The following is a 217,206-nucleotide window of genomic DNA, read 5'->3' as shown; positions in this document are numbered from 1 at the left end:
ATAATTTTCCCATTTCTGAAAAATGCTCCTCATTCCAAGATAAATATGCCAAATTAAATTGTAATCAATATAATTTTTCGAACTCACTTTGTCCCCATCATGAGAAATAACATAAAAGGAATTTTAAAAATCATTGAACTTTTGACAGTCCTCACCTTATTTCAGTTTCTCTCTTCTGATTCAGGGTCTCAGCATCCTGCCCTTAAACCCTTTCCCCTGAACACCTCACTGTGAGCCCACCAGCCACACACCACTACCCATGGATATTCTGCTAGAAAGTATAATAGAGCACTTTCCATCTCATCACCATCTTTAGCCTTCCTCATACTGAGGAGAATAATGATGCAAAGGCCCAAGTGTGGTGCTATGAAAGGAACTAAAGCCTTTGGCACCAGATAATGTACTACAGGATATTATACATTTGTTTCAGCTAACATTATTGGTCTAGTCCTAGTAAATCTCACTTGATCTGCTAAGTCCTGCCAGGAGAACACATGTTAAAAATATTAATAAAAAAGGGGAAAGAAAAGGGGAGAAAGCAGGAAAACAGAAGAGCATGGGAGCTTCCACTTGGAGCAGAGTCTTGTTATGCACACACTTAATGAGCAGAATGTTCCTTTTCCAGTGACATTTGTAAATGCCAATTTTCAGCACTGTGTGTCTTTTTGAAAGAGACTGAAATACACCCTAAATCTTTCCTATCGAGCCATTCAAGAGCTTAGCATGGATAAAACCAAACAAATATATTCACTGTGTCAGCACTTTCTTTCCTCCATTGCACAAGCGACCTCCATCAATATCATGGTTCACTTCTGTTCCATATGGCTGAGCCGTGTTTCTGGATCTTACTCCCTGTCAGGGCAGAGATAGGTATGGCTGCAGTTCTGGGATATTTGCTATGGAAACCAGGAAAGACACTGGAAATGCTGGAAGATTTTTCAGATGGAACTGCTGGAATGGATCATGAAAGAAATAAAAGACTAGACAGTTTATGGATGGAAGTTCCAAGTCTCTCTCTTCCTTTAAAATACACTATAGTTTATTTACCAGATAAAGGGAACAGCTATCAAAGCTGCACCGTGACTAATATTTCACCAGATGGCAATATCAGGTGAAATATCAGGACTTTACCAGATCCAGGTGGCCAGATAAAAGATTAGATTTTAGTGGGGCACTGGATCTGACTGACAAGGTGCATGTTTTGGCAATAGCTGTGTTCACTGTTTTTCTCTGTTCAAATCGAAAATCACAAATGTATTTCAAACTCATTGTAACTGTAGAGTCAGACTCCACGATCCTGGTGGGCCCCTGCCAACTCATCATAGTCTATGCAAATAATCAAAAGAATCAAAGGAAAGACTATAAAAATGGTTACTCTCAATTTCAATTCATATTCTTGTTTAATGAATCAAGTGTGTGCATGATGGAAAAAGACTCTATGACCTTGCTTGCTCTGATTTCACATCTGCTCAGAAACAAAGACAAAATAGAGAAGATAACATGAACCAAAGGTGCTATACATGTTAAGTGCAAGTGACTATTATTACTGAAAGAGCTGTGTGTAGATACAGTTCTTCAGCAAGAAACTTAGACTCAGGCAACCTACTGTCTCGCCTGAGGGACCCAATCACCAGCCACAGGTTCATTTCAACATTTCTGACATTTGGTCCTTAACTCTCTCTGACATCTGGGAGGCCCCTGGGACTTAGCCCTCCTGGCAGAACAGGAGGCAGCAGTTCCAGGGAATGGGTTTCTCCTGAGTAGAGCAATCATTTTCTTGTGCTGAAATTGTTGATTTTAGCTTGTTGCTAAGATCATTCCCCACTTTCCATCTTCATCTTGAAGCTTACGTGAAAGCTGTGTTCAGTATAAGGCTCTGAGAAGCTGATCTAAAAAGAAATGTCAAGGCTTTTATGGTTATAAGAAATAGAGCCTTATAAAATTGTGATCATTAAGCCTCCTCAATCAAATAAAGCGAGAAAGAAAACTATTTCTAAGGGTTTTAGTAAACCTTTAGAAATTTTGCCATCCTGGGTGACTAAGTACTGCAATAAAATGCCAAGTGGAGACTAATATATACTTAAATCCTCCTAATTTCCTGGTTTCAATAAATCCAATATTATAAAATTGACAGATGCTATTTTATCTACTCAAGTGATTCATGAGGGGCCTGGAACTGCAATGCTGCAACAAGATATGACATTTGTGCTAGGGTTTGGATTTTTTTAAATAGAAAGAACTGACTGGCCAAAGACTGGTGATAGCTTGTGATTTGCCCAGCACAAAATGACAAGCTTGTCACCCTTGCCTACAGAGGTAAGAGAATTACTAAACTTGGCTATTATTTACCTATGTATTGCCTACCCAGACTGTTATTTTGAAACTGCTGAGGAGAAAGTAAAATAAATAAAGGAAACAGTTGAAATTTAAAGCTAAGTTAGATATTTTTCATGTCGCCTGTTAAAATTATGTTAATTGGGATGCATTTTTAATGACAACATTAGCAGCAAGTAATAAAAAGTCAGCAGGATCTACACACGGATAAATAACAACACGCTAATGATAATTACATAAACCTTCTGTATAGTGACATTAGTGACATGTGGGTCAGGAATTGAATTTGCACTCTCAAATTGAATCATCTATCAGGGCCCCACATCATCAGTAACAAATGTCACCAGTAGGCTTCATTTTCCTGTGTTTAGACTGCCCTCGTGGTTTTGTTTGCTGCAATCCAGTAACAGATTATGTTTCAAGGCGAAATCTTGACACCTAATGGTACTCAATAGGAGTGTTGATTGCAAAAGAGTAGCAAAAAGATTGCAAAAGCAGCTTTTGAGTTTTGAAAAGGACCCTATTTTAGACACTTAGAGAACATAATTTCTACTTTACTTTTTAGATATTTAAAAGGGTTTTTCTGATAAGAAAAGGACTGACTTAAGTGTGTTTACAGCTACATACTGACATAACTGCCTTCTTGAAGTGGGACCTTTTTGAACTGTGTGGCTTTATCAGTGAAGTTTTATAGACTGAGCAAAGAGTTCCTGAATTACTGAAATCAGGCCAAATAGGAAGTGATTGAAGGCAAATGGAAATGTTCCCTCTAGTTTCAGAGAAAATACACATTTTTACATTCCTTTTTTTTGACATAATGGAATATACTTTCTTGTCATTACAGAACAAGATGACAAAGTAGCTGAAAATAATTCTCATAAGATCAGAAGAACATGGTACTTCCAAACATGACTTTATTCTGTGCTAACAGGAAATATTAAGCAGAATAAGTCACAAAACACGAGCTGTTTTGGAACCCTGAAAATGACATTTGCTCTGCCTCGCTTTATGCACGGGCTGGACAATGTTTTGATTATAAAGCCTGAGGTACACTGATATATGAAAAAGAAAAGCTTAGCTGCTGTGCTGAGCACAACAGGCAGCGTTTGGGGAGCTGGGGCCTGCATGGGAGAAGGTCAGGAGTTGCCCTGGGTAGGAAACAGGTAGGTCCAGCCAGCTCTGAAACCAGTGTGAACATCTCAGACTGCAAATCTTCAGTGTTGAAGGAGACCTGGTGCTTCTGCTCCAATGCACTTTGGAAAAGGAGAAAAGGCAACCACAAAGGTCAGGGGGCATATGGGCAGGGGATTTTGGGCAGATATGAGAAGGAGCCACAGGGAAGGAGAGATTTTTGGGGCACAGAGGTGAGGCATTGCACATCAGAGTGGGGACAGCTCAAGGGGCTGCAGCCTGGAGCACCCCTGAGGGACTGTGCCCATGGAGCAGGGGGAAAATGAGCAAGGAACAGCAGAAAGAAACCATTAGGTGCAGGCCCTGCCCAAGCACCCATGGAATGAATAAGGAGGGGCTGAGGGTAGTCCACAGCAAACCCAAGGCTGGGTGATGCTAGTAAGAGAAGTAGAGATGTTTGCCTTAGACCTGGGAAACAGGAAGGAAAAAGTTACTTTCTCATTTATGACACCCCCCACCAAATACCTCAATCAGAAGATGGTGCTTATTGACATGAAATCAAGTAAAAATTCCCCCATTTGAGACTGTTTCACCCATGACACCTGTGTTCAGTTGTAATGGTTGAAATAGATAAGACCTAGTGAAATGTTAGACTTATAAATACACAATGGATGATGGAGAATTTGCCACAACTCTTGATGCTTCAGGACCTCTTTACAGAGATTTATCCATTTCCTCTCATTGTTAAAAACATAACTTTAAATTGCTCGGTTTAGATTGTAGCCAATATATTTTTACACTTTCAATAAATAGTTATCTATTAAAAATCCATGTTCAAGTCATTTCTTTACCTATCTTCAGCATTTAGATACTATGAACCTTCAAAGTCTTTTATCTCCAGCCTTTTGCAAGTAATTTTACAGCTATTTGGCAAATTCTTACCAAGTTTTTAAAGTTATTAATTGGTTTTGGACACCTGAATTCGTAAGGTTTAGTGGCAGTTGCAGAAAAGCCAAAGAATTAATACCATCTCTACATTCCAATTTAAATCAAACTGGGAATGTCTATTGCCAAAAGAAAAAAAAAAGACTAATTTTTTAGCTCAATCTATTAAATTTGATGATTATCCATGTAAGAGTAAGAAATTTTTAACTCAGCCTGTGTTTTTGTGAATTTTAACTTGGACTGATATTTACTGTGTTAATTCAATAAGCTGTTGCTCAGTTTTCATGAGAAAAATATGAATTTCTGTTCATATTGCAGGCACAAAGACAGTGGTGAAACCATGGTTTCATGAAAGTCAAATTACATTTTTTAAAGTACAGTATAGTTCTTAGGAAGACTAAAATAAAGATAAGGTTAATTACATATTGAAGTGTAATTTGCATTTAAATTTAAATAATGGGGATGTACATTTAGTCAAATGTTTCAAACAAAAGGGAAAGAATTAGCATTTTCTTCCAGGAATAATCTGTCTACTTTTATTTTTAATTAAACTAGCTATATCAGGTATGTATAGATCATGAAAATAATGAGAAACAATGCATAAATCTAATAGTCTAATAAAATATTTCTCCTTTTGGATATTTCTTAATGGAGTCAGAGCTCCAGCTTGCGATTTTGAGAAGGTTTTTTTATCCTAAAATTCTAAATCCAAATCCTTTAACAGACTTGAGAAGCCAGAGTTACATTCCTTAGCATAGGCTACAGAAACATGGGTGATTAGCCCAACAAAAGGTTGCTTTATACATGTTCCCCTCCACTTAAATCACTTCCCTGAGTCCAGTCACCTATCCCAAAGCAATGACAGGGATTGAAAAGAGGAAGAAATTATTGCACACACTTGAAATCCTATACAAACACTTTTTTTTTTTTTTTTAAACAAGTATGAGTCAGGATTACTTCTCTCGAATATAGTATACAATATGTCCAAAAGGGATGATTTTTACTGGAAATGTCATCTGTGCTCTACCCCTAGTTACCTCTTCAGCATATCAAGCACACCTTGGAATTCTGCTCACCAAATATCTTCATCAAGTGTTTTGGGAACCAGTAATTTAGTTGTAAATCCTGCTCATCAAGATTGATAGATCAGTTAATACCCATGACAGGAACTCCATTGCCTTATATAACCTGAATAACAGAGTCCTGAGGAAAGCCAGAGATGGTATGAACAGAATGGTCACCAATAGAACCTTCCTGTTTCTTTCTTCACTGAATGTTCCTTCAGCAGAAATTGGTTGGGACCATCCTTTCACACAGCTCACATGAGCCAAGATTAAGATGATTTCTACTGGGACTTGTGAGACTGCATAAACAGAAGAAGGATATTTGAAAGCTAAATAGTGAAAAATAGAAGAAAACAATAAAGAATAATAACTAGTAATATTACTATGTATAAATAATAGCTAATAATTATAGAATAATACTATTTTATTTATAATAATAAAGTTTTAGTTGAATGTTAGAAGGAAATTTCCCCCCATCTTTCTTTGCATTTTTCCATGTGACAGCTCTGAGACACAAAATTGCAGCAACAGTCGGTATTTGGTGTTTACACACTGCCATATCCTGAGGACTTACATTCACAGACCAAAACAGGGCAAAAAGTCCAAAATAAAGATAGGAAAAAGGGGGAATCCTTGTGTTAGAAAGATGAAATTGGAAAGAAAAGATTACACCTTTATTCCCAAAGAGAGGAGGTCCTCATTCATTCATGCAGGCCTTCTGCTGCTGGCTTGCTTGATTATGTTTTTGTAGGGATGGGCTATTCTCGAGTTCAGATAAGTCATCCTTGAAAACCAGCCAGTTCTTCTGGACCCTTGTTTTCTCCAAAACTGTATCCCATGGGGTTCTCCCAGGCAGATCTTTGGACTAGTGAATGTATAAAGGAATCAGCCTCCATCCCAAACACATCCAACTGTGTCTCCATTATCTTCTGTAGATAAGCATCGCTGAGAAAAGAAGACTTGTCTCAAAGGCTTGTCTCAATGTTAGCAGCCAACCAGTGTTGAACAAGTAAAACTCCAAGGAATTAAAAAATTAGAGCAAAGGCAGCAGATGCAGGAGACACCATACCATTGGACAAGTCAGAGCAGAAGGAAAGGAAATGCATGAAAGAGATACAATCAGAGGGTTAGAAGAGGAGCTGGAGAAAGGTTACATTTCTGAGGCAGAGGAGAGATCATGAAAAGCTGAGAGCATTGATATTGTGGGTGTTCTTGCCTGAGGAAAAATACAACACTGAGTCTTTGCAAAAGACAATGAAAATTCCAAAATGTCTTGTAAATACTGGAGAAAGGAATTTCTTGCCTCTATTAGAGATCTGAATTTTTCTTTCTGCCTTCTGTGAAGTAAATTCTGGCTTTCAGAAGTACAGCTGACTAACACAGCATGTTTAAAGAAAATAAAAAAAAAAAAACAGATTGTACCGAAATAGAGTTGAGGTGATAGATGTGTAATGCTGAGCCCAACAGTATAAGGGAGCTACGTCTGTATTTTCATTTTGAGAACATAAGCTTGTTAAGCTGCTGAATGAGAAAAAACTGAGAAACACAACAGTGAGGAGATCATGAGTAAAATCTGCAACTATGTTAATCTTACACTTAACAGCTTTTCAGCAAAGCACAGCAACAAACGATAGAAGGAAGAATAAGATCGAAAGTTAAAACAATTCTTTGCACAGACTCAGCCCACTCTTAGAGCTACCATGTTACTGCCTGAAATTTCCAGGCTAAAAGTGTGTCTCTAGAGCACATGCAGCAATTCTGATATGCCCACATTCCCTGATGACTGAGATGTGTCTGTAAAATGGTACATCTCATACTCCTTGTCTGCTTGTGCCTTCACGTGTGACCTGAACAACTCACACAGGAAATAAACCCTGTGCATCCTGACAGACATCTCAGCCTCTTCTGTGACTGTAAATCAAGAGGCACCCAGGATTTTTTTTCAGCAATTAAACACAGTCATGCCCACCAATACACTGTAAGAACAACTTCTGCTGAGGTTCTGGCCTGCACCAAGAAGCTCCATTCCAGGGAGGTCCCAGTGCTGGCTCTGCCAGTTAACCTTGGAGCTCACCAACATTCCCAGACGTCACTGGTTTAGGCAGTATGGCCTGCTGTCCACACTGACTGCAGGGCAAGGTCCTCCTGCCTACCAGGACAGTAATTTCAGCAGGAAAAGTCTTTGGCACATATACTCTGTAGCTACAATGAAAGTTACATGCATAATGCACCCAAATGCATGTGCAATTAAGAGGCAATCAGGATTACACCACCCACGTACTTTGGGACACTTTATGTGCTTGTGCTACATAACTCTGCTTCATTCCCTGTTGCTCCAGAGTTAATACAGTGAATTCATGCAACTCTCAATAGGAGGATGAGTACATTAATAAGTTCTAGCGTAAATAACGTAATAAAGTATAATGAATAAGTTTTAGAGTGCAAGTAGGGAGACAACTAAAGAGTAATAATTTTGAAATATAAGGAAAGGTTATTTTTTAATACCAAGTACTTTTTAAATAAAACCTTATCACTTAAGCAATAATAAACCTACTTCTCGATGTCATTGATTTTGATAGGAGAAGTTCTGTGTGTATGAACCCCATACTCTTTAATAACATTTTGCATCAAGCAGAAGCAAGATTATTTTTGAGGAATGAACAAGGAATGTTTTTCCTTTCTAAATATCTGATTAGTATTTATTTTTTTCACACTCCTGCACCTGCCAAAGCTGAGACCCCTCTTGCTTGGTCGAAGGACAGAGAATTTATTTATTTTCTGCAACAGCTCCTTCTTGGCAAAGTGACAGGGGGCCATCACTGCAGAGGGCTGATAGTGGCAGCTGCAGTGGGGGTTTTGCTGCACTTTGGTTGGATGTTCAACTTTGGAATTCTTCTGCATATGCATTTCAGTTCCAAACAAATCTCAGTCTATTCTAAGGAAAAAAATGGATCAAAACATAAATAATGCCAGTGGTTTTCTTTATTTTCTGTGTGCATGATTTGAACCAGTCTTTACTTCATGTACATGTAATGCTTCTGCATGAGCAGATTCCAAACCATATATTAACATTAGAGGAAATAGATTCTTTCTTCTTGACAAATGACAGAGATCTCTTCACAGGTAAAATGAACATTAAGTTGATTTAGAATCCTGTAATAGTGAACTGGTACCCATTTACAATTCCTAACACTGGAGCAAATAACTACCAGCTGTATAGCCACAGAAAACCAGTCAAAAATACTAAATTCTGCAAAATGTGTAAGAAAGTGAGGAAGTGCAGCTGATTTTGTGTTCATGACAGGTGAATTAGTCCTTTGAAATGCTCTTTGTGTGGTGTATAAAAGGGATTTAATCCCTTGGGCTCTTCATGTTTCAGACCAAACAGACATTATGCTCACTATTTCATTATTGTTTTTCTGTAGTTAGCATTGCAGTTCATTTTCTGATATTCAGTATGGACCCTTCTTTTTGTTTCAGGACTAGCTTTATCTTGATAAAAACATGTGCTGTGTCAAGGTACTATTTTCTTCATAGTTTGTCTTTATGATCTGAATATCATAGCTCCTCTCTTGACTATTGTATATTATTGATCTTGAACACCTTGAAATCAATTTTACATTCTAAATTTTGGAAATTTTCAACAATGGTTGGGAGGTATTTTAAAATTTAGCTTAAAATTACCTGATGGGCTTGGATTGTCACAAAGTTTTTTGGTGTTTCTTTTTCAGTTCAAACAAGGTTTTGAAGAAGCAAGTCAATTTTTACAGCAGAGAAGTGATAAGTGATAGCCAGAGGACAATTTTTAACATGTTCCTCTTCTGGAGCACTTCTTTCCTTGAGGAAAAGTAGTACATGAAAAGTGATAACCTATAGTACAAGCCTGTAATGCTGAAATCAGAAACACCAAATAAAAGTCAAGTTTGATCAGGAAAGGACATTAAATACAACAACAAAAAAGGCATTCTTGGTGGACATCAGCAGTTAGGAGGAATAGCAAAGTGCCAGCTGGTCAGCTACTTAAAGGAGAGGGAAAACCACCCCTAAAAATATTGATTATTATCAGATTATTAGTATAATTGGCACCAGTGAGAAAAGGGTACGTCTCAGTCCTAAGTTAGGGAGAACATCTATGAGCTGTATGCTTTATACTGATGTGAGCATCAGGACTGTCCCTGGGGAGCACTTGAAGTGAGGCTGATTCTGCCACAGGGCCACCAGGACTTATCTTGCAGAACCTGTGAAATTAGGTGATGCAGGGAAAGCTGGGGAAGGATGAACATAACAACCACTTAGATTAAAAAAAAAAACAACAGAAGGAGTGACAGGGAGTTAGTATCATCAGCTTCATTTCATTCTCTGAAAGAGTGTTAGCATAACTCTATGGTTTATTGCATCTCCACAGATAAAAAAATAAAACAGCTACAGTCAATATCAATTGGTCAAGAAGAAGCTGAGCCAACCCAGTCTAATTTCCCACTCTGACAGAGTAACAGCTCTGTGGACTTAAGAGCAGTAGATCTTACACTTACATTTAGTAAAGCTTTTAGCATTATTTCCATGAGCTTTTCATAAGTAAACTAGGCAAGACTGTAAACCAATTAGTCAGAAATGGGGGGAAAACCATTCTGACACAGTCATGGCAGCAACTGCAGCAGAGTCAGTTCTGGCTTGGCTCATTGCAAACATTTCAGTCAATGAGATGAGTGATGGGACACCAAGTTCTGAGCAGAAGGCTTGGCTTGATGGCTTACTGAGGGCCCTTCAACAGGAGCTATCCTGTGATAGCATGGTTCTCTTTTTCTGAATTTGCAGATGATACCTACCCAAGAAATCCTGTAAGCTTCTTGAGACACAGAATTGGATTTTAAAATTATTTGGACAAGTTCAAGTTATGGTTAAAAAGCTTATGATATCACTAAGTACCGATAAACAGAATATTCTATCCTTAGAAATAATTCTTCAAATACAGTATGAGGAGGAAGAAGCTAAAGGCAGCTTTACTGAAAAGGAGGCAGGGAGTTACTGAGCCCAAACTGAACCCAAGTCAAAGAGGTCATTGACAAATCAAACACTGATCTGGGACACAGGGTACAATTTTAGCCTCTAGGTTGTGCAGACCAGTCCCACCTTTTGGCTCAGCCTCAAGCTGAGATAATGCATTCACTCTTGGGATCTAAAAACAGAAAGAATCTGTACTAACTGGAGGGAGTCCATAGAAGATCAATGAAAATATTAGGAGTTTTGAAAACATGACCTATCAAGAAAGGCTGATTATCAGGATTATTTAAATTAAACAATGGAAAAGCAAGAGAGAAAATGAGCAGCCTAGATATCTAATAGACTGCTGGAAAAGTCTGGGAAGAAGTTATTTTCCATGCCTGGGAAGAGTAGATAAGACTGAATGGGCTTAAACAGCAGCAAGGAAGATCTGGGCTAAACATTAGGATAAGCCCTCTAATTAAGTGTAAGAGCAGTGAAGCACTGAAACAAACTGCCCATGAGTGAAGGCTGTGCCAGCTGGCTGAAGCAGACCTTCACCACCACCACCACCAGCACCACCCTCAGCAGGGTGAGACTACTGAGGAGCACCACAGACAAACTGGCCTTTGGATTTCTGGCAATCCTATTTCTTAGGTGCTAAATTATGTGAATAAAATCAGCCTTCTTTTTGCAGCAGAAGAAATTCTGTAATACTTAATCCTGATTTAAATGTACTTCATAGCCCACTTTTCTAATGCTTTGCTCTGCTCCAGTTGTCCTTAATCTTTTTATTTTTGTAACTGTGTCACAATTATCAGATGCCAGAGAGAAGAAGCCCTTGTGACTGACACCTCACACATATTCCTTTCTATTCCTCACAAGAGTGATTTCATTTTCTGCCCAAGGTTCTCTAAATCCTTTTTTATTAAGTATTCGAGTACCCTGGCACCATTGTACATATAATTCCTCTTTGCTGTCACCTCCACACTTCATAAAGGTCTTGACATTATTTCTCAAAAAGTTTAGAAGAAGCAGAATGGAGAAGGTACCTTCCCCAAATCCAGTAATACCCTTCAAATTCCCTTGAATCCCATGGCTATTTTCACTGACCTTTCACTTGATTTTGAAGGAGCTGAAAAGACAAAAAAGATTTCCTCTCCAATTTAGATTAATTCTTTCTAGGAAACATGAGGCACTTATCTGAAATAGGTGACACTGAATGTACTTCTGCATTACTTTCTAAGCTGTCCTACACAACAAAGAACAGACTTGTGTGGCAGTGCAAGCAATTCTATAACCAAGAAACTAATGCTGTGAAATTCCTATGTTAGAAAATCTAAACAAAGCCCATCAATTAGAATAATGTTGATCATACAGTAACTTAAATTTTATAACCAGAAAAATACCTTCAAACATAGTTTTTAAGAATCTAACCATGAATTTTCATAATTTTATCCTATCAACTAGATGTGGGCCTGTTTTTCCTTAAATATTTCAATTTCTCTCTGAATTTAGAGCTACAAAAGTTGTTCTTAATGCTTGCAATTCTGCAGATACTAAAAATTAAATCAATTGGCAGGATCACTTGTTCCAAAAATGCAACTAAGATTCTTTTTCCCTAGTCTCATGGTATCTCATCATCCATGCTTCTGTCCTGTGACAAACTAGGCTGACACTGAGCTGGACTGGATGATCTTAGAGATATTTTCCAACCTTAAAAATTCTATGGTTTTATCTTTGTTGGTTCTGTTTTCCTAATATTCTGAGGACACTTTGGACCTGCTGAACTGTAAATGCTCACTTCTGGATGGAAGTTGGGATGATGGTCTATTCTGACTCCTGCAGGTCAGCTCCTGCTCACCCTCATTTAAAAAAAACTGAGGCGTGGACATTTTCACTCAATAAAGGAAGTCGAGGAATGTGTGTTACTGTGTTTCCACAGCTACTCCATTATTTTTCCCAAAGTCTCCATCTTATTCTGCACAATGCAGATGTAAATGAGTGAAGATTGAGGCACTGCCTACAAGTCTCTCCACCACTGTCCAGATTTGCTCCTTTAAATGCCAGAAATGCATGCAGCAGTGGCAAAGATTCTGCACAACAGATGTTGGGCTGAGAATTCTCAATCAAGGGGAATGTAAAAATGATTTGCTGAATGGATCTGAACAGTTGGGAATCAGAAGCAAATAAGACTACAGCAAGGATCAATATTTAAAAAAACTCCTTACATATTCCCCTTTACTTTGATATCAACAGTCATTTATTTTTCTCAATACAGCAATGATTTCTTATTAATAGAAGCCAACTATCCAGTATAATCAGTGTATTTCCAAATGTGTTTTTTTCTATGTGGGATATTAAACTATTCTCTGTCCTGCTGGCAGATGCATGAGGATGCCAGAGATATTTGAAGAAAGCTTTCAGTTTTTGTTGGAAAGACATGGAGATAAAACTGATGAATGAAACAAGCTCTACAAAATCAGGACAAAAGACACAGTACACAAAAGTGAGCTGTACATAGAAACTCACATTTATCCAATATCATCAGCTTCCAAAAAGTAAAATCTAGATATTTTGCCCCCATGACTATGTGAAACAACTGTTGATATCATCACTGATGGTGAATCAAGAGGCATCTCCCAAGCTCTGAGCATGAACCTTCAATACTTAAAAGCAAGTGCCTGACATTTAACTGAGATACAAGCTTCTCTTATCAGTGCCTTCTCTGTATTTGCAGAGTGCCAATGTCCAGGTCCCTGAATTATCTCATTGAATGTGGCTTTATTTCTATGTCTAGCTCAGTTTCTATAAAAATCCAACTGTACAAATAATGTACTTTGCCTCCACAAGCAGTTACCAGCAGGTAACATGTGACTATCTACCTTCCTTAGCATGGAAAGCTGTCTCTAAGGTGGTAGTGCTCCAAGAGATTTTAACTGAATAGGTTTAGATTAGATTTGGGTAGATTTAAATTAGATACTAACAGGAAATTCTCTACTGTGAAGGTGGTGGGATACTGGAACAGATTGCCCAAAGAAGCTGTGGATGCCCTATTCCTGGAAGTGTTCAAGGTCAGGCCTGTGACCTTGGGGCTTTGTGCAACCTGGTCTAGTGGAAGGTGTCCCTGCCCATGGCAGGCAAGCTGGAACTAGTTGGTCTTTAAGATTCCTTCCAACCTAAACCATTCCATTCCATGCTTGATGGTCCTTCCACTGCAAGCCTGCCATCCAGCAAAGGCCAGGCTTAGTAACAGCACACCCTCTGCACACCAAGCTGTGCTAATACCTTCATATTATATTCTGTGGAGCCCCTCCATACAAAGAGCTTTGTCCTGACACTCTTCATCCACGAGTAACAAAGGAAACTGTGGGGTGGGGAAAAAAAAAAAAAAAGCTGTGTCTCTGGCCTGGGAAAGAATTTTTTCCAGTGTATCATTACTTCAATTCCAGACTGCACGACTCAGACGGTGCCAAGAGCAGGAAAGGATGATGTGAGCTTCAGGGCATAATTTTTACTGAAAGCGAAGTTCCAGGACTGGGGAGGGGGAAGGAAGGCTTGTTTTCACTACAGCTAAAGGAAAGACGAAGGTAGAAACCCTGAGAATTCGCAGCAGGCTTTCTCCGTGCTGTGTGTGCACTCTTGCCGGGGGACAGGAATGCTCGGAGAGCACAGCAGCCTGTTTTCTCCTGATGCCATCTGCTGGCTGAACCGCCAGGCTAAGGCTGGGCTCGCTGACACAAAAGAAATCACAAGGATTCACCCTGCAATACTTGCAAGGTCCTTAGAAAACCCCTCAGAAAAACCGAATATGGGATGGAATAAAAATGCACAAAATTATTTTACAGGCTTAAAATTAAGGAAAGGACAAACGTTAATCTTTAGTACAGATTAAAAAAAAATTATTTACACTACAATGCTTAGACAAAAAATAAAATAATTTTTAAAAAGCTGTTACTGCCAGAAACAGAGCTGGTCCCTGCTTTGGCACAGGCCCATGCAAAAATAGCCAATTCTAACCAGAACAAACTAAGTTAAATTATCTACGTGACAGTAGATGTTGAGAGGGTTTGCTAGATGGGTATTGGATATGAAGAAAAGATCAGCGAATTATAAATTACAGAGGTTGATATTGCCTTATTTCTGCATTTGGACAGATTTTGGCAGACAGGGCTGTCATCTGCTGCTAACAAGACCCTCAGATGGTGTCACATCTGAAATAATGACAGGAGGCTAGAAAAAAGATGGTGTTTAGGATATTTGCGAGCAAGCTTGTGAAAATGCTGCTTGTTGTTCATCCTGCAACATTTGCACCCTCACCATCAGTACTCAAAGCTCTCTGTGCAGATTAATATGATGAAAATGTAGTGGTTTTTTACATTTTAATATAATGGCTACTGAATTTCCATCTCAGAAAGGCCTTCCAGACCTGAGGAAATAACTGCTTTGAGGAATATAACTTGGACCGGTTGCCTTTCATGCACCATGGACATTTAATTTCTTCTGCTGTGGGAATGGGAAATGAGGGAAGTGCACGCTGGGATGGTTGCTGTTGTGAAGGATGTTCTGGATGGGGTTGCAGTCAGAGGCAAAGCACTAAAATACACCCAGCATAAACTACCTGAAGTAAGATAATCCCCTTCATCCACAAACTATTCTACTTAAACAACTTAGTATACAACACCTAGTTTCATTTTACTAGTATAAGATGATTAATACTCAAATTACATCAGAATTAATTCAAACTGTGCCTTACATCATTGTAACTGAAAAATCCTTTACAAAGGGCTGATTTCTCTCTCCCATTGTATGTGTACATACAATGGATGTGCACAAGGAGGATCTCCTGCCTAAGGCACTGAACATAAAATAAATAAACAAATGACAAATATTATTTTATCTCTTTATTTTTTTTCCAGAATATTTTAATATTGAAGCCCAAGTTGTTATTTTCAAGGGACAGGGAAGGGGGAAAGGAAAGGGAGAAAAGTTATGAAGACAAATTATTTTATTTAATTTATGGTTTTGTGAATGGTCATTTCTGTAGGCAACAAAAGGTTGTTTTCTTAAAAAAAATAATAAAACAAACAGCACCATTAAAGAAAGCATGATCCCTGAATTCTAAACAAAACACTGTCTTGAAACACAAAAAATTGCTAAAATGCTTGTTTCACCCAGTCACATCTGGTGGGGTAACAAAGCAAAGCATAACAGCATTAAACTGTAGCAATCGTGCTGAAACCAACTACACCCCCTTCTGAAAATTCAGAGAACCACTTTCCGAGCTTGTCCTGTGGGGATAACATTTTCTTTGGTAGAGGACTGAAGGAGGGTATTTACTTCACTGAATGCAGATAGAAAAAGTATCTATGCACATTAGGGATCTCCCCAATAAATCTGTATTTCTCATGCATGTTAGGTACGAGTGGATTTCACATTGCTGTTATACTGCAGGAGTAATACTGCCCTATAAAGGCATAGAATGGCTAATGTTGAACAGATGTAAACATTCAGAATACTGACAAAAAAAAAAAAATTACATACACACAAAAAACCCTGTACTGAAAATGTGAACCGAGTTAAGTTTCCATAAAGCAGAAAAAATATTTTACAGCAGTACAAGAGAATTATGGCAACAAAGTAAAGCACTTTTCTTGTAACATTCATGAACAGTACAAATACAACAAAGTTATTCTACGGACTAAATTATTCTTTAACTATCAAATATAGTACAAAGCGAAATATTATGTGCTATAAAAGAAGCAGCTCCTTAAATTAGACTAAAAAATGCTTTTTTTTTTCTTTTCGTTGGTTTTACAGTGACAAAGCATGATGACCGAAGACAACAGGATTTCATAGATTCAGAAACATTTAGCCACACAGGTCCATGATAAAGCCACTGAATATTTTGCTGCTTCCCCCCCAGTGCTCCGCAGAGCCATGGAAGATGAGCTGCTGCGCTGCTGCCAGGAGACTGCAGAAGTCATTCAGTGTTCAGAGCAGGGCCCTTCATGTGCGTCAGCTAAAATGATCCCTTTTGGTGACACTTCTCAGCTCATCTCGAGTGTTTATCCTGGTACTTCACCACACCTTGGGGAAACTGCTAAACCAGAGGCTACAATAACGATTCTGAAATTGTGCGTGTGTTCACAAGGGGAAGGGGGTGCAGCATAAGGTAATTTTACTTCAGAAATTGCATTATAAAGCACCATATGCACCAGCTTAAAAACTGTGCAAGGAATTGCAGGGCCCTGAAAAACCGTCTGCACCTTCTGTAGCTTACCCTGACAACATGCACCACCCTCGAGAAGAAAGCCTATAGTACAGAGAATATACCTTTCGCTTTATGGCTCAACCTTTATTTTTGTCTTTTAAATGCTATTTCGTGTACTAGATCTCAGCAGATAAATAAAATGCAAACAGGGAGCGTCCAGTTCACCATTTCTTAATTATTTTTAACATTATTTCAAAGGGAGTTTCTGCTTGGAAAAATTATTTCGGAACAGAAACACACAAACACACTCACTGCAAATGCCCTAACGTTATCTGCATATCTCACAGGTATGCAATTAAAACAACAAAGAGGGAGGAAAGAAAAAAGCGTTTCTCCCTCTCATCCAAAAGTGCTGCTCCAGGGGTAGGAGTAGGGGGACAAATTTTGAGATTTAAAAACAAAAAAAAGGTAAATTATACATGCTGGACATTGGGACACATACGTACGTACACACAAACACAGAGCAGTGTGTTCTTAAGTAATTCTTCCACCACTTTTCAGTGCATAAACTATTAACAACCCACGGTGCAAACGGCATGGTCATCAGAAAACACAATGACATTGAGCCTGAAACCTGAACAATCAAACAACAACAAAAAAAAGGAGTAATTCAAAATTAATGTCTAAATGTGACTGTCTTCTTACCAAAGGCCTAGGGTCACTCTTCCCTAGGCATTTGTGTGATACCAAAATCCACGTAAGGTTTTCAATCAGGCTCTCGCATCACCGTGGTTGCTTTTGAGTATTTTCATACCCTAAACCTATTCTGTAACAACATTTCACCACCATTGCTAACTAATTGCTTGAATTTATTCCTGGTGCATCTCCAATGACTCCAAAATGAAAGGAGTGGAACTGCACTATGGAAGAGTTTGGTCAGTTGTATAATGTAACATAGCACCATCCAGTCTAATGCCATTTAAAATACATTTTATCATGACCTCACACATGCAAGTTGCAATCCTGATACAAAAATGACAACATGACATGAATGAGTGACCTACCACATCAGTCACTCCCCTTACCCTTCGAACAAAGGAAAACTATACTGTGGCCAGAATTTATTTCTGTATTATGCCAGTCAATACAAGAACTATTTCAAGATGCAAGTACAAACAAATATTGACTTATGTGCTGTGGACAGGAAAACCTGAGCTAGAAATAAGGATTCCCAGCAGGCTTATATAAACATAGGTAAATAGAAGTCTAAGACTGGTTGCTCTCTTTTGTTTTTTAAATAGAAGATCCTAGCTCTACCAAGTATAAATACAATGCAATACAATTCCAATACAAAGGCTCCTCAACTATGAATCTGATATATATTAACTGACTACACTCATGCTTACTCATGAGTATTGCCCAGTTGCTGTTTCACCAGCAGCTGGCATAGCAGTGGATGCTAATTTTCACTTGGTTACTTTTAGGTTTTTGCTTAGCTGGCTTATTTTCCTACCAGAAGACCTGAAAGTGCTGAGAAGCCATTCCTTAGTTCACATCATATTAAGGAGCACTTTTGTATAGAAAAAAGAAAATATTATTGTATCAGCAACAAATTTGTTAGTTATTACAAATGGCCTTTGTACCACACAGTGTCAAAAATAATATTGATGTGTTGCTAATTACAATAAAAGAGAACATCAAGGTGCACCATAGAGCTTCCTATGACAGGAATGTATGTTGTAGATATTCCAGCTCACTTTTAAGACAACAAACGGCATTTATCATGTTCGTGAAAATGGTCCCGCAAGAAAATAAATATGGTTCCTTCCTTCAGCAGAACCTCACTAATATGCCCCTGAGCCAGGGAGACCAGTTACAGCTGATGAAAAGCACACAAACAAAGATCAGACAAAAAAAGTATGCTCTAAAATACAGCATACTTTTCATTTCCTAAATGTAGCTCTATCATTCACATTGGTATTTCAGAATGCAACACTTCACTGCACAAAGAAACCAAGCAGTCTTACATCTCACACATTCTTACTACATTGCTCTCTTAAAACTGTGCAAGGAAAATCAGTTTTCTTGGGCAGGCTGTAAGGTCTTTGGATTAGTGAGGTTCTACTGTGATGGTAAAAAAACCTGTTTCTCTTGATGCTGACATTTGGGCAGACCCAACCACATATTGGCAGGTGACTTGAACTCCACATGTTGTGTTCTTGGAAGTGGGAGTAAAGAAAAACCCAAGGTGTTTTCATCTCCCCAGCAACTACATGTGCTTTATCCCTTTATAATATTTTCCTTTTAGGTGAATAGGACTCCAAAATCACCATTTTTCTTTTCTGCTGTTATGGTGGCTAGCACATCTGGAATGCAGCTATAGTCCTGAATGTAAATACAGTACTGGATAACTACTGAAGGTTACTTTAAAGATGCAGTATCCCTTTTAAAAATACACTTCGCTTCCAAATTTCTAGAAGGGGTCTGACTTTCTTTGAGAGAAAAAAAGTCAGTGTTGTAAGTACTTCTAAGAACTACTTTAAATGGCAAAACTCTCAGATGTTATTTAAATAGAGTAACTCACATAAGAGGAAAAAAATGATAAGCTAACATTCAACCAATATGCAATTAAAATCTTTCCTTATTCATTCATCAGAAGAATACATCATTTTTAGGCCACAAAAAGACTACAACCTCGAGAACCAATGACCTATGTCTGACCTTATTTTTGTATATATTTGGGACTGACAAACCTAGTGGACAGATTAGAGAGACAAATACAAATAAAGACCATTTGAGTGAGCAACAGGAAGAGAAAAGAGATTTCTAATCTCCAGCAGAGAAGTTACCTTCTCCAGACTCGCCAATGTGTTTCCAGTGTTGGTCCTGCTAACTCACCACAAATCTTTCTTAAGGAATCAACAAAGAAGAGATGATGAGTAAGATTTGAGTTCCACAGTCCCTGGCAGGCACATAAGGAAACTTCTCTAACCATCTAAATTCCTTTTTAAAATTTCTTTTGTTAGGTGAAGTGACTACATTTTAGCCCTAGATAGTGAAAGTCAATTGAAGAAAACAATCTTGTCAGCAAAAAGACTGCAAACTGACTTAGAATCTACAATGGTCGGCACCCCACACCTTGCCACTACCCTACTCACACCAGCTGCTATTCAGTGTGTTATTCATTCTGCATAGTTACTCCACTTCTTACAGTGCTATTCTTCCACTGATCTTTAACCTGCAGCTCATATCAAATATCAAACAGTGGAGAAAAAATGTGCTGCACTTTGTGCAAATAAATAGAAGCTATGAATTACATGCATTAATGCATTTTCTTTCTTTTTAGCACAGCAAGAGAGCTCATAGGTGCCTCAGTAACAAGGCTATCTTTTTTTTAAACTACTTCTACAGGTCTCCTCTTCTTCCCAGAAAATGGCACTCAGGCAGAATAACTAATTTCTGAAAGCACCATGTTGGAGAAAAAAAGCAAAACAAAAAACCAAATAAACAACAACAACAAAAAGTTAAAAAAAATCAATCCACTAATTGCAAACCATTAGTGGCCTAAACTGTTCCAATTTCTCTGTTCCTTTGTCCTGCTCTCCCATGTTTATAAGGGATACTGCATCTTTGACTGAGCTCCTACCGCACCACCAGACAAGCTACACACAGTTTGGAAGGCCCTATGCAGTCATCATGACAGAAAGCTCCGCAGCCTTTGCACACGATCATGGCTTTCAGCCTGCAGGAGCATTTCAGTTCCAGCTCGTCAGCGTTGCTGCTGTCAGCAAATTTCTGAACCGGGATCTGCGCGTTCTGGCTAGACAGGCCTGTGGCAGTGTTTGAACCACTTCCTAAAATCCCAATCGATTTTTCAATTGCAGATGCCGCCCTTTTGAAACTTGTGCTACCAAAGTGTATTGTTGGATAATTTCCACAGAGCTGCTGCTGCTGCTGCTGCTGCTGTGGGTGCTGCGTCTGTATTTTCTGAGCAGCAAGTTGGGTAAAAGGCTTCTGTGGCTCAGAAAGTAAATAGGAAGAGAAGTCTGCATTTTTTAATGCAAACGCTTTTAACTGTTCTTTCACTTCGTTCTGATCATAGGAAGCTTGTTTCATGCCCAGTTCGCAGCTGCTGCTTAAACCTTCCTCAAAAGAAATAGGTTCAGATTTTATATTGCTACAGATGCTTGCTGGCTGAGGCCAACTAAGTCTTTTAGTGGTTTCCATAGTAACTGTCGGTTGTTTTTGATCAGAGGGGACTTCTGCATTTGGGTGAGGAGGGGGAGGAGGTGGCAGGGGCGGAGGGGGAGCAGGGGGATGCGTTAATGTTTTACTCTGCAGAGTTTGAGAGGCACTGGCAATGTCATCACCTTCCTTAATTTGAATATTAGGGGAAAACACACTTCCTAGCCTCAGCTGGTGAGCTGCTGTAGAAATATTCACGTCTCCCAAACCCTTCTGTTCCAGGTGTCTGCTAAAAGCAAATGAGTTGCAGCCAGGTGGGCCTTTTGAAGTAGTTTGCAACAAAGCTGCCGTAGGAATGGGGCCTCTCGCAGCCATGGACATTTGGTAAAAATGCTGTCTATGTGAGGTACTGGCTTCTGCGTGAAAGCTGCCATTTTTATCAATGTGAAATAAGCTCTGCTGGAAACTGCATGAAGGCAACGGTCTCTTCTGCTGCTTGATCTCTGGGCTGTGAGCGATCCGGCTCTGAATGGCGTGTTTGTTAAGCCACTCCTGCTTAAATGGCTGTCCATGCCCTAGCTGATTCATGCTGGAACTAATTACACAAGGAGCCACTTTAACATCTGTGTCCATTGACACCTTCCCAGGCTCACATTTAATTTGAGCATGTTCCCCTATAGTCCTGGCCATCCTCTTTTTCGGATGGTTTTCACGCTTTCTGATTTGTAGCGGGGCTATGCTGCCTGCTGTATATCCTTTACCATCTGGATTAGGAGAGTTGGAAGCATGTTCAACGATATTTCTCTCAGCCACTACTGTTTTACATACTGAGGTAGTTTGCAAAGGCAAGGGAAGCCTGTTAATTTCTAGTTTGGCTCCTGATCTGGGCTGCGGCAGCACTTTTTCTAAAGGCAGATTGCCTTGCAGTAACTGTGTCACTAAGGGGTTGTTGGCCTCCACTGACGACAAGCGACAGCTGGAGCCCCCGGCACTCGTAACTCTCTTTAGGGTTTCTGTTGTCAGGGACAGGGAGTCTTCCATGGAGTCCGCGATGGATGTCTTGGAGGTCTGCGGTGGCTGCACACTCGTGGCTATTTCTGCACTCTGGGCAGGCATTTCAGGTCCTGTAAAATCCTCGGTGTCCATCCTGAAGCACTTGTCAGTCTCATTAGTTTCCAGTTTAACAGGAACAGCAATGCTTGTCAAAAGACTCCTGGATTGCAGTTCTGAAATTTGTGTGTAACTGGAAGGTTCACTTTTGACATTTTTCAAGCAGTTTTGCTCTGTGTATTCCTTATGCTTACCAGAGGTAAGATGGCTGACCACCGGCTGGTCTGTATTCATTGCCTCCTCATCACGCCAACAAATTCTATTGTTGGTGTTGTACTGATTGGCACAGGCAGCATTGGCTTCATTTTTCAGTGCTGAAGGACCTCTTAGTTGCTCAGCAAAGCCTTGGCTGGTAGTAACCGCCTCAATTAATTTATCTTGAGGAGCAAGAGGCACTTCTCGAAGACTTGAACAACCTGCCTGCAAGTTTTTGCTGTCTTGTTTTGCTGTAATGGTGATAAAGCTGGAACTGTGCTCAAGGTTTTCATTAGCAACCACTTCAGGCCTGCTTATGACAGACACCTGAGGACAAGCTATACTTTGTAAGGCAGCTTCTGTCCTTACAGTTCTGCTCTGCAGGTCAATGCTGTTCTCTGTGTTTTCAATAGAAGAAGAAAGTGACAGACTGGAATTCTGGTTTGTAGTGTGGTCAACAATGACTTTACAAGGTATAGACCTATTCACGGCAGTTTGTGTAAAGCTCAGTGGATGAGATTTACCAGAGAGATCCATTCGGCTTCGTGCTCCAGAGCTTTTTTCTAAGAGATCAGCATTCAATTTAGTAGCGTTATCATAAGAGTTTATTGTCACCATGTTACCAGTAAACATTGCGATAGGTGGCCTTGCAACAGAATCTGCTGCTGCAAGGGCCTCACTGCAACTTAAAGCTGACCTGACAGTAGTGTGGATGGAGACAGTGCTCTGCTCGCTACACCTGGTTATGGCTATCTTATCAGAAGGAAATCTATTGGTAGCCCCCACTGGGGGAATCAGTACAGAACTACCAGAGAGATGGTTTGGCAAGTTACTTGCAATAGATGAAGCTGGCACAGTGGCATAATGACCGGAGACCACGGTATTCACATTACTACTGGGTACTGGCAACCTTTTGTCATCGATGGTGTTTGATAAGACTGTGTTGTCTATGGAGACCGGTGCATTACTGTTATCAATACATTTTGGTCCAACAGTTATGCATGGAGTATCAGCCCCTTGGATGGTTTTCAGCATATTCATATTACAGGCTGAAATTGCTGTGTTTGCGCTGTCAACAGACATTAACACAGAGGATTTATCAACAGAACTTGCAAAAGAAAGTTCTTTAATTGCTCCAGACATAGCAGTGCTGCAAACACACACAGAGACTGAACTTTTATTATAAAGCACTGGCACACTGTTACTTTCAGTAGAGGTAGATGAAATAATTTTCTCACACAATTGTGGCACAGGTATATTTTCATCAGAACTGTGCACAGGTATCTCAGCAGCAGTTTCTGGTAACGTAGCTGTGTTAAGGGACTGCTGCAACAAAGTGGTGGTCTCACGGTGATGAGAAGACTTGTTGCTAGGGGACCTGCAGTTAGGATTAACTATAATGACACCAGTAGAACCTTCAATCTTCGTGTCAGTAGTCGTTGGTATCTCCAGAGATGAGGTACTACTTTCCTTTGAGCTGAACTGTGACTTTGATTCTTTATTAGTCTGGAGTAAATGAGCTCTGGCTTGATGCTTTGCAAATAGCTTGGCCTTTGTTTGCTCCTTGATGTGTGCCAGCGTTCTTGTCTTCCCACCTTCGCATGGGGTCCCCATTGCACCAGAGACTATGCTGGCAGCTGCTGCCACGGCCGCTGCAGCCGCAGCTTCTCTTTGGGCTCTTGCTTGCTGAGCTCTTGCTTTGATATCTGCCAGAGTTCTAGCCCCAGTGTTTCTCCCACTGCTGACTGATGTACTTGGGGAAACTCGAGGTTCTGGTTTAGAAACAGGCTGGCTCTTGATGATAAAAGGTGGTCCAATTTTTGAAAGCTGGATCTAAAGGAAGAAAAAGAAAAAAACCCAGTAAATTTTAATGAGATCATCAACTCACTTAAATAACCAGCTGTCTCTTTAAGGGTCAGAGGAAGGTAATGAAAGGAATTACTGTTCAATGCAGGTGGACAAAAACCTGCTAAAACTTAATGATATTTATGTTTCAATATTTTATCATCCTCCAGCGTGAATAACTGACACCTGCATTAGCCTACTCACACTGATCCTTTTGACAGGAAGAAAGATTGAGCTGGATGACAACATGATGCTTATCAGATACAATTTGTCAGACCTGTTTTATATTCAGTGCATCTACCTGAGATGATCAGCAAACCTTGTGCAGTGATACTGGACAAGAACTTGCAAGCAACCCCTTCCTGCAAACATGTGAAAAAGTAACAATCATGTAGTGCTCTTCTCCTTGGTCACCAGTGATTAAGCCTGTGTTTTGCTCATAAACCAGGCAACAAATCTTGCCATTAGACAGGATGTAGTGGTATCTCCACTGAGCCTGTTTTCCAGCTTCCACGATGGAGGATTTAAGAGGTGTAAAAAAAGTAAATCACTAAAGGATATGCCTTTTCTTTCCTCACTTGCATTTTTAAGAGACTCACTTTAAGTACATCCCTGGATAACTCTTACATTACTGCACTTCAAAAATTAAATCCTCAAGATTATAAATAGTAAACTCACAAATATTAAAAATTTAAATACCTAGCACTTTAAGCAAAACAATAACCTGTAAAATCACTGGAATTATTAGGATGTTTCCAATTAGGCATATAGTTTTTCAGGATTAAGAATCCTGGAACCACTTTGTAACTCATACACTCTCTCAGGATACCCCAAGGTTGGAAAAAAAATTCAATTTCTTAAAATGGACATATGTCTACTGGCTGTCTCTAGCAATAGGACTTAGTGGTTAATGCTATGACTTATCTTCTGAAAGGAATTGAGTAGAAAACTAGGTAGTATTTGTATAAAAAGTAGTCATAAGATATGATGGGAAGTGACAGCCATACAACAGAATGACTTACAGAACTGGGTTCTTTTTTCCTCCTTTAATTACAAATGATAGGGGTTTGTTGGTGAGATGATACAAGAGCCAAATTTTTTTACACAAAAAGCATACTGGAATTGACTGCTCACAATTCTTCAAAACATTCTGCTGTCAGTTTCAGCAGCAACTCTCTTCAGTTTCCACTTTGCATTACCAGAACTCCTAGAGCTCTAAGTAGTTGGTTATTTTTTTTTATTATAGTAATGACCTTTCTTTATTCCCTAGTGATCTATTTTCTTTATGCTTAGAGAGTTATTAGAATTTATTAGGCTAGATAGAACCTTCCAAATATGAAAGAATATCACTAAACTCAGAATGGGGCTAACTTCCAATTGCATCACTGCTCTTAAAAATAAATTATCTGAAATATGCTTCTGCACTAGTGATTAAAGCCTATTAGTCTATTTGCCCTCCTGACCATATTAACAATGTTCAGTGACTGCAGAAGTTAAAAATAAATGCAGAAAAGGGCATTTTTGAATAATCAGGAACTAGTATTGCAAAGTCAATGGCTTAAATACAGTAAATTGGATCTTAAACTTGGCTGATGTCATCAAGTATGAAATTAAAAGGCTCAAAACACTAAGCCTATATATAACTGAATCTACAGAACTCTCTGTTATGAAAAAAACCCTTTTCAACTGAAATATACTTTCTTACATAGCAGAATAATACACATACAAGTGCTTGCTTAGGTGGTGTTATTTTTTTACCCTTTGCTTTGGCAATAACAAAGATATATATATATATATATATATATATATATATATATATATATATATATATATATATATATATATCAGATACTTCCCCCGATAGGTCTGTTTCCAGCTGTTTCCAGTTAATTCTACAGGGATATCTTATATTTCAGCCTACCCCAAGTCTTGGGCTTGCAAAAGGATCTTCAACTACTCTGGCTCTTGGTTCTCTTGCTGGATTAAGGTGTTGGTTGTTTTTTAAGTACTGGTTATGATAACATTTATTAGTCATGCTTGCTGGAAAAGACATCCACAGAAGAACAAGCACAAAATACAGATGGGAACAAGCACAAAATTAGAAAAACAAGTGCTGCATGTGAGTGGTGGGGAAGATCTTGAATTGGATTAAACCAATGGATCCTGGAGAGCTCTGCCACAAACAAAATCAATCTTTTAGCAAAGACCCCTACTGAACAAGTGTAGATATATCTGTATCAGAAGTAATTTGGCATGGTGGAAATGTAATAGTAAAGCAAAACCACCAGTACTAACAACCCTTATACATCCCCAAAAAATATACCATGTACTGTGCTCGTATGCAGTTCACAGAGGAACATAATAAACATTTTGTTTCCAGGCCACCCTGTTCATTCATTACTTTACCTTAAGGGGTGGAACTCGGGGTTCCTCTCTGGGCGGCTGTTCTTTATCAGATGGACTTGTTGAAGAAGCACTACGATTAGGCAGGTCATCATCTATTCTAGCTCTCTTCTCTTTACAGATTCCAAAACCGTGCTGTTCTGCTGTTTTCCTCTTTGGGATCTCTGGGTCTCTACTTTCATTTCTTGCTTCTGGTGATTTTGTGGATTCTAAAGACTTGGAAGAATGTGAACTCTCTAGACGACTTTGGGTGCTGCCTGTTAGCTTGTGAGATTTACTTCTGCACACTTCAGAGAATGCAGCTTTCTCTAGAGATGAGGTATATAGTTTATCGTGTGCCTTTGATGGAAGCAATTCGATATTTTTGCCAAGTGATCCTTCTGATAAGACAGACACCTCTGAGGGCAAGAGTGTAACTTTCTTGTCACCTCTTTGCTGAACACTGTGATTTTTATTTTTGATCACCTCTGGAGGAGTGTGTTCTGGGATAGATGCAATGTAGGATTTCTCAATTTCAGAATGTGTCTTACATGGCTGATGACTGAGGTTTTTGCTTTGGGACTCTTCCAATACTGAAGTATCAGGTATAATTGTTAGTGGACCAACTTTCATATTTTCAGGGGCACTCTGAAGTTGTTTTGGCTGAACAAGATTCTCTTCTTGAACCACCTTAGGAATGACAGAGCTTTCTTCTTTCAGAGTGGGAAGGGAGTCCTCCAACAAAGGTGATTTCCTTTGTTGCAGAGTAAGTCTTTCACTGCTTGGGGAATTAGAAACTGGAGATATCTCTGATGGAAGAGGCAAACTACTTGTCACAAATGTTTCAGAAGTTAGAAGAACAGATGATACTGAAGATGTTTCTGATGTTAAAGGCAAATCAGACATTGGAGATGTTTCTGATGTTAAAGGTAAATTAGAAGCTGGTGATGCCTCTGATGTTAAAGGTAAATTTGACATCAAAGATGCTTCTGAGGTTACAGGTGAGGTGGACATCGGAGAGATTTCCGACATTAAGGGTGTGTTCAAGTTTTCATCACTGGCCTTCTGCTGAATATCACCTTCAATATTTTCAGAACTGGACACTTCAGATGAGCAAGCTGTTTCAAGAGATGCTGGAGTACAGGGCTCCTCTGAAGTCGACTGAGTGTCTCCTCCAGGAGAGGCAATACAAACTTCTGGACTTCCAGAGGAAAAGGAAGTTTCAGAAATACAAGCATTCTCAGACAACTGCTCCTCAGGGTCACTATGAAGCTCCATATCCACTGCAATGCCTCCACCAGTGAACAAGGAGCCTTCCAGAGCAGCACTTTGCATTTCTGGCACAATTAGGTCTTTTGCAGACTCAGAATCCTTCTCAGCTGTACCGCTGACAGAGTTTGTGGATGAAGCTGATCGTGCTGGTGATATGCAATCCTCCAGCTGATCTATCACAACTGACATCTCCTCCTGAGGGCATTCTGACTTCAACTCTACTTTAATTTCAATGCGAGATCCAGTATCAGTTACATCATTCATCATGACACAGGACTCAGTGCTGTCTGCAAGCTGTACTGCCTCTGTTTCCTCATTTGTGCCAGCTGGACTTACAGACTCCTCAGAAAACTCATGTTCTGGCTTATGATTCTCCTCCTGGCATTCACAAATGCTTGTCTCGACCTCTTCAGCAATTTCTTCCTGAATTACTGATTCTTCAGGTATCAGTATATCCTCAGAATCTGCTGTTAGATCCTTGACAGGAACCTGCTCCATACTACAACGAGATGGACTATAATCTCTCTCTGGTAAAGCTTGAACTTTAGCACCTTTCTCCTCTTGATCCTCAAAGGTTGCTTGCTTAGAAGGACCAGGTGTGCCAGAAGATCTGCACAAAGAATTGCTTTCATCTTCATCATTGTTCTGCACTGCAGTGAGCTTCTTTGATTCTCCTCTTGACATTCCCAACCTAAAGAAAAACAGAAATTAAAATAGATATTTCCATCACATTAAGGATAAGGGAATAGGCTAACCTTTTTCACCTACATTTTTTATTTCCAAAAAATACATATTTTCAAGTTTACAATAGTGGCTTGCTTAAGTGGTGGCTAACTAATTTATATACAGTTTTATGTATTTTGGAAACCTAACTACTGAGACTTCCTTACAAGTGTTAAAAGCCATTAATATTTTTAATATAAGTAACCTCTCTGTCTACATTCCTGGTTTGTCGTTTTGTTTTTTTTTTTTTTAAATATCAGCACAATATTGCAACACTGGTTGAGCATCCATTGCAGAAGAAACGCACAACTGCATCATCTCATAGTGGGAGCAGTTGTAAAGGAAATCCCTTTTTCCCTCTTCTGCCTGCTTTTAGGGTTAACATAGCTGACAATATGAAAGAAGTTCAACATTCTTAAGGAGCTAAAAGATACATATTTACAACCTATGCATTCATTCTTAGGGATGAAGTGCAAAGGAACCATGTATACTATGCATGCTTCTGAAGATTTTCTCATCTTTGATCCTGAAAATTCTAGTTTAAATAAAGTTTTATTACATCAGCAGAACTAAAACATCAAAAACCCCCCAAAACAAAACTAAAGCCAAGAGATGAAAAAAAAAGGTTGTTTTGAAAAATGTATGTGCTCTAACATCCTCATTTCCTTCTAAGGCCAGTGGGAGTACAGACGCTCAGCACCTTTAGGAAGATTTTCCAAGCAGACTTTATGTCTCAGCAATTCCATAATAGTAGAAAATGCACAAAAGCTTGGTGGGAGGCCTTAAAAGAAATTTCATGGTCTTAAGGATCTTCTAATCTGCTAAACAGATCTCTGTTATCATTTAATCAGAAAATAAAGAATAAAATGGAAACAAGCAAGCATAAAAGATATTCAGTAGCTATGGAAGCAAAATTGCTTATCAGTGGGTAGCCAGAGGATACAGAGCTAGAAAGCCCTATTCAGATGAAAGTACAGAACACACAAAAAACCAAAATCTGTGGTTGTGCATTTTAAAAACACTGAACACATGTATTATAGTGAGAGCTGTAAACCCAAGAAAAAAACCCCAAACCAACCCAGCCTGGAACTGGCATCCCAAAAAGCACTCTTAATTATTAGTATTGCCTACTACTAGACACTAATAATGAACAAAGTCTCCCTTTGCCATCAATATGCTGAGGAAGGATCCTCTAGAGAGCAATTCAGAGCAGCAAATTCACAATTCCCACACTGAATGCACTTCAGAAGATGTGCCTTTGTTCTGTATAGACTATAAGTTCCCCATGTGGTCTAAGTTCAGGTTGTAAGTTTAGGTGAGTAAAGTTTAGTTTACCAGGGTTTTGGTGAGTAACTTCCTCTAAAATTCCTTGTGTTAAAGAACCAAAATTATCTCAGGAAAATGGGAAGGGGAAAAAAATCCACTCCATTACTGAAAACTGAATCAATGGTCTATTTTCTCTAGCTGGTTTACATCACGAAAAGATACTGCTTGATGGTTATCTTCATGGATTGAAAATCAGCAAAGGAATTAAGGACAGAATAAAGGTGAATGAAACTGTCACAAGGACACTACACAAATACACACATTCTTGTAACATATTGAAGATAAAGAACTGTAAGTGAAATAAGATAAAGCAGATTAAGGCCAGCAGAACATGTACTGAATTTGAATCATTTTTTTCAATATTGGAAATACTACCATGTTGAAGAAGAAACTGAAGAAAAAGGCTTTCTAAAGAAGAAGGCTCAAGATCAGCATGTTTAAGGCAATCTCAGATTGCAAAATAAACAGCTGATCTGTCTTCTCCCTTAGAGAAAAAGACACCCAAAGTTTGCAAAACAGCACAAAAATATGAGTGCAGCAGCAAGCAGATTTCAATGAAAGTGCTAAGGACAGGATTCAACTGGTAAAGTAAGGGCACTCAGTCATCCAGTAAAAAAAAATCAAAAAGCTACTCAAAGATATATGAATGCTGATATTCTAGTGCTGTGATAAATAGTACTGGCCGGGGGGGTGGGGGGGAAGAACCAAAGTAAGAAAAGGATTAAATCAGCAATAAAATTTGGAGGAGGTTTACCCAAAATTAAAGCTTTGATCTAGCTGATAGTACTATCCTGACATGTAACTCTCAAAAGTGAGAAAAGAGATAATATATTGACATAATAGAGTATAACCCTTGCAATCTTGGGGCAACAAGCCAGAAGAATGTGGATTTCTATCAACATGCATCAGCTGATCCTAGATAAGTGACTGCAGAATAATGCTTTGTATTTTGAAAAAAGTCAGAGAGAGGAAAAATGAACAAATATGAGGAAGTGGAAAAAGAACAAAAATGGATGGAAGTAAACTGCAACTGACAGTGCCACGATAAACAGCCTGGGTACAGAAAAGAGCAAACACAAGATGCAATGCTGAGAGCTAACAGGGAAAAAGCACCCTAAAGTCTTTGATTGCTATCAACTGTGGAGTGCATAAAAATGCTTACAGAGATTCTGCATCTATTAATAGTCCTTCCCTAAGTAGAAGGTGAAACTTGAATTTACTTATGGGATATTAAAAGATCAAATTCACTGAAGTCAGAGCAAAAATGCTACTCTGCAAAGTGAGCAAGTTAGCCTGCAAGACAGATTCATTTTGCAGACAGTGCATGTAAGAAACAGCTTGGAGAAGCTTACAAATTCTGCTAGTTCAGTCAAACCAACATGGCTGAAAAGAGACACAGCCCAATCATACTGAAAGCTAGTTTAAAAACCAAAGTGAAAGAAGGCAAGAGAATCACGGAGCCGCAGCATATCCTGAGTGGAAAAGGATCCACAAGATCACTGAGTCCAGCTCTTGCCTCAGCACAGGACTGCCCCATGAACCAACACAAGGTGGAAGCTACAGCAAAAGCTACCATTCAGTGAGTAAACAATGAGGAAAAGTATTTAAGTCAGCAAAGTACATCTGCCTACATAACAGCCAAGCAGAAGAATGCAAGTGAAACAGTGCAAGCAGGGGATAGGGCAGGGAGGACCAGATTCAATACTTCAGTCAAAATGGAAATGATGTGGAATATGACATTTTGCATAACAATGTTGATGTCAGAAACCTATGAAACCAAATGACATGTATCATCACAGACTGAGCAATTATCTGCCAAGCACCAGGATATCCAGCATTCAGCCAGCACAGCAGGACTGCTGGCTCTGCAGAATTATGAGCATCATTCTCTGCGCATGTGACAGCAATTTTTGACTGAAGAACTCCTGCATTGCTGTTAATAAACTTCTACTTCTTGTGGAAGCCCTATACCAGGATCTTACACAGCCCTTTCCTCCATGAAAGGTTAGTCACCAACTCTTCTATTGACACGCATAATGAAAAGCCATTATGTTCTTTATCTGAAAACCTAACTAGTATTTTTTGATACTAAAAGGATCAATATCTGGACTAAACTGAAGTCTCAAAGTTGTTTACTAAGAAATTAAGCACTTTACAATAAGACAGTCTGACATATTAAGAGCCTAGAATTTCCATTATATGTAAAGATAAGGTGCTGTAGAAAAAACACTGGGGGGAAAGCATCTAGCAATGGTGCACAAAATAAAATACTAAAATGGATCTGTCCATTTCTTGCCTCATTTTCACTACATTTCCCAGTGGTCCAAGACACCTGATTGTGAGAAGTAGTACTGTTACTGCAGGAACATTTTAGTCAATCTTTAAGATAATCAGTTATATGAAGGGTTCCCTGTCCTCTGGATTTCTTAAGTGAAAAACATCTGACAGCAAAACTAAGACAATTTATGTAATGATGGTTCCCATTTAACATTTTTTCTGCTATGTAAAACACATACATTTGATTGAGTAGACAGTGAGATAGATTGAGAACTGACTGAATGGCAGATCCCAGCAGGTTGTAATCAGTGGCACAGGGCAGTATTTGGAGGCCCATCACTAGTGGTGTCTCCCAAGGTTCAATTCTGGGCCTGATACTGTTTAACTTACTCATCAATGACTTGGATGAAGGGGTAGATGCCTCCTCAGCAAGTTCACTGACAGCACAAAGCTGGGACGAGTGGCCAATACACTAGAGCCTGTGCAGCCCTTGAGAAGGGCCCTGACAGGTGGGAGAGATGGGCAGGGTCCTGCATCTGGGGAGGAATAACTCTGGCACCAGCACAGGCTGGGGGCTGACCTACGGGGAAGCAGCTCTGCAGAGAAGGACATGGGGTCCTGGTGGACAATGAGTGGCCATGGGTATTCTGGAAGCATTACAAAGAGCATTCCAGCAGGTTGGGGAGGTGCTTCTGCCTCTCTGCTGTGCCCTGGTGAGGCCACAGGTGGGGTGCTGTATCCAGCTCTGGCTCCTTGGCACAAGAGAGACATGGAGCTTCTAGAGATGGTCCAGGGGAGGGCAACAAAGATGATTAGGGGCTGGAGCATCTCAGGACAGGCTGAGGGAGCTGGGCCTGTTCAGCCTAGAGAAGAGGCAACTGAAAAGAGACCTCATCAATTTCTGTAAGTGCCTAAAGGGAGAATGTCAAGAGGATGGGGCCAGGCTCTACTTGGTGGCACCAGGCAACAGGACAAGAAGCAATGGGCAGAAACTGAGGCACAGGAAATTCCACCTGAATGTGAGGAAGAACTTCACTATGCAGTGACTGAGCACTGGAATGGATTTCCCAGAGAGTGTGGATTCTTCCTCACTGGAAAGCAGCCTGAATAAAGTCCTCTGCCATGTGCTCTAGGATGACCCTGTTTGAGCAGGAATCTTGGACCAGATGAGTGACTGTGGTCTCTTCCAACCTTACCTCTCTGTGGTTCTGCAATATAATTAAAAATACTTTAAAATAAAAAGAAAAAATCAGTAATTGCTAAATAGCTAGTTTATACTTTATAATAAATTCTTAGTATTTTTGAAAACAGAGATATAATTCTAAGTATTGATGAATTGGCTTTTAAAATAATTTCTAAAAGGAAAATTCTTGGATTTTAAGAAGATATGAATCTCCTTAAATTTTTTTAAACAAATGAAGATAAACACTGAATCCTCAGCTGCTGAAGAATGCCATTGCTGTATCATCATCATCATCAATGAAATTGTGCTGACTCACTCCAGTTGTGCACCTGGAGTGATACTATATTTAATTTTAGTCAGTTAAAAGTGTTTATTTATTCTTTCCATCTCACTTCTAAAATTAAAGTAGTCATTGTCACTTTCATTTGTCTCTAGCTAACATTTTTTCTATGTTATATATTCTTCTCAGGCCAATGGGACATCTCATTAAAAAAATCAAAAAGTATTTGATTTCAGTAACTTTGCAATAGCTTAGAAAATATAAAACAAATTAAAGCATATTACAGAAATATTGCTACTGGTCTTCTCATCTGTATTTATAGTTTGCAGGAGGGAGGAATTGCCCTAATGCTATCTTTTAAAAGATAATTAAAAATATTCCCATGCTTGTGTCTTAAGCTCTCTTTGGAATGAATTATTATGGATGACTTATGACTCTTTAAAAATGCAATTGTAATGCAAGTGCAGACACACGACTATAATTCTACCCACAACTTCTTATATTGGAGAATGACTGCTCTTGATAACTGCTTTATTAAGTTTTACAGCATATGACCGTGCTATGTGAAGCATAGAATTATATTTTCATTTCCTCCTAAAAGAAAATATAAAAAAATCCTTTTATTTGCTTCAGTACTTACTTTTCACCATAAAACCTTTCAAAGAATTTTTCTTTCCAAGGTTCTGTTTTCTTTTCCTTTTCAATCTCTTGTCTGATGCGCAACTGCATTTCTGGTGTAAATTCTCCTAAAAAACAAATACTAACATATTGAATAAAAGTTGTCAAGGATTAATTTAATACGGATAATTATAAATTGCAAATACAATTATGACATACAGTGATTTCTGATACAATCATCCAGCAATGCCAAATGAAATTAATGAAAACCAAAAGGGTGATATAGAGATTTAATTCATCATATACCATCAGTATTTCAAGGGTATATTGGCAGGGTTTAGTTGCATGCATTCATGTTTCCAAGGCTGACAGTGATGAAAATACTTGGTTTTTTTTTTTTTAACTGTCAAAATAAGCTGCCACAGCAAGCTGCAAAAACGTACTCCAAATTCAAAATGGAATCAGCAATTTCTCTTTTGCTGAATTACTGGTCTATTACAGTTTCTATTCTAAAAGTATTTCTCAAATGTAGAAAAAAGAGACATTCTTCATAAAAACAATTAACCTTGGGCAGACCTGAGAGCAAGCAGAGAGTTACCTTCTGCCAGTCGCTGTTTCCACCCTTGCGCCGCGTACGCGAAGAACTCGTTATTTAGAGCGGAGCTACTGAGGCGCAAAACTCCATCGCTCCCCATCTAGAAAATAAGCCGTGGTAGCAGAAGACAGTGTCAGAAACAGCGCCAGCTAAGATCACATCAAAACACAGTTTCAATTAGGGGAAATGGGGGAAGTGTAGGCAGTGGGAAGAACACAAAATGACTACTACTAAAACAGCATTTTCATGCTAGTCGTTACTGTACATGGGACTGAACCAATCCAGCATCAATGTGCTCTCTTCAGTCATAAGTGTTACTGATGATAACTCAGTTTGCAACTGATTGATGTGCTTTAATCACAGCCCTGCCTTGAGACTGTGTCTAGAGGCATTGTACGCAATCAAAAATCAAGATCATTATTGTACTTGTGCATCTGCCTATAATACGGTACAAAACAAATTAATTAAATGCAATGAAGACAGTAACTTTGGTGTTTCTAAATAAACTAATACTCATGTTAGCTAATAAGCTGTATTGGCCAGAGTGGATGACAGGCATTTCTTAACAAAAGAAACTGATATAAACTCATCACTGAAACTGAAAACAGCTCTACTCATAATTTTATAGGCATCAAAAAGTAAAATCTGTAGAAGAACATTAGAATTATTTGTATTTTCTACATCTGTCAAATATGCAATGATAAGACAACATTAAAAGTCTTAATCACAGTATTTTCTACAATATTTTTTAAAAGCAATCCAACTATTGAGCTGTCTTTTACCACAAAACTTAGTGTATATTTTCAGGCTTGTGAGGATATTTCTGTTTCCAAAAGAATTCTAATAATTGAATAAAGTAATTATATGAAACAAGTTAGCAGTGGGTATCACCACTAGCATAATAAATAGACAGTAAAAAAAAAAAGTAGCAAATTAAGAAGAAGGGAAACAGCAGTAGAGGTAATGTTGCTAGAACAAGCACTCTCACTATTTTACATCCTGCCAGGTAAGTAAGAGATAAATGTTTGACAACGCTATTTGTAATCTAGCAGTGAAATCCAGAATGTTTTCCAGCATATTAGCAGATGATTTAGCTAAGTAATATCCCCTAGTTCTCAGTGCCTGTTTCAAACAAGACCCAGAAAGGCACAGGCATGCCAGAAACACTGAATGATATTTCGATGCAGTTACCTCATTGAGCTTTATATTTCACTGATAATAGAGGCCCTATTTCAAGAAGTCTTTGTTAATTTACTCATTGCCTAGCCGACATCCTGTCCCACAATTATCTCAGAGGAGTAAAGCAGAAAGATGTGAAGTAGTAGCCAGAGAAACAGCAATTAGCATGGACTCTGATAAACAGGCATTGCTAAAGGCATTTCATTATAGTAAGAAAGTAATATGTGTGTGGTAGAGTTCCTCACAGGATACGAACTTACAGAACTGCTGCCTATGCTTTCCTGCTACATGGCATTGTTTTGCCAACATGTCATAGAAGTTGGGTTTAAGTGGGTTGGATATGTAAGGTTTCTATACATCTCATGATGTGGGTTATGGAACACATGCATATTAATTACAGGTAGGCTATGACTAACGCTGAAACTAGAGGAAAACTGAAAGATACAGTGAAACATGCAGCAGAAGCAGCAAGATAATAAAACCAGTGAGGTGAGAAAGGTGATAAAGAGCATGTACTTATTGTATAAATCAAACTACTATGACACATTATCTTCTTCCTGCACGAATGAATTTTGCCAGAAGTACTTAAATTGCACAATTAATACATTAAAGAGGGATTTCTAAATACCAGTCCCTCTTGCACCTGAACAAACAAACCAGTATAGGGTCAAAACCAGCACTTACACAATTTTCTAGAAAGGTGAGATGCAATGTCACAAAGAAAAGAATCACAACTTACTAAACAAACATCTCTTTGTTCCTCTAAGAAAGGTGTTGAAGCTACCTTAAGTTTCAACATAAAAGGAGATGAAATGGAAACACTCACTTGCCAACATATGTTCTACTCCAATCTTCATTAAATTCAAGATTTTTTTTTCTAAGCCTGGCAGTGTTTTGCAAAAAATAGTCATACAGACATTAAATTTGAATAATTTTTGACCACTTTAAACTGCAGGATCAAAGGTATGGACCTCCTGAAACTCCATGGCTCATCTGATGACAAACAGTGTAGCCATATCACCAGCCACATGCAAAGATCTCATAGGAAAGTAATGATTTGTGGACAATAACTTTCTGTTAAATGAGCAAAATTATCCAACTTATTCTAAGGTCACACCTCTATTAGATTTCATGCAAAGCTGGAATGTACCACAATAGGTGGAAAGAGATTGCCACTTGTCAGCAGCAATCCACTATCAGATTGCATTAAACATAATTTGAAACTGCAGCCAAGTGTGATTGAGCTATTTCACCAGACTGCATAAATGAAAAGCATTATAAAGACTGCCAAGTTATATTACCATGTGAATACAAGAAGAACAGTATTAGCTTCATTGTAACCCTGTTGTTGTAAGGACAGGAGAAAAATCAAGCTTTGCAGGAAGAGTTACCCCACCTTTTATTTTTGTTGGCTAATATACTTCAGAAAAAAAATGCCAAGTTTCTGGGTGCAAATTTCTTAACAAAATTTCAAAAAGAAACTGTGAACCCCAAGCTAAATGCTAGGAAAGGGTCCAAACGAATTCACCTGATCTAGTTCACCTGAGAAAAAAGCACAGGCTGGAACCTCAGAACAGAAAGAGTTAGCAAGGTCATGAGTAAAGGTCATTAGTTCTTGTGGACCAGAAAAAAATGCCAAGTAGTAAGTATCTGTAAAAGAAAAAAAAGGGAAGGGGAAACAAACTCCCAAAAGAATAGCAAAAAGGGAGAATTATTTGATTACCTAAGAAGAAAAAATATTATAGGTCAACTAACAAAGGAATAACAGTCCATTTGTAAACTGTATAAAAAACCAGATGCACACTTCACTGCCCACTTTAGGAACGAACCGCAGAAGCTTAGAAATACTGGGGAACTATGTCCACAAGACTGAAAAGACGATGTTAAAGATGTTTAGGTTAAGAAATGTAAGAACAACAAACTAAACATGAAGTCACTGACTGACTGCATGGTAGTCATTGCCACTGACTAACTGGCAGGGGAGGGCCTTTCCAGAGACCTGTGTTCATGGGTCCACATAATTCATGGAAGAGTTATGTAGCTAGAACAACCAAAATCTAAACACAAGAACATCTAATGGTACAGAACGTGGAAACACACTTATTAATTGGAGGAGAAGCTTACAATGATCTATTTTAACGTGACATGAAAGAATAATTTCAGGCTTAAATATTGTAGAGGGATGTATGAAAGTAGACATCATCATTATCTAGACTTGGTACACATATGGATACTAATGTTAAAAATGGAAGAAATAGAGAGTTTTGCAGCCCCAGTGACTTCGTCCAACTTGCTTAGGAATTTGAGATCAAAGAAAACATTTGCTGGGAACGGAACAGGAAGGATTTATTCAACCAGAAAAAGCTCAAAGAGAAAAGGATGAGGACAAAAATGTTAAAGAAACTCATAATGGCTAAAGATATAAAGCAAATGAAACAGAATTTTTGAAAATGTTATAGAAAGAATAAAGCACTATGCAGAAAGCAGATGCCGCCACCCAAACTAAGTTAACAAAAAGTTCAATCGTTTAGCCATTTTCAGTTCATTTAAAGATTTCTACAGTGAAAAAGAGTTTGAACAAGTTGGAACAGACAAAACACAAGTAATTTTATGTCTAGTTGTTTTGAAGAAGTCCCTCAGAAACAACAAAACTAAAAAAGATTTTTTATGCTTTTTCTCAATACCCACGTCATGTGAAATCAGGCTAACATCTCTTATGCTCTCTTAAACTTTGAAGGACTAAGAGGTCATCCTTTTATAATGTTAGCTAACAATCTCCATTGAAATATTTTCATACTTCACTTGGAGAATGCTTTTTCACCTGAATCAATAAGTTAAAGTGGAAATTTTGAAGCCATAGAGTGTATTTGCTTCTCTAAGCTCTGATGATAGAGACAGCATAATTAACCACCAGCTTTAAATTAGAATTTGGAGAAACATGCCAATAAAGCAGTTCTTAAATACACTGTTAATTTTTATGGTATTTAAAAAATGCTGTCCAACAGAGACAGTGTGTTAATGAGCTGGAACAACAAACATTTCTTGGAAAATTTATGTTTCATTCTGTTGGGCTTTAAATTTCTGGGTTTTTCTGATTAAGCACAATGCTAGAATTATGTTTTCTAATTAATACTTTCATGCAGAATTCACAATGGCTTTTGAAAGTTCCTCTTTTTATTGAAAGCAAACAAAAAACCACCCAACCTCAAAACATATCTGTTAAAACCCAGCATCAATTTGCATTACAAAGCAAATGTCAAACACTCTTATCAGAATGAATTGAGTAACCTTTCTAGAACAACTACTACAATTATTTTCCTCCAAGTTCCACTGAAAATTCTCTTCTGAAAATAAGTCAGGGATTATTTTTTTAGCTCATCCTGAAGATGCACATTGGTGTTTAGTAACTATACAACAATTACTGCATAGGTCTATACTGGTAGGTTATCTGATTTTGGCTAGAATCTTCAAAGATACGGAATTAGTCAATCTATTATTTATATCTCTTTCAAATGACTCAAGATTTTCCTAATGTATTTATAAAATTTCCAATGATCCACTGCACACAGTTCTTGTGTAGTACACTGTGTTTCTTATATGGAAGCTTATGTGTGAATAGCATGCCAATTGACTGGAATCATAGAATAGTTTGAGTTGGAAGGGACCTTTTAAAGGTCATCTAGTCCAACTCCTCTGCAATAAGCAGGGACACAGTGAACTATCAGGGACACATTCACCATCGAGTGCCTCAGAGCCTCATCCAAACTGACCCTGAAAGTTTCCAGCATGAGGCACCTACCACCTCCATGGGCAACCCATTCCAGGTTTCTTCATAAAAAACCTTCTTTATATCTAATCTGAATCAACCCTCATCCAGTTTAAAACCATTACCACTCAGTCCCACAGCAACAGTCCCTGCAAAGAAGTTTTCTCCCATCTTTTTCACAGGCCCAGCCATCCCAATTCTCTCAGCCTTACAACAAAAATACCAAACAAAACCAAAACCAACCAACCAAAAATACAAATACAAAAGCAATAAAAAAATCAGCAAGGGAAGTGAAGATTCATCTAAATGAAGGGTCCAATACCACTCATTTTTATATCCTTTCTAAAAATTGCTACTAACTCTATATTTTATCTGGGGGAAAAATCCTATAATTCACATACTTTCCCAAAGGTACGCAAAAGAAATTATCTACAAAAGATGGAAGATATGAGAAAATACATTTTGATGCTTTTGCATTAGAGATTATAAAATATTACAAATGAAAAATTTAGGAGCATTTATATCACACACAGGAAACATAACATTTTATTTATCTGTGCAAAGAGACACCACTGCTGTTTTGTAACATGAATTTGTAACAATTTGATTCTCTAGCGCTGGGCACCAGCATTCCACTGACCTGTGATTATTGTACAGTGCAGATGGAGCATCTGAAGATACAGCAACTTTAGTGACTGACATTCTGAAGGCAGACACTTCAGAGAGCTTTATGCTCAAGTATTGACTTGACCTACATCATCTGAAATGAGGGAATGAGGACAACAGAGACTGTGTGATGAGCCTCAGGAAGGTGTTGGTAGGTATGACACCTGCAAAACCTACCATTTTCACTGTTCATGATGTCCCTCCACCTTCACCCTAAGAATATATCCAGACATGAGATTGAGCAGATCAGAAGTGACAAGGAGGCTGTAGGAGGCTGTAGGAATCGTCATGGAACCTAGGGATGGATCTATTGATATTTTTATCAGCAGTGATAGACATATGCCTATAATGAAGTGGTGGTTCAATAGATGCTAAAGGCAGAATGGTTTTGTCATCTTCAACACATGGTGATGCCCCAAGAACATTTAGAGATATGGCAATAGGTAAGCAGTGACTGAAAACAGCCCTTGTGGAGAAAAGGAACATGCTCTATAGACAGACTTGCTTGTTTCTTCAGAATCTGAATGCTGTATTTATATAAACAGCACAATAGTATGGGCAAATCAAATTCAAATAAATCACTGCCAAAATAAATTTATTTATAAAAGAAGGGGTTAAAGAAGAGGATAATGTGATGGAAGTGGTACATTTATTTCAGTCTTTGATGGTTGAACACTAGTGCAAGAACTGCAAATGGTATGTAGGAGGACTTGGAAGATTTAGCTGACAATTGACATTTTTGACTTAAGTGGCAAAATGATGATATGATAATTCATGACTGATAGTAATATAAAAGATTAGGCATGTTTGTGAAAAAAGAAGAAAAGAAAGAAATTACAAAAGAATTTTTAAAATACGATTTAAGGAGGCATCCTTCCTAAGTACAGAATTAGTTGGAAGAATCCTGAAGAACATGGTGCTAGTGAAAAAGGAGTTAAAAAAAACTATCACAGTTCTTTAAATAAACAATGCTGACCACATGGAGTGCAAAGCCTCCTGCAAAGGAGTAATGGGGATTGTACAATAAGACCACATTGTCTTAGTTAGGATCTCGCTGTTGATCTCACAGCATGCAGAGAATGGAAACGAGGTCAACTTACTAAGGAAGAATACCACAGCAGAACATGGTATAATGGGCCAAAATTAGACACAGTTGGAAAAGGACACATCAAACTCGAGAAGAAATAATTGTGTAAGTACATTAAAAGCAAGAAGAAGATTAAAGAAAAAGTACACTGTGCAACACTTGGGAGAATACTAGAGAAATATAGAGACAAAGCTAATGTTAAAACTTCCTCTTTTTTTTGCATTAATCTTCACCACAAATCTACTGGGTTGAGGTGCTTAATACAATTAATTCCAGCAACAAAAGGCAAAAGGGTCAGAACTGACCTTGAACAGACAAGGAGCTCAACAAATATTACTTAAATGCATTCAAATCATCTGGGCTTGATAGTGTAGCCTGTTAAATGTCCAGATATTGATCTATTTCAGAACAGTTAAAAGACGAATTTTGAAGAAATGATGAGTACAAATACAAACTTATACATGCTACTTATACATATGTAGCACATACGTATCACCTCTGTCTAAAGAAGGGAATAGTAATAGCTGAGGACCTACAGACTTAGCCAGCTTCAGAACTCCATGGCCTATGCACAGACAATCCATTATTTTTTGTGATACTATAGGCTGCCCTAAGATACTGATGTGGACACATTCTGAGCAGACAAAACCCAGAATCTATGGGACTTAAAACATTTTGAAGAAGTTAGGTGCTAGCCTCTCAGTTGACCCAAGAAACCTGTGTTTAAATACCTTGCTTCTTCCCTCTGTCTTCATGCTTTGGAAAATATGTGCAATGCACATATAAAGCACAAGATAGAATCACAGGATCACTTAGGTTGGAAAAGACCTGTAACACCATTGAGTCCAACCATTAACCCAGCACTGCCAAGCCCACCACTAACCCATGTAAGGTATCACACCATACACAACTGCCTGAAAATTAACCAGGAGTTGAGCCACAGCCAATGTAGATTTGTCAAGAGAAGGTTACATCAGATCAGTCTATTTTCTGACAGAATAAATGGCCTTGTGATACAAGAGGAGCAGCACAAGTTGTGTATCTTGATCATAACAATGCAGTGTTGCTTAACATTTTCTCAAGCAATGCCAGGATATATAAACTGCAATTAGGTCACCCAAGAACTACTCAAAACTCTCCTTAGGGAACTATTGTTTATTTATTATCAACTGGGAGTCTGTGTATTCAGAGGCATGATAAAAAGATGGAAGTAATTTGAAAGTACTATCAGTCAGAGAGCATGTACAGAGAGCATCAGAATTCTTTTGATGGTTTTGTGAATTACTTTGGAAACAACAGGGATAAGCAGGGCATTGCAATAGTGGCAAATGCAAAGTTTAACACTCTTGTATAACACAGAACTAGAGAAATGCAAAATGAGGAAATTAGGTGTCTATGCAATGGTTCTTTAAAAGAGTACTTGTATTGATGGACTGTTCACAAACTGAATATAAGTCAACCTTGCAATTGCAAAGAAGATGAGCACAACACTCTAAGTTAGAAACAGGAGTACTGTGCAGAAGCAGAGAAATTAGTTTTGCTTTCCTTGGTGTTACTTACCAGCTGAGCTGGAGCAATACATTAAATTCTGACTGATGCAACTCAGAAACCATACAAAATGCAAAGGAGATAAATGAGGCTAAGAATAGACATAAGGCCCTAGGTCAACAAAGACTGCATTATTATGGGCTGTTTCTCAAGAAAAAGAAACAGGAACACAGCAATCTCCACACTCTGCATGTACATGCCAAAAAGAGCAAAGAGTACCAGTCAGAATTGCAACAAGAGAGATTCAGATCCGACCCCGAGGAAAAAGCTTTCTGTCAGTGAAAACAATGAAGCACTAGTTTTCCTTGGGAGAGGCTGTGAATTATCCACCCCTGAACAGCCAAAAAAAGTTTTAGCCAATATAAAAGAAAAGCAGATGTTGATTTTGCCTTAGTGTAAAGAAGATGAGATAAATTTTCCTTTTTTGCCATGTTTTCTATGTCAAGATGGTGTAACAAATTGCCATCTATTACAACATCATTAAAAAAAAACCTAAAAGTGCTCTTGCAGATATTTAACTTCTGACCAATTGTCAACCTCCAATTTCAAAGAAAGGTGCTCAAGAGTCAGTCCTTGTATTCTAGCTTCCAGGCTTCTAACCTCATCATGCCCTTCCATTGGAGTCACTCTATGCAGTCTAACATAACTGACCACAGCTCATGATTCGTATCTGAAAGAGCCCCTCATTTGGACAGAGTGACCTTTGGAAACACTGTGATCTCATAAGATAATGGCTTAGCCTGCCTGCATGCGATTAAAACCTTAGATTACACTCAGTTTCTGGAACCATCATTCTCAAATGCAAACTCATTTTATCTGTTACCAGTTATGTTTCATGATGGCTGGAAGGACCCTTACTTATTCATCAACAACTTTTTTACTAGCAGTTGATAGCTTGAGCCATGTTAAAAGTCAAGGTAGGTACCTTCTCCCTTGAGGCTGAGTGTGACAACCCTGTGGAAGAGATTTCTCATTAAGCCCAAGAGACAGAAATTCTTATTGGGAAGTACTGAATGGCTGCAGAGATTAGTATTACAAGGCCATATACTTTGTCTATACTGGTATTTTAGCATGAGGTACTACAAAGTAAAACAGAACTTATTACTATGTGTGCTCGTGTTAGTCTCTGGACTGCTCATGTTCTGACTGACACATTCTTCAGAAACTAACAAGATCTGCTTGCACTTATAAAAGCCTAAATTCTTTACAAGAATACAAAACAATCATTATCCTGTTCACTACTTTGGCTAATGACCTGGGAACCAATTATGTCAAGGAGTTATCCACAGCTAGAGCTCTCCTTGTTAAATAATACATGGCAATTATAAAACTTAACTTCTATCCATCTGCAAAATACTTTAAAGTGAACTTGCATATATTTCTAGTATGAAAATAATTGACTAAGTTTCTCCATTTCCTATAGAATACTGCTGACTGTTCAAGTATGCCATTACCTATCTAAAAGTCATTTTTCCACTTATACAACTACTGTTCAAAAGAGATTGTGATAAATGGGACCAAACTAAAAGGATGCTCTAACAGTTGGCAAGTCTATAATAGAGAATGAGTGTGAATACACTTGGGTCAAAAGGAAAAGCAGCTGTAGCTGTCACAAAAAATCTGCAAGTTCTGGTAAACAATGGCTGCATTTCTGATGGTAATGTTTCTGCTACACAACTCAGCGCTAAGCAAAGATGTTGTATTTTTCAGCATTTAGTCATATCTGAGTGGTACCATATGGTAACAAATATCAGATCAAAGCAGAGGTTGAACTAACCTTGATAATTGTAAGGAACAGATCATGTAGATAAAGCCTGTGAAAGACCACATAATAGCCAGTTACTAGGAAAGCTGTCAAATAAAAGTTTTCTATTTCTATTTAGTTTAGCTGGCATAAGACTAAAAAAGGAAATTTTTATGTCATAAATATTTCAGTCTGTTTGATATAACTGTGGCTACTACTCATGTATATGCATCCACCATCTTCTATTTATATCAGTTGAACTGTGGCAGCAATCAATACTAACTTTTAGTATGCAAAAGACTTCATGGGTTAGTTGTCTATTGTATGAAATACAGCAGTTGATTGTATTACATTTGATGCTTTTCACTTTTAATTTTGTTCTGGCAGATTAAAAAGCTCATGTCCAGTAATTTTTCTTTAGACATTTTTATGGCTCATGCAAATTTTACTGCCCTCCTCTGGGTTCTTTCCACAGCTTCTGAACTGAACTGGCCAGGCTTAATATTGAAGATGATGACTTAATAGTATTTATTTAATGAAAAGGGTATTTTGTTTAGTGCAGCCTCCCTGGTGTTGTTGTTGCTTAAAGGTTGACTGAACAGATGTTTCTGCTGAGCTGTCCATAATCATGACCATATTTTCTTTTCAAATTTGATTTAGAAACTAGAAATGGAATAACCCACATAATTTCCAGTACCAAACAGCAAATCCAACAGTAAATCAAAGAATGGTTTAATTGGAAGGGATCTTAAAAGATCATTGAGTTCCAACCCCCTTCCATGGCCTGAGACACCTTTCACTAGGCTAGGTTGCACAAAACCCCATCCACAGGCAGTACGTGCACATGTGATAGATAACCTATCAAGTTAAGGCACAAGCTTTTCATTTATCTGCCAGACCTGAGAGAATGATTCCGAAAGTATTAACATGTTTGTGCTATTGAACTATAATAGCACATTTCAGATGGAAATAAAAATCAGCACATTTAGTATGTCTGAGGATGGAGAACTCACCCATCTAGGCAACCTCTCTAGGCAACTGATGCTCTCAATAAAAAAGTTTTACTTCATGTCCATATGAAAGCTCCCCCCTTTTGGTTTGTACCTATTGCCTCGGGTAGTGCCATATCCATTTATACACACTGATAAAATTGCCCCTGGCCCTTCTCTTATGTAGGCAAAGTCCTAGAGCTGGACAAGGTACTCTAGGTGTGGCCTTATGAGTGCTGAGTTAGATGGGATGGCCTGTTAAACTCACATCACAACGGTATTCATGCCACTGAATGGAATTCATGACTCTTCTCTGACCCTGACCCCTAAAATCTGAACCAGACTGTAATCCACCCTATAGAAGAGGTCTACACACATGCTGATCCCCTTGAGGGCAACAACCACGCCCCTTTTCTTCTCTGCCTGTCTTTTGTTTCAAGAGAAGCAAAAGCTTGTCAAGAGTTCTGATATACATTAAAAAAAAGGAAAGAGAAATGTGCAGAGAAAGGCACGGTGTAATACTGGAGAGAAGCAAAAAAGGGAGAGAAGTGAACAGCTAAGGAGTCAGTAATTACCAAGTTGAGTACAAAATATTGATGACTTCAGGTCTTGAGGACATAGATGGCAGGAATGTGAAAGAAGTATTCCAGCTGAAGACGCAGAACATTAAAAAAAAATAGACAAGCCTTTCAAAAACCCATAGACACAAAAGGACAGAAGTTGTTTCTTTGCCTGAAGATAAGGAACACTCAGCAGCTCATCTCAAACAGAAAAAAGGACACATTTACATAGTGCCATGGCTGATGAAAAATCTATCCTTTCTTAAACCAGTTGCCATGTATTTACAACCAACAGAGGAGGAGTTCCTGAGTAAGAAGTATATAAACAGGAATATAAGGGAAATACTTCTGACAAGATGCAATTACCTTTCTGCTGTTGTGACCACAAAACATCTACTGCAACACTGAGAGATATATGAATGGTAAGAGATACATCCAACACTATATACATACATAAATACAGCAGACAGAAATACATGGTCAGACTCAAATGGTGCTGAAAGAAAAACAAAGTCAGCCACCACAAATTCAGGTCTGGAGAGGTGACATGGATAGGTACCAACTCATTCCATGGCTCTCTCAGCAACTCTGATGTACCTCAGCTTGGGTGTTCATGTTCACTCTGAATAAGTTCTCTTCCATGGGTCTCACCTCTTCACAGTAAAGGGTAACATGACCCAGATTATGGCTCATTTTCTTTAGTTCTGATTATCAAGTTATCAATTCTTATAAGAAAAACTCTTTGTCATTTCTACCTGATCACTGACATAACATGAACAGTCTGCCTTCAAATACAAAATGAAAAGACAGATTTTTAAGACAGATGGTGAAAGTGATTCTGAGTATTACTTTAGTCATATAAAAATAACCAGATTAAACTGAGAAATAAAACATCAAAGGATGAAAAAGAAAATATCTACTACTATAGGAATAATTGCTTCAGACACGAGGAGAAAAGCAAGAAGCATCTTTGAGAGAAAGAAACAAAGACCTTTTCCATCTTCACTAAAGTGGGAAACATGTGGAGTAAGACTGAAGAATTGCAAACATATGTTTTCAAAATGAAATGTGACTTGTTAATTTAGACCTTGTCTAAATCAAGAAGACAAGTGGGATAGCTATATTCATTCCAATACACTGTAGTGTCAAAAAAGACAATAGAATCCAATCTGTTTGAGCTCAGATGCAAGAAATTAGATGAAGAATTTTAGGCGAGTAATAAATCTGGCAAAATGAAAAGATAAGGCATTTTTAAAATGAAACAAAATCCATGCAAAATAGAAAAAAAAACCTAGAACATACAGCAAACAGTACTGTGTAACTACATTCAAATTCTAGAAGTAACAATTAAAACCCCTAATAGAAAGTTCACCTAATTAGTGAACCGAAGCATGTCAGAACACACAGAAAAAAACAAGTATTTATAAAGGTACTAGAAAAGGCACATAAGCCTGGGGGAAAAATAAGCAGAAAAGCATATATGGATTGTGATCAAGGCAAGCATGTATGGAACTTGTTTAAGGAAAGATGACTAGAGACTTTGAGAAACTGAAACATTATTGAATTATCCAAGAATGTTCACATTTTGGGGAGAGTGCAGGAAAAGGGATATAAACCACCAGGGTCTATTCACTTAGCCTTTAATAATAAAATTATAGACATATACCTTTGAGAAGCAGAAGGTGAGGGGAAGTTACATGTAAGCATCTAAAATTAGTCTGTCATTTTTGATGACTGTCAAAAATGAAAATCTTGCATCCAATCTCTTTTCTCTAGGCATTAGAAAACACTGCTTTTCTATGCAAAAAAATGGCTGCATGTCCTTAACACAAGAGAGAACTAAATGAAATCTGAGATTAAATAATTCAAAGGATGGTAATGTTCTGAAATAATAAGGAAAAAAGTCTCAACTTTTTTTTATGCTTTTGTACTTAAGCCAAACAAATATAGTGGAAAAGGGTGAGGGGAGGGAAAGGCGAGGGGAGAAGCAGAGAGAGGGGGTGGGAGTAAGGGTGAAGAGGAGGAGAGCGCTGCAGAAGCATGGATGGATCACTTCTGCTTGCTTTTCCTTTCACTGCACCTGCATCCAACATCCTGCTTCAAGTCCTCGAATGTCTTCAGATTCAGAATGGAATGTTCTGTTCTCCATCTAATTCCTGTGCAGCCCCACAGTGGCAACACTGGAGGCACTGCAGACCGGCTCATATCGCTCGATCATCAGCACTTTGCAAGGGAGGCGCAGTTGGAACACTGCATGCTGCAGTACTGCAGAGCATCCTCAACAGCTACATGACTTGCAGCAGACCAGTCTCTTGTGCCCATATACATTACCACTTATGTCCACACATTAGTTATACTCTCATAACACAGCTCCTAGCACAGTCTTTTAAAAAGGCACTTATGTGAGGCACTTACTTTCCTGCTGGAAGGGGGGTGCTTTATCAGTTCTCTTTTTAAAGTACTAATAATTCTGTCAAATGTAAATGGAACTGGCACTCCATACAAAGTCCTCTTTTTTTTAAGCCCTAACAGCTGTGTACTGTATTTTAGAAAACTTGCTTGAAGGGAACAAGAAGGGAACAAAAGCTTCACTGCATCAGAAATCTGCATCAGAAGAACAACCTTGAGTGAAGGGCCCCTCACACATCAGAAGGACTTATGGGAAAGGATGCTGTAAAGACAGCTGTGGATCTTGTATTTTTTAGCTTTCAAGGGGCACAGACCATTGCTGTGTCCGACTAGAAGTTCCAACTGAGTTTAGCCTTGCTACAGACAAAAGCAAATGCAATAGTTCTGCTAACACTGCTGCAAAATGTGTTCCTAAAAGGTGAGACATGTTTTAAGTGTGACAAGAGCTTGTAACTAGGCTTTAGAAATCAAAAAAGAACTTCCACAAAATGGATGTGACAGGGTGGAAAACACAGATTCACACTTGTGAAATACAGTGACCAAGCCTGCAGAAATATGAAACATTGACACTTAATCAAAAATGTAAAGCTTCCTATCACATATGTAGACATACTGATACTAAGGAGGACCTCTGGGGATTACTGCAAACAAGCAAACAAGAATTCCATTACCACATCAATCGGAGCAGCCAGATTGCAATGCAATTGCAGTGAGGCTTTCTGGACTGCCTAGGGAAGCTGAAAGAGTAGCTCTCTTGTAGCTAAAGACAACTGGGATTTTGATGTAAAATCCTTCAGCTTTCAACTCACATAAAGTAAAAACTGATGTTTGTTGTTAATACATGACTGTGAAATACACACATACACAATCCATACAGATGTGTTAGGTAAAATAAGTATTAACTTGGTGCATAAGGACAGAGGGTCAGCTGGGTGTAGTAATCTGTATGAAAACCCTTGGCTAGCTCAGCTCAGGAACCAGACCCAGATTTTTATGGAAAAGGCAGCTTAAATCTTTGGAATTTATTAATCTATCTAGTCTGTAAGATACCTGCATTAAAACTACCCTAATAAAGCTGTAGAAATAAGGCACATTACAACAACACCATGCTGTCCACATTATCCAGTAAAACTGAAGAAAAAATGTCAGCTAAAGGGAGAAATGTGTCATAAAATGACCTTCAATTACTGCACACACAGGGGTGCCAATTTAACAGCTTTTTAAATCTGCTTAGGTGCAGATGACATATGTTACATTTAACCTTCAATTGCAAATGTTCTCTGAACTAAATGCTTTTGTCATAACACTAAAAGTATTTCAGTGTAAAACTCAAACATTTACAGGAACATAACAATAAATATTGGAAAGCTACTGATTGATAGAGAATGGAAAAGTAAAAAGCTAAAAGATTGTAAGATAATCAAAAAAGGCAGCAAAGTAAGATAAGGTAACCATTTAACTATCCCTACACAATAATTCCATGGAGAGAAACCTAAAATAAAGCCGGAAGCAAATAATACATGCAGCACTAATTTCTGCAGTTGGTCTTTTTATAAATGAAATTCTGCAAAATACCAATGGCACATATAATCCTCAAGCACTGATGAAGTTAATAAAACAAGCAGGGAGATGGTTACATTGCTACAAAAAGCAAATTGTGAAAATCAAGCTTCACTCACTCTCTTCTAATAAAATACTAATATACAGTAAGGTATCTATTAAACACTAAGCGTTCAGAATATCAGATACCAGACTTCTCTTCTTGCCTTTTACAGTGAAATAATATTTTGTATTATTCATTACCCACTCTCCACCACAGAATTCCAACTGATGTGCTTGGGAGTAGGAGTAATTTGTGCACATCAAAACCAATGGTTACCTTTTGCTATCATTGCTCAAATTGTAGGAACAGATATTAAGCTGATTCATACTGCGTGAAAACAAAGGTTTGAATTGGAATTCTGTAGATAACCTTCTCCAAAATTACTTATTATTTTCAAAGGAACAGAGTAAATCACTAGCTGACATCACTCTGTGCCTTTTCTCAATGCAAGGGGAGAAGAATCTTTACAAGGTGACAGATTCAAACTGCAGCAACCTAAAATGAACAGGCCAAGACAGAAACACAGAACCTGCACTGACCTTCAAATAAAAGGATGCTGTGATGTGATTACATATCAATACTAGCACTCACCCAAGAGACAATAATTATTTTGGGATTCACTGATTTAGAAATTAAAGAAAGAGAATAAGGTGGGTTTTGACCCATTTTAGAATCCTTTGATTTGTACATCATGTTTTCCTTTTCAGTAGACTGACCTGCAACAAACCTGAAATATTCACATGACCTTCTGCAATATTACACACCTTAAGTTATTCCTTAAGAATACTGAAGTTTTAAATTTAAGTAACTAACTTGACTATCTATAAACTGTAGATAAAAGATAGATAGTTGCTAAATTTCTTTCATTAAACAAGTAAAGCTGAGACAAGATATAACTATTACTGTGATTTCCTCTACTGTTTTAAATGCTCTTCCAGAACAGATTTGATCTGATAAAATATCTAACACACATGTCTGAGGAGGCTTTGAAGTATTTTTGTGAGAAGAAATTCATATCCTATGTGAAAGGGCAGGGCAGGTGCAAATCACAAGAGACTCAAAAGAGCCCGGTATTACCAGAAGAGAAAATGCAAGACAGGGTCAAATTCTCAAAGATCAGAAAGGTGTTAAGCAGTCACAGAGTCTGGAAAGACACACTTTTTTTTCAGAGCACTCAGGAGAGAACATTTTGTTCAGCTCTCGTAAGGATTAGTAAAATCACTTCAGCTTTCTGCTACTCTTCAGATAATGTTACAATTCTTTTTGGAACCTAAGTAGGTGGGTGTGTTTCCCTTCCTCTTGCCCATTCCCCTGTGTTAGGAGCAGGAATTTGACTTCCCAGGAGTACCAACAAGGAAAGCAGGTGTAGACACAACATTGCCAACTGCCATTCATGTACAACCTCTTGTACAGACCTGTTACCCATGCTTGCACAATATACACTGTTGAATTAATATTTAAAGACTCACTGATGCCATACAGCAATCTAGATACACAGAGAAACTTCCTGCTTTGAAGGTATTTGCTGAGAGGTAGTGAAGAAGGCCTCTGTTACATGTCATAATCAGCTTGATGTACCAATGTCAGAAGTAGGTATGTGATGAAAAATCCATTGTTCTTTAGCTGTAGAATGTTCTAATTAGAGCTGTAAAGCAAAATACTTCGCTGGAATTTGTGATAACTGAAATCTCTTGTGCAGAGACTTTTCCTTCCATATAGTTTCTACACCTGCATGTTTTCTGTATTTCCAGCTCAGTCATACAGGTCTCCCAGGGAATCACCCAACAGGCTTCTGTATCAGCTGAGCTTCAAGGATTGTGAATCTTTGAATCCATACAGATTAATGAGGAGCTGAAAATCTGGATGTTCAAATTTCAGTCATGAGGTTTCTGGTATCCAGTGATGCAAGATTTTGGAGCAGTCTGCTAAACAGACAAGTCTGGGACATGGCTGCTTCTCAGGTATGACCTGTGGTGACCAGGACACAAGGGAATGGCCTGAAGTCATGTCAGGGGAGGTTTAGGTTGGATATTAGGAAAAGGCTCTTTACCCAGAGGGTGTTGGGGTACTGGAACAGGCTCCCCATGGAAGTGGTCACAGCAACAAGCCTGACAGAGCTCAAGAAGCATTTGGAAAATACACTTGGTGTGATTCTTGGGACTGTCCTGTGCAGGGTGAGAAGCTTGACTGGATGATCCTCATGGGTCCCTTCCAACTCAGGACATTCTTTGTTTCTATGATTTGAACAATGTCTACATACTTATTCCCTCTGACCCCAAATCAAAACAAATAAAATCCTTGATAAAATGCATCTACCATAACTGCCAACTTGCTCCAACTTCTTTTACAGGCATTTTTAATACAGCCTGTATTAAAGGCTATATATAGCCTCATTGCTACTGAAATAGGATTTAAACTAATATGCAAGCTGAAATAAATTTAAATTGTAATTATAACTCATGATACAATTTATCTTTTCCCAAGGGGAAAAAAAAGCAATGACCCTCTTCTTCCACTTCGTCAAAAATCTAGCTGGAGTAGGGACAGCATGAACATCAGAAGAATTGGTCTTGACTTCTTCCATTCTGGGACATCTTTCCTAAGGCTTTCTGTTCCATGGGCTCCAATAGCTGCCTGATATCAATCACAACACTTGAAAATGAAAAAAAGATCAGAAAACACATCCCAACAAGCTCCTAACTTGTCCCTGAACTTTTCTTGAACACATTAGACTAACCAAGGTTGAGACAGAAGTCATTTATTTATAATAAACACTTGCACACAAAAACCCAGAAAACCTCAACTCCCTTAACTAATGGTTTCTAAAAATGCTTATTCAAAGTGACACATGCATGACAAGTTTTGGCTGAGTACGATTTAAGGAGGAGGAGTTATACCACCCAGAAAAATGGTGTTTATGACAGAAATGACAAAGAATCATTCATCATGGCGTTTTTCTATGTGAAGCAGTAATAAAGCCTAAATGAAACTGCACTTCATTAGTAATTTATTTCACAGATCACTATATATACACAAATAGCATAACTCTATTACATTTTTATAGTGCCATTTATTACAGTACTTCACATACTCTATCCACATGGCAAGACAGAAATGCAGCCTTCTCTGGGGAAGACAACAGCAGCCAACTGCAGAGCAGCACACAGGGAGGAAACAATTCTGAGCCAGAAGAGCAAAATAAAAATTTTCAGATGAATCAAGGAAAGACCAATATAAAACAATAAAACTGAACCCCAAGAGATGTGTAGCTAACTCAAAGAATAGTATAGCTTGCCTGATGTCCCATTTGATTTAGAAAGTAGAAATAAAAGAGGAAAACTGAATACTCTTGCTTTGTTCAGTCAGAGTGACCAACAGCAGAGACTCCCACCAGAACTCCCTGGCTAAAATTCTGTATCCTTTTATTTGATCCTTGAGCACTACACTGGCATATTCCACTTGCCACAGGAAGGAAAAGATCATCAGTTCAATTGCTTTCATCAGTCTGTATCTGGGATGCCACACTTCAGGCATAGCTGAGGACACATTCTCAGACATCAAGAAAAGAGATGCATTCCTTTCTCTGCCAAGACTTCTGCAAAGTGAGGGTTCAGGGCTATTCCACTCTCCACCTGAACATAATTTTCCAACTTTCACACTTAGAGGCCAGATATTTCCATTAAACTTCCAGAGATGACAGGTGACTCCTGCCTTCCAAATGCAGGTGAAAACCTGGGATGTTACACAAACCCACAGAAGGCTGTGAGAAGATGACAGACAGAAGGACACCTGCAAATGTCTCATCACAACATTTGCTTGTGAACTAACAGCGTCCAATTATGCAGTGTTGGGCCTCTGAAATAATATTATATGCATTATGTGAATGGTTTTTGAAATAAAAGTGAAAAAATGCACTGCTTTTAACTAGTGAGGCATGTTTAAATTCAAAAAATATTCTCTTGATTTTCTTGCCAAAAAATTCTGCTGTAAGAACACTGATAAGAAGGTAAGTGGCTTGTCAGTAGTAGATATTCCATTTTAAAAATAAATTTTAAAGCAAAAAACTTCTAAATAAAGACCCCATACTTGAAATGTAATTTATGAACATTGGGTCTTTGATGGTTGGAGAGAAAACATGATTTTACCTGGTACATTCTTTTAATCTTTTCTGATGAATTAACTAGAAAGAGAACAAAAAAATCAAAACTATCAGAAAAATATTTGCTGGGCACTAAGTTAAAATCTGTTTGAAATCAGGGAAAAAAAACTTTTCTTAAGACTTGTCAATACTGACTTTGACTGCATTGTGGGAGCTTGAGAATAAGTACATTTATATTGTTTCTTCTATGGATCTTGTTCTGATGTTTTTTCTCAAGCATTCTGTTATTAAATACAGAATTGTGGTCCACAACATACAGTATCTAATTTGATAAGAAGCTGAGTAAATGTACATTAATACAGTTTTTTTTCCTTTTTTTGTGTCACATTGCACTTCTTCTCCCTGCTTTAGTGGTAGACTACTAATAGTTTAAAACCTGCAATACTGAAATGAAATACTGATTTAAGATGCAGGTTTTAATTACTCATTTAAGTGATCTGCATTCTCTAGTACATTATAAGAGGGATACTGACCATCTGCAAAAAATATAATGCCCTATTTGTGTAAGTTAATGAGTCTGAATTAAGTGCATGAGTATTCCCCATTGAAACTGGTAAGACTGTTTGAATCCCTAAGTGAGGCAAGTGAGTAAATGGAAACTCTTATCTATTTTAACTACTAGACATGATAGAAAGACTTTTTTTTTTCCTCTCTCTAAGAAACCCTGCAATCTGACCAACAAATGCAGGAAGGACCAGACACTGTAGGAAAGATCACAAAACTGAAATTTTATTTCCAGCCTGTTCCTCTCCAAATCATTCTCTCAATAGATCTGAGCACACAGCCATAAGCTCTGGAGAAGATATTCCTTATAAAAGGTGTGAATATGTGGATTCAGTGCAGTGGAGCTGAGAGAGCTTATGTAGGCTTGTGCAGAAGATGAAGAGCAGGAGAACAAATATTGACTAATTGACCTAATGTTGACCTGGACATTGCTGGCAGAGCACCAAGAAAGATCACAGGTGAAAAGAGACTCAAAATAAAGAAAGTCTTGAGAATGAGAAGTTTATCTTCAACACCATAGGTAGAAAAGCTAATTAAATAATTCGGCAGGTTTGAAAGATTTGCTGCTCAGTTTCCATTCAGACAAATCAGGGACCTGCGGAATTTTCAGGAAGCAAAGAAGCTTTGCTTCCTGAAAAGGAGGAGCTGGTTTTCACAGACAAACTTTATGGTCATTCTACATCTAACACTTTTACCTAAGGAAGTATGGAGATTTTCTAATTCTTTCCTGGAACGATTCCCAGTCAGTCAAATCAGCCTATGCAAACACACTGTAAAAAAGTCTCATTAAAAATAGAAATAGTTTATGATGTTACTTACCTGCCTGTCTACTTCTGGAAGCAAAAGCAGGAGGTATTGTTGAAAATGCTGAGGTAAAGAAGCAAAGGTGTGTTTATTTATTAAAGCCCTCAGGTTAGTGTTCACTAGAATAGATCCCGGTGTTTCTATGTCAATATCCTCAGCTTTGGTCCATTTCAAATGTCCTGGAGTAAATAAACAGAAATAACTTTAAACATAAATAAAGGAAGAGAGTAGGAACAAATCTTCTTTTAAAGTTTTTAGCTTTTACTGTATAATACAATAAGCTCTAGAGAAATGGTACTCTGAGAAGGGTAACACAGCCTTTTCTAGGTGTCTTAACAGCTTTTATATTTGTATAATTATAAAAGATATTTTATATTTGTCTCTTGAAGATAAAGTATTTTTATTTTATAATAAAGAGACAAAATGCATTTGTCTCTTGACCTCTTATGTTCCAGTAAACCTCACAGATGACATATTCTTACTTCCAGCTCGAGACCAACTCAACAGCCACAGAAAATAATCCTGTCATGTCATCAACAATAATTATACAAGCACCTATTTTCAAGGAAAAGGCTGCTTGATGAGGCTGATGTGAATCAATAATTATGGACAGCTTCTCTTTTGCCATCAGCAGTGCCCTATGGCCTACAGAACTTGTCCCATTGCACCTGCTAAAACCTGTGTGAATAGAGAGTGATCAAAGAGATGAGAATATTTAATATGTTAATGCTTGAAAACATTAAAAACAAAAACCAGAAGAATTTTTCAGAATTTTCCTAAGAACTAAGATCTAAAATGATCAAAACACAGAAGGCAGCAGCAGGAATTGTGAGATTAGTAAACAAGGTATGAGAGGGACGATAGAAACACAGGAGTAAGATAAAGGCTCAGCAGAAGGAAAGGGAAGTAAACACATGGCTCATGCACAGCACTACAGAATAATATCTTCTTACTTTACACAGTGGACAGAAAGGCTATCATAAACTCTTGCACAGCAAGAAATATATCTGTTAAGATACTGAGAAAAGAAAGCTTTCTACCACCAAGAACAAGGAGATGCTGAATTAAATCCATAGGGAGATATTACAGTCTCCATCAAAATATTTTCAGAATATGTTAGACAAATACCTGTCAATAATGACAGATGCATATCTGACTTTGACCTATGATGAACAAATTAGATGACCACTGGAGATCCTGTCTGGTCTGATTTTGTTAGTATTTCTAGGATAATATTTAGAAAATACTTTTTAAAGTTTCCTAAAGAGCTATCTGCTTCAAGGTATATATTCTGCTACAATCATTTCTTTCCTCTAAGTCTTAACATATCAAAGTCCAGGTGGCTGGAAAAACTCAAAAGCTTCTAACCCCTCCCAGGAAACTTCTTCAGGTTTCAGTTTGTTGTACTTTCAAATATTTCAAAAATGGTGTAAGAGGGGTCTGAACTATATAAAACACGAACTCCATCAGAAACCCTAAAAAAGTGATTAAAAGATTATTCCACTGCTATGATGAATGATAGCTTTGGCATTTACATAGGACCTTCTCAACAACAATTAAAATGACACGTTAAGAAGATTAAATATATTTTAAAAATGAAAAAATTTGGGCATACTGACTATTAGGAATGTCTCAAATGCTACAAGCTACTTAACAGTAACCACAATAGAAGGAATGCAACCATGCTTTGGATTTCTTAGAGGACCTATTGTGGTCTCTTCCCTGAAAGTCTGTAACTACAAAATATAAATATGCAAGAAAATAAAGATTTGTAAATTCTAAAAGCTCTACTTCAGTCACAGCCTCCTGTAAACATCCTTGTAATTTTATTTTATTTTTCAGCAGCTGATAGTAACTGAATGAGACAAGAAATACTTTGCACTCAGCACAGGATAACCTTTTCCAAAACATATTTCTAACATACTCAATTTCAGTACAGCTAAGACTCCATTACTAACAAATGAATGCCCTGTTATACAGGACAATTGCATGGAAGAAATGTCCATTTTCATGAATGCATCACAATAAACTATCCTCACCATCTGTTCCACCCACTAAATATAAATGTAAAAAGAACACAGTCCCTGAGCATAACACAAGTTGTATGATGTACTGAATTTTAATGCATGTATGTATATTCTCTTTTTTAATCAATACAAAATATATATCCCCATCTTGTAAGTGACTTCAAATTAGAGTAACATTTTCCCCAGCTAGAGCTTCATATCCTATGGGAAGGCATACACACAGAGATAATCCAAACTGAAATAAGATACATGACTGCAAAATCAGTAACATCCTTCAGTAGAAGATACTCTCATAGCATTAAAAGCCCAAGACAAAGAGTCAAATCTACTTTTCTGACTTATTTGGCCTTCAAATCTACAATTTCTGATTTATTTGGCCTTTTATCACTTGCAGAATACTATAGGTGCTTTATCAGCTTCTGGAAGAAATGTGTGTATTGCTTCTGTGTATGCAGCAACTGTGGATGCCCACCACAGTTCTACTTAAAAAAAAAACAAAACCTCAAAATCTGTTCAGAAAAACAACAAATTCTCTCTCCTGCACCCTTCCTATGGCTAATTTAGGTTCTGTATAGCAGGTCCCAAGTGTGTAGTAAGATTTAGTGAAGTATTTGGGAGCAGCATGGAAGTATGACACTACTGCATCACTAATCATAGCTCTGAGAAGAGTTTATGACAAAACATGTGCCAGTGTTTTTTATGTTGTTTTCCACAGAGAAAGACATTTTGAACCCTTATACAGTTCAAGGGTATCACTGTCCAAATCAGAAATAGAAGCTGTAAGACAAGAGGGAAACTCAGGCTAGCAGCCTTGGAAAATAAGAGTTTACTCCTCAACACAGAGAATTAACCATAAGGAGATGGCAGCACCATAGGTCTACATCAAGATACGAAAATGAAAACAGAAAAAGGACAGAAATCACACAGTTGGCAGAATCTGGAAAAAAAAGTAATCTTATTAAATCAGAGCTCAGAAAATCTACCAAACACAACGTGTCGTGAATGTTGGGCAGATCAGCAGAGTTTCAGACAGTCAAACAATATCTGGACCTGAATTGTGCACTACACAGGACCCTGGACCTGTTCTCAAAGCTGCTCTACAACTGCATTTCTAGCATCCCAAGAAATGCTGTGTCATGAGAGAAATATTTCAACAGTACAAGAACAGAAACCCTTAAACCTTATACAAAGTTCCCCGCACTTCATGTGTGGTGTCCCAAAAGGCCAGTAGATTTATTTTCCAAAATCCACCAAAAAACCCCTAATGAATTCATTTGATATCATGAGCCAACAGTTGATGTCATAACTGAAGATAGGGAGGAATATATACTTGAAATTATGCATCTCAGTTAAAATGTAGAGAAAAATGACAGGAAATCATCTAACATTGAATATAACTTTACATAGCAAAAGCTGTAACACTGAGGGAGTATTGTCTATTTTGAATAATGATGTTGGATCAACACAGAGAACTAGCTATCCACATGGGACTGATTGATAATCTGCAGAAAAATCATGTATGAAACCAAGGTACACTTTCATGGGAGGCTGTGATACAATAAGGCTTATAGGTTACACTGCCAGGAACTGGCAATAGCACAACAACTCTCCTATGGCATTTAGGAAGTAAAGTGCCTTGGAGCTATTTTACAGGATCATTTATATATAAAAATAGGACTAGGCTGGATGATTAATAAAGAACAATCTTATCCCCACAAAGACAGACATAAAATAACTTCTAGGATTTAGCACTACAAAAAGCTTGTTTGTTATCTTTTCCAACATGGCCACATTGCAAAATACTTCTCTAAATGATTCAGCATTCTAATGAATGCAAGAAGTACTTTGTAAAGATAAAGAAACAGTTATGTCATTCTTTGACTTCACTTAAGCAGAGACAAGAGTCTTAGTGAACACTACATTTTGTGCTCCCTAGGGAACTTTTCCAATTAAATTTCATGCAGAGCAGGAAAATCTGCCTATGACATGGAGATTTGGAATTTACTCTTAGCATCTCTTCAGAGAAAATTCTTTGTTAATTACAGAACGTGATCCATGAACCTCACTAAAAAACCCACAGAAAATAAAATCAGAAACTATATCTACCCCCTCAAGAGATGTAGCTTCAAAATAGTTACAGATCCAGCTGAAGAACTAAATCAACCAAAGAAGAGCCAACCAAAACCTTTATGCCAAATCTCTATATGACGTGCAATAATGAAAATGAAGAATAGAGAATGTTAACTTCTAATTGGGCAAGCACGTAAGCAAATATGCTACTATCTCTGGGAATAAATGCACATTAGGCAAGCAAATTCACCATGAAGAAAGAATATCTGCTACACACTGCCCCCAACCCCCAAAAAATCACTAAATAACAATCAGAATCTACTTGCTAAATCACCTCTCTGCCTGCAATTGCTTAGGTCTGTCAAACTTTAAAAAGCAACCACTGAGGATGAAAAAAAAACTGACCATGGATTTTCCAGGCAGACAGAAAGATGTCTTCTTGAGAAAGGATCAGCTGCTGAGTTTGAAAAAGGGACAGGTAAACAGAAAAATAAAACTTTCCAAGAGAACACAGAGTTTAGAAAAATATCAGTATTACAAGTAAGATATTTATTTTACTCCTACTCACCTAAACCAGATTTTTTTAATCTCTTTAAATGCTGGCTTGTTTGCTTTCCAGTTGGAGACTTTTGCCCATGTTTCATCTCTTTATCAGAACCATCTGCTTCGCCATTTTTAGATTCCGATCCTTTGGAAAAAGTAAAATCCCTCAAATATGATGCTTTTGCACTTTTACTAACAATCCCCTCAGCACCCCCTACACCATAAACAAAACAAAAATAGATTTTAAAAAAATTGACATTTTCTTGCTGAAAGGCAATATACTTTTCTGGTCACAATACAATTCCTCCTCATCAGAGGAATTGGAAGTAAAAGCTCAATAAATCAATTAAGTGCTGAAAACTAAAGTTTACTGAACACTGCAGTCAATAAAAATGTTCAGTGATCTAATAAAAATAACATAGTTCTATAATGCCCAGGAGATATTTTCAAAAATATTTTAACCTTAAGTTAAAAGTTATAGGGCAGTAAAGCAACCTAAGGCTGAAAAAAAGATAATTTCTTTTTGAAGAAACATTTAAAGAAAAGATATGTTTGGAAATACAATTGTCAATTTGTGTTAAACATAGACACAGAAATCTCTTAAAATGAAGTAACTTAATCACCAGAGCTAAAGGTCAAGGTTATGCTGCAGTGATAAGCACGGTATAAGAAGAAAAGCTAACAAAAGGATTTGAGTATTGCAATGCAGAACTGAGACACAAATTCACATTCACGGAGAAGCCTTTCCCCCCCTCCTCTTTTTATGGCATTGAATACCAGCATGTGGTCCTCCATTAGAGCTCCAGAGCCAAACAAAATGTTACTTTGCATTCCTTTAAAGCTGCTGCTATTACCAATTGTCATTTTACTGTGTGCCTTCAGCTCTTTATTAAAGAAAAATCTCCATCCTTGAGACACGAGTCTTGATAAAGAAATAAAGATGTTAAACAAAGCCACCCAGTGGAAATAGTATTTCAGCAATTCCAAAATCTGTATGCTACACATCTGATTCAGAGGAAGGCTCTGTGACCAGAGCTGATCTTGCAAACGGTCCTTTAGCTATTTACCTGAAGGTGAATCCGACTGCTCATCGGACACCTTTAATGGTGTCAAAACAACACGAGGAACAGTCTTGTTTACCATCATTGAGACTCCATTTCTTCTTTTCTGCTGTTGTCTCAAAGCCTACAAAAACGATAACAAAACATATAACTGTAGCAAAAAATAATGCTTATAAGTGAATTACACATGACATTTCTCTACCATTAAACTGAATCCCTTACAATAAGCATAATTTACACAGCTACTGACTTGCCAGACTTCACACTCGTCCTCTTTATGTCATTTTCTTTTAAAATACAAAATCAGGCTTTTTCTCCTTTTTTTTTAATAGAGAAAGAAGATGCACCTTAGATCATTTTCCAATCCATTTTGACAACAAAGAAGCACGTAACTGTTTGCTCTACCTTAACAGCACAACATGATAACCCATGAAATGTGAAACTAAGACTTCCAAAAAAAAAAAGTAAACCCAAAATGTTTCAAAACCAGAATAAAAATATATATGCCTGCACATCTCTCGCAGGTGCATCCTCTCCAGTATACTGCTCAGTCAATCAAGTTAACACAGAGTGTCATCAGTATGTACAGCATGTAAGGACTACAGTATTGATGCACTCACTCAGCCGTGAGTAGTGCTGCACAAAATCACTGAACATGGCAGGAATCATTTATTTTCGTGAAGGGAATCAGTCCTAATCTTGGAAACCTTGCAGCATTTGGCTTCTGTCTGTTTGACTTTGGGCATTAACCTTCAGAACACGAACATGATGGTGTTCTGGCAAATCTGGGGGAAAATGATACAGGAATAAATCTCTACAAATGGTAGTGCTTTGTGTTTCATAAATGTATCAAATACAGGGCTGATAATGTAATAGAAAATATCTACCGATTAGGTATAGCAAATACCCATCAGACTGCTTTATATGGAAAATTATATATCATTCAAAAGGTCTTAAAACATAAAAATATGAATACCTGCCAATTAATACATCTGCAAGCATTAAAATTCTGGAATTAATCAGAATGGGCTGGGCTTAATACAGACTTCTTCTAGCCTCCTGTCTATTTTTCTCCATTCTTACTGTGCACTCTATTTTTACAATTGTGATTTGTGTTATGAACTTGAGGGATTTATTAAAGTAATACCATATCAACAAGGTACATATTTGATATGAATTATCCCTATAGGTTTATGAGCATGAATGACTTATGCCTGGTAAGGTTTAAGTCTGTAACTTTAATGGATTGTAATACCTTTCCAAATTGTTCACATAGCTAAATAAGAGGAAAAAAAACCCTCTGAGAAGAAAGAAATCGATATTGGTCTATTCCTCTAAATAACACTCTACACAACATAAAATACACCAGGCCACATAGAAGCTATTTCATGGATTAGCCCATTTTATTGTACATCTGAAAGAACACGTAAGCACTGTGCAATAAAAATCAAATTAGAACACTTGAAATCAAACAAAGAGAGGAAGCTGGTCAGATCTACACTGAACCAAAGAAGCAGCAGAAAGCCATAAAGAACAGCTATTACTTCAAACATTTTTGAGACAGAAATTTCATATTGGTATCAAGCAAGCACAGCCAGACTTGTGGACAGAAAATTCTAAAGTGTTAACATTTCTCCAAAATTCCTCAAAATGACCCTGCAAACCTAAGTGGCAAATCAGGTGATCCTTAATTAACAGTAATACCACGGAGACAGTGGGAAACAGTTCATTAAAAATTAACTGAAAAGACTGGCAATGTCTGCACCACCAATACACCAATATAACACAACTTCATATCATGGTGCCCCACAGCCTGATTTGCCTCATGTCATCCTCATTTTCTCCACCAAGGCAAATGGTTAGAGCCCAAACAATGCTCCATGTTGCCTCCTGCCTCCTCCTGACTTTCCAAGACAATTTCCACCCTCACCAAGGTTTCACAGTCTTGTGGCCAGCATCCATATGGAAACACCATTTTAATGATTTATACAGTTACTGTGACAAAGGCAGATTCTTTGTCAAGCCTCACAGTTGATTTTCAATGCTTAGACTGAACTCCCATGAAACAGAGAAAGGAACCAGCAGTGTATCCACCACCAGTGACAGGCACAGAGTGTTCGTACACCTCAGCTGACACGTGCTGCTGGATTGAGGGCAGCGGTACCCAATATTTGTCAGGAGCACCACTTACCTTCTTTTCTGTTACTGGCAGGGCCCCCTGTGGTCCTTAAGCACATATTTATGCAACTGATCTGGCATTTACAAGAAGCACAGGCCAACTCATGCCCATGGAGCACTAATGCAAGATTCTCCCTGGACAATCAGATGAGGAAATACAGCTGGGAGCAGACAAAGGTACCAGAACTATTTACTTCGAGGCATAGCACACTTCTCTAGCTACAGCCTAAGCACCTCTATATATGAGGGTCAAGCAAAAACCTAAAAGACACCATTTCCCTTTGACAAACATTTGTTTTTCAGGGTTTCTTCTTCCCTAACATGCATTGATTCACTGCCAGTCCCTTCCCCAGCTCCTCCAGTTTCACAGCGCAAGGAACTGATCACCAAAAAGGGCCCAAGTGAAGTCTGAAAATCAAGCTGACAGAAAAGCCACACACACCTAAAGGACAGTTTGTAGAACAAAAACAAAAAAAAAAAAACCCAAAAAACCCCAAAAACCAACAAAAACAAACAAACAAACAAACAAACAAAAAACACCAAAAAAAACCCCCCAACCCCAAAATCCCCCCCCAAAACCCAACTCCCCACAATATGGATGTTAAATCCAAGTAAAACTTTTAACACAAAATTAACGAATTACCAGTGAATAACCCTGTGTACAGAGAATAGGCACATAACCTTCCCCATGCCTCTCTGTCTTTTCATTTGTCAAATGAAAGATACAAGACAGGGGAAGAGGGTACAAAGATAACAAGTAAACAATCTAACATATGATTCGCAGGGTAAAGAGATGGCTGAGATTCTGCACAGACATTCTTGTTGTGATATGCCCAGCTAATCGCAAAAATTTTGTGCTAATTTCTCCCCTGAATTTGAAGCTGCAGGATCTGAAATTTTTGGGCAGACAAGTCTTTGCAAGACAACCCAGCAGCAGGAGAAACCGCTGACTGACACCCAGCTTCAAGGGAAGCCAAACACCAGAAGGAGTTAAGTGTAAAAGAAGGACAATCTCTGTAGTCTCCACTGAGGACAAATATAAAACTTCTCTATACCTAGCCTGAGGGCCATTCATTTTAGAATACAAGACTACTGTAGGATAAGACAAGAAGCTTGTAACCCAAGATTAATTCTACTTAGCTGGGAAGTCAATGAGATTACTCCAAGTGAAACATGCACCAAATGCCTGCTATATTGAGCTTTTAGTGCGCCAAGCTAATTTAGTGCTTTCCTAGTCACCACGGCCAAATAAATCAAATTTATAACTAGCACTGAAGAAAATGAGAAATGTTGTAACTTATTCCACAGAAAAATGGTTCCAGATATCACTGTAGATACGGAAACAGTAACTAACACATACTACATTGTCATCTTTCACAGACACAGCCTTTTCCATCTCATGCATATTTAGAGATATATAACCTCCTAGCTGGACTTCCTACAGAACTGCAAGAAACAGATGATGATTTTACCAAATGGTAAGGTGTCATTTTCACTATGGTAAATTAGAAAAAAACACATGTAGTGCATATGATAGCTTAAATAAAGAATATTTTTCTTTAATGAGATGCTATGTTTACATTTCAAATGCATTCAATCACTTCATGCTAAATGCTTGAGTTAAAAAAGCTGCATGTTTTAAATACCTAGAACTTATCACTGTCATAGTATTCTGTAAGACATTACTACCATCCTATTTGTACAACAAATAAATTTTAAAAAATGAAAGGAAATGAAAGTTCATGTAATATACAAGTTAAAACATTACAAGCTCTCTTAAAATTACCACCAAAACATAATACTTACATCCAGCCTTTCACAAGCAGATTTGCAAAGGACATCTGTGAATCTCTCGCACATAATGAGTATGGAGAATTCCCAGTATTCCCATTCATAAAAATGAACCTGTGACCATCTGTTGAATAATACTGCCATGGTCATTATACAGTGCTTGGCATAATTATTTGGTTTAATGAAGTTATTTTTATTGCCAAAATCTTTAAGTAAACTATCAATCCAATTTCATCCAAAGAATTCAAAATAAAATAAAAAGATGAAAATTAAGAAAACATAAACTCTGAAGATAGATGGCAAAAGAAAAACACCATGAAATTAACAGTGAACTTCTAATTCCAAGTGTTTTTTTTTAAATAAAGAGTTGACAAGAGCAAGGTTCCTTCTGCTTTTCAGAGAGTTTCTATCCCTACTGGAGTATAGCAGTATTTTGGAGGTTTCATGAATGCCATTATATGCTCTTAAGAATAGTAATTTCATGTTTAGTTGACCTTAACACAGGAAGGACTTCTTCACCCATGTGACACAATGTTTGACTGTCTTCAGTAAAAACTCAAAGTCATCTTTCAAGCAGGAATGAAAGGAAACAATATAAACTAAAACGTTAACTGGAGATGGGAGCAAAATACCTCCCCAAAAGAGCACCAGAAGCAAACTGTCATCCTCTGTGCTCTGATTTTACTGCTGCTCGGCAATTTTCTTTGTTATTTTTCTTTCCCACATCTTTTAAACTCAGAATGAAAAAATGGAGCACACAGATAAACCATTAATGCAGAAAACCACTTTCATTTGAGCTTAAATGCGTGACACGCTGAGAATGTTAAAAATTAAGTCATTATCAACAAAGACATGTAACACTTGGTTGCATTAAGCAACATCGTCCCAGATTTCTACTTGTTCCATAAATGTCAAGTCTACATTCTGAAACTCATGTAATGAAACATAACCTTTGAAATTTCACACATTATGGATCAGAAATGCAAAGCTATGGAATGCCTCCATTCTGCCATGTGAAAACACCGGCTATGATACACTGAGCAAAGTCTCTTGCACAAAATAAGTAACAACTCTACATCATGGTTATGGATCCCAAATTGACAAAGGAGAAACAGACTTATGGTTTATCACTGATTCACTTAACACCACCACCAAATCCAGTCTTTGTCTTCTCTGTCACCCTCATTTTGTTTAGTAAAATTAAGAGCCTTTAATTCCCACATCTCAGTTAAATTAAAATTTCTCAGTGGCAACCTGTTTCACAGACAGACAGAGCAGTTAAACTAAAACAGTAAGCACCACAAATCATGAATAGTAAACCCATTATTATTTCCTAGATGCCACTAATTCTTATATTAAACATAAACAAAGCACTCAGTCATAAGCATGCAACCATAAGATTACAACACAATAAAGATGTCCTATGGAAACAACTACAAAGCACAAAATGCCATTTCCAAAGCAAATTAATTTACTTCCAACCATACTAGTACACTAAACATGTTCATGTGATGCCAAGAGTACACAGTTGGTCATCTGGAGATGAAAAGTAGTGTCAGAATCAGCAGGATGGAAGTTTGGAAACCTGGGGTTTATTTTGAAACAATTGCTAACACCTTCTCAAATAAGCATCTATTCTTGTCCCATGCCATTCTCCTACCTTGTGATAGTTACATCTGTATTTGGAATAAAAAATAATTTGTTCATTAGGTTTCAGTAGGGCTCAGGGGCTTTCAGTAGAGCTTTCTGTAGGACTACAGTACACATTAACACTGAACATTTACCTGTGTGCTAACCAACACTGAAGTGCTTGGACCTTTGTGGGGCAGAACAAGGAGATTTATCTGTTCACATGTGTCTGTACACCTGCAAGCTAGCACTACTTTCTATGGGATTACAACAATGCAGTCACAGCTACAGTTGCTGCAGATCACGACAGACTGCAGAGTAATGCTTTTGGTGCTTTCCCAACCACAGAAAAAAGGACAAAAAACACATGTGATCTGTTCAATGTCTGTTTTGACTTGCATGTGAATGGGAATGATGATAGCATATGCATCAACGCAGTGAAAGCTTTATAACAAAGAGAAGAATTGGGGTTTTTTTAATGTTTTGTGTAGTATTAAATTAACAACATCCATCAGCTGAAAAGTGTTTTATGGGGAAATGAGTTCTTTGGCACAACAAAGCACATGTAGGTAAGGAAACAGTTTGTAGAAAGCAGTTTAAAAACAAATTAAAACAAAGATAGCAGTGTCAATACAAAATCTTAAAACAGTAATCAACACTTTCCATGATGTGTTGATTTTCAAGCACCCTCTGCACAGGGGCCAAAGCATACAGCAGAGGCTTAATGGCTAGACTCTGCAGATCAAAAATCTTCTCATATTACCACTCAGAGAATTTACATTGCACCAATGTAAGCAGTGTAATGTCTTTCTGCCTGACATCCTGTTTCAGCCTGGGTACTCTTGCTTGCCCACACATCCTGAGCACACAGACTTCTGGGGACCTACCCAACAGCTCCTGGAACACCATTTGCAGATAACTGCTTGTCAACATTTTGTAGGAGGCTTTCTAGAGCTCTGAAGAGTTGTGAGCTGTTCCAAATCCTGCCTTTCCCTGAAAAGACCAACACTTTCTAGGATGCACTTCAAAATCAAGGCATGATTCATTGACACCTGGATATAATTTCATGTTACAAACTATTCAAATCAAAAGCTGTTCCTTTCACATGGCCCAAAAGAAGATACTTAGATATTCACTGTCACTACAAGGAAAAATCACATAACTCCAATGGAAAAGCTTAACTGGGACTCCAGTCTCTAGTGATTTTATTTTCATTAATACAACAGCAATGACCAATCCATCTGAAATAGTTCCCCAGGCTACTTAAGGGACAGGCTACTTACAGAAACACATGACAGATAAATGCAATGCTTAGAACTAGGCTGCTATCTTCAGCTTGACTACCTGAGACTTGGAAAAAGCCACTGCATCTACAGAACAGAAGAGAACACTTTCAACCTATATTTGGGAAGAAGATTTCACTATGTTGCAGTGGCAGGTTTAAACAAAGGTAATGCTCATGCCAGGACATATTTTAAATGAGGGATATTGTCCGACATGGAGCTAGAGGGGCAACTACACTTCAACACCTAAAAGTGCTTTAAAATTCTTTAGTTATTTCTCAGAATAAGAAGTTCTCTAAAATACATTTATTAAAACAGAAAAGGTGCAGGAACCTGCCGTGCAAACACCCCTAGAGGAGAAACAAGCAGAATGCTCCAGCAACTGGGAGGCACTTATAACAAAAGCAGTAAAAAGCAGGGATTGTGTGGATTCCTGTCCCTTTCTTTCCATCACAGGGAAGGACTGAGGACCACGGGGATGACCCAGAAGAAAGTCTCACAAACATTGTCTTGGGTCTTACCAAAGCACTGTGTTGAGCAGCTGGTGTGTGCTGCCCATGCATAGGGACCTTTAGAGGGACATACCGTGCAGCCAGCCTTCGGGCAATGCATGTACTCCCTGAACAGCTTCTGCTGGAACTCTTGCTCTCCCAGCTTCTTTTCCCCCTTATGCAGTCTCCCTGCCATAGCTTCTCTGTCCTCTTCCCTAGACTTGTCTTGGCAATCAGATAATCAGTTTAGTTTATCATCTTCAAACTTCCATTTTCCGGAATGAATATTGTAAACTCCAGTGTCCCTTCCCATGTCTCTCTAGAAGTCAAAAAGCAACATGTTTTCCTTCTTTTCCATTTGTTGTCAGGAAAATTTGTCAAGAATCATCACTTATGTTGCCAGACATCTGATCAAATTCTTCAGCTAGGAAGCCAGAATTCTCCAACTGTGGCATTGGTACATTTGTTGCATCTGAAATGAAACATAAGAAGGTGGTTAGGAGAAACACTGAGCAACTGCACCAAACTCTCTATAACGAGGAATTCAGTACAAAAAATACCTCTCAGTTCACAGTGGATTTTCAGAGCCTTTCAGGAAGACACCCTGCATTTAAATTCTAAGTGATTAGGACAAAATCATAATGATCTCTTCTGTCACCTTTGCTTCTTTGGGGTGAGGAAGGGAAAGCAGGGCAGGCAAATGTATCAGGCTTATATTAGAGGTTGTGAGGGAGCAGTTGCTCAAATGAGTCAAACGAGAGACACCACAGACAGACTCATACTGGATTACTTCCTATGGACAGCAAAATGCTTCAAGATAACCTGCATCTGGCTGTAGTCAAGGAAAGAAGTCCTAACAGAATGAGTGCGGAGGGAGTAAGACTGGTGAGTTTGCTCTTCTCCCAAAGAAAGGTAAGCAGTGTGAGCTGAAGACAGGAAAGCAAATTCACACCACCCTCATGGGAGATCAGGATTTTACCTTCAGTGTCAACCTAGACACTTGGACACCTGTGTCCAAAAAAAAAAAAAGAAAAATGAAACAAACATATCTTGATAAACCAGTTATATGAATTTGGGTAAATCAGGGCTAAATTACAGTGTTAACCATCTTGAAATTTAGTCTCTTGTAGGTTGGTTTCTAAATAAGAATTACATTGTGGTAGAAATGTCAGCCTGAAATATTATTTGGAGCTGGACACATCTAATGTCTTACAATTAAGAAGCAATATATGAGCTAAACCCTAACTTCCCCATTGCTCTATTACTGCTTGGGGCGTGACAGCATCCACAGGAAAAAAAAGGGTGTGGAGTTGCCATTTCTATCATAAGAATAAATCCTACAAATGGGTGCTTTCCTTCTCATTAAAAAACTGCATCTACCCACTTTATGAACTATATAGTGGCACATATATGAACCCAGCCACCAAGCATGCAGACAAAGCCCAAAGTTAAGGAAAACAAAACAAACCATGGCAGTGACATACCTTGTGTTGATTCCCTTATTTCCTGAGCTTCTCTCCTCCCAAACCCACTTGGCTGCTGTCTCTGGAGTTTCTGTCTCTACAAAGAGATCTGGATGCCCAGCACAGTCTCAGACATGTCCTGGTTCTGTATTCAGATCCTGAGTCTGAATGGAGTATCCTTCTCTTCTCCCAACAGAAAATTTATGGGTACCCTTCTTGGTGCTGATTCCAAAGTGCCAAAAGGGAGGCAGGATTTTCTTCCATGTCTGGGAGGTCTACTATCATCCCAGACACCATTAGAGCGCATCTTCAAGTTCTTTCTCCTCTCTTGGTACTGACCCAGGCACCACCTGGTACACTGACGGGCAAGGTGCTCTTACACTTGGCTATCAGAGTCCAACAGACACTAACACCACCTCAATGTCCTGGATATTCACACATTCTCAGTGTTACCTATGTGAGGCCAGTTTGCAGGTATGATCCTTTCTTCTGAGAAATGTTCCAAGAACATCTTGATAGATAAAGATAAATCTGTATACAGCGAAGACTTCCACAAAAAAGTATCACCTCAAGTCAATGGAACAGAAACTGGACCAGACAGAAGCATGTAGATACTATGCCATGACTTGATGTCCATACTGGAGTTAGCCTTGTCCAGAGCAAGAATAATGCACACAGTAGTGTGACCATGTACCACTGCTAGCAGATGCAGGAGTAGTTCAGTACTTTCCCAGGAAGAGGTCCTTACATGCCAAAACTCTCGAGTGTGAAAATGAGGTAAATCAGTATGGAACTGATCAGTACTGATAGGAAATCAGCGTGCCATAAGCCTTCTTTTCAAAGGTACAAGATCAGCAACAGCTGGGCACACATGCCCAAGCACTTCCAACAGCTCAAGGGAAACAGAAATCTGTAAAATCTGCCATCAGAAAGCCAAGCATAAAAGGCAGCTCTACACCGTAGGCTCTTGTCTATACCCTCATGAACAGGAACTTGTTTGTGGGATATCACACTCAGACCAAAGTGTAAGCATTTTACAAGAGAAAACTGAAACTCTGTCAGAAATCAAAGGGAAGTACGAAACACACTCAGTGGTAAAACACTCAAAATCTCTTTCCCAACAAGGACACCATGGAAGGTGGTGAAGCTAGAAAGTTTCCAGACCAAAATGGCAGCCCAGCCTTTGAAAGGTGAGGACACAAGGGCTGATCTTTGACACAGAGCTTATGAAAATCCACTGCAACTGCAAACCTCCTTAGTCCCTGCAAAACACCCCGAATCCACTGCTACCTGAGAGAAGTCAAAACCAAGAGCCAGGGCCCAAAAATTCCATTTCCTCCATGCTCCTTGCAGAGCTCAAGAAAGGCAGCATTGTGAATAATTTGATTCATGAGAACATCCTGAAATGTGGGCTGTTACAAGCCAAACAGGAGATTGCAACCTAAACCCAGGAATATATCTCCAGAATTCATTTAAAAAAGCAAATCATATGTAAATCCAGCACATAATAATTTAAAGAGAATTACATATGAGCAGTTAATAAGTAGATAAACAGTAGTGAAAATCTTCTATTTCCAGCTCAAATCTTCAAGCAGAACTGCACATTATCAACTTCCCTCTCACTTTATTTTTAGCGGTTACAAAACAAATACATACAAGATCAAAGTAATGTGAAGAACACACTGGTTTTAAATAAATTGAGTAGGAAACTGAAAACTGACTTGTAGGTTTTCATTCTTTGAAGACTGTTTTGCAGGAGATAAAAAGCAACAGCTAAGGAAGACCCCATTACAGTATATTATACACAGTATATATACATTTATATATTATAAGCACTTGCTGAGAGTATGATGATGGCTTATCCTCTGTTATTTTAGCATGGAATCAGGAAGTTTGTGTTGCTTGTAAGAGTGTTACATAGTGTGTCTAAAAGTTTCTTCTGTATTCAAAGGCCTGACAGGTTCTTAGTATGAATTTTAGGTACTATGCATCCATAAAAGTAATTGAAAGATTGGAAAGCAAAAGAATAAATTTCTAACAGCAATTTTATAAATAGAATCACTGTTAAGGTTTATTCACCTCTACGACAATACCAAAACAAACCTGCAATGTATATATATGGCAGTAGCCAACATCTGAAATTTTAAGAGAAAGCAAAGCAAAAAATTACTATTCTACTATACAAATGCCCATTTGTCTCACATTGTACATAGAGAAAACATTTTGCTGATAGCTGTAATGCTACTCTCATACTCTGAAGTACAGGATCTAATTACCATCAACTTAATTAAAACTAATTTCTTTTTATCGATTACTTAACTTTCTGATGTTGCTTTAACCCTATTGCCTTAGGGAAGGTTTTCAAAGATTCACATCAATGCTATGACTTTTTATATTAATTAAGCTATTCTGATTAATTTGCCCTTTTAAAATTATTCTCAATGCTACATATCTGCTAAATGACAAATGGTAGAGTTTAAACAATTACAGAAGTTCAAACATTTGTGGCTTTGCTCTTTTTATTCCCTTCTTTCCCCTTTGCCTACTCCCTCCACCCCTAGGGAAGTTCACAGATCCCAAAAGATCTGTAAAGAAGACTTTCCAAGAAGTGTAAATTTTTCACAACTATCCTAATGGTTAGTGAGCTGTTTTGTGCCCACTGCTCAATTTTCCTGAACAAATACGTGTAAGACCCCAATCTAATAATCCTTTTCAGTCCTCAAAGCCTCTAAATACAACATAACCTTATGTGAATGATAAACATCTACTAATTTTATTGGATTTAAACTCAGCCTGCATGAAAAACTAAAGTGTTTAGAGGAGATGTGCACAGGCTTTGCTTACCTTAAGCCTAAACAAAGAACTCAGCAATAAACTACCCCATGAAATACATGATCTTCATTAATCATAACTAGGAGAGCAGTTGTGAGAAAAATTACAACATCACCTCATTATCCTAACACTTTAGAAAAGTCTCAACTCCAAATGGAGAAGAGGTCATGATAGAGGTTTTTTGAATTCTAGCTTTTTAGTTTTCATTTTTCATTTTTCTGGCTGTAAGCTGAATTAATTTGGCAATGCTGGAAAATAATTTTCACATTATTATGCTTTCAGCTAATAGGTGACTTTGAATAATCAGCTGCTTTTGCAAGCTTTAATACTTATCATGGAACCTAAATCACCCAAAACCTAAGTTTTTTTAAAAAATAACCCAACCCCACTTTTATACCCTGTAGTAGCAAATTCAGTATGAAAAAAAATTAGTTAGCAGATCATAAAGAAAAACTGAACAAGTACACCTAGAGTGTTTCCTATCTGCAGCACTTCTTTCAAAGTTTTTTAAAAGTTATTATCGACCTCATAAAATTTTCAACACAAATGCTTACATAGGAAAAGCAGGGGTGTGATAATATAAAGAATTCTGCTTACTTGAAATTGACTTTAAGTGCTTACTGCACTTAAAACCCCTTCAAACTCATGACAAATAGGATTGCACCCTCGCTAAAAACATAGCAAAACCCCCAACAAAACGCCACTAAACATAACACTAAAAATCCTTAAGAGACTCTTTAAATTCTGCTGACATCCCACTCACAGAGGAATGACAGAGACGCTAAAGGGAAGCCAACTGATGATCAGTCAATACAAGCTTACCTGTTTAAGTGCTTTCTTTGTGTGCTGCTGGAAGGAAGATACTAGCTTGCTTTGCACCGGTGCATTAGTAAGGCTTGAATCACGATTGGAAGACATTTCCTCAGATGTCTGCTTTGGGCAAACTTTATAAAAAGAAATAAAAAATCAGAATACTGTTACGGGGGTTACCTTCCCTATTTCTTGGAGAGTCATAAGGATGGAAAAATAAACCAACACAAGCAAATGCCTCAAAACCAAAAAGCTTGCTGTAGAAAATTCAGCTGATCTTGAGGTCCACATTAGCTGAAAATCCAGCCATATTCTAAGAAAATGCACTGCTTCACTAATATTTGTACCACATCATACCCTTTCTATGCAGTTCAGGAGACCTTGCATATTTTGCCTTTCAGGTCCTGAAAGGTAACTGAAATAGTTTAACAGATTTCACACAGAAACTAGATAAAAACTACCTTCCTCATCAACACATTTTAATGGATTATAAGATATCCAAATGAGCATTTATATAAGAGACACTGATGACCCCTGGATCTAAAAAGATTCATACATATGTAACTTCATACCAGATTGTAATGCCTTCTTAGGAGCCAGACTCACCTACTTTACAAGTACCTCTTGGTAAAGCTAAGAACACACTTTGCTGTTTAATGGGTAGACTGGAATATCCTGCAAGATGAATTCTGGTCTCTCAGGTAATACATGCTGCTATACTTGTCAGGTAATACATGCTGCTGTACTTGTCAGCCTTCTAAATAATACATGCTTTAATTAACAAATACTACAGTACTTGCATTAAACAGCCTCTTGAATAAATGTTGCATGCAACACAGAAAAAAGTCTCTTGGTTAAGAATAAATGAAAATATGAATTTTTTTTTAACAGCTTTATTAAACAGATATGAAAGCTGTGAGAATAGCGGGAGGATCCTATTAGTCTTGGTGGTCAGCAGACTCAACTGAAAGGGTTGTAGAAACCTTTCCACTCTTAATGCCTTGCATTACTATTACTCTCACTAGTAACCTAAGAGTGCCCAGCTAAACCAGCATTAGCATGGATCCAGAAATGAAGCAGATTTTCTTCCATTCTACTCTGCTGACTCAGTCCAAGTCTGCCTTCCAGCAGCATTCAAAGCTGGTTTGTGTGTTGACATACCTTCTCTATAATGTTTTGCAGCAGTAAATGTTTACCCAAGATTTGCCATACTTTGCACACCACCAGAATAGTCTGAATACACTCAAAGAGGCTGCACAGATGTGCCAGAAATAATGTAGCCCAGTGTTAATCTATTTTCTCTGCTCATCCTTCAGTGGGATGAGCAGACACCTGAAGTAGCTAAGTCCTGTGCCTTTAGCAATGTTTCTGAGGAGAAACATTGTAATGTTCTTTGATTTGTGTTTGTAAGCCAAAAAGACACAGACAGTTTAGCTATCAATAAGTAATGGCCATCACAAGATGCATATGATATTAAACCTTTTTTTGCACTGAAAGAAAAAGTAATTAAAACTTACCTCAGTAAGAGAAAATACACTATATGGCACTGCTGTTATGCCAAGATAACTCTCATATTAGATTAGAATTTTTCATTACCAGGTAAGAGAAATGCTATTTTATCACAAGATTTATAACTGATTTTTGTCCTTTTTTTTTCCTTATACTTGCAGGGTTTGTCAAAATACACAAAGAAGGTGCAACACAAAACAGGTTCTGAGTTTACAGAATCACCTGGTTTGGATCAATCTTTTCCACATGATTAGCAAAGCTTACTATCAAATAAGACAACGTAAAAGAGCTGCAAAGTGTCAGCAGAAAACAAACAATAGCTGGTTTATATAATCCAAATCACTGCAACAGCTAAGCTCCTGAAACAAAGAACACCTACATAAAAATAAAAATGTGACATTTCAAATTGCTCAGATTTTGTCTTCTCCTTCAAAGAAACTTTTTTTCACTGTCAAAGAGTAATTGAGAGTCAAAGAATTGAAGAAGAAACCCCAGAAATAGCATGTGCACACAAACCCCAAAGTTAACAAGAGGAGAAGAGAACACATTCAAAAATCCCTAAAGAATGGAAACTGGTAAATTTAAGCGCCCCTCCTGAAACAGGAGAGATACAACGTGACCTGTCATGATAAACCTACTCCTGTTGCCCCAGATTCACTGCAACTCCTATTACCTTCTTGTTGAAATGGGAAATTCAGATTTTCATAAAGGTGATCTAGGATATTATCCAGGAGTCTCCCCTACTTATTTTGGTGATAAAGCTCATCCTCAAGAGGTTTGACAACTATCTGATGATGCTCAACACCACAACCAAAAACATCAAAGTCATGATATAACAGGAATAAAAATAAGCATAGCTCTGTATTAATTTTTTACTTTCATTAATTTCTCTTTTAACAATAAACCTGGAGTTGTGACAGAATTTATATTTATATATAAATATAAATATAAATATAAATATAAATATAAATATAAATATAAATATAAATATAAATATACTTTTAATTCCTATAATTACTTCAGTTTTGCATAAAATAATTTTGGTGTATTGGTTTATTTTGCCTCTGTTCCTTTGAATCTTTTAAAACAAAGCTAAACCAAGAAACAGGGGCTGTTCTAGTGAGTGAAACAACTGGAACTGAAACCCACTGAAACAATAACTTTCCATCACTGCAATCTCTCCTACAGATACAGAAAGAATACCTCACTTCAGGCTGTGTTCTTTAGTGCAACCCAAAACTAGTTTGTTCAGAGTTTTGAAAAAAATCCTGAGGTTTTTCCTGTAGTTCATGATTAAAGAAATACATACATGAGGTTGAAATACGCTGCTTAAAATATTTTAAATGACACTGTGATTAGAGAAACTCAACCTAATTTATTTATAAGAAATTATACTTCATTCATAAAACTTACTCTGTACATTCTATTTTTTTTCAGATACCTTGTAGCTTAAAATAGCAAGATAGTAGGAAACTATTTTAAATGTCACTTTTTATGTTTTAATTAAATTTCCATTTCCATTTAAAACCAGCTTGATAGAAAACATGGCTATGAACCTAACCCTCTAGTAAGTAAGAGATGCCATTGCCTATTTTCCAAAAGCAGAAGACACAAGCATTAAAAATCTAAATACATTGTGTTAAATTATACAATTGCTTAATAACTTATAGAGTCTACTGATTTTATTAGCAAAAAATAATACTAAAATTGACATACAAGTTTATTTAGAAGATAATCAAGATATTGTTAAAAACAATAATTGTTTTTTCTGTATGAAATTAAATACAAATATGAGACACTGAATAAATTTAATCTTTAAAACATCTTCTGCTACTTAGCAATTTAAATCAATCTGTGCCAAAGCGTGACTGCATTAAAATGCATGTGACCACATGAAATTGTCATTATTTCTTAATTTCTATGGATAAAGTCCAACTGTTTTTCTCTGAATGGGTCAGACATAAAGAAAGGGAAAAATATGACAGAAAGATACATAAGTGAAGTCACCATTGAGGATCCTAGTGAAAAACCGAACGCCTTAAGAACAAAACAGACATTTTTCCTATGGAAACCAAAGATCACAGTAAAAGAAAAACAAATTTAAAGTGTTCTTTGTACATATATACAACTTTGGAAAGCTGCAACCACTTTTTCCATAAGCACTGAAGATCCATGAATATTATCAGATCCACGTTCACTTGAAAATCTGTATCAGAAAAGAATGCTAAAAATAAACCGGGTGCTGGGGAGGGGGGAAAAAACACCTTAAGAGAATGTGACAGATAGAGGGAAAATATTTGGGTAGCAAATAAAGACAATTCACCATTATTGCTACAGGAGAAGAAGGAAACAAGAGTGGTTTTAAGCCTACAGGAGGCATTTCCATTTAGTGGAGAATAATTAGGCTCCATTCTTTAAATCGGCTTCCTCAAGGGCCAGGACCGAGTGAAGGAATAAAGAAAAAGCAACTATTAAGCTGTAAACTGTTAGGTTATGAGCTAGAAGAGCAGCTGGGTTTCTGAAGATAAGACCTCCTTAGTGAGTGTTCAGAGACTGTTAACATGAACGATAGAATTAGAATTATGTAGCAAAAAGAGTATGTTAAAAATGTTTTTGGCAAACTCCATTTAAAATAACCTCTTCCATTTTTCCAATACTAGTTTTGTTAATTATTATGAAAGGCTTTAATTTATAAAAATAAGCAATGCTGTCTTTAAATTTCAAATTTTACAGGCTATCTCCATTATTTTTATTACCTTTTACCTTCCCCACCCAATAAATGACACCCATGTAAAACATATTAGAACACATGTTTCTTCAAAGAAACAAAGAACACAACAAAAAATTATTGTGTCTCCTTGCCACTGAAAGTTATTAGGAATAACTGTAAACAGATTTATGTAACTAGATGGACAGGGAAATTCCTGCCCAGTAAAGGGCTTATTTTCCCAAAATAAACAGCACAATTAATTTCTACTTCAGTCAGATCATCTTGATTTAAAATCAAACAAGCAAAATCAACAGCAGTCCACTTCCCTTTTTTTTAAAGTAACCACAGCAGATGAGAAGGATTGTTTACTAATGGCCACATTACAAAACACAAATTAATATTGTTGCCATATGCTAAAGACTAGAGTCTACCTCAAGCATAAAATGTATGCACACACTCTGGAGATATGAAATTTCAGAGAGAACTCCCTCAGGAAAACATACACACAATAGCTCTCCCTAAAATATCCATAAAATTCAATATTTTCTTTGGTGACACAGACCTATACTTGTATTGACATAAATAGTTGCACTTTGCCAGCACAGATGTATCGAGTAATTCACCTCCATCACTCTTTGATCTCTAGAGCCCAACTTGCCAAAACTGAACAATTCAGAACTTGGCTGTTGCCATCAGCTCTTGAAAATGAAAACCAGTTTGGGAGTTAGTTAATTGTATGAGTTTGCCAAAGCAAGCAAAAACAGATGTATACATCAAGAGTACTACAGTGACTGCAATATTCTTTCTGAAAAGCAATACTAGCACTGTGAATTAATAAATAGTATTGAATAGTATCTTTTGGAAAAAGACATCAAATACCACATCAGCTTTGTAGCTTGCACTGAATCCCATTTATTAGTAGTATGTTTTTGAGCCCAAACATTTCACAAAACTTAGAAAACCGTGAATCCTTATTCCAAAGCAAGTCAAAATTTTCCACTGAAAATATACAGCCTGTCATCACTAAGCCACCAATTTCTTAGACCTCATTAACTAATGTACAGAAAAAAAAAAACCAAACAGATGAGAAACATCCTCAAACTTCACAGTATCTTCTCTTATTCTTATGACTGCCTTCAAGAAGTAATGAAACAAAAGAAATTAAGCTCAATCTCAGGTACCATATTTTCATTTTATAGTTGCAGGAAGATGAAAGAAAAATACACCAAAAAAATCTAAGTGAAAAACTTCTCTTGCTGATGTGTCACCCGAAATGCTATGTTTGAGCTGCTACTTCATTGCTGCTCTTCTGCTTTTAGAAGAATCTATCTCACATCCAGATGTTGCCACGTGTCACAAACATTTTCAGTAGAATCATCCAATATTATTCCCAAGAGACAAGATGCTAACAGTAAAAGGTTTCACTGAATCGCCAGGAATTCCATTCCTGGAAAGGAACTGAATGTCCAAATGGGGACTCAGGTTTCAAACAGTGGTGAATATACACTCTTTGCTATAGAGTTATCCTAGGGCTTCCTAGTCTAAAAAGCACAAGGCGTTCAAAAGCACAGTAGCTACAAAGCAAAATTTCAGGATTCAGCATGAACATAATCCTCTGCTGTCCATCATTTTGTCAGCTATCTCTAAGAAAATTACCTAAGGAATTAACCTAAGGAATTAATTCTGCCATTTCATGTTCATAGTTGAAGAACATACAGTTCTAGGAAGTGCTGAAAAACAAAGTGTTTCAAGAGGAGACACACATTGCTGGTGTTTGGGCACACATGAGAAGCCCTGATGGGGCTGAGGTGGGGAGGGAAGTCACGCTCTAGCAGGAATTGCCGTGTCCTCCACACGTACATCATTGTGCATTCCATTGGCTTGCACGAAGACCATTTTTAATCAACTGTGCTACGTGGCTGATGGATTAGCCCTGGCTTCAGAAACCCTAGGGACAAATGCTTTTTGAGAACTGAACATCCTATTGATGGGTAAAAGGATATTATAGTCATCATTTTCCCAGGCAACAGTAATTGGGATTTTAATTCTTTTACCCACAGCATCTTTACATGCTACCCCTGTATTTGAGGAAAATGGAATTTTAAAGATATGGGACTGCTACAGAGCTTCAATTAGAAATCCCATTTCAAACAAAATCAACTGTAGCATAACAGAGTTTCTTTAACATATGCCTTTGGAGAAGGTGGGGAAAGAAAAATTCTCCCCAGCATCTGCAAAATCCTGAGGTGTGACCATTCTACTTGTCTACTTAGCAATACTGATGTGGTGTAATAGCTTTTGCCAAGTCTTTTTTTCATAATGGTTAGGAATTTTTATATTGTTATGCTAGTAAAATTGTTCAGTAGCCTGCATTTATACTGCAAAAAATGTGCCTGCTGAGGAATGATGTGATTCTTCTCTGAGTGTCAGCTGGTACCTTTTATTCTGAAAGACTCTGGTCTAAAAGCCCACAAATGGGCTGAGGCTGTTGCTTACAGTTCCATCCTTTTGCTTCCAGCTACATTTGAAGAGGCATTTTTTAAACTCTTGTTAAACAATTTCTGATCAATCTGTCAGAACTGTGGCTTCTGGACTCTATCAGAGTGGAAAAGGGCAAATAAAAATGTAATCAATTGGGCAATTAAGAATTCAATGTGCAAGCAACGCCCATCCTCATAGGTATCACACATATTCTAAAACAAGTCAGAGAATTTAATGAAGTGTTTTTTGCACTGAACTAAATGCTACTTTTATGTCACAGAATAATTTCCTGGAAAGAAAAAAAATCCCCAGCTCTAGTGTGAAAAGTGTAATTGGTCTGTTAGACCAAATATTTTCTACAGAAATAACTATTCTCAAATATTTACAAACCGATCAAGTCACCACCTCACCTTTCATAAACTAATGAGACCATCCCTATTAAATTCCCCAGAACAAAGGAGGTATTTGTTCACACAGAACTTCTTATGTGTCTTTTATAAATCCTTTCCTGTTTACCTTAATTCCTTCTTACAGCTATAATGAATGCAATACACTGGTAATCATTTAGCTAGTGCTATACCCAAAGGAAAATCTCTGCCTATATTCCTTAATCAGTACTATCAGAATTACAGTCGAAGAACTACATTGGACTAATTAGCAAAAGCATCTCATTCATGTTCAATTTATTTTCTGTTGTGATTCTTAAATGCTTTTCAGATATACTGATTTATTGAACACATTTTTCTGCTGCATAAATATGACCTCTTTTTTTGCTTGAAAGTCTAAAAAAATTCATGCTGTTCAACTGCAATAATTTACAAGGCAATCACAAGAAGTCTCACAATTATTATTTATTACCAATAAATTTAAACTAGAAAGATTTGATAGTTTTCAAAAAATTATTGACATAAAAAAAATATTGAATGAAGAGTGGTCAAATCACATCCTCCAAAGCAAAATGCCTACTGTGGATGGTGATTCCTATGACTTTGCAGATTAAATAATTTGTAATTTCAATCCACCAAAAGCTGGACATATTTTTTGGGCATGGTCCTATTTTAAGCCAAGCCTTCTACACTGTAAATGAAATCAGAATTCTAAGTGTATATAAATGATATCTTCAACAACAAACTTGCACTCTCAAGAAATGATATCATCAAACATGTTTTGCAAAATTATGTCCTGTACTAGCTGACTGATATGCTATTTATTAAATATATGCTGCATTTAATTCTTAATTGATTGTGTCAAGCATTGGCTTTTCTATATGCAACAGACACTCACTATTGCCATCCCACATACTTTTTTAAAATATATCCATTGATAACCATTGCAGGACAAAAGAATTAAAATGTCCTGTTTTCAAAATGTTAAATATATTGCAGTTTTCCAAGATTTGTTAAAGATGAAAAATGATGGAAAATTCTCAGCTTTAAAACCAATCTAGGTGTAATTTAATGCTCTATTTCAAAATGTTAAATTTTTTGCTGCTTCTCTTTTATGTCATCACAAGTGCTATAATTATTTTTATTACTGTGAACTGTGAAAATAGTACATAGCCTGCTCCCAGTCAAAACCCAGCAATTTTCTACTTCTGGAATTATGACATCCTATTTACATCCTATAATATCCTATTTACATCCTAACACTCCTAAATAATTGCCTGGGGTCTTTTTGCCATGATTTTTATTTGCTTACGACAAGTAACACCAACTTTTGCTTTGCATTTTTAACTGTATTTACACTGCTTTTTACTGCTCTATTCTTCCTGCAATCAACAAATTTTCTGAGTATCAAAGAGGAATTGTTAAAGGATATGTAAGTTCACTTACATATGTAGCAAACAAACCACTGCACATGCAGAGTCTGTTAAATTATAGACATCATATATCAAAGAAAATGAAGAAGCAGAGACTTTTAATAACTCTGGACCTTTGTTTCCCCAGAGCTTCAAAACTTCAGTCCTAGACAGACCCACAACATGCCTTGGGAATTTCTGTTACTCCTATCACTGAACACTATGATTTTCCAATGCTGCTGGAGAGCAATACAAAAACTGCAGTATCAGTCCTGTAAAGGTGCAGCCTGGGAGCTAAGTAAGCTGCTCAAGCTAAAAAAGGAAGTCTGTAGCAGAACAACAACACGAGCTGAGCCTTTTCATGCCCTAGCTGTAGACAGGACACCGTCTCACCATATACCAAGTAAGCCAAAACAGGAGGCAGCAGTCCAGCTGTGGGACAGATTGAGATGGGACAGCAGAAGAGAACTGATCAAGGGAAGGTTCATTTCAGAAGTCCTGGACAGTCTGATTTTTTTTTAAATAAAGCATTCACTTTATAATCACTATGAGTGTAGTTATAATAATACTCTTGTTACTTGCAAAGTAATTTTAGGTGACTGATGTTCTCCTTATGAATAATTATTAACTCTCAAAAATGAAAAAAAAATATTTCTAAGGTTGCCATTTTTAAGTTATTTCAATGTTTCAGTTTGCCATTATTTTAGAGGAAAGAAATGCACAGCATTCGATACCTCAAGATGTCATTATGTGATGATGGCAAACAGGAGTAGCTCTGCCTGAAAGAAAAAAAAATACAAACCTTTGTCCTCTGCCCAGAACTCTACTGAGGGACCAACCCTGCATGTCCACACTGAAATCAATGAGATGTCTGAATCTGACAACTGCCAGTCTGAAGCCTGGTAAAGGCAAATTATACTTCAGCTCTGGGCCCTAAACAAAAAAATGTAAGCCAAAAAATAACCTACTGAAAACACACCCAACATCATTACACTTTGTCTTTTAAAACCTTAAGTCAAATAAAGGCATTTAGCGTTCCTGATTCCTTCATAAGGCCAAAAAAGAGAGGGAATTACTCAAAATAGTTCCACTGAGTACAAAAGATTATTTATACTGCTTAGAAATCACACCATGAAAACCTGAAGAAAACAATTTTTTTCCCCAAAATATGCCCTCTAATATTGAGATTAAATCACCTACCACCATTTTCTTCTCCATTATTATTGTTTGTCTCAGCCATTTCAGTGCCATCTAACTCAGATTCACATCCTAAATCCAATGTTCCATCAGTAGGGCATGTTGATTCTTCTTTCTACAGTTAAAAAATAAAAATAAAAATAAAATTAACAAGAAAAAAAATCAATCATGATCCTGCTGCATCTCCGAAAATAGATTACTGCAGTGTACTCTCATGCTTACATTTCAGAAAAACCAAGAATAAAATAAAATATGCCTGTGAGTTACTCTAGAGAGAGCCATAAAAAACAGACTTTCATGAAAAAACTTGCAAACTAAAAGCGAAAAAGCTGTTTTGTGAGGTCATAACATGATCTTTTTAAAACCAAAAAAGTCACATAAAATGCAAGATCTTCCAGTTTTCCTTCTTGTTTTTTTTTAACAGAAACAGACTTGTGTGGCTGTTAAAAATCCTGGTTTTCCAGTTGGGTGTCTACAACACTGCAGCAAAACACAAATCCTTTAATGTTTCTTTTCTGCCTTTGCCTGTTTCCTGAATTCAAATAGCTGAAGCAACCTGGAGCTCACAAGCATGGGAGTGATTGTGAATTCCTGGAATTGTGCCAAGAATATCTCCCGATTTAAAGAAAAACAACAGCATTTGTTCTAGTAAATTAGGAAAGACAGCTTCTGAAAACTATTAATTCAATTTCAAATATTCAAGTATTTCAGGATTTTTAGTTAGCAGGAGCTGACAAATTTATATACTTTTATATTTTTATACCCTTACATCAAATACATCTGTCATAAATTACAAAAGATCCTTCGCCCCAGCCTAAAATTTCAGTTGACTACATTTATACTGCCAAGCAGATAACCTCACTTTCTTTTTTCTCATCTCTGCCTCACATTATTCCACTTCTATTGTGAAACTCCTTTAAGTTTGATCATGTGCAACAAGAAAAAATTTCCGCCCACAATAAACATCATGTTCATACCAAACCAAAAAAATTAAAAAGAAATATAAATAGAATAAAGGCAAAATTCTATCACTATAATTATATTCCTTCTCAAAAGCAATGATGCAACCTTTGAAATAAAAGCTGATTTATATTAGACTTGCAAATAATTTTTCACTATTCAAAAATCAAACATCAATACAATTACTTAATTAGAAAGTCAGTGATCCTCTTGAGCTCACTAGTCCTAAAACAAAGGCCTTACTGTGAACAACTCCAGTAAAGCAGCATTTTAACTAAGCTACGTGTTTTTTATACCATGTGCCAAATTCAAGAACACGTATATGCTTTCTAGGATAAAACATTCAATGTTTACTTTCATTATAAATCCTTTTAAAAGACATCTGAAAGCAGTTAGAAGGACTATCAGGTCATTTCCTTGCCAAAGAATCTAATCTGTTTACCTTTATATCTATTGAGACATTCATAAAATGGATTAATAGCTCTATGTACAATCCATATACAAAATTTAAACTTACTTTGAGAGCATAGAGTCCTGATTTCCCAGGGATTTTGAAGAATGTTCCATCACCTACACGAGTGTTAGTATGAAGCATTGCATTCAGGCAAGCTAATGGAGAGGTTCCACTGAAAAATAAAATTGTGCAGTCTAAGATTGAGTGCCTCTTGTAAAACTATTCCCTCATTCTATTTTTTTAAAAACTCATGCTTGCCTGTTTTTTTTGTCTACCCCCCCCGCCTTTTTTTTTAATTCTCTCAACCCTGAAAACATCTACATTACAATAACAGGCCAGTTTCAAACTTAATCATATGCATCTGTCCCCTAGGCTTGAGGCAAAAAGTCTGTGAATTATAATTACGTTTTTCTTCATACAGAAACCAGCTCCACATTCTGAAAGAACCAAAGTCCAAATATTTATGTGAAATTACTTCATAAATAACACCATGAAGCCTCATTTTTAAAATGTTACAGACAATGTGGCTGCTGCACATGAATGATCAAAACAGTACCAAGTTCAAGGGCAGCTGCATCCCATAGGATGAAAGGCAACAAAAGAATATTAAAGAGCCCAGAAAGAACACATTTAAAATTAAAAGTGATATATAGTAAAGCCTTCTTCTGGTTCAACATGGTCAGCATGCATTATTATATACAAATATAAGCACATTTGTGCCTTTTATGAAACATTATCTTTTCGAATTAGAATTGTTTTAGAGATTATGAGACTGACATCCTCAAGGTAATAATTTTAATACCACTGTGGAACGCATGTTAAAGGACTATTTAAAAAGAAACACAACACATTTAGAAAAAAAATGAGCATTTGGACAGGGCATATCTTTGTACTATATACATGTTTACATCAGAAAAAGAAAGCAAATATTCCTACCCTAGCTAGATGTATACTATTCTGAAAAGTTGATCTAAAAATGCTGGGGAAGAAGGCAGTCATAAATTATTTTATTTTAATTTAAAAATTGAAGTACAAGATCTATAGATGTACTATCACATCTTTATCCCCATTTGCTGGCTACTGTACACGGTGTACTCAGGGACTGAGCCTGAAACTGTGCTTCTTCCCTGGGGTCCCCAGTCTGCACGCACGCTTATCTTCAGCCACGTAAATATATTCCACTTGGTTAAGTGGAACAATGCCTGTGCATTAAATTAAGTGTGTTGCAAAGTATTTCAGGATTAATTATATACTCAACTATAAACCAGGAGCAGGGGCTTCAAAGTTCATCAGAAATTATTCTTCCTTATTCTGTGGTATTATAACACAACATCCAATCTTGGTTGAAAATTGCAAGTCTGACTTTTTTTTTTTTTTAATACATGAAACTCAATTGAAATTGTTGTATTTCATATGGTTATGCTTTCTGTTGATTTCCATGGCTCTGTTACAACAAAATTCATCCTTACTGTACATATATCATTATTTTAATGGCAAGATCGATAGTGTGGTAATTGCTCTTCCGGTAAAAATTAAACTATAAAGTGCCCTCAGGCCAGGAAGTCCTGTCTATTATAATTTATTTACTGCAGGTCACCTAATGTATCATATTACTACATCTAAAATAAGAAATTGCAGGTAAAAATGCTGCTTGTTGATAAACACATCAGATATGCAATAGATATTTATTTTATGGGTATTCTAAACATGATCACGCAATATGAAAACTCTGACAAGTTTCTGTGGTTTCTTTGGCTTCCCTGCAAATAAAACTAGAGGCACATTTGGTTTTGATATAATACTTTAACAAAATACAAACCGAAATAAGTTGGAAATAAAATGATCCTGCTAGCAGTGGGACAGAAGACATTAGGAGAGTTCATTGAGTTTAACGATTACTTAAACACTTTTGTAATATGTAGGATACTTCTCTTTACACATTTTCCTTACTGTATTAATGCTTGACAAGCAAAGAGACAAAGCATTTAATACGGCAGTTACGGTTGTGTAATTTCTTCCATATGTTAACATACATAACGTGAAGCAATTTCAACTCTCTCAGACTTGGATCTTTTTAGTGAAACATTATCACCGATTAAGGCTTTCTCTGCAAGACAGAAAGAACTTGCTGACTCTGCAGCAGAAGAAAAACTTGGTATGTCAATAAGAAACAAAACTGTGTGTGCATGTATGCACGATTTGTATTCTCCTCCTATTCTGATGGATATACACTGGACACTTATTTTTAGATATTATTAACCAGTTGAAACGATACAGGATGAATGAGCCCAAAATAGAGGATTTGGCAACATCTTATGATCACTACTGTGCTCACAGCAGATATCTTAATCTTCAAAGTCTAGACAACTGGCAAGTGGACAACAGAAACTACTCTCTGACTTAGAAAGAAACCCGTATCAGCTACTGAGCCAACAAGCACTTTAACTACTGCTATGCTTGTTTCTTACAGGTATCTGCAACTCCTAATGGTATGCAACCAAAGGGCCATATCCACCCTTCCTGAAAACTGGACTTGGGTATGTCCATAAGGAGCACAAAACAAACCACACAGAACACACTTAAGATGCAAATAAAAATAATATGGGAACACTGAGGGGTGGGATTTTTGAGCTAACAGATAAAACTGAAATTCCATGGTGTCCTTTGTCAGCTCTGCTTTGACCCATGTCAACCAACGACTTGCCTATTCTTCTGTCAGCACTGGCATCCTTAAAACACTGTATTAAAAATCCCAAATGTTACACACAACTGACACTGGAAATGCTTGCAACACATGCTAGCACAACACATGGGACTGTGGTTCAAAAAGCCAGGAATCATAGATCCCCTGATGTAGACTGATGTCTGAATCATAGAGCACTTTCTGAGGGATCTGTACTACTTATTGCATGTTTTCTAAATTCTCCTACAGCCTGAGGACATGTTCCTTCTGCTCAGAGCTCCTGGCATGTATTAATATAGCAGTCAAGGCCTGAGTATCTCTGAATATCAAAAATGGCACAGCTTGACCCCAGTTCCTAAAACACTCCAAATCAGTTCAACTTTGATTCAGTTAAATGATATTGGATACAATAATATTCTACTTTGTAACTTGATATCTGTGAATTTTTAGAGCCATAATATATTTTAAATTGATATGCTGCAAGTTTTATTGCCATAGTCTGCACACAAGAAATATGTTTACCATTTACAGTCTTCAGATGCAGAACTTTCATACTATTTATCATCATTTGGGTGAGACTGCTTTAAACCACTGTGGTATTCTAGAAGCCATTTATATATAGAAGTTACAATCTGCAGCACTATGTCTTTAAGATTGGTATTTTTCTGCTTGTATTTTATATATTTTCTGTTTATTTTATATACCTATACATCTATACACATATACAAGCAGTATTGCCCCACACACACTCTCAAAACAGTTAAAAAGATGAAAAGTTACTTACTTTCTGTAAAAGTGATGTTATGATGTTACAACAACCAGCAACATAGGAAAAAAAAGAAAACAAAACACTCATTAACCTTCCAATAAAAAGGTTGCTAATACAACTTCATCATTGATAAGACATAAGGTATTTCAATGTTTCATAAATTTTCTTTCCCAAAATCACTATATACTGGTAGTACTTCAAAATTCCTGCATATTATCAAATAAAACTTTGCACCCCCGACTCCCCCAGCCAAAATTATCTCCAACATTTTGTGATTCTGGGCTCCCTCTACTGGTCACGCAGCCAGTGTTCCCTAAATCGAAATCCCAGACTTTCCACACACCGATCTCTGCTAAAACATGTAGGGGAAGTACAGACTTCCGTTATTTCCTCCTCTGCCACCCTCCCCAAAACCCTATTAAAAATTTGTAAAAACACCAGTAAAAACGTGACTTATTTTTATATTGGAAACTTCTCAAACACATGGTTCTGTCAGAAAAACCCTGAAAACTTCTGTGGTTATGCATATAATTCTAATGGTCTTTGCTAGACTGCTTGCCAAGAGACAAAAATTATGATCTTGGCAAAATAAAGATGTCTTAAATATGGAAAATAAATTGACTAAAGCTGCCTTGTCCAGGCAATATAGTGTGGCAGACAGTGAAAGTTCCCTGACATTTTGCAGACAAGGAACCTTGGGTCCTGCAGCAGCAGCATTTCAGCCCCTCAGCCCCACTGTAGCTGGTGTAACCCCCTCCTCTGCCTGACATATCCCCAAATCTAATGATGACTGCTGTAAGAGGAGCACCTAAGTGTCATAAATTTGTTCAGTATTTATTTGTTTGAATCATCTGCTCTTTTTATACACATCCATAAACAGTCACAAGGGAGCAACAATTTTTACTCACTGCTAGAAACAGAGTAAAACCAAAAGGCTTAAGAACTAATTTCTAGGCATGATTTGAAGTCACATAGAATACAATATGTTTATAATGCATGTAAGTTACATCAATATTAGAGTGACAACAGATAAAGAAAATAAAACTGATCAGGAAAGACCTCAGAAAACCCACTTGTGTGGTACAGTAAATGGAAAAGTAAAAGAAAACATAATTGTAATTTTCCAGAAATATGTAAAAAGCTGTTGAAGTCAATGGAGATGAATGTTCTTCACAGCCACTGGGGGAAGAAACAGAAAGTTCATGGATAGCCTAAAAGTGTGAATGTAGCTGCTGATGTTTTAATCAACACCAAAACAGAGCAGGGGAGTTTGTAAAATGACCTTCATCAGATCATCCACACACCACTCCCAGCTGATTCATAGACTGAAACCTGTCCCAGTGTTTGTGTTGAATGATCTCTTGAGCACCCATCCAGCACTGTTATTCTTTACCTCTTCAATAAATCGACATTTTGGTTAAGGCTGAGGTTAATCATGTGTCCTAAGTGTACTTGGTCCAACACATTCAGCAGCTAGAAATGCTGGAGAATTGACTCAGTCTCTAGACCTGCATTGTTTGCTGAAGTGACCCACACAGTGCTGCATGCCTGGTGTGATGAGGCCCTTTGGCTTCCTCTTAAAAGCTCTCCCACAATCTTCAAGGAGCCATGTTCCCACAGTCCTGCTGTCAAGTGTCAGCAAAATGTCCCAATCTGCCTCACAAGGCTATGGCTGTGACCTAGCTCAGGAGTGACACAAAAAACCACCAGGAACCTAAGCAGCTATACCAAAATGAGAAGACAGCTGTGCTATTTATCAGGATGACAGGCCAACTGCTGCTGACCAGTCCAGAGCTGTTCTCCTCCCACAGCTAGGTTTGACTGAACTGGCAGGGCTGCAGCAGCAGTTAGTGCTGGGGCCAAGGCACATCCTACCAACCTGGGCTCAGGAGGAACAACCAGGAGATACCCAATGAATTGAAGACTGAATAAAAGACTGAATGAAAGACCCAGATATTTTAATATATTCAAATGGCATAGGATCCTTCCCTTGGCACAGAGGGAAGCAGAGAGCACAGGTAAACAGTGGAAAACAAAGCTGTTGGTGAGTGCAAGATTTGCCAACCATCTACAAACGTCTCATCAATAAACCCATCAAGTTAGTCTAAACAAACCAACCAGTTGTCCCTGGTTGACATCACTTGCCCACTAAAGCTGCTTTATCACTCCCCTTCTCAGCTGGGCTGTGGAGAGAAAATATAAGGAAGGGCTCATGAAGTAAGGTCAGGGAAAGATCACTCAGCAATAATCACCACAGGCAAAATGGACCTGACTTGGGGAAATAAGCATTGAGTTTATTACCAATCAAATCAAAGTACGAAAATGAGAAATTAAACCACACCTTAAAACACCTTCCTCCCCTCCTCCCCTCCCTCCTTCCTGGGCTTAATTTCACTCATGGTTTTCTCTATCTCCTCCCCAGCAGCATAGGGGAATGGGAGTTGTGGTCAGTTCATGACACATTGTCTCTGCTGCTCATCCCTTTAGGGTGGGGACCCCTCACACTCTCTCACTGCCCTGGGGTCCCTTCCACAGGGTGCAGTCTTTCAGGACCATGGTCTTCATCACAGGCTGCAGTGCAATCTCTGCTCCAGCATCCGAAGCACCTCCTCTCCCTCCTTCTTCACTGACCCTGGTACCTGCACAGCTGTGCCTCTCACATATTCTCTCTCCTCTCTGCAGCTGTAGTTGCTGCTGTGCAGGGCTTTCCCCCCTCCTTAGCTCTGTTACCCCAGAGGCAGCACCATCACTGCTGATGGGCTTGGCTTTGGGCAGCCAGGGGGTTGGTTTTGGAGCCAGCTGGCATTGACTCCATCGGACATGCGGGAAGCTTCTCATAGAAGCCACCCCTGTAGCCCCCCACTATCAAAACCTGGCCTTGAAAACCCAAAAGACACAGAAAGACTGCAAGCAGTATATTTGCTTTCTCAGACACTGTTATATACAGACTACATATTCCAGGTACAACTGCACTTGGCCATCCTTATTTCAGTAGCGAAATTGTAAGACTAAACATGATAATCCAAACTAAACCAATTTAAATTAACAAACAGAAAATTTGATTTGAACAATCAATTAAAATCTTGCTTTTGATTTTTCCATTTATTTTCCTACTGCAAGGTTAATTTGTTCATTGTTTGAAATAATTAAAATACCCCAATCAGACAATAAATAGAGCTTTAATGTAATCTCACTTCTTATTTATTCAGAGACTACAAATGCATTCATCAATTATCTAACTTATTGTACAGAAATTAGTCCATGTCGTATTTTTCAATGTTAAAACAGCAATGACACCGTATTTACTAAATCTTTACAAGTGTACTTGTTTCTGTCAAATAATTTCTGGAAAGAACCTCAATTTGATTAAGAGATTGACTTTAAAATGGTGAATGAAAATACACTGGATGTGCAGGATATAAAAGGAAAAAAGGAGAGACTTTCCAAAATATCACATATCCAACATGATTTATTAAACAATAAAACCATCTCTTAATATGTGGGTAGTAGGTAGCTAGGGAACCATCTACTATTTTTATATATACAGTCTAGTGAAACTCTAGAGCTGGAAGATCTCAGTCTCTCACATAAAGTTCTTATTCATAAATTGGAGCAATAAAAAAAGCATTTTTCTTTTTGAGCTTCCAATTGGCTTTTTAATTTTAAAGGGACTACTAATGAGAACTACAGAGAATACTCAATATGAACAGTTGACATGACTGTCAAAACTATTTATGTTCTGAAGTCTTAACCATTTAAATAATAAAGTCATAATAAATAAAGTCTTAAGCCTTAAGTTATTTGCTTAAGTTTTATAGGAACTGAAGTACATACAGGTTGAATACTATTTATATAGTCTGAATAAATCATACTTCAGGTTTATTCCTAAAATAAGCTCTCCAACTTGAATATTTAAAAGTATTTTAAAGGATTAAAAGACAATTCTTAAAATAAATATGTTTTTTAAAGTTTACTTTCAATAATTTTTATCCATATTAACCAAAATTAACACCAGTTTTGTTCACATTTGGGCAGCACCCTGAAGAAAATTTTTACATCTCTGGTCCTACTTATGCTTCACACATGGTACCTGACTTACAGCCTTTGAATATCACCAACATGGCTGCTATTCTTGGGCAGAGCAAATAAGCCAGGCTATCAGGCAACAAGACAAAGTAGTATAGCTCATTTGTCTATAGTCTCACAGAATGCAAATACCTACCATAGGATGCTAGAGAAAAAGACCTATTATTTTTACTACTGACATTCTTCATCCTCAACTGTCATAGAGATTTCTTGTTTTTCTAAATCAGATGGAGATAGAGGCACAATTATTGATAGTATGATGGAAAAAAAACAAGGACCAGTACAGATGTACCACATCTGTCATAGATACCCAATGTCTGTCTCACAAACTAGCAGCACTTACCTATCAGTTTTCACTGAAGTTAACTAAAGTCCTGAACCCCAAATAGCTAAACCAGAAAAACTGAGCAATGAACTTGAACCCTACCCTTTGCAGCCTTGAGGGAGTTACAAGCAGCTGGAATCACAGTTGACTAAAGTGATACATCACCAAGAAACTAAACCTTATCAATATCCTTCAAATATGAAACGATCTGGAGCAATAATGTACAAAAACTCAACTTGGATCCTAAATTCAAGCTAGGTATTAAGAAAAGGTATTCTTTTTGCATTCTTAGCAGGAAATCTCATTTACAGTCTCACCTAAATCTAGTTTTACATTTTGAATTAGCCCAAACTTGAATCAGGGAAGGAGTCAGAAGTGCAGCTGCTTTCACAGAACAGTTTCCTCACTCTATTACCAAACTGCCTTTGAAGCATTAAACAACACTGGCTCACCTTGGAAGAGAGACGTACAAATATTATTCAAGACTTCTATGAAGAATATACATAATAAACAAATACTGGAGCTTATGCCACTACCCTTAGGACCTAGTTCTACTAATCCCAGGATCCTCTTGCAAGAAGCAATCTCCCTCTGGACTTTTTGTACATCTAGATACAGTCATTGTGTGCAGTGATTACACGGCATTAACATGTACGTAATAAAGCACAAATGTAATAAACCTCTAGACATACATCATCATGTCAAAACTACGGTGGTCAAGTGAATGAAACTGCTGGCTGAAGGCAAACAGGACAGAAAGACAGGGCATGCTGTAAGAAAATCTGGCTTTTTTCTTTTAAGAGTTTGCCAGACTGGCTGCATTCACCCACAGTCAGTTGCAAGTGACTAACTGACCACAAAGTCAAAGATGCTTCTTGGAAAGAAAGCAAAGCTCTCATGCATGGCTACACACAATTTTTAATTCTAATTCCCCCTCAGTAGCTAAGAGTTTGACTCACTTTTGAAAATGATGCCATAGTCTTAGGCATTTTTTTACCTTTTAGCTGTATTGCAGCACTGTCATGTATCTGATGTTTCTTTTTTTCCTCGGGGTAAAGATCACTGAAAACACATCTGATCCTGCCCTCTGCCCTGTGCTATGGCCTTTCATAGACATTTCAATCAGGTTTGGCATTTCCACCCTTACCTTTTGAGTGCTCTGTGGTCTGAGGCCAAGGTAGATAAAGTTCTATACTGTATAACACTGGTAATGAATCTTTTTGCTATCTAGAGCAAAATCTATTTTATCTCAAGGTGCTGGCAGCCTGAGAAAACTTCTGATGGTGTCAAACCTAGTGACAATAGCCACAGTAATGTTTCAGAACAAAACAGCAAATGGAGTTCATCCATGCTGAAAGTGGAGCTTTATTACCCCTCTTCTAAAACAATAAAATGAAAAGCCTGGTGAACTAAAGTTCACTGCAAATCTCAGTTTTCCTTAAGCCAGCCAGGCTTTTTCCCCTTTTTTTTAAAACCATTTTCTGTCACAAGAAAAATTTTATTTATAAAAGTTCCAGAATCTGTGTAAAATTTAAGGGTTCCTGAACAGAATTTTATAGAGCTACTGTTATGTATTTTCCCCAAAAAATATTTGTAATGTATCTGAAAACAAGATGCTCTCAGTATAGCAGGTAAATTTGAGAAGAGAAAATAAAAAGCACACAAACCCATCTTACCAATGCCATATTATATACTGTGGACTGAAAGATATTAACAATTTTCCTGAAATTCAAGTACCCCTAGCTATTAGTTTTGCTGATTACCCTTTGCCAGCCATGCCTCTGAGTAGATCTCCTTGAATAACTTTGAATTTTCCATAAAGTATGTTTGAAACACCATGACACCTCTTTAAATGATATTCACATATGGCAACAAGCATTCCTCAACTAGAAAGGAAATGAGAATACAAGTTTTATAGAGAAATGTTTACACTTCTCTGTGCTCCCTAACACCTGGGAAAACCCCAGGTTTTTCTTCTTTGTGAAGAAAAATCTAAAAGAAAGGATATATGTGAATGCATCTCTGAACTTTGAATCCTTACTATTTTATGAAATGTAGTACAAATAATACAAGAAAAAAAACAATGCTAACAAAAAAGGGCACTTTGAACGTGTTGTTGAAAGACACAGGCAAATATTAAAGAGTACCTCTTGAAATCATCCTGAAAGAAAAGTGTTTCAGAAAGAAAATCATCCCAAAAGAGCAAGAAATCAGCATGTGTCAGAGAGAGTCATGACAGCCAGGGTGTCCCCTGGACTGAAAACACCCTCCTCATTCAACACCACTTAAAAAAAAAGATTTTTTTTTTTTTCGTATGTAACAAATTCTTATACTGTCTAAATAACACAGTTCTCTCTGATGGCTACTTCCTATCCAAGAATGCACTTTTTTGTCCTTTTCTCTTTTAATAAAATATTTCCTTTTAATACTTTTAACTGATTTCATTAAAATGCAGTAGTACATTTTTCACTTTCTGTTCCAATATCAATAATCACCATGAAGGACAAAACTATAAATAAAGGAAAAAAATGAATTCCTACCACATTAAAGGAATTCTGGACTAGAGGTTAAAAAATGGCTTTCTTAAAGAAACCATGGTTTTATATATATGATGTCTTATTTTAGTATCAAATTTCACAGACCCTTGTGGGCTTTAAATACATATGCTTAGAAAAATGAAGTAATGACTGTGCTACAGTCAAAAATGTACTAAACCCAAGAAAAACATTGCCACAAAATGTGCAATGTATAAAATGAAAAAAACCACCCCACCCTTCCAAATATTCTTGGCTTCAAGGTGGGTGAAGCTTAGAAGCTTACTCCTCAAGGAAAAAAAAATTGTTAAGGTGGAAAGTAAAGTGACTATGCTGAACAAGACATAGTCAATAATCACTGAATGCCTTTTGGCCTCTAAAACTTAATCACTCTACACAAGGGACCTGTATGAAATTATCCCAAATTCACTTGTTTAATTTGGCTTTTTAATTGGCCAGTCTCCACAACTTTCCCTTTAGTGTTTTAACAATATCTTGTGTGTCTGTGTATGTGTTGCTGATATACAACTGGTTAGTCAAATGCAAAATAAAAAATACATTACAACCCACCCCACCCACCTCTCCTCCTTCCAAAGAAAAAGTTACAGCTATTTTTAAGAACATTCATCTCCAGCAAGTTTCATGCCCTCATATAATTTACACTGCTAGGAACTTCCAGACTAGTCCAACCTTCTGCTCAAAGCAGGAGCACCTGGATCTCAGCCTTGTCCACTCAAGTTTTCTGCAATCTCCAGGAATGGAGACTTCACAGCCTCCCTGGACCACCTTTCTCCTGTGCTTAACTGCTCTAACTGGGAAAGCATTTTTCTTAGTATCAAATCAGAATGTTTCATGTTCCAATTTCTATCAGCTGCCTCTCATTCTTTGCTTCTCATGCTGTCACTATGCAACCTCCAAGAAAAGCCTGGCTCTGTCTTCCCCACACAATACTGCAATCAGTTAGCAGTGGAGGGCCACAGGATCCCCCTGAGCCTTCTCTTCTGCTCTGTGAACAAGCCCAGCTCTCAGCCTCTCCTCACTTCCCATATGCTCCAGCCTCCAGCCCTCTTGGAGAACCTTCACTGGACTATGATGTATCAATCTCTGTCCTGGAATAGCAGTCCCAAAACTGGACATGGTTCCCCAAATGCAGTCTCACAAGTGCTGAACAGAGGGGAAGGATCAGTTCACTTGGCCTGCTGGCCACAGTCCTGCTAACACAGCCCAACATGGGCTTGCCCTCCTTTGCTGCAAGGGCACATTGATGGACTAATAGCTGCCTTGTTAACCACCAGGACGCCCAGGTAATTTTCTGCAATGCTGATTCCTGCCATGTTAGCCCCCAGCCTATACCACCACAGATTACTATGTTCCAGGTGAAGAAGTTTGCTCTTGCTTGTGTTGAATTTCACAAGGCTCCTGTTAGCACAGTTCTCTGCTGTCTAGATCCCTCTGAACAACAGCCCAGTCTTCAGTGTACCAGCTGCTTCCTCTAAATCTGCTGAATGTGCACTCTGTCCCATATTCTAGGTGTTAAACAGCAACATTACCAGTAACAGCCTCAGTATCAATGTGTGAGCAACACCACTTAGTAACTAGCCACCAACTGGAGTTAGCACCTTTGAACAAAACACTTTGGGACCTGAAGTCAAAGCAAATGTCCATCTACCTTACTTGCCCACTTATTGAGCTCCTATATCATTGATCTGCTGTGAAGATACTATGGGAAATAATGCCAAGTGTCTTGCTGAAGTCAAGGTAAAAGATATCCACTGCTGTTGTCTCTTGCACAGAACCAGTCATCTGAACATAGAAGGTGAAGTGGCTGGCCAGGCACACTTTGCCTCTTCTCACTCAGACTGGCTTTCTGCCACACTAGCTAGATTTTTTGTGCATTATAATGAGCCATTCTCATTCACCAAGGGAGATAAAACAGTCTTCCTGGACCCTTTTGTCCATACCTTGACGAGGGCGGTCGCCAACCTTCATACACTCAACCAGATCTTCCTTGTTCACATGTAACAAGCCCAAGAAGCACATTGCCTGCATCAAGAAATTGTCTTTCAGGAATGTCCTGGCTTGCTTGCATTCCCCACAACTACTACAGTCTGCAATAAGTGCAAGGCACCCAGCAGTTACTTTAGGGCCTCATCTACTTCTTGGCCAGATGGTCAGCAGCAGATGTTTACCCCAGCACTACTCATGTTGTTCTGCCTCAGGCTCAGTACTCATTCCAGGGCAAAGCACTGTGCACACCACCACTCCTTTGCATGCACTGCGCCTCTTTGTCAGCCTGCATCCCTCCATCTATGCACAGTAGCATCCTATTGTCTGTATTATCCCTAAGGTGCTCTGAAATTGTGCAGAGACTGCACAAAGAAAGTACAACATTTTTCTAATTATGTTTTTCCCCAGATACTTCCATGACGCTCCCTGTGCCTTTACTTCTCTTCAAATTCCAGCAACCTTCACATTAAGTCGCTGCTTCAAAGCCCTCCAGAAAAGAAGACTGAGACTGTCAGCAAAGATGCTTTTACCACACTCCATGTTACGAATCCTGCCCCTATTCAGTAGTCCTTATTCCTCAAAGAGGGTGCTATGGCTGTGCCTGTAACACCAGTCATGCAGCCAGACTTGGACTTGATGGATGGATGTGTCCTCTGCCACCTGAGAATTTCCACCTCACTCATAGGATTGAGAAAAACACCACCTGAGCATTTGTTCTCTTCACCCTTGTACCAGAGCCATGCAGTCACTTTTAACATATTTGGGCTCACCCCAGTAGCATCATGGAAACCACATGGATGAACACCAAGGGGTGAAGTCTGAGGGTCGGACAACCCTCAGAGATGTCAATCTGCAACATGTGTGATTCAAGTACCCAACAAGAAGTAAAGCTCCGGCTATAGCAAGTACACCAGGCTGGAAGATGGGTGACTGTCTTGATATGATCTCAAGTAACCATCACCCTCATTTTCCTCTTCATGTACACAACATGGCTGAGCCTCAGCTGGCTCTGATTGTTTCCTCTGATAATCCTACTGACCTCCCTCCAGTGCACTACACCTATGCTTCTCTGTAGGCAGAGAAGCTTTCTTCTATTGCTACAAGTCCTAAGTTTCCATCTTGCCCATCTTAGGAGTCTCTATCCACACTGAGCTTACGACTACCACATAGGTAGTCCACAACCAGTAAGTAGCCAACAAAAGCTGTCAGAACTGACAGAGTCAGATGCCTCCATAAGCTGGCCCCTGACATGCTGAAGTATACCACCAAAGTTCCCAGAAAGAGGAGCTCCCAGGAGATTTTGCCTGAAGCTTGCTCAAGAAGCCTGAAAACTGCTGCAACTGCTCATTCTCTGATTAGCTGCCTCTGCTGGAGATCTGCAACAAAGTGACAAAATATACTGCAAAAGAACAACAGGACTTCTGAGCTGCTGCACCACCCCCAGAAGAAGCCCATGCAGCATCTGACAGTGGCTTCATTAACTCTGTTGCACAATGAAAAAGGGAAAAAAAAGGAAGAACAAACTGTTGCCAGAAAACCACTGTGAGCCAGGCCTAGATCAGAAGACCGAGTAGGATTCCTACTTTATCATGCTCTACCAGGACCATAATCCAGATGCAAGTCACAGCTTCCAGCCACGCTTCTCCCCTGACTGATTAGAAGAATTTCCAGCCTTTCTTATCATCCACAGCAGGGATTTCTGTTACCACAGCTGTAATGGTTACAAGACACCACCCTGCAGTTATGCCAGCAATAGTGCATTTCTGTACCTTTTTGTAGGGCTGCTTTCACCAGCAAGATTTACACCAGGACTAATACTGGACTCATGTCATTCTTTATCAGCTCTGCCACTCAAAATAGCAGCTTGAGTGGCTACCCTCTAAGGCAGACCACATGTTTCAGTATCCATGACATGTTCTCCCCTCACACCCCTTTTTTCTTTACTTAAATCTTGATTATTTCCCCAAACAGCCATATGAATGCTTGTGCCAGCATCCAGGGAGGTGGGCAGCCCAGAACAGGAAAAGCAGCTTGGAGAGAAGAGGATTATTCTTTCGGCTGCGATATTGGTTTACAGTAACTGGAGAAGGATGGCCTCAGACTGACACAACTGGTTCCCATTTCAGACTCCTCGGAGCAAGGCCTGCATTTCACCTTTTGTCAGCGAAGGCACCGCGCTCCCTGCAGCCGCTCCCGAACCCAGTGCCAGATGCAGCTGGCTCGCCTCAGCCGTAACCCCTTGGGCTGCTGCATCTGGCGCCAGAGGAGGCAGAGGAGGGGAGAGGCGGGGGTACCACCCTGCTGAGGGAAAGCACAATTACCAAGCCTGATGGAGCCCCGCACGCCCACGTGTTCCTGTGCTGGAGCCTTTTGTCATGTTCTTGGCTCTCTCGCGTGATTTCAGTGCAATTTCCCAGTCGCTGCCACTAAAACCAATTGCAACTAAATTTATAAAACTCAAAGATGGGCCTATGAACATACATCTTCTTCTACCTTCCCCCAGTAATGAAAACAAAACACAAAAGGCAAAGCACAACTTGCTGTTAAGACGTATCCAGATTAAATTCTAAAAGGCATGTGATGTATGTCAGTGAAAATGCTGAAATTATGGCAAGATTTAACCACTTAAGGAAATAATAAAAGAGGACTGCCAAGCAAAGTACTATATATAGAACTTTACTAAGTACTAAACAGTTTAAAACTATTCTTTTTATTTTATGAGAATTAAGGATTTATTTTTTCATATCAGAAATCTTTAAATCTTTAATATGTTACTGAATGTTGAGCTGTAATATGACATTACTTCATTAAACAATACTTCTTCCTGATAGAAACAACAGCATGAAAGTAAATTGCAATGCTGAATTTAAACGTATTTTTTTCTTTTTTACTATCAAAAAATCCTACTCAGTTATCCCAATTAAACTGGCTCAGTAACTTAACTTCTTCTTAAAAACTGATACATGCCAACATGCTGCCTGCCAGAGTATACTATGCCATTTCAGCTACACTACCCACCCACCCAAGTAATCAGTCCAAATCAGTAAGAGAGTTCTTAATGCTTATTAGAATCTCTTTGGAAATTTTTACCTGGAAAATATGTATCTATTCACTGAATGGCAATGCTGAAATCAAAGTCGAGTTATTTTAATATAGGGATTTTACCACTTCTAATTGATGGAAAATAATTTCCAGGGTCTTGGTTACCACATATGAGCTCTTTCTGTCAGTTAAAAATTTTAACTTTTCTGCTAAAAGCATTCAGCTACAGATTCCTCAATCACAGTGAACTTGTTTGGACTTGATTCCTTTTCATTATTTTTGCTCTTATTTTCTTTTCTGTCTGCTTTTCTTCAGTTCTTTCCCTTATCCTTCTTTCTGTTCTCAATCTTCTATTTTTCTTCCTCTCTTTTTTCTCTCTTTTCTCTCTCCCACTGTACATTTTCTTTCCCTTTTAATTTCTCTCTTCTTTCCTTTTTTTCTCCCTCTCTTCTTCTATGTTCTGTTCTTTCTTTTCCACTTTCTTTCTTATTTTTCATTGTTTTCTCTTTTGTTTTCCTGTATTTATTTTCTATCCTCTTCTCTTTTCATTTATCCCTCTTCTCTTCTTGATTTCTTATTTTCTCTTCTATCAGTTTTATTTTTGCTGCATTTTCACTTTTCTCTTCCTTCTCCTTTTTTCCTTCTAGCTTTATTCCTCTAATTTCTCTTTACCTTATTTGTTCCTCTATGTTTCTCCCTGGCTTTTCCTTTTTTCCTGTGGTGGGTTTGCTTTGGCCAGCAGCCTAATGCCCACCCAGCCCTTCCCTCCCCCTACCCAACAGGAAACAGGGAGAAGAGGGGATGAAAAACCTGTGGGTTGAGATAAAGACATGGAGATTGCTTACAAGTTACAGTAAGAGACAAAACAGAGTCGACTTGATGAAAATATATTTATTGCCATTTAAAAAAGATTTTGGTAGAGAGAAATAAAGACCAAAAGAATTTCAAATAACAGCTTTCCCCTTTCAGAGTCATCCTTCCTCCTTCATTCTCAATTTCTCAACCTTTCCCACTCTGAGTTGCACTAAGGGCTAGGGGTTACACTCAGTCCATAACTGCTCCTCTCTGCCACTGCTTCCTCCTCACAGTTTTTGTCTGCTCCAGCCTGGATGCTCTGTGGGCAACACCTCCTTCAGGAAATAGCCAAACGTCCCAGTGTTGTCTCCTCCACTGGCTGCAGAGCAGATATCTGCTCTGGGGTGGCCCTCTACAGCCTTCAAGGGATCCTCTGCTCTGGTGCCTTCCTTCCTTCTTCTCTGGCCTCGGTTCCACACTCTATTTTTTACCCTTCTCTTCTGCCCGAAGGCTGGTTTTGCCTTTTCTTAAATATGTTACCCCAGAGGCACCACTATCTCAGCTATAAGGCTGTGTCTGGCCCTTCAGCCCCACACTGGCAGAGCATTGTCATGAACACCTCTTCATTCTGTCATTTCTTCTTCTTTTATTTCCCTTTCCTCGCTCCTTTATCTTTCTACTTTCCCATCTTCTGTCTTTGCTTCCTATATCTTCTCTCTTCCTTATTCTTCTCCCAGCGTCTTCTCTCTTTCTCTCCTGTCCTCCCCACCTTCATCCTACAACTTCCTGTCCTGATAAAAGAATCATATTTCTTTTAAAGCAGAAATATCAAATAATACTAAACCCCCTTTTTTATGAAGAAAGACCAATTGAAATCCCTAAATTTAAATTTAGTTTTGTCCATTTCTATTCAAAACCAAAGAACGTGCACCAAATCTTATGCCTTGTAATTCGCCAAAATCTCCAGTTTCTTTTTTCCTTCTCTCCAGTTTTCAATTAGGACATAACTTCTAACTGAAGGAATTCAGAATTTTGAAACTAAATGTCAAATTCTGGCACACTTATGCAGAAGGTACATGTTTATTTTTAACATCCAAAACACTGCAACCAATTCAAAAAGAGAAAGCTAGGACATAAACAAACAACCTACTTCTACACCTTCAATTCACATTCAATTGAAAAAAAAATTCTAAAGTCTGTCATATCATGTGAGAGAATAAATGAATAAAAAGAATCATTCCTTTCCTTACAGAAGAATTTCCTCATTATTCTTGTACTTGAAGAGTCAATCAGAACTTGAGAATGTTCTACTCAATCACCAAAACAGGCAGAAAAATCAAAGATACAAAGGAGCAGGAAGCCAGGAGTAATCATAAATAAAATAATATCTGAAGCAAATGATTATTTTCTAGTAATACTTATTCCTAGAAAAATAGCTGTATAAGCAAGACCATACTTTCACCCTAAACATTAGAATAAATGTAACTACTACAACTTTGCTGACTAATACATGCCAATTATGTGCATAAAATATTTTTGCTAAGAGCTCTTGCCTGTACGAAAAGCCTGAAAATAAACACAGAATAGGCAATCACAGTACACCCTGTACCTAAAAAAATATAGCAATGTATGATTTATTGTATTGTGTCAAATTAAAATATTTGTGTTGATGTGAAATGTTAAATTACGCTTGTAGTACGTAAGGGAGTTTAACTTGGCAAAACAGCATAGTAAAACTTTTTTTCCTTCCCTCAAAGGACCAAGCAGATACTTTTATTTTTGTGCTTTAACTTGCTCCAGCTGTTGCAAATTAGTCTATTAGTAGAGCTCCTTATTCTTCTTTGACTTTAGACAGCTCCTTAGATCTGGAACTAGGAAACTTAAGTTTCTATTTAACTTATAAACAGGTGTCAATCTAATTTCAAAATGTCACATACAATGTTTTCAAATTATAACAAAAGAAACCATCACATATTTTGTGAAAATATAGCATGGATAATCAAAAAAACCATTTCAGACTAGTCATTTTTGATAGCCACATCATTCCACCTGAAAGGAAGCTTGCTGGAGTCCTTATTAAAGTCCCTTTGAATGAAAGAGCTGAGCCACACATGCCAAAGAAACTTAAAATAACATGGATCACAAAAAAATTCAGTTGTAGCCTAAAACTGTTTTCTGTTTTCAATAAAAATTTAATGAGAAGTAGAATATTAAAATAATTAACAGTACCAATCATGTCATTAATTCCTGGATTGTAGCTTGGACACAAATAATCCTGGACCAACACTAACTTATATAGTTCATATCATTTGACTGAATGATATTATATCATTATATAGTTTATATCATTTGACTGAATGATATTTTGATGCAATATTTTACCTTTATATCAGCTACTACTGTAAACAGAGAAAGGTCAATGATTGTACTGGGTTTAGTCATGTTGGCTTTCGACAAAGGGGACAGATAGTCAGGAGTAAAAATACACTTTGAAACTGCTAAATTTTCACTGGCCAAGGAAGGATTCCCTGATAGAAAACAAGCAGTCTTTAACAAAACAAAGTAACAAATAAAAGCAAAACAACAACTTCCTGCTTGTCATATATTCTCTAAAGTATCTTCTCAAAAACCTCCTTGCTGTCACTTATGGGTCATAGCTTTTATTTCCTTTGTGATGACTGTATTTTTTACACAATGATTTCAGGTTTGAAAATGCTTGCCCCTAAAGTATTTAGCAGTCTAGAAAACAAAAACTCCAGGTGTATTGGTAACATAAAAAAAGAAAGGAAGGAATAGCAAGTATTAGGGGCCATTTACAAGAGACAATAATTGTCTGGATCCCACATTTGTTTTATTTTATTTGCTAATTAAATATAAAAGCATGCCAGTGAATCTCTGAATGGTGTATCTCCATGGATTCTGATAGCAAATAACCGTGTCTTAAGCAAGCCTACTGAAACATTAACAATGCAGCAGTAGCTATGGATGCTGCAAGATCCTAAATAGGGTGACTCAGCTATGTGCACTTGTTTCTTTCTTGCTGGGAGGTAGTACTTACTGAAAAGAGCTACTAGAACACATTTTCCTTTCCTCATATTACAAATACAATAAGAACCAAAGGGAATGTGGGAGAAATCAATTTGTCCTCTTTTAGTTATTGAGAGCAAACAGCAAAACAGTTCTTGAGGACCATTCAAGCTTTCCCATACTTAGCTCTTGGAATAACTGAGCAAAGGATGTATTCAATTATAATTTTATGATTTCCAATTTATATGCATATAAGGGCATGTGTACATGTACAGTGGCGAATTTGTGTCTGTAGGTGTTATTTACATGCTCAGGCCCATAAACACAATTTCATACATGTAGATTTTTAGGTTTTTTATTTATAGCTTCCTTTGAGGTGTACATTTTGGTCCCCAGTTCTCTTTTAATATTGTAAATATCTGTCAGCCACACAATGACTGGTATTAGCATACAGCTATCATAAAACAGACTCAGTGACCAATCCAAAGTTTATTTTGATTAGAAAAAGAAGACAGCTTTCTAAACTGCTGAAAGAATAGTCATACCTTGAATAAAACATTTTTACTTCACATGACAGTACATAAGAAAGAAAAATATGTTCAGGCACTTCTTAAATTCTATTTTGAAATTACAAGGATGCATGTAATTTAATTTTACAGTAATTAAGACTACCTGTAAGACTCGAATAAAATGGAATTGCTATCAGCTAGTCTTACAAAGAAAGGAAATTCATGTATGTAAAACATTTTCTGGAAAGTTATACCTGATCTTTTTCATTGTCCTCAGACAGTGAAATTCTGAGGCTTTTTGAGGGGCTTGATTCTATAAAAATGTACTAACAAAAAGTAAATTAAATGTGCCAGTGCATAGCCATCAATCTCTAAAAAAGAACTAGTAAATTTCTCAGCTCATGCAATATGAACAGGAAAAAAAAACACCAAAAAACAACCAACCAAACAAAAAAACCTCTCACATATTTTTCTGTGGTTTTTCCCCTACAGCTTAGAAATGGTTTAATTACAGGTAGACTGAAACATACACATCCATATCTTTATAGAAACATAAAGACATCCACAGCAAACTGTTCCAGAGAAATGAATTATTACTAGAAAATGATGCTTTCATAGAAAGCCTGACAATGTTTTCTTCTTTCACATTCAAGTAAAACAGATTTAATTCAGTCTGCCAGAAATGGCTATGCTTCTGCTCTGTGAAAAATATGCTAATGATGAAAATAAGGACTTGACAATTTACTGAATACTAAGCGGAAAATCTGTAATGAATTGCCTGTGTTGTAGCGTTCAGTTTAGTCTCCTTTTTTTTTTTTCCTCAGTTGCTATGGAATACTAGAAATAGCAAAAAGAAGATTATACTATTTTGTGGGATGTTGTGCATGTCCCTTAAGACAAAATGCTTAGAAATAAAGACAAAAGTCAGCTGTGGGATAAATGAAATTCAAAGCAGTAATAAATAAAAGGCTTAAATACTAACTTTTCAATGCAAAAGGGAAATACAGAGAACAAAACAAATGCCAAAAAAATTCAAGCCCAACAAGTAAATCTCAATCAGCAACTAGCAAGTTGAAACCTAGAGTAATTCATTTTACACCTGCAAGGAAAAGCAGCTTCTTAGGTTACTTGTATGGTGCAACAAAAGCTCATAAATCCATTAAATGCAGGCATGTCTTCAAGTTCTCAGCCAGACTTCAATTTTCACTGCAGGTTTTAAGCCTTCAATAGATTAAACTCTTCTCCTAAGCATATTTCACCAGAGTGTACATTCAAACGATGACTCCTTCCAGCTAAAGTGTCTGTATCCGTCTGTGTTTGAAATTTTTATATATATGGCTGGTCCTGACAGGCTTATGTGTTGAATTGCATTTGTCCAAATACTACCTGAAGTAAATCCAGTAGATTAGTCTTGCCTTTTCTGAGCACCAGAGAGCTGAGCAAGGTTACCGGCTACTCAGCAAGATTCTTACATTTTGCCCCTAGCCAGCATCAATGATATCTACTAGTTACATCAATTGCATTGATATTAAGCTCTCTTCCTTCTGATTTTTATTTCAAAACCCCTGGTTTATTACCTCTGTACTTTAGTGTTAGTATGTGGCAGACCTTCATTTCAGAACAATGATGGAAGGAAAAACACATTCTGTCAACTTTCAGTCTCCCTGGAATATTTTTCAAAATTTTGTGTCTGGACAACTATTATGGGAAAGCTCTTCTATGTCCTTGCTTCTCTTAAAATGACTCTGGCAAAACAATCTGATTAAGGCAGTAGAATCAGAGAACTCATTTAATCTACTCACCTTTCACACAGTCACACAACTGCAGCCAGACTTTGGAAAAAAGGAAAGAAAACAGTCTGTAGACTGGAAAACTGCATCTCTTCAGTAATTTTTTTAAAAAATTGAGGCTTAATGCACTACACTATTGGAAACATACTACATACACACAAAACAAAATAACCACCAAACCAAAACAAACCCCCATCCCAAAAAAATAAACCAACCCTAAAACTTCCACTGCTGGGAGGATGGATTGAAGATATGGTGAAACTTTGCTGATGTGACTTCAGAGAATATCTGATTGTTTTGAACACATTTAGGTTTCTTGGATGTCTTTATTTTTGAAAAAGAGATACTATTTTAAATGTAGAATTACTCTTCAAAATACTGAAACATTATAGAAAAAAAGATCTGCAGCATACAGTGTAGTTACACTGTCTAGGAAAAATATGGGAAGACTGACACAATATACTCTTTTGGGTAGAAGATTTCTCTTTTCATCAGCCTTAACTACATTGTTGCTTTTCAGTCTCTTTTCATAGAAGTCTACACTGAGAGACACAACATAGGAAAAGGCCAAAACAACTTAAATTCTTGCATTAAACATAAAAATATATTGACAAAGAAATCACTAGACTATGAAAAGCAACACTGGAATAGCTGACAAATTTACATTATCTAGTCACAGCTGATGTCCACCTCATACTTCAAAACAAAACAACCTTTAACAGGAAATGATGTCATGACTGCACAAAACTACTGAATATTTTAAGATGTGCAGAGCTATACATTATTTGTTACATTTAAGTTGCTGGATTTCCACTTGTATTAAAAAAAAGGAGTATCTTTAACATTAAATTAACGGAAGTCTTAATTTCAGAATGTTAGGGTGTGATATGGAGGAAGGACTTGGGTGCACTTAAACATAAAAAAATTTTGCAGTATAGATCTTTAGAACTTGAAATGTTTATCACCTCACAAAATCTAACTCTCATAATTTTTCCCATTACAGGTAAAAAAATAAACTTTCAAATTTTTCACATATCCTCTGAATTATTATACCTTGAATATTTAACAATCATACAGGTCACTCTCCCTTACCAGGAAAGCATCAACCAAATAAAACAAAAGCTTCATACAGTGCTTTATACACAGATTAGGCTTGTGTGGAAGGAACAGAAACCAAAATAGCACAAGTAAAATAGTTTAATAGCACCTAGGAGACAAGTGTGCCACACAGACTGGATTTCTGTTTTCCCAATCTTTGCAGATACGTTTTGCAGAACTGTTAGTAGATGGAAAGCAAAAAGGTTTATGGCAGACCTTCAAAAAATATTAAAATAAAAAATCAAGAAGGATTATTTCCTATAATTTGGATGATAGAAGAAAAGCTGGTTATCATATATGTTTTAGCATCCAAATACAGAGAAATATTGTACCAAATGGAAAACTGAAGTCCTGAACACTAAATGGGCAAAAATGCATATGGAAAAGTAACAGCAACACACTAATCTTAAAGGAAAGAGAATTGACTGTTCTTAAATCTCAGTTGACCCAAAAGTGCAGGAATGAACTTCAACATGATGACAAATCAAAGGCTAAGTACAAAAGAGGAAACCATATGAACTTTTCTAAACCATCAGTTGAAGGTCCCAGACAAGGTGAAAAAATGGAATTGCTTTATTTTCTCATAATTTGTCCTGGAGCCAAACTACGGCAGAACACTTGACTGGCCTCAAGTCCAAACATGAAATAAATACTGGGATGTTTACAATGTAACACTCAAGAAAATTTCAGGCACATTGGAAATGTGCCTGAGTGGAATTTGATTCTGTAAAGGAAGGGAAAAAGGATGACAGCAGATCAGGGTAACTGGAGACCATGGGGTGGATGACCCCGAATAAAAAAGGAGGAAGATTCATCTTGCAGAACCTCGCGGGACACGGGACTGCATAGAGATGGGAAATAGTAGATACTGCACAGGCAACACCAATTTAATGGATGGGACATTGGGAGTGGAAGAGACAAGGACCAGGTTATATTCTTAGTTCTATATTTAGCTTTGATAAATACTACTTTGGTTCTGTCTCCACTCTCTTTTTACATATGCTCAATTAATACTCTTATCAGTAAGAACAGTATCCTCCAATGTATTCTGTGTCATACTCAAAAGGTGCTTACAGTTTAAGCTATGCCATTTATCATCTGAAACTCAAAATTAAATTCACACCTTAATTATAAAGATAGTTTTATAAGAACCACTGACATACAGACTGATTTTACTGGACTGTTTAATAAAGTCCCTAGACAGAGACTCTGGTGTCCTGTGAAGGAAAGAAGAACAGTATTAAAACAAACAAAACACTCTGGATAATTTCTAAAATATTAAAATATAGAGAAAAAAATTAGGATAATGGTGGCTCAGGAAAAAAAAAAAAACCCAAAACATTCCAGGTAGTTAAATGTCTTGTATTTAAATATATCCTATATAGGTATACACAATGGAAGATTCAGCATCACTAAAAAATTCTTCATCTTTGCAATTCACTAAGTGCAAACATTTGAGGTTTTATGATTTTACATCTGGTCTACATCTTGCTCAAAACTAGTTTTCCAAATCAGTACAAAGGTGGGAATACTGCTGTCCAGATATAGGCAAGCTTTGAGCAGTGGGGTAATCACAATGCAGCAGAATGCAATCAAGAATTCACAACCCTGATCTTAGGCTTGAGTTAATACTTTAGCTGTTCTAGGGCTACATCACTGCCAAAAGCTGAAATAATTATTACAGAGGTGACAGAGGTGTGATTATGCAAGTTACAGTTCAGTGCTGGAATGCAATATAGAAAACCCACTGGTTTTTACCAGGCTAAACTGCACCACACAACAATGCTGGGAATTGTCTAGGCAAGAAGGAGCAAGCCTGAGATTTTCAGCTGGCAAATTGCTGCTATCAGAATTGCCTACCAAATTAGGTGGTCTGTTGTTGCACTGGAAAGAACAGCATTTCAAAGACATGTCTGAAGTGAATTTATGCAGAAAGACAGGTTGTACTGAAAGTTTGTTTCCTTCACTGCTTTACAGCCAAAAGCCACGTCTCTAAATGCATGAAAATCAACCTAATAATGCCAGGCAAAAGAATTTGAATAGCTTTTGCCTTCTCTTTCCATCATGGCTTCCTTTCAGTCCATTGCAGGGAATAACTACCTTCAGACAAAACAATACACTCCCTTAGCTGAAGGGGCTCCCAAATAAATTCTATCAGACATATGCAACCACAAAAGCCTCCTAACTGTCCATGCTCTTCTGCTAGCAAACACAGCCTTAAGACAAAAACTGTGGTTCTTTCAATTAAATTTTTAAGTGTTTTTGGTAATTGCAGGGCATTTGGTTTTTTTCAAGTGAAAAATAAAAACTGTGACTTAATAATTATAAATTACAATGACATTTTGGAATGACTTTACAGAGAAAGAAAGTAAAATATTCTCTGTCCATATGCACACAATAAAACAAGGAACCTGAAAACGATAAACAATAAAAGACAGTTGCCAGCTCATTTACCCTATTTACAGAAACAGTAGTATTCAGAAGGGATTTCTTTTTAAGTCAATAGCTCTAAGGATGAAGAATGCAAAGGCTTAAAGAGACACTGTCAAAAAGATCAGAGGATTCACAAGTGACAGTAATATTTTCAGGAGTCCCCTCTAACTTCAAAGCTAAAGACAAACCCTGCACAGATCGTGTGTTTTATTCCATTGATGACTCCATTCTGCAGTTCAAAGTGAGTTTAATTCTAGATAACCCACTAGTTTTATATTTTTGCACAAAGACTGTAAATCTAGTAAGAGTGTCTTTGAGATTTATTAGGGTCATACTTTGTGCTGCTTTCCTAGGCTCAGAAGACTTAATATGTTATGATATCACTCATGATAAATATTATCAACACTGTGGAGTGCACAAGAAACAGCACTATTGCCAGTGCCAGTGGCAAGCATCTCCTCTTAGTCTTCTGAAAGACTACTGTCACAACAATAAATCAATAGATAGCTTAGTCTTGCAAAGCAAAGGCAAAATATGCAGAGGAAAAAAGAGAGGAAGAAGAGGAGATATGACTGATGCTCTGATTCCCATAGTTGAAATAAGGATCACCAAAGAAAAATCAAGAGAATGAAGTTTGAGATTCCTACTGGAAAATGGAAAACAGAGTGAGACAAAGCAACTTTCAAAAAAACTCTTCTATGAATTACCTGAATAGAATAATGTCATGGTCAAGTTTGTTGACCATACAGAAGTCAATTACTCCAGCTGAATAGCAAAAACACTATGAAATTATCCCATTCCAGCATTCACAGTCCTGAGTCTAATGGAGGGAGAAAGCAAATAGCTAGCATAGCTGTGGGCTAAAGTTGTACTCCAAGAAATTAAGCAGCTTGTCCCATTTTGAAAGTTTATTGGCTTTTAACTTGTACTGAGAATCTTTGGCTTTAATCTTATCCAGACAAGTCAATTCCCCAGCCTCACCCTGCACAGGAGAAAGGGAACTACAGAAAGCCAAGACATAATCTAGGGTTATTAGCATCAAAAATTTATCAGAGTTTGGCTGGATATTCTCCCCTAGGACTAAAACAATGGGTATGGCCCAAGTACTGAAAACTGTTCTAGAAAAATTAATAGAAAAACATGGATCAAGGGATATACTAGTTAATTTCCCTAGTTCAAGGCAGGATCAAGCAAATCTATGTAACTCCTGACAGACACATTGCTACACTGGGTTGTGGTGAGACCTACCAATCTTTCACATCTCTTCCATGGTTCATGACAGGAATTAATAATTCCTGTTAATAAAAAACCAAAAAAACAAAAAAACAAAAACTTTGTACTTTCTAATTGGCATCTTCTCTTACTCCAATTTAAAGGCCTTATTTCTAGTTTTGTCCATAGCAGACATTCAGGATAACTCTTTTCCTTTCTTTTGTGTAGCTGAAGATTTACTATGCCTATATTCAATCTTCTCTTCCTTAATCCAAACAACTAAGTCATACCAGCTTCTGTCTTATTTTTATCTCCCTGATAATTTTAAGCGGCCTTCAAGTAGTCCTACTCCTCACAAAGGTGCAGTGCTCCAAACAAAATGCAACAAACAGATAGCTTACTTCTGGTAGCTCTGCAGGCAATTTCCAGGTAATGACAAAAAAGGACAAAACCAAGAGAAAAGAGAGTCAGGTCAGAAAAGCATCTGGCAAGTTTCTGGGACTGTACTAGGTTGACTTGAATCCATGGGGAAAAAGCAGCTAAAACACTGAGCATTGATGAAAGGATGATTCTTCATTTTTAGGAAAACAAGGGAGAACACAAAAAAGAAAAAGGGCTTCAGGAAATTAAACTTCAGCAAACTCACCCACACAACATGCACAAAGAAATTTCTGTAAGTACACCCGCAGAAAGGAAGCTGACTTGCTCTTTCAAGAAGGGGTTGGCACTGAGCACTTCCCCTCAAAGCACAGGAGTTCTAATGCCTAATCAGAAATGTGTATATGATTAGACAGCTGCTAAAACCAACACCAGGAACAAACAAGGGAAAATTGATTAGATGACAATTAAATAAATTAGGTATTCTCACATCAGGTAAATGTGCTGAAATTCACCATAGATAATTAAGGCTGAATTGATCAGCCTCAGAATTATCAATAATAATTTTTGAGAATTTGTAGAGGATATCAGTGATTCCAAAAGAATGGGAAACACTCAGTGATTAGCTTTAAAAAAATTAAAAAGACAGGTCCAAAGAAGTAGAGATGCAAAAACTGAATTTCAATTCCCACAAAATTTGGAATAAAAATTATTTGGAAGTATTTAGCAAATAAGAAGTTGACTAATACATAGGCCTCAAGAACAAGTTACTTCAAATCTATCAAAATATTCTTTATGACATAGCAGCAGATCCTATAGCTAGAGAAGCAGCAGTAGGTACCATGTAGCTCAACTTTGTAAGTTTTTGGTTTCCCATGGATTTCTATAAGCAAAAAAAGAAATATAATGCTTCCAAAGAAAACAAGTTCTAATAAGCAGATGCCACTAAAGCTTGGAAAAGCTGCGTGCATGCTGGATGACAGGAGTTCATTGTTAAAGCAATTTTACTGAATTTGAGAAACAGTCTGCAGAAAACCTAAATACAATTCAGTAGGGGAAATTTTAGAGCTTAACAAGAACAAGTAACAAAAGAAATGCAAGATGGAGAACAACTAGTGAGGCAGCAGCAAGGGTAAAAGGAGCACTGAGGCAAAGAGTGGATCATACTCTGACTAGTAGTCCGTGTCACACACGCAAAATCAGCAAAAGCTCTTGCTAGGGTATATAGACAGCAGGTGGTGAGCCTAGAAATTTACAGCAGGATAGGGAAATGCTTTCAGGACAGAAAATCCAGAGCATTGTGCTCTTAAGTGTGCTGCTGTCAGTTTTCCTAGTAAAGAGATTTCAGTGTCCAGGTCTGTTGGCCTGACATTGTTCACCATTAGCACAGGCACGAAAGTTAAGTAACTCTCCCTCCCATAGAAGAAAGTCATACATTTTCTACATCCCTGAAAGGTTTGCCTTAAAAGTTTTTACTCCTTCTAGGTAGCAGAAGAACTGCCTGCCTACTGACCATTTTATAACCAACAAGCATAACAGGAAAGATATTTAAGAAACAAAAATGAGTTGTTTCTTCCCCAAGATGTAAAGAATGAGGTAGGTGCATAACCTCTCACGGGGTATATCAGTAGAGTTTTCTGGTTTATTTTCTAACATATATCTGCTTTGTAATTTGTAATTTAATCCTTTTGTATTTAATTATATGAGTAATACAAAAATAAATGTGCAACTTGATGCCTTTCTGGCAAAAAAAGAAAAAGAGCCTGAATAGTCTGACAGTGTTTTTTTAAAGATTACACATAATGACAATGAGATGGCTGAAAATCATACATTAGTCTTTCAGATTTACTATCACAGCAAAAAACTTTAGATTAATTAATGTTACAATATATATGAAAAATGACTAAGACAATTAACCTCATTCATCTATAAATGGAAGAGTAGAGAGGAGAGTTTCTTAAGAACTTAATGTAGTAATTGCCAAGGTTCTACTGACAATGATAATCAGTATAAAGGAATAAGTAAAGTGTATTAGAGTAGTAACATATTCCTGGCTCAAGTTCAGACTTGGAAGAATACACAAATCGATACAGAATAAAATATGCTAGTGCCATTCTGCTGCTTATGGCCAGGTGACTGCACATCATAAATTTACATCCCTTGCTCATCTTAGCTGGCTGCAACAGAGAGAGCAGCAAAGACCATCTTTAGTAGCAGCAAAGGCACCAACTGGCAGGAACGTACTGAAAGAAACTGCAGAGTGGGACGAAACGAACAGGAGACTAAATTCAAATACTGTGAAAACCGAACATTAGTGACATGCTGAGGCCCAATCAACAAATCTGTGTATGAAGTCAAACTCCTTATTGGCTCCTATACGCGTTAGGTACTCAGGTAACTCTGAAAGTTTGTCCCTGATCAATATTAAAATGCAGCAGAAACGCAAGTTTGAAATCAGAAGTTAAATGAAAATTAAAATACTTAGCAATCAATACAGAATCAACATTTTCTCATTTTACAATTGTAGAATTTAGAATATTTAGGTTAAGGACTTTAGGGTGAAAATGTTTCAAGTATAAAGAACATTGAATTCTATCCTTCTGAATTTTCCAGAACTCATGACCACATATGGCATCCTGCAATCTACTGTGCTGTCACATACACCTGCACGTACCATGAATAAAAATCAGAACTAATCTGAATTTCTTTCCTATTTCTCTGCAATTTTTGGTTTCTCAGTAACTGAAGAAATAAAAGATTATATAGTTTGGAGCTTCTTTAAAGGAATCTTTCTCTTACTACTCATTCTGCAGCAATTACAAAGGGCTTTGACTTTTTCTATGTTTAAAATATAAAACATTGCTTTCATTCCTTTCCATAGGTTTTCCACTCAAAATTTTATTCATGCACTGATCATGAAAACAAGATTTTTTTTAATTACAAAGAAATGATATTAGCAGGCGTTAGAGCCTCTCCCATGCAATTGCTTCATATCACAAGACATAAGAAGAAAGCAATTCATTCACTGCTGTGACAAACAGTATCTTAATAGAACAGATTTTCAAAACTGTGTTTTCTTGCGTTTTTGTTGTTGTTGTATGCAAATCATTGCAGTATAACACATGTTTGGACATTCATTTTCAAAAGTTTTCACCCCCTTTCTTCCCTGGAATCATTGCCAAATATACTCGAAGCAATTTCTCAACAGGAACTAAAGCACTTTAAATCTGTAAAAGGTAGCAAATTCAATTTCACTTTCCATACCATCTCTTTTGCAATTTTATCAAAATATAGCTATTATGAGCCTGTTATGAGGCTGCCAATAATGAAGTGCATGGTTATGCTGTGCAAACAGTCACACAGATTGTGTTCTGTTCTGTTTCCTAGGAACAACAGTGAATTCAGTAAAAATATATCCCATGGTTACTTCTGGTTCACCTTTACATGGACTTCGAAGTTCTCTTGTTCTGAACCTTAGGTTCCACACTGGAAGAGCATAATTAAAATAGAAGCACATGTCTCCCTGTGCTTTGAGACAGTAACAAGTATTAAACTATTGAACCAGAAACTTTTATATAATATTTGAAGAAGAGGCAATTGCATCTTGTAGGACCCCCCACCAACCAACCAGTTTTTACTTATTTTCACTTTCTGCCCAAGTTTCCTCTTGAAGGTTACTAGACAACTTAGCAAGTAGACAGTCACCTTTGAGAATAAAAAGCTGCAATGGAAGATAACTGATTGATTTCCACACTCTCTGGATAACAGATCTATCCTCTAAAAGGGTAATTATTATCACTTGAATCTACACCCAAAGTATGGTGTTATCAAGCAAGTTGAGGTGCTGTATCAATTACTGTATCCATGCTCTGCAGACACAGACTGGCTCCCATTGTCCCCCTTCTATTCTCTATCAGCACAGTCTCTGTTACCACAGGCAACACCAGCAGGTCCTAACAGTGATTTCAGTGCCAGACCATAAACCCAAGTGAGAAGTGCACCAAGTTTCTTGCACTTTCTCCATGCACACAGTGGCAGAGGAAACCCAGCTGATGAGCTTCAGTCCTTAAGCAAAAATGAGATGCAGCACTGGGCGGTCTGAGGAAATGGCACTATCTTTCTAAAGACAGGCCATTGGACTGGAGCTGGCCCACAGACTCCTTTGGTAACATACAAAGTTAAGACAGACACTAACCCTTTTAAAAGCCCTGAACTAACACTCAAAACCCATCAACTGTATTTCCCACTTTGACACTGGAAATTAATTAAGCCAGCACTTGAAGTTTTGTAAAGATTATACACCATTCCTAGATCATTTCTACAGAGATAGCAGAAATTCAGAACATATAAACACTGACCTTGTTTCTTTTAACCCTTCTTTCTGAATGACTTCCAGTATTTGTTTTGCAGTCATTGGTGAGTTGGGATACTTTTCCAACGCCTAAAAAGAAATAACAAATGTAAGTGACAAGACACAGCTGTCCTGTGAATCTGAAAGATTATGTGATCATGCAGCTTTTATGCAGTCATTTGTAAAAGGCGGGGAATGACAGTGTTGAGACTGGAGTCCTCTGTCTGTTGGAAGGACAGATACAACCCAGGATACTTCAGCAAGAAAAAGATTTACTTGCTGCTTTTGTGCATCATCTGTTACCTCTGCCTGGGAAAACTCTTACCAGGTTACAAATAAATGAGTTGGAATACACAACTGATTTTATGACACAGCAACAGATTTTCTTTTAGGCATGAGGGGAAATACATAAAACACAAGAGCCAAAAGGGGGAAAAAATACCCACTAGCACTTTCTTTGAGTTTTATTACTTTAGAATTCTTTGAGGTCATTTGACTATTCTACACTTAGCTTTGCCATGACCTCAGAAAAAAAAATGGCTAAAACCTTCCATTTGTAGACCAGAAGCTACTGTAAGAATTGACACAGTGGGGTTTCAATTTTAAAATGCCTTTTAATTCTAAAAACAATGAAAAATAAAGTAGTCAGAACAGTCACAGCACACAAGATGCTAGATGACAGAGTGCAGTATATTTTTCCAGTTCAGCTCAGTTTTCCACTCCTTTGCCTTTTCCAATTGAGCCCAAAGTAACTCAGTCCTCTTTACAGATAGAACCATCTTGTAAGAATTTTTCTGATTTTCCACTTCCTTTTTGTTCCCATCAGTTTTATGCTGTTAAACAAACAGCCACTCTTTTGCTCCTGTAAAATGCCAGACTGATGGCCCTGGAAAACAAAACCCTTCAATCAGCAGTAAAAGGTGTGGCACAGGCCACAGCAATCAAGCTTCCCAGAGCATCTTGCCAATATATCTCAGTCAGAACTTGCATTTCTACCCTCTATAACTATGAAATCAGTTTGGTCTAATTCAAATCATCCTGAACTTCTCTGTAGTGTTACTACCAAATAATGGCAATTGTGAAAGCAGCTACTACTGTGTGGATACCTGCCCACTAGGAACTAGAGACACCACCACATCATAGCACACAAGTCAAACTGCGAAGGGTGCTGGCCAGGGCTGTAATTCAGCAGCTCACCTAAAGCCAAAGACTGCCTATTCACTACAGCTTGACCAGCTCAGTCCTTTTCTGCCATTTTAGTTCTGATTTCCTGCCTGTTCTCTTTCACAGCCAAAATGCAGTTTACCAAATCCTCCAATTCTTTGTTACAGATGAGCTTTTTATCCTTTATCTTTCAGTTCCACAAAGGAAAAGGTATAGATGAAAGTTGCACTAGAAAGGTCAGGGAGCCGAACTGAGCTTATCTCGTGTACATCAGTAGGCAAGATTCAAAAGGTACCCATTAGGAAAGGAAAACCAAAAGGTGATTTGAAAGGAGAAAGAAGAGAAGGTTGGAAAGAGTAAATGTATAGCAATGAGCAAGGACTGAAGAAACTGCACAGAGCTGGGAAAAGGGCCATTGCACACAAGGGAAGAGAAATGATATGATGTATTAGTGACAGAACAACAATGACACATTGGAAAAATGACAATGCATATAAAGATTAAGGCTAGGATGAGAAGAGATTAATGGTGTGAAGAGACAAAAATGGAAACTTTAACCTTCAGAAAGAAGACAAAGTACAAGGTAAAATGAGAATCCACCAAAATAAAGAGAAAAGAGAACCAAACCGGGAACATTCCAAAGGGCAAACTGGAAAGGACAGGAGAGGATACTACACTGTACTGGACACGGCTATGAAGGAAACTGTGTGCACTTGAAAGCGGGGTTACTCACTGTGGAGGATTCCCTGTTTCTCTTCCTGAGTACAGGCCCCTCAGCACACCTGGGCAGCTCCTCCCTGCAATTGAGAAAATTTGGGTAGCCCTGTCCCCTTCTCTACGACATCACATCCTGCTCTATAACGTCAGTAAAAGTGCCAAGTATTACCATGAGAGTTCGACGATAATGGGAAAGAAACAATAAAGCTAAGCAAACATCAGAAGTCACCCTGTCCTGGACAATGGGAGAAGGGAGAGCAGTTTGTGCTGAGGAAGCTGCACTGAACTGGTTGTGGAAACAATGGCCAGACATACGGATACAGAAGATCATCTTCACCAAACAACAATGAAACCAACAAGTAGGATGCATAACACCACTACAGAAAGTTTAATGAAACCCACAGGGCAGATTTCAAATACCACAGTATGAAGTGAACACATTCAGGGTATAATGACAAATTGAAATGCAGACTGTTAGGCAGGCTGAAAGTGCTGGAGTAAATAATTGCCCATTGTGTGGATTTGCTTAACACTAGACATGTAGTGTGGGCTGCAGTTCATATACCCCACAAATTTAGTTCTGTTCATCTAACCTTTTAAACTCTGTTATTGAAAGAACTGTTCATACCCTAACTGAAAAGCATAAGTTCTCCGACTTATACACTGCTTAAGTTGAAAATCTGTTGTTATGTACATGATTAAGTTTTCTTTATCATAACAAAGATTAATTAGCAGAGAACCTTAGTAAGGATGGGGTTTTTCTGCCCTACCTACCATGCTATCCCTCCTCATCCTTGTTCCTCCCCTCCCCCCAGTTTTAGCCTAATCATTTATCACAATAAGAAAATAAAAATAATTACTTGTAAAAACCTTTATAATATAAAATAGAATATATTTTTCCCTCAGTTATGGAAAACAGCATGAGAGTATTATTTAAGATTCTGTGAGCTAATGAATACATTGAACTGTTAATTACACTAGTATCTCTTGCCTCTGTATCTCACCACAAACACTGTCAAAAGCCTGCAATTCCTTTTGCATTTCTAAGACTTTTAAAAATAATATTAGAAATTCAAACTGAATAACTAACTGTGCCTTAAGGCAAACAACATACTAAAATGCAGAAGGAATAGTTAAGTCATAGGCTTCTTGGTCAGACATAGCAATGCACACCAGCAGAGGAAGCTGTAATTTGTTTTAAATATCTTTCTTCTTCCTCCCACTCCATCCACCAACACTCGTATCATATATGGGCAGTGACTAATAATGCTGAAATTAAAGCATGCCAAAGTACTGTCATGAAGAACATGACTGTTTCAATGTATTTTGTAAAGAGGGACAATGGCAGAAGAATGGTTTGCACTGACTGCAACCTCTATCACAGGGGATCAGATATGCTCTATTTATTCCTGCCATTCAACCATAGCCTTAAAAAGGGACAGACGGTAAATAACTGGGACAAATAATGTGATACCCATCAGGACAGTCGGAAAGAGAACAGAAGTAGTCACTGCACAGAACACATTTTCAGTGTTCATTCAAACCCTGGTTAACAGCTCAAGGAGAAGAAGGATCAGATCATACCAAGCACATTGGAAATCAAACCTCCCAACAAACGGTAGCAGCCTGACAAATTGTAGTATTTGTGTCACCTACATGTATCAACTCACAACTTCTGAGATACTAAATAATCACACAGATGCCACAAACACATGTATTCCCAGTTTCATTGGAAAAGTCATGTCATTTATATGGGACAAGAAGAAATACAAATACCTTTTCTCACCATGGCATCTATCATCATCTGTGTGTTGACAACTACCTGAAAAAAATCAGTTCCCACACCAGGGAAAAACACTTTCCAGTGAACTGTAAGCAGGAAGACTCTATTGCAGAGTCAAGACTTGCAGTTTTGCATAAGAGAGAAATCCTGAATGCTCAGCTTGCCTACAAAATCAGAAGAGGACTTCACTGTAACTGATGGAATTATTAGCTTAATTTGTATATACAGATGCTTGTGACTAGCTGAATCAGATTTGCTCAATCGTTTGAATTTTAGATACTGAAGAGAACACAGCAGAGGCACAAAGTGAAGAAAGTCAAATCAGAGAGTTGGCCCTTTTGCCACCCATAAACATTCCTGCAGAAAGCGGGAAGCCTTGCCTGCAGCTATCAGTTATCACACTGACAGAAAATAATTCTTCTAAACAAGAACCAAGTGTGTTTTGATACTGCATTGTGGTCCAAAAGCAGCGGGCAGATCAGCCTGGTGGGCTTGACACTGCTGATTGTGTGACTAAACAGTCTGAAACCAGCCAGAGCTTTTTCCATGTCTGGATTCTGCTGGCAGGGATCTGAAGGTCAGGTAGCTGACAAAAAGCAGGATGATTTTATCGTAATAGGCTGAGCCACTAGTCAGAAACTGAAGCAATTCTCCTTAGAACATTATTTTTAAAAACTAGGAAGGAGGAGGAAAAGGAACAGTACAGTTATTCCCAGTGCTCTTACTCATCAGCTAAAAGACGAGTCAGGCTGAACTACACAATGGACAATCTTTACTGCCCAAAGACAGCAGGGTGAATAAAAGAACAAAAAAACCAACCAAACAAACAAGTAAACAAAACCACCAAACAAACCCCCCCAAAAACTTTTTTTCTCCTAAGCAGAAAATATAAATTATTTTCTAGCCACCCATTACTAAATTAATGAATTGAAAGATGTAGTACCAAACTCAGTACAAGAAATAACAGCATCCTGGAAAAAATCCAGCATTGTCTTCTACAGCTGCTTATGTGAGGTTAACAGGAGGACTGACTTCTATTGTGGGAAATGCCCCACTAAAATCTTTTGTGTTCATTTTTGATTAACAGCTTCAGTCATTGGGGAATTATCAGCAGCTTGGTAAAAGTTCAAAGCCCTTTGTGTGAAGAAAGATGGGTAAATGGTTTGGAGAGTAGGGGAGGATACAGAGGGGGCGAAGAAAGGAAGTGCACAGAGATGGATGAAGAGGTGAAAACAGCAAGGACGGAACACATGCATGAAAAAGAGGGATGTTTATAAGGGTAGGTGCACTATGACCTATTATAACACAAGTTCTCAAATAGGTATTCACAGAACTCTTGCTGATAGTGATCAAAAAAAAGGTAAAGAGTGGCTTCCAGGTACTAATATATTAAAAGAACTTGAAACAGGAATAATAATTCTCCTGGTAGGACTTTTGTCTTTGAGCAGTTGAAATTACAATAAGGAAATTATAAGATCTAAGTAGAAAAAGGTGCATTTTGTAAGATGTCAGTCTCAGTATGCTCCACGCTATGAATTTGTCTTTATAATCCACTTGACACTACAGATAAGCAAGAAAAGAAACATCAAGCAAGAGAAGGAAAGATGCCCTATCAATAACAAAGGAATACATAAAAAAATACCATAACATGAAAAAATACCAAAACATAACATAACAAAAAATAAAATACCAAAACATAAAATACCAAAACAAACCATAACATAAAAAAATACCAAAACATATTAAGTTTTAACATCAGTTTTGTCCATACTTGCTAGTCCACACTTTTTTTAGGTTCGGGGGTAATGCTACTGACCAACAGAACTCAAAAAGTTTAAAGCACACTCATAAAGTAATTTTCCCCAGCTCTATTTTGGTGAAAAGCATTTTGCTGCTCCTTTAGTGTGAACTATAGGGAACAATTGGGCAAGTGTTTCCTGCAAGAGAATTTCTACTACAGAATTTGCAAGTAGGTCTGAAACCATCTAGCTTTGCTAACCTGCCAGATTCATAAGATAGTATCATCATCTCCTAAAACACTGAATGAAAGAAAAGAGCAAGAAAGAAGTTGAATAGTTTCTTTGTTCATGCCATTGCTTTAACCGGAACATTTGAGGCTTGTTCCAAGATGTCTGAAACTTTTATTGTTCTTTCCAAAATTTATTTACAATGTCATATTTCAAATGGATATAAAGGCAGCTTTGGAAATTCCAGATAAACTGTACTCTTGACATTTTGAATTCAAAAGAAATTGTATTACAATTCAGTTAAAATTAACATACAGTTGGGCTATTCCTTTAAAAGGCACAAGCTCTAACAGCAGTGCCATCCTGCTATTGCTAGCTGATTTCATACATCACTACAGAAAATGTAGGGTAAAGTGTTTAGCTCTGAACAACTGAATTATTATAATAACTTATTGAGCTGGTCTAACATACTAAAACAAAATGGAACCTTTATATTTCTCTCTTTACTAACACAATCAGCCTGTCCAAGCAACCAGGAACTTTCACTTACAGGATCTGCCAGGACAGATCCATAAACACCTCTGTGACTAGCAGGATGAACCCAGGGAGCACACAGAATCCTATCAGATTTCTAAGATCAGGATCAAAGATACCCCAGTGAGCATGGTGTCAAACTTGCTATCCCAGTATGGGTTCCACTGTTAGCAGCAGGATTACTAACAATGATTTCAGTTCAAGCAATGGAGCATCCAGATTCCCAGAATGACTGCTTGGTTCTGACAGTGCCACGTTCAATGCCAGTTCTGCTTAGCCAAGCAAGCCATACCTCTCCTTGCTTCCTATTCCAATACTCCATTGCCTCTCACTGTGCCCAGCCTTTCCCTACTCTCAAACTGATGCTCTCATCTTCTGAGATGTTGCAATAACCCTAACTTGTGTATCTCCCACCTGCCCAAATCCCTACCCAAATACCTTTCTTCCCTAATAATCCTTACCACAGTACAAGCCTACAGGACCTTCCTACGCCTGCTACCCCCTCAAACATGAGTGTATTCATAGAGATGCAGCTCATGCCATGGGTTCCCCCAAACCTGCACACAGGCACACAAGTGCTGCATAGGTACTCAGCACTGGCACCTTGCTGGCAGCACACTGCAGCTCTTAGGTGCTGACAGGACAAATTGTGATGTACACCTCCTCTGGCTTGTGGACCACATTCTCTTGCCTACTTAGTTTACAGTAGAAGTTTCACCAGCACTGACCCAGCTGGAAAACCTGAGTTAAAACTTTTAAAACTACAAATGATTATTTCAGAGAAGAGATGAGGAGCAAAAAACAAGCTCTGCCATCCAAGAGTGTTACTGAAATCTCTACTCATTCAGTGATCACATAGGCCATTTTCCTGAAATGCCTCTAATTGTGGCAGGGATAAAAATCCTCCTTTTGCACCTACTTGGCACAAAAAAATGGATAGCTGAATGGATACAGGCCCTGTCAGCTTCCTTTACATTACAGATAAGAAAGAACTCCTATCAGTGTGAATACATTCATCACTACTAAAGGAACAAAAAAACCCTTTAAAACTAAGAAACACCAAACCTTAAACATATTTGTTTCCATATATGCTGTTTTCTCTATTGGAAGATGATACAGATTTTTATTTTTCTGAGGCACTGAAAGGTTTGCTGTATAACTTATGTTTCAGCATAGTAGGATAAAAAAATAATTACAAAGAGCAAACTTTACAGAAAAGTCAACAGAGAGAATGAATATATCTTTGTTTCAGAAGCTTTCATCGCTTTATTTTCCTCAGGAAAGCATAATGTGTAAGGGTTACTTTTAATGTGAGAAATAAAATTCCTACTGGCTACTCCATGAATATACCAAATTTAACAGGAGGTGACAGTTGTGCTGATTTTCTTGCCATTGGTTTACTATCAGACCTTATCTTGTTAGACAGTGTCCTAAAGACACAGATCTAAGATTTCTAGAAGGCGAAAAAGAAAACAGGAGAAAACAGAAGAGAAAATAGAACACAAAATATTTTAAACTATGAATTCTACATAAATATTCTTACATATTAGTTTTGACAATTTTTTCATCCTTGTAAAATTGCTCATTAAAAGGAGAAGTTTAATGCTGCAACTGACATTGATTCCATTGATGCACCATGAATATATTTATGTTTATAGAATGTCTAATGACAGCAAACACAAAACCATAAAAATTATACTTCCATTTTAATTGCGTGGGATAGATGGCAAGAAACTAGCTCAGGAAATTTACAGCATATTTTGCTTTTTTGGTGAACAACCAGGATAAGTCACACTGGTCCTCCTAACCTCAGAACAGAAGTCCATAAATTTCACAACTCATTTGTCTGGACTGTTCCTCACTCACAGGCTGATAAACCCTTCAAAATAATAGGCAAATGGACATGCAGAACATAACTAAGAATTCTTCTTAATAATTGTATCCCAGAAAGAAAGACTACAATGCATGGAAAACACAGAATTAAATTTCTGAGAGATGTGCAGCAAGTGATAAAGCTGAAAAAAATAGAAGTCCCTTGCAATCACAGACACAACAGAAATCCACTTTCAGTTCTTTAAGTTCTCTGAGTCGACCTGTTCAAGTACTGAGGGAAAATGGAAAACCAAAATTTCCACAAAAAGAAAAATTTTGATCCAAAATCAATGGCTCGATTTTGAGGGGAGGGAGTGGTGTTGTTCATTGTAAACAAGAGAGTATTGCTTCTTGTCCAAACAGACAATAGAAAAGAGCAGAGTTAAAAGTCTTTGCATGTTATGCACCTTTTTTTCCTTCCAAAGCCTGCACAATTACTTCACATCAGGTTTCATTAGTCTGAATCATGACATCATTATGTACAGAGTACAGTTCACTGGCACAATCCAGATCTACTGCTTAAATTGCTCTGAGAATAGATATGATAAGTCATGTTTTTGAACTAAAGAAATAGAGCCTTCTCAAAGAATGTATAAAGAGAGAATTCTTTTGTTAGCTGTCAGTGAGATTTTGCTGTCTCTGTTAAATATATAATGGTTAGTGTCATAATGAAGATCAGCCATCATGTTATGGCATTTATCTTCATGAGTGAAGAGAGGAAGGGCTACTGTGATTTATTCTGTCTCCTCTCATGAGATGATTAATGTCATAAGAGATTAGTCTTCAGTACTGACTTGTACACAGAATATAACACAGGGCTGGAGTGGGATGCTTAGCAGTTTTAATTGCCACAAGTTTGGAAGCCTACATTACTTACATATGGCATGGTTGACAATTAGTCATCTAAGATTTTCAAAAATAGGAGAATATTTATCAGCTCAGTAACTCATATCCACTTTGCGTCACTTATTTGTTCCATCCTTCTTAGCAGTGTTTCCACATGGTCCCTTCCCCTAACTCATCACCTAAATCCACCCACACCTCTTAAACACATCATTTATTGTAAAATTGAAGTCCATATTGCTGGTTTATATCAATTTTTGGTAGTATCTGTTTAAAGGTTTAAAAAATTCACTATTTAACACTGTTACCAAGAAACATTTGTCACAACACAGGCAGATTAGTGAGAGTATATAATGGCTCTGCATCTAGGTTTGTATAAGATGTATAAACAGTTTTTTTCAAAATTTGAGAAGCTACGTGCTCACCTCTTCCCAGGGACCTTGTAAAAGAATCTGACCATCCTAAACTGAAGGCAATAATTTTTTAAAAGCTTATCACTTTAGAGAAATGCACACAGAATGTTTTGTTTACAAGCTGCTTGCTTCTTCTTATGGAAGAAAATACTTCAAATAGTACTGTAGTGAAAAAAAAAACAACCAAACCAAACCAAACCAAAAAACCACCAACATGATAAGCAAAAGTTCTGTTAAAAAGGGAAGAATTATTTTTCCCCCAAACTAGAACATGAACATTCTGCATTTTCTTAAATCTCCTTTTCTGAACACTGCTTAATCAAAAAATCCCTTGATAAAAAAGGGTTTTTTGTTAAAAACAGCAATTCCTTACCATTGGTGTACATCAAACAGAACACATTATTAAAAAGCTCTCATGATAAAGTGTTATCTTTATCTAGGCTTCTCAAATATTGACTTAAACATTTTTATCAGGCTGTTAATCACATCCACATTCAACGTGAACAGCAACTGAAACCAGTCTTGACAGTCAGGTAACAGGGCAACATTATGGCAGGGAAAAAGTATTGTGAAAGCTAAGGACATTTCTTATTGATGGTAAGTGTGTAGGAGAGAAAAATCAATGGGTCCTCATCAGTACAACTGTCTACCAGCTAGATGCTGATTTTCCTTAGAGATTAAAACCAATAGGAGCAATCACTTGGCACAGGTGAACAAATTCAGTAGGACCTCCAGTCTATAAAGGAGAAAAGTGAACAGTGAATTCAAGGCTGGAGTTCATGAAGAGACAAAATGCTGATTGTTAAACCAACAGTTTGCAATCAGATCTCGAAACAAAATACAGAACACGTCTTTCCCCACAGGGGTACAACCTGAAACCATTCAGTATAATCTGCAATTGTTGTGAAGGTTCCAAACTCCTGACTCTGCCTAAAGGAATTATTTCAAGCTGCAAGACTGGCTGACCCCTCCAAGTCAAGCAGGACTGGACTGACCACGTTACAGTGTGAAATGGCCATCACCCACACACATCATGCAACTACCATCATCTAACACCAGAATCACAGCAAAGTCATTGGTCAACAGAGAGGAATCACAGAGGATTTTACTAGGGAATATAAATGCAGAGATGTCTCATAAAGCTGGGCTTCCAGTTCAAGACAACCTTCTATTTTTGGAGGTCCCTAATATCATTTTACATTTTTTATCCCAAGACCCCTCACTATACACTGAACAGAAGAACTGTTACCTTACAGGATGGTAATTGTAACCCAAGAAAAGCAAAGAAACAGAGGGTAAAACATGGCTGTTATACGGTATATTCTGTCATGGGTTCTTTGCTTTTTCTATGAGAAACAACATAGGTACACATGAAGATCTGAGTATTCTCAAAGTCACATCTCCTCAGCAAATGTAAGATTAAAAATTGTCAGTTCTAGGAAATGCTACTGGCAATAAATTCAATGTCTATGGGGTTTGGGCACATAATTTTGTATTTAATGTTTTAGAAGTTGACAATAATACATTTTACGTCTATGGAAGAATAATCTATTTTAGCTGTAGGGAAAAATTACAGTGCCTCAGTTTGGGTTTCTGGTGTAATTACTGACTTCATACTCTACCTTTGAAACAATCAGAATCACAGAATCACTAAGGTTGGAAAAGACCTCCAAGATCCTCAAGTACAACTTTTGACCAAACACCAGTTCGTCAAGCGGACCACAGCACTGAGTGCCATGTCCAGGAATTTTCTGAACACTTCAGGGATAGTGACTCCACCATTTTCCTGGGCAGTCCATTCCAATGCTTAAATATGTTTCAGTGAAAAATTTCTTCCCATTGTCCAACCTGAACCTCCCTTGGTGCAGCACGAGGCCATTTCCTCTTGTCCTGCTGCTGGTTTCCTGGGAGACCATCCCCCACCTGGCTACACCCTCCTTTCAGGTGGCTGTAGAGAATGGTAATGTACCCCCTGAGCCTCCTTTTCTCCAGGATAAACAGCCCCAACTCCTCATCACACTTGTGCTCCAGACCCTTCCCCAGCTCCACCGCCCTTCTCTAATCTCACTCCACCACCTCAGTGTTCTTCTTGGATTCTGTGGCCCAGAACTGAACAAAGGATTCAAGATGAGGCCTCACCAGTGCTGAGTACAGGGGGACAATCACTGCCCTGATCCTGCTGGCCACATGATTTCTGATACAGACTAGGGTGCCATTGGTGTTTTGGCCACCTGAGCCCACAATGGCTCAATGTTAGCCACGGTCAACCACCACCCCTTCTTTTTCCATTGGGTCACTTTCCAGCCACTCTTCTCCCAAGCCTGTGGCACTGCCTGGGGTTGTTGTGACCCAGGTGCAGGACCTGGCACCTGGCCTTGTTGAACCTCACACTCACACCATTGGCCTCAGCCCATTGATCCAGCCTGTCCAGATGCCCATGCAGAACCTTCCTGCCCTCCAGCAAATCAACATTCTCACCCAGCTTGGTGTCATCTGCAGACTCAGTGAGGGAGCACTCAATCCCCTCATCCAAATAATTTTAAAAGATACTAAAATGGATGGCTCCAATTTTGACCCCAAAACTGAGCACTGGGGGGAACACCACTGGTGACCAGCCACCATTTGGATATAACACCATTCAGCACTGCTCTCTGGGCTCAGCCATCCAGCCAGTTTTTAACCCAGTGAAGAGTGAACCCATCAAAGCCATAAGCAGACAGTTTCTGCACAAGAATGCTGTGGGAGCCAGTATCAAAGGCCTTACTTGAAATCCAGGTAGACCACATCCACAGCCTTTCCCATATCCAGTAGACTGGTCATCTGGTCATAAAAAGGTGATCAGCTGGGTCAAGCAGGACATGACTTTCCTAAACCTGTTTTATCTGGGCCTGATCCCCTGGTTGTCCGGCATGGGCCACAAAATGGTGCCTTCCCAGACACTGAGGTCAGGCTGACAGGCCTGCAGTTCCCCAGATCCTCCTTCCAACCCTTCTTGCAGGTGGGCATCACACTGGCCAGTTCTCCAGTTCTCTGGGTCCCCCCTGGTTGACCAGGACTGGTGACAAATGCTGGAGAGTAGCCTGGCTCTTCCACCAGCTCCCTCAGTACCCTGGTGTGGATCCCATCTGGCCCCACAGAGTGTCTGGTGAGTGTCAGCTGGCACAGCAGGGCACTGCTGCTCCCTCCTGGAGCACAGCAGGGCTCTGTTCTGCTCCCTCCTGGATCCCAGCAGGGTTCTGTTCTGTCTGCTCCCTCCTGGAGCACAGCAGGGTTCTGTTCTGTCTGCTCCCTCCTGGATCCCAGCAGGGCTCTGTTCTGCTCCCTCCTGGATCCCAGCAGGGTTCTGTTCTGTCTGCTCCCTCCTGGAGCACAGCAGGGTTCTGTTCTGCTCCCTCCTGGATCCCAGCAGGACACTGCTGCTCCCTCCTGGATCCCAGCAGGGTTCTGTTCTGCTCCCTCCTGGAGCACAGCATGGCTCTGTTCTGCTCCCTCCTGGATCCCAGCAGGGCTCTGTTCTGCTCCCTCCTGGATCCCAGCAGGGTTCTGTTCTGCTCCCTCCTGGAGCACAGCAGGGTTCTGTTCTGCTCCCTCCTGGATCCCAGCAGGGTTCTGTTCTGCTCCCTCCTGGATCACAGCAGGGCTCTGGCTGCTCCCTGTCCCTCCCTACCAGCTCAGGCCGCCTGCCTGGAGGGTGTTGGGCCTTTCTGCTGAAGACTGAGCCAAAGAAGGCATCGAGTACCTCAGTGTTTTCCTCATCTTTGGTTACAATGTTCCCCTTTGCACCCAAAAAAGGATGGAGATTTTCCTTGGCCCTCTTTTTGTTGTTAATGTATTTATAAAAACACTTTGGATTGGTGAAAGCTCAGCTTGAACTCCATGTTGTCACCACTGTGAAAGATAATACAGTTTTCCCTCTACAAGACCTGATGACATCCTTGTATTCTTCTTGAGTTGTCTGCCCCTATTTCCCAAGTTTATAAACTCTTTTTTTCCTCTCCAAGTCCAGTCAAAGCTCCCTGTTCAGCCAGGCCAGTCTTCTTCCCTGATGGTTCATTCTTCAGCACCTAGGGATAGGAATCTTATAGGCACAGGAGCAGGCTTTCTTAAAAGTATGTCCAGCCCTCCTGGACCCCTCTGTTTTTAAGGGCTGTTTCCCAAGATGATCTCTGATGATCCCAAGACAATCTCTGAACCACTGTCCTGGACAGGCTTAAGTCTACCCTCTAGAACTCCAAGATAGCTTTGGTGAACCCCTTCCTTACTTCACTGAGAACTCCATCATATGGTGGTCACTGTACCCAAGATGGCCTCAGACCTAGAGTCTCCAGTGGGAGAATCCAGGAAAATCTCTCCAATGGGAGAATCTAGATCTTTTTTTATTGTTGTTGCTCTAGTAATAATATGGGCAAGATAATTTCAAACCGATTCTGAAAACTCTAAGAGGAGATCTTAGTACCAAATGAATGAGAAAATATTTCAGATGACAAATTGCATTTCTTTTTCATTTATTTCAAGGGCATTATTTATTATTTCAACAACACTCCTTTAGCGAAGATAGACCACAGTACAACTTGTTCTAAAAATAAACTGAATGTAACATCATGTAAACAGAGTGTTTTATTTCCAAGACAAAGGCTCTGCATTTTATAAAGGAGAAAAGACAGACTAATTTTTTGGTTTTTAATCTTGGTATTTTATTGAAATCCTCTTAAAGTCTGAGAAAAATTCAAATTTTAAAGATCAAAGTTTAGGGACTTTAGCTGATGATACAATTAAGTGAAATGGTAGAAAAATTAATAAATAAACAAATAATATGTGATTTTATCACTGAATTGAGAAGCTGGGGCTTTTTCCTTATTCTTTTTGTCAGTCAGATTTTTTTACTTCTTTCACTATCCTTGCTATTCTACTTCTCATTGGTAGAAGAACACCTCCATTTTCTCCATTGCTCCCCAATGCAGTACTGTAATTTACCTCCCCAGGATTACCTCAGTATCACCCAGGCACACACTCTTTTCACCACATGACATGCCAACAGACATAAACCCAGTTTCATTCTCTCCTACGAATCCCAGAAAATGTATGCAAGTGCTAAAAGTAATAAGCTCCATAACTATTATTATGTATGGATAGAGCATTTAAAACCTCTTTTTTCTTTTTTCAGAACATTAATTCTCAGAATTCCCAGATCCCCTCCCTCTTCCTTCACACATATATCTTTCTATAAAATTAAATTCAACATTTAACAACACTTGAACTCACACATGAAGCTTCTTACCATAACAGCTCCAACAATGCAGATAACAGCGAACAGGTGCACTGTTTTTTTTAATTTTCTTAAAGCTTTTATTCTCTTTGCAGCTCTTTCAGAACCTTTCTTTTCCCCAACCACCATGCATATATACCAGCCTCACTTATCCAAGTTGCCACTTTTGTAGATCTGGCTCAAAATGAAGACAGGAGCATTATTTCACTCTATTTAACATTACTTTAAATAGCTTGAAACATTTTCCTACAGCTCAGACACTAATAAAATGAACTAGCACAAGAAAATTACAGTATGAATCTGAGTCTGTTCTCATCAAGGACAGCTAAAATTGACTAACAATGACAGAGATATTATTTTCATGTTATTTTTTTATCTAATGGAAGTGTTACAGATTCTGAGAATTGTAGAATTATAGAATGGTTTGGGTTGGCAGGGATTTTAGAGATCATCTGGTTTCAATGTCCCTTCCTTGGGCATGGACACCTTTGACTAGATGAAATTGGTCAAAGCCCCATCCAACCTGGCATTGAACACCTCTAGGGACTGGGCATTCACAACTTCTCCAGGCAACCTGTTCTTTTATGATTAGAAAGGTTTGATAATGTGTCAAACAGTCTATTTCCAAGCAAGTAGCTAACCCTGTGAATTGCTGGAGACAGAAATGTTCTATTATGCAAAATAATAATTATTTAATTAAATATTAATCTACAAAAAAACCCCAAGCAAACAAACCAACAAAAAAAAAACCTAAACAAAAACCCAAAAAAACAAGTCCATGAAGAAAAAAATTATTTTTATTACTATTTCATTTATTTTTACCAAGGTATCTTAGATTGGTTTTTGGTTTGTTCATTTTATTAAACAGATTAAAAATCAGTCAGACAACGCTTTTCTGATCTAACTCTCAAATATTATGTATGGATATACATAATATTTTTGATTAACTGTTTTGACTCCATTACTCCAATTTTTTTATAGCTTTCATCTTTTTTTGATTTTTTCACTGTGTAGTTCACAGGCCACCTGAAAGACTACCTCTCTGGAGTCCATGAAACACAATAGCTAAAATTGCTGCTCAGACACTGACTTTATTCTCAAAGCCTTATTATTGTTACTTTCTTACATCATATCCTACATCCTTCAGTCAGTCACGCAACTGTTTGTTCACACTTCTCCCATACTCCCTTTCACAGGAAAACTCTGGCCCAGACAGCAATGGGAGAGCTCTGAAGCCTCCTCCTCAAGCTCCAATGCTGCTGGGACGGGAGGCTACATTAACAACCCACAATGGTTGCAGTGAGCATCCAACATTTACTGCCACGGGCTGATCAGCAGCGCCGGTACTGAGAAGCTCCGAGGGAGGCACTCAGTGAATGCAACAATCGTCACCGACACATGTATCAAAGGCATGCAGTAACTTGCACAGACAGACTGATAAAAATCTGCAAGTCTACCTCGTGAAGCCACAGCCCTCTACTTCTGAAGTGCTTCTACAAATCCAAGCCAGAGCATGTTTTAACATCACAACCATTTAGTGGGGCTCATTGTCATTGGAACTGTGTTATTACAAAGAGCAAAGATGATTCTTCCTCATAAGACAACTGCAGCATTCAAGATGGCTCCAAGCAGTAATTCCATTTCTTTTCAGTGTTTGCTCCTTGGGAGCCAATCCCATGCTCCAAAAAGCACAGATTTCAGTAACAGACTTTTTCTAAAGACGAGGGACATCAGTCCAAGACAGTCATAGGGTTGGTTATCCCTGACATTGCACTCAGATGGGTAGCTCTCATTCCAAAAGCAACAGGGGAAGTTGGCACTGTTGATCCCTGAACATCCCTGAACACTGTTGATCCGTGAACATTCCTGATCTGGAGGAACAGGATTTTAGCATGAAAAATCTGACTGCAAGATGAAACTGGGAGCAGCATCCATTTCTTGCCATTGATATTGGCTACACAAAGGATGCTGAGGCTCATTATGGGCAGATCAAATGTCCCAGGCATGTAACTTCATTTCTGTGATTCTCCCTGTCAGTTTCACAGGCCTGTGACCCAATACCTGAAAATCAAGGGACCACACCAAAACATTTAATCCTTATTCTTCCCTCCCACCAAATACTTCCTCCTGGGATATCTAGCAAAAATTACTTTAGCTGTTGCCCAGGAGGGCACCTTCAGGAAGGTACATACCTATGGAGCCATGGGTCATCCTGAAACCAGCAGCAAAAAGGCATTAACATCTCTTTAATAGTCCATTATTTGAAGATTTCTTCTACAGTGAATTCTGAGCTTTTTCCATACCTAGATGACAAGCCTCGCTATATTATTCTCCATTTTAATTTTTAAAACAGAAGACATGTAGTTACAAAATGTCTCAAAAATCTTCGTTATGAATGAAACAAATTATGGAATAGATTAGAATGCATTAAGCACTACTGCTGTATGTAAAAACCTGCTGCAGCATCGCTGCATCAAACTCTCAAAAAAATAAATCAAGAGACTAAGCCCAAATTGCCTCAAAAACCAGAAAATATGAATGAGAACCATTAACTGGATAAAGAATTCTCAATCTGTACTAGAAAATTGATGTTCTCTGTCTAGTCACTGTCAGAAAAAACACAATGCATCTAAATTCTAAATCATGCTCATTGGACAACTTTTCCTAATAATTTTATTTTCTTAGTTCTCCCATTTTTTAAAGCAGAATGTAAATTTTCACTAAAAGTGCAGATTCTGGCAAAGCCAGACAAGTCATAGTTCCTATCAGTAACAAAAGTTAGTAATTTTATTGATTTCACAAAACCAAAACTAACTTGGGTTGTATGACTTCTTTTCAAGTGTGAACAGACAAGGTGACCTTGAGGCCCTTTCCAACTCCACCTTCTATCAAAGTAATGCTTTAATTAAGATGCTTTTCTCAACTGAAACACCAAGTTCCAAAGAGGTTCTCATTGGTCCTACCAGTCTGGAATTTCTAAATTACAGAAATTCCAAATGAGATTAAAAGAAGCTAGTATGATCAGAGAATGTAATGGTTTTGAGATAGCTGCCAGAATCTTGGTCCAGAAGAACGACAGCAGGCTATGGAAAATAAGGGTCTATTTTTTCCTCTTACCCTTGCTAGGTAATATTGGCAGGCAGGCATAGTGACATGGGATGTCACATGCTTCACTGATACAGCAGTGCCAGCAGGTGATGGATAACTGGGAATTTTGAGGCATAAAAAGAATTAACATTTATCTAAAATTAGATATCAATAGACATTCAGTTTCAATTTATGGAACAGAAAAAGAAATAATCAAACCAGATGGTATCACTTAATGAAAAATAGTTAAGTACTTTGGCAACACAATGATAGTGGTAAAGCCTCATCTTATATAAAAAAGAAGGTTCAAGTCACCAAAGTAGGAACAAATCATGTGGGACATGAACTTGACTGTAATATACTAGACTCTAGACAGGCATCTCACCAAATATGTGAACCACTACACAGTTAGGCAGGTTTTCCAGGCTGCTAAGAGTCAGCTAATGGAATCAAACTTTGACCTTCAAATGCTTGATATATACTTCGGGTAAGGCTCTTTTCCTTCCCTAGGTGTTAAGTTACATGGGAAGTTAACTAGGATATAAAAAATTATAAACCCTGATTGATTAGTTAAATTCCTAATTCTGTCTGTCTATAGGATCTAAGCAAAATCACAAAAAAGAAAGAAAATAGCCTTGAATTCTCCAAAGCAAATAACCTAGTAGCTCAGGATCTTGTCTCTCAAGGAACACTTCTGAAGTTGTAGAGGTGTAGGAAATGTTGTTATCTGTAAGTCAGGCTATGTTCTATAGGATGCAACTGTCACCCACAGGATAATGATTTCTAGAGCTGACCCACTGCAAGCAGTGAGGAGATTCTCATCACAAGCTTGTCTAGACCAATCTATGCATATAGGAGGACAAGTTTCAAAACATAGCATGTAATATGTGCCTTCTAAACAAATTACTTTCTGGTGATCAAAAAGCATTAACAATAATCTAGGGTGTGACCTGGAATATCTTCTACACAGAACTACAGCCCAAATAGCCTAATGAGTCTGATGACTCTAGAGCAACAGACTGAACTGTGGCTGCTGATCCTGGCAAATGCTGTCAGACAGAAACAAAACTTGATGCTACACTACAAAGCAAATCTTAGACACCTGAGGTACAAGAGGCCACGTCAGTCATAAGCTGCAATGCAAAAGCTGGATGCCATATGTTAAAAAACTCAAGTAAAAGGTCCTCCAATATTGAGTAAAGTCACATGCCAGGGTCCACAGATTTTGTCTTTCTGAACTCAAGAAGTTATAGAGAGCTGAACTCTTAAGTCAAAGAATGAAAATATCAGAACACAGATGCTCCTGTTCCAATGTCACAAACACCAGAGCTTGCTTGAACAAAAGTTAATGGAGCTCCTCTGGACCCCTTCAACACTAAGTGCCACCCCTCAACACAATCAGTGCACTGACATCAAAAAAGCTCCAGCATGTACTGCCAGATGGTTTATCTGTCTCCTGACACTCATTTGATGTCTGTGCTAGAGCCATATCACCATTCAGAAAGTTGTAGGTCAGCCTTTCAAACCAAGATTAGCAGCAAGTAATCAGTAGGCACCTCTCTCTACCATTTTACATTCCCATCAAGTACATCTCCTCCCAAGACAGTAACTCCAGCAACAGAAAACTATCTGGCAGGACCTCTCAGAAAGAGAGCAGCCTCAGAGGGCCAGTATGTCAACAATTTGGGATTCTGTGGGGATGTTAATTGTCATTCAAAGTTGGTAAGTGATTAAATGAACCACTTATGACCAATCTGTTGTGCTTGAGCAGCACAAGGATTTGCTACCTAAACTCATAGGATGAGCAAATGCCATGTACCAAGATGTACTGCTTATTGCTCTGCCTTTGCATTAGAAGCTGACCCAGAGTGAAGGCTAAGATACTTGGTTTCGTCAGTCTGCAAGTTCCTCAGAAGGAGGATTTGCTCAGTTTCATCTGGAACCCATGGACCAATAATGAAATTTCCACTAATCACATCTTTTCCCAGGTTTTGACAGCACAAAAGGAGGCCTCTATTTAGTTACTGCTATTTACAGGGAATACCAAGACCATCATCATCACACCCAGCAAAACAGAAAACACAATGAAGCTTATAACATTAAAAAAACCAAAAAAACCCATCAAAAAAAAAAACTACAAAAGAAAAGTTTTTACTCCTAAGTCAAGAGGTCAAGTTTAGCACATGATTCTCCACATAACTGTAATTTGCTGATCACAGTATAAAGAGCAAAAGAAGCTACAGCAGGAAGCACGGTAAGTTTAGTTTGGCTTTCCAGCTTAAGAACAGCATGCTACCTGGTCCAGACTAAGATGCTGTAATGGCATGCTTTGGATACAGGGACTTGGTGAACTGGGCTAGCAAGTCCAAACTTACCTAGCTGCAAAGGGTGGTAGGGTCTTGAGTGTGGTTGCTGGAAACTACTTCACTGTGGTTGCACATGCAACTGACCAAATCTACTCTTGGAAGAAGAAAAACTAGAACAGTTATTTCAACAGAAAATCCAGTATGAGAGGAAAATATTGGCTCTTCTATAAAGGTAAGCCAGAAGACACTGGAAATATTTACTGTAACAGGGAACATTAAATTATACCTTAAGGCACTGAGAACACCTTCACACTATTGAGGAATGCTCATATTTAGGCTCCTGTTAGGGTCTTCTCCTATGATATCCTGCTTTGACAGAAATAATGTGACATTACTGAAAACAGGTCCCATTCCTAGGTAAGGTTCTTGCCTACCTAAAGGTCTGCAATGCCAAGAGTTAAAGGGCTGTCTCAAGATAAAACGTTAAAATCTCATTTCTCTCAATCTACCCTAGAAAAATGCAAAAGGTGAGCTGAAATAGATGACATTGTTTGTAGATTTTATTTATTTATTTTAAATCAAAAAATACTAAGCCCACACTTATTAATGGTATTTCACACTAACAAAATAAAATATTGACACCAAAACCACAAAAGGTAGGAAAAAAAATAAGTGCAGGTTCAACCTTGTCTAACAACTGCAAAAATTACTTTGAATAAAACAAACAGGAGGAAACCCTAGAGCAAACCAAACTAAAATACAGCTCTTCAAAGCAGCATTGATTGTGGATCAAAGGGAAAGGCCATCAAAACTTCCCAAGCCACAATGTTTCTGCATGTCTGAAAAAGAATTAACTCAGAACAAATATGGAAATAATAGCAGGTCTCTGTTAAGCCAACAACAAAGAAATCCTTAATACCGTAAAACAAAGTTATATCAAATTTTCCTTTTTAAAGACACATGAAGCTCCTTTAGCACAATGCTTTTAAATGTTATTTATAGTAAGAAAATCAAAGACTTAACATAAAAGTCAAAGGGATTATCATCAATGGTCTAGCTATGCAGAAGTTACTCTTCTAGTTTTCTGTTTCATTTGTGGTCTTCAAATACGAAGATGCGATACAAAAATACTTCCATACCGCAACACGATCTGTTTCCACTACATTATCTCAGCATAGCAGATGAAGTAACAATCAGCTTTTGGACAGCCAGCCACATTAAACAGTAGCATGCAAGTGAGCAATTTCAATGGCTGGTTTTCATGTTTTTTTCCAGCATCAGTTTCCCTAATTAATTAGCATATTTTTCTTACAGTTTACAAGAGGAAACAAACAGCTCTTAGTTAAGAGCTGGATCCTGTCAGGAGACCACTGCAAGAAACACATGAATTAAGATATGAGTATTACTCACCCAATATGCACATGTCACCTGAACCACAAGGACTCTCCATAGAACTGGAAAGCACTTAAGTCCTCAGTAACACAAGAAAACATTTCTTTCAGAACAAAATTCAGAGAAGAAAAAGCAAAAATACTAGAGAAGTGATCCAGCACACAAATAACCAAACAAGGACTACTGTTCTCATTCTTGGGATTTTCTTCTGCTTTATTCTCAGCTTGTGGCAGAGACTTAATTCAACTACATTTCAAAATACCACTTACAGGAAAGGGCAATAATAAGAGCAAGCTATTAATAAAAAAGTGTTTTTAAAATGTTACCATAAACTATCACCCTTCATAGGCAGATGGTCTGTGCTTCTGAGCTCTGCATTCCCAAAATGACCAGTCTCCACTCACTCTGTTCAGGCCTTTGGTTCAAAGTCCTACAAATAACAATGGATCATGTCTGGAAGTCAAATGATAAAAGTTGAATCATTGCAGCCTACTTAAAATTGTCATCAGTTTTTATGTGGCAGAATATCCTTGGGCATGTTTTGTTCTCAGTATTGTTCATTTCAATAGTTTTTATGCAGAATTTTATGACATTAAATTTTTAAGAGGCAGAATTCACTACTTCAGGACTTCCAGCAATAGCTTGAGAGTCCTTGTGAAGCTAAACAGAAGATTTTTCATCTGAATGGAATCACTACAAATTGCTTTAACTACTCAAGTGTTTAACCTTTCTATACAATTTTAATGAGTTCCATGTATGATCAGAAAACAACAATACGGCTACATCAAATGAGGATCAACTAAAAGACAAAGGAAAAACAGGATGTTTCTCCTCCTTCCTTGAAAGGTTTTCTTTTGTTCTTGTTCTTTTAAGTGTTCTATCTTAGTCTATCAGACACAAAAAGCAGAAAACTGGCATGGAGATAATGCCCAGGTCATACATAAGCACTGCTGTAGTCTGCACTGCTGCAAAGTACAAAGTGAGTTGACATATCGGGTCTACATCAAAGACATGCCCTTTGGCAGGTTGTAAAGACAAGTTGCAATTTTGTCCATAAAAATGTGTGTTCTACAAAATGGGCTCTGTAACATGAACTGTTAGTGGTATGCCACCATTCCATTGATCCTGCACATGCGTTCATTTCTCAGGAATGCTTGTAAGCTGGGCTATGCCTTGCCCTAAGATAAGCAGACTTGCATGAAGAAAAAAAGCAGTGTGTCACAGACAGAAAGATTCTACTCTCTGCAGGAGACTTCTTCCATAAAATGCAAGTTCTGATAGAGGGCATGCCAGTGGCTCCTGCTTTATTGCCTGTATCACATACATGGTATTTACAGTAAGAGATTAATAGAATGAGAGACCTTTCCTGCTTATGTTTTAAAAATTAAGAGAACAGCTTGAAAAAACACTGCATTGCAGGAGGTTTCCAAAAACTCCTTAATCAAATACTGAAAATGAGTAAATACAACATTGACAGTCTGGAGCCTCAGTGCTTACACATTACAATGTGTTTTAAGACAGTCATGTAATATATTTTTCCGAAGTACTTCTGCTTTTTTTATTGTGAATATGGGAAACAGAGAGCTGTGAAACAACTCCAGGCTCAAGTCCAGTTCCTGTGTTCCTTTTTATCCATAGCTATTATACGGTACATTACGAGTTTCAATATAGATTGAATACAGAGACACGACCATATCAATTTCTGTCATAATTACTGTGAGAGAAGCAGTAACAGAGAATGAATGAGGCAGAAGTGTAGCCACAGAAGGAAGATGATTTTATGACTGTGAAACAGAACTACTACAGAGACGCTGTTGGTATCATAACTACCTCTCCCACAGATTTCCTGAACAGCTTTGAGTAAGGTACTTAATCTTTCCATGTCTCAACTCTGCATGGGTAAAGCAGAGGTCAAAATACTTAACCTCATAGGCATGTTGTAAGTATAGAAACATTTGCATTTGGGAAGCTACTGGGTGCTGCTAATAATAGCTGTGTATGTACAATTGAAACATAAAATGAGAATCTGCTTCAGCACTGTTTGAAAGGTGTACAAAAAATTAAGTACGGCACCTCACAACAAACAAAGAAAGCATAACTAAAATTCTGCAGCTCTACTGAGTGAACTTATAATAGTTGGGAAACTGGCATGAAAGTACATCATTGAAAGTGCACATTGTAATACATGGACATGAAAAACAGACTGATAAAGCAATGCCAGCAATGTTATCTGTATAATTTCGTACTTTTTAGCACTTCACTTTGAAAGCCTAATATTGTTGCAATGTAAGAGCTTTTATAGAAAATCTACAATGTATATATCCATACACTGCCCTATACATTAATTCACCCTCTTTTTCCTAAAAATAATTCAGCAGTACACAATTTTACAACATATTGATCTAGGTAAGTCATGAGTCGTTTTTTGTGAGTAGGTATCAATCACTTCATTGTTTACTTGTCTGTGAAAAGAAATTGATTTAATCAAGCCATGCAGTAATACATTATTGATGTATCCCAAGAAAACAAAGTCATAATGAACCATCAGGGTCCTGACATAAAGCACTGTAAGAAGCAGCAATTTCAGCTTCAGTCTTTCCTAGTGATTTGCAAACATATGTGACTGTATACAAGTAGCAAAGACTAATGCAAGACTGTAGTTGGTCTGAGCAGCAGCACATGTCATTCACATAACAGACTTGGGACAAGCTCTGCAGAACTTGGCAACCCCAGGAGGCTGGACAAACCACACTGTGGACCTTGTGTATCTCAACCACTTTCATACAGCAGTGTATCATCTTACATGCTACTTGATTTTAGCAAATCATTACTCTTCTAGGGGGAAATGTGAAGCAATAGGACATCATGAAAAAAAAGACTCTTAGCCCTTCTTCACAGCAGTGGCTCAGCCTTTGTTCTCCAGAGGCTTTAAACTTTTCCATGTATTAGACCACATGGGAACAGCAATTTTACTCGATACACAATAAATTCCTTTATGCACATTTGTCAAACAAAATACGGCTTACAATGGTAACTGTAGCAGCAGCTTGAAAGACTAAAGTTAGGATAGCAATTTGATGATGTATTTTATAGACTTTTGAATGTGTGTTCGTCAGCTTAGAGCACGGAGAAACAAGTACCAGAGCAACATCTGCTGCCAAAACTACTTTGGCAAAGGTGAGTATTTTACTGCAGTGAAACTTCTGTTACAATCACGAAAAATAAGCGAGTACAGTAGCGACACCATATCAGAGCATCTTCACTAATGCTGCATTATTACAAAATGTTGGGGGACATATAATGAGCCACATCAGAATTTAGCACTGTCCAAGCCCACGAGAGTACCTCGATACAGCTTACAGAGACATCTATAGGTAGTGTCTGTCTAATACCTTATAATTATTTATGTAGGAGAGGCTGAACTTCCTATCTAGGAATTCATATAACGAGGTGAAAACATTTTTACAAGGAAAGTGCTTCACAAATACACTAAACAAATAATAGGAATAAGACAGCATTACCGTCTACCAGAAACAGATGCAAGACTAGTAATGGCATGTTACTTAAACAATTCAATCTGTATCAGAGATGAATAAAAGATAAAGTTCGTGTGGATACAAAAAAGCAGCGTAGCCAGCAGCCTATCTTTCCAGCTTTGTCATCTTTCTACGCACTCGGCTGGAGCTGAACCAGACTCAACTTTGCAGAAGACACGCATACGGACGTGTACAACCATACGTGCTGTACTGTGTGTAACTATTTGTTGTAAAATTCCTCGAATAGAGAGAACCCAGACGTACTCCGAAACGGGAAAACAACATAAACGATGTACTACTCTGTTACACTTAGCGAACAGTAATACAGAATCATGAGAACAGATACAGTAGGGTAAGGGAGACAGTTTCTTAATGAAGTGGGGAATGGACCGAGTCTCCAGAGGCACGGAGCCTTTCCAGAAGCGGGTTACATTGCCCTGGACATTGCCCAGCTCCGTGGTGGAAGTACAGAGGGTGAAGCGAAATCCCAGGTCAGAGATGACTCTAACGCCCCTCACCCCTGTCCTGTCCCCACTAAAGGGATGGAAAGGCAAATCCCGGCTATTTCACTTTTCTCTAAATTAAAAGGAGGAATTTCCTCGGGATATCTGATGCAAGAACTTTGCAGAGATATAGACACGGTCCCTGGGTATTTACACACACACACACACACATATATGCAGAAAGAAGAAAAGAATAGAGGTATTTCCTCACGCACGCACCGCAGAAAGGACGTAAGTATTTCTCTCCTCCAGGCAGGCAGGGACGGGCGGCAGAGCCGCGGGCTGCCCGGACCGCCAGCCCGGCTGAGCCGAGCACCCGCACCCGCACCGCTCCCGCACGGGCACTCCCGCGTTCCTGCCCGCTCCCTCGCACGCACGCCCCGGCTCTCTCTGCTCGTTCCGGAGTCCCTCGCACACTCCGTGCCCCGGACTCGCTCACACGCTCTCTCTCTGTCTCTCCCCCTCCCGTCCCGCCTCACAGTGGCCCCGACCGCCGGCAACAAAGCGGCGGGCGGGCAGCGCGCCGGGCTGGCGGCGGCGGGACGCGCTCGCCCCGTACACACACACAGACACACAGACAGACACAGACAGACACAGACACACACGCACACACACACAATGCTGCCGCTGCCACCGCGGCACCTACCAGGCGGGCAGCCTCGGCCCAGGTGCGGTCCTTCTTCTTCCTCTTGTCTTTCATGTTTGCATCTCATTGAGGTGGTTCGGGGGGGGGAGCGGGGGGACGGCGGACCGGGACTGGGGGGGGGGCCCGGAGGGGTTCCGCACGGACAATGATACGGTGACACCGAGCTCTGGAGCCCCCGGGGCGGGAGGGGCGGGGGCGGAGGAGGAGGAGAAGGAGGAGGAGGGTGGGGGCAGAGGCTCCCCGCGGCGGCGGCACAGCTGTGACAGCTTGAGGGATGCTCCGCCGCGCTCACAACAATGCGCTGTGACGTCACGCGGGGGAACCGCGCCCGCGCCCAACATCCCCACGGCGGCGGCGGCGGCGGCAGCGGCGGCAGCGGCGCCCCCCGCCCCAGAGCGCGCCCGCCCCCCAAGCCTCGCGAGAGCGCGGCCGCGGGCCGGGGGCGGCGGCGAGGGGAGCAGGATGGCGGGCCGGCCGGCGCCGCCGCACTACAACTCCCGTGGTGCTCCGCGGCGGCTCCCCGGGGACGCGGCGCTGGGGGCGCTGCCGGGGCGGGGGTGGCGGGCGGAGGTGGCGGCGAGGGCGGCCCCCTCTGCCCCTTCTCCTCCCTCTCCGCCCTGTGCCCGCTTCGCGCCGCGCCGCGTTCCGGGAAACCAGCCCAACATCCCGCCGGGCCCTCCCCCGGAGTGCGAGCCGATCGCTGGCCCCTACTTACGGCTGCGGTCGTCCCCCGCCCCGGCGGTGCCCGCCCGTGCGCTCCTGGCTCCGGCCGGAGCCGCTGCGGGAATGCCGAAGCGAAGGCAGCCCCGGGCGGGCCGGTGCCGGCGCGCAGGGACCCCGCGTTAGCGATTCAGCTCCTCTTCTTGTCGGAACAGGAAAGAACATCTTGTTCCAGTGTGTAAACAAAGGGAGTTGATGTGCTGCGCTCGTAAAACCGCCGAAGGAGGTTTTCTTTAATTGGATGACCCAGGATTAAGATACCCACGAAATGCGGAGCGAAGGGACTTGGCACACCTTCCTGAGTTGCAGGATATTGTTATGCGGGGCTTGTTTCCTCCCTTCGCCCAGATTATAGCCTGCATTAGGAATATTATCGAAATACATTAGGTCTTTTTTGTTCGGATTGAAACGAGTTAGAAATTATTCAGGGTTTTCTGTATCCATCTACTCAGTGCCTGCTCCCCCTCCTTTGTCCTCTCAGCAGCACCCGTGTTCTGCCTTGCCTTATTCCTTTGGTAACAATAAAAATTATTTCTCCATAAATACACAGTTTTGGGGGGAAAAGAATTACGCCTAACCAACTACCACAGTGCTTAGCCTGTTTTACCAAAAAAACGACCAGGACAGCCCTGAGAACCTTGAACCTCTCAAGGAAACAGAAGAACCTGATAGCATCCCCCAAACACTCTAAAGGAGCACTCACATTGTCTGGTGGTTTGGATCTTCCTCCTCATATTTTAGTGGGAAATGATGCATGGAAGATAGCACCTTTCCAGATTTCATTATTCACTCCCACTTATGTAAAAATATTAAAAATATGCGCAAAACAAAATTCTGTTAAAACAGCTGCTTCTAAATTTAGTTTTGATTCCTGTCTATACAACATTAAGCAGAGGATTTGAGTACGCCTCAGAAATGTTCTTGAGAAAAATGTTGTTGCAGCTGCAATGTTTCAGGTTTGACATAGTGCAAAAATTTTTACAATCAGCCAGTTGTCGACACAGGTACATATGCCTTTGTTGTTTACTGAATGCTGCCTTTGTCACCTTAGTAACATTTAGAAAGAAAATGCTTGCTGTTACTATCACTTCTCTATGTTTTGTGGTTTTGACTTCATTTCCACCTTTTTATGTCTCTGCCATACTTTAGTTGGTTTTTTTACCTTTGCATTTCCTCACCTTTAGTGACTTTGTACTCCAAATCATGCAGGTTTTTTTCACATCTCATCACCCATGCTAAAAGCCTAAGTCTGTAGTAATTGAGTACTTCATTACAGCTGCCTTTGAAATACCTTCATTGTTTTCAGTACTGAAAATACAACAAAATAGAAAAAACGTAGGGACATTTATCAGTCATTGCCATCATAGCTGGCTGTTGGAAGACAGAAAGAAATATTCTGCATTAGTTCCCATCTCTTCATAGGTGGCTGCTTCATGTACATAACACGAACTTCTGTTACAAGACCTCTGGTGTTGCACTGGTGGTGTTGGACAGAAAAGGACACTGTAGGGAAAAAGAAGTTCAGTGAGCCCCTAAAGCTAATCTGACTTTGTGGATTTTTTGGTTGGTTTGCTTGGTTTCTAATATTGTCTGCTACAGTCAGGATTAGACTTCCTTTTGGTATTTCTGTGGACCCCTGGAGTAATCTTTTTAGTCTATTGCAATGGTTAAATGACAGTGTCATGCTGTCATTTAATTTATTTGCATCATTCTTACACAATCCAGGTGCTCCTAAGTCATAGAATGGTTTGGATTGGAAGGAACCTTAAAGATCAACTAACTCCAACCACTCTGCCTTGGGCAGGGACACCTCTACTAGACCAGGTTCCTCAATGCCCCATCCAGCCTGGCTTTGAAAGTTCCTTCTGTTGTTCACATGAAAATGGTTGGGAATCCTGTAGTGACAATTAGGGGCACTGTCCTTGCTGGAGAAAGAAAACCTGTTATGCTGTTTGCTGTATTGGGGGACCCACTGGAGAGTACCCACCAGAGTAGAGAGCTGGGGGGTTCTCTCCATGTTTCATGATGGGATAAAAAAAAAAAGAATCTGTACTCTTGAAATAGATTTTTTTTTTCTGCAGTAGATGTTGTAACTGAATCCAGTAAAGTTTGCCAGCATACACAGAAACCAAGTGCCTCAACAGAGCAATACACTTCTGCTTTAATGGAGTAAAGTCTTATGTAAGTCTAGAAGTACAGCAGAAAAAGGTCAAGTACCAGATGTTACTGGTTTGACCATGGATGGAATCAGTGGTTTATTATGGATGTATTTGTGTTCAGTTACATTTTCTAGCATCCATAGAATGGCCAAATGATACTAAGATAACATTGGAGGCTGATTTCTTAGCTTCAGTACCCAGAGAATGCATTTACCTGAACTGCTATAGAAGTTTTGGGTTTGACATTATCTAGTAAGCCATCTGAAGAACATTATTCCTGTTTCCTTGCATAGAAAAATTACTTTTGATGTCTACTGCCAATTTTTTATTCTTGTGTACAGTAATACTCCTGTTAAGCTGAAATCTGTGACCTCCACTTCTTATGCAAGTGTTTATATATATATAAATATGCATTACTTCAATACAGTGAAACACTGTTTCAATACAAATTCCAGTTTCAGCTCTTACAAAAGAACTAGTATCAGCTGTTACATGAAAATGCCATATGTGTGCAGAATGATTTATTCACAGCATGACAATTCAATCTAATGTGCCCCTTCTACAATGGAAATTACATTCTCTAGAATTGAACAAGAGATGCTGAGTTACAAGATAATTAAGAAAATATCCCAGAAGATACTAATGGAGTCACTGCATTTCCTAAATTAGTGTTAGCACAGTGGTGACAAAAAGAAAACCATGAATTATGGGTTTGTGTGGACTTATGGGAAACCAAAGCCATTGGGATTGACAATTGACAGTTAACCATTTACAGAAGCTGGTGTCGTAGTTGTAGAGTGTGTTTCATACTATTGATTTAAAGAATGGCTATTGCCAAGTATCCAGACAGTTTGAGCTTCACAGCATTATTATTACACTTTAAGGAACTTACCTCTTTTAATCATATGCCATATGGACCTGAATCAACATACCAAGTTTTTCAATTATGTTACTAAGTCATAATAACAAGCTCAGAATCTAGTATTATCAGGATGATGTTACTGTATTTGGAAAGTCTCCTGAAGTTGATGAAAAAAACCAAATCCTGTAGTCTATACTTTATACGGGAGGTTGAAAGTTAAATTTTGCTAAATGCTGACTCATATGCACAGAGTTTTCTTTTCTTGAGCATGCCATTTCTTCTCTGAGATTTGTAGAGGTCATAGAATATGTGGAATAGCTCACTCTTCCCCCCCTTCCCCACAAAAAAAAAAGAAAAATCACAACCATATTTTTCAGTTCTCAAATCAAGGTGTGCATTATTTAGGTACAGGTAAGTTATGTACATTTATTCCTAACTGTGTAATGCATGAAGTCTATTAGAAACAGTGCACTGTGAAATCTAAGTCAGAGACCTATCTCACCTTAGCAAATTTGCAAATAATGAAAGCTTTGACTGTAAATAATGAGGATTTATTCTGTTGGCTTTACAGTTCACCACAATTGTCATTACTTTTGTCTCAGAGCAGGAATGGCCAAATACTATAAATGTAGGGTTATTTCCTTTCTCCCTCCTATTGCTCTCCAGCAGGCAGATAAACACTCAGGTCTTTTTTTCTGGCACTGCAGCTGATCTAATAAACGTGGTTGCAGCTAAGCTGTGGTCCACTTTGCCCTCCCAACAGGTGAGAAGTGATACACCCAGCATAGAGAGCTTCCCAAGCTGTCACCTTCCAAACCACCTCCAGCAGCACTTCCCTTGGCCATGCTGGCTGTCATTTTTCGTACTAGGGATGCGGAACCACCCTTTCCCAAATCCATAGAGACAATTTCTATGAGAAGGCTCTTGTCTTTGAACGATGAACAGTTTACAAGATGCCATAAAAATGTTGGAAAGAAAATATTTCTTTGTACATACACAACAGAAGAGTAGAGAACCTGCCTCTGAGGCATTGCACCCCAACTGCATATAGATCACACCTCCTGGTAGTTCTGTAAACCTCAGAGGAGAAGGAAATGTCTGCAGATGGCTGACAAGATTACTTTCATTTTTATATGACACAGTTTAGTCAAATCAAAACCAGAGCAGCTGATAGTTTATCTCATCTGCTCTTTTTTAGATGTTTATCTAGTTGATTATATGGAAGTTGCTGCGTGGATTATAAATATGCAATTACAAGAGAAAAAAAAATTAAAACTGTTTACTTTTAGTGTCTGATTTAACAGAAATTACATATCTTCCTATCTAGGAAGAGATTCCAGAATTCCTAATGTAGGGATGCTATTCTAATTAGCATCCCTAATGTAGGGATGCTATTTCAACCTACAGAATGAACTTCACCCACAAGATAGAGACGTGATGAAATATCACCTCAAGTTATGTAGGATTTCATGGAATTTTTAAGGTGTCCCAGACGAGTTACAGGCAAAATTCATACAATGTGCTCATGGTAAGTCTCAAGTTGTCACAACAAACCAATGATTGCAGGACAAGTGCTGGCATCCAGAACCTGATATGAAGAACTGAAGTTTAATACTAAAACTACTTACCAAAATTAAGACCAAGTGACTCATGGAGTACCATTGCAGCCTACCCCTTACATTTTTTTTTTTCTGTGAACAACTGATATCACAGTCAGTTTTGGCAATCACATATTTTTTTGGCAATTATTCCAGCTATCTAGCTATCTTTCTGTAATAGGCAACCATAAAATGACCCAACAGAGTATTTACATTGTGCAACATCTGCTGCTGCACTTGCTTTCTGATCTGTTTTCATTCACAGTTGAAAGCTGTAAGAATTAGTACCATTTACCTTCTTACAATTAGTAATTTTTTTTTTCTGAGAATATATGTAAAATGTCATCATCAGGTAAATAATGATTTATGGTAAAGCTGATGAGGAACTAGAATTTTAAAAGAGAATTTACAGATGACCTGAAAAAATACAAAAAAAAAAATCAAACAAAACAAACAAAACAAAATAAAAAAGTAACAAACAAACAAACAAAACCCCAAAACCAAACCAAAAACCAAAAAAAAAAACCCCTCAAACTTGGAAGACCTTCTCAATGGACTAATTGCAAATTTAAGGAGTAAATGCCATACATGTAATCACATAAATAATTTCCTAAACTGATGCCTGGAGACCTACACACTTTGAACTAAATGTTGCTGTGTTGAGATTCAGATACAAAACACACAGTCCAACAGCATGAAAAGTAATAAAGATCATGGTTGTACTACAGATATGCAATTTAAATTTGCCTTTGTAAGTTCAAAAGCCTGGAATCCTTTGAAAAGAGAATTCGGAATATAAGTTGTCTCTCTAGTTTGTTGGGGGAAAGGACTACATACATATAAGCTATCTTTGGGATAAGTACACACCTGCTTGCACCTGCTTGCCAAGGGCAACTTGGAAATATTTTGAATTGTTTGTGCATAATGGATTGCTTTCCTTTACCTTCTTTGCTTTGCAAGATAAATGAACAACACAGTCTGCTCAGCCTTCTGCTACTTGCAGGTATCTACTTACATGCATCTGTGACTTCTGGACAATAATAAAAAGAGGAGAGAAATAAAATATTAGTTTATTAACACCACAGACTTCTTAAAAAGAGAATGGGGTCGATGCAGTGCTGGCAGAGGGCATTTCTCAGGTGCAAATGATGTGAAAAAGCAACTTCAGTCTGGGGAATCTTTTCTTTGTGTTTAGTTGAGGCTCTTGCTGTGGAAGTGGTAGTGGGTTTTCTCTTTTGCTGCTCCTTTATGGCTGTGAAAACCACCATCAGCTATACCACATATCATATGATGCTTCAGCACAGATCAATAACCAAATCTGGTCTAGATGTATTATATTATATTTCTCTATTTGAGCTGTGCCAGTTCTGCAGGAAGAACAACATATTCTCTCCTGAAGTTAGCAGACAAATCTGTGAATGCTTGGAACAAAGAAAGACATTGAGGTGGCTGGAGCGTGTCCAGGGAAGGGCAACCAAGTTCATGAAGGATCTGGAGAGTAAATCCTATGAATAGTGGCTGAGGGAGCTGGAGATATTTAACCTGGAGAAAAGGAGGCTTGGGGAGACCTTATCACTCTCTACAACCACCTGAAAGGAGGTTGTAGCAAGTTGGGGGTTGGTCTCTTCTCCCGGTCACCTAGTGACAAGACAAGAAGATGTGGCCTCAAGCTGCACCAGGGAAGGTTCAGGTTGGACATTAGGAAGAATTTCTTCATGGAAAGGTTGTTAAGCATTGGAAAGGGCTGCTTAGGGAAGGGGTGAAGTCACCATCCTTGGAAGTGTTTGAGAAACCACTGGAGGTATCCCTCAGTGCTCTGGTGTAGTTGGCATGGTCGTGTTTGGTTGAGGGTTGTACTCAATGGTCTTGAAAGCCTTTTCCTACCTTGATGATTCTGTGATTCTGTAATTCTGCTGATTGAGGCCCCAGCTCTGCAAGACACCCCATTCACACCAATACTTGCAGTGCCAGTGCCATTTTACAGATTGTCTTATATTGGCTATTTAAGTATAATAGAAGCCAAATAATGACCAATAACATAATTATTAAAATGACAGTATTTTCTTTATTAACCATAAAAAGGTATGTGTTGTAATTTGCAGCAGAGACTGGTCCTTGGGAGTGTGAATCTAATGTGGTAACCACATCAGGTATTAGTTTTTAGGCATCATAACAGCAAAAGTATATAGATACATATTTATATCTATATGTATAAGCTGAACTTATACACATTTGACTTATATTCTCTTTTTAAACTGTAAATAAATATTAAGTTTAAACATTACGTGAATATCACACAAGAAACCCAGACTTACAAACATGCTAGTTAGAACTATGAGGTTAAAATTTTTTATTTCAGTTTTCATAACTTGGTTTCTTCAATCATCTTTCAGGTTATGTTCTCAGCTACTTTCTGCTCTATCTCAGATGAACTTATGCCCATGCTTATACAGTTCTATTCCTTTGAGTCATCCATTGTCTACACTCCAGCCATTCAACCAGAGATCACATAGATCTTAAAGAAATAAAGAAAATTAGTGTTTGATACCACCTTTTTCCTTTTGTAAGAAAGAATTTCCCACTATAGTTAAGTAAAACTTTCATTTCTATTCATATATACAGTTCATCATGTTCATTTTAGGCAACAAAATTTAATTAAAATATAATATCAATATTGAGCATATGACACATCACAGTTTAGTTGGCATGTATTTGCCCACTCAGTGACATTTCAAAGTTTAAAGGAAGGTGAAGTCTGAATGTCCTTTCTATTCCCAGTTCTATACCTTTTTCAATTTAAAATATGTAAGTAGCCCACTGAAGTTCATGAAGCTAGCTGTGTTAAGGAAATATTTAAGCATTAGTAGAGCCAGGCTCCCAGCATGGCAACATGTAATACTGGAAACTCTGGCTGGATTGCAGAGGGCACATGGAAGAGACACATACCTATAATGTCTGGATCTGCTGTTTCTTTGTAAATTCTTGAAAAATCAGAAGTGAGTGTAGCACTTTCCTACTATGCCTAGTAGATATTGTACTAAGATATGGAAATAACTTACAGAAATTAATGTTTTAATTCTCTGTTTTCCAGATTTTTTAAAGTATCCTTTTAAATATGAGAGTTTGTGAAGTTAAGAAAGTTAATTTTAAGTAACCATTTAAAATTAATTAAACACAGACACAGATGATTTTGTATGTTCTTCTAGAAGAATTAACACCTATGGATGTTCATTGCCATTACTGCACATTGAAAGCATAACTACACTGGGTTTTATATGGCCCTTGTGAAGTTTGTGGACATGAAACCCTATCAACAAATTATGATAAGTTACTGGAAAGCTAATTTCAAAAATGTAAGGATTTGTATGGCAAATGACTCTTTTTAGAGCCTGAGGCTTGGGCAGGGGCAGGAAGTAAAGGTTACAAGGTGGATTATAAGTGTGTGTGCAATTCATAATGAAGGTTTGTGGACTGTGAGCTTTCTAGATCAATCCTTCAAATAGCTGCCTTTTGAGTTACACTCAACAATTATAAGGAGGAAAACCTGTAAGGAAGTTACTTGGGGAAATGAAAGAATCTAACATATATTTTTAACAGGAGAGTATAATTTCTGATAGCTGCCTTTATAGCTCACTCGGTTTCTCAATTTGCATTTAAGAGATGATTAAAATAACCTTATAATTTGCTGCATTCATCCTGCTACAACTTATGAAAAAGGAAAGAAAATAGTTATACATAATTACTGAGAATGTTTGCAAAAGAATAATATTCTGCATTCATAGCATTTACCCTGCCTTTATAAAGGCCAGCCATTTGCATGCATCAAAAATAAGACTTTTTATAAAAAAGGAGAAGTTGCCTTTATTTGATTTTAAAGATCTTAATTGGTTATTTTTAAACAAGCAAGGTAACTGGTACAAGGAGTGCTTTACAAGCAGTTTTTCAGAGCATATGACAATGTTCTATATTAATAAGCATTGTGGGAATAACACATCACTTATGCCAGTCCAGTTACGATGATATTTTAGGTAGGTAAATTACAGCATTACAGCTCAGCAGCAAAAGGCCTACTGTAAAACTTCCTTACACAATATATGCTAAATTCTTAGATGCAAATTTGCCATTGAGGAAGGGGCCAGCTCACAGCCTATACATCATTTACATGATGCATGACAGTCTACGTTACCTATTATGCAGGAGCATACTAGAGTGAAAATACCAAGATGTGTTTTTAATCTTACACGTGATAGAGATCACTGGCATTTTTCAGTTGACTGATGCTCACTAAGTAGCCCAACCACATCAACTGCAAACACATCCTATCCCAAGTGAATATGTCCTAGCAATTTTAAGGAAAAATTGTTCATTTTTCGTTTTCCACACCAGGGTTAGTCCTTGGTTACTAAGATCTAGACAAGGCTGTTCCTCTAATTAACTGTTTTAAAGACCAGTTCTGTAAACTTTTACACGGAGGATTTATTTAATGCATCCATGAGGTGATCCTAAGAAATATTTCTCATGCTTACAAGCAAAGAAAATGCTGAGATGACGGAGATTAGGCTCAGGCATAAGTGCCTTAATCCAGTCACAAACCCCAACACTTTTCCCCTAGATTTTCTTTGCCTGGAAACGTACAAAATCCCATGGAGCCTCCCTGTTGAGCTGCCCATTCCATGCATGCTTGATACCACGCTGCTTCTGTGTGTGTCTCCTGTGAGCAGCCAGGCAAGGCACCTGAAACTCTACCTTAAAGATAGCAAGCAGTGTGTGTTGGGGCATCTGGTTACGTTTAGCGATTTACTGAAAGAAAACAGTCCACTTGTAATCGAAGAATTTAGTAAGGCGCCTAATACTCCATCTCTGTTTCTGAAAAATAGGAAGGTATTCTTTTATTTACTTACTTTAATGCTGTAGTTATACTTTTTAAGTATCACTTTAAAAAGTATCACTTTTTAAGAGTGAATAAGCTAGCTAAAATATACAGATTTTCTTTCATAAGATCGAGTTTCACATAAAATTACTCTAACTTTACTTTTGTGGTTATCCATACATTATTAAAACATTCTTTTCCTTTGGCATTTCTTCTGTGGGGAAGAGGCTGGAACAAGAGTTTCAGGTTCCAGAATAAATGGAGGATGGTTATTCTGGTCTGAACAAGCAAAACTGTGGTTGCTGTAGTCAGGACTGCAAACCAGATTTGGTTTAAAAAGTATCATACGTGAAATCCTACATGGCACAGAAGAAAGAAAATGTTCAAATTGAGATGCTGCACTATTACAGAAATTCTACACTCAAATCCTGGCTCTGCTCTTTCTTTCAATCCCCTGGAAGTCAGTTGCTTTTTCTCTAGCACAGTTTTCCAACTCGAACTAGAGATATTAACATTTAATTTTTTCCTCCATTTGTCTTCCTTGCTTATTCAAATTGAAAGCTTGTCTGAACAGGGACTGAAAATCTCTTGGTATGTATACATCATGCAATAAAGAAGAAACCTGATCTTGGTTTGGTCTCTCAGGCTACCATATGAAGGAATGTATATATATTTCTTTATATATAAAGGTAAGTTGTGTGATATTTAAAAAAATAAAATTTTCCAATGAAAAATTATTGTCTCACTTTTTTTTTCCATGAAGACTTCTAATGAGTGTCAAATGTTGAAATGTCGCCTGAGAGCAGTCCAGTCTGTGGACTGAGGGGGAGAAAATTGTCAGCTGGCCAATAAGAGCAGCTTTCTGGATATTTTGTGCAAATGGAACATCACAAAGATATGAACCAGCAATAATTTTATCAGACTGCAAAACCGAATGAATTTGGCAGTTCTGTACAAAGGAGTTTTCTGCCTTTGCTAACATATGCTAACATAAGAATAAATTATTGTACTAGTGGCTGTTTATAAATTCTAAGGAGAATTCTCTTCCCCTGTTTATTTTTAAGTAAGACATATTAATTGTGTGCTTGGATTTTTTTTCTCTTTTCTAGTAATTCCACTTTCTGAAGAGTTTGAGGCTCTGAGAATGGTGAGATAAATTGTCATACCTGTGTTCACTTTCAAAGGGTTCCTTGAACTCAAATTCCTCAGGTTTGGCAATTTCATGACTGAAAACCACTATACCAAACATCATAAAACACAGTCAAAAGGCTTAAATTCACTTGAAGTTGGTCAGGTTTAACTTGAAGAAAATTACTCTTCAAAAATTACTCTTTACTACTTAAAATATGATCTACTGGAGAAAAATTCAGCCATGGATTTTCATACTTTCCCTACCAGAAACTGTGGAGTCAACATGGTTTGCCTTACTTCTGTAACTCCTATGCTTCTGCTTTCCAATATTAAGACTGCACAAGCTGTGTTAATGATTAGGTCTACGTTATTTTTATGTGATTCCAACACTATTCCAACAAAACTATTCCTGCTGTTTGTTTTATCTCCAAGTAAATATATGCACTTTTACTATGCAAAGAGATGTTGTTTGTTTTTTTTTTCATCTGCAGAGAGCATGAAAAGGTAAGAAACACTTGCCAGATTAAATATTTTTTTTGTGACTAAACAGAAAGGCATAAAAATAACTATATCTAAAATGTAATGTATTGACTCTTTTAGCTACCACTCTTCTATTTTTCTCCCAGATTGTTATTCTTTTAAAATGCAAAATTTCAATATTCTTTGAACACTGGTGGTAGTGTTCTATCATCTGTAGTTGGGGATTTCAGGTTACAGAATATTATTCCATCTGAAACTTACAGGTTTTGACCTTTATTCCTAAATGTCAGATTTCAATAGCTTTATGGAGTTCAGTAATCCACAAAGTATATTTGTTCCATACAAACAGTCTCAGTGTGTCCTATAATTGGTTGATAAAAAAAATGTAAAAAGATTGAGATGTAGCTAGTTTGGATTACTTATGATATTTGTATTTATGGTGCATTGACCCTGGCTGGGTGCAATGTGCCCACAAAAGCTGCTCTATCCCTCACTTCCTCAAGCAGACAAGGGAAAGAAAATATAACAAAAGGCTCATGGGTTGTGGAAAGAACAGGGAGAGATCACTCATCAGTTACTGTCACAGGCAAAACAGTCGCAACTTGAAGAAATTAGTTTAATTTATTAGCTATCAGAGTAGGAAAACCAGAAAAAAACCCAAATCTTAAAACATCTTCCCACCATCCCTCCCTTATCTGCAGGCTTGACTTCACTCATGATTTTCATTACCTCCTTCCCTGCAGGGGCTCAGGGGGAACAGGGAATGGGGGCTCCAGTCAGTTCATCACATGCTGTGTCTGCCACTCCTCCCTCCTCAGGGGGAGGACTCCTCACACTCTTCCCCTGCTCTAACGTGGACCCCTCCCATGGGGGACAGTCCTTCTCCAGTGTGTGCTCTTCATGGGATGTCAAGTCTGCTAGTGAACCTTCTCCAGCGTGGACTTCCTGTGGGATCACAGCCTCCTTTGGTCGCCTGCCTGCTCCAGCACAGGATCCTCCATGGGCTGCAGGTGGATCTCTCCATCCCTGTGATCCTCCATGGGCTGCAGGGACACAGCTGTCTCACCATGATCTGCACCATGGGCTACAGGGGAATCTCACCTCTGGTGTCTGGAGCACCTCCTTTCTGCACTGACCTTGGTGTCTGCAGAACTGTTGCTCTCACATATTCTCATTTCATATCTCCCTCTGCAAATAAACAGTTTTTTGCTCCCATTTTTAACTCTGGTATCCCTGAGATGCTGTCACCATCAGTGATGGATTTGGCCTTGGCTGGCAGTGGGTCTGTCCTGGAGCTGGGAGGCATTGGCTCTCTAGGACATGGGGAAAGCTTTTAGCAGTGTGTCATGGAAACCACCCCTGCAGCCTCCTGCTACGAAAATGTGGCCACACAAACTCAATGCAGTGCTTCAGTTTCCTTACATTTTGTTTGGAAACTGATACTTTGTTCTTCCAAATAAATAATTCAGAAAATGTACTACATTTTGTAACTCAGGAATGAAAGTCAATACTATTCATAGTGCTGTTGACATGCCTTCTAGTAATTTATGGAATAATTATGACCATATTTGGGATATATCTGTTCCCTACATTTTGATTTGTCCTCCTCCAATACATCTTGACAATGTTGTTGTAATTCATGTGTATTGTACAGACTGAATAAAGACAGGCAATTCGTTCCAGACAAATACATTAAAAATGTAAACCATCTGTTTGGAGCTCACTTTCTCCATGAGACCTTTACAGTAGACATTTAGTTGGTAATAAAGGAATTCTGCATTTTTACCCTTTGTTCTTAGTGCACAAGACCACAAATGATAATTTGTACTGAATCATTATTTAAATCTGTTTAAGCCTCTGAAGAATTCAGATGTTACATGCATGAAGTGCTTTATTTTAGGAAGTGAGTGACAGGCAGCATTGTACATATAAGGAAATAAATCTTCAATAGCTTAGCCAAATTTTCTACAAACATCTGGGCTTACCTATCATAGTTTTCTCTGATTTCAATTTTCTCAATTAAAAAACCTACACAAAGATATAAACTTATTTCCCCTTTAGTGGTGATAATTCTCCTTATGATTGCATTTTGCAAGTGTTTTAATCTTTAAAAAGGGTCAGTCATGTTGAAAGAGACAAAATATTTCAAAGAACAACACGGACAACTTTAACTGACATTAGTGGAAATTTAAAAATGGGGCATTCGACTCAAGAGAAGAAAATCAGTAGGAATGTTACCATTGACTTCATGAGATCAGGAATTTTCCAGCCCCCATTATATAACCTGGGAATGTTGATTTTACAGATTTTATTGAAATTCACGTTTCCATAATACATAGCTCATGGGCATCATTCCATAAGCCTTAGAATTTCCAAGAGTAGCAATATTAACAAGTAAAAAGCTCAACTAATACTTGTCAGTACCTGTAGCATTCTAAAAACCTACATTTTGTGTTGTGTTTCATTATGATCTAAAAGCAGAGTTGCAACAGCAGGGACATGGCTATTCACATAATGAAAACAACTAGTTCTAGTCTAGCAGATTTGTCATGTTGACTGAACAGAGTAACTGAAAATATGACTAAAATATCATTGTTGATTTTATTGAGAGTGATCAACTTAATTAACAAACTCTCTTTTGTTTAAATTTACTATTTTCTTTAGGAGACCATAAATAATTTATTTAAACAAATTCCTCATGAAAATTAAGTATTAATTATTAAGTTACTGTTTCATAATAGTACCATAAAAATGCAGATCATTTGCAGGTAGAGATTGGCATTTTTAATTGTTTTTGTGCACTACTCATTTTCTTTCATCATATGTGAATACTGGCTTACCTTCAGTTATTAACAAGAGTATTCCAATAATATGAGAATATTTTAAAACCTTGACTATTGTTAAAATGTATCTTGTCACAGCTACCTGGTTATTTACAGAATTAGGAGAAAAATCAGTGCCTGATTGTTGATTAAGACCTCAGCTCAGATAAAACATATATAAAAGAATGAGAGACTACTGTCATAGTTACATACCATTTGACAAATAGAACTCTTACTAAATTTGTCAGGGTAGGAAATATTGACTAATTTTTCTATGAGTATTTAACATAATTATGTGTTAGGAATTGTTTCTATTTCTTTTTGTTTCTGGCTAGAAGTTTTTCTTGTGGAAAACGACAGAAGAGACTTTCTGATTTGGGACACTGATCATTATTTAAATGTAACAGAACTATAGGCAGTACAGAAATATATCAGCACTTCATGCATCCAATATAGAAATACATAAATTTCTTGTACCAGTGAATATTTTAGATTACTTCCATATATATAACAGCTCTAAAAATTAGCAGGGACAGTGTTATTAACAGCAGCCTTTTTAAGAAACAAATTGAAGAACAAATATCACTAGTAAATTACAAGACCTACAAATGAAGATGTGATAGGTAATGCATTTCTTTCTGAATGCTCATGTAACCAGTAGAGCATTACTTTGTGTAGATATTGCTTTTTTAGACTGTGACAACATTACAGAAGAGCTGTTCAGAGAAATGAAAAGATAAATTTGGAATGGAATATTTTGGGGACTTAATATCACTTTGGCATTGAAGCAAAGGACGTCTACATCATCAACAGAATATAACTGACTTTATCAAAGGAAAAGGTTTCAATTTGACTTGTATTTTTAAATGCCATTTTGCTGGAAATATGAACACTGCATTTGTCGATTCTGGTTTAGAGTGACACTCTCTCCCCCTCCTTTATGCTCCCCAATTTACATTTTATTTGAAATGAAAATTTCGGATTCCAGCTACATTTAGTTTCCCTTTTTATTTCAGATAACTCCTTCAACAGCCAAGCACCTCTTCCCAAAACTCTGCTATGCTTTCTGTAGACTGAACCTTCAGGAAGCTTCTGAGTTCTCACTTGTGCTTCAACTATGTAGTTAAAGATCCAGATAATAAAGTAGTGTATCTTAATGGAATTAAAATTGTAAGTAGAGCACTAGAGAACTTCTGGAAAAAAAGTATTTCCACTGTCAAAGTCCAAGTAATATTAGCACTTTCTGAAAACTCCTAGTCTTTGTCAGGTAATTCTATTTTACTCAATCTATGACACCTTTTAAATAATCTTTATCTGCTGCAGTATTTTTAAATGAAAGGTCTTCAGAGGATCTTGCAATGGAATACAGAAAAGGAATTCTCTTTGAAATACGGGGAAACTACAGCAGTGGTTTGTTCAAACTACTGAGGCCATTTTAATTATTATAAAGAAATGAAATGTTTCTGTAACAACTAATGAGCTCTCACTTGACAAGTTCACATGGCTTTCTTTTCACCTCTGAAATAAACATATGTTTTTCTTACTTCTGAAAGTATCTAACATGTTTTACAAGTATTTAAAGTAAGATAGCTTGTTAATTGTTCGTATACTTGGACATACCAATATGAGTAAGGGATCCATTTTTTACTTTCTCTTTTAGTCTTTTATTACACGTACTTCTAGACAATTTAGATAGTGACCATTCATGACCATAAAAGGAAAAATAAAAATTCTTCTGCTGTTTGTTCACAATGTAACAAAACCTTTTAGAATGCTTTCTCAAAATCCATTGCATATATAATCTTCAGTTTTGTGCTCTCACAAGATAATGTACCGTGAAAATAGAAATGATTCGCAAAACATGATTTTATTATTCAGTAATATCTGTGAAGATAATGATGTGAAATAAGAATGCCACTTTCTCCAAGTAAAACAAACATGAAGAGATAACATGCATTTTAGACTTATCTGAAATGTTCAGTTGATTAAAAATTCATTACATTCATTGTAGATTTTCAAAATTCAGAAAAAAGTCTCATTATTGGATTCCTTAAAACATTTCCTATGAGGGAGATTTCAATAAGAATTCAAACTAAGAAAGGTAATTACAGGTCTAAGAGCATCACTACTGTGAGTATCTGGACTATTGTCAGTACATGTAATTTAATTATTTGCATTATCTAGGCAGCATGCTGATAGTTATAAAAGACAATTGCTCTCTCAAAATTCACCAAAGGTGTAAGCTGTTTAATCTACTTTATTCTTGAAAGCTAATCAAAGCTATGAAATTTTGAGACCTAAGAGCTTCTGTGACACAACTTTTGAATGACAGTTCTGACAGGGGAGAGGCATATTTGAGTGTATCAGTTGCAGTCTAAAAAAACTGAAGAATGTTATGACAACAATTATTCTTTTTACCTATCCTAAAGTGTTTTCCTTAAGCTACATTTAAGCTATATTATAAATAATGAAAAATATTATAATTTGCCATATGTGAGAGATAAGATTAAAATTATTGGCAAGACTTCAGCTTCTAGACATCTTCCAAGTGAATAAACACTTTTTGTTGCCAGGAGCACAATTTGGGAGGCATTTATATTTGCTGTTTATCTCATTGTTAAGTGTATTGTAAATTTTATTTTAAAAAGTGGAAAAGCATCTCAATTTTACACCACTGCCTTCTGCTGCTGCTGTTATTATTATATTGTGTATAAATATTGTCATGGTTTAACCCCTGCTGGGAACTAAGTACCACGCAGCCACTTGCTGTGTATAATTATGGTAATCTAAGATATATTCAGGAGCCTCTCCTTGCTCAGTATTATCTTATAGGAGTGCTTAGTTAAGGAAGGGATCCTGGGGGGGGAAAAAAAAAAGAAGGGAAACAATACATATGTTCTTCTGCATTTATTGTAATGAGGTCCTCTAGATTAAAAAATTTGTTTACAGGATATGCATTCTTTTGGTGTTTGGAGGTGTGTGTAAGGTAATTCACACATTAGTCTCAACAAAAGCCTGCGGAACGCTTGTCTTTGTCCAGGGAGGGCTTTGTATTCCTTTTCAGATAAAGATTCATATCTACATTGTTGCAAAGTAAGAATTTAAAATAGAAAAGTAGTGACACTGAATTAATGCAACAGGTAGTGGTTTCCCTAATGGGCAATTCCTAGTTAGGAGTGCTGACATTCATGTATTAATGTACATGTTCTGGATTATGTAGAAACACAGATCCATATTTTATGATTTCTTATACATAGATGTATTTCTTGGGAAAAAAAATGCTCAGTTGGTTTCAATCAATGTTTTGTTTTTGCTTGTTTTTCAAAAATTGATTCTTATGTCATTCTTAAGCCTTTGGTTCAGAATTTTCCAATTCATTACTTACTTTTAAGTGAATATAAAGTCAAACATAGTTTTACAAACAGTATTATATCCTTCAACACAGTGATACATTTCCATATCTATTATTAATGCCTTGGTTGCTATCCTCTACTTTAAATTGCTTCCTGTGCATTGTAAGCCTGTGTTTTGTGTGCATTATCTTCAATGCTTCACTTTGTTTTCCTGCTCAGATCTGAGTGGGCAATTTTTCTTTTTAAATTCATGGCAGCATCTTCTAAGTTATCAACACCTCTGTCACAAAAATTTGCATCTCTCACTTCATAATGGTTGGAAGACAATGTCTGTCTCCCTGAACCATGTATTTTGATACTAGATATGATCTTTATCAGCTGTTCAGTGCAAACCTACTTGACTCAAGTGAGAAACTCTATTGCTTTAGTGATGGTTTCTTTTAGACTTGCAGGAATCATAAAGAAATTGGTTGCCTAGAAAGAGATATATAGGTATCACCAGAATCCCTGCTACAGTTAGAGAATGGAACAGAGACAGCATTCATGTATATAGACAAGCAAACCCTGGAAAAAAGTACCTGATGGTCACAAAACTTGCATTGTAACACACAACACATTGCAGTTTTGTGACAGGCCATGATAACAATCATACACAGGGATATTAGTTTAGTAACAGCCAAGACACCATTTTTAAGCATAATATTTGGCTTTCCAGCATTGTCATAGCTGCAGTGTGTTCTAAAGAGAGTTGCATGAATAATTGAATATTTGCCTTCTCAGCCAAAGTGAAAAATGTATGTGGTGGGAATGAGTCATAAAGAACCAAATTTGTGGCTTTTTACACTAGGAGAAAAAAAATTATGCTAAATTAAACATATTGTTTGTACTGTAACATAACTTTTTTCTTTTTTCTGGCAGTTGAAAGGAAAGAAAAGCTTATAGACATTCCACATACAGTTGACTGCTCCCATTCAGTAACCCAGTAATGAAGCAGCCAACCCAGGTGCGAGAAACCAATACCTACTTTTTCTCTGACTTATGTGTGCAATTCCTTGAGGGATTAAAACTATGCCTCACCAAATTTAACTCAAATACTTCAGCATTTTACAGAGAATCACAGAATAGTTGAGGTTGGAAAGGATCTCTGGAGGTCATCTAGTCCTACCCCCTGCTTAATACAGGGGATATTATATACTAAATACAGCATTTTTGACACCATAATTTAAAAAAAGTGAGGTCTCTAACTTGCCAGAAAATCTTCTCCCTCCAGTTTTCATATGAAGCTCTTATCCATTGCTAGAGTACTGATCTGATTGATTGCATCTGACTAGTTTTTTTCAGTTATGAATGCGATCTGAATAATTGTATCACACCATTATAACATTTGCAAATACATTTCACTGAATACTCTGTAAGATTCAATAAAAAAAAACTTTCAACAACATCTCTGTTTCATGATTTTCTATGAACTCTTATAAAACAGTCTCATTGCTTAGTCTTCTCTCCAATAATGCAGCTTCTTTGGGGGCTATTCAAATTTTACCCTGAAATATAATTGCAAAAACTGGGGATGGGGCAGTAGTACATCCTGCAGTACATTTAATTTTCTCCCACTCTACATATTACATGACAAGGTTTAAATGTGATAAAGGAAGAACTTAAAATTTCCTCCATCACCCTAGGAGTTTCTCAAAGTTGCAGAATGGGAAACTCATTATGCTAGATACAATTAATTTTGCACTACTTGATTAGTAGAAAGCAGATGTTATGAAGTGAATCTGGGACACACATTCTATTTTCCCACTTTAGACAATACTGGATTATTAAAATATTGCATAAAGGCTGAAAACATAAAAACCCTTTAAAAGGAAACCTCAGCATATGGTTATGTTCTGAAAATGTACCTAATGAAAATTGTGCACAGCTAAACAGATAAATTTTCTCCTTGAGTCTGCTGAAACATTTGTAGTACATTTAATGAGCAATTGAGGCAGGGTCTCAACTTTATGTGTTCCACCTAGGGTTAGCAGCACTTCCTTGCAGTTTACACATTACCAGAATTTGTGTTAAGTTATTTATTGTTTTAAGCCATGCAAAATTTGTGTTAAGTCAGTTATGCTCCCATATATGTAATTAAAGCCACAACTTGGACATCTAATAAGTTATTTGTGCTGAAGTATGAAAAGGAAGAAAAAAAAGGAAGATAATAAAATCTGCATTATTTTACCAACACTCTGGTCCAAGGCAATTTGAGACTGGGCAATTCCATTCCATTTCTTGAGGTGCAGACCAGAGAGGTCATACAGGAGAATTATAAACTCAGGTGTTGAAATTTTGGGTTTTAGATGATTTTAGGAACCTCATTCTAAGTGAAAGCACTAAGTTCCTAATTGGAGCTAGTTCTAGAAATACTGCTATGGATCCTGGCCTCGTGCTCCTTCTGATGTGGCTTAACATCCCTCCCATATTTGGTCTTTCCTTCATTATACAAGAAGATTCAAGTTTTCTCTTGTATTTTTTTTGTCATTTCTCACTTGTGTTGCAGAAGGGAAGATTAAAGAAGCAAACCCTGAATTTTAATATCACAATTCAGCATTCAATGCTATGAGCTCAGCTTCTTGCAGCTTTTGTTTGCAGTGTATGCTTTGTGTGTAGGCTGGGAAAAAAGGCACAATTGGTGCCACATTTTCAGATTTTCCTGTTCTGCAACACACACCATACAGACCATCTGCATTTCCTTTATGGACTGATCTAGCATATATTTTACTGTCAATAACAAAAGGGGGAAAAGCAGGTTCAGAAGAGTCCTACAGAGATGTAAAATAATCTATATTTTAGCATGTGGTAGGCTTTTGTAATATTCTGTGTCATTTTACATTCTCTGGACTATGAGATGAATCTGCAAAAAATTCACAAAACAGGAACATCTAGCAGATGTTCAGGATTTCATAGTTCTGTTAAAGTCTTAGTTGTTCTTTAATGAGGGTGAAAGGTTATAAGAAAGGTCCAAAGAGACATTCACTGGAAATACTTAGCTGGTAATGTGCTAACTAGGAGCTGAGGATCTACATGGGTTTTTTAAATCTTTTATATGCTTATAAATCCACAATTGCAAAATTTTAAAATGCTCCTTAATATACCTGTATGTGAATAAAATATTATGTGTTCATATGTTAATAAAATAGTATGTGTTCAGTTCTGCTTCTTTTCAGTAACTTTTAAAACATAACTTGTAGTGTTTAACTGCAAGAATAATCTTAATGCTATTCCAAAAAAAAAAAGGTACCAGATAATGATTTTTATGAGATTAATGAATATATTAATACACTCTTGAAGCTGTATTCCCATTTATTAATAAATTATGCAGCTAACTACAAAGACACTCAAATTCTGGATTAATCTAGTTTTTACTAACACCACCTAAAATTTCAAAAGTATCAGTTAGCTGGCAGCTATCTAAGTGATTTTTTTTCTGAATTTGTTTGAGAAATCTAAAACTAGGGATGGCCACAGGACTATTATGATAGCGATCAGAGGATTAGACAACATGTTCTTTGTTTCACAATGGCTCCCAAGATCAATAACTCCTCCACTAGATCAAGCACTGTAATGATGTAGCTAGTCATATATTTGTGACTCAAAAGAGTGACTTTTTATTGCTTCAAGAGTGGTTTCTTTATTCCTTGGAAAAGCACAGAAGAAAGCAAAAACTGTATTGCAAAATAAGAAGTGATTAATCAAAATATGAGAAATAGGTACAACAGCTAGGGGATCTGAAGTCCTGAATTTAGCCTGGAAAAGTAAAAATGCAGTATCTATCACCTTTACTTATCTCCTTTCTTCAGTCTTGGCAAAGGTAAAAATTGTGATTTCAAAGCCTATAAAATATCAGAACATGGTATTCATTCTCCTGGTAACTGCTGTCCCACAGTTTTATTTGGCACCAAAGATTTTTTTGTTGTTCTCTATAAAAGGCTATTTATTTTGAGATATTTACCACAATGCAACATTCTTGGAGAAGTAAGTGTGGTTTTAACTGCTTTTCAAGTTGCCTCTCTATCTAGCAGGAGGAGCTGGCATTGGAAGCACCATTGTTAGAACTGGCTTTGAAGTTGGTGTCTGTTTTACAGGCTCCTTTGTTCAGTGATACTTGCTGCAAATGTTGAACCTACAGCACAGTACAAGGGATTAGTGGCAGCACTGGCCCATGCCCCTGATGGAGCCTGTCAGAAGGATGAAGGAAGCTGATTCTTTCTTTCATTCTTTCCAGATGATGTTGTAACAGCTGCCACAATACCACTTAGATTTGCTTTGTAGCATGATGTATATGTTTACTAAAAATAATTTTAGTTGTGATAACACATCTATAATTTTTTAAATCCTTTTGATATGTAAATGGGCATGATAGTAGTAGTACACAGAAACTGGACAATATTCCTTGATGTTTGTGGACCATTCATGTCTGGTATTCAGCAGTCACTCAGATGTTGCCAGGACAACAGAATGCAGATACAGTTAGTCTTCATATTATATATATATATATATATATATATATATATATATTTATATATATATATGTAGAGAGAGAGAGATTTAATAAACTGGAGACTTTAAAACTCACTGCTTTTATGTGATTACTTTAGAGGTACCACCAAGGTCTTCACCAAGATTATACTGAGGAAATAAAGTGAAGTTAAAGACTTCATCACACCTCTTTCTTTTTTCTCATTCAGTACATACAGGATAAAGTCAAATATACTAGAATTCACATAAAGTCTTCACAAAGTGATGATGAGGACACAGAATACATGAGAAAGTGATTTTTGGATTTTTGGGCTGTGCCCTAAATGTCTTGTTTTCTGGTAGAGTATAAGGTGTTGAAAGTGGAAGCAAAGGGCAATCTAGGAGTAAACACAAATGAGGCACCTTCTGCCTATTAAAGCAAAGTAGAACTATGGAAAGCTGAGTATATACTTCTCATGAGGGAACCAGATTTAATTAAGAGCCCTCCGTGAGTCTTAGTCTCTTCATAAATTTGTGTGAAAAGGCTTTTTACATCATGCAATAATTTCCAGGACGTTTTTTTAATAATCAGGACTGGTAGAAACCATGGGAACTGCTCTGGAGCACGTTTATTAGCAACTAATAATGTATATATGGAAGAATTAAAGAGGCAAAGATTGGCTTTATTCTCTAAAATATTAGTTCCCAAATTTTGGATGATGGAGTACTGTTTACCATTATAAACTTTCATTGCAAAATCAATGTCAGTAGCAAAGTTCTATCTGGAAACATTAAAAATCAAGGTGATTTCAGGGCATTAGCCATGCAAGCACTGGAAGTTGGAAAGCATTGATTAGGCAGAAGAGGGGCATGGAACAGGTTGCAAGTTTCCTCAGATCTGAGGATGGTTTGGGTTGGAAAGGACCTTAAAAATCACCCAGTTCCAGCCCCCCTGCCATGGCCAGGGACACCTTCCACAAGACCAGGTTTCTCAGAGCCCCAAACAACCTGGACTTGAACACTGCCAGGGATGGGCTCATGGGTGCTGTGCTTGACTGAGTGTTCCATCAGGACATAGCCTGAGCAGAAATTCCTTCTTGTGTTTCTGTATTGATCACATTGAGATGTACATTGAAAGTTGAGGGGTTGGTTTTGATCCCAAATGAAATGTGATCATTGTGGGACTTGGTCATTTTCTTTCAAACTGATTGGAAAACTCTGTTTTGCTGAATGAGAGCCTTTAATTTTAGCATGCTTTTGGCAATCGAGAGATTGACTAAGGTTTTGAAGGTGTTTGATTTGTAGTCCTCTAAGATTATTGTTCCTGGAGTTGCAGCCTGACTGCCTCTAGTGACTCTGCACCACTATCATGTACAAAATTGATACCTGGGTCTCCTAAGCCTGCTTCCCTTCTGAGAGGCTCTCAAATTTTGTACATGCCCTCATCTTTTCAGATTATATAGCCTTTGCGTGGTTTGAGTTTGCCTGACTCTAAGGTGTGGTATTAAGATGTAGATATGATAGTCAGCATCATATATATGCCTTATTTTAAAGAACTTTTAGATGGAGCTAAATGAAATGAGGACATGGTAGCAGTAACTGCATTCTAGGTAACTGTTTCAGGTTTGATATTTTGCATAATAGGACAGGTAGGTCTGAAACTGTTGGTGTGAAGACAGAATGAGGGAAGGCATCCCCTTGTGAAGGGTGATGTTAAATTTTAGGCTATCTGTATGCATCTAAAAGGGCTTTGCACTGGCTTCACTCCCATCAAGAAAAGCAAAGGCACTAAGGATTATGCCAGTCTGTTCCTATGGACGAGAAATTAAAACTTTCTCTAACAAAAAATGGATATTTATATGAACTTTTAATTGTGTACATAGTGAACTATTATATATTAGAGAAAAAATCTGTGATAAAAAAGAAATTTATATGGAGAGTGAATCTAGCAAAAAGTCTCTCATATATTCTTTTTGCTCAAATGTGTAGCAAAATTTCATAAAACGTGTCAAAAATTTATTTCTGGGTTAATTTTACTGGGTAGTTTTTTTTTAGCTTTGTTTGAAAATTAAACTTCAAATTGCTAAATTGTGAGGCAAAAACACCCAGTAAAGGTAATGATCACATTTCCTATAGAAAATTTTTCATGGTTTAGGATGTGTCACTTTGGACAATGGTGAGAAAGAATTTGCTTGAGTGAGCAGCAGCTCCAGTTATCTTGGGATATTACTGGTTTTTTATCTATCATTTCTTCTCTAGTCTTCTTTTCTGTCTTTTTTTTTCTTTCTTAATTTTCCTGTCATACACAGCTTTGTCTTAGAGCAGTAATTTTTTATGGTCATGAGCATGGCAGGTACAAGAAGGTACTCTCAATGTAGCAATATCCAATTGTGTAAATTAATCATTCCTTTAATGTTGAATCCTTATAAAAATGAAGTCTGAGACTATATAATTTAAAAATACTTTTCTATTAAGTTTCTTTTTAAACAAGTCTTCCTTATAACATCAAGACTTAACTAGCTGCTAAGATGTGAACAGTGCCACAAAATACATCTTACTCCAACTGAATAAGAATATGTTTATAGTTACTCAGCACTCGATACGGAATTTGGCAAGATTTTCTCCCTAAGCTAGAGAACACACAGATGCAATTTCATGTTATTTGGTGGTGTGTTGTGTTCCCTTTTCTTATTTTAAATAGATTGCATGATCCTGCCAAATTTTCAACTCATTTTGTTTCTCTAATTTTTGCAAGTGAACTATTCATATAATATGCATAATGGCTAAAATTACGATTGAACTTCAAGCCCCTCTGAAACATAAAGTAATAAAATACATACAGCTTAAAATGAGAAATCAAACAGGGATGGATCAGCATTTTAAAATGTTCCTTTCTCCTTTTTTCCTTTTTTTCTTTGAAAGAACAGACAACCAGCAAAGCCATATCTTATGCATGAAGAACAATGAAATAATGCTGACTGCAAGACCTGACTGCATGATTCTTTCCCAATTTGGACACAAAGTCTTGGTGGAGGGGAGCTGCAAGCAGTCTGAAGGACAGGATCATTTTGAATGTGAAATGATCTTGAGAAGTCAGAGAATAGGGTGTAAATCAGGAAGAAAAAGCACCTAGTATTATCGATAGGCAGTAATAATGGGTACAGAGGACAAGAAAATAATAGATAAAGTATGAAAATGTCTGTAAGTTGACAAGCTAACCATGTCATGCTGTTGGGGTAGAAACAAGAGCTTTATCAGGATATGAAACCAAAAGCATTACCCACTCTCCTTGGGTAAGGCATCAGCTGGAAGGCTGTGGCCTCCTTAGGGTGTATGTCTGGACCTGGGCCAGCTGGGGAGAACTTGGAAAAAGAGACCAGGAAAAAAGTTGGAAAGCATAATCTCTGGGATAGGAGAGTGTGTGTGCAAAAACTTAGAAGAATTTGGTCTGTTTAGTGTAGAGAAGGAAAGCGATAGCAGTTCTCAAATCCTTAGGAAGTTGCTTACACGATGAATGCAAACTTTTATTTTCTGTGTCCATACAGATGTGACAAGGAGAGCATGTTATACTAGATAGGTGGCTAACTAGTGACAAAGGTGGTTAAAAACCTTGGTTTAAGTTTGCCTGGACATCTGGTAGAAACTGTCAGTAAAAGATATTAAAACAGATTTGACATGCATCTGTCAGAGGTGGTTAGGATTTAGTTGAAATTACCTTTGATCTTTCAATCCATTGACGTATTATCTTGCAGTCTGTTTTAACATTCTTCTACACTTCTGTTATCACTAAAGAGAAAATAATTTTTCAACCTAGCTTCGACCCCTTCTGCTCTGTCATGGAATTCTGTAAATGCTTAATTAAGTAATTAATTTATTTTTTATTCTGACAGATGCTCTGACACTTCTATTTGTATTGTCCCATTTCAGTTTTGGCACACAGGCATTGTCAGTCTCTTCTTTATTTTCCCTTTGTCTCTCATTTACTTCGTCATCTTTGTATTTACTCTGTGTAATGTTGTCTCGCTTTGCTTGCAAGCACCTTTCATTCCTTGAATGCACTATCCCACCTGCTTTTCTTTGCTATTGCCAGCACCCCTTGCTTTGTTCTCTCAATTTTTTGGCTTTTTTTTTCTATATTTTTCTTTTGTTTTTAGTATGCATGAGATCTGATCCTTTTCTATTTTACCTGTATCTGTTTAATGATGAAATAGTAAAGTTTAAGATCCTGACTAAATATAGTTTGATGGAAAGGTAATGTGACAAATGGCAGCAGTAAAGAGTCCCTACTGGTCCCTTTACTGTAGGGACCCTCCAAGTAAAGAGTTGGTGGGGTTTTTGGATATCTAAGAAAACAAAGTATATGCTGTCGCTGTATATGGTCTGCCAGTGCCTGTACTTTGTTAGCTTTTGTCTCTTCCACCCAGATTTGACAGATGGCTAGGAGTCTCCAAGATGTCAAATTCTTCCAAGCTGCATGAAAATTGGCAGGCCCAAATTATTTCCTTATCTGAAAAGAAGAGGTTCTAAATTAGCCCTGTACATATTCTGTAGGGTGCAGTAAGCTGACTGATTGACATGTCGTGAGCAGCCAGCCAAAACAGTCCCATGCACATGCCCAGAAGGGAATACCAGGGGAGGCTAGGTTGGTCAGACTCAGTGACACTGGGCTTCTGTGAGGAAATATTGCACATGCATCTCTGGAAAACCAGGCTGCACTGATTCTAATGGTCAGGGGATGTTATAAAATCTTTTTAGCATCGTTTCTCTGTTACTCGCAACACCTGTGAGATATCTCATTAAAAACAGTGATTATTTCGAATAATATGAATTTTCATTCATTTGTCCATTATTCTTGATTGATCTTTTTTTCTTTTTTCCTTTTTTAATTCTTTTTTTTTTTTTTTGAGAACCCATTGTATCCTTCAAAATTTTTGAAGATCAGTTCCACAATTTCATGAAAACCTTGGCCCAATCATGCCAGGAAGAGTCTGAGGAGATAAGGTAAACTGAAAATTATATTGCTGGTACTTCAAATTAGAAGCATTACACTGTGTGCTAAACAAATTCTTGGACTTCTACTTTACATTTCTTTGTGGCAATGCATTTTATGATTGTAGGATTTAATTCAATGTATGAGATGGCATAATAAAACACTTCTGAGTTTCCAAGAATTAAAGTTTTCAAACAGAGATGATCTGTGCTGATGTTAACTATGATTTATTTGTCTCTGTTCTGTATTACCAAACTCTTTCTGAATTTCGGTTTGTTGATATTTCTGAAAATTAAAATGAAAAGTACTGATGATAATAAACTTGATAAGCATAAAGTAGCTCTGGAACAGCACAATCAGTACTGAATTATTGAGAAAACAAAGCTAGACAAGGGAAAGGATGAGAGAATTCTAGTTCTGAAGCGAAAACATGGAAATTCCCCTGTCCTACTGTTTATTTGTCCCATGGAGTTATGGGATTGTTTAGGGGTGGGGATTTTATGAGACATTTAAGATTCATTCTGGGAGCTGATAAGGAAGTGGAAAGGAATTTGTAGATAACTCATAGGCTGGCTGAATTGACTTAATTTGTTCCTGCTGAATGCATGTTTTTTAATGCTGCTGAGAAAATCATGCTATTGTAAGACTTAGTGTCAGCATGCCTAGAGTGCTCTTTCCTTTTCTACTATTTCTTGAAACTAAAGACACACATAAATTTATCCTTATTCAATGTGAACGTCATTGCAAATGATAAAAACAAAATAACTGTATCCCAGACCGTTGCATGTGTTTATTTTTTATAAAGTTTCTATAGCTCTTCCTGGATGTTTGACTAATAACATATTTATTATTCTATAATAATAATTTGAATTTAATGACTACAACAGAACTGGCTTAATTATCAACATAAAGACATAACTTAAACAGTACTTAGCTAATGGTTTAATAGAACGCAAGAAAATATACTCTAATTATAAAAGAAAAGCAAATGAGTGAATGAAACAAGAATATGTTGTGTTATGTCTATAAATACTTGATCTCATTTTTTGTTTCTTCATTACTCTATTTTTAAAAAATGGAGTTAAGAAGTGTCTTCATTTCTAATGCTCAGAATAAGAGATGTGATTTGTATGAACATATGCAGCAATTATGCCAAAACTAAATTTCTTCAGTTCTGTGGTTACTATGGTAACAAAAATTCACTGTATTTCATTTAGACATATACAATAGAATAGAAGATGGCAGATTTAAGATTTAATAATATTTTCAAAAATATTGTGTGACACTACATTATATTTTATTTATGTGTAAGGGCATAGATCAAATAACTAACATGCATAGTAGTATGAACATTGGTACTAACCATATTTAAAACATATTTGGGTGATTCTTGTGGTAGTGGCATCTTGGATGCTCATTTCTAACAATTGCATCATATTTTTTTGCTTGAGCATGGAGTTTTCTCCTGCTACTGTCAGGTCTCTTTTGACTTCACAAGAATGAGGAAGAGGACAGAAATTCTCCTGTTTGGTTTCTGGTCTTGAAATGTATGAGGAGGGACACTGAAACAGAAGATTAGGTAGCATCTTTAGTCAGAGATAATTTTGGTTTTTGTGAACACAAGTCCCAGAATGTGCTCTCAGTCTTAAGGTATTTATTTCTCACTACAACTTGGTAGAAGTATAATTCTTCTTTTCCAGTTCATGACAGATTAGTGGAACTCAAGAATATATAAAGAAGAGTGGGACATTCATGACTCTGGCACAAAATACCTGGATTTAGTACCCCTATATATTACAAGTTTCCTGTGTTCTTGATTTTCATCCTATGTCATTGTCTGCAGGTGGAGATTGTTCATGGAATTTTAGATCCTTTTAACTGTGATTAGTTTATCACTTCTATTTAGGCTAACTGAATTTTGTGGAAGGACAAAAAATTTGAACACAAATGGCATAGTCACAATAAAGGAGAATCAATGAGAACATTTTCAACAAATATTAAGGCATACTAATTGTTCTTATGAGGCAGACTATCTCAATTTTCACTTAGTTTATTTCATGGTGAACTAGACTTTTGGTGAAGGGGTAAGTATGGAAATTGATGGGGAAAATGTTCTTATAGAATAAGCTTTTTATGAAGCATATTTATGAATATCCTAAGTCTCTTGCTTCAGGAATGGCATTTATGGTTGAAGAATAGTAGTACTAGCTTTGTTATGTGAATAGAAATAATAAAATCTGGATGCTGTTCTCTTTCATTGGAAAAATTTTTATCACAGATTTTGCTTTTAACAAATAATTTTAGTTTCTCATCCTTCTGTTTGAGATGCTGATATTGTAATTTATTTTAGCAGCTGAATTATTATTTCTGTTACATTAAAGTACCAAGAAAGTAATTAAAATGTTGTATGTGTTTCCTCTAGTTGTATTTATATTTAATAATACAGATGAGGTAAAAAGATTCTGAAAAATATATAAATGTCTGTATCTGATGAAAGATTCACAACTCCTTTTTTCTTCTTTACAGAGTTGCATGGAATAACTTAAAAGTTATACTGTAGTAAAATGATCAAAGTACTGGTTATATTCATTGGAGTGAAAATGTTTGAATTCTGTGCAGAATAATTCCCTAAGGTCAGAGCTATATGCTACAAAATTATGAGTGTTAATTCACTGGATTTGTCTTATTTTTTATGTGTAGGACAATGTAGGGTTTTTTTTTGTTTGCATTTTGATAGCTATAGCTGTGAATCGAAATAGTGTAATATTTGTATATATTGAGGCTAAGATTGTCAACAGATATGAAGGGAGCTGTGTGTTGACTAATTTTTTTTTTCATTCCTCATGGAAATTATGTTTTTGTCATCAGTGGTGGATTTGTCCAATATCTTTTTTTCTCAATGTACTATTTTGCACAGTGGAATCCGTCATTGTGTTGTGCAACTGATTGCTCATCAGGAAAGAGATTTTCCCACTTTTTTCTTAACACATGCTCACATATCAGGAAATATCTGTTCATACCTTGTCCTGGATGTATTACTGGCTCTATTATGAGCAACAAATGGAAACTATTATCTTAAACTTTTCTTCTGGATTTCATCCTTTCATATGTAGTATATTTCTCATTTTTCCTCTTTTCTCTAGAGCAATTCCGTCTGTCAATACTCTTTTTTTTTCTTTTATTTACTAAGGATTTCAGATTCTTTTGTACTCTTTGTTGAAGCTAGTATGGTCCATCTGGTCTGACTGTCAGGATGAGCCTTTAGGAGATTCCAATTTCACTTTGCTGAGTCCAAGAAGCTGACATCCTGTCACAAATACAGTTAAAAATTCCTGCTTAACAAGTCAGTGCGTTTCTTTGAAAAGCACTGAATCCTCCCATTGAAAATAATTGATTCACAAAATTTAAAAGCCGCCAAACTTGAAACAAAGTTATTAATGTGCAAATGACATGTGAGAGTGACTCATATAATTCATTTTCCATAATTCCTGGGGAGAGTTGTATAGTTGAAAATATGGTGACTTGAAGCTTTGTTGTATGTATTATAAATTTCTTTCAAAAATACCTTTTCCATAGCTTTAGTTTGAAAGGTATTTAAATTTCTTGGTATTGCCCAGAGCCTCCCAGTCAGTTAGCTTGTTATGGCAACAGAACAATAATGCTGTCTGCATTGCAGTGTGTGGGAGTGAGAGCCAAAGGTCAGACATGGACTCAGCATTTCTTCTGGCAAGCTTGGCACACTTACATTCCTCTAGCATTTCTTTGGAACAGGCTTGAGTTTGAGTTTGGTGGATCAATAAACTGAGGTGTGAAGAATGTGAAGTGCTTATTTTTGAGCTTGCTCTGACCATCTCATAGGCAACAATTTTCTATTTCAAACAGCTTGGAGTAAACATATCTCTATTTTTTCGTAGTATTACTTAAAAGCATACAAATTGCTAAAAACTATAATCTAGCTGATTTTTTTCCCCCAATATTTTGTGTTGATGAAGACTGCAATATAGATGTGGGTTTTTTGTTTTTTTTACTAGTCATTTTTTGTAGGTTGATAATTCAGCTGGAAACTACAATTTACTAGGAACTTCTAATATGCTAATTCTATCATCCAGAAGGTGCCTGCCTGGAAAGGTGATGAAGTATTTTGGTAAATTACTTCAATTTGTAGTCCTGAGATTTAACTAACTAAGTTTTCAGCCAGTATTATTTTCTGAATTACGTAATTATAAATAAATAATGTGGGTTTTTTATTGTAGTAAATTTGAGTTATACATTTACATGCAAATAAGTTGATTTTTTTCTCTCTTACATGTCTTCAGTGCACTGAAATGACAGTGTTTCAATCTATAAGCTTATGAACCTCCCTTCTATTAATAGTTTCATAGTTAAAATTCATCTCATAGGTTATCCATTTTGTTTTCACATTTTTACAGTTCGTATCTGTTACCACTGTTATAATAGGATCCCAAAAAACATGTATAATTTAAAAAGCCAGGTCCCATAGTTTGAAATTGGGTTGTTTTCATTCTTATTTGCTTTTTAGCTGTAATTTCCTTACTTAAATGGGGTCCAGTCTGTAATTTGTAATGACATCAACTGTTTAGTTGCTGCATTTCCCTTAGTAGAAAAGTGAAACTGGATTTTCTAACATCTAAGAATATACCTGATACTTATCACTGATGTATTCCACTTTATATTTCCAGCTTGCTTTTATAAAGGGATTAGAAGACTTGCATGTAAAATTGCTTACACTTACCAAGGAAGACCAAAGCAGTAGAAGAACAATCTTTTTTAATTAAAGCTTTTTAAAAATCTAGGGCTTTTTAAAGTGGGTATATTGTTAGTTGCTCTAGTGATGCAAACAGAATCAGCATAATTACATAACAGTAGAAGCAACTAAATGAAATTAATTCTGGTCTTAAAATCTGAACTTCTGTGCTGGGCAAAGTCTATACAGGCTTTGTTAGGATTGTGCTGTGTAGGCATCCTGTGAAGGTTCCTGGATCGAAAAACAGGCAGAGCAAGAGTCTAGAAAATGGGTTTTGTTATCCATTTTTGAGGGCTGCCTTTTTAAAGAAAATAATGCAAACCCTTTATTCCATTCCAGTACATTGGTTTATGATGAAGTTATGTTAAAAGAGCCTTATGTAACATACAGGCTGGTAATGTTTTTGGCTGGCACTTTAATTAATTAAAATACTGAGATTATTCTTTGAAAAAAACCCTAACAAAAAAAGTCTACAGACTGTTATGAAGGCTGTCTGGTTCTCTTTGACAGTTTAATCTCTATTACTGTTGTTATTTTTGGTCCATCTCCAAGGCACATGGAAGCATTGCATCCCTCTGAACTTAATTAGGTTAATGTTTCATGTTTGTAGGACAGCTTCTTAGATTTTTTAATAGCTCTAGTGCTAGGTTTCAGTATCTTGTTCTGGTTCCTGACACCTCTCATTAGTGACCTCTGCAATCAAATTCCTGTGCTGTGAATTAACTCAATAGTTAACATTCAATAGTGTCACACAGCATCATTTATTTAAGAAGCTACAAGGCTAACAGAGTTTAAAGAAAACATAATTCTGAAATCCGCTTGTTCTCATAAAGCAGTTCATTTATGTCATGTTGCTTTAAATTCCCGTCACAGGAGTTACTGTTTGAAACTTCACCCCTTCATAAGGTGGAAGCAAACATTTGCTGGAACTAAGTATTGTGTACATAAGAGTAGTCTAAGCTTGTCTCTAAGTCCTTGTGACCTTTTTGATTTTGCTCTGGGTGTTTTTCTAGTAGCTGCCACATTTGCCATTTTGGATTGTGATTTTTTTTCCTGTTTGGACAAAATCCTTGCTGAGGACTAATGTAAAATCATAAGAATCTATTCATTTGGGATTAATTATGTAAAATTAGTTACAGTGAATTGTATTTTGACCCTAGCCCTCTTTATCATATCTCATTTCTTTGAAATTATTCCTTCATATTCTTCAAGAATTTTTTATCTCCCTCCTTGTGGTTGACATTGTATTAGAAAAGGAGTAGAGAGCAAATTGTGTGCAAAGTAATAGACAGCTGTTACATTCTGGTTAGTCATTTTCAAGACTAAGGTTAGCAAAGTTGCAAATTAAAGGAAGAAAATCAGGTATGACAAAACCGTGATATCAGCCTGCCTTCTGTATTATCTTCCTTCTCTAGACAAGAATAAGTGGATCACCACAAGGCAGCATTGCTGTGCTTTCGTAAATACTCTGTTACCCTGTATTAACAAAGTTATTCACATATTTAACAATTAGAATTAAAGGAGGAAATACGCTTCCAACTGGGACATTCATGGTACATTTTTATCCTTATAGGATCAGATATATATTAATTAGGATTACTATGTTGATTTTTATAAAAATTTTAATTTCATATGATATGTACTCCCTGAAATAGTGCCTGAGAATTTAATTTACTAGTCATTCTGTTTTTCATCTACTTAACAGTTTTGGCAAATGAAAATATTTTATTGCAATCAGTATAGCACAATATCATAATGCAATATCCATATATCATCAAGATTAATAGATTCATGCATAATGAGTCAGAGTCAAGCTGATTCAGTGATATCATCTGTAAAATAATTTTTGTTACTTGTCTTGAATAGGGCATGAAATGGAGCTGAGTGCCATTTTCTCTCATTTATAGTAAGCAATGTTTTTTCGTGAACACTACTTAAGGATTCCTTGATTGAAAGGTTTCATTATTGTAGGAAAGACAAAATTGAAAATGTTGTGATTCTTTCTGTAACAGCACACGATCTTTTCCATTTCTATATGGATTCATAGAAATGAATAGAAACAAGAATAAAGGAAACTTTAAAAAATGGGTAGGTAGAGGAAGAAACAATCCAATATATATATAATTTTCCAGTGTTGTAAAATCTTCCCATTAACCTCTCTGAGAACATGATTAGTGTAATTTAAATAATTCACTTTTACTGGAAAAGTGTTTTCCAAATGTTAATAAATTTTGCATATGTCTATACTGCAGCAAGAAGATCTGATAGCTGCCTGCACAGACAAGTTATATTTAAATAATTTATCTGCGATACTGGCAGTAATGTCATCGTAGCAGCACATCAGGAAAGCTGTCTCAGATTAGTATTCCACAAATGCTGTTAAGTACTCTGCAGGGAAATTTCTGCAACTGCAGTAGAGATGATACAAGAATCCAAGGTGCATGAACTACATGTAGATTTACAGTATAGAGATTAATTTTACTGGAAAATTTATATTGCCTCATTCACTTTTATTTAAAATAATGTTAGAACAGCGAAATTATTTCAATGTCATAATTTCTCATCAATATGCAGTAATTGGATAAGCATTATCAGGTCCAGATATTTGTTCCTTTTATTAACTTAAATTCTTTCTGCTAGTCTTGTGTACATTTTCTACATCTCTTCTAAGTTATTGTTACTTTATATACAGAGATTTAAAATATTCTGAAGTCTTTGGATGGTGGCCTTATTATAACTACAAGTTAAAAGGAGGAAAGGTAGGGTTGCTATGGTAAGAATGTCTCATTAATACACTTAAAAATAAGAATTAGGCATATAGAATGAAATAACTATACTACAAATATAGAGGGGTTTGATTTTAATTGTTTATATATGAATTTATTTATACATTTGATAATAAATTATTTCTAGCCATGTGTCCAGTAGATATGTAATACAATACAATACAGGTATATTTCAAAGGCAGAAACTCAGAAAGAACACAAAATAAGCCTGAATCTGTTACTTTAAATTTTTCATGATGCAGAGTACGTTATGGTGTATTCTAGTTACATTCTCCTCTTCAAACTCCTCTATTAATCTTTGTATCTCATGCACTGAGCTTGTTGTCCTGGCTGTTTTGCTCAACAAACCCTGTATTAACCTATTTTTGCTTCATGTCAGATCCACCTATTGAGTTATTTTCTGTTTGCCTACTTATTAAATTCTTGTTTATCAAACTGCTGTTTCTGTAACTAATTTGATACCACTTCAAGACTCAGTTTTCCTGTCCAGTGTCTTGCTGTTGTCCATTACTGCACAGGTCTTTTTTTTTTTCCTCTTCCCTGTATTTTGTGTTGCGCTAGGAAGGCTCCATAGCACTTCTCTTGGTCTGTTTTTGGTGTAGGATGTCTACTGTATCGTCATGACAAAGGGGTTTTTTTGTGGTGCTCTCCCAAGAGTTCTTTCAAATTAATATGTGCTCGAGTTATGGGAGTGTGTGTGTGATGTAACCCTGTGACCACAGGTTTTGTTCCATCTTAGCTGCATATGAAGGACTCCTGTGTGCCCTTTAAGCCTCACGTGTGGACATAAGTGGGTGGCAATTATCTTTTCTCCCCTGGTTTTCAACTCCAATAGGCTAATGAGCCTTTTAAATGCTCATTGCAATGATTTGCTTGTGTTCTTGACTTCTTGTGTTACTTCATTCCCATTCTTGCTTGCAGATTTATTTTGTTCCCTGTTCCATGTCTTATGTAAATGATGTGAGTATCCTTTGAAATCTGTGTGTATCATCTGTCAAGCTGAAAGTCACATACATTTAAATGATATATTAAGAACTGTTAAGTCATCCTATTTTGCAAGAAGGTAATTTACATCTCTCTATTTAGATCTATGCCATGTTTTAACCTCTCTTGGATTTGAACCAACTAAACTGGTTATATTGGGTGTGGGAACTCTAGAATTTTTTTCATTTAGTTTCTTTTGTTAAAAAAATTACTACACTGCTGTTACAGGATATTTGTAATATACTACCAACAAAGAATTCTGTTTCATGTAGTTTTGATCTTTAGTCAGACTATGCATTTTTAAATTAAGTTTTAAATATTAAAGAGATTGTGTGCATTTTTTTAAACCAGTGTGCAACCTTTTAAGTAGTACTAGCCTGAGGCAATCCCATCTACAGTAAATTGTGTGATAAAATTTTTGTTGATAACAGTAAGACTAAAATTGCACTCCAGATTTAAGTAGTTTTCCTTCTTTTAAGTGCTTGCAGATTTTAATCAAAATAATTTAGGGAATTATTGACTGTGGAATCAAAAGAGAAGTGTCTTGGACCCTTGCTTGTATAACTCATTTTTTGTAGATCAGGACAATGGATGATGATCTCTAATAATCGTTTGCCAAAGAAAACCCCAAACCAAATGCCACAGAATGGAATGATTGTTTGGTGTATCACCAGTAAAATATTGAGATATTATTGAGATATTATACTGAATTGATATTGTTGAGGTATTATACTGAATATTCTTAGAACTCCAAAGACTTTATGAACTAATTGAAGCTTACTTAGCAAAATTAAATTAAATAATTTTTCTTGACAAAAGTGAGATAATTAGGAACTTGTACTGTTATTTGGATATTACTTACCCAGCAAAGTCACAAAGATCAAAATTTTTTGCTATCTATATTAACACATATTTGTTGTGCTTTGCATTTGAAATAAGCTGGAGAACATGAAAGTTGTGTTTGTAACCAGTTGTGCTTGCCTTGATGGATGTGAAGAGTCAGCTTTATCCTGAGAAAGGAGCTGGAATTCAGAATGTGTGTTTAAGCCCTCATAAGGAACAATTATAATCTATTTTTAAAGGCAGAAATGTAACCAATTGTGCTTACTGTGAGTAGGCCAGCTTTGTGTTGAGAATGAAGCTCAACTAAAGAGCATGTGATTAAGTTTTCATTAAAAAATATTTCTAATGTATTTTTAAAGACAGCAAAGACGTTAACTTTGAAGCAGGAAACAGAAGCTTTGCTATTGGAAGTTACTGAGCTAATTAAGCAGATGAAGGCTGATCATGAGGGAGAAAAGTCTTTGGAGTTGGAGAAATAGTGAAGGAACAAGCTTGGCATGAAAATTGTTTCTATGTCACATTGGAGGCTTCAGCAACTCCTTGCAGCCATGCAAAAGGCTACTTATATTGAAACTGAGAATATTTGTAATTTTTCAGTCAGCTCACTACCAAGAGTAAAAATCCAGATATGACTATAGTTGTGTTTACTGTAAAAGGATTACAATGTTTACATTTCTGAACTTGGTACACTTGAATACATATCTGGGAAGAAAATAGGAAGTACTATGAAATTTTTGGCATTTTATGAGAAATAACATAAGAGTAGACACTTAAGATGATAATAAATACTTAGTTTGGGGCAAGAATTGAGAAAATGAAACATAATTATAAAATAGTACATTTGGGTTAAACTACAGATTAAACCAGAAATTAAAAAAAATGTTTTGAGAAAAATTAAAATGTAATACATTTCAACAAAATTCTCAAATATTTAATACAAATTATTTGACATAACCATTGATAGGAGTCCCTAAAACCCCAGATTCTGAGGACTTTTGCATTACCTTTTGTAGGTATCTACACAATAAAATTAAAGGGGAAAAAAAGGAAAAGTAAAAAAGGAGCTACTTAGCAGTTTGTTGTTTTTATTCTGGCTTATGGGCAAAAAGCAGATTCTGCTTGAACCTAGGCTTTAGGAAAGTAGCATAATTTGTCACAGTAAGTTGCTAGATGTGAAATCAAGGTTGTACTCATGGATATTCTGGTGCAAGCCACCCAGAGGTCTTTGACAAACATCTCACAGTCCAGAGTGTGGTGGCAGTACAAGAGTCCTCATGGCTGTGTTTGGTGATGGGCAAGCATTGCATAAAGATCAGTGTGTAATGGAGATAAGCCAATTGTTTAGTCCAAATCCTTTCTACCCCCTTCCCTGAAGGCAAAGTGTCAAATAGTACGCAGCCCATGCAACATAGGAGAAAAATGTTTGTTGGCTTTAGTCAACGGCTAACTCTTGACCTGGAAATTGGACACCTGTGTTAAGGTGCTCCCAGTCTGCTCAGGTTGCTCACCTAAAAGTGATTGCCTCTTACAGACCATTTATGATGACCTGAAAACAGAGGAAGAGCTTGAATGAAGACTCTAAACTAAAAATCATTGGCAGGTTAGAGGATGCTTTCAGGAGTAAATCTGTGGCACTGAAAGGTCAATTTTACAGAAGTAAAGAACGGCAAGCATAGTAGCTCAAGATTTGAGCTGCAGAGGTGTTACTTTTTACTTTTTGATGTTCTTACCTATGATGATGTAGCTGTAAATTACCTTTGTGTGTTGCTATACATTTCTGTTGCTTTTTCTTTAGTGTTTAGCATTTTCTTTAAATAACAGAAATTTAGAATCGTAGAATATAATTAGAACATTTTCTGGTCTGTTAATGTAAGCAATGATGCAGCATTTTTTAAAGGTGAAATAAAGAAGCATTAAGTTTAGCTGTGAAAATTGACCAGTTTCTTCTCCCTTGATTTATCACTGGGCTATATCTGTGTGATGTCATGTCCTTGGAGTAAATACTGTCATTTTTCAGGATTATAACTTTTCATAGTATTATCTTAAAAACAAAAAATATACTAACATGGAATTGAGGACAAAGGAATTCAGGAATGTTACAATTTATCTCTAATCTAAGTTTTACAAACCCAGGAGATTAATTAAGATTTTGCATGACCTATTCAGATTAGACACTGAATCCTATTATTTCTTCAGACTTACCTTGATTTCCATTATTCCTAGTACCTGCTGCATCTCACACCTGAGTAGCACATTCAGGTAATTACATTGATGTAACCAATCTTCAGAAATTACTTTCTCTGAAATAGAACAAAAATCCAATATAAACCACATTTTATTCATCTTAATGTTAGGCATCACTTTGTACAATGTAGAAAATCCACTTCTTCTTGCAATATCTCTAATTTGCAGTAGCACTGAAATAATAATTTTGCGAATTTTGGATTTATGTCTTGTTAACACAGCAAGATTTATTGACTAAAGGGATTGCATTGAATATTTCACAGCTAATTCTCAGGAGTGTTTTTTACATCACTAAAATGTGCTTCTCTCTCTCAAATTTATGGCAAAGTTTACTGTTGTTGAGATATGATCTGATTTTTTTTTCTCATCTGATATTCTTACTTTACTTTCTGTAGTTTTATACCAATAAATTTCCCATCAGCTGCTGCAGAACATCACCTGTAATAATCTTTTTTTCCCTAGGCAAAATAAGATAAAATACATATTTCTATTCAGCAACCAGTGTTCGAGTCCCCTATTTTCTTGTAAAGACCCATAGGAAATTTATGCCAAAATCAGAAAAGAAAATGCAGCAAACTGAATTAAGACTGACTGTGTGGCAGTCACAAGATAATTCTTGTGTGAGAGTGAGAATGTTTTGTTTGTTGGCTTTGAGTTTGTATCTTTAGTTTAACTTTCCTGAAACCATGTTTAGTTCGGGAAGAGTCCTCATACTGAAAATAGCTTTTGTACCAAGAGGATGTGGGCTCTGTGCTTGCCCTGTTCTTTCTCTGCACCAACATATGTCATACATCAACATAGCTGGAGGCTAGGAAGCTCGGTGGAGCTGTTCTTGTGTCATAATAGCCTCCTCTACATATGCCTTAAGGCGAGGTGTTTTCATTTCCTTCATGAAAACAAAACCACCCCAGCTTTGAGCAGTTGCTTGACTTACACACTAGGATAACTAATTATGAGTTTATAAACCAGATCCACTCCTAATGCAATAGCTGCTGATCTTTTCTCATCAGTGTCCTTTCTCGGCCTTCAAAGAAACTTATAGCAAAATTTTGCAAGCCTTAGCATTATGACAAGATATTTCCTAATCTCACTAGTTATTCATGGTGTCATTCAGATACGCACATTTTGTTACACTAATTATCTTTTCAGCAGAATATTACATGTGTGATATTAAGATACCTTGGAGCTATGATGGCATTTTGATTGTAAAAACTGTCAGCTGCTGCAGGTACAGAACCAAATATGTTACAAACAACAACAGAGAGATTCAGGAGGAAACAAACTTCGTGAAGAAACACAGCCCTCTGCTGGAAGAAAAGCTGAATCCAAGGACACAGCTGTGGAGAATGGATAGAAAGGTAAATCCAGCTCGTACACAGATGTTTCTTTTAGTTTTTTTCCACTATGGATAGATATATTCTCCACCTTTTAGAGAACAGCAGTCTGCTGGAAGTACCAAATTCTGCTTTACATTTTGTACACGTGTACACTACATACAAGCACTCAGTGTCGAGAGAGCCCGGGGAGGACAATGCTGCCAGCCTTTAATAAATGTCTCTGAGGAATAAATGGAATGCAGTTCTGACTTTGTAAGATGATTTCATGTGGAGTTTTTCCTGAGAAAGGTAGAAGCCACATATGTGATACTTGCATTGATTCTCTTCATTTTTTACACAGACATCTGTGTTTCAGAATACGGAGATGTGAGAAGCTGTCCAAAAAAGTTTACAAGAAAAAAGTTTACAAGAAAAAAGATTCAATTGTTCTTTAGTGCTGATGTATCTTTTTCCTAATGTATTTACTTATGGTATTTATTGGTTGTAATATTTATAATATTTTTTATGGTAAATGCCTAATGTGGACGATGCCAGGCTAAAGAATCAAAGTAGAACAAAGTTGCAGGTAGCTTAAAATTGATTTCTAAAGCTGGAGGGATACTATGTTACTTCAAGTTCAGATATTAGGAATAATTATAATGTTTTCAATATACTTTCTATAATACCTTTTAAGTGCAAATCTAGAGTACAATCTCTTTTTCAAGGTACTTACAGTCTAAAATGTAGGGGATATTTTTGTAAGTGATTCATAATGATGTTTCTTTTTGTTTTATTTCTAATTCCATTTTGGATAACTCTGAAGTCATGTCAAAATACTTCTAAAATGAAAAAATTAATTGCCTATTACACAAATAATATAAGAACTATCATGAATTAGTTCTTAGTTATGAAACACTTCACCATTCTATCAGAGCTATATTTTTCAAATACTGATTAAAAATCAAGTTGGTAACATTTTTAAGTTGGATATCTTATTTCTATGTTTATGTTCTAAAATATATGCAGCTAAAATATTGAGATCTACTACAATCCAACTCATGAAGTAGACTTAAAATATTTTTTAAAGGCTATTTTAAAACACTCTTTTTTTTTCCAGCATTTTTTTTCTTTCTTTCAAAAATTGGCACTGCATATCACAAGGAGATAGACTTATTGTTACTGTGTTTATATTTATTTACATATATGTATTTATCTTATTTATATATATTTCATTTCAACAGAATTTTTAAATGTCCAGTAAATTATCTATGACTTTTATTGTGCTCTGATTTAACAGTTTGTTACTCAGGTTTGGGGTTTCCTGCCATTATGATAAAAAAGCAGCTGATACTTAGTTACCTTTGCAATTAAAATAAATATTTAAATTTTAATATCTAGTTTTTATTATCCAGAGAACTCATTTAAGCAGCAAAGTTAAGCTAGACTCTAATAAAGATTTTATATCATGTTGTTTATATTTGTAGTATTTTAAAAAGCAGAGGCAACAAACATGCATATCTCTATTTGAGACTTGTTACAAACTGAGTGCCCCAATATTATCAATCCCATTAAAAAATATGGTCATTGCATTGTCTACAAAGGCTGCACAGCCTCTAGGAGATGCTTCAGTAATGATTTTGTCAGGTTACTGAGTGAAACCTCAGGGTTTTCTTTGCACATAATTTCTTTCTTTCTGCTCCAGAGGTCACTATCTTCCCATGAAAGTAGCCACCTTTTCAAAATAACTCCAAAATTCTCCAACAGAATGAAAGCCCTCTTGCTAGCATTTTTCTAAATTACGCAATTTTGCAACACATTCTGTTGTCTTTCCCTGGCACTTCAAATTTAAACATGTTTTTAAACTGACAAGAATCAGACAAACCTTGGATTTTTTTAATTTCAAACATTATGTGTGCTTTTTATATAAAATCTTTCGGAAAACTTGCTTTCTGACATCAAGAATATCCAGCGATGTTCATTGTGAGCTCATAGAAACACAAAAGACAATGAAAAGGACTGATGAAGAATCTGAAGAATGATATGTGTGTGTGTATGAGAAAATTAAATATGCTGAGATGCTTTGAGTCAATAGAAATAGGAGCTCTCCACTATGGCATTATAATTCCCTGTTGGTTTTAATAGAGGCAACCAAACTATAGAAAATTTGCTTGTATAAATTATTTTAAATTCTCTTGGTTTTTTCTTCAATTAAAGTAATAGAATTATACATAAGTGTTTGCCTCTTCTGTCTTAGCTTGCATTAGCAGAATAGGGAAAACATGACATCCAGAATTATAATTATAATAATTATAATTTTAATCCCTTTGACACAATATTCTGCTATCATTCTTATTTACTGCACAAATTACTGGAATTTATCAAAATACCTTTTCTACTTTTTTTTTTTTTATTTTAACAAACCAGCAAAATTACTTTATTGGATTGCAAGGTGGCTTCTATATGGCAGTGGCTTATGTTGGAGTTTCCTTGCTGTAACCTCTTATCAGGGTATTAACTACTGGTAAATTTATCATCTAGATTATCAAGTAGAGCTATAGTAACAATTGGACACCACTAATGGCCAGTCACTGAGTGACAAATAATCCTTCTTTTCTATTTCTGAGTATACAGACAAAGAGTCAGCACCAAAAATAAGTGTTCCAAAGAACAAGAATATTAAGTATTTGATGTTTGGTAGGAGGTTACAATCAACTTTGCTGCATATGCCCATGGCTCATTGCCAGCTTTTATCTGGCAGTGTAGCCAGTGACACAGTGGCCTTTTCTTTTTCATTTGAGATGAGGAAAGCTCACAGGAATAATTGAAAGGCAGTAATAAATTTTTGAAATATCTTGAGTGGCCAAAGCAGACATTTCAATACTGCAGCCATGTGGCAGCACCTGTTCTTCAAATATCAGGTATTAAAAAACTGTGCATGGTAATTATGGAGTATATAAATTTCTCAGTAAGTAATGAAATTTGGTCCATCTTATTCATTCAGAACTACCTGGGTTCACTAGGAATTTATAGGCCAGTTTCATAATTCAAGTTGTGCTCTGCACTACCTGAGTTGGGTTAGCACGCACTGTTCTGATATTCTGGAGAGTTGATGTTAAAAAGTGCCTCATGTACAGCAGGGGTTGAAAACCTGTCCTGATCACTGATGCTTCATTCAAGGCAGTAATTCTAATGCTAATGATTGAGTTGTATGTGCAAACTGCTGTCCTTGTTAGCCTCATTTCAGTAAATGTCAACTTCCCATCCAGCACAATCATTGCAAAGGATTGTCCATCACCCATTCTCTGTTTCTTCTAAAGAATCATTTTCATTTGAAGTCACTATGGAGTTTGCCTCATTAGTTTACCTAAGAGCTGTAAAGGAGCATTTACAGAGCTGAAGAAATATTTCTTGTTACCAAATTTCTTATTTTTTAAAGAAACGAGGACTTTAAAGGGTGTCTGTTATCTACAGATCGATGATCCTCTCAGGTTACTGCTATATCTCTTCAAAATGAAGACACTGATGTTCTCTTACTGCAGGATCTCTGTTTCCATGCACTGATCCACTCTGCTCACAGGAGGTGCTGTGAATGCAACATACTGATGTTTTGTAGAGATCATTTGTAGAGGAGAATTCTGTTTAGTGGAATTTCATGAAGCTCCTGGCAGCAGCATTAGATTCCTCAAGGAGATGGGCTGTCTGTGTCTGTGAGACAACGGGGTGATTCCACAATGCTGTGACACTCTTTCCTTAAGCATTTAAATATGACTGTGAGCTACGAGAGCTACTCTTACCACCAGCACAGGTATAAAACCTGTAAGAGCTTTTATTCACTTCTGCTCAGTGAGTCCTTATTTGCCAAAGTTCATTCTCATCTGTGTATCCTAAAGAATCTTATGCCATAGGCCAACCCATCTCTGCCAAGAAATCACTGAAGTCCAGAGGCTGTTAGCAGAAATAAATGTTGTCATTTTCATTGTCTACAAGCCAGCAGCACACAGCCAGACTTTCTAAAAAGACCAAAGGTAAGCAATGGGAATTGTTGGGGTTTAACCACAGTGGCCACCTGAGCCCCACACATCATCTCGCGCTCTTCCTCTGAGCCAGGATGGTGTGGAGAATCAGAAGGGTAAAAATGAAAAAAGCCACTGGTGGAAATAAAGACAGTTTAAGAGAAGAAGCAGCAGCCATACACACAAGGAGAACAAAGCAAGAAATTAATTTACCACTTCTACGGGCAGGCAGGTGTTCAGCCTTGAAAGCCAGCGTCCATCACATCAGACATTTGCTTGAGAAGACAAACACCATCACTAACAACCCCTTCCTCCCTGCAACTTGACATGCTGAGCATAATGCCCTACGATGGGGGATATCCCTTTGACCAGTTGGGGTCAGCTGTCCTGGCTGTGTCTCCCTCATCTCCTTGTGCACCTCCAGCGTGCTCACTGGTAGGGTGAGGCACAGAAAAGGGCTTGACTCTGTGTAATCCCTGTGTGGAAACAGCACCACTTCAAGCACAAAACCCCAACATAGCCTCATACTTGCTACTCTGAGGAAAATTAACTGGATCCCAGCCCAAACCAGTATACTTGCACATTGCCCATTGTAATGCCTGCATTCAGTCTGTGAAATCTCTTTTGTAGGTTTGTCTACCATGAAACAAAATCTTCAAGTAACTGAGAGAGTAGAGGGTACCATGAGTGACATTTTCATTCGATGTACCAAATAGGAAAAAATTTTATTCTATTTAAACTGTATGTCAGCTTCTCTAGTAAGATATGTTTGAATAAAACAAGATGCCCAGTAGAATTTGGGAGTAAGGTATCCTGGCCACCTCTGTAAAAGGACCCACTCTCAGAGATATATAAAGAAGAGGTCATAGTAGCTGCAGACATTTTCTCTTGGTTTTAAATTTTAAGTTCTTTCTTCAAGAAATCATTGGAATTAATAACTGTGGTTATTTTGCTTCCTATTTATTGTACTCTATATGCCATAGTTAAGAGCTGCACCTGATTAAAATAATGTGAGTTGGTTGTGTCATTTTCACTTTGTTTAGGTTGAAAACATCAGCAACTTTATTTCAAAAACTGTTTACTGCTCAGGACCTTGAAATACTTGTTTTAGTCCCACAGGAGTACTTGCTGCCTGCCTCAGAATCTTGAAGTTACTTAGCCTTGAAGCAGAAAGTAACCCTGAAAAACAGGGCACTCTTACAGTATATTTTGACCTACCTGATAGGTATTATCAACATCAGGAACTCATCTCTTTAGCTAATAAGATGGGTGCTTTTGATGTCTGCTATCCAGGGAGATCTGTGCTTGCAGGTCAGAGCAGAAACCTTACTGACACATTCTTGAGCAAGGGAAGGTTGCTTAGGTGCAGTAATCCCAGTTCTTTGAGATCCCCCATCACTGTGGATCTCTTTGTCATTGACACTAAACAGCAGAACTAAAGAAGGATCACAGCTCTGTCTGTAACAAGTTCACTCCTAATAAGGGAGCAGGAGGCATCTTGGTAGCGTTCACTCAAATGATGTTGCTGTTTGAGGAGTTCTGGCCTTGCACTCGTAAAGTGGTGATGCACTTGTAATATGATCCAAATTGTCCTTGTCTCAGGAAGGATGAATCACTGTAGGATCAAAACCTGTATTTTTCTCTAAGATGGATAGCTTAGCAATACTGGAGATCTAAGTGTCTCTGACTTGTTTCTTTTTTCACCATATTTAAATTTTTCCTATTTCAATCCTAACATTTACAGTGAATTTCTAAGGCTTGGTTGTATTGAGTCAGGATAATTTTGACATTATATTAGAGATATTTTTGCTAATTATATTTTACTACCTCTAAGGTAGATCCACAGTCAACACATTTGGTTTTAGTTAACTAAGACTTAACTTTTTCATTTCAGAACCTATTTTATAGTCTGAAAAGAATATTAGTATATGAAAAATTAAAGTTGTGGTCAGATATGTAGCTAAAGTGGAAGTATTTTATTACAAAAAACCTGAGGGCAGAATTTTGTAATAACACTTGACAAAGCTGAAGTGACTTCTGAAAATTGCCACATAATTCTTCAATTAACATCACTATGTATGTCTAAGCAAAAGAAGACATATGTGAAGAGTAAGAAATAACACTTGTTTTTAGTGTACATGAGTCTGGGAATGCAAGCTTCACAATGTCTTCATAATATTTGGAATTTTGATTATTGTTTAAATATGTATATGGAGAAGAACTGATCAATACTCATTAGCGCCTTTGTGGGTTCCAGCAGAGAGAAATCAGAAAGCATGGACCTTGATTCTGTAACTTGTTAAGTTCATTGCAAACCTCATGTTGATTTTAATTATGGTAAAGATCAGGTACTGAGTAAGATGTATTACCAAAAATGTCATGTAATTTATTACTATGCATTCAGATGTTCTGATTATAGTAATTGTTGCTGAAGGTGATTTTATCATGTAACACCAGGAAAAATATTGTTAAAAGTATATTTTTTTCCTGTTTTCTTTCTTTTTTTTGCCCTTCCACCATATACATACTATTAAACTTTATTCCTTATTGATTCGTATTTATAGAGTGTGATCAGCAGCTATAAGGTTTTTTTCCCCCACAAAAAATTTTGTAGACAAATTGCTGTAGTTTAGGGCTTGAAGTCTTAAGGTGTATGTAAGAATAAATATTTCTGTGTATTGTCAACTTTCTTCACTAGGCCATATTCTCTGTGACATTGGACTTCTTTGTTCATTATTCATTTCTTTTTTCTAAAGCAATTTTCATTATTTTCAATGTCCTTTAAGAAGAATTCTGTATTTTAGGACCTTTCTACGATGCCTTCTGGTTTCTTTTCATTTCTGTGATTTAGTTTTCTGAAATGGGTTGAAAGGTAATACAAAGAATATTCCAACTTAAGCCATGGCACTGACTTTAAGAGGGATGTACTACTTATGTTTCTTATTCTAATATTTTCCATCCCATTTCTTCCTTAATTTAACCTTCTTAGCTTCTTTAACTGTGCAAATTGTTGAGTAGACATGTTTGTGGAAATATGTACATGTTTCTCTCAAATAGAAACAGTTAATTCAGAATTTTATGATGTACTTAATTTCTCTGATCTTTTACTTCGAGTTTGGGCGCAAAATGGTATGTGCTGTTTATTCCCCAGTTGCTTAGTTTGTCCTGAAATTTTTCTGAAGTTTTTTAGCTTATTTTGACCTTTCCTATTGTAATCACATTATATGCGGACTTTTAATTTCACTGCTCCTGCCTGTTTACATAATTTGTAAATACATTAAAACAACAGATATAGGATTTTGAGATACCATCCTCCAACCTATTTTTGCAGTGAAAATTGATAATCTGATTTTACTTCTTCATTTTTTAATAAATATTAGAATTTTTTCATCTTGTCTTGTGACTACTTCACTTTTTAAAGGTTTGTTTGTGCAAGATTTTGTTCAGTTCCCTCTAAATTCTGTCATTGTGTCACAGCTGTTAGCTTGCTTAGTAGTTGTAGGGCAGCATGAGCAGTTTTTCTGGGGTTTTTGGTAGTCTTGGTGGAAATTGGGGTGCTTGAGATTGTTTCATGTGCAAGAGAGGAGGTGCAGTGTTTTCCTGTAGCTAATCTTTTTTCTGAGATGCTTTAAAATTTCTTTTGTTTTTTTGAAAGAAGTCATTATGTAAGTAAAATCCCCATGATAATGGCAATAGGTAAATAATACCAAAATTAGTCATCTATACTGACAGAAATATGCCATGTTTATTTTCTGTTTCACCTAACTATACAATTTTCTTTTCATATCACATGACAGTGACAGTGACTGTTATGCACCCTGTAACCTGCTTTGCTTTTTTTGACTGTGAATTAAACTGAAAATGCTAATGATATCAGTGGTTTTAGGAATATCAGCATTTTCAGGAAAAAGTCAAGTAGAAAATTCTGTTTTCTATCCTTCAGTGAAGCATTTATTTTTGGGTTTTTGGGAGTTCAGGTTTTTTTAGGTTTTTTCTTTGTAGGTTTGTTTCTTTGGTGATTTTCTGGGGGAGGTTTTTTTGTTTGTTTGTTTGTTTATTTGTTTGGGTTTTGTACTGAGTGTTCTAAATTTTTTTGGCAGCCATTTGCTAAACTGGTAACTAAAGTCATGCTTACATTACAGAGGAAGTAGATTCCTTCAGCTGCCATCTGAGGAGGACTAGAATAACGTAGTGTTGATAGGCATGAGAAAGATTTGTGGTGGCACAGACTGGAAAGACTGCTCTGCAGTTCATACTCTTTTCTTTATGTTCAGTGCCATCAGTGAGAAAATGATGAAGATTGCACGAAACTGAAAATACTGAGGCTGTTATAAATCACGCGGCACAGTCTGTGCCTTGCGCACACGCATTGTGGCTGATGGTGCTGTAATTTTTCATGACAGCTACGACTCAGAATGTTGTAGCTGATAGGCAATATGAGAAGAAAATTACAGCCTATGACTGTTACATGTCTGTTTTCAGAATAGTGCCAAATACTATTTATATGTCTCTTGCATGGGTGGTGAGACCTAAGGAAGTGGAGGAGTTCAAAATGGTGGGCTTCATGCTCATGCTATGCACAGCCCGTAACACTTTGCAAGTTAAGTCTGTACTTCAGCATTAGATGAAATATTGGAAGCAAGTAAATGAAGGATGTCTCTTAAACAATCTTGCAGAAAATGTTCTTGAGTTAGTGATGAAGCAACTTAATGATTGTTTCCTCTTGTCTTATTGCAGCGGGTTTTTTTTGGGTTGTACTGCAATAGTTGTCTCTAAAACTCAGGTACTGTTAGTCTTAATTCTGCAGTGCTGGATTTATTTTACAATATATGACACACTTTGGAATATGCTATTGACCAGAACAGTTCTCTTGACAGCATGGAGGAAACTTTTTTCTGCCTGCTGAAACAATGATAAAAATAATGGACAAACACCAGCAACCATTGTAAAATTTTTACCAGATATACCTTTATTTCTTTCGCCGTTTTGTCAAATCCATTCACAAATGTAAAAAAAAGCATTTTTGCAGCCTATAATGAAGTCTATAACCATGTCTCATGGGAGTGTTTTCCTGACAATTGTTGTAGTTATTAGTGTCTTGTTCTGTAATTATGGCAAGCTTTCCTTCCTATAATGCTTTTAAATCCGCTATTCGGAGTGAAAGTCAAGTCCTTAACCCCTCCTCTGACCTTGCCTTCAAGTTCCTTTTAGCATGAACAATTGATGTCAGTGAAAAATTTAATTCACAAATAACATTTGTCCACAAAATTACAGCGCAGTGGATTGATTAAGTGAGGATGGCTCTGAACTAGATTCAGCCACTAGCAGAGTGTTGACTCCTATTTTGTTTAGTTGACATGTGAGGTATGAAAGATAGCCTTGCTTTGACTGCTTAGAGGTCCAATTAGAAGTTGTAATGTTGGCAGGCTTTAAGTTAGAGTGAACTGGTAGCATGAGTAGTTCCAGCTGAAATTGCATGAACTTCCCAGGGTGGGAATTTTGAATGATCTCATGTTTATCTGTTCAAGGAACATAGTAGAGAATCAAAATAAATCTTTACTAGTTCAGGTCTGCTTTACATTTTCCTTTGTGGAGAGGGACTACCTTGGAGTATTTCCAAATAGATAGATTCATTTTGTGTGTTTTTCTATTAGGAATGAGTTAAAGCATTCTGAATTTATTGGGACCGAATACTGTATGAAGTTAAAAGAAACAGAAGAGAAGATTATAAAGGATGAAAAACACCTTGAGGAGTCAGTGAAGCAAAAAGCAGAAATCCAGGAAGATGTAAAATGTTGGAACAGCAAAGTGAGTTTTGAATATTTATAAACAAGCAAGTAAATGAGTATCTGTTATTGAAAAGTACATGAATCCCTAAATGTTTTGTATGCTTGAGAGTTAAGATCCTTTGTATGAGTAAAAATAAAAATACGGATTTTAAAATTAGAGGTGGTTGATTCAGTAGAGACCTCTTGTTCATTATTTTGTTTTAGTATTATTTTTCTGCTGTAATTATTAAAAAATCATAACCATTTTACAGTTTTGTAAGTTACCTACATATTTTTCGTTTCTGGGCAGATATCTGCCCAATATTTCTTATCTTCTTAAACCATCTGGAATGATGCATGCAGGTATTGGGACAGCATAACTGTCCTCTGAAGTTAGCAGATTTTTTAATCTGAGATGGCATGTGATACACTTTTACATCATGCATAATTTTGTTCTACTTTATTTACAATTTTCCACTTTTTCTGCTATATTTCCTATAATTAATTTTTAAATATTGTATTGATTGTATTGTATATATTGATTTTATAGTCTAAAATCTGAACTGGAGCTCCTCACAGAGCCTGACTATGAGATTTCAGTTAGTTGACAGCTCCTGTTGAGCCAGTAGAAAATGCCTAGAAAGTGTAGGTGCTTACAACAGAATCTGGGTGCATATTTATTTGCACTGGTATATACACACACATATATATGTATATATATGTGTGTATATATACCAGTGCAAATAAATATGAGATTCATTCTCTTGTACATGCTTAGCACCATTGTGGGCTGTCCATCTTGATAAATAGGTCCTGCTAATGATCACGTTGAATCCAGAAATCCTCCTGCAATATGGAGGATTTGTGAGAAGCTGAATGTACCAAGCATGCCCAGAATTTAACAAAAAATCCCGAAAGCACCCCCCCAGACAAAAAAAAGCAAAGATACAGTCATATTACAACCACCAATGGGTATGTTCTTGCCTTTTTTTTTTTTTAGCTGTGTATTACACTTTGTTTTTTTTCTTTTAGTGGTGCCAACAATTGCTACCAACAGATATTGAGAACACAACTATATTCAAATAGAGCCAATACTTATTAATAACCCCTTTTTCTTGTACATATATTTCTACATATATTTCCATCTGGGATTGATGACCAGATATACTCCAGCAGGTATCACCTGGTTATTAAGACCAAAACAATACAAAGACAGACATGCTCAACAGGGATAATGTGGAGCATGGAACTGCTCCATTAGGTGACCACCTAATGGTGAACCAAATTAACAAATCTGATTTGTTATTGCAAATTTCCTTCAAAAATGTGGCTAAATCAACAAATTCAATACATCTTTATAAGTAACAGTGGATATTCACAAAGCTCAAAGTTATTCTTCTGATCATCATAAAAATATTTCTGAGGTAATTGAGTTATTTTAAGAATTAGGAAAATATTGGGTTTGTATTCATTTTTTTCACTGGGGTTTGAATCAGACCCAAATTAGAACGTGACAATTGTCACATACACCAATAAGTTTAAATACAGAATAAGTGATATGAATGAATGTTTTTTGGCATTGTTTTTCTTAGATCTTTTTTCTGTGTTAAATTCATACTGATTTTAAATGTTATATGTGATCTATTAGGAGTGTTACTACTTTTGACATAGTAAGGACAACTCTGAGTTTTCTTTTTATCATGCTACTCAGATTTACATTACAAAAGGTATCTGTATAGATTAAACCTATTTTCTATATCTACCTGGGCTTTGTTTCTGAAAGATTAGAAGAAACCCTTCTTAGAAAATTGTTCTCATACTTAACTACTATTCTTTTGTTTTCATTAATTACCTGCACAGTGTGACATTATTTCAAGTAATTCCTGTCAAAATGTTTGCTCTAAAAGCATTGGAAGAGTGAAAAATATTTCTGAATAATGTTTTTCCTATGTACTAGCAATTTAAAAACTAGGACATTTTGCTCATACTTAATCAGTTGTTTTGGTTTTTTTTTTCCCTATAGATACAGGCAACTCTTTGTCTTTCTCACACTTCACCTGAACTATATTTAGAATTACAGAATGGTTTGGATTGGAAGGGACCTTAAAGACCATCTAGTTCCAGCCCTTGCTGAGTTCAGGGACACTTCTCACTAGTCCAGGTTCCCCATAGCTCCATCCAGCCTGGCCTTGACCATTTTCAGGGTTGGGGCATTATATTTCTCAGAGTATTTTACATATGGGGAGGCTTAACAATTTTGGTTTTAATCTCCTCTTTCTAGGTTAGTAAAGCTGATTCATTGCAGTTTTTTCTCAGATCATGCTTTACAATCCATAATCATTCAGGTTAGAACTTTCAGTCCCCAACTATTTAGGAAGGTACAGCCATCCATGGACAATTGAGAGAATCCTAGAGAAGTACAGCAGAGCTGTGACATTCTGGTAAAGATAACAAGTCCCTCAGCTGCTGGAACATAGTCACAAAGGTTCTTATGTAAATCTGCTCCTCATCAGATGCTTGAGATACCAGTAGGAAATTACATGCCATTTAAAGTACCTGTATCCTAATTTTGTCCTGATTTTCTCACATGTATTATTCTCTAAGATTTTTATTATGAACCTTGATACTGCTAGACCAAACAACATGTTTGTTGTCTGGTCATATTCCAGCTGGACTCTCATCCCTACATGAATTTTATAATATGTGGTGTTTCAGCTTTTGCAGAGGAAGGAGAGGGAAGGAAACAAAGTTATACCTTTCTCCGCCTAAAATCATTTTAAATTATTTCCTTATCCTCTAGATGGTTGCTTCCCTAACATCCTCATTTTTCCTTAAGCTCTAGTGATTGATCATTGATCTGAGCAGAGAAGTTATGGATTCTCCATCCATGAGTGTTCAAGGCCAGGCTGGATGGGGCCCTGAGCCACCTGATCCAGTGCAAGGTGTCCCTTTCTGTGCCCAAGGGCTGGAACCAGATGATCTTCAGGGTTCCTCCCAACCCAAACCATTCTGTGACTCTATGAATTGAATGAAGAGAGGTATTGAGATATTAAGGAAAATCTTAAGGCTGAGAAAAACTTGAGGTATTCTGCTTAGTTATACCATGTATGTCATATGTGAATTAGCAGGCAGTGACTGTGCTCTCACTGAGACTGTGAAGCCTAAAGATTCTGCTAGGATATCCTGCAAGGGCAATGCACTAATGCTCACAATAGCATAAAACATCCCTAATTACTCTTTAATAGTCTTTCTTTTAATTTTTTTATTAAAATATTGTTTATTATCACAAAGAAACATGAGAAATTTGTGTTGCTTGCTTTACAAAATATTTTTTGTATAGAATATTTGGATAACAAAATAACGGCCCAAGGAGATGAGAGTGTAAAATTATCAGATGCTGCTTCTTAAATGATAAAAACTGTGGAAGAATCAGTACCTTCTTTTCTTTTTTTAATGTAAATTAATTAAAAATACTTGCATACTGATGTCTACTGTGTTGGCCTGAAATAATTTCAGCTTATGTTAAGGTGTCTTAATGGTTTAATATTAATTAGAAATCCATCAAGAAAGCAATTTACTGGCCATAAATCAAAGGATTCTAAATATTAATGAAGCATTGGGGAGTTTGAAATATAAAAATTAAGAACATGAGGGTAAAAAATAGACAGTTTGTGCAAAAATAGGTTATGCCAGCAGTATAAATATAGGAGAAAAACAATTTTTTTTTCACTTGAAACATGCCTACAAAATGAACCTTACTTTTATTGTAAGTCTGTCCACAAAATCACATTTCAACAATTTCAAATTGTTTCAGGCTGAAACTTATCAGCTAACATTTTTGATTTTACTTGAAATAAAAAAAGCTAAAATTATGCAAAAGCAAATACGTACCTTGAAAATGAGGAAGATTCTAAAATGCTTTTTTTTTGTTAACAGAAACCTCAGTCCCCAAAACATTTTGGTAAAAGCTTTTATAATTTTTTTTTTCATTTGTGATGGTTATAAACATAGAATCTGAAATACTATTTTTCTCTATTTTCCATTAATTCATTTAAGATATGCACATATATTTTGTAGCTCTTCAGCTTATTGATTACAAATATCTATACCTTAAACAATACTGTACATAATATTCTCAGTGCAGAAAAAAAAATCACATGTTTTTAGTTCCTTCTTCTTTTGAAGTCCAATTGTATGCTGGCTTTATTTATCTGACTGGTTATTGTCTTTATCCCCCCAGAAACTTTGGATTTTATTGTCTGGTTGCAGCAAAGTCATCTGAAAAAAAGTTCTTGAAAATAATTAGATTCTTAAAGTTTTTTTAGAAATTGATGATTGAGTTGAATAAATACATCCTGTCAGCATGAAAACACTCCTTACTAGATGCCAAAAATGCCATATAAGAGGTGTGGGAAAAGAGAGGGGATCAAAAGATGAAAGAAAGGAGGAGTTATGTGCAGAGTCCTTATTAATGGCTCAAGTCAGAGCTCATACCTTAACACACCAATGTAAATCAATGATGGGACACAAATGAGTAATAAACCAGGCTTCATTAGTTCTGATGTTGATGGAACTACTTATTGGGATTATTAGAATATTTTGAAATTAGTGACAGCTTTCCAAATGTATTCTTTTCAATTTCATTGATATCTTTCTTGATTGACAGAATTTTTATTTAATCGTACGTGTAATAATGGGGAGAGATCTTACCTGTTTTGGAAGTATTAACTGATAAGCTAAAAGAGGAAACTCAGGCTTGTCAGAATCTGTAGAGACAAACAGAGAGAATCAGGATTGAGAGGTGAGTTGTCAGAAAGCAGATTTGAGAAGCACTGAGACCATGTTGTACACTAAATCTTTACAGAGATCATAGAAAGATGGGGCCATTCACAAGAGAAATCCTTGGAGTATTTTCTATGCCACATATAATTGGTATTGCTGTGAGTGTGTCCTGGTCATTGTCCTTCCACATGTTTGGGAATTCAGGAAGTGCATGTGAAAGTTCAGATTCAAGTCCCAGAGAATGACAAATTATGAAGAGTTCCCAGTAATGAGGGATTCCAGGAGCTCTATGGATGTCTTCAAAGCATGATCTGAAACCATCCTTTGAGAAGGAAATATCTCTTCAGATAGTCTGTGCCATTTAATCTAGTCACAGGAAATAATGAGTGTAGGCTAAATGTAGTATTCAATTCAGAAGAAATGCTTTCTACATCTTGCTTTAGTGTAAAAACAGGATTTTGCTTCTAATACAATCCCAGATTTCTGTTTATTACTTTCTTATGACAATGTAAGCTAACGCTTACATGGACTTTCTGGAATGCTGTTTTATTGCACCCCTCCATTTTCTCAATTTTACTTTAAAAACCACCAACCTGGCACCTGACATATTTGATCTTTAGGAAGAAAGCAATTGCTAATCTCTCCTAAAAATTAGAAGTTATGTCCATTTGTCCTATGTGTTACTGAGTGCAAGGACAAAGAAAGAGGGTTGTTTGTAGGTCTGTTTATTTGAAAGTCTCCTTTTATCTTTTCTGGAGTTATTTACTGAATAAGAAATTTGTTTTAAACAAAGGTTGTAAATAAATATAGTTGGGGAGTTGCCATTCAGTGCTATGAGAGAGGCAGAATATTTGGTTCTGCTCAGAAACCTTTAAATTTTTGGTCTTCCACTAATTACTTCCTTTGTGTTACCTTTCCTTCAAAGTATGTTAGATATCTTGAATGAAAGGAGCTGAGGAAAAGCAGTGCATTTAACCTGATATTAACTCAATTTCCATGAAGACTGAACACATCTTACAGGTATTATTTGACCAGGAAATCTCAGGTCTTCATGCTATGTACAGCAGCTAAATGCATGAAATAGTTGGAAAATATTCTAATTAATTAATTAATTAAAATTAATAATAAATAAATTAATTTCAAAAATTAAACAGTATTGCTTCTCAAATGGGGCAGAGTTCCTGAGTAAGCTGCAGAAGCTGTGATAAAAGTTTCAACACCTGTACATGAAGTGGACCATGGAACACATTGCACCAAAGAACTTCTTTCAGCTGCAGTCCATTTGGTTTTCTGCCTGGAATATTTATGTTTTTCTTGCATCCTAAAGTGCTTTGACTTCCAGAGTCATGGGTAGCCATGTATTCATGAAAAAAAATTTGCTCCACATGAAAAGTATTGGCAGTCAGAATGGAACAATTATTGTTTGGTTCCTTTCATTTTTTTCCAGCTTCAGCACACATCTGCTTACTCTGCACTGTTGAGACAAATTACTGTCTTGGCTTTACTGTTTTGAAATTTAAGTCCTTTTATAACCATAGACATTTTGGAAGGAATCTCTGAAGCTGTTTAGCTTTGCCTTCACCAAAAGAAGATTGACTATTTTATATATATTGCGAGAAACAAACAAAAGACTTTTTTAGGGTTTTCCATGCTTACTCTTTCAAAACTTCCCTAGGAAAAGGGAGTAGTTAATTGTCCAGTGACCTCTTGTCAGTATTTTAGGATATATGTTATGTTCTTCAGGTAATGTTTTTCAGGTAGAAAACTCTTTTTCCTGCATAGTCTTTATTATGACTTGCCTCTGAGGCAGGGTAACTGATGTTCTTCCTAGTAGATCCCTTGGGATTAGAGTGTAATAATACTGAATAAGAAACCCCTGCAGGGAAGCACTAGTGGTGTAGTGGTATCATGCAAGATTCCCATTCTTGTGACCTGGGTTCAATTCCCAGCTGGTGCATTGGAATTCCCAACTCCCAGCCTGTGCAGTGCCTATACCACAGGCTTGGTGTAATTCAAGAGGGGTGTGTTTTGGCAATATATTTTGTCTTTTATTTTGTGTGTTTTGTTGCTTGAATTTTAGGCAGGGCAACTGAATTATTGTGGGCTTTTTCTGTGTAATGCAATGGTGTAGAGTGGTATTTTTAGGTTGCTTCTATTAAAGAGTTCACTTCTACCTAAAGTTTGCTTTTATGCAAATAAATTGTTTTATGTGACCTAAGAATTCTGGAAAGAGTAACTTACTTGTAGCTTGAACTTATCAGCCATATAACTAACATACCCCTGCACTGGTATGAAATACCCTATACATGGCCATTCATCATAAAAGAGATTAACTGAGAGTCTTTGACCAATTTAACACTTTCAGATATAAGGGCTGTCCTTGACACTTTTTTCTCATCCAAAATTGATAGTTTTATATTATATTTGGGAAGAGGGGCCAAAAAAAGCTGTTTAGTATTCAAATATCATCTTCTTCAAACACAAGAGCTGTCCATTCCAATGAGTAGGAAGTCAGGCAAAAATGCCAGGAGGCTTGCATGGATGAACAAGGAGCTCCAGGCAAAACTCAGATGCAAAAAGGAAGAATATAGAAGGTGGAATATAGAAAGTGGAATCAGGGACTGGCAACCTAGGAGAAATACAGCAGCATTGTATGAGCATGCAGGGATGCAGTTGGAAAAGTTGAAGCCAAAATGGAATTGAATAAGGCAAGAGATATCAAAGACAACAAGAAGGACTTCTGTAAGTGCAGACATCACAAAAGGAGGACTATGGAAAATGTGAGCCCATTGCTGATTGGGGCAGGGAACCTGATGGCACAGGAAAATGCTGCAGTGCTGAATTCCTTCTTTTCTCCAGTCTGTTCTGCAAAAAAAAACCAGCCTTCAGGAATCCTGGGTCCCAAAGACCAAGGGGAAAGGCTGGAGAAAGGAATGCATACCCTTTGTGGGTAGATCAGGCAGTACTTATTCAGACTGGAGATTCATAATTCCGTGGGCCTTGATGGGATGCTCCCAGGAGTCCTGAGGAAGATTATGACTGGCAGAAGTGCTTCTGGACTGGAGGAAGGAAAATGTCACCCCTGTGTTCAAGAAAGGCAAGAAGGAGAAATCAGGGATCTACAGGCTAGTCAGCCTTGCTTTAATCCACAGAAAATGATGGAGCAGCTAATCCTGCAAAACATTTTCCAGGAATGTTTCACAAAGGCAAGAAAGTCATCAAGAGTAGCATGCATGGATTCACCAAAGAAATGTCATGCTAGACCAGTTATCAAACAGAAGTGACTGGTCTGGTAGGCAAGGGGAGAGCAGTGGATTTTGTCTGCCTGGGCTTACGCTGTCTCCCATTAAGATCCTCACAGACAAGCTATTGATCCAAGGGCTAGATGAGCAGACAGTGAGGTGCACTGAAAATTACCTGAACAGCCAAGACCAGAGGGTGGTGCTCAGTGGCACAAGGTCAATTTGGAGGCCACTGCTGTGTGCTGAAATATTTACACAAATGAATGTTCCACTGGACAGCTGGGGGAATTTTACGGTTTAAGTATCTAAGGACTGTTAGTTATTAGTCTTAGAAATTAGGATTTTAGAGGTGATTCAGATAAAGCCCCTGCTTATTTGCTGTCTTACATCCTTTTATTAAAATGTATTTATCAAATACTTCTTAGGAGTCCAAGTGGACTCTATCACCCATATATCCCTTCTCACATTCTAATTGAATCCTTCAGAAAATGGATTAACTTTGAGGCACTGCTGCCTGGTCATGCTGATCCCTCTCCTGTGCATCAAGTTTTCCATTTGGAAGCAAATTCTTTTTTGTTTTAATAGCAATTCAATAATTAATGAGTTATTCAATAATAATTCAATAATATGAGATTGCTTCTTAGGACTTAACAGATTTTATCTGTTTTGGAATTTGGGTTCTTTTTTCCCTCTATCATGCTTTGTTTTCTGAGTGTTCATGATAAGTGTCTCTAAGTCCTGGTGATCATCTGTCTACCTTACTTTGTCTCTAGCAGACTTCCTGTGTTTGAAAAAGTACTTGGTTTATGTCTCTTGCAGGTTTTCCAAATACTCTTGCTCACCTTTCCTGATTGCTTTTTTATATTTAAATAAGCAAAGATCAGGATGTTTTCTGTTTTCCTCTTTTAGACATATCTTCAACCTTTTGTCTTGTTACTAAAAGTTCCCCTTCTGTTAGCGACACTGGGGGTTTTTTTGATATTTCCAAAAAGTCTGTCAATGATTGGCTCACATGTCCTTTAAGCCTCTAATATTGTATCTGTAAGTAATCTCTCTTTGCCTTGCAAGTATTTTATTTTTAGATGTTGGACCATAGTTTTTAATAAACTTTAATTGAATTCAATTAATTAAATAATAATTGTGATAAAACCTAATTTTTTTCTTTTATTTTTAAGTTTTATTATGACTACAGTGTTACTTTTTGGATTTTGTTGTTCTTTAAGCTGTCTTTGCAAGTGTACTGTGTTGACCCTGGCTGCATGCCAAGTGCCCACCAAGCTTCTCACTTCCCTTCTCAGTTGGACAGGGGAGAGAAAATATAGCAATGGGTTCATGAGTTGAGATAAGGACTGGGAGAGACCCCTCACTGAACACCATCACAGGCAAAACAGACTGAACAAGGAGATATCAGTTGAATTTATTTACAACATAATCCCTAACAGGACATGGGGAAATAAAATAAATCTTAAAAACACTTTCTCCCCATCCCTTCCTTCTTCCTGGGCATATGATTGACTTACAGTTTTCTTTATCTCCTTCCCCAGAGTGGCACAGGGGGATGAGGAATTGGTGGTCAGTTCATCACATGTTGTCTCTGATGCTACTTCCTCCTCAGTGGGAGGACTCCTCACATTCTTCCCCTGTTCCAGTGTAGACAATGTTCCACAGGAATCAATGAGACAGTTGTCCATGAAATTGTCCTGTATGGGTCCTTACCATGGGCTTCAGCTCTTCACAAACTGTTCCAGCATTGGTCCTTTCCACAGGATGCAGTCCTTCAGGAGCAGACTGCTCCAGGATGGGTTCTTCGCAGAATTAGAGTCCTGCCAGCAAACCTGGTCTGTTGTGGGCTCCTTTCTCCACAGTTCCACAGGTCCTTCATGCAGTCTGTTCCAGTGCAGGATTCCCACAGGTTCACAGCCTCGTCTCAGGCATCCACCTGCTCCAACATTGGGTTCTCCACAGGCTGTGGATGTATATCTGCTCCAACATGGGGTTCTTCACAGGCTGTGGATGTATATCTGATCCAACATGAACCTCCATGGGCTGTAGGGGAATTTCTGCTCCATCACCTGGAGTACCTTCTCCACCTCCTTCTCCATTGACCTTGATGTTTACTGAGCTGTTGTTCTCCTATATTCTCAGTTCATTCTGTGATTCTGTAGTCCCATTGTTGCCAGAAGCTTACCATGCAAACCCAACACACATGGAAAAATCAGCAGCTGCTGAACTGACTGTGTCTGCAGTGGTGACTGCCCAGTAACAAGCTGTGGGCAGGCAATAGATTTCCAGCTGCTATTTTTGTGCATGTCCTATGAAGAAGATGAGGAGGATGCAATGACAGTGGCCGTTCAGACCTTAAGCCAACACTGGCTGCATACAGAACTCTTGCACAACATAAAAACATGGCCTTTTTCTTATATAAAATTTGATACCAGATAAACAGTAACATTAAATACATTCTTCTCATCCAAACTCTTTCTAATGGCTGGAAAAAAATCTCCTCTGATGCATTGTTAGCACACCAGTGTGTAAGGCATCCTGAGAGCTCTCTCACAGTTGGTAGGTGACTGCCATTGAGATTCATCAGCTTTTTCTTCCTATAAAGGAGACCTATAATTCCTCTGGAAGAAATAGATTTACTATTAATTCTCCCACACTTAACATTATGTAATAAAGGATTTTTTGGCTCCATTGTTCCTTCCTGCTCACCCTGAAATGAATACAGCCATGCTGTGAGTGCTCTGATAGATTCCAACATCTTATGGGATCAGAAGAGCAAGACAAAACTGGAAGGAGGCATTTCAGTCTTTTACTATAAGTCCTTGAGTCAGAACCCCATTCGGATCCTTTTGCAGCGGTCTCAGATAGGAGAGATTTACTCTGAGAACTGTCAAAAGCTATTTTACATTAGAAAAGAATGTTAGATCTACTGTGGTGACCAGAAGTCCTTCTAAGATTTTTATTCTCCCCATTTTTGGAGAGAAGCCTGAACCTTTTTTATTTTCTTCTAAACTGTGACAATCTCTATTTGCTTTCATTACAAAACGTGTTCTCTTCCATTCTGTGACTTTGAACTGTGCAAGAACTCAGACTAGAATCTGATATCTACATGTCCCATTTATAGAAAGATAAGCCCTGAGAGATCCTGAAATTCCCGTTTGTCCAAGACATTAGCAGAAAGTGTTGAATGTTCCTCTTCTAAGCCATGTGAAGCACAAGGTCTCCATCACACCTATTTGTGATTGATGCACAACTTCCCTCTGATTCTTAGGCTTTGTTTTAGAGAAGGCTGAAAGGAACATTTCTAGGCCTGACTGACACAACATGATAGGTTTGATTCCAAATATCTTCCTCCCTTTTTTATTCAGTACTTATTCTTTTTGATTACTCGTTGAAACTAAAAGGCTCCTTTGTCTTCACTGGATTATTGAGCTAGATCCTTAGTGGCATTTTCAGCCCATTGTTTTTCCTTTTACAGACAAAAAATAGAGAACACTTTCCTAGTCAGAAGTAAATTTTGTTCTCAAGATTTTTATTTTTTTTTTAAATCGTAGTTCATGTTTTGTCATGATAAAGAGTCCTTGAGATGCATGTTGTACTTCTCTTAGGGTGGTTTTTAAGATCTGTTTCAACTAAACCTTTTTCTTCTATTTTTCTTCCAAAGCCTTATTTCTCTGTGTTAGGCAACATTCATATCCTTGCTGTCAAGAGGCTTTTTTTTCCTATTAGAACTGAATATAATAATGATGTCAAAGGCTGTGGAAAGTACAAAAGCTGTCATTTACTAGTGATGGTCAAAGTGCAGAGCAGTTTAGATAAAACTCTATTCCGAGACAGCCAAAGGGGATCTTCTAATGCAGCAGAGACCAAGAAATGTTAGTGATTTTCTGGGAAGCTTGTCCATTCCATCTGCTAACCAGATTGTCACATCTGTACCTTTACCTAATATTGTGCCATTCTACAGGAATTCAGAAATTATGCTGTCTTTCCTGCTTGGAAGATTCGCAGTAAGCATAACTATGTTTGTAGACCATGGTTTAAAACTGAAAAAGGATATCTTTACCACCAACCACTATATTTTGAAAATAGAAGGTTGGGACTAGGTGATCCTTAAGGTCCATTAACATTCTATGAATCTATGAAGATAGGAAGAGCATTGAAGGTACTGAGAGACAAGTAGCTGATTTAGAAAGGAAGATACATTTCAAGACAGCCATGAAGTAAGAGTAGTAGAGTCCAGACCAGTCACTAGAATTTTTTTTTGTCATTGTTAAAAAACCCAATGCTTTAGACTTTGATCTTTAGACTTTTGGAATGTCTTTTCCTTAGGCAGGTGCTTGTTCCTTTTCTTCTTTTGTGAATTGGCTCTGAAAGCAACAGGAAATGTGGGAAAAATTTAATTTGTTTTCAGTCTTATGTCATAAGTGAAGCAGAGTAGAAAAACTAGCTATTAATTAAGATAAGGAGCTTTCTGTGAGCCATGTACTTGTTAGAGAACATCGAAGTATCAGCGTCTATTGAGCCTATTGAGTTTAGATACGATATTTTTTAATTTTTCTCAAAGCCCAGACACAACAATTTCTGCTGTATCAGCAGGGAGAGTGGTTTTTTTTCAGAGTCAGTCTGTAGGTTCATAGTTCTGTTATCCAGCTGCTAGTACATAGCTTGTCATGGAATATCATCTTCAGGTTTTTAGTGTTACTCTATTGAAGGGCTCTTGGCATAATCTGCATGTAGCAATACTTCCCCACTTTTGGATGAGAGATGGGGGATGTTGAATGGTTTCAGTTCAGATAATGGATTATGTGGTAGTTTATTTTTAATGCAGACTTAATAAGTCAAATTGAAAAATTAAAAAAAAAAAAAGAAGATTCTTCTAATACCTAATAGTATTTTCAAAACAAGGCATTAATGGCAGTGACTAATGTTGTTAGCCCTTCCCCAACTGAAACAAAGTAGAAACAATGTGACAAAGATCACATCATTAGTTTTGTGGAAACCTAGAGAGGTGTGGTAAGAGTTATACATCATGGTCTACACCTGTGTATTTGATTCTGTGTTAAAAACTTGGAGAGAGTTTGCACAAGCAGATTTGTATGCAAATGATATCCAAAAGATAGTGGTAATTTCCAGGGAGAACTTTCTTCTTCTATAAAGCTTTTCAGAATGGAAATATGAATACCTATTTTAATATTTTTTCTATTTCTACATGGAATTTTAAACTTTGAATAGTATAAATATTATGCAATTCATTTAAGCATATTTATTAATGCAAAATTTTCCTTACTACATGTATTAATCATAGTTTCTTCCATTTAATATTTGGTGCTCATGTTAATGATGCAAATGAAATTACACAATAGACAAGAACCATTTTTCTTGAGATGCCAATTAATTATAAACTGGATTAATGAAAAAGAGAAACATGAGGTATTGTAATATATTATTTTTTTTCCTTCCTCTTCTTGTTAGCTGTCCTTAGGTGTATTTTGCATGAGGTAGTGATAACAATGAATAAACTTCTATTTTGCTCCATGGAAGCTGTTTCAAATATATATTTCGACTTCAGAACTTTATTTAATTTGTTTTTCTGCAAGATGAAAAATGTTTTATGAAGCAGGAGAGGTATTTTCTATTTTAAAATGGACTTTATCATTCAAAGCATACAGTATATAAACCGACATGATGCAAAAATAAGTATGGAAGGGAAAACCAAAAGAGGAATGGTAAATGTATTTAATGACTAATGCTTTTTTCTGACATCTATAGATGTAGGACAATAACTTTTGAATACTAACACATCTATTTATGCATACATTTTTCAGAAGGTCTCCTATTTGGATCAGAGTGTACATGAGGTAGATAAAGAGCAGAAGCAAACTCAATAAGTGGAGCAAAACAAGAGAAGTATTATGAAGCAACAATTAAATGGTGCAGGGGTGAATAATTTAATGCTTGCATTGAAGTATGTTTAATATTGTAATGCTTTTTTGAAGTGTGTTTAATCTCATAGGTTAGGCTGTAATTTCTGCAGAGTTGCCTTGGAACTATATACATACACACACTTTATGTACTATTTTCTGTCTCTTTTGAACTAACCTATGAGGTCCATAGCCTTGAGACAGCATGAAGCACAAAGCAGAATTGATATTGGGGTCATTGAGAAGTCCTTTGCTTTCTTCATTTGCTGCACTGGCTCAGATTGCTTGAGGGGCTTTAGAAATGCAAGGGAGAAAATCAATAAAGGACAAAAAAGATTCCAGTGTAATAGAAGTGCCTGCTGATTGCATGTTTGCTCAGCAGATGGCATCTTCTTGTAAATGATGGCTTGTATCTGCTGTATCACTTGCTAAACTATAATCCACAAAAGTGAACTACTGAATTTCATTACTGAACATTGTGCTTTGTATAAACATGTTATTAGAAGAAACAACCATTTTTTTCCCTAAGATTCTGTTAATTTTTATTACTCTTTTATTTCCATCTTGTATAAACTTGTTAAATATTACAGCATCAAAGATGAATCATGTACATACATATATAAAACAATAAAAGCTTTCATGTTGTTCAGAATAGCTTTTAGGAACCCTGTAATTTCTATGGGAAAATTCCAAGACTTCTTATATATCACAGAATCCTAAATTAAGCATGGTGAAGTTCATTGATTCACACAGGTTTCTAAATTTGACAGGGAAGAGGAAGTTTATATATCCCTCTCTGTTAAAGGTGATGCTCTACCAAACTGCAGGTTTACCAGGAGATCTTAGAACATGTGGAAATGACTGATGAGTCAGCATGAAGATAAGCAGTAATTGTACAATGTTTTTCAGGGCATTTATTTCCTATACCTTTTTTTATTGTTTTTAATGCTGCCTCTCCTAGTAACTTTAAATAACTGCATCCATTATTTACTTGAGTAATATTTGAGTTTGTGTTCTGGAGGAACACAGGGCTGCTAAGTGGAATAAAGTAATGTACAAAGCCTATTTTGTGAGATTTGTAGAGCTCTGAACTGGTAACAGCACTTGGATACCTTAAACATTACGTTTTTAGAGCCTGATACAATTCCTTGATTGTAGAAATTAAAGTTTTATAAAAGGGGCTGTCTTTTTTTAACAATAACTCTTACCACTAGTTGTGCAGGATTATATTATATGATTCCTCTAATCAGGCTCTTTGGTTTTTCAGAAGAAGTTTTTTGAAATTGTATTCAGAAATATTATTGCTCTTCTGTGATTAAGACATTGTCTCATTAAAGCCAGTGTGTAGCTTACATGATGCTATGGAAGGAATGGCTATGATTTTATAGGATTTTCCTTACAGGTGCAATATAGACTCTCCAGATTTTAACTGACCAAGCAATTCACCCAGTGCTTCATAATTTGCCTATTTTAAGTCAAGCTGAATCACAAGGGGGAGGCTACTGCATCATACCATTGAATTTGGAGGAACTTAGTTTGGTCAGCTGACATTTAAATGTCAAAAAGCCAAATACCTTGTTAACAGCATGTGAATTCTACCTCATAAAACACAAGTGGTCTTGTTCAGCAACTAGCAGGAATTAAGAATATTGTGCATGTATTGAACAACTGAATCACCAAGTGCCAAGGGACTTGTTCAGCTTAGGCAGGACACTGGACTGTTATCCACTTCAGCAAGCCATTAAGTGCAGATATTCAGTCAATTGATATTTGGATCATGGACTGTAGAGTGTCTCACCATTCTTGTTTGTTTATTCCAAAAGCTGAGGGTGAATTCTCTTTTCTATAATAGGTACCAGGTTGCACTGATTCAATGGCTAGCATTCTATATGTTCAGAAGCCAACACTTTCAGGTTTTGCTTGCCCTGGTTAAGAAGTCCTGAGAAAAACGCAGGAAGTCAAAGATGCTAAATGCTTCTTCATTGACAGTTTTTGTTTCAACAGAGCTCAAACATGAACCTGAGTCTTTGGTACAAAACATGGAATGGCATGTTTGTGTGCATGTTTATATCTGGACACAGTATATGAATCATCTCAGGTTTGCAAAGTCTAAGGCCAGGACAGATCATACAGAAATCCTGTGTATGACAGGGCATCACCTTTGCATCAGGTTCTTCTGGTACCGAGCCTAAAACTTTTCCTCAGGGGTTTGAGACTCCCTATTGGCAGTTCAGTTACACAGGAATTCACATCAATTATTATACCTTCATTTTCTTTCCCATGATTCTATGTTTCTGCAAGAAACCTGACCTTTTCATCTAATCCTTTACAGATAGTTATTACACATTTAGGAAGTTTGAAGGTCTTAAAAATCTGGCTTCCTTGCACAACTTCATATATCTGTACCAACATCTGTTACAAAAGTTTTGATTCCTCGTTTGGGTTTTTTTTTTTATAGCTACCTTTTAGGTATTCCTTTCATAAGGAAAAATATACTTAGACTACGTATGATACTACTACTCCAAAAAAAATGGGACAGTGACTAAAGAAGAAATTTTAAAAATACTGATCTTAAAATACTATGAAGTAGTCTTTGCCTACTGATGAGGTCTTGAAATCTGGTATTTTCACATGTGTGCACTTAACTTATATGTGTATTTATGTGTATATATAAGGATAATCAAAAGGTATTTTCCTCCCTCTTAATTTAACCCATTTAGATGGCTGCTTACAGCCCATTAGTCTGGGTTACAAAATCTAATGCAGCAAGACCACTTTACAAGTATCACCCAAATAGAAGACTCCCACCTGTTTATTACTGCTGAACTGCTACAGTGCTTTATGTTTACCTTGTTCATTGTGGGGAAGCTGCAGCTTTGTTTGCCAGATACTCTTGCTCTTGAAAGCAGAGTTTGCTTGTGTTGTGAAGGCTCACATTTTTTGGGTCCTGTGACCATCTGTCACATTTGGTACAAGAAAGACAGTGCAATTTAACCTCTCTTCCACAGAGCAGGAAGTTTAGTGAAAACACTTTATAATTTAAAGGTTTTCAGCAGCTTAATGTCAGCATCACTTCAAGTTGCAGCTGAGGAAAGGAGTCATTCTCTGTGCTTTAATCCTCCACTGTCTGTGGAGTAAGGACAAAAATGTTATGAAAAACTTGACATCTGAAAGAAGGCAACTCTCTATTTAGGCAACTAAATGAAAAATGCTCTGGGCAATGGCAACAAAATACTGATTTTTCCTGAAAGACAAGTGGTTTAGGTATCAGCCTAAAACAGCATTAAAATTTGTAAGTACTTGAATAGTCTAGCATTGAAAGCTTGATACTGACTCTACACACACTAAAATAAATAGTCCCACACTTGGATCACATGCAAATATTGATACTTTTTGCTGTCATTAGAAAAGATTTCGCTGTGCAAGCCAGGGTTTAATAACAAAAATTTCATATAAAAGAATAAAAGTAAAAGGGGCACGTATTTTTTGAAAATAATGGCCTACAAATATGCATAAATCCACATACAACATAGGCAATTGCAAAAATACAGGTGTCACAATAAAATCTGTGTATATATACTACAAGAACTATGCAACAAGCTGGAGAACCCTAACTAGATTTGTGAAGCTATTCTCTTACATAAATGCAATTTTGCCAGTTGCACTGAGTGCTTTAAGTGCCTTCTCTGAAAAATTTTCCCTTTCTTTGAGTATATATTGTCATGAATTTTTACACATATATGCATGTGCTCAAAACACAGTACTTGGAAATCTAGTCTTGCCTAATTTACGTGGTATGGGTTTTGTTGCTGGTGATGGCGTTGGTAGGTTGGTTGGTTATTTTTTAAATTCCTAACTAAATTGCTAAAAATTATCACACTATGGAAAACCTAGAGAATGGATGTAAAAAACTAAATTAATTATGGAACATGAAACAAAAACAGATAGACAATACAGAAAAATCTTCATTGATTTGAGGTAAGACCTATCTATTACATGAATTTTAAAGGAAAATTAATGACATTAATAAAAGTAAATTAATAATTTTACTTTATTGTGAAAGATGGTTATTTTACAGTATTATTTCTAGAAAAGATGTACTTTTCATCAATAATTTGAGAGTACTTTTGTGTGATCGCTGTTTGTAGTTTAAACACACCTGTTGAAGTTATTAATGAGAAATTGTCAGTCTACCAAACTGAATTTTGGTCATTGAAATTGCTTTCAGAATTCTGATAGTATTCATGGTCAGTTGCATCCTTAACTAATGGAGGATTCAATGCTCTTTTTTGTGTTTTCCTTGGCTTAAGAAATGTGGGCCTGAACTTACTGTGACTGATGATGGCTGAAAATAGTCTCTGAGGGCTCTATCCGACGGGTAATGCAGTCTGCCTTCTAGGCCATGCAAGCCTTGGAGGGCTGTATATGCTGATTGCACAGCAGGCTTGCTCTGCAAAAATAAAGGTGAGCCTGCTGTACAATGCCAAAAGAAAGCAGCTCAGATGGTTGAATTGTACAGGGTGACTAAAAGTGAAAAAGTCATTCTTACGTCATTATACTACAGCTCTATTTCTATGATCTCCTTCATTTATATGCTGCTGATGTTGAAGGATCTTTGAGAAATTATTCCATGAAATTCTTGACTTGGAGGAAAAAAAAATCTATTTGTATTTTTTAGATGAATATGTGGGATCGAATATGTTTTTTCTCAGCTCTTAGTTCAAACACAATGATTCAGAGGGACCCAATATGCAGTGGAACTTAGAGAACTTGAAGAATTGAAGGCATATCTCCATGACTGAAAAAATCTCCTCATTTTTCACAGTGTTTTAGCCAGTAGTCAGTGGTTTCATATCAGTGACATGTTACATTCAGACTCAGAGAAGAAATGGATAATGTCAACATAAAGTGGAACTGAAAGTTCATTCCAGCAATTTGCTGCTTCAATGTAGTAAACAAGTTCATCTCTCTTTCATAGAGAAATTTTCTTGCAAATTCTGCAACTTCTAGACTTGAAATGGATAATAAAGAAACCAGCATTTTTCCCAAGAACATGCTTTTAGAGAGCCTACCTAACAGGAAGAAGTCTACAGTCGAAGAATTCCCCAACTGCCACCTCTGCCATGCACCTTGTACATCCCAATAGCTACTGTTACTTTTTGTCATTCTCTGAATGCAGAGGGCACAGCACACAGGAATTTCTCCATCGTGTGGCATGCTGGAAACTGGCAGCATGGTTTTGCCCTCTGATTGACAGAGCAGACTCTGTGCATAAGGGGGAAAGGAGAGGAAGAGTTTGGTGCTGCTGGTGCTTTTTTTTATTTCTTACTGTTTTTCATTAGTGAAGATTAATGATGACAATATTCAGAAAAAAAATTTCTTTCAGACTAATCTGTTTTATTATTCTTCTATTAATATTTTCAGTTATAGGCCATATCAGATGGGATTTCATCAACCTACATTAACATGGTCTACTCTACTAGTTATTCCCTGTTACATTTTGTGTTACTCCTATAGCTCAATATCAAATATTCTTATTTATTTGAACAGATCTTTCTTCTTTTCATAAAACCTGACTGACTTTTTAGAAAATCTGGGAATAATGGAATATCTGTTTTTTACATTTACTCTTGCATTTTGTTTCCATTTTTTTGGCATCCTGAGCTGGTAGAGAAATTTGAAATAAATGAGTCCCTACTTCTGCTTTCAATCTTCACTGTTTTCCCTTAGTGGTTACTCCCTAGCATCTTTCTCTGAATAAAACCTTCTTGACTTATTATTACTTACTATTAATGCAATAAAAAGACCAAATAATAGCCACTAGAATGAAATAGAAACACTGACACAATGGTTTCAGAACAACTGTCGTTTGAAATAAATACTTTTCCACAATAAAATTTACTACCAAACTGAACTCTACTGTAAAATATAGCCTAACATGCTACCCAAAGGAAATTACATGCCACAGGTATCCCATCTAGAAACTGTCTCATAATTTCTAAAAAATTGCTTTTGCATTTTAGAAAGACAAAAACATTTTCATATCTGAACTTAAGAATGAAGACAAAATGTATTCATTCAATTGTGAATTGAATTTATCTCAGTGAAGTTTGGTGCTAATTAAATTAGAAGGAAGAAGAGCAGTTCCTGTGAATTCAGGGTTTGTGTGAGGAGCCTCCTTGCTTGCATTGACCTGCACATCAGTTGCTCTATGGTGTGCCTAGCCTACACCTCCATCAGGAAAGGAAATACAGCAGGAAACAAGATATGGGGGTATACTGGAGATTAGGAAGGCTGGAAGGGTGTTTTAGTGAAAAGAACTCCAGATAATTTCTGATGGCTCCCCAAGCCCCTCTTTAGATTCAGAGGAGGTCTTAGATGCTTTAATCTTCTGCGATGCGGTTCGTTTTTCTGGAGAGCCTCAGTGAGACTTGTGACCTCCAGAATTTAGAAATAGGTTCCAAAATTCCTAAATACATCTGTTTTGTCAAGTATTAGCTAACCACTAAGAAGGATAACAGCTTATTATTGGTCCCAGCTGTTCCTTTCTTGATGGTGTAAATGGCTCCTGAGCGGTTAGCTTCATCATTACATGACAAATTCTTCCCTTTCTCTGATTGTTCATTTGTTTTAAAGTTAAAAACATATTTTACTTTAGTGTTAATATAACATCGAGTTTACATAACCATGCCTTAACATTAGAAAAAGTAGGTTTAAACTTGTTTCCTGAGTTTCATTTTTTTTTGTGTGCACATTGGGATGCAGTCTTTATTATGCAGCCACCAGTTACATTACCTCCTAGGCTTTAGTTTAGGCTATCTTGCAGACAATTGTTTATTTTCCTTATTTTTTTTAAATGCAATTCTGTCTATGAGTAACAGAACTACAGACCCTGAGAGAACAGCATCAGTACCAGGTGAAAACATCTGAAAATTGCTTAACTTTAGATACTTAGTCTGTACAGATTAAAGCAACCATACTAGGTATGGACAGAGGCAAAACCAAAATACTGCACAAATGATGTGAAGCTCTGACTTCCAGTCACAGTAAATAATAAAACTGTGGTTACTTGATATAGCATTGGCCATGGGCTAATTCTGTGTCTCAGAATATTATTATTTAAACAGATATTTAAATGTGATGAGCCAGTCCATTCTCTAAAAATGCAAGCTGTTTTTCAAGACTGTGGAACTTATGTATCTCAATAGAATCATTGGATAAGGATTGATAGGAGGAATGACTTTAGGTGGTATAAACATTCCTGATAAGCTCTGTTATATAGCTTTTTTTTTTTTAGGGTATCATTACTTGGGAGAAAACACCTTTATCTATAACAAAATTAAAAATGAAACTTGTAAGCAAAGCATAAAAAACAGTACAGCAGAATATTTTGATTATTTCATTTATTTTTCTTCTTTTTCAAATAAAAAAATGGGTGGTGTGATGTTTAAGTAGCAAAATGTTCAGATGGTATTTAATAATCTCCAAGATTAGATGGCAGAATATGAGAAAGGTTAAAGCAGGAATAAAAAATATACAGAGAATTTCTGCCCAAGGATAGAAGGATATAAAAAAACACAACACATCAACTTCTGGAGTACAGATTAAAGGAAGCATTTCAGGAGTTCATCTGGGGTTTCTAGAAATTCTAGTGAGATTTTATATTAAATGAGAACTGCCTGTCTTGATAGTTGAAAACAATAGAATACTTGTCCCAAGTATATTGAACTACAGAAACTAAAAGTGGATATTCCCTCTCTAGGCTGTGCATATATATGGTAATGCTGTATGTACTTGGGGCTGAGGTCAAAACAAAACGTCGGGGAACTCAATGTAAGTTGCATCTTTTAGTCTGGGAAAAGCATTGTCAGATGCTTTGGTTGATTCAGGAAGAGATTTAAGCAGGAGAAGAAACTCTAAACTGAAAGTGTAAAGTTAGGTTATAGTTCCTTCTGCTTAAGGAGAAGTGCAGATGTATGTGACAGCACAAATAGAGCAGCGCAGTTTGGAGGTCAGAATTACAAGTCATTCTCATTATCTCATTTTTAAGATGGACAGGAATGAGCCATTACACCTTATGCAGAAGAGAATGATGAAGTAATAAATGGAAAGACCAACGAGATGGAAAATCCCAGTCTGAGGTCTATGAAAAGGTCCAATAAAATGGCCTTTTTGTGGTTACTTGCAGGTTTTGCGAGGGTGAGTAAAAGCTAGTAAGCAAGAACGAAAAGATGGAATGACTTTTTGCCACAGAAAGAAGGTTGGAATTAGCTTGATAGGAAAGAGATAGAAAGTTACATCTTTATTCAAGCAAGAAGTTCCCTCTCTCCTGGAGAATAGATGGGACTGTTTAACATCTAAAGAAATAAAACAATCTCTTGTCATGAGACAAACTGACCCTGAATTAGGTGAGATACTTGGTGACAAAACTAAGGATGCTTGTTGTTGGCATCATGAAGGGAAACAGAGTTGAAGAATGGTCTGATAGGGGAAGAATCTTCATTAAAAAACTAGTGTCTTCAGCACAGATACGGAGAGAGAAAGAAAAGTTTTGAAGTGACTCTTGTGGTGCACTGAGGGGTGGAAATCATCTATTCTTGATCAGGACTGACAGGGACGTGAACCTGAAGCATCGGTGTGTCTGGTTCTTGCAGGAGCACACATCATGTGTGATTTGGCTGGAACACTGAGTTCCTGATTTGCAGACCTCCTAGACCCTGTCTGCCCACAGGAGAGAGGATTGCTGAGTGATAGAACAGTGACACGGGAAGTAGCAAATGTCACAGGTAAATACAAGGTGTGACTTTTGATTTATTAGCAGCCATGCTACTGAATGTGGTGCTATCTTGGGGTATAATGAGGAAGTTATACCTTACAGGCCTATTTTATCACTGTGCTCTCTGTAAGTGCTCTCACAGCATCTCATTAGCTCCTGTTCTACAGAGACAGTGCAGTCCCCAAACTATCATACTGCCATTTGGTTCAGTGCTGATATGTGCTGTATTAAACACACAGATAAGAATTCTTTGACATAACAATTCCTAATGAGGGTTGGATCACGTTCAGAATGATTATGTTTTGCCTTGTTTTCTTAACCTTGAAACAAGCCTGCTTGTGCTTATTTTCTGCTGCTAATGTGATTATTGTACTTTCAATTAAAGGAACTGTAAAAGCGATTACTGTGGATTTTGGAGATGGAGCAAGACAATTTAAATGACCAAAACTCTTTTGAAATGTTAACATTTGTCCTCATTAGTATTTGCTATTGGACATATGATAATGTATTTTTGAAAATTTGAAATTGAGGCAGATACAGACTTATATTTTGATAAACATATTAAATATCAACATATTTCAAACAAATATCAATTATATCAACAAATTTCAAAGCTTTAACATATAAAAATGTGCTGTCTTCTTTTTTCCTTTGAAATAGTGCAATATCCTAACTTCCTAACTCTATTAATTTACACTAGACTTCTGTTAAAAACCCTCTTACATACCAATAGTTTTTCCAAATTTTCTGTGATATATTTGACTGTTGCATGATACTGGAAAAGAAGACAGTAATAAATTGATATTTCTTTAGCATTATATCTTAGAATTGCACCAAGCTTAGCAATGTTTCTTCTAAAATTAAATGAGAATTTTTCAGCTATATAAAAGGACATATGGAAATTCATCTAATGGAACAACATCTCTTTTCACAATGTCTGAAACTTAAAATAGAAGAATATACTCTAAAAAAATTTACTTTAAATTTTATAGATCATAAAATAAGCTTTTTATCATTTATTATTAAAAAAAACTGCTGTTTAGTCTGCAAATGTTTGATCAGAATATTTTTATCTGAACCTAAATCTTTTTTCATTTCAAATTAAATCAGAGTATTCCTATGAGTACTTTATTTTTCACAGAAAACCATTTTCCATCTGGGGAATGATATATCAGAAAATCCATGTCTGGTTCTAACAGCTAGTCATGATATGTTGTTTCATCAGATATTGAGAGTATTACTAATGAAATAATCTACAAAATGGCATATTTCAGAAGGGTTTGTTATAGAAATATGATAATATACTTCTCAAAGCTGAATTAAGAAGAAGGGAAAAACTGATGTAGATCCAGGGGGCTGTTTGTTATCATGGTATTAGGTAAAATCCACTGGGTCTCTTTTATCATTTTACTATTCATCTTTCAGGTTATGTTTTCTTCTAGTAATTTCTTAAGTCTTGCTGCACTAATACTTTCAGTGTAGTTTCCCTCTCTTACTTTAAAAAAAATACTGCTAATCAATATTAATGTTACTGAATAGCTTTGTCACAGAATATCCATGTAAACACAAGAATTACATTTACAGATATATGACAATAAAGGATTTTTTAAAAAAGCTAGAGAGCCATTGCTCCCTTTAGGCTATTCCATGTTATTGCAGACTACAGATACAAATTGTCTGGCTATAAAATTGTCTTTAATTAGTTGACTCTGTGGCTTCCAACAGGGTGTTACAGGGGTCTGTGGGACTCCCATGTTACAAGATAGAGGTTTGAATCTTCCTCCACACTCCTGGGTAGTCCTTGCATATCAACTTACATGCTGTCCTGTGGGAAGTGCCAGCAGAATTACCCAAATAATCATCCCACTGATTTTATTGGCTCACAGGGAAGTCACATACCTTGCCTTATGAGGAATAGGCATGGCTAGAGGTTGGGTGCCATGAGAGTAATAATACTCTGAGTGAAACTCTAAGGGACGTAAAAGGTGAAGGTTAATAGAAATTTTAAGGGATAGCTTATTTCTCCATTGAAAAAACAAGCCATATGCACAATAATTAAGAGTAAATTAACCCTCATAATATTTTAACCAGCATAAGTGAGAACTATTGAAATGGTCTAATTTTTAAAAACAATTATTAATTATTCTTTCTACAAAGACAAAGTCTCTTTCTAAGATTGCAAACCAGGTTTGATTATAGTTTTGTCACTCATAATATTTTAATAATACTTTGAGTTTTTGCTA

At 37.2% G+C, this 217,206-nt stretch overlaps 1 protein-coding gene and 1 non-coding gene across 5 annotated transcripts; one reads left to right on the top strand and one right to left on the bottom strand.

Annotated features, from left to right (window-relative positions):
• Positions 1 to 15,343: 15,343 nt before the first annotated feature.
• Positions 15,344 to 142,312, bottom strand: ASXL3 (ASXL transcriptional regulator 3). 4 transcript variants are annotated; one of them, XM_036404805.1, is made up of 12 exons: positions 142,033 to 142,312; positions 116,011 to 116,093; positions 85,028 to 85,136; positions 83,554 to 83,665; positions 73,868 to 73,989; positions 61,385 to 61,502; positions 60,343 to 60,462; positions 55,693 to 55,856; positions 34,663 to 34,759; positions 34,087 to 34,192; positions 26,410 to 28,348; positions 15,344 to 23,991 (listed from the first exon to the last, which is right to left on the bottom strand). In XM_036404805.1, the coding sequence occupies exons 1-12, from the start codon at positions 142,084 to 142,086 to the stop codon at positions 20,311 to 20,313; spliced, it is 6,705 nt and encodes a 2,234-aa protein (XP_036260698.1). In that variant the 5' UTR covers positions 142,087 to 142,312; the 3' UTR covers positions 15,344 to 20,310. The 4 variants fall into 4 exon arrangements, with proteins under 4 accessions (XP_036260698.1, XP_036260708.1, XP_036260718.1 ...); XM_036404815.1 differs by lacking the exons at positions 73,868 to 73,989; positions 83,554 to 83,665; positions 85,028 to 85,136; positions 116,011 to 116,093; positions 142,033 to 142,312 and adding exons at positions 68,845 to 69,222; positions 70,235 to 71,015; XM_036404825.1 differs by lacking the exons at positions 73,868 to 73,989; positions 83,554 to 83,665; positions 85,028 to 85,136; positions 116,011 to 116,093; positions 142,033 to 142,312 and adding an exon at positions 68,845 to 69,570.
• A 56,595-nt stretch (positions 142,313 to 198,907) lies between these two features.
• TRNAG-CCC (transfer RNA glycine (anticodon CCC)) lies at positions 198,908 to 198,978 on the top strand. Its single transcript has one exon. It is a non-coding gene; the product is annotated as a tRNA-Gly (tRNA).
• The last annotated feature ends 18,228 nt before the right edge of the window (positions 198,979 to 217,206 follow it).

This window comes from Molothrus ater, chromosome 1, assembly GCF_012460135.2.
Source record: "Molothrus ater isolate BHLD 08-10-18 breed brown headed cowbird chromosome 1, BPBGC_Mater_1.1, whole genome shotgun sequence".
Classification (NCBI taxonomy): domain Eukaryota; kingdom Metazoa; phylum Chordata; class Aves; order Passeriformes; family Icteridae; genus Molothrus; species Molothrus ater.
The sequence above is the reverse complement of the archived record's forward strand: the minus strand, read 5'-3'. Positions and strand labels throughout refer to the sequence as shown.

Coding starts and splice junctions, on each gene's coding strand:
- ASXL3 (XM_036404805.1), bottom strand. CDS start 142,086: ATGAAAGACAAGAGGAAGAAGAAGGACCGCACCTGGGCCGAGGCTGCC. Junction 116,094..142,032: donor GGGCCGAGGCTGCCCGCCTG/GTAGGTGCCGCG, acceptor ATTTCTTTTTAG/GCGTTGGAAAAGTATCCCAA. Junction 85,137..116,010: donor GAAGGGTTAAAAGAAACAAG/GTCAGTGTTTAT, acceptor TTTATTTTTCAG/TGGAACCTCTCCATTAGCTT.